Source organism: Meleagris gallopavo, chromosome 12 (assembly GCF_905368555.1).
Source record: "Meleagris gallopavo chromosome 12, MGAL_WU_HG_1.1, whole genome shotgun sequence".
In the NCBI taxonomy this organism is placed as follows: domain Eukaryota; kingdom Metazoa; phylum Chordata; class Aves; order Galliformes; family Phasianidae; genus Meleagris; species Meleagris gallopavo.
The window spans coordinates 9,573,832-9,848,413 of NC_139415.1; the positions used below are offsets into that span (position 1 = coordinate 9,573,832).

Sequence of the window (274,582 nt, forward strand, 5' to 3'; positions counted from 1 at the left end):
CTTTTAAGCATGGAGTTGGAGGTACAGAGAGGACATTCAATCACCTCAAATCCAGTCTCAGGTTCATAATCTCCAGACCTAAAATAGCCATCCGTAAAACATTTAACTGAACATATTATCACTTTGGTGGTCCCTCACTGTAGAGAAAAGTTCTTAGTGGATAAGAAGTTCTGTTCATTCTCATTTTTTACCTCAGTGTAATATTGCTGTTATATTTTATTCTCCAGAAAGCACCAGGGACTGTGGCATCACAGCTTTTTCTTTCCACTAAGTGCCTCATGTAAGTGACACACCCTAGCAGTGTTGGGCCTTAGCTTGGGAACCTCAGCTTGTTCCAAAAACCAGAATTCCCGCATAACTATATAATTTGCTGCTATCGAGTTACTGACTGCCCGCAAATTGACTAATGCAATACTCACTGAGGATCAGGAGATTGTAGCATGAGTCTTTAATTTCCAGGAGAGGGTGATTTATCCTCTAATATCTTAAACGTTTTAATTATCATACACAAATTAATACTAAATCTCTATCTAGCAACCAGACACAATACAAAACAAAAACCCATTAATGCGGATTCACCTTTATCTTGCTGTGATGTACCTAGACATTAGGGTCTCTAAAGTCTGCCAGCAAAATTTGCACCACTGGTGCAGCTCTGGTTGTGGGGTACAGGCCAAGGAGAGGAGAGCAGCTGAGATTCAGTACTGCTTACCTTACTACAATCAAGGAAGACCATTCTCAGGTTGGATATCCCTCCCTCTCACTTCATTTTTTCAGCCCACAAACTAGACAGCAGCAGCTACAAAGAACCATTTTTCATCCCCCATGTGCCTCACCAAAAGAGAAAAGCTTTTGTTAAGAAAGAATTTCAGTCTTCAGAAAATTCAGAAAAGTTTTTTCTAAACTAGAAAGGTATTTTGAAGTGCTGCTTAGACCTAGGCTTCACATCATTCATTGTGTGTTTCTCAAAGTCTCTTGGCAACTGAACTGGTTCACAACCTGCAAAGATAGATTTTGTTCCAGCTATAACAACAACTTAGATTCGGAAAAACAGACCTTACTTCCATCTCCAACAGCTCAAAATCCTGAACACATTGATACTACTTTCTTCATCAGATCAGTTCAGCAATCCTACCAGTCCAGAAAGTAGGTGTAGGAGAACAGGGTGTAATTATTAGCTGCAGCTGTTCACACCAGCCAGTCTCCTGCTAGCTACCTTGAATTGCCAGCATTCTCCAGCACAGGAGAGCTACATAAACATTTGCAGCTGTTAACAGACATTTCTTGCTTATGCAACTTCCAAAGGTTATATAAAGATTTTTTTTTATACTAGGAAGGAAAGATTCACACTATAACATTTTAAAAAACCCACAGCCCTTAGCACACTGAAGAGATGAGGCAAACTGCTGCAGTAAAGGATTCTCTGAACTCATCGATTGAGAACTTGCAGGGAAGGTTTGGTACAGGTGTACTTACTTCTGTTGGAGCTAACAATCTTTGTAACAACTATTTGAAACTGTAAAATCTGAGCTGGGAAGCCATTTTAGAGCAGATCATCCTCTGGATGAGAAGGAACACTAGCAAGTCTTTCTTAGCATTTCACTTACATATTAATCAGTGGAGGATTTAACCCTAACACTCTCTTATCTTCTGTTAGCTATTACTGTATTATTTTTATTCATCTGAAAAGGATTATTATGCTTCCTTCTAGACTGTATTTGCTCTCCAACTCACTGTAGTGTCACTAATAAGGAAATGAATTATCTCTGGAAAAGCCTTTTTTTTTTTTTTTTTTAAATAGCACTGGACTGTCACTCCATGGTACAAGGGGAATTCCGTTGCTTACTGCGACAAACACATTCAGTTTCCTAGATCAGGTATAGATGACCAGGTCACAGGGTCTTTGTGTACTTTCTATGGCCTACATAGAATGTCTCCTTCTGTTAAACCCCTCACAGCCTCCTACCTTACAATTAATTACCTCTAGACTTGAAAGTGATCAGCCTGAGCTATTTTATACAGCTGTTTAAAATACACTGTTTAGTTATTTGAACTCCTTAAACCCCAAGTGCAGAGAGAGCAGCTCAGTTATCCACCCACATGTGTGACATCCAAAGGTGTTGACTGTTTTCTATCTTAATAACCCAAAGATCAGGTGGAACAAATAAGTCAAATTAGGTCCCAGAGCAAGCTGCATACACAGGTCTTTTCCTGACTGCTTTGCAAAGGAAGCAGGTGCCTCTTCTTTGGTGCAGTACAACCATGTTGTACTGAGAGCTGTCAAAGAAATCTATTTGTATTTCTGTTTCTGTTTTTCCTAAAAAGAAATTTGGCTTTATGCCACCTGCTTCTTCTGATCTTAAGGAACCAAACAACCATAGATTCCATTGAAAAAGCTGAAGGAGTTCTTGTCTTAGACTGGTTGCTCTTTTGGACACCGTTCCTTTCCCTGGGCAATGATTCTGAAGCCATGAAACACTGGGAAATGATCTTTGAAGTGACCACAACAAGCAGAAAGGAACTGTGCATCCCAAGGAGTGAAAGGAAAATAAAAATAATGCAAGGATTTTCAGAATCCAACCTGATATGGCTGCAAGTAAAAACCTATGTGCTATCTTAGCACAACGACTATTTCAAACCTACCTCCCCCAAAAACCAAAACAAAACAGAAGGCATTCACAAAACTTCAGATTCAAAGAAAAAAAAGAAAGAAACACTTTTGTAATTAGCCTCTATAGTGAGAGGGAGAGGAGTGGAAAGAAATCTCTTCTATGATACTGACTGAAACTGTGGCAAATACTGCACATTTGAACTTCTTCATGGAGGTTATAAGCCATGAGCTAACTTTAGTTCTTGGTGTTGCTTTCTCTGTGTTAATGCCTAAGCACCTCCTTGTAAATTGCAAAGCTACTGGTCAACTTCAGCCAAGCGGAACCAAGTGGTAAATGTCAAACAGCTGCTCTGCTACACAGCCTTCTAGGAAAGCAGGCAGTGACAGGCGGGTTAGTTACCACCCCAGTGAGAGGATGGGGCATGAGATTTACCTTTATTTGCATGGACTGAACACAACTGAACTTTGGGTCTTAAAAAACATTACAAAAATCCACATACAACTTATGCCTTTTTGGTAGCGGGCTGCTTTTATCTCAGATTTGAACTCTTCACCCAATATTGGTGTTGAAAGAGCTCCATGTATCAGAAATCCCACAGCATAGTTTAGAAATGAGCTCACCTGTGATTGGTGGGAGGACAACTCTAAAGTGTCAAAGAAGAAAAGTTGCTTGAATTCAAAAGGGAGGAAATGTTATGGTCAGATTAGCAAACGAAGACGTATGGAAAAGTCAGCAAAACAAGCAGAATCCAGTGGCATAACTTACATAACAGCGCGTAACTTCCTTAGCTCCATTTTCTGGAATAAGGTGCTAACCTTGCTTGTTCATTTACTCAGGCAGGTGGGAAAATATTGTCACCAGGAGTTGTATGTGCTGGGTTGATGGGAAAGTATGAGCAGGAAGTAGTTCAGTGGCTGTAAAAAAGTTGGATGTGATATCTAGCTAACAGACCAGCCTGAGCCTGTAGGTGGATAAAGCACCTTCAGTTATGGGTCATTTGAGTACTCAAGTGATAGATCAGACCTGTGAAGTGGCAAGCATAGCATCATTACTGAAATAAGTGTTGGCAAGGGTTATGTGTCTGCCGTTATGTTTAATAATGTTTAATTTTATAAGCTGTTCTGGATGATAACAAGTAGCTGTTCAGTTGGTTAAATGCACGCAGTGCAGTCACTAGAGAGGCTGGGTTGTTGGCATTGAGTCGAGGGTGTGATATCTCTCTATGCATAGAAAATTTTATTTGTTTGTTACTTATGCTCTGGCCCTCTGAGAGCTCAGGGCAATACTCCAATAACCTACAAAATTCTGCTTCTTTGCCAAAGTATCTCTGTCAGCCACTTCAGATGCACACCGATCTCACAGCCAGGCCTGCCGGCATTGCTGAAGTGATATTCTCAGCACATCCGCTTGAGCAGGACCCAGGATCAGCTGAGGAAGCACCAGGACCCTTCTCTGCTTTGTTTCCTTTCTCCCACTGGAACTGTGGATGGCTGTGCTGAGCATAGGTGAGCTCCCACGGGTGATTTGAGGGTTGGGGTAAAACCTTACTCCGGTGAAATCAGTTTTGCTGTTGACTTTGGTGGGGCCTGACTTCATTCATAAAGCGTTGACTATTATAATAGATTTACCAGACCTGTAGGCAGCTCATGCAAGAAGAGTAATAGATTTAGCACTCTTGCTTCTAGAAATGAATCCCCTGGCTCAGGCAGAGGTGTGCAGAGAGCAGCTTCCCTGGGCAAAGCTCTTTATCTGGGAAGCCTACCACCCCGTACTCCACAGCAAGCCCGGAGCCGGCCGGAGCTGACTTGCACCTCCACCACAGGAGGACAGGCTTGTGCTGGCACACTGGCCAGCTCTGGGAAAAGCCAAAACCCCACGGAGGTGTGGCCCTGGTGGTTCTGCATTGCAGCAAGCCAGTCCCTCGAGGAACAGCAGCAAGGGCGGATTTCCCCGGTTTGCACCATAGCCAAGATGGCCTTCAGCAACCTCGGCTCAGAGAAGGCATGAGCCACTGTCTGAGCCAGCATCAGAGCAAGTAAAAGGATGGAGTCTGGCCTGTTACAGGGCAGGGAACTGCCGCAGCAGCCAACACTGACCCTGTGCTGCAGCTGCACAGAGGACTGTGGTCTGAATGCTGCCCGTCATGTGTACTGCTCTGGCAGGATTTTAAAAGAAGAAAGGAGAGAAAGGGATTCCTGCTCCATTGTCCTTCTGCAAGTGGAAAAGGGCTGAACTAATTCAAACCAAACTCAGAACAGAAACTCCTCCCAGGCGGAGACATTTTTCTGTCAAGTTTCAGCCCTGGGAGAATTTTTACAGCTGAGCAATAAACTCTTGAAACATAGGTTAAGGGCCTCACTAGCTCCAGGCTTCCAATACAAGGAGCAGCACAGAGCAATGCACATTCTTTAATCCATAGGAATGCGTCAGGCTGGCAAGAAGCTGAAGATGCCAGGGGATGGAAAGGGTTAATCACCACAGTTGCCCAACAAACATTTCCTAACATTGTCGCTTTTTGCCCACAAGTTACAATTTCTCTGTTACTATAGAGGCAAGATGTTGATACTGGATTCATTTTCTGGGTTTTATTCCTTTTTGTCATTTTTCCCATGAACTAATAAGCCACAGTGGATTTGAAAGTATGAGCAAATGTGAACATTATACAAAGCACTTTTATGTTCTATTGACATTTTCTTCCCACCCTAATAATTTAGAGCTGTTAACATAAAAAAAAAATTAAGATGATCATACTTCCCATCACTTTCATTTCCCAAGTCTATGAAGGAAGAATCATGAGTAATTTCCCATAGTTATTGTTTGCAGCGCAACACATGGTCTCAATTACCAGGATAAGAAACATGGAGAGGGTATTGGTGAGGATAAATGATTTATCTCTGCATTTCATTCAAAATTCATTTTCCATGCCATAGTTTATATTGTACTGATCAACCATCATCTTTCTTATTTCACTTTATAAACATAACCCAGCTATTCTGAACAGGGCACCGGGTCACAAGAGATCAGTTTGCTGATACATTTCTGGAGCAGTGAAGCACAGAGTAACTCTTGATCAAACTACCTGCCATTAAAGGAGTCTGCCCAAAAGAGCATCTCTGGACAGATCTGTACTAAGAGGGCACAAAATAACTCTGCCCATAGCTAATCTCAGCAGTGTGAGTTCCATCTGTGGAGCAGATGTATGTCAGCCTCATGGTTCAAGGATCCTGCACAGGTAGCAGGCAGCACATGCTGTAAACCAGTGGCTTTAGCACATACCAGAGCAGCTTGGATGTGGCAGAACTATCATTTCAGGGCTTTGATCTTGCAGTGAATTTGAACACTGTTGTGCTGCCTGATGTGAATTGATGGCACAGCTGAAATTCACAGCAAACAGAGAGAGTTCTGTTTCTTGCAGACTTTGCAGGGTTTGGGGTTTAGCCCTGCTGACTTTAAAACCAGCATTCCGTGCTCTTTCACCCCACCTTCCTGATGTTCAAAGTGCAATGAGCTGCTTCTCTCATAGGACTAAACTTAGATAGAGATGATGAGGAACACAAGGGAACTGCTTAGGGGACTGGTAAAGAGGTCCCACTTAGTAAAGCCTTTACCATTTCTCTAATTTTCAGATGGATCCCAGGCTGTTCTGTGGGGAACTCAGAATTGTGCTATTTGTTAGCTTGAATGAATGGAACACAATTGGCCTTTTCCGCCAGAGTGTTGTGCAACTCCTGCCAGACTTGGCCTTCAACCTGGGCCCAGCGGTTGTGTTGAGACCCACAATTTCCTTCCATGGTTTTATCTATGCTGTCATTATGGAGAAGAAAATGCTCTGGTTCCCAGCATATTCAGGGGTAGAGGAGTGTGTAATAGACTATTAGATTATGTACGGATGACAACATGAACTTTTGTAAATTCAGCCTCATAAGTGATGTAATCAAATTACAGGGGCAAGCAAACAGTGGACAAGTTCATACAGAGGTGGCTTAGTTGAAATACAGTTCTATTTCCTGATAAGAAGCATCTTGTCTGTGCTCTGAGAACATGCACATGGTGGTGCACGTGGTATTTTTCAGCCTTTTTTCTTTTTTCTTTTTTTTTTACTTCCCCATCATTTCTAGGTGCTGCTTTCAGCTTTAATCTGTGCAATATGGATATGATACGGTGATTAAAACTGAAGAACAGATCTGCTTAGGCGTCTTTTCTCGCACTCCCCTCCATCCCTCACCCAATCTGTGCTGTGCTTTCTTGGCTGGAGCAGGATTCCCCAGCTCCAGAATGATGTTTCACACCACAGCTGTATCCCAGGAGTAGAAATGGTCACTGGTCTAACACATGGCAGCATCTCATCTCCAGGGTGATTTGGTGTAAGAGCTTTATGGGAAGTCCTTCATTTCTGTTTCAACACGGGGAGTGGGTAATCTGTTCAACTTCTTCTTGTCTCATTACAATTTGAATTCAAAATGAGAATTGTCCTTAAGGACTTACTAATCTACACTCAGTACTTGCTAAGGTCACATAATGATCTGGTTCTGATGTGTTTTGGGGATTTTTCTGTTTGACTCATTTGGTAACTGCTTACCCACCCCACAAGTAGGCTGCACCCTCCAACGATGAGCCACAGTGAGCCATAGTCCCACGGCCCTTAAGCCACAACAAACAGATAAAACTTTTGTCCAAAAAAATGCATTTTTCCTGCTGAATATTCGCACAATTTCTTGATTTGAAAAATGAAAATACTTTCTAGAACATATTTTCCAGTTCTGCTTGCAGTATCACAAATGTAACTACCCTCAGAGGGACAAATTTTGCACTGGAAAGATGGGTACCAGGTTTTGCTCATCTTAAAAGACCTTGCTTTCCAGATCCATCCTGCAAACTAGCCATGCGTGGATCACATCTGTGAGCTTGGAGCAGCTGAAATAACTATACCTTTCCCAGCTGAGTAAGAGACTAGTGGAGATGGGAGCTGTTAAGCAAGCAGGAGAGCATTGGCCCATGCAATGACCTCTGCCTCTGGATTCAGATGAAATGGGTGAGCTTGAATCTTTGCTCATTCATGAAGGAATGAACACAGCAGGAAGGCAGCAAAGAGGGAGAAGTAATAGTTTGCTTGACTGCACACAGAAGGAAACCTGGACACATATAGCAAGTATGTGATAGTTATCCATCTACCAAAGCTTGAGATTCTGTGTTCCTCTGTTCTTTTTGTGATTTTAACCACCTTCTTACTATGCTTTTTGCCTAAGGAGTTCCTGTTGTCCTTTTAACAGTGGAGAACATAGGCCAGGGGCATCACTGCCAAGGCCCTAAAGCCTGCTGGTCCCAGAGCTTCGCACTGGACCCCAGTTCTAGTAACCCACTGAGCAGACACTCCTCTCCTCACTTGATCCATTTTAGTGCAGATGTGGTAAAAAAGCCCCATGTCCTTCATCAAGTGCTTGTTGGCTCAGGAGTGCCAGCTGAGGGAGAAGGCTTTGCACCAGAGCTTGTAGCCTGGTGGAGCTGGCTACCACAAGAGCAGATGGCTGTTGGTACATGTCAAAAAACTTCTGATCAGCCTTCCCGCAGCCGGCAGAGCCAGTGCTGCTGAGTTGCTATTCCCTTTCTCCTTTCTCCTCATTTCCTGTTGTTTCAGCTTTGCACTGATGTGAATATAGACTGACAGTGCGGTTCCTTGTCTGCTCCGCACTGGCACCTTCCTTCTGCCTTCCTGCCCATCCCTCCAGTCACGTGTTTCTCAAAGCAGCAGCAAATTGTGCTATCACCTTCTTCTCTGGATTCAGCACTTACATTCCCAATTCAGCTGTTCATATTTTGCCTGGTAGTTGGAGCCAGATCCCGCTCAAATATTTTCCATCTACAGTTTATGTTTGGCACAAAAAGAATCTCATGATCAAGGGGTTTAATGATGATACATACTTTTTTATTTAAAAGGACAAGTTTCTGTCTGGAGATCCCTTTAAAACTCCTGAAGGAATCTAAAGAAATCTGCATGAAAAAAGTCTTCTGATCTCTTTTCAGTCTTTTCAGTAGCCGTGCAGTGGCAGACCTGGCAGGACTGGCAAGATGACACCAATAGCCCCATTAGATGCCTCTGGGCTGGAGAACTGATGCTGCAGTGCTCTGAATTGCAGGAGTTCGTTGAAGCAACAGGTAGAAAGTCTGTTCTCCCACTATGAGCTTGAATGCGATCCATGTTTTAACACAATACAAAGATGAGGACCCTGGCCTTACTCCCCTGCATAGATTTCTTATCTGAATTTATCCTTCAAATGCAAACATGCAACATGGACTGGATTGTGCATAAGTCAAATCTTAAGTCAGTGTACTCCAGGCTTAGAAACTGCACATGCAACTTCATATTCAGAGTTTTGAGGAAGGCTCAGTTGTTTGGACGACTTACAGAAGCAGCAATGGTGGGACATGCGGTGTTACCTTCAGCATAGGAACACCTCTGCTGCTAGCAGAGCATCACAGATGTGTGCTCAGTGTGGTGCAGGGCCTTGGGCTTCCACCCAGTGAACCCATTTCTACACTGTTTATTCACGGGACTCACCTTTCTGTCCCAGCTGTTTTGGGTTTAGGGTCAAAACTCAAGATCAAAGTGAAACTTAGCCAAAATGCCAAGATTTCCTGGTTACAGAGTGAAACCAAGCTAAGACTTCAAAGTATGTATGGTTTCTACCTAAAATCATAAATCATCTCTTATTCACCTAAAATTTGTTCCAAATTTACTCAAAACTTGGACCAGATTAACCTGAAACTTTGCCCAGGACTGCTTGAAACTGAGCCCAGCTTTAGAGAGAGGTTCATGAACCTCATCAAACCTGGCCTGAGACTCCAGTATGTAATGAAACCTAAAACCAGGGGAGTTTCACCTGGTCTCTGTTCAGTTATACTGTTTCTCACGGCTCTAGCGCTTACTATGATTACAACAAAAAATGCATCTATACAGAGCTGTAAGCATACACGTAACATAATAAAGGAGAAGAGTCCAGGCAGCTTTCCTACCTGTCTGAGCTCACCTATACTGCAACACATCTACAGTCAAACTGAACCCCATGCACACTGCTTAAAAAAAATCTCATAAAATTCTTCTGGGTTGTCACAGAAAAAAAAATAAAAATCACCCTGAAGCACCTCTCATAGGAATGATAGGAATAAAAGATCAATCTCCAAAGAAAACTAAGCAGTAGCCCTGTTTTCCTGGCTGGTTCATCCTGCAGCCTTAGCGACGAGATGGGAAAGCTGGCAGAACCAGGCCCTGCTCACCAGCAGTGTCACTTTTGATTACCTCCACACAGTCTGCTGACCTGGATACTCACCCAAAACCTCTTATCCAGCAGAAAACCACCAAACCATCAGGCACTGCCACTCTGCATTTTTCTAAGTGCTGCTGTAGCACCCGCAGGGCAGCTTCCCGTGTGGATCCTTGCGGGGAAATGGCAACCCCAGGGGGGCTGGGGCTGGGACATGTTTTTTTTGCAAAAGGACTGTTTCCATGGCTTCATGTGTGCTGGGCCTGTCATAGCAGATGAGCCCATTTGGCTTCTTATCCTTTGCTGCAGAAACACTCCAGTATTTCAGAGCTGCTCCAGGCAGGATGGCCGCTGACTATAGGCTCTTCCAAACTGAAAGATCTGGTTCTTGATTTCTACCCTGTAAACAGAGGATGACAAACACATCCCAACCTCACAAGGGTGTAGTAAGGATCAAAACATGTGTCTGCGAGGCGCTTACATCCTAAAGTCCTGGGAGCCATAGAGAAGGTCATAAACAAACAAACCCACAGATGTGAATGCTGAGCCAAGGCCAGGGCTGGGCTCACAGTGCTGCCACACAGGAGGGAAGGGTCCTGCCCAAGAGACAGAATTTCCTGGGCACGTAGCAGTGGTTTAGCAACATAAGTTTGGCCTGAAAGCACTGACAAATAGTTATCCCTTTAGATTCCTTAGAAATAAAAAAATATATTTCCACATGTGCATGTGATTTAGGACTCAGCCATATACTAACACGCGGGAATAGCACACACTGGACCTACCAGAATGAAGTCTAGGCTTTCAGCCAGCTCTGCCAGCACAATCTTACTGCCCAAACAGCCCCAGCCTCCACCTCCCACCTCAGCAATGTCACTTACGAGCACATTAGAAATGGGAGAATCTGAAATAAAAAACCTCTCTTTGGTAACCTCTCTGGCCTCAACACTGCTGCACTGAACTCAAGGGGAAGCTCATAACCGAGGAGTTGGCTTGGGCACAGTATTCCTCAAAAGCATTTGTTACAAGGGTGTGATGTATTTGGCAAGTTCTAAGGACAACAGAAGTAGATGATTGGAATTTGTTAGAGCTGAAGTCATCAACATCTTCAAGGCTTTTCTGGAAAGGAGAGGGTCTCATCTTTTGGCAAACCAAAGGGCACAACCTCCTTGAGAGAGTCCAGGAGCTGCCCTCAGAGTCTCTGTGAGCACTGAGGGCCTTGGCAAAGCATGCAGCAAACACAACAGCAGCACTGCCCGGTCTTGCCACCGAATGCCTCCAAGGTACCAGGGACAGCACAGGACCTGTGTCTGTGGGTGAAACAACAGCCACATGCATTGGGGCATTTTGAACAACTGCTGCATTCTCCCCTCTCCTCTTTTTTTTCCTTCTTGTTACTATTGCAACCACGGCAATCATTTGCCATTTACTTTGGTGTAAGTGACGGCACACTCTCCCATAAAGCATAGCTGTATGCTCACCCTCTCCACAAGTTTTCCTCAAGTTCTCACAGCATCCAAAGCCAGTATGACCTCACAGTTTAATTCAATGCCTGGACCCACAGTGCTGATGTGTGGGCCTGCACGCAGAAGCCCTCCATACAAACATGGAACTGCAGGAGCTCACCCAGGAGCTGTGCTGGTTTCTGCAGGCATCCAGCATGCTCAGGCCACTGCCAACAATGAGAAGCCCTGGTTTTTTTTGAACCGTTTTAGCTAAGCATTACCTTGCCAACGCTGTGATAGGCTTATTCTGGGCGAATACCCTGGATTTACTGGATTAACCTGCTGTACATTGTATCTTGGCTACTCCTGCAAGCATGAAGCCAACTAAAACAGACAAACCTTAACGACTTGCTCCAGAGAGAGGGTGAAGTAGGTAAGATCCTGGGCTCAGATGACCCAGCTAAGGGAATTCCATGTGTCCCATTAGCTCCTGTGCTCCTAATCCTAAAAATTCTGTTGCAGCAAATAACAGTTTTTAAAGGTGGTGAGAAGACTCCTGCAGTGCCAGCACCTCCCAACCCCCACCAGTCTGGTGTAGTGCAGCTGCAGGCTGCTCTGCATAGCACTTACCTGCCACAGTGCAGCCAGAAGGGACCAGAGGTGCCCAAAACACGGATGGGGAAGCTGTAGGCAGCTGTTAGGCAATAGCTGTCATGTCTGTCTTGCTCTCCAAACAGCCCAGGCCTCTCTGTGCTCAGGAGTCTTGTCCAGATCAGCTCTTCCAAAGCACGAAGCTGAACTTGAATCACAGCGTAGAATATTTATTTTAGAGAAAACCTGAGTGTGACCCATTGAGAACCTGCTGTAAGAAAGTAAGGTGTAAGAAACACCTTGGGTCCTTTGAAAGTCTGTGTAAATGAGAGACTGTGGAAAACAGCCACGTTCTGCCAAAATACGTCAGCCATCAAGTTTACAAGATACTGTTACAATACACAGTGAGAATGATTTGACATGCACAGTCAGAACCCATCTTTGTTTAACAGTTAACCAAAAATTGTATTTATTATCCATGCATGCATCTATGCCCAGTCATATGCACAGCTGTGACAGACGGAAGCCATGGGGTTATTTCACATATTTCATCATTTCCTTGAATTTGAAAAATAGCCTTTAATTGCAAAAGCATACACACTGGAAAAAACCTCTAGTGTACCTAGTCTTAGAGTCTCTGGGATCCCACTGTCAAATCAAACACAGGAAAACATTGTATATCACACTTATAGGTTAAAACCACTTTTTAATTGCAGGTCTCATGCAGTGTTTTCATGCAACCTTTGTGCTTCTTTGAGAGTTCAAGAAAACTGCAGAAATTCAAGCAAATGTAAATAATTTTACATATACGGCAACTAAAACTGACAGGCAAGATTGGGCTTTGCATCTTTAAACCACTAAAAGAGATGCTTGTTTTAAATATTTGAAATTTATCTTTTAGTCCATGGAAGGATAGAACTACTTCAAATTGGTCTCCTCCCTGCAGGACAAAATAATAATACTCTCATTTGTCCTTATTTCTGCAGCGCAACAAAGATGACTTGCAGAACTGTGCAGACAAGGCAGAGGCTGCTGGAACACCATCAAAGAGGTTTTAGCATATTAAGGTGTTATTAGGCAGCTTAAATGTGAAACCAACACCACTTGACAGAGTCCTGATAGCTCTTTCTGAAACCATTCTTCTCAGTTCCTCTCAATAATTGAGGGCTGGAGAGAAAATACTTAAACCATACACTTTAACCAGAAACCATACAGTCCTACTAAAAAAAACCAATCCTAACCTGCTGAAGTTGAAGTGGCACATACAACTGTACAGCTTTGATTATATTTTGCCATAGTTACACAAGATATGGAAATAAAACACCGTTCAAGATTTTGGCACATCAGCATGTAAAATCCAGACAGTCTATTATAGATATCAAGGTAACCCCGTGCATATGCACCAGCTCCATTCTGAATAGTTGTATTTGTTAAGCAGAAAGAAATCCAAGAGCTGAAGTTGAATTACAGAAAACAATACAACTGGGGGTAAATTGTTACAGTGCATTTCCTTTTCAAAATGAGTATGGCTCAGTGTATGTTCCCTCTATCAATTACAATACAACCCAATCAGTATTTTCAGTGACACCATTTGCTGCATTTCTGCCCCAGCTTTTGAAGCATCACATCTCAGTAGAATGTTCTTCAGCTGCTAAAAGACGTACTGCAGCACTTGAGTACGAGAACACCGGCAGCATTGAATAACTCCTTCCACATTAAAATGCATCTACAACCGATGGCCGCTTTTGGTACTGGGTTATGCCTTTGTAATCAGTCTTAGATTATTTGAGAACAGCTGTTGAAGTAGGGGTAAAAGAATTGAATATTTAAAACAAGGCAGTTTTAGCAAAAGACTTTTCATATGATTAAATGTGGATTTTTTTTTTTTCCTGTACAGTGACTTAACATCCACTTCTGCATGCTGTCAAAGTTACTGACTGACTTGATTATTCAGGTAAAGTCATCAGAAATGTTCTAATGCACTTTCTGGAGCCACACAATTATTTTAGAGTTCCACTGCTGCTTAGATTTGCGAAGCTTTCTGTATTTCCTTTGTTCTTCCTTTGCACGAAGAGTGAACAAATAGTAGCAGCATGCCTTCAAGAAGAAATCACCTGTGCACACATACAGACAACAAACCCTAGCAAAAATGCCTGAAACGTAAGAATTCAGTTTATCACTTTCAGCAAGAACACAAAGCCACAGAATAAACTAAAAAAAAGAACTGTTTTATTGTGACATTTATGACATTGAACCCTTGCTGATATGAATGACTATGGGTACTCTTGACATGTTACATAATGTCATGGCGTAGGATGGCACTGATTGTCATCTGACTTTTGAGAATGTTTAATGGTCCCTACTGACCTCAGTGCATTTTGGCAAGTCACAGAAACTTTTTATCATCAGGTTTGTGTATACAGTTAACAAGTAGTTGGTCTTATAAGCACCATTACAAACCCTAACATTAAGGGTATTATTAATCTAGTTTACAAATGCTTCATTGATAAAAATAGCATGATTACAGTATACACACACTTAATTTACATGTAATGTATTATAGGCATAACTGAGATAAACTACTGAGCTAACTTTGGTTGATTGAAGTATTTAGACTGAATAATGGCAATTTTGGCTTCTAAGTTGTGTAAATATTACAGTGCATTTATAAATCTAGGTTGAAAATTTACTAGCACCAAATGGATATCATAAATGGCTGACCTAGTAAGTTGTAGTTGGAGAAGCGAAGTTTAAGAATTACAAAAATAGAGCTGTCCATCAGTTGAAAGCACATTCTTGTACCTCTGCTGAAATGATGACGTGTCTCAGCATCAGTGGCCAACTTCCAAAGGCAAAAGTCCCAGCTTTCAAGATTCAACATATCAAGGTAGCTCAGCTACAGTTAAAAGCCTGAGAAAGTGGTTGTTTTGAGCTAGGGTATTCATCCTGTACCTTGTTTATGTAATAATATAATAGTGCTCGTTCATACAAATGTACTCATGTAAGATTGTACCTATGATATGGAGAATCTGATTGGGAGGAATATTCAGTCCTACCTATCTATCTTTGGTTTAATTATTTGGTCTTTGGTTGATGAATTAATGAAGCAATATCTGAATTTTCATTTTCAGGTTATCTCCCAGCTCACCACTGAGGTAGTCTTTGTCATGTTTCTCTTCAAGCTGGTTAAGTTCCTTCTTTTTATAGAGTGGAATACTACTGATTTGTAATGAATAGTTTCCAGGCACTGGCTTCTTCTTTGTGAAATGAAGGTAACTTATTCCGTCCTTCTTATTGATTCTAAAGAAACCATCTTCATTTCCGGAGTCAATTAAATATCGGTTATGGTTTGTCAGTGTTGTGAGGGCAGGAAGCAGTTTCAGGATGCGATCTTTGTTACTGAGATCGGAGATGTTGATAGAAAAGACTGCTGCTTTCTCAATATCCCAGCTGGCAAGACTGACTGGAGGCTCCAGCTCTTGCTCATCCTGCACAAGAACAAATGATGTTAGCTGCCTTTGTCAGAGAATATTTCACAGGCATCTGTATGTGTATTTCTTATCCAGCTCATCCATTATTAATGAAATAGTTTTTAAAAGGAGATTCTATAAAGTCATCTGTCTAAACTATTCTTGGAGGCCTAGTGGTTGTCAGAATAAAGTAGAGTCTTTGACACCGCCCCTGCATGGTAATGGGAGGCACACAGTTTCTCCATCTGACATCTGACATCAGTGTCTGCGCCCAGTGTCCTGCACTCTGCAAAGGCCTGTTGTTCTGCCTCTGTCAGGGAAACCACAAGCAAACAGGAATGATGCACAGAAGCCAGCATGGTCTGTGGGAGAGGCATGTCGTTTAGGCAGGAGTTTTCTACTTTGTGATATTCGCTCTGTTTAGACATGGAACTGGGGAGAGGCTGCTGGAGAAGCAGCACTACTCCCCGCCTCCAAGTGCTATACTTCCCAAGTCTTGAATATGTGAGTCATGCTGCAGGAGCAGACTGAAAACACTTCATATAGAACATCAGCTAAACATTATAATTTTGAGAGGAAGATACACATCATCTCAGACAAATGCCCTTACCCAGCACCAAGCACAGAGAAATTTGAAACGTATTGAAGAAGCAATTTACACCACACTCTGCCCAAAATCAAGTGTCCACTCTTCTGGTCAAAAGCACTCTCCCACTTTCCCATGTTAGCAGAGCCATACACTGAGCACAGAATGGAAACAGCTAACTTGCCCTTGGATCTCCTGTATTCATGTACGGAAAAGCAAGCTCTATGCATATACATATGAGCAGAGAACACACATGGCAGCTCAGGATAGTGACAGTCTAACAGCACTTTTGTACAAGAGTGTTCAGTGTATCAAATTCTGAATGAAACACACACGTTTACATATGTGGACACATACTTTTAGCCGAATGGCGAATACTGCAGTTGACACCTGCCATGACCTACTGCTTCTCTGGCTATATCAGGTCAGATCCCTTCACCCGTAACATCACTGTCACCATAGAATGGATGAAGAAGTGAGAAGTTGAATGACTGTGGACTTGGCAACATTTCTCCTGCAAGCTGTTTACTGTTTTTAAGGTCTACATTTAATTGGTGGGAAAAAGATTTAAGTGTAGTGACTTGTGCGGGACATTAGACTGAATGACTCAACTGGGCATTCTGACCCTGTATTCCAAGGTAAAATAAGCCTCAGGTAGCGCAAGGGACTATTATAAGATTGCACTTCTACCACAACTTCTGCACTTATGCTGGGAGAGTGACTTTTGGACAATGTGTGACAAGCTCAGTAGAACAACAAACAATTACAACCACTTCAATTGCATTGTGTCCCAGTGTTGTGACCAATACAGAACAAACTCCAGCAGGTGGGGTTTAGTAAAGGATTTACTTTTCATTAATGCTACTTCTCAAAACATTTGCCAAGCACTAATGGAAAATATTTCCGTCGAGGATGAATGAAAAAGGATGCCTTCTTCTTCATAGAAAGATAAAACTTGTCACACAGCAGATAAGTTTTCATATAAATATGAGTTCAGAAACCTCTTGTTAATGTTTGGTTAATATAAAAGAAACCAATGACAACAGCTAGAATGAAGTGGAGTTGGGTGAGCACTGCAATAGGTTTTACACGTTCACTGGCACACAGTTATCCCACTGAGGCAAACAGAAATCTGTCTCTGTCCCTAGCAACTTCCAGGTGATGACAGATGAAGCTCAGCCTCCCTAATTCTGCCTGGACCAGCAGTGAGTACAATAAGTGACCTCACTGACAGCTTTGCCCCCAGGCTGGCAGCTTGAGTGACTGAGACTCAGTGTGTGGATGAGCCCCAGGAAGAGCTGCAGCACTGGGATGCTCTGGACTCCCTCGAAGTTCAGTGTTCACACCCAGAGCTCTTTGTTTGCTTTGGTGTGAGCTCTTGACCCAGACACAACATGATCCTGCTTGGAGAGGTCACCATCCACCCTGTCCACTGCATGCTGGCAACAAGGTCACACAAATGCTTTACATACCTGCCATCATATTACATCAAGAGCCCATTTTGCAGGTGAGAGCACTGCCCTCAGGAGAGCTGGGTGGGTGTTTATTTTAGTGTTGATGCAATGTAGGTAGTAGGAATCAAAGGGTTGCATGGGACAACCTTTGCCTGACAATGACAGACCAACTTGAGAAAGCCCTGTCCCAGGCACCTGGCGTCCAAAACCAGCCCCTTCATCTACTTTGGGACATAAATTTTTCCCGTGGGATTGCTTCTTGGCATTCATCAATCCAAGACTGGCTTTCGTAAGATAACACCAAACCCTTTCCCCCTGAGGATCAATTACCTCTGCTTCATTTGCTGTTTCATTAGTACTTCTGCGCTTCCTTCCTCTCTTGGGATAGCCATTGATTTTACATTCATAGCAAGCTTCTGGAGAGAGGGAGTTGTCATCCACTTCTCCGCTGAGTGAAAGCTCTTGTCCTTGACCTTTGCCTAGCCCAACTCCAGAAACACAGTGTCTAAGGAAGGAAGAAATCCAAAATTAATTCCAGTGAGAGAGATATCTTAACAAAAGCTAAATTTGGGGACTGTCAATACATATAATGAAGAAATTGCATCGCACTCATTTCCCAGGAAATTTTCTGTCCAATTTAACAGACAAAATTCTCATTGAATCACAAAGCAACTATCTCTTTGATTTCAAGAATCTGTTTCCATGGGGCTTTGTCTAAAAGAAGCCCACCAATATGTAACAGATTTAAAAACACCAGTTTAGGTTCTAAGAAGTTGTTAGTTATTTCTGTCATCCAACCTGAAACGCAATAAGAGTGACCAATTTTCAGGAGGTGCTGAAAAATCTGAGAATTGGGCTCTTTCATAATGTAATTCAAGTGAGCACCCCAAAGCTTTTGGTCACTTCTAAAATTTAAAGCACAATCTTTCTGCTTTCCAGTTTAGTGCTTGGTCCAACATGATGCACTGCCCTAACACTCCCACTGGAGCAAGTGAAAATTGGTTTCCTTGATAAAGCAGATATTCATTCAAGAAGTAATTCATTTGGAACAAATAAGAATATGAAACATACAAGAACATAAGAGCATATGAAATTGTAATTCCAATCACCACTTGTATAATATCTTTTGTCTTGGGAGCTGGCAAGGCTTGTTTTGCTTTGCTTTTAAAACAGACAAGTGGTACACCACAAATCAGAGTGAGAGGTGTCAGCTCCCAAGAGGTGACCTCAGATAGCCTGGCTGGCTGCTGGGATGTGCAAGAGAGAGGTGAAAGCAGTAACTTAAAAGGGATTATGGAATCTGGTTGTTGTGACCAGATTTCCTTTAACACTAAAACCATGTAGCTCCTCCCTCGTCTCCAAAAGAAGCAGGTGAATCCAACTCCTGAGCACCTCCACAATCCTGTCCATCTCTTTCATCGGTGATAACACCCTGGTTCTGCTGCTCCACACTACAGAGGAGGGAGCGAGTTATGTCGCCTTTATGTCTGTTAGTTTAAAATGAGAATCCCTTACCCTTGTCCTATTCTGAAGTAACCAGGTGGACATCCACAGACATAGCCACCTTCAGTATTTGAACAACCATAACTGCATGGGGCTTGTGCAGAACCGCATTCATTGATATCTTGGCAACCTCCACTAAACTGTTCATACTGAAATCCGGTAGGGCACATACATTTATAGCTTCCCAAAGTATTGTGGCAAGATGCTCCTCCACAAATGTGTGCACTTAGACATTCATTTTCATCTGGAAAGGAAGAAGAACACACCATGTTAATTTCCACTCTCAGGTCAGTCCAACTACCCCTCCAGAAAGATGTGCTGCTGTACCAGATGCACAGAAACAAAGAGCAGGGCTTGGCCTCAACCTTGGCTGCTAGGAGGTGACTACACCAGACAGTAGAGCAACACTTGGGCTAATCTACTGAAGATGTCTCATACCATGTCAGCTTGTGCTCTGAACAGCTGAGAAACAGAGGAGGGAACATTTCTTGTTCCAGAAAAAAAAAACTGATTATAAAACCTTATACAGTTGAGAATCTGGACTAGTAATCCCATCCTAGTAATCCCAAAATCAACTCAAGATCAAAGAAAAAATAGAGGGAATTAGGCTCTGACTCTTTTTCCAGGCACTGAAAATCCCCGCGTGGATAAACATACAAAGCCCAGCGCAACATCTCCAACCTGCACATCCAGGTTAGAGGAGAATAAGCGCTAATTCAGAGCATTATTGTCTTTTCCCAAACAATGTGACTGATTGTTTTTTGTTTAAAAGCAATGCTCTACTTTTTGCAGCCTGATTTTGCAGGATGCTCCACAGAATTGTCTGGGCAGGGGACATAGTCACACACAGCACAAGGCATGGGAGGAACCAAAGCATTCTTCAGTGATTATATAAATATGTGCTGTAGCAACATCAAAAGTGCCTGAACACTTCATCAAATAAGCTAAAAAAGGCACAAAGTGTTTGCAGATCTGGAATTGCCAAGTAATATGGAGGAATTGTTACAGAAATGCCTATTGCATGGATTCTTCCCCCATGTTATGCTCAGGAGATCTAGAAAGATATCATAAGTATATAATTACAGACAACAAAAGTGAATATGTGAGGACCCTGAAGAGTTAAACTTGGGTCTGAATTCTAACTAAGCCCATACGAGCTTTGCCATTAACTTAGATTGATGTTTCAATACTCAACATACCAAACACAGCTGTATTCATAGCAATTAGGTCAACTCCATAAATGAACGTTTGAACCACAGAAACTTGCTGCACCACAAGGATACATACTCTGCCTTGTTCAACAGCAGATAGAATGTGGACATCACCAAGGTTAGCTCCCATATTTTAGGTGATTGTTGGGGAAAAGGTACAGGAGCCTTGGCACGTATGCAAGCTGTGCCATCAGGCGTCAGTTTTGCACTCTGCTGTTCTGCACTCCAATACACACAGCTCTGCCATGCTCAGCCTCAGCAGGAATGAGAGGTGCCATGAGCAGGTGATGAAACCAGGTCTCATGCCCCACAGTTTTGGGTTTCTGCCTGGACTGCCCCATGCCCAAGAAGGTGAAAATATTAGCCAAGTTTTTCCCCAGTTGTGGCACTCAAGTCTCATTTTCCCTAGTGAAGTATCTGGTGGTAAGTATTTGTTGCTAAAATGTTCTTTCATTGGGGCCTGAGAATAGAAACTGATAGTCCTGCCTGAAACCTGAACAGTAGTCCATGGTCATAAAAGATAGAAGTGTTCACCTGGTTTGAAAACCAGGCTAGAAATGCACTGAGTTTAAAGGTGTCACGCAAGAAGACTCAGAAACAGCAAGGATATTGCAAAACTGCAGACGAGCTGCACTCTTTCACATTCCACAGTGTCCTCCAGCAGTCAGAACTGGTAGTTCTTACAGGCTTGTTTGATTTTTCTCTCATGCCAATTATTAGATTCTAATTTAACTCTATGCTCCGCTAGTTTAGTTAGCAGTCAAGGCCATCCTGAGTTTGAGTTTGCTCCTTGTTCTCTTGTATGCAATCAGCATTAAGCACTGGAGTACAAGCGAGCAAATTGCACAGCAAGGACTGCATAAAACGTCAGGAAATTTGGTAAGCACGATGAAAAACAGAGATCTCCCCAGAGCACCACAGTGCTAACAAGCTAAGGCATTTTTATGTTTCTGAAAGCAAAGAAAGCTAAACAAAGAGATACGAAGCTCTTTGTTCTCAAAGAAGCAATCAAACACATCTCCACTATCTACACAAGACTAACTCATGTGAAGCCCATTAGACATAACTGAATCTGCACAAAGCTGTCACTAGAGGAAAATTTATTGAAGTGCTTCTTCTGTTTGAACATGCTACATGCTATGGGGAGATACTGAGACATTTCTCATGACTCCTGCAGAGGACCCAGTTCTATCTGCTCAAGTCATACCCCACAGCAATGCAGCCTTTGCACATGCAGCCTCATCTAACAGGGCTCAGATAACCAAATTTTAGACAAGGAAGAAATATGTATTTTAATTTTCCAATCTGTTTACTTCTTAAAATAAATATAAAGCACTAGCTTTTGTTGCTTATAACCAAAGGTAAGCAGCGAGCACTTGTTACTAAAGTCTATCCCAAAGCTGCAAGGAATCATCTTTAGACAGATGGCAGCAGCTTTAGTCAGTTATGAGAAATGACTGATTCTGTAAAAGCTTACACACAGCAAGCTTACTGTAGGTGTTGTAACAAATGATAAAAGCACAGATTGAGTAGGATTTTAATAGAATTTAAAATGATTTACTCCAGAAGTTTAATTTTACAATGTAACAACCTGAATTTTTAGTTTTGAATCTGTCAGGTTTAACCAACGAAAAACTCAGATTGGAGACTGCTGCATGGCTGAGAAGACGTCCTTTGTTCACATCACAAGATACATGTGAGTAATGCACTTTTCCTCAAAATCAATACAACATCTTGCATCCTCAAAGCTCACCTTGTTTGTACTTACCTTATCGAGCCAGGATATGAGCTACTGGCTGTTTCAAACCAACTGCCTTTCACAGGACAACTCACTTGAAATGTAACTCCATTGAATGTAGTAAATTATAATCAGAAAAAAATATACGGCAAACTGAACCATTGCCCTTGACTTGTTGCTGCATGCATTTCCATACATAAACTATAAAAAATGACTTGCCAACACATTGGTTCCACTGGTAATGCTGAAGATATCCTTGTGGGCAGCTACACCTGTATCCTCCGATTATGTTTTGGCAGCCATGCTGACACCGATGGTTTCCATCACATTCATCAACATCTAAAAAGGTAAGATACACTCTGAATTCCGGGAGAGAGGCTCAAATTGTACTAATTTGAAAACTGTGTTACAAGTAATCATTCATACGTACAGGGATAAAGCAGGATATTCCAAAACCCTGACCAGCAGTGGGAGACCACTTCAGGCCTTTCGGGCTTGAAGTTGTGGTTCTACAGCAAGAACTTACAGCAGAAAACCACCAAAGGCTCAAATCCACCCACAGAATCCATAGCTACTGCATTCTGCTGTGGAGCAGAGAGCAGAAAGCCAAAAAAGGCTTTCCAAAGGATCCAATCTCCAAAGCAAAGAATTCCTTGCTTTTACCTAAGCATCAAACCCAGCAATCCCAAGATAACTAACAGCAGGATGAGAAAAGATGTAGCAAGATGAGATGAAATTAAATGCTCTGTGCTGCACCTACCTTCACAGCTAAGTCCAGTCTGGTCGAGTGAGAAGCCACGCTGACATTCACACACAAAACTTCCTGGAGTGTTCTGGCAAATACCTTTTGCCCCACATAAATTAATTTCAGTAGCACATTCATTATTATCTGAAGGAAACCAAAGTCTGAGTGTTACTTTTTATTCTTCATAGTAAAGATGATGATTTAGCAATGCTGACAATGAAAAATTTGTGACAAGCAGTAAAGAAACACTAGCAACATAGGTGTCTTACTGCCCACTCCATTTCTCACTTTTTACTACAGAAGAGCTGACAATTTTAATTTCAAAAAAATTAAGAACAGCTATGGGAAGGGAAATGCTTCCTTTTTTTTCACCAACAACGTGTAGTTTGATATTCCAGTCTTCAGACAACCACATCTTCACACCAATAATAGAGGATCATTAGCAGAAAGACCCAACATGCAGATCAGAAAGCGTGTTTTGCTGGAAGTAGTTTCATTTGACATTTCCACAGACCTAAGGTGCTTCTGTTTCCTTTGTGTTTCTCACATCACTTACCAATGCAGGCTGTATGGTGCTGAGTGAATCCAGGAGGACATTTACAAGTAAAACCCCCAATAGTGTTGACACAAAGGAACTGGCAGTTGTGCTGCTTTGTTGCACATTCATCAAGATCTGAAAAACAAGCAAACATTTTTCATTTGTTTCCTTGGGAGGATCTGACAGTTCAGCTGGACTTAGAAGTGACTGCAAATAAATAATGTATCAGATAAAGGTATTTGAATCTAAATCTCATTTCCCCACTGGCATCCATTTCCTTGAACATGGAGCCCCTCACATTACGAATGGGACTTCAGAGCTATAGTAGTGTCTGTGCTAATGCAGGATTACAGACACCACTCTCACCTGTCTGTAAGATGCTATTATACTATAATGCCTGCTCTAGCTGTAGTCAATCAATGTGAGAAGCAGTGGCAGATTGCAAAATGGTATTGTATTGAAGAATGCCAAATTTAGAATCACTGCTCAAGCTTCTGTAGTTTCAGTCAGAGCTCTGGTAACAAGATACAGAAACAAGTGAAAACATAATGAATGTTTCAAAGTCTCTCCTGCAGTGTTGTCCTTTATTCAGCATAATGCAGAGGAGGCAGGTTAAAACTCTGTTGATGCTGGACAATGCACTGAAAACAATGTTCATCTTTGAGCTGAAGACTATTAAAATTATTATAACTAGCATTTGTAAAGATTTACCTTATTTAAATGTTCCTGGATTAGTATTTGCCCATGAAACATTAACTTTCTGCAATTTATTGTTTGTTTGTTACCTTTGCAGCTTCTCCCATCTTCTTGAAGGATGTACCCTTTCGGACATGAACACTGGAAGCTCCCCTCTGTGTTTTTGCAGATGAAATTGCAAGGTTTGGGGGACTCATTGCATTCATTCAGATCTAAAATAAGAAAAATCAGATAACAATCAGGTAACAACCAGCATTTGTGATGTTTTTTAAAATGCTCAAAACCTCTTAATGAAGGACATTTTTTTCCTCATTTTTCAAAGTTTTTGTATTTCTTTCCACAAGCCATCTCTTAGTAAGAAGCTTTATGTACATGCAGCATAATAAACTTCATGTTCATAGAACATAATGAAAAACCTACCTATGCAAAGAGTGCCAGTTATATCTGTAGTATAGCCAAGGTTGCAGAGACAACGGTAAGATCCCCTTTCATTGATGCATTCCCCATTACGGCAGACATCATGGATAACCTTGCACTCATCAATATCTGCAGTTAAATGAAGGTTAGTTCACAAGAGAACATCATAAAGAGCTAATTTTATAAAGTTACAGAAGGTTCTTGTGATCTGACATTAAAAACCCTACTGAAATTAAAAAACTATATAACAAAACACTGAACAGATTAGGGAGAAATACTAAGTGGAAAAATACGAAATGGAGCATTAATCTAAATTTCAAATGCAATACATTGTATGTGTAAGCAAACAAGTGGAACTCATCATATATTAACCTCCATGAATCAAACATCACTTTGCTCTCATGTACACAAATAGCTCTTGATGTGTACCCACAAGTCAAATGCGAGAATGTGAATTCCCACCTGAGAGTGTGGGAATCAATCAGCCAGCATGCCAAATAAATATCTGCCAAGCAGGGATGGATGCCTTCTCATCAAAGGCCTTTGGCTTTTCCTCCTCCCAAGTGACTGTGTTCTTTCCACATGAAAACCTTAAGAGTTTGGACTGATATCCAAAAAATTTAAATTATCTAAGGTGGTGTTTTCTAGGTAAGTCAGTACCTGCTCCATTGGACATGTATCCCCGACCATGAGGACAAAGCTTCTTAAAGGCCACAGTGCCTGGGAAGGGGCAGACCTCGCAGTTTGGCCCCCAGCCTCGGCCACCATCACAGCAGCATTCAGACTTGGTGACAGAGTTCCTGTTGCTTGATCCAATCTGACACATACTTTGTAAGACTTCAGTGAAGCAGTAGCCTTCCCTGTTGTCTGGAAGACAAATTATGCATTACAGAGAATCCTAATGGCAATGACCTCCAGAAGGTCATGAGATATTAGGAATTTAGTCAGAAATATAAAAGAAAGGGCATACTTCACCCTGGGATTGTGCAACTGAGAGTGAAAGACTACCAGCAGAAAGAAAGAGAGCACAACGTCTAAGGGAAACAAAGAAGACAGGAAATTTAGTAAAGGTGGAACACAAGTTACATTATGCTTATAAAAAGACACATTTCCAGACAAGAAAGGTTGGCTGAAAACCAGACCCAGAGAAAAGGCAGAGCAATTCCAGGCTGGCTGATACCACCCCACTGTCAGCTTGCACAGCTAGCCAACCCAACGTGACTGATCAAAGCAGGCATACAGTTAGCACAGGAGGACTGAAATTGCAGGAGGACACCTACTTAAAAAGGCTCCTTCTTGCAGGAATGTAAATTCAAAACTATGTTTATTCACTATTACATTTCTAAGTTAAAGCTTGAGTACTTCTGCAGAATGAGACAACTCACTAAGTTGTAAAGCAGCCTAAAACAAGAGTCACATCTGACTGCCAAAACAACCCAGCTAGCGTGACTCGCAGAAAACAGAATTCCTGTTACCAAAGTGATTTCATTAGGGTGTTACTGTTGGACTTACCAAGGCATTCGTTCTGAGTGTCACTGACTGTGAATCCCTCATTGCATTCACATCTGTAACTTCCCACTGTGTTTACACACCGACCATTCTCACAGAGTCCAGGCTTGGTCTGACATTCATTCTCATCTGTTTTTTTTTTAAATGATATGGGAAAAATCAAGTCATTATTGTATTAAAGCAGACTAAAGAGGTTTTTATGAAGTTTTAAGGTGAACACTATCTTGTAAAACTAGCATATATACTATTTATTTTTGTTATAAAAATTCTATTCAATTTTCAGAGGAAAAATGGCAGTCCAGCTCACTTTATAGATGTTGTTTCTAAGTTATCTCTTCAACATATTCCTCAATGGTTTTCAAAATTGTTCATAGTTATAGCTGCACTTCTTAATGTCATCCAAAGTTTTACAACAATTCAGATCTACCCTCTTTTTAACAGAGATCAACAAGCTCACAACAGTGAGCCCGATTATCTGCTCACCATGAGCAATTCATCAACAGCAGTGCAAGCTAGTTGTACAGACAGCCACATCCAGATTTTCTACTTACTGCCCAGATGTGTGAACACCTGTACAGCAAAACGATGTATGAATAGCACTGATGATCCAGTATGCAGGTAGGCGCATAATTCTTCCCCTGAGTTCTTTAATGTTTTTCTAAATCCAAAACTTTCAGCTCTACTGAGAGACTGTGTGTTTCAAAAGCTTCAGTACTTCAGTGCCACTTACCTATACAACCTTCTCCATCTGGCCTGCGTTGGTAACCTGGTCCACAGATGCACATATAGGTGCCTATTAGGTTTTTGCACTCCATTTGTTTTGAGTCACAATCGTGACTGCCTTCTTCACACTCATTCTGATCTAAAACACAAGGTTTAAACTTCATTATATGGAGAGATGCTGTTGGAAATTCATAATAAGAAATTCTGACTTTGGAATTTTAATCCAATCAAATTTAGCACTTTCTACCAGATATACCAGTCTAGAGCAAATTCATTTCTCCCAAGTGCCCTGTTCATCAGAGCAAGAAACTCCATATCATCTGATACGACCTCACTTATGCAGATGTCTAGGTTTACAGGCAGGGCAGTAATACAATCATAATACATAATACAATCAACTGTGTCATGCAAACCATAGAATTTCGTCCCAAATTCTTTCCGACTCCATTACCTCCTGGGATTAAAACTCTGTCCCATTACTGCAGTGAGTCAGAGCCCTACCCCTGCAGGAACTTGAAATCATTAGCTCACAGCTGTGAGAGTCTGGTAGGAGTTTTACCTCTGCACATTCTCCGGTCCTCTCGCAGAACATACCCTGCAGGGCACTTGCACTCATAGGATCCGAAAGTGTTCACACAGCGGAAAGCGCAGAGCAGAGGGTTCTGAATGCACTCGTTGACATCTGGATTCAGAGTGCAAAACCATATGAAGTGAAACATGCTTTTGCAAAATGCAGCAGACTTGAACACGCAGGTTTTAGTTACAGCCAAAGATCCCAGTTTAACACGGGCTAAATTCTAAATGTTGAGGACTCACATTTCTACTTGTTATGGATTTCTGCATAGGAAAAGGCATCAGACATGCCAGCATGTTGGCACAGCTACCTGAAGTCTCAATATCTCCAAAGACAAACAGCCACGCAAATGATTTCCAGATCAATGTTGCCAAAATGCTGTAAGTTAAAACTGTATCTTTTTCTCTTCTAGGCTCAATTTTTATTATTTATTTATTTTTAAATTCTAGATTCACTAATTCAGCTTCTTCATACACTGAATTCCTTAAAACATTGCTCTTACTAGAAAGTGCATTTACATACACTCTGGGCTACTTGAATAATTACTGTCACATAATGATGTTTACACTCTACTAACTCCTCTGCAATTTGAGCTTTTGACCAAATTCCACAGGGAAGTAAACGAAGCTCTAACTGTATATAAAACTAATGTGAGTTGATGCAAAAATAGAACCATTCGTTTGTATGGCTTTGCAAACTAGACTGTGGCAGATAATTGAAGAACAGCTGTGTCAGGTCAGATAAGAGTGTCAGAATGTCCTAGGACATTCTCCTCTCTCTGGCTATAACTTAAGGGGAAAAGTATTTAAAAAAATGCACCATGTATGCAGAGATCTTTCCCCTGATACAGCCTCTCAGTTTAAGGACTCCCATAGCCAAAAGCCACATCCAAACTATCAAGCTTAATTTCCACTGATGGATTCCCACACAAATTTGTGCAAACTCCTTCTGGATCAATTTATATTTGTGGCCTCTCTAATGTTCTGCAGCAAAGAGTTTCACTACTTAAGTAAGCACTATACATATAAAAATGTTTGCTTTGGTTTGTCTAACATGTTCCCTCTAGTTCTGGTACCCTTACCACTTGTGGCTTTATAAATTTAAATCATATATCTCTTCAACCACATTTACCACACTGAAAGATTCTGATTAATTTTCTGTGTGCTCCTTCTACAACTCTGATCTTCCTTATTGCTCCCTTCTTTGTACGCTTTCACTTTCTAATTTCTGAAATAAGAGACCGAAGCATGAAAAATATTCAGCATAGGAGTACCACAGTAATTTTATAGTACTGAGCTAACGGTGTCTGTTTCTTCTGTTTCTTTCCTAACAAACTCAAGTAGTCCTAGTCAAGTAGTTTTCTACTTTCACCTTTGCTTAGCATTTCAGAAATCCTCCACAACTTTTTAAGCTGCTTTTCTCTCCTTGATTGTTTTCTGAAATGAGGAAGCTTTTTCAGCACACAACTGCAGTGGCTGTCCTTAACACATGGGAGTCTCACCTTCACAGGTCATCATTGGTCCAGGTTCAAACCCATCAACACAGGTACATTCAAAACCTCCCACCACATTCCTGCAAGTTCCATTTCCACATGGATTTCCAACAGCACATTCATCTGTATCTGCAAGCAAATAAATCAAGGCAAAACTACACAGTTATTCTCAACTAAAAGGTACAAAACTCTAGTAAGCAACAACAACAAAACACAAGAACTCATTTAAGCTACCGAATTATAGTCACTTGAGACCACTGGAGGTTTTCTTGGGCAAGTTCCCAGCCAAAAGAAGACTGACCTAGAACAGGTTGCTCAAGCTCTGACTAGTCAGGTTTGATCACTGTCATGGATGGAGACTCTATGTTAGAATAATGTATCTCCATAACGTCCTTAATGTCATACTTAGCAATTCAGGAGTTCTTTTAAAATGGAAGACAAAGCAGCTATACCTACCCACACATTGAGTTTCTTGTAGGATGTAACCATATGGACATTCACAGCGGAAAGATCCATCTGTGTTGATACACTGGCCAAATTTACAGTTATCTGGATCAAGGCACTCATCCACATCTGAACAAGAAATACAAACAATACATTAAGTGTAAATTATTTCATGTGGTTTTAGACTTCTCTCAAAGCACAAGTGTTGCCCTAGCAAGAAACATTCTTAATCACACAACAAAAATGCTATTATTTGAGTTTGATAGATTAGGTTGTGGGCACAAAATTTGGCTTACAGGCAAGCTTTCAGAACTCAAAAAAAGAAATTGAATTTAAATGTCATATAGAAATCTGTCTGAGTGATGCCACAAGGAGAGAGGCAAATAAGAAAAATAGCAGCCATTTAGTGCTTCTTGATTAAGCCAGTGAAGCTGAAATGATATCTGTCTTGGGTGAGAGCAGAATGTACTGAAGGGATTTGGCAAACTGTGGTTTGCACTTTTGGAGCTTGGAAACAGGTTACATAAATTTCACAAGGAAAACCGTGTACACTGTGATCCATGCTCTGGATCCTACACAAGTTTCCTAGCAAGTCTGAGAAGCTTAAATTAAAAATGCTAAATTAATTTCTGACATATGAGACATTGAAATTTATTTTTAAAATTGGTTTAAATAATTGAAAAAAAAAGAGGTTTCCAAAAGTTATGTCTTTTGAAAATACTGATTCTCAGTTGAAAGGCACAATGGTCTACAGATAAAAAAATGGTGCAACAACAGCATTGGCAATTGTGTAGTTCATGCACTTACCCAGTCTTGCATCACCAGGTCCAACAAGGATGCCAATTCCAAATGGACAAATTTGTCTGAATGCCTCTGTTTAAAAAAAAAAAAAAAAAAAAAAGTTCAAAGCATAAGTAAAATTCTGTTTGTTGTGGAGGTGAGCATTATCCATGAACTTTGCAATCAGATAGCAATTCATCCTCCACATGTTCAGATCCAGAAATATAGTACATAAAGTACAGAAATTTACTTTGGTCTTACAGACATGTAGTAACTGTACTTTTCAGCTGATATCCTCTGTGTGCAAATGTAAAACTCTGAACAATGAGCATTGTGTAACTTGCTTCAAGGATCAAACAAATATAAAATTTCCATCTTAAAAGTATCAGTACCAGTGACTGCATTCTTTTCTACTGTAAATTAAAGAGCTCTTAGATTTTCTGAAGAAAATACAATCTCATCTGTAGTCATTAGTTATTTGAAATAACTTCAATACAGGTAGGATGAGAGTATAATTTTGGGGTTCAGCTTAGATTGAAGTTGCCATTCTGTTTTTAAATCCACAAAATGCTGTGATATGTGTTACAGTTTTCCAGCTGATTGGTTCAAATGCTCCAAGCGCAACTGAATGACTCACACAGGCAATATGCCCAGAAGGAATATTGCAGCTGGCACATCTGATTTCTCTTTTCTCCCCTTGTTTTTGTGTGGATTGTCTGCAAAACATCTACATGACATATTAGTGAAATGAGCTGTATTAATGTATTGCTGAAACCAGTAATATTGTTAACCACATCTGTCAGTATGAATTAAAGTGTGTTCAGCAAATTGCACTACGATGGTACAAAGGCCTGTTGACTTGTTTGATGCTTAGTTGCAGTCTTACAGAGGATACTAACAAAGGAAAGTATTTCTTTAGTAACAGTCCATGGAGGCTTTCCCTCATAAAGGCCTCTGTTTTGTAATTCTCTGTTATTTCCTCAAGCCATTTGCATTGAAAAGACTGCAAGTCAGATTTTTTAAAAAAGTAATAAATCTTAGTCACAAAATGCAACAAAGTGATTAAGGTGTAGATCTAGTTCTATTGTTTGTAAAATAAAACACACACTTGGATTTTATTTTTATGGCATCTCTTCCTATACTTGGACTAACTCTACTTGAATCTTGCAGGTGTTTCCTCATAGAACCTATTACCTTCCTACTGCAGTATGTGACACTTCCACAGCGAAACATTCACCTCCTGATCATATTAATAAACCTGTAAGCAAACACTGAGTGCAGTTGAGAGATGCTTTATGAGACTACAAAACCATCTACCTTAAAGAGAGCAAAGACAATTGTTAGGGCTAAACAGCTATGAAAAACTATTGTTCCTAATTCTTTCTTATAAGAAGCCCAGTCTTTTTTCAGTTCTGAGAGATTATCACAACACTAAGGTTACCAAACCAACAACACACCGTCTGCTTCCTCTGGGCAGAGTTCACAGGGATCTCCCCATCCCTGTCCCTTTAGGGCACAACAACACTCTTGTTTGGAGTGGTTTCGGGACTTTGGCACAGAACATTTTCCATCTTCAAATTTGGTAAAGCAGTAACTCACTCTCAGATCTGCATAGAGAAAAAAGTTGTTGTTATGTGCAGTTAGAGTGACTTTGATGCAGTTTTCAATTAGAGGTGTAAATTGCAAATTACATGAAGCCCACCTTCCAGGCCCCAACAGAACACCCACCTTCCATCTGAGACAAACAAGGACAATTACTGCCTCTGACTGGAGAAGACTGGAAGAGGGAGAAGCACTCTAACCCAGTAAAGGAAAGCTGCAGGATAGAGTGTCCTATCTCAGTCAGGGAAAAGGAAAAGATTTTCTTTTTGTCCAGCAGAAATGTGAGGGCTGTACCCTTCTCCCACCTTCACTCCTCTTTGTGAAAACTGAATGCTGATTTATTTACATTTTGTTATTAGTAAGAATCACTTCAGTCAAGAGATTTGAGTAAACTTGCAATGATAATGCTGCTTACTGTTAAACTGAGGAGCAATTTTTAACAGCACTTTCCTTCTTCATTCTTTCCTGAGGCACACACAACAAAGAAAACTGGCCTTGCGGCACTCCCTCAAGCTGGGCAACCAGGATGCTGGAATAGAGCTGAGATCACAGACCACAAGCATCCAGCAGGCAGAGAGCTGGCAGCTCACTGGGCTGGCAGAGGAACAGCAATGGGCCAGTTGTGGAAGCAGCTGCTCATCCAGTTTTCTGGCCACTGCATCAGTGCTGGGCAATGTCCAGACTTTACAAAAGCAAAGTAACAGGAAGTTTTAAATAAAAGTTTGTTTGGCCCAAGATATTAGAACAAAACCCTCTTCTGGGGAGGATGGGAAGAAACATAGTTCTTGTTTACATACAAGCATGCATTTTCCTCTGATATTATATGTGAAACTGTGGTCTGTTTTTTACATAGAAGATTAACCTGCATTTTTTATTATTATTTTGTTTCTTGGTTGTTTGGGTTTTTTTTGTTTTCTCCTTACCTGGAGAGAACAACACCCTCAGGGTAAAGAAACCTCATACAAGCTACAGAAGCACAGCTAAAGCAGCTGTGCGACTTTCTCAAAGTTAAGGGAACGAGCTGCGCCAAACTCCTTGGTGGTTTGGAGGCTTGGATCAACGTTTACTGCAGGTTGGGTTCCTTTTTTTTTTTAAAAAAAAAAACACAAAACCACAGTTTCATTTAGCCCACTGTGAAGTGAAGAACTCACTACGGTGTCAACAAGTATCACCACACTGTGCCAAGCCTAACTACAGAGGTCCTTATAAAGGTCTTACTCATCAGTGGTTACCACTGTGCACACTGTGTATAGGACATTTAATGATGCGATATATCTATTTAATCATTTCCTAAGTCTTTAAAATAACTCATTCCCTAATTGGCTGTGCTTTTTCTTTATCCACACAATTAATCAACCTGTGGGTTTTCATTGCTAGATGTTCAGCTTTTAGCATTTAACCTCTGTTTTGGTGCTCATGTTTAGGCTCTGAACAGCGTACGTGGTAATCTTGAAGCCTTATATCTTGAAAAAGCTTCTGCTTTTATAAGCAGATGGGTGCTTATTGTCCACACTATTCTGTTTGCTAATGTTTTCCATCAATCTTTTTTCCACCCACACATTTGTGGAAAGCAACAGTTTAACAAGTATTATGTTGAATTTGGTAAGTGCTAAGAACTGGCTTATTCCTGGAAATGCTGCCTGTAGCACTGCACTGCAGTAGTCTCCGGTGCTCATGCTTCATCACCATGTCAAACGTGTCACAGTCTATACAGAATTTAGGTACTCTCAACATTTCTTCCAGGAGTGCAATAAAGGGCTGTGGAGCAACGTAATTTCCCCACTTAGTGCACTTAACATAATCTTCACCCCTTTTATTGCAATGTTCTCTTTAATGACAATCAGATGTTAGAGCAAGGCAAAACCTGGCCACAACTAAAGAATTATCATGTTTTTCTTGTGAAAAATACTGCTCAAGTCCAGAGCTTCTTTAGTATATTAGAAACAGGCAGCTAACAAGGCTTTTGTGAAACAGAAAACAAATTCTGAAATGCCAAAAAATAAGGATGAGATTACCTTGGCATCGCCTTCCTGTGGAAGACAACACAAAACCTTCTGGACACAGGCATTTGAAACTGCCTGGAGTGTTGCTGCATGTGCCCAGGGCACAAATTTCTGGCTGTTCCACGCACTCATCAATGTCTGTAAGAAAAGTAATTACAGAGATGAGAAATAAAAATATCTATGCTGACAGATGTTCTACATAAAATGTAACTTTACATCATCGCTGATATCTAACATCTGAAAATACAGATGTCAGCAAAAAGACAGACAGAAAGAGGGAACAGACAGAAATCCAGGTACAAAATCTAGGGTTAGTTTTTCAAAACCTAATGCTGTGGGTACACCTCCAGCCATGTACCAACATCTGGTACATGATCAGATTTTTCTCTTGGGATCTGATCAGGTAGTTGTGATTCAAAACAAAACTTGACCAGACCTCATCAGAAGCAAGTAACTTATCAGTGGCTACAGTTCAGAATTGCATATTGCCACACAAAAAATAAATATTATCCATGTTTATATGCAGAGGAAAGTGGTAACAACTGTGACTAGGTAAGGAAATGAACAGAAGGACTGATCTATACACACCTTCACATTTGTCATTTTGCAGGACATATCCAGGCGGACAAATGCATCTGAACGACCCATCCAAGTTCTGGCATGTACCTGGCGCGCATTTTCCAGGCTCCAGTGCACACTCATTGACATCTGAAAGAAAAGGAAAGCAACAGCAATTATCTCAAATAAGTTATCTCAATAAATTTGCCATTGAGGTTGCTACACTTTTGATTCCACCAAACTAACAGTGGAACCTTCCAGGAGCAAAGAGTCCTCATCCACCTCATCTAGGTACAATGAAAGCATTTTTGACAGTTCTCTGATCTCTTTCACTGTTTTACTGAACATTGTCTACTCAAGGTCTACTGCACCTTTTTCCTTCCCTAAAAGAAGGCACTCACCAACACAAGTCCTTCCATCCAGAGCCACCTCATAGCCGTCATTGCACAGACACTGGAAGGATCCAATAGTGTTCACACACTGACCATTCCTGCAGAGCATCCCATTTCCACTTGCACACTCGTCCACATCTAAAAAAAATAACATTGAAAAACACCTGCACCAAGAAAAATTGGATAGCTGAGATTTCTGTTTCCACTGTGTAAGCACAATAACTGATAATTCGTCAATAATCCCGTTTCAAAAGGAAGTGAAAGAAAAGTACTGCTACTGGTCTAATTTAAAAAGTTCTCAAAGCAAGAGTTAAAAAAGCAATGGGATATTTTACATGAAACATTTAACTGGTTGCTGAAAAGTGAGAAGTAAATAATCAGAGGTCTTCTCAAACTGAAGAAATAGCTCTTTTTCTTATTAACACAGACCATTCAAGTATGATCCTTTAATGCAGAGAAGATGGTACTAACGTCAATTTCATTAGAAGCAAAAAGTCTTAGAAACACTTAACTGGTCTCAGCACTACTTACCTATGCAGTCATTGTTGTGCGAGAGGATGAATCCCAAATTGCAGCGGCAGTTGAAAGAGCCAATGGTGTTTCTACAGGTTCCATTGCCACAGGCATCTCTCTCACATTCATTAATATCTACAAAGGAGAAAAAAAGAGCAGCAAGAATTGTCATCTCTGATGGGGCAAGGAAGACTTGCAGCTATCCCACAGGCAAGAGAAGTAACCTACAATCAACACAGACCAAATACAAGTGAAAAAGATTTTCCTGTCTTCCAAAAGGAAGATTTTACAAAGGTTTATATATTTGACAGTAACATTTATAAAAATAATCAAGCATTCAGTAATATCTTTCTGTAGCTCCTGTCTCAGCTTTCCCAAAAGATCTCTAAGCTATCTTTGGTCACAAACACTCTGAAATCTCCCTGTCTTACTCAGACAACAGACAACAGACACTAAACTAACAGCTTTGAATGGGTTAAGTACAGAGTTTCCTTCTTTATGAAGATGTCTCTGTTTCTGAAAACACCACTTTTTTGGCAGGAAATCTATTCCGCACTTCTCTGTTAACAAGTAGGCTATATACAATCGTTGCATTGCAAAATTCATCTATTAGATTTCTTGCCTAAAGGAATGAATGAGACAAGTTTCAGAAAACTCCGAAGAAAGAATTATTTTTCTGAAAAAAAAATGAAAGCATTAGCAGTTTATTAAACATGATATATATATTTAAACTGTCTACAGTACTGAGACATTCTTCCTTCATTATCAGCTTCCTATCATCTCCAGTTGTCAGCTATGGTGGTTTTGCATCTTTGCCTGGAGGTTGATGGTTCACAATCAGTTCTTGCAATGCCACTCCTTATGGCAGGGAAATTAGACTTCCTTTAAAATAGTTATTAAGTACAACTTAATTTGGTATACTTGCCTATACACATTGTTCTGTCATCGTTGGTCTTGAATCCATTGTGACAAATGCAGTAAAAACTTCCGACAGTGTCAATGCACTGCCCATGGCTGCAGATATTGGGAATTTCTTGACATTCATTCCGATCTGAAAACAAAGTGACACACAAAGTTAACACCTCTGAACTACAAGGCTGGAAAGATGTAGTAGCAACAACCATGAGAGTTAGAAATAAGTGCATGTCTGTAATATAAACGAGAATTTTCAATTTATTAACAACAAAAGCATTTTAAAGAAAATCTCTGCAAATGGGCTATTTGATTGTAAATTACATATTCCAACACTTGGGGAGCTGAAAAAAATTGAGTGTAAAAATAATACTGATGAAACAAATTTTTGCTTGAAAGAAGACGTCACTGTGGATTCAAAAAGTAGGACTAATGACACAAAATTGTGTCAGGAGATCTCTGAGTGCTTTACACTGACTTTGCAGCAAATAGAAAGCCTCACATATATCATGGTTTGTATCCTCACAAAAGCAGATACTTGCTTTTAGCCATATTAGATCATATGCTTGATTGACTTACTGAAATAATATAAAACCAAAACGCAGATGAATCCCCATCTTTTCTAAGTGAGCTTACAGAAAGTAAAGATGCACTAAAATATTAGCCAGTCTTTGCAAAGACAAAATGAGTACTTATACACATGTGTGTTGTAGCATGCAAAGTGATGATCCTGAAAGTCAGACAAATAGGGCACGATAAGTTCGAACAACAAGAACTATTGCTGTATGAAGCCAGAAAGTGTTTTGCCAACAGAAGCAAGCACTCATCTGTATAATTCTGCAGGGAAAGATGGGAAAATCTATCCTGCCAACACATTATATGCTGTCTTACAATAGCAGGGCATCTATTATACTGGTATAACAGCTGACTGCCTCCTGCTGCTCTTGTTATCACAGAATCACAGAATTTCAAGGGTTGCAAAGGACCTCAAGAGATCATGGAGTCCAACTCCCTGCTAAAACAGGTTCCCTAGAACAGGTCACACAGGTCGATGTCCAGACAGAGCTTGGCTATCTCCACAGAAGCAGACCTTACCACCTCTCTGGGCAGCCTGATCCAGTGCCCTGTCATCCATACTGTAAAGAAGTTCTGCGTGTTTTTATGGAACTTCCTGTTTTGAAGTTTTAGGCCATTATTCCTTCTCCTATTACTACACACAACCAAGAAGAGCCTGACCTCATCTTTTTGCCTCCCACCTCCCTTTAGATATTTATAAACATTAATCAGATCCCTCCCTTTGTCTTCTTTCCCCCATTTAGGAATGCTTTTAGGCAGAACCCAGGATTTTACCAACAGCAACTGAAACAAATTGTCAAAGAACAAAATGTTTGCTGTCCAGTACAACTTTTCCATAAAAAAATCAGAAACATAAATCAAACAAGGTCTATTTTTTGACCTTGTCAACAACAAAAGCTGGTTTGATTCAATATGCTCCTTGGCATTTTGCCTGCAACTCCGAAACACAATAACTGAGGTGCTCTCATAAGCTTATACCATAATCCATTTTGGTGTTCTGTAATTTTCCTTTACGTACAATTTAAGCGGAACAGATTCAAAGTCATAACAAACCAGCTCCAGTGCTTTGCAAAACAAAGACTGAAGTTGTTCATAATTGCAAGGAACTGCATGTACTAAATCTTGTTTTTCTTCCTCCACTGCCTGTTCTCCACACCGTACTAAATACATGGAGAATCCCAATAACCCCCATCCTTAGGATTACTGTATCTACTGGGGACATCAGTAGCTTTGAATGAGGGTTCACTGATGACTGAGCTCTCCCAGTGCTATTAATGATTCTGCTGATAAATAGAATCCAAAGAAGGCAGGAAGGAAACCAATGCTGGTTAACATTAAAACATCAGAAGTCCAAATTCTCTCATCTTAGAAGAGTGATGGAGAAAGAAAAACTTGGACTTTCTTCAGTGCTCTGAAAACACTGACTTAAAGCCCCAGGCAAAAATAACTTCTTTTAGGGTGAGGGGAGAAGGGTCCTTTAAAGGTCATCTAGTTCAACTGCCAGACTACTGCAGGGCAAACCAAAAGTTTAAGCATACTGATGAGGGCATTACCCAATTGCCTCTTGAACACCAGCAGGCATATGGCATCAAACACTGCCATCTCTGAGAAGCCTGTTCCATTGTTCGACCACCCTCATAGTAAAGAGACTGGGAGGCAGAATATAAGTGCTTCTATGAAAAATTATGTATTATATCACAATAGAACATCACCAGAAGAATGCTGAATACCTTTAGTAAGGTAAATGTAGTACTCATAGCCGTAGTGAACATGATAGACTGTAGTTTTGATTCAGCAAGATGCAAGCCGCTGGAGTGTAATTCTTTTTCATGCAGTAGCATGACCAATTCAATACTGCAACATGTTTAGCACCTTGCTCTCAGCAGAGCCATTAGGAGTTTCCTTTCTTTGCTGGATCAAGTACTTTATCAACCACTTTTATTTTTACGCTAATTGTTTATTTTCACTAAACATAAAATAAGAGCAAAATACAGGGAAGTATTACTATTTGTGCCAATTCACACTGGTTTATTGTAACCCATATCAGAACCTTTCCTGGCTCTTCCTGTACTACTGTAATGAATGCATAAAAACAATTACATTGAGAATATATTGAATATTTACATGTGCCACTGCATAGCTTTACAAAACAAAGTTTCAGTTCTCATGGTGGGGCTCTGGTTGCCCCTAAACCCTTTTCCCTCAAGAGTCTCATAAAACAATGAAAAACTACTCTGCAGGGAAAGTGTACTTCCTCAAACTCAAGTACTCAAGCAAAATCTCAAGGAAAACGTTATCAATTTCCTTTGTACTTATTATTTTGTTCAGAAATGTATATAGTATTTACAGCTGCTTGGCTCCCAGCACTCTTTAAAATCTCTGCAATTCTTCAAGAAACCAACACAAATGCCTCTCTGGATTGTGATTTTAAAGGAAAGAGCAAATAGATTAGAAAAGGGCAGTTCCACTCAGGGAGTATTTAAAAATAATGTTCTGGGGCCCGCTTAAACCCACAGAAAAGTTAGGAAGTTTAACAATAAACTTTTCAAGGTATCTATTGCATATGGCCTAGCAGATAGGTCCACCTTAACAGAAGAGACCCCAGTAAGCAGTGTTTTATTTGTGAAAATATAGTTGGCAAATAAAGTACTGAAAATTAAAATGAAAATCAAATAATTTATGCAGAGGAAGGGAAGAATACTGCATGTTCTCTGTCCAGACAGCAGCTGAATTTTTAGCATCAGAGAATAGCTAGTCAAGAAACAGTGAATAACTTGGACAACAGAAACATCTTTGCAGTCAGTGGGATAGAGTGGAAGGCAAATACTTACTCATATGAGTATCACTTATGCCTTTGTGGAATAGGCCCAATAGATTTCTGGTAATTAGCAGAACGTTTATGGGAATTCCTAAAGGGCTTTAAGAGGAGGATTCCTGGAGCCCAGATCATCTCCTAGTACAATAGAATACACATCTTCCTGAAGTGCAGACTTGCTGTTAATGCTCCTATTAAAAGCTACTACTTCCTGCAGACCTTCATCCAAAGAAGCCAGACGTACTCACCAGTGCAGCGGCCAGTTGATGTGAACCTATAGCCAGGTTTACAGTCACAACGGTAGCTTCCAGCTGTGTTGACACATTCTGCATTTTGCTGACACACTGGTCCATTTTGGCATTCATCAATATCTGTCAATACAAGAAGGAATTTGATTACTATGCTAGCCACGAGAATGACAACAAAACCATTTTGTTTTTAGTGCAAAGGAATACAGTCTTAGCAAGTACATGAATTTCTTTTAAACTGTGAAAACATCAATATATTGACAAAAGTAGATATTTGGTCAAATTCAGTTTTTTCCCCCGAAATCACCTCAAATCCACATTCTCCATTTGTAAAATTCAGTCCTGTTTAGAGGACTGATACGATGGTTTTCTGAAGGTGTTAGAATGCACAGGAAAGGCCTGTGGCAATAGTTCATTTGGATGGATTTCTGTCTTAGACTGCTATCAGAATACACCTGCATAGATCTCTAAGTAAATATCACAAGGATTTCCCTTGATTGTAACAAAGACTTGAGATCCAAGGTGGACTTTAGTAGCTCTCAATGTAAACATCAAATTTCAGGCAAAAGAAATTCAACCAGTTTTCCTTACTAAGGAAAATTTAAGATGAATATATGAGTTACACTTTTCCTTCTTTGATATTGGTCTGTGCTTACAATTTGGTAAGCTCAGCCCTGGTTTCTTTCCTGTGGATGGCTTCCTGCTGAAGGAAGCACACTCACTCAGGATAGCTGTACCACCACATGCTATTTCTGCTAGTAGTAGGATCTTAGAGACCAATACTTCAGGTACTGGTGACCCAGACAGACAAAGACTGTAAGAATCTGATGGAAAAAGTCATTTTCACAAAGTGTAAGATAAGGAATGAAAATGAATTATTAGAACTGGATTTGTTTATAAGTTCTGAAGATGGATTCACAAAAGTAGAGTTTCACTGTGGGTGGATTACTGCCAGCTCCATGGTTCCCAAAATATGGAAGGGAGATGAAGCATTTTATAGAGAAGATGCTATAGCCAAGAGGTAACTGTAAAAAAATCTTCTTAGAGAAATACACAGTGTTAGAGAGGTGAGTCACAATCATGTTCTAATAACAGAAATTGACTGCAATAAATCAACCTTATTCTGGAAAAAGAAAAAAGTGAGGGTGGAGCACCGTGCTTAAATGCAGTTTTATTCTTATTAAACAGTATGCACAGCATTGGGTGGCACAGCAGATTTCCCCTGAACTAATTCAACGCTGGGTCAAAGTCAGTACCCTCATTTTCACTTGGGTTTTCAAATTAAAAAGACAAATTTATTTCCCTAGAAATCTAAGTATGTTTCAGTTAGAAGGTATGTACAGAAGATGCTTGTATCTGAAGCTCCTCAATACCATGCTCTGCAGTACCCATTTTGTCAGCAGTCATAAACCACAGCAGGGAATGAAACAATTAATATCACTATCTTCAGTTTCTTCATGAAACTGACAAAGACAATGTTAGAAAGTGTTTAAATTGGCAAATAAGTTATCATGTGTTTTTACTATTTACAGAAATTTTTGCTCCATAAGAAAAAAATATCTTGGAGTAAAATAATTGTTCTCATGATCTGACTCAAGACAACTATTTTTTTTCTTGGCTTTACTGTCAAATGTGAAAAACAGTGTTTATTCTCATGACTGCTGATTCATGTTCCTTCAAGTCCTGAGATGTCTGATGAAAAATCTGGCTTCTTTATGCAAAAGAATTCAAAAAGTCTTAATTAACATAGACCTATTACACTGATACCAGTATTTCCCTTTGTTAAGACTGACTTGCAAACATATCGTATTTGCCACTGCCTGAATTGCCAGTTGGTGAAACAAAATGTCTCTGAATGAGATCAGCATTCTACCTTCACAGATCAGTAGCTTGTCATTGTAGAAGAAGCCCACCGGACACTCGCATCGGAAGCTGCCAACCATGTTTATACAGATTCCATTTTCACACACTCCAGGAATCTCTCTGCATTCATCAATATCTGCAAGAAGAATTTTTTAAAATACTTGTAAATGGCACTTCGTGAAATTCTCTGCTACATGATACATCTTACATTTATCCTTCCAAAAATTATCAAATGTATGTGATCATCAGAACATTCCCAACTGCAATAGACAGTGAGCATGGAAATGCAGAAATCTGCTGTTTCCTCAAGTACTCTTCACTGTAGATCAGCTCTATCCTGCTACATGAGTAGGCAGAAGATAGCATGCATCCTTCCTCATCTCTCCCACCCACAGCTCTGATGAACCTACTCATTCATTCTGAGCACTGAAATGGAGTTACTGGGAAGAGCTGAATTGAGAGAATGTAACTTCCTTTGTTTTAATATAGGAGAGCTGAATGCAAGCATTGATCAGAATTCATTTTGCACTGTTTTACCCTTGCTAATCTGGGTGATAACCATGCATTTCTTTAACAGTTTGGGAGTGCCAATGCCAGGTAACATCTGCAGTGATGCCAACATGCTATTAATTAGATTGATTAAGCCAGGCAGACAGGGTTTGCCAGTATTCTTCATAAACATGGATTAAGTAATTGATTTAGGCAGAAAAAAGCAGCTGTTATTTCAATTACATATGTCCTGTCTATTGGGTTCTTAAGTTAATTATGTTAATTATTTTAATATTCTGACAACAAGAAACAGACTCTCCCAAAACCTCTCCCGTTAGTAAAAATTGCTACATGCATTGTTGTATACGAGACAGAATTAGTAGGGAATGAGCAGGTAATGTGAGTTTTAACCAGCAAATGTCTTTTTTTTTTTAAATTCTTTTATTTTTTTACTACTAGATTTGAGTCCCCTGATTAAAAATAGAGATTAGTGAAACTATCATCCTTTCTGAACCAGCCACCTGGAGTAGATTATCACATAGAACTTCAATCCAAACAACAGATGAGTAACATATAAAGATTGTGACCAAATATTACAAGGTATACAGAGCACTGCCCCTGCAAATCATATGCTATCTTGTTCCCCTGTTCTGTGCCTAAAGATGTAAGGGATATCAGGAGATGCTCAGCAAAAGCAGCAGGATGAAAGCTGCAATCTAGTGACACCCACCCAGATGCCAGAGCAGCAAGGAGAGCCTATGGTTTGCATGGTGTAAAGCTGCATGTTCACCTCTCTCAGTGCTGCACTGAAATATGTTGGTGGCCTCTCTAGGATAGCCCTTTTGTTTCAGTTGACTCCTGCATGTGCACTGCTCTATAGTATGATGGGGTGGAGAGAGCTGACTGCAACGTATTGAGTTTATATGATTGAACATAAATTCCCATGATTCTGAAATGATGCTCAGGTCAAACCTTACTGCTTCTTGCCTTTTGTTGATGAATGGTCTAACTGATAAAATTTGGGTAATGCTAACAACGAGAAGTGGAAACTTTGCTCGTAAGAAACCAGCCTGATAAATCATAAATACTGTACATTTCAGTAACTTCTTTAAAAAAGACATTTTCTACTTTAACTAGAAATACTTTCACCTAACTAGCTGAACACTGCATCACAGCGACAGCTTAATTAGCACCTGATTGCTCTCTATATATTGCCTCAGTTTATTAAAGGTCACATTATCTGCTTCTTACTTGCATTCTTCTGTGAATAAAAGCAAAATGGAGTCCCAGTAGGGATTTACTCAGATCCTTGTCTTTGAATTTCTCATTCTCTCTCTCTTTTTGTTTTGCAATTTGTTACTCACCATTCAGAAGTTATACACAATAACACATGTGAGAAATATTCCAGTTAAACAGAAGAAAGGATTTTTGTGTCAAACCAATACACTTGGGGACTGGTATGAAATGTCAAATTAAGCCCATGCTTTAGTCTCAGGAAAGACTCCTCATTCTACCCGGACCAAATGCTGATTGGCCTTACTCCCAGTTCTTGTATGCTTGGTAATCTGTGCCCTGCTGTAGGCCTGATGACAATTTCTTTAGAGCTTTATTTTGCCTTAATAACAAGCAGCAATAATCATTGCTGCCAGCTAGGAGGAGCTATACAGAAAGCTTGCAGGTTCAGAGCTAGATGGAAGGTTCAACTCCATTACACTGTTTGAAATAAATAACTGGGAAAGGAAACTTCCTCTCTTCCTTGGACAGCGGTAGGATAGAATTCAATTCAGAACAGAAATCACAACTCACCAACTGGTAATCCTGTGTAAATGTCAATGAAGAAGCCAGGCCTTTGACTTCCACAGAGTGTGGAGAATTCATCTGCAACAGGAAAATAAAACAGTGGGAAAATAAAGCATATTTTGAGTTAATTAACAGCCAAAAATTCACTATATCCTTAACCTACAGTCCAAAATTCACTACATCTACTGTCTTAGAATTTTCTTATTCTGCTTTTAAGCACCTGCAGGGCGCACAGAACTTCCAGGGCTCACCCTGTGATGTGCCTGGTACACATGCAGGTTCTCATTGAAAGGCCCCTGAGAATAGCATATACAAAGATGCAGAAGACTTGGGCTCACATCCTGGTTTTCCTGTGCATATGCTTATCTTTGCATTACATTTTCTGTGTACAAGCCCAATCTGACTTTAAAAAATCTGAACCATAAGTTGGAAGTGATCCAATTAATTGTCTAGGAAGTTTGTTCTTGAAGCAAACCAACTCAAAACAGAATGGGAAGTCCTAGGTTCAACTATTCTGCCTAAACCATTGTGGAGGATTCCTGTATCCCATAGAATTCGTCCAGAAACTGCTACATGTTATACGTAGCTGTTTGACATGGATCATTCTCAGAAGAAACTGAGGTACTCCTGTAATGGTGAACAGAAAGGCCCCCTGTGGCAATCAGCAGTCAGGGCACAGCGTGGCACACGCAGTATTTGTTGGAGCAGTGCCAGTCTTGTCGCTGCCTCAGTATGCCTTGAGTAATAGGCATTTGCAAAGAAGCAAGTAAGTCTCTCATACAGAGAAACTTCACAGAGGAGGCATGCATGGCCCAGCAGTCTGCACACACACCACTCCAAAAGGATTTAAATATACACCTTGATTGTGACTAGGGCTGATTCCACATAGACCAAAAGTAATCGCTTCATTTCAGACACCTAAGACAAAAGTAATCCGTCTCCTTCTCTAACAATATTACACCTGCTAGTAGTAAACATATTACTAAAGCTTTCACATTGCTTTGCAATGAGGAAAAAGAAGTACCAGTGCTAGGGATAGGACACTGTTCACAAGGCTTATTCCATGCACGTCCAATGTTGTACGAACAGCAGCACATTTTCTTGGTCATATTAAAGAGTAGTTCGCCATCACAGGTTTGATTGTCAGCATAATAATTTCTGTAGCATAGACTTCTTCTCATATCTGTAAAAATGAAAAAAACAAAACAAAACAAAAGGACAGTGCATTAGCAGCTCTTATGGATGATGATGATCTGAAAGGTTTAGGAGCTACCTCCTTCATATATGCATTTTTTAGATGCCTGTCAAGTAGACGGTGTGACACTGTAAAATACTACATTAAAATTTGTTCCTACAATATTTCTAGTTTTAGTAATCACCTGCAGAAGCTTTTAACTGAAAAGCAGAGGTGAAAATTGGAAGGAATGAACACAGAAAATATCAAATCAAAGGAGTAATTCTGATGAGATACTTAAAAAAACTAATAAAATTGATCAACTATGATTCATGCAACAAAATTAATGAAAGAAGCTTGATCTTTTGTTCAGTTAACTCTCATATAACTACATTTGAGGAATAATTCTGATTTGTGCCAGTTACAGCCCTGGCCCAAAGCATGAAGATAAAGCTTAAAAAAACCCTACATACCCATACAGTTGTTCCCTCCATTGACTTGCATGTAATCAGGAGGACAGATGCAGGTGTAGTTCCCAACAGTATTGTAACATGTGCCAGGTCCACAAATGCCAGGTGTATCACACTCATTCACATCTAGAAGAGAACAAAAAGGCAGTGAGTGTCTACAACAATTTTCTCATTATGCTTCCAAGAATAAAAATGTCTCAGCAATACCTAAGGTTCATTTTCAAGGAGAGATCAATTCTGCTACATGTTGATTTTTCACCATTTTATACAAATAAAAGCAGAAGAATAGTTAAGTGAATGCTACGTACCATCACACACTCGAGTCTCCTCATTCAAATAGTAACCTGATGGACATTGACACTGGAAGCTACCAAATGTATTAATACATTTTCCTCCTTGGCAGAGCCCAGGCAGTTCTTGACATTCATCAATATCTGTTCAAACAAATTCAGAGACATTATCTCATTCATGCTTTTCCATGAAAAACAACACTCACTGAGGAGTTTCATAGTTTTAGATGTATAAAAATAGGAAAATGTAAACATTACCCTCTAATATAACTGTAATAGGGTTTGGTCGGAATCCTTCTCCTCCAGGGCAAAGAACCTTATACTCGGCTGAAAACAAAATAGAATCATGAATCTGCCATAGTAGAAACATTTCCAGCATAATTACCTTTGAAAATTAGTCAAATTATTTCAGGAAAATTTAAATGTAAAGATATCAACATTAGGTTTTACAGCTATTATTCCATTTTGTAATGCCAAGTGTTTTATGTAATAGAATACATACACAAAAGTGATCATAATATTCTAAATAGATAATCTTTTTGAAAGGTGTGTAAAAGTTTTAATTAACAGTTGCTGAGGTTCTTCAGGAACCTCTTCCCTGCATGTATTCAACAAATAATCACACCAGGACTTGAGTTACCTGGCTAAATTAGAAAAACAAGACAAAACAAAACAAAAAGATGTATTGTTAACTCTAACCAGGGAAAGCTGACTTACTTGTGTTCACAGATGGGCACTGTTCACAGGGAACTCCCCAAGCTCTGCCCAGGGAGCAGCAACAGGAAGCCTTAGAAACACCCACTCCAATCTCATTGCTGCAGAAGGTGCCACCATTATCTCCACGAGTTTTAATGTCCAGGTAACAGTTGCCAGATCGTGTATCTATTTGGAATGCACATAATAACAAACATTACCAGAGAAGAAAGCAAATAACAAAAATACCTCATGATAATCATACCCTTAGAAAGCCCTCCTTTTTTTGTAGGACATTCATGGAAAGTAACCTGTGTTGTCCATGAGGACCCAGCCTTCCTCTCTTAGATAGGACAGTGCTGCCCCATCTCTTTGCTTTGTTGGACTTTTCACAAACTAGGGAATTTATTCAATATGACCAGGAGAAGTTCAGCCAGGCCTTTTCTCACTATTATTTACATTGTCACCCACATTTGTACATCCTTTCCAGAATGAAAACATCTACACATTAGGAATTTTAAATATATTTGAACTTTTTTAGCATCTCTATGCTCACTTAAAACAAAAGCCAAAAAATATCAGAGGAGTACCAAGCAGTTAGAGTCTAATACAAGAGCTCTTCCATTGGTCATGAAAGCTGCATCTACCCAAGATGCATTCAATACTAGAAGAGCATGTCTGGCTTTGTGCCACAGCTTCATCTGCCTGCCATCTTGGGTCCAGCTGGATGTTGGTTTAAGGTTGCTGAATTTTAAAACTGTCTCATGCCTTCTTTAAGTTGTGGACACCTACAATAAGCCCCAAGGTGTCGGCCCTAGCAGCAAGGCACTGCTGGCACGCTACATCACTCTGGACATATTTCTACTGCACTATTAGAACTCCTAAAGCCAAGGGCAGTGGGGTGAGAGTTTGTTCTAGCCTTCCTCTTCCATGGCCTAGAACTTTATCCCTAAACAGTTAGCCTTAGAGCCTCTCTGTGCAACTTCACTTATTAATGAATGCAATGAGTAGTTCCTTACCAACACAGCCAACGCGGGTAGGATTCAGCTCAAAATCTGGAGGGCATTCACAGGTGTAACTACCAGCAGTATTGACACATGTGCCACTAATGCAGGTTGTGGGATCTGCACATTCATTAACATCTGCAAGAAAAAAAACAGAAGGAGGTAAGCAAATACACATGGACACTACCAATATATCAAATACACTGACTACCATAAATCCATTAGCTCTGAAGTACTGATCTCCAAGAAGCTTTAAATGTACACGCACACCCTAGAAGTATAACACAAGCCTAAAATCAATTCATCATTGCACTGTGAAAAAAAGTGGAAACACAATCGATGAATTCACATACAGTATTCAGAATTACTTAGAGGAAATCTACATAACAAGCTCATTGCTTAGAATACAGTACTGTGAATGGAAACTACAGGGCACAACAAATCTCTGCCTGGAAGATGTGAACAGGCAGAACTGTTATCTTTGTTGTATTTCTTTCCTTCTTTACTTAAGGCAGTGTGATATCAGAGGCTGACAAAGAATGGGAAAGAACAGCATAGAGAAGGCCACTAATATCCATTCGAGTACAGTCCCCACTGCCTTTTCTTTCTGCGCTATACAATAGGGAAGGGTTATTTTCCTTATATCCAAACTGATCTGTACAGATTTTTAATAGAACTTTCTATGGAGTTGATAATAGCACTAACAGAAAATTAAAAAGCATGCTGTTCAGAATCATCTTTACCTGTGCAATTACCACCACTTCGGTCCAACTCATAGCCCACTTCACACTCACATCGGAAAAGTCCAGGAAGGTTATGACAAGTTCCATAGACACAGATGTTAGGCAGTGAGCATTCATCAATATCTAACAGGGAAATAGGAGGGGAAAAATATGAATTTTCTTTAGCTTTTTAATATAGGCACAGGAAACTAAAAAAAGGTTCAGAAAACATGAATCTTGAAGCCAATTGCTCCTGCGCATTGTGTAAGACCAGAAAAAATAACATGCAAGATTAATATTTGAGGCCTAAGTAACCTAATCCATAGCCTTTGTTTTGGGCAAAAGGCTCTTTCCAGTGTCACTAGAAGCCAGGCCAGGAACAATCTGAGCTTGTCAGTGGCTAGCCTGACAACTAGCAAAATTAAACATGGCAGGAGATAAGCTTTAAACATGAAGTTTCTCCTAAATCAGCACCCATCTCCAGAAAGCAGGACTTCAGTGAAACAAAATAAAAAATAAATACATTAAAAAACAAAAAAACAACAAATTGGGCACAAAAGTGAATACTAATATTCAGGTTCCTGCATTTGATAGATTTTGAGTTCGGCACCTGGAGCTCACTTTTGTGTGCTTTGTCCAAATCATCATATCCAATTCAGCATTTAAGGAATGCTGCACTGCACAAAGAACAGCTAATCTGATATGATAAAAAGAAGAGTGTTTACAAAGAACCTTAAAATCTCGCATTTAGTCTGCACATCTGAGACATCCAGGATAGACTGTTTTAGCAACAGGAATTAGACTCTTTATAAGCTATTTAAAGTTAGCTAAAAGCTTTCTAAGTAAATTGTTGCATGAAACAGTATGAAACCTAATATTGTTTTAGTTTACAGAAAAATTCAAGCTCATAAATTTCTCTTGGTAGATTACTTAAAATAATGCACAGAACACTTCTGAGGGGAAAAATCCTATTTATAGTGGTGCACTTATGAACTCCATCAAGTATCAGTTCTTATTAGCATGTCAGATGATATGGCTGCTGCTTCTTAACTGACTTTACTGATAAGTGCCACGAAAACTGCAGATTTCAAATGTTACTGTTGAATACATGGCCTTAATTAAACAGCTAAGTGACAGATTACTTTCAAAACAGTACAAAAACTTCCTGCAAGGCTTCAAATTCTGATTCTGCACATGGCAGAAGCCCTCAAAGCAGGTTCACTGTGTTAGCTACAAAACCAGTGTTTTTCAGCTTCACATACACAAAGCCAAAATAAAACTTTTTCTGCTTAATTTTAATGAATAAAATTAAGAACTGTTTGCAGACTAATCAAGATGAAATGGCTGCTGACCAAGTCATTTGGATCACCAATCACACCACAAATAATATGTGGTAAGACAGTCTCCAAAAACATTTTCTCTCTATACAACAGGTCAATGAAGATACAAGGGCTCATAATAAATATTAGCAACCTTTTCTGTTTATGTGACTATAAATGAAAAAAAAAAACCAAAAAACTATTGACAATTTTCAGGCAGTTCTCAATGCAACCATACCTGCAACCAATTGCAAGATTTTTCTGGCATAAAATGTAATTAAGGCAGAGTTTGCTGAATGTTGTTCAAAGCTTATGGAGAATTACCTTCACATGCTTTCCCATCCAGACTTGGCAAAAATCCCATATCACATTCACAGCGATATCCTCCTGGGGCATTGAGGCACTGCCCATTTTCACAGAGATTCAAGTTTTCTGAGCATTCATCTAGGTCTGTAAAAGGAAGAGAAATTGCAAGTTTACAGTAAAGACAGTGTTCTCAACAACACTTGTTTCAGCTACAATATGCAGCATTGAAGGATTTTAACAATTCTGCACTTGCAGAAGAAACTATAGTCTACTTAAGCTTAGAAGCTATTACATGCAACAGCTTGATATATTTTCTACATCAGGAAAATGCAGCTTCTAACAAAAAACAAACTGAGCTAGAGGGACAGACTGCTAACATATCTGCAGTTAACAGAAACTGGAGGCAGTACACATGGTCAAATTTAGGTTCAGAACAAGCATGTCTGTTTTATTATTGTTATGATTTCTATTACAGAAAAGCCTAGTGGGCAGCAACAGAGATAAGAGATTTGCTGTGAAATAAACAGATCCTGTAATAGGTGATCTCTATGCCAAAGATAAAACACTAGCAAAGTGGCACTGAGGTGAAAATATCATCAAAATCAAATTGCAATTAAACAGTTGAGAAAAGCAGTCTTGGTAGTACTGGGTTACATGACCCTTCAGATAGATTGTGGCCATTATTTTCTAGCTGACATTTTATGCATCACAACCCACGTGTTCCAGCTGGCAGTGTGCAGGTTATGGAGGCCACTGAGGAGATGAATCAGATTCAAGACTAAATTATAGAGACTGAATTAATAATTCAAATTTGGCCTTAAACCTGTGGAGCCATTTTCTCAGATGTCATGAAAACTACTATCATTCATAAAGTGCTGCTGATTTGCACTAGCTGAAAATCTGGCCCACCGAATGCCTTATCACATGGCTTTATACTGAACAGGATCCCTCTCCATATAGCATTACCAACAACACTGAATTTGTTAGTGTTAGCTGGGTTCCTGATGACCAAGTCTACATGAGCTGTACTGTTCCTCAAAGCAGAAGACATAAGTGAGGATGGGAAACGTAGCTCTCTAGCAGTGTTTTACAATAACATTTACAGTTCATAAAATGAGGTTTCAGCATGTCAGCACTGTGTCTTGACACCAACTTTCAGGGTGATGCAGTAAAGAGGTCAGACAATAGAAACTTGCTTATGGAAAAATATGTTTAGGCAGTTTATACAATTATTTTAATATACGTGCCCCACTACTTAAATATCAATATTGGCAGCTAATGAACTGGTCTACAAATTGGATAAATTATATGACCAAGCATTGTTTTAATGTCTGCAATCTACTAGCAAGAAAAGGTCAATGAAAACTTTCATTTTATGAAGAGAAAAAAGTGACTGCTTTAGGCTTGGTATAATATGCAGTATCTTTTTCTTTGGCAACTTACATGAATTAGAAGACAGTGAAGGATGACATTCAACAATAATTTCAAATCTTTAAAAGGTGGCTGTTTTTTTTTAATCTGACACTGAATCATAGACTAACTTAGGTTGTAAAGGACCACTGGAGGTCACCTGGTCCAGCCTCTGCCATAGAGAAGATTAATTTTAAAATTAGATCAGATTGCTCACAGCTTTGCCCAGCTGAGTTCCTAGTAATTCCAAAGATGGAAATCTTACGATCTCTTTGGGCACTTGCTGCAGCTTAAATGCTATTTTCTGAAATAGCAACTGAATACTGGGAGCATCAGACTTAATAAAACACAATCCTTGAACTGACTCGCATTTTATATTCCAGTTGAATGGAAATTATGAGTACAAAATCACAGAGTTTACACTGTGAATATTAATACACTGATATTTGTGTTTAAATTTTAATACCAATAAAAGTAAGTGCCAGGTGAATATTCAAGCATGGTAGTTCTCTTCTTCCTAAGAAAGCTCACCTGTACAAGTGAAGCCATCCCCAGTATAACCTTCTTTACACAGGCAGCGGTAAGAGCCCATTGTATTCTTGCAGTCAGCATGTGGGCTACACATGTGGGTTCCATTGGAGCACTCATCCAGATCTTTAAAATAGTAATAATTTTTTAAAAAGCAACATTAGTCAACAAAACAAAACCGACTCAGCACAAATACACACTTTAAATAGCATATGGCAGACAGAACCTCTACTTAAAATAATCATGTCTATAGTAAAACCTACACATATGTGGAAGCATCTGATTGGAAAAGCAGGCAGAACTTATTCGCAGGCCAGCAAAGCAGTCTGGCAAGGTAAGTGTGAATGAGGAAGCCACATGGCACCCTCAGGCTAAGAACTTCTGGGTTATATCTTGTTTTCACAGGGAGTACTGAGAGACCTCTCACTGTCTCCCAAGAGCCACAAGCTGCTCCTAAGGACACACTGTCTCCCCCCATGATCCAGTCCACTTCCACTGTTTCATAAGCCAAACATGAGATAATGTTGATTTCAGTTACCATGGCAGAGAATTTGCCCTTCAACAGATCATGTCAAATTGATCTAACAAAGCAGAATAACCATTTCTCTTCTCAATTTGTAGGTGTGGTACTGTTTTTTCCTGAGTTGCTGATCAGACCTTACAAATAAATAGAAATACATACAACTCTCACCTGTGCATTTGATACCATTTCCAATCCAGCCAGAGCTGCAGCTACATTTGAAACTTCCTGGTATGTTTGTACAAACGGCATGTCTATCACAGTTATGGGCTCCAATTTCACACTCATTGATATCTGTAAACAGAGAGATGTTTGAAGAGCTCATGGATCAAACTTTCTCGTAGACAGACTACTGCTACAGTCATTTCTCAGGAAAGAGAACATGAACATAAGTCACCACTTCTTTACAACATAACATTTAAAAGTGATGCAGAGGAGAAGTAAAATTACAAAGAAGAGCAAAGAAGCATGCAGTGCATTTCACATGTGCTGGCTTACCACCTATTTTTCTGATAGGTATTTAAAGTAGTGTTTCTGCATTCCACTTCAGTACTTTTTACAACTAGGGAGGAAGCAAGTAACATAGTTTTCTTCTTTTTCTACCCAGTGCATTCACGTAGAAGATGTGGACACAGTCCTTGGAAAGAAGAGGACTAACAACTATAAAGATTACCACTGCAGATGTTTGGCATCCAGGGATGCATGTCTGTCAAGCAGTTTTCCCCACATTATGGGTCAAACCTGGTGACTAAGAGCTGATGACATGAGGACCTGTGCTGCCTTGACAACTCAGAGACACCACTACAATTTACTGGCACATCGTGAGCGCAGAGCTGTGTGTGTGTGTGTGTGTGTGTGTGTAAGACAACAGCATTCCCATCTGCCTATCCTGGGGTCCACAGAGAAGGACTCAGGTGGCTCTGCAGTGTATAGTTTACCAAATGGTCTCAGAGGAGACTACTGCACAGTGACTCTTGAAACACAGCACACCCATGTTCCCCATAGGTATCTTCAAGGATGCTGATAACACCAGCTGGGTACCATCTGCAGACTCCTAGGATTATCCCCAGACAGTTAATGAAGCCAGGTTCTGCTCTGCCAGATACTGTGTGGAAGGTGGAGGATGGGCTCTATCACTGTATTTGATGTGATAGCTGATGGAGGCAAAGATTACTAGGCATGCAGTTTATTAACATAGTGAAAAAAAGGTTAACATCCTCATCTTAGAGATACCAGGCAGCAAGCAATCCAAGCTTTAATATAACACATTCATGCCAGCACATTCTACTTGAATATTTGCTTTTTTCACATTATTTTGATTCTCAGGCATTCTCTGGCAATGTCAAAATTTATAGACAGAAAAAAAACCCAAACTGAACTCCACTCTTCCTTGTCATAAAACAATATTAATGTTCCATGTAAGTACTTGGAGAACGTATAAACTCAAAGGCAAAGTTTTCAGAAATTACTACTGGTAACTAAAACAAATCCATCAGAAATTTTCTTACACATCTGAGCTATGGATTTTACAGTGCTTTCTATAACCAAGATCTAACTGTGCTTTACAAATATACAGGATGTAAATCATCTAGAATTCACATCAAACCACTTAATATTTTTATCAATTTTTTAGCACTCCCAGATGCCTTTGCTAAAGGCATTGCATAAACATTGCAGTAAGCTAAAGCACGACATTTTGTACAAAGCTGATGGAAAGGGAAAATAATCACATGAACTATGCACTATTCCATACATAAAAATCCAGCTCAGGTCCGTTTTGGGAAGATAATTAAGAAAGGGTATGAACCATCAACCAGTTAACAGTCACTGGGGGCCCCAAAACCTTAAACCTCACCTATCGTAGTACCTAAAAGCAATTAGCTCCTTAAGGAAGGCAAAAGAGTGGAGCTACTGGGGAGACTGTCCAGATAAGATCTTAGCCATTTCCGTTATAGCCCTTCGCTTTTCTGCCCACCTTTAGATGTAAGGCTTGATGTCCTTTTTTAATGCCCTACACATATATTCTGTCTTTTCACAAAAGCTACATGTTGCTCTGAGACGCAGATAACACATCTTTCATCCTTCTATTAAATTCTCAGGTCCAGAAATTACCCAAACACACTGATTGCTTCAGTCTACGTAGGGAAACTGCATCTAATCTTATTCCTCTGAGTTTTTTTCTAAACAAGACACTGAATCAAAACTCCAGACATGAGTATTCCCATAATCCGAATACTGAAGTCCAGACGCAGATCTAAGTCTGGCAGCTGGAATCTACTACTAATGAATGCTGACTGCACCAGCAAGCTTTAAAACATACAAATGAACACTTACTTTCAAAAACATTAAAAAAAAAAAGAAGTGGCAGGAGCAGATAAACTCAGAGCATATTTGCCTTCATCATGTGCAGAAACTCATGTGCCGATAACATCACCCTAACAGGAAACTAGCGTCTGTTAAAAATCTTCAGGGTGGTCAAAAAAAAAAAAAAACCACTCTCATTTTGGCTTGGACTGAAGGGAAAGACTAGAAGGAATTTCTAGGGGTCAGTTATGGTATAACATTGATATAAAAAAGCTGAGACAAACATTCTATATTTTAACCTTTACGTGATTTTTAAAACCAAACCAGCTAACATTATGATTGCTCTGCATTTGATTATTTGATACTTTGAAGCAATCACATGCTTCCTTGTACCCTTTGAAGCACAACAAAACAACAAAAATCATCATCAGTCGAGATATTTCTGCCAAGAATTCTTCTAAACCGCCAGCAAACACAAACAGAAACTTGCATGCAACAGCTACGCCACAATGAAGTCATGTTCAGGCTCAATTTTAAGGCAATCTAAAAACAACTTGCAATTCTACATGAAGCGTCTCCATCCCATTTTGCACTGGCTCACTAACAGCTTGCACCCAAGAGTCTCCATTAATATCTCCCAGTGGAAGAGAAAGAAATTGCTGCACTTTCTCACAGTTTATGGGCTGACCACCTTCCCCACCACCCTTCTTGTTCACTTTGTGTCAGCTATCTGACACGAAGGCTAAAAGGCTTGGAATCTTCCGCAGGATGAAAGTTGTCAGTACAAATGAGTATCCAAATAGAGGTGTTTATAACGGGATCACCTTTCTCAGATATCACCCACTGAAATGCCATTCCACTTGCTTTGAACAAAATCCTGAGATCCTTTTTAGCTTTTATCCATGAAAGAAAGAAAGGAAGGAAGGAGGGAAGGAAAAGGAAAAGGAAAAGGAAAAGGAAAAGGAAAAGGAAAAGGAAAAGGAAAGGGAAGGGAAGGAAGGGAAGGGAAGGGAAGGGAAGGGAAGGGAAGGGAAGGGAAGGGAAGGGAAGGGAAGGGAAGGGAAGGGAAGGGAAGGGAAGGGAAGGGAAGGGAAGGGAAGGGAAGAAGGGAAGGGAAGGGAAGGGAAGGGAAGGGAAGGGAAGGGAAGAGGAAGAGAAGAGAAGAGAAGAGAAGAGAAGAGAAGAGAAGAGAAGAGAAGAGAAGAGAAGAGAAGAGAAGAGAAGAGAAGAGAAGAGAAGAGAAGAGAAGAGAAGAGAAGAGAAGAGAAGAGAAGAAGAGAAGAGAAGAGAAGAGAAGAGAAGAGAAGAGAAGAGAAGAGAAGAGAAGAGAAGAGAAGAAGGATTATTTCAATGCTTTTTGCCTGGGTAAAGATCAAATGGGGAACACCAAATATATTTTCTAATATCATCTACCTTTAGAAGTACGTTGTAGAGATTATATCATCGATGCATGAAAAAGCTTTCATATACTTAGACGAAAGCTGATTGAGATATGTAACATACCACCACTAGCTTTGTCCCAGATTTTACTTATTTTCAAATCTATCTGTATTTAACTCACTCATTACTTTACTGTAATCCCTATTCTCTCCTTTCATTGCACAGCTGAGGTATAAGCCTAAATTTATTGCATTGCAATTATTTCCAAGGCAGAAGAGATCTCAGACCAAACATGGTCCTGTGTAAATGGGGCAGTGAAATCAATGGAATTTATGCCTGCTTATACTGGAGCTTAATATGGATTTATGTTGCCATAAGTATTGAATTATGACTTCACAGAACGAAAGAAAAAGGAGAAGTTGAGCTCTGCAGGGGAAAAATTAATACAACATAAATATCTTTAATAAGAGCAAGAGTCCAGATTGTGCTGTCTGCATGGCAGTACAAACAGTACTACTCTTCAAATAGCTCCAACTCCTTTCACGCAATTGTTTGAAGAGTAAGGCATTACTCAGTATGAGTAAAGGTATCAAGACCCAAAGAGCACACCAGAGGATGCTACTCAGTGTTTAACACAAGGATGGCCTATATCGATTTCAGGGGGATTTTCATTAAAGAGTAAAAGAATGAAGCACTGAATTATATCAACCTTCTACATCTGCCTCCAGTATGTGGCTGTGACAAGCCAAAGAAAATAAAGACATTCCAATCCAAGACTGGAACTTCATCTAAAGCCAGTCCCACTGTGACCCAGTCCTGCTGCACACATGTTTTCAACTTTGTAATTGCACAACTCCCATTAATACTAAGGGAGTTGTCTGCCTAAAACAGATGAGAATACGCATGATAAATAATATCCAGATCTGACATCATAACAATCCCAAGCACTGTGGGGACAAAAAAATTGTCAGTCACCCTATTTTGTTGGCTTCTTTAATTCTCTTCTCTGGACAAATATTTTTTTCTCTCAAGCCTTTGGCAATTAATAAAGCATGTATTCCATTAAATAAAGAAGCACAAGTTTTTAGGGCTATACATATGCAGCAGAAATACACATTAAACATATACCTGTTGTGTAGGCAGTATGCTTGCAAATATGGCAACTGAATGCAAGAGACAGACAGAATCTGCATGGAGAATCTCCATACAGTCTGCAAGTGGATCATTAAAAATTGGTCAGGGAGCAGTGCAGAGATAAATCACTTTATTCTCACTTGTACTCTGGAAACATCCAAAATCAGAGGAAATTCTATATTTGAACAGAGTGTGAGTAAACACTGACCCATGCCATGACAATTCACATCTCTGTCATAGCAAACGAAGGCATCAAGGTACTTGGTGCACATTTTCTGTTCAGTTTCTCTGTGGATTCAATAGCCTATAAGGTTTCTCAGCAAAGTGTGAATTTAGTGTCCACCTATAAATTAGTGCTGCTTGTCAAGAATTATGCAAATCCCTTAAGCATTTTCTGGCTTTTTAATTTTTTTTGGCACTCTTCACAGATCTGTGCATTCTATTCCACTGACGTTCCACTGGTATTCCAGGCCTGGGCCCAATTCCCACCAGGCTGGTTGTCTGATGGAAGTCACGAGGCATTTCCTCCTTCTGGGATGCTGCCCATGTAATCAGGTGAGTAAAGGGAGCCATGAAAGAGGGAATACTTTTCAGAAAGGAGAAGACCATGAATTTCAGCTTAGTGCTCACTGTAACATAATGAGTAGAAACGTATATGGAAAATTTCTCTAGTCTAGCTCAATGCCTGTAAAATTGTTTTATTCTTTGGGAATCACTCTTAGATTTTATTTAGCATACTGCACCATGATTCCTCTTGGAATTTCACAAGGGGAAGATCAGTTCTTGCCTTACATCACATCACCATCTTGGGGAGCAGTATGTTGTTGCTGGACAAATGCCTACTCACAATACTCTCCTTCTGTAATACCCCCATTTGGCAGGCAACATCTTAACATTATCATTTTTTGGTATTTGGCCTGATACACCCTGCTCCCAAATTCATAACGAGAAATGTATGTGTTTCACTGGTACCAGAATTCTCTTGTGCCATCAGTCTGAAGCACAATGTACTATGAAGGGCAAGAAGCCAAAGGCAGGGGAGAGTGGCAAGCACACTATAGAAGTGTCATGGACCTACTTCTGAGGGCACATGCCAGGGCTTACTTCTTCTTTTCACCTTATCAGGTATCTTTATCTTTTAGCAATTTTGAGTCATGTAAGTATTGAATAGTGTGCACTCACTCTATGATTATCGAGTGACAGCAAGTAGCTTTAAAGACCAAAGTGCCACCTCACCAAGGCCAGTCATACACCTGCTTCCAGCCTTTCCTGACACAGTACCACCACAGTCCTCATGAAGTCATCAGGGCAGCAACCAGCCCCAGCTCTCCAAAGGCACACCATAGAGAAGGCCAACTGACTATCTGATCATCTCTGGTTTTGATCTGATGATTTTCTCAGGCAACTTCGGTCCCCAAGTTCCACTCACTCAGCTTGACTTTGTGAAGAGCACCCCAACCTTAAGTGTGTTCAAGCAGAGCTACGCTGGGAGCACACAACTCTAACTGGCAAAGATGGGTGGGGGCGAGTCAGAGAAAAATATTTTCCTCTGTGAAAGTATCAGAGCAAAGAAAGTTAAGACTCTGCATCAACAGTGAAATATTGCAAATTTATAGGCAATGCTCCAGAGTGGCGATGAATCACAAAATGCAAATGCAAGTGCCAATACAGAATTTAGTCTCTGCACAAACACATGAATACTTTATTAACAGAAAAAGCAAAGAAATTTGTCATGAAACTCAGCAGTCTGGAACTGGGATAGGGGAAAGCTTGCAATCTTTTCTCTAGTGGCTACGTACCACTGCCTGCCTAGAAAAATCTAACATCAACTGCTCTGTGTCAGTCTTGTCACAGTTTGCTTTGTAAATGGAAATTAAGCCATCTGTAGCACTTTACCTTAGAAACCTGCATTTACAGTGTATAGTTGTGCATAAAATATTTTTAATTTTATATTTGTTACTAAGCTCAGTTCGCATTCTTAGTGAGAACCCGAGAGGAGGGGGGAATAACATCTGTGTGGGATGGGAATGTAAGTCAGTGGGCGGATTCTGAATCCTGTTAAATGATTGGGAAAAAAAACATGTTTATTTGTTAAAATGGAAACAATCACTAATGACAAGGGAGATGAAATATTTAGACAAAACTGTAATGCAACCCAGAGGATGTTATTTAGTTGTTCTCACGAAACAGAGAACCTCCCATTGAACACATTTTTGTAATTTTTTTTCACGAGAGTTCCTAAAAACGGTGAATGCTTTTGATCTCTCAAGAATCAAGCCCTGGGGAGTAAGGTGCTGTTGGTAGGGTCACTCCAAAAGATGTCTTGAAAGATGTTTTCATGGGCTCCTTTACCTGAGTATAGGAAATTCAGCTCTGATAACTAAGGCCATGCAAATATGATGTGTGGAATTTTCACAGGAGGTTTTCACCAGTAAATCAGGCCTTTTAAAAGTCAGAATACAAGAACCTGCACACTGCAGATCCTGCAGTAGTACTTATAACCTATGCTTCGGTCCCTACACAGTCTCTTCAGCATGAAACTCTGCTCTGCTTCCTCCCTTCTCTGAAGAGTTAAATCCAAAAGATTTTGGTGATATGAGTATGGTCCCATCTCAACTTCATCAGTGCAACTAATACGTCACCTTTTTTCCTTAAGCCTCTTTTGAATTACTGAAGGTCTCAACAGCATCTGCCATAATAAAGGTACCATAATGAAAAGTATCATCCTCCCTGGGACACTGACATTTACCCAAGATAAGCAAAGGATGGGCTGCAGAAAAGGCAAATACATGGGAGGCAGTGGGAAAGACCCACATGGCAGATAGAATCCACGCAGAAGGCAGGGCTTGGCTGGGACCAGGAGGGAGGGATTTCCCTGCCTCTCTGTTAGCAAAAAATGTGTTTATTGGGACATTTGCTACTACCCAGAGCCACATGCTGCCAAAATTGTGGTTATTTCCAGGCACTTCCTCAGAAGCCATACCTCAAATTCCTCTCTTGCCTCCAGGACCTTTCTGTGCCTTTTGTCTTCTACTAGTTGCTTCAGCTTCCCTGTCTGCTCCTAACCATCACTTATTATACTGGGAATGATAGTTGCACCATGTGTAACTGATCAGCATGAGGGTTTTCAGGTCTAAAGAACTGAAGAGCTCCACATAATTTAGGGTAGAAACAAAGAACAATGACATATTGGTCTACAGGGTACAATTAGGTTTTCTTGGATTTAGATCAGTTCATATGTAAGTCAAAGGCAGCTGTTACTAATGCATAACTATCCATCCACAATCCAATATGCAATGTACAACTTCAGCTCTCAGACTGTTCTATGAGAGCTGTTAAAAACCAGCTTCTATACTTGGGGCACTTACAGAAGTATATTATTAACTCTGTACAACAAGAGCAGACCGAGAATAAAAGTTTGTCTCAAAAACATTGCCAGAAATGTGTTTACTCCAAGTCTACATTGAAAATTATATTAAACATATGTTTGCATTCATATTTTGGGCAAAGCTTAAGACTCTCAACACCTTGGCTTGAGACACAAGCACTAGGATTATTTATATCATGCCCTCTAAATTTGTGTATTTGAAGCTCATTTATGCTAGTTGGTAATATATTAACTAATCAAAATTCTGATTTTGCTCATATAATGCAGTTGGGTAGCTGTATTGTCGCCACTTTGCAAAAACTGAAAATATATTTTAGCACATATTTCAAATGACTTTTGTTTGCCAAAACAACACTTGGAACAGATACCTGCTATTTGCACCCATAGTATACAATTAATTAATTTAAAACCACTGTGGTCCTCAGTAGTCTTCGGTTACAGCCAGCAGCATTTTCTGTTCTATTAAACCAACAACAATGTGGTGAGCTCCTAGCAGCCGCTTTATCGTTCATTTCAGCAGAAGGTGCATTGGGCAGAACGCTGTGCCACCCAAGTTCAGAAGAGAAGTTCAGCACATTTGGATAAAGATTACAGTATTTAAAGCAAATAAGTAAAAGAATCTCAGAAAGAGAAGAAAAAAAGGGCTTGCAGAATCAGAACTGTAACTGAAGATTAACTATTAACTTTAAAACATACCTGTGCAACCAGTCGTGCCTTTCTTGCCTGAATATCCCATATCACAATGGCAGATAAATGAGCCTTTTGTGTTCTCACAGGTTCCACTCAGACAAATGTTTGGATGCAGATCACATTCATTAACATCTAAAAAAAACCATAATTTAATATTTATTAAATAAAATTCTTAGAAAGTAACTAGAAAAATCTCTGAGATACGATTCATTGGAAAATACTCAGTATCATCACTACTGTCCAAAGAATGACTATCACTGTTAATTGATGTTTTCTTTGTATATGCACATTTGTGTGAACACAGTTACAGATATCTTTATGCGCACACACATTATTCTGTTTTGCACAAAACCTTTCCAAAAAATATCCTCCAGATTTTTTATTTAAATATGGAAATATTTATACACGATATAAAAAAAAAATATATATATATATATATGTATTATTTAAATATGGAAAATTTGGTTTGGATTCACTGTTTCTCTACTTTACCAAAGCACAGTACTTGAATACAGTTTGATTCGGTGACTAGTTTAAATCAGAACTGACAACTTAACTTGCTAGAAAATTTCCTGTGTCACTCATCTGCAGTTCCTCTCTACAAACCCTCTTTGATTTTAGCTGCATAAAATCTTATTGGAAGAGCACCCAGAGATACGCTATTATAGATCACAATGTCTGCTTTTCAACTTGGTCTGGGAGTTTACAGGAACATACAGACATTACACCTGCATGTGATAAACATAGCTTGTACACTGGAGCTCTTCCTATTTTCAGGTGGCCAAAATTAGAGCATAAGAGCAATACTCTGTAAGTATCATTGTATGTCTACTTGGAAACAGTGCCTTAATAAATATTTTTTCCTTAGTTAAGGCGGATTGTAAAAGAGGTATTTTCACTTACCTACACAAGTCTTCATGTCTTCAGATGCCATGAATCCATCATAGCAAAGACATCTGTATTCTCCTGGGATGTTTGTGCATTGGCCTCCATCACAGATATTAGGATTATCTTCACATTCATCAATATCTGCAGGGAAAATTCAGATTAAAATATGTCTTAGACAGGTTACCTTTATGCAGTGCAACCAGTCATAATCATGGCAAGCAAACATTTAATGCTCTGGTAATCACAATTAAGCTTGAATCCCTGTAAATAACTAAGTGGTATATTGCAAAATCCTCATGATGAGTAATCTATCCTTCCTGGTAAAGTCAGTGTTAAACATTCCCCTCTGAATCCAAGAGGAGTGGGAACCAGATTTGTCAGTAGAAAAGTCATTAAGAGAAACAAAATAAAAAAAAAAAAAAAAAAAAAAACAGAAACAGAACCTTTGTCACACAACATGGCTACATGTAATTGGAGATTCCGAGATACAATCCACCACTGTTGAAGTCAATGGAAGCTCTGAAGTCAAATTCAGATTTCACAGAACTTAAAAATGTTGTCTTATATGCATGTCTTGAGAGTGGTAACAAACTAGAAAACTGGACGAATGGAGTCAAGCCCATGATGGGAGTAAGTACAGCACATATATTTAGTTCACTAAGAGATTTTATGTTTGTTTGTTTGGGGTTTTGGGGGGAGGTGGTAGGGAATGGGTATTTTAATGCGTATATATATAATTATTTCATCTATTTACTTATTAGCATTTCAGTTGACTGGCCAGCCCAGACACATATTTACATCTGCTAGCATATAAGATGCTTTTTCAGTTCCTGAAAGTAGCCATCAGTGATGGAGGCCAACTGCAGAAGCAGACACTTCATTATATTAATGCAGCAATGCTAGCGTCTGGAGTCTTTCAAAGTCTCTGGGATTATGTTAGTGTTTCTTTTAAAAATTTCTAGAATCTCCCTGCGTCAGCACCAACACAGACCAGCAAGAACAAAAATCAGAAACTGTGTAGTGATTCCATGGGAAAAAAATCAGCACAAAAAGCACAAAATTCGGGAACCCCCTCTGAGAGAAAGGGTGTAACTCATTATCAGTCTAGTCTATTGTGGATTGCAGTAATTATGCAGCTGCAGAAAATGAACTCACTTTAACTTAAAATATTATGTTCATTATGCTTCCATATTTCTAGCAGCTAGTGTTTTTGTGAATACACAGCTTCTGCAAGGAAGAAGGCTGACCCATCCCTGTTCATCTTTAAGAGCAAATAATGTTGGCATGGACACTAGCCTGGAAATTTAATTTGGAATGGAATTTGAATTAACATGCAAAATTAAGCTCTAGAAATGAGGATAATAATGACAGAAATAAAGAACTTTATTTACTAACCTGTCACTGTATTGATTTCACAGTTGGGGGAAAATCATCTGACAAAGAACCTGTTGTTTCTCCTAATTGAGCAGATTATTTATGCATAACCTCACCAATTCAAACCTGACCTACTACTGAACTGAACAGCATTCTTACCAGCTCAATTATCAAGAAATGTATTCTGTAATGGCTTCTAGCTTTGTATGATGTTAAAAATAAAAGACATGTTCACACAGAGTGCAAGCAGAAAATGTAAAAAAGTTATTTCACATACTCTGGTCACAGTGCTCCTAAATCATGTACCTCGTACAAACATACAACATACAAAAATCAGACATTCCCTGCAAAGTAGAAAATGCTGCAAAAAATATTTTTTCTTATCTTTCACTAACCTTGGGTGGAGATCAAAATTTCAACATGCAGACTGAATATTCACAATATATTTATATATGCAAACAATTTCTCTTCATGAGAAGAAGGCAGCATTTTTAGATAATAAAAGAGTGGTGAAGATGGCCCCTCACAGCTCTGGATATTTTCTTGAGTAGAGTTTGACTTGACATCCAAAAGTGTCTGGCATTTCTGCCATCAGTATATGACATACATCAAGAGATAGCTGATATCTGGCTACACAAATGGTAGGAAAAAAACTTCTGACCAAAATATAACTGTTATTTGTGCCCATCATTAATTGTATCTACAGTCATTTCTGGATATGCTCAGAAAGATATGTAGTAATACCGAAAATCTGGCATTTCATCCTTCAAATCCCAACTATTGGCAGCATTTCTTATTAAAATGTTTTCATTGTCACTATTTACATATTTTTAAAAAAAACTAAGCCAAATATAGTACACAGGAAATATCACTGTTTCTCTGTAAATACAGGATTATAACACTATGAATTGGCTTTAGAAATGAGGTTAAAAAATAACAGATTTGGTATAGCATCCTGCTCTACCGTAGTAACCTGTTCTAGCACGACATCAGTAGCTCCCCACTGCAATCAGTTGTTGGGAGTGTTAGGCATCTACTTATTATGATACTTTCTGTTAAACACATAAACAGGTCTCCAGAAATCAGCAGAATTACGTAAACTTCCTTACACACTAGCAATTGCATTCAAGCCTTTCTTAGAGGATAAAATCAAAATGAATAGTTAATAGCTTTTAATGGCTAGACTATAAGTGGAATTTGATTTTTCAGGGTGCATGTAAGATATAAATATGCAAAAATTAACACCATCAGATGCTTCAACGTTCCCCTACCAGGTAAGACCTAACTATAGACCTCTAGGGATTTATTTAACATCAAGTTAATGTGTGACAAAAACTCTGAGAACCTATGTTCTCCACTCAGCAAAGACAATTTCTCCCTCCCTCTTTAACTGTGAAAAGGAAAAGATTATAATTTCCTATTCTAAACGCTGTAGCTTAATTGGGAGGAGAATGCTCTGATCTACTCTCTTCTTGGGTTTAGAGATTTGTCTGGGTGACAAGGGGCAAGTAGGGGAAAAGAGAGGAGAACTGTTTGTAGCCTGCAGACTGGAAATCCCTAAGACTTCCCAAACACACACTTTTGTTATTCATTTCCTAGTTAAGTCAAGAAGAAGAAAACAGAAAAGTGGATCACAGATCCCTTCTCCCCGTCTTCCCTTCCCTCTCATGTACACACAATCTAGTCCTATCAAGTTTAGATTTTGGTTGAGGGACAATTTTGATCAAATGGTTTTATTTTTTGCATTGAAAAGGTGCCCAAAACACCACTGATGTTTTTTGCATGGAATTGCCTTTACTAGAAAATTGACCTATCCCTGGTCGCTAAATTAAACTGTCTCTAATTTAAGTATTTATGTTTTTAAATACTTAATTTGCTAGAATTTTCACATTGAACAAGGGTCAGATGCTTGCTGAAGATTGGCTACTTCACAGAATTGTGACAGTGTAATCTTTCAATGGGGGGGAAATCGAATTTAACTATAATTCAAAGGCTCTTTTATCCTTTGTAATGGTAGCAAGCGGCCTCAGGGTAAATTAGACTCTGGTCAGAGGCTTATAAATATTTACAAATTCTGAATGTGAGCTCTCTCTATTAATTCTATATAGAAAACTCATTTGTTCAACTTGAAAGGCAATTCTATTCCAAAGGATTAAACCTGTTATATTTCTCATGCTCTTCAAGGAACTGGCAAACAGCTGGCAGTAAGAAGTAAGAAAAGAGCAGACAAGAAATATTCCATTAACCTATGTGATAACTTTCCTGTAACCAGGCAGAATTCACTTACTGGGATTATGAATCCCAAAGGAGAACACCAAGTTGATACAGAGCTCTAACAATTTTCTCATCAATTCTGCTTAGTGTGCAGGAGAGCTGTTTCCTACGAAAGTTTAGGACTATTCAAACTTTAGTTTGTCTGAAAGGTCATTCAGTTTTGAAGTATTGCAGCATATTTGCACTCAACTAAATAAAGATTAAAAATAGGACTTATTTTTGCTTGCTTAAGAGCAGATAACATACAGGATAAAATAGCCAATTTTATAGCATTTCTGCCAATTAGCCCTCCGGTATAATTATGCAGTATACAAAGATGGCATTTTGATTTATGTTCACAATGATGTTTTCCATTTTAGATTTTGATCTGTTATAACAGTGTAAGGGAAAAAAATTTATCTAGTACCAAAAAAATCACAGCCTTTTGTTACCAAACTCACAATCCACTCATACACTCACTGAAATTATGAACGTCCAATTTCCTTCAAAGCAATTTAGCCTACAGTAGTCAAATTTTGACACTTTGGAGATCTTTTCTTTAGAAAAAGACCTTCACCTTCCATGCATTAATTACATTATTTTGACAGCATATTTTTAATAAAAGCCTTAATTAAAAAAAATTAAAAGGTCAATTTAAAAAATTCTGAAATGATATATTACAGAAGAAAAGCTCAAAAATCTCCTTACCTGTGCACGTCCTGTGGTCTGGCATGAGTGCAAATCCTTGTTTACAGCTACATTCATAGCTGCCCTCTGAGTTTGTACAGAAGTTCTCACAGCCACCATTCATTATGTTGCATTCATCAATATCTAAAATGGAGAAAATTACAATTAAAACCCACAATATTATTTACTTTAAAGCACATTTCATGGGCATACTTGCGCTAGCTTTCCAGAACAGCAGCAATCCAGCTTCTACACTTGAGATTTGCAGGCTCCTTGAACATTCAAGTGCTTACGAATAGAGGCTGAATGTCAGACAAACCACAGTGGAAAAAATACAAGATTATCTGACTGCATAAACAAACACCTCTGAACTTCTCTTTATGTATAAAAACATCACTGTTGGGTTACCACTGTGTCATGAAGGTAACAGAATTTTTGTAAGGATTATCTATTAGGCAGAATTAAAGCCTGCAGATTTTTACATGCATTTCCATTGCATATTAAAATGTAAGCAAATACAGGAGTGTGTAACAGATTATTTAAGCTAAATGTTATTTACAAAATGTGGCTTTTGGGAAGCAGTTACAGGAAAAGCTTCATATTTGAGATGACTGCAGATCAAAGAAGGAAAAATTCCATTGAGCCACATGATTCTACTTCATGGTGTCTCAAGAATACAGATTTTTAATAAAATATAGAACTCAGGAGTTAACAAAGAATTCTTGCTTCATGATCAAAGCCTGAAGTGTCAGGCCATTTAAAACTGTATTCAAATTTATGCACTGTGATTGATTCACTAGAAAAAATAAGATATAGACAGTTAACTACAGCAGTGTCGTAATTTTACTCCTCTCAGGAAATGGTTAGATCTTTGAATCACAAATAAAAATGTCTTAACTACTAGAAACAATTATTTTTGTTTTATCTTCCCCATTCGTAGACTTTATGGGAAGGTTTTGTCCTTACCAACACAGTATAACTTGTCAGGTGTGGACTGATAGCCAGGGTTGCAAGCACATTGATACTTTCCAATCAGGTTGACGCAATGTCCGTTTCGACACAAATTGGTGCTTAGGTCACATTCATTAATGTCTGTTGCAAAAGAAAAGGACAAACACATTTTTATGTCTGCAGGGAAAGTATACTCAAGCAAGAAAATAAATGCCAGCGCAGCACAATATCAGTATAAAGAGTTGTGCACAATACTGATTTTGTCTCCATGTCTCACCTATACATGCAGAGATATTTGGTGATATGTGATGGCCTGGAGGACAATCACACCGAAAACTTCCCTCTGTGTTGATGCAGGTGCCACCTCGGCAGAGAAGGGGATTGCGCTGACACTCATCGATGTCTGTGAGGAGAAAGGAAGGCAAATCACAGCAGGATCCAGCACTGCCACCACAGCAGCCCAGATAATGCTTCAGCATTGCACTTCTTGTGAGCATACCTCTTTACCCAATCCCTTCCCAAGTACCGACCCTGCTGCCCTCCTAGGTATCCAGTCCACATGCTAACACAAGGCACAGGACTGCTCCATGCACCATATTCACACAACCCCTGCATGCCACTGCCTTGCACTACCATACGCGCTGGGGCAGGTGATTTCTACAGGCGAAGAAACACTCTCCCATCCTGAATGAATCCATCTCTCCCCATAGTCTGCTGCCTCTCACAGCTCCGTCAGCCCAGATTGACTCTGGAACCTTCACTACAGCTAGCTATCTCTTAAATTACAGTGCAGTATAAACAAACAAATAAACAAAATAATTAGATTTTCATCTGCTTTAACCTGACAGGTTGATGTCCCACCCACTGCACTGGGGACTCCTGAGATAATTTTAACCTCCTAAAATCCTGACCCTTGCTCATTTATGCTCTGGCATCCTACAGAGCTAAGGAATTCATGTTTAGAGAAGAAATCAAGTCAAAGTTCAAGTGAGCTTTAATAAGATTCAAAAATAAGAGGGATCTAAATTGAAGCACAATCAGGATTTTAAAATAATCCAAGTGCTTCACAGAAATAAACCTTCCATAGGATACTACTGCACACCTGTGCCTATAAAAAAACATACCCATGCAGTTTTTCATCATCATAAATCCACTTTCATAGCCTTCAAAACATTCACATTCAAAGTCCCCAGGAGTATTGACACAGATGCCTTGGCCACAAAGATCAGGAGAGATGCGGCATTCATCAATATCTGCAACACAAAATAACATCCACAGTATTTTCAAAGTAATCCAATTTTTCCTTTTCCAAATCAAAGCTACAAGTGAGAGATCCATGTAGCTTACCTGTACAGTTCCTCTCTTCAGAATCAAGGGCAAATCCACTGTCACATCTGCATTTAAAACTGCCAATGGTGTTTCTGCATTTTCCATGAGTACAAAGACTGGGGACCATTTTACACTCATTGATATCTGTAAATGAAATGGATTGATATTAGGCATTTCACTGTATAGTGAGCTAGCAAAACGTCCAAAATTTTCCAAGGAGGACAGGTTAGTAAAAATGTGAATTCTGCAGTAAGGAGCCAATCACAATTTACACATGCAGTTTACACCTCCCACAACATAGCAACAATCATTCATATGCAACTATATCATCATCCTCTTTAACAATGGATTTTGGAAGAGCTTTCCAGGAAGGTAAGTATTCTTCGTCTCACAGCATCTGTAAAGTAACAAAGGTGCTAAAGAAGATCTCTGTTCAGTGCAATGCTATTCTGGCACTGCACAGATTTCCTGCTTCTTCTTTAAGCCTTGAAACCTCAGAAAGGGAATGTCTGAGAAAGAGGAGACACAGACTATGCAAGAGCTTGACAACATATTCTCTTTAAAAAGCCACATTTTTACAGTCCTTTTAGCTCCCTGTCTGCACCTTTAATGATAAGGATATGATATTATCACTTATTGTGAAACCAGCACACAAAAGAACAATGTTGACCTCAGAGGTCATTCATTCTTATGATAGTGGTCCCCCCTTTTGGGAAACTTGTAGGACGCACTACATAAATTGATGCTGCTTTCTGTACAGACATTCTGCAATGCAACTGCCAGAGTCACTTTCTGTTATTAAACACTATTTACTCTTCCTTTGCTCTGCAGAACCTAATTGTAGCTCACTGAAGTCAACAATAAGATTTCAGCAGATGGAAGATCAAACCTACAAAGGGAACTTCCAGAAGAACTACTCTATCTGCTGGTTTCTGAGAAAAAATGTGACTATGATGAGTCACAGAAAATATGAGTGTAATTAATAGCACATGTCATATTTCTTCATGTAAAATTAATAACTTAGCAACTATTTATAAAACTAAGACTGAAACTACCAACAGCAATTGTCATTCACATATATTTTCTCATCCTTTAAAATTTCAAAATGTTTAAGTTTTGGTAACTGGCTTTCTTTAAGTATTCACATCCATTTGTGCTTCGTCCAGCTTAATCTCACTGGAAACCCTGGAAAGATGGCTTTCAAAACATGACATCAGGGTGTCACTGTGTGATTCGCACTAATGCTGGAATTTTACCAAGAGCAATCATAACAAACGTAGTCTGTAGTAAATTCAATTCTGCTGATTTGAGCTATCATGCTGGAAACATTTTTCTTTACTACTCATAGTAGCTCCACTAGAAATTATCAAAATTATTCAACCTCCCTTGCTTGCTCCACAGTAGAATTGAAAATACTGCATGTAAGAAAGACTGCTCTTTCCATGTGTCCAAAGCAAACTGTGCAGTTTGTTCCACTTCTTGTAGTATGAGGTGCCAGGTTTTCAAAGCTATTTCGTCAGCCAGAGATGTCTTTAGATGCATCACAGGAGGCAAAGTCATGCATAATTTAACTTTGCTAGCAGACAGAGATTTAGTACTTTGAGGCTGCAATGCCATACGGTTTTTAATGATCTGACACAGACTAAACAATCTCATGTTTTATTCTAGCCCTATTTTTCATGAAACCTAATGGGATTTTAAAGTGTACCTCGGGATAAATGAATTGCCTAGTTATCAACTCCCAAGAATTTACCAAGAGAAGATCAAAAGGAAAAACCAGCAGGATTTAGTAGCAAAGAAGCACAAACACATCACATACCTTTAGAGAAAGGTTTCCCAGTTATCTCTATCTTTGTAGAGAACCCAGACCCTCGGGGACAAAGAGCTTCAAATTCAGGTGATCCCTTCAGAGGGCATTCCTCACATTCAAAGCCCCACGCTGCCCCCACTGAACAGCAGCAAGCGTCCATTCGGTGCCGGCCTGGTATTTGTGCAGTGCATTGCTCATCTTCATGTTGCAGGTAGCAGCTCTCCAAGCGAATGTCTGTTGGGCAATTGAACAATATGTTGAGAGAGAAAGAGAAAATTTAGTTCACTGCTGAGGAATTCCTCTTCCAGAATCCCTTCACTAGACAATTTGCTCCATGTTTTTGAGGATTTAAGCACTGAGTACTGAGACTGCATAGCTCCTAACAGCAAAATATTAACAGTAAACTTGAAAACCAACAACTGAAATAAGTTTAAAGTTTCGTGTAAAATAGTGCTCAATACTAGGAGCATATTTTGGATCAAAAAAATTGTTTTTAAGCATTCCAACTTACTGTAACTATATAAAGCCCTTGAATTGATACAAGCTATACCTCATTCTAAGACAAACATTAGGCATTTACTATTATTAAGGGACAAAAGTGCTTTGGATGGACAGCATACAAAACTCAGATATTCTGTTGCACACCCCATTAAGATACACAAGGTGGCTGGCTCCCCACAAGCCATGGTGCTGGTCTACAGTGGTCCCACCACCGTCGTTCCGACCTTGCCAACTTTGGTGGGGATCATGATGAAGAGCAAAGATCAGCTGTACAGATCTGTCAGATGAATAATTTTGAACCAAATCTATGCCATTAAAATAGTCAGCAGATGGTGATGGACTTTTACTGCTGCAATCTGTTCATATTCCAGTTGAACAGAGTTCATGTTCCCGATCAATTCTACTTGAAAATGACTAGTATCAACAAAAGTAATGTTCCTTATTTGTAAGAAAACAAGCAGCAAAAATCTATTTGCTCACCATATGGATTTGCTTTTCCCTATTAGATCTGTAAACAGAATAAATACCTACCAAGACACGTCCGTCCAGAAGCATCTAAAGTCATTCCACTTGGGCACTGGCAAACAAACGATCCCAGAGTATTGACACACTGCCCATTGGTACAGACTCCAGGAAACACCTCACATTCATTTACATCTATTTCCAATCAAAATGTGATAAAAGTAATCAGTAGCATACTAAACATCCTCAAATCAGAAAAAGAAATGAACGTTCTAATGCTTAAGATAAAATACAAAGCCAGAGAAGTTTATATGACCTAAAAAAACTGCAAATATTTATGATTTCCTATGCAAGTTAGCCAGAATCAACTAATTACAGAAAACAGCTGATGATCATGAATATTACATGTTATTATTTGCTATTCCTACATATATTGAAGTCAAATTCAAAAAAAATTAAAACAGTACCAATTTTTATTTTCACTGGGGTCCATATGTTTAACTCATTTCAGCAAAGAAAGAAAAAGGCAAGTGCATAATGAGAACATGCGTTATTCTGACAAGATTTAGCTATGCTGCATTTTGTAATATTTTTGATATTTTTGCACTCTTACTGTTTCTGCCTCTTCAGGCACACCTCTGAATGTCTGGAAACTACGACACTGTTTGAAATCAAATCCTATGACCACCTACGACTGGTGGGTACTCCCACTAGTGTCCTTTGTGAAAAGCATATGCTTCACAACTGCCTCTATAAAAAAGCCTCCAGGCTTAAATATGACCCAAGATGAAGCATAACAATTTTGAAGACAGACAATAAGAACAAGCAATCAGAAAGAAATGATCGGCCTACAGCTGAACACTCACGTATAGAGAGTAATCAAGAAGTGGGTAGGCTGGATTCACTGATCTTCCAAACGAAACTCCTAGAGTGAACTGTCATTGCAACACTCGAACTGCACGGAACAGTGTGGAAGATACATGTCCAAGTGGACATCGATGGCCTCTGCCCTTTACTAGATATTATAAATAAAAGGCTCATCTTGACTGGAAGGGAGGAAGTGAAGCCAAGGGTCTATTTGAAACCACTGAAACACGGTTCACAGCTTGTGAACAATATTCCAGCTGACAATTCCAGGGCTCACCCATAAACTAGAGGAAGACTGCCAATTTAGTTTGCTTATTTCCTTGCACAAGTTCCATTACTAATTTTACAGGGGCTATGTATGGGAGAACTGAGTATCACCTTTTGGGAACTAAATTTATTCCCTTGTCCTGTATCTCACTTGCCAGTAAATTTCCTAGAGCTCTTCCCTTGTCTTGAAAAATGCTTACATTGGTTGAAGCCCAAATACCACTTCAATATGTTAAAACCAGGGGAAAGTACTCTGAAATATCTGGGGCTATCCAGGTCCCATTGAAATCAGAAAGATGAAAGCATATAATAGATGTAATCCAAAGTGCTAGTAAAGGAAATGCTGAAAACAGTTATGTCTACATCTTGGAAGGATAAATTTTCCATCCCAGCAGTGTTGAAAATGTTCTAAGACTTTCCCTGTGAATAGAGAAAGGTGGGGCCACTTTTTTTTTTTTTTTTTTTTTTTTTTTTTTTTTTTTTTTTCCCTTTTTCTTTCACTTACTCCAAAAAGTGTTGCTGAGGTCAAATAAGTTATGTACAATGGGTCTGCAGCATGGATGTGCCAAGGTATTCAGTCATCATTTGGAAAGCAAAGAACATGTGTGAGGGTGTTCCTCTTTCTTTCTTTCGTTGTTATTGTTTGTTTTATTTTATTTTTCTGTTACAGAGAAGAACAATGTTTCTTTATGGAAGCTACATATGGGAGTAATTTTTTAAAAATATTTTAACTGCAGTGTCATGTCAGATGTTGTCAGTCAGGATGACCCATAGCAGTACAAGACACTCTGAGCTTCTGCATATTATGGAAATATGCAGTCCTTTGTCAGGGATTCAAATCAATTGAGATGAAGATAAAAAATAGGGTGGGACCTTCAATTCTCACAGAATACTATAGAGTCATCAAGCAAAAAGCTACACATTTGAAAAAATGTTCAATCTTTTCTTTAACCAAAGTTTAACTGTGTGCTGATGCCCATTTTTTGTAGGACAATAACTATGCTTTGGAACATGTCTTGTTTAATATAATGTTACATGGAAAAAAAGCTAAGTTTAAGAAAAAAAGCTTTCATTTGAAATGTATTCTTTAAACATGCCTTTTCTATAGCATAGTCATGGTTTTGCATACTGTAACAATAATGCCAAGTTTTAATGCATATATAAAATGCATTATTTGCTTGCATAGGTTACACATTAAATACTATTTGAAGGGAGAGCCATCTCCTTATGCTGGTAGATACTGCATTTTCAAGTGTGTGCTTTGAGATAAGCCGTATGTAAGAATGTTAAACAAACTGAAAACAAATTCATCCCTAACATAACTTTAAGGAAATCAATAGAATCATACGAGGTAAGAATTTGGCTTAGTGTTCCTCGAGGCTAAATTAACCACTTAACTCAAAACACTGGCATTTTTTTCATTCGAGCTCTGATTTATGTCAAGGCAACAATAAATACCTTCACATACTGTTCCTCTTACTCTTGAAAATCCCTTTTGGCATATTCGGTCTGTAAAACAAACAAAATGACCTTTTAGAATTGCATAGTCCAAAACTCACCATTAGCTTCTTGTGCAAGAATGATCATGTGAAAAATTATCTACAGTTTATTGTTGTGAGTGGTCTGAATGCTTAGACAATATCTCAGTATTTTCTGAAATAATAAAGAGGTAAGATGGGTCATACATAAACTATGCATACTGTCAGCCATTATCCTGTTTTGCCTCCAGTGCATCTTAGCTAGCTTACCCCAATATGGTTATATTATTCCTGCTTTGTTCAAATCATTCATTTAATCTGGTCTCAGCACATTACAGACATATTTACCAACGATAGATGAGGATGGATTCTGCTGAGATATCAAAGATGAACTGAAGACTTGAACAAACTAGCAGCTTTCAGCATGTATAAATAATATCTCATGCACATTTCTGCATTCACCTGCTTACCCCTGGGTGCCCAGCTCAACCCACAGTACAGTCTAATTATCAAGTGCATATGCAGATAACACAACTCTGATCAACCATATGATTCTCCAGATCATCAGTATCATCACAGAGTATAATAATAAGGGCTACTCTCTCTTCTCCCTCCATTACCACACCAAAGATCCATTTGTTGCAAACATTTTCTTGAAAGCTCTGGGGAACACACATCAATTGCTACATCATTAACTACTCTAGATCACTGACTATAATAAACAATGCTAAAGTTATGCAGCAAATTACAAGCTGTAGACGTGGTCCTCTCCTTTCAGAATTTAACTTGTAAACTGTTTACTATAAAATCTAGTGTTAGAGCTATTTGCCACCTCTCAATATTTTGACACCTCTTTTATTTATTTTTTTCCCCAGACTGAAAAAGGAATTAGTGCTGCATAATAGAAAAAGTAAAGTTTCTAGTCTGGCATGTGACCAAACTTCTATGACAATACGTGGACCAGCCTCAGAAGAGGAAAAATCCTAGGTTCCTGAGAATATATGTTATATCTTATATAATGACACTTTCATCACAATAAAGCAAACCTAAAGAAGACATAGAACAGCTCCTCAGTCTTCTACAATTTCATGGATTAATTGAGAATAAAAGCTGGGTTTTTTTGTTTGTTTGTTTTATTTTTTTAATGTGGGTATCTGACAGGGATTTGATAGCTAGATGCTTTTAAACAGCTAATCTTCTTAAGCTTATTCCCCTGTGTGGAGTGTTAATTATTCATGCATTCAAGTAAGATGGACAGGCTGTTGTAATGTCACAGTTGTGAGGTACAAGAGCTGCAAATGGAAATTTTAAGAGAACAAATGGAGAGTGTTACCTCGTTCACACTGCGTACATGGGCTACCCCAAGCAGCACCCAGTGTTGAACAGCACTCAGACTTCAGAGTTGCTCCATTGATATTTATCTCACATCTTCCATCTACCATGTTCTGCCAACAGGTACCCTTAACAGTTTCTGTCAGGAAAAAAGAAAAGGTACTGTCAGACAGATAGTTAGAATTATACATGAAAATATTTGAAAATACATCTGAATTTAACCATAAAAAGAATCATTCTTTCATCCTAACTTACCGTATTAGATCTGAATTTATTTTAAAACCTCTTAATTTATCCTTCCCTATGACAGACTACAGCCTATAGTCACCTCAGCAAAGAGCTCTTGTAACTCTTAGTTTATGTTTATTAATCCCAACAGGGAATATCTCAACACCATTCAAGACTTCAGTCATGGTAATTCTCTTATTACTCACATTTAAGGTACACACAGAAGAACAGGGTAGCTATGAATCCCTCCTAGATCTTTCACTTTTTTACCAGGTCCCCCAGTCTGGATCTTCTCATCAAGGAGGGGCAGGAGACAGCAGAGGACCTCCCTGAACTACAGTTCGATAATTTTTTTCTAATTAGGCAATATCTATAAATTATCGTCACTCCAGAAGAGCTGAAGGAAGAACTGAGGAGTCCACCTTGTAATGAGCAAATCACAGCTTTATCCATGGCTCTCTAGAGCTGGTCTTAGCCAAACACAACTTACTTATGCCTCATCTCAAAATAAAACCTGGCCTTTCCAGAGATCAGATCTTAAGGAGAATGTCTACCCCTCTTGCAGGAGGACTTAAATGGGTGAGTATAGTCCTGAAGAAATGCTCTGATCATTCTTACCTATGAGTTACAAAACTTTTTATCTCTTTCAAATCTGACATGAAATCACTCCCATGTGCTAGTCACACTTTGTTTTCATCATTACTACGAGTACATAAACACTTAAACATTGTTTCTGGAACATTTTCCACTAAACGTAACTACAGAAGTTATTCCAAAGTATTTTCTAAACTGAACGTCACCGGACATTTTCAACCAGAAAACAATATTTTTAGAAGAATAAATACCTATGCAGATAGTTCTTGTTGTATCCAGAGTACTTTCAGGAGAACATTCACAAGCAAAAGAGCCTGGTGTGTTTTTGCATACCCCATTAACGCAGGGATTAGACTCGCACTCATCAATATCTGTAAGAGAAGCACACTGCTGTTAGTGCCAGGAAACACTAACAAAAATACACATGGCCTTTATCAGCTGAGGTTGAACTGGTAGAAGCTCTTCTAATAGTAGGGTTCCTCATATTCTGGTTCAGTCATGAAGCTCTTCACAGGAAGCTAATGATGCATATGCCCTAAAGACACTCTAACACATTAGGATATTAAACATCTGAACTCAGCAGCAGCATCTCACTTTTCTGTGATATCCACCTGTTGCCCTGCTTTTGTGGTGATACTATATTGCTTAAGTGATTTGACACACATCCTGTCTATGGATCAAAAAGGATTCAGACAAGGACCTATCTGGCTCTGTCTTATCCACAAAAAGAGAAAAGATTTGTAAAGTCTGGTGACTGCCATATTTCTCTCACTCTTGGCACAATGCAGGCCAATTGATGGTCATCAGTAAGGAGTGCTAGTACAGACCCGACACGGGCTATTCCACAAGTTTACCTAATCTAAAACTTTCACGTTTGAGTATGGTATCTCCTCTTTCCCCTACTTCCCCACATCATTTTCCTTTTTTTTTTTTTTTCCTTCTTTTTTATTTTATGTTCTATATGCAATAATCTCAGAATTCAAAGTATATCTGACACAACACAAGAACAATCCCAATGAATCAAATTAGAATGAAATGAAGTGCTATCCATTACCTTCACATGTTTTTAGGTCAGGAGTGTATACAAATCCTTTGGGACAAGTGCAAGTGAAACTTCCAGGGGTATTTCTGCATTGCCCATTGTCACAAAGCAGCATGTTCAGTGCACATTCATCGATATCTATAATGAAAATTAAGAACTATTAAGATAGAGAACATTCCTAGACTAGAAACTAAAATAAAATTTCCATATTTGTAGCCACATTTCATTAGGTTTTGTGTGTGTGGAGAGAAGAAGGAGACAAAGAGATGAGAGAGAAAGAATATTCATACACGTCTTGCACTGTTTATCACAGACATTAAATAGATTTCAAGATTTTTGAGCAGATAACAGGTTTGGAATTATTTCAAATGGAAATGACTACTCCAAGTCAACTAAAACTATACTGAAGATCCCACTTACTTCACCCTCCTTCTTCATGAAAACTCATTAAAATAACAAAAGCAGTAAGTTATATGAATTCAAACTACACAAATATTACTTACAAAAAACTATCATTTTCTTTTTGCTTTTAAATATGGAATAATGCAATTTTTTTCTCTGTATATTTTTGTAGTGCTTTTTCTCCTGTGCTTTATTATTTAGAAGGCTATTTTGCTTTTACAAGAGTATACCTGATTTCTACATGAATTCATAGTATATGACAGCAATAACACTGTTTAAAATAAAGCTGAGAATCACACTTTCATCTTGCATTCATTATGGAATAGGTCTATGCAGTCTCTAATTCCCTGAGCAATAGCCACCACACTCATGAAAGCAAAGAGGAGATGATTGCTTTGGAAAGATTTGCTTGTCATTCTGGTCTTTATATCACCATTTTTTGCCAAGTCTGCTCTGAATTGTCTTAGATGTTGTGGTTAATAAGGCCAATGTGAATCTACACTTGTTTCAGAGTTGAAAAATTTAAACAGAAATGCCAGTGCTAAATTTCAAGAGCCCTTAGGAAATCTTTGGAAGAGCTGTGATCATCAGAGAGAAGTTCCAAGAAGGTGGCAATGGGCCATGAACGGCAGGTGAAGATCAGGAGAGACCCCAACAGCAGACAGGAACAATTGGCTAAGTCAGGGAGGCCTCAGAAAGTGTTGAGAGAAGTTGGAAAGACTCAGAGGGTCAGCTCAGCAGCTGGGAACAGCAGAAGTACTAGGAAAGGCAGGGAGATTTGCAGAATAAAGCAGACCGTGTGGGAAGCTTCACAGGAGTTCAGAAAAATTGAGAGAGGGCCAGGTAGAACATTATGGAGGAATGGGAAACAGCTGTGATGGAGCATGGATGTGGGCTGCAACAGGGCGGGCTGGGGAGCAGCTGGAAAAGTTACAGATGGAAGGGGAGAAGAGAAGGGATGCCATAAGCTACAGACAGACACTGAAATGGGACATGGATAATCAAAGCCAAAGAAGAAATGGGAAAATGGGATAAATTACATCATGACTTTTATCAAAGATGGATCAATTCAGATTTTTTTAAAATAAGATAGTGGATAGTTCAGACTGGAATAACAAAGGTGACTTAAGCTATTTAGGTTTAAATAGAGAATACAGAACCTAAATAAAATTATCATGAAAGCTGGCGAAAACGGGAAGGAATTTAAGAACTTTAAGGTGGATCCAGATCTGGCTGAAGGAGATATTACAGTAGGGTACATTAAAAAGGAGAGTCATCATAATGGAGAGATGATATTAGGAATGCTTTTCAAGGATCAGTCTTGGGAAAGGTCCTATAAAAATTTTTTTGAATGTAGAAATGAAAAATGAATGGGACCAAAAACAACAACCAACAATAAACTGGAAATTATTGCCAACACAGAGAATCACACAATTCTTTAATCATATAATTCAATTAAGCTTGACAACATGAATGAGAAATAAAAAGCAATCGCCAAAGTCTGAAAGCTTAGTTAGAAGACAACATTAACATGCTATAAACCAGGACTCATCCGTTGAAGGCAACTGAGAATAGAGTGTTCTGAGTGTAACTCCTAGTTAGAAGTTGACTTTGATTCCTGAGTACAACACATGTTTGAGAAAAGACTCATTCACTCATAGAATCAGTCCAGATAGGATTTTCCTGGGATCAACAGAATACACTGCTTGGATGTCATCAGAAGACTATTAATGGTTGGGATAGTTCTGTGCCAGAGAAGGCTGTGTCCTTTGCTTTTATGACAAGACTGAAAGCATGGATTTGGACAGTTTAGGCAACAGAGTTGAGAAAGGTTATGATGATTCTTTATAAACACTTCAGGGATAAGTGCTGATGGTGCTAAGTCAAAGGATAATATTAGTTCAACATCAAGTGGTCATAAAACAGTTGCAAATTTTAAAAGTAAGCTAGAAGAAACTTCTTATCAGTTGTACAAAGAAAATTTGGAACAATGCAGTAATGCAGGAGTGGAAGAAAGGAATCTAGAGGGCTTAAAGTAAAGTGCTTTTGATGGTAATGTGAAGTGGAACAAGAGAACTGCTGCTCCTGGAAGGACCTACCATGCTGGTGATCTTAGATTTTTCTAATAGTACACTGTAATTGCAAGATCTTTTCATGGAGCATCTGTGAACTGATCTAAACTGTCAGTGATTTGAACTATCAGTAGTGATGGTCACTTGTATCCTTACATTGAAGGACTTCACAAGCACTGCAAAGCACCAAAATTAAACAACAACAACAAAAAAATAGCAAAATCATCCAGAAGAGCAGCTATTGGATCTGATGAAATACTGAAGGAAAAGGAGAAGGAGGATAAACACACATATCAAACTTCACAACACAAAAGTGGGACGTTTCATACCAATGCAATTTTTCCCAGTTGAATCCACTTCATACCCAGGGTTACAAATACATTTGTACGTTCCATGCAGATTCTCACACCTTCCATTGGGACAGAGATCAGGATCCAGTAAGCACTCATTAATGTCTACATAAATGTTAAAAAATAAAAATAAATAAGGAAAACAACAACAACAAAAAATCCCACTGTCAATTGTTCAGAACTGTGCAGACTCTCCCTTCTAATTCTCCAGACTAGAATAAGATACATTTTTAATATCACTTGTCTGTTACAAATTTTTTAATCATGTATTTCTGATTAGCAAATTCATGCCTAAATATACACACTCAAGCCAAAAAAAAAAAAAAAAAAAAAAAGGATCCCCTTCACTCTGATTTAAGACCGTCTCTAGCCCAAAAACATTTAAAAGAACATGCATCATAGATATGAACCAGGATAACAAACATCCCTCCTTTCTCAATGTTTTTCCTTCTCTACTGGCAGTAAATCTACTAGTGAGCATTGACTAACTTAAGGTTTGCGATTTTTATGGTGCAACCACAAAGCTTTTGCAGTAATCACTTGCTCCTGCTTTGTAATAATTAACCAAGCACTGCGGCCTGGCCTCTGTGACTAAGATGAAAATAAGTAAGGAAGCTCAGTGTTCAGCATGATTTTATTCTTCAGGATCATTTCAGTTGAAAAATGCAAATATGACTTATGTGATTTCTAAGTCATATAGGTAATAAAACTGCCCAAAGATTTGACACTATTTTATAACAGCTATCATATACATTCAATGGCATAAAATAGGCCACACTGATGAAATGGCATGTTCCACTTATTTCATTCTAAATTCATCTATTCTACTTTGTTACAAACATTCACCTAGATAAGCTTTCCTACCTCTCTTTCCAGCCATCATCTCCTCCAGCATATTTAACAAATGAAGAATATCCAGGTTCATACTTTCAGTTAGAACGGGAATAGTTTGAATTACATAAGATGATCTTACCATTTCCTCCTGCATTCATACCGGATCCACTACTGCATAGAGCCTGATATTCAGCTGGAAAAAAACAAAAACAAAACCAAAAAACTTACTAGAATACTTTTCCTAACTCACTGCTTTCACTTTCATCATCTACAACACACCAATTAATTATTCCAATATTAATATTTAATGCCGTTCGGTAATTCTAAAAAAAAAATAATAAATGTTCTCACAATATTCTGAACCTGTGAAACATTTTAGCAGACTCAGGATCTGCACCTCCTGATGAGGATGGATAAGTAAATGGAATAATTCTTCTGTCAAACAAAATCAAGTGATGCAAAGATGTTTTGTGTTGTACAGCTTAGAACAGGACTTTGTAAGAGAAAGGACCTAACGCTGGGCAAACCTCCTATGACAAGATTGAGCTCAAAGGAATTCATCATCCATATAAATGCATACCGCTTCCCTCCTACCCCCCTTCTGCTTGAATCCCTGTCACTGAATGTGAAAGCACACCTACTCTGGACATCCATTAACAAGATGATTAGTTTAGAATGGAACAAATTTTTGCAGAGTTTCTGAGGAGCAGAGGGACAATGCCTTCCTTTGAGGGATTCTTTTCAATCCCTCTGATGTAATGTTTCTTTGCAAGAAAGTTTCTCCTTTACTCCTCCACTCAAAGCCCAAAGAAAGGTTACACTTTTAGAGAGGTGTTTTTTTGTTATTGTTTTAAATCAAAAACACAATTGAGAGGGCGGACAAAAAATGAAAAATAGCTTCCACTTGTGTAAGTGTTCTGCTAAAGTAATTCAGATATAAAAGAGAAGTCAGTGATACAGAGTCCAACATTTACAAAAGATTTCAACTCTACTGCATAGTATGAAGGGCCCACCAACAGTAGCAGAGGCTGCTGGAAAGGCTCCTTGCTGTGGTAAAATTCCCATGTTGTTACGCTATTCTAAATAACGTGGAGCATTACAACATGGTGGCCAATAAACTCTTGCTGAAGAGTTCACATAAGCTCAACAGCCTGATCTATTCCAGTTGCCCTTCTCTCTCTAATGCTTTACACAAAGCCACCAATTAAAACTGAGATTCAAAAAATGAACATGAAATATTTTTGTCTACAAAGCAGATACCAAGTCAGCGTGAGATGTTTTTGAGCTACATATTGAATGGCATATTTTGTTGTAACAACAAATTTGCTGAGTGAAAAGAACAACCTGACAAAGTTGTGCTTCAAATTAGCTCCCTTGCAGTCACCTCCACAAAACCAGGGTCTCTTTATTTACTGGCTTTAGGACAAGGATTGTGTCAGTATAGTCTTCTTGGAAGGCATGCTTTCCTAAAAGCAGATTCTACCCATGAGAATGATTAGGATTCCTCTCTTGCCAAAAATGCAGTTATGTTGCAGACAACATCGCTTGGTGGGGATTTTGGTGAGAGACTCAAATATTCTCAACTGTCTTAACCAGGCTTTTATTTTTGCACTGACTATCCAAAGTATATATATACAATTTAGAACACTTGGATGATGTATAACTCAGATAGCAAATATCTGACTTGCATGTGTACAAAAGTATTTGAATATATGAATTGCTCAAGACATTGACATGAATAATTTGAGATTGAAATTACACTTTCAGTAATTTATATCTATCATACTAGAGGTTGTTCTGTAGCAATCTATTTTCATGCATGTAATGACTCTGGAACAGATACGGGCATTTACTGTTGCCCCCCAAAAATCTCTTATACTATTCCAACATGCAAAATAGCAGATTGCTCAAAATGTATAATGTGTTGTATGACAACTTAATCCTCCAGATTTAAGATTCAACGTTAATACATAGCTGTATTTTAACTTCCTAAAAATAGCTTAGCAACATCTTCAATTAGAACATGTACCAGTAGTTATGCTGTACCTGAATTTTGTGCTGGACAGGGCTGACAAGGCTCCCCAAAGGCATAGTCAGTGCTGGCACAGCAGCACTCTGATTTTGTAACTGCACCAGTTAATGGTCTCACACATTGTCCTCTCTTGTAGCCACCATAGCACGTGCTTCGCATATGAGTATCTGAAAAACGAAATCCCTCTTAATCCTATTATAACCAACTATAATGCCATAAATCACAAGTTTTAAATCTAGCTCTGGTGTCATAAACACTGTGAAACAGCTGTCAAAACAAATCATTTTTTGCCATTTCTCTATGCTTTTCACCCACCTATACATTTGCTATACTTGGGACAGGAAATTCTTCTTCCTCAAGCTTCACTGAGTTCAGTCAGACAAACTAGTTACTACATTTAAGGACTTAATCTGCATTAGTGAACTACAGAAACTGTCACTGTGGGCTTTAATATGCAGCAAATCTCTTATGTGTAATGAATTAACATTCATTATTATTAACTCTTTTATTGACCCTATAATACACTTTAAATTCATTTTTCCTTTGCATTTAAAATAAAAATTGCTCTTCTGCCCATAGCAACTCTGTCAACTGAGATAAATTAACTACATATCTAAGCAAAAATTAGTGAAAAATCCCTATTTTCAAGGCTTCTGAATGTTAACTGAAATTTCCTTAATGACAGCAATTGTGGTACACTACATAGGCATGTTAGAATTTTAAAATCAAAAACCTCAAACCTCCTTTATTTATAGAGAAAAAGAGGGAAGTGAAAAATATGATATGGCCCACTTTAAAGAGTTGAAAGACTAATTAAATCTTTAGTGAAAAAAAAAAGAATTTTAGGTTGACAGAAATGGGGCAGTTTCTCACCTGCTCACTCACTCTCAACAGCACTATGCTATATAGTCTACATGATTTCGTAATTTGGCCCACACATTTTTTCCCTTTAAACACAAATGGAAAGAAAAAATAGCAAAATAGGTCACCAAAGTAAATATCCCAGAGCTATTAATATCTACTAATGTAGTAATTCACTACCCTAACAGGCATCAATCCATTAAAAAAAACAAAAAAGGTGAATTCTACATTCAAACTCTAATTTGTCCATCAGTTTAGCATTAATACCTCAGCACTGTTAGTGACTTGCTCACATTGAGTTTATCTTACCAACACACACACGTCCATCGAGGCCTACTGCAAGGCCAGGGAAGCATTCACATCTGAAAGAGCCATCAGTGTTCACACAGCGTCCGTTCATGCATATTCCAGCTGTCTCACACTCATCGATGTCTGTTGGAGAACAGAATGAGCGTTATTAAATTAAATTACATAGTGTTCAATGCCTGGCTGAAACTTGCGTTTGTGCAACTTATTTTCAGCTGAAACTTGCATTCACCGCTTACTTTCAGTGCATTCTATAGAAAAATATCACATGAAAATGGAAACTAGTTCTGATAAAGATTGTATCAAGAATGATTAAACAATTCTGTGAAAAGGAAGAGAAAAATGCAAAATTCAGGAAAAATATGAAAAAAAAAACCCCACACAAATAAAGCAGCCAACAAGTTGACTCTCCTAGCATTTTCCTGCAGCTCAAATGTCTACATTTTCCCTAAATGTTCTCAGGAGGTACATATTCCAAAATAAGGGTCATTCAGGCAAAAACAGTATAGGAGGAACGAGGAAACCATGACTGCTAAGACAAAGGACTTCTGTATTGTGTAACAGGGTATTCCCTGTCTATGTTCACAGTTCTTTTGCATTGTTAAAAATCAGTCTAGATTGCAAACTGAATATTTCACCCTCTCGTCCTGTTCTGCTCCATGGGGTGCCTTCACAGGGACACCAAAGAATTTCCATTCCTATTGCCTCAGATTCAGTTTTTGGAAGAATATCTGATTGTTCATAGTTGGATTGTACACAGTATCTTGCTGGATATCTGCATGATAATTGTTTTTTTCCTATCAGATGTTCATTACAGGCCATATTATAAGCTTTTAACAGACAAGCTACACTCCAGTCTTGAAAGGAATTTCTTAATGATTTGCACACTGAGACATTGCTGAGCACAAGCTACCATCTTAGTACATTAAACAATAAGATTCTTAGCAATGAAATACAAGAATAAAGCCTCATAATATCATCAGACTTTCACAAAGAGATGTCAAATTAGTAAAAAGAGATAAAATTATAGGATGCCTATCCTGTTAATAGCAAGATTCCCTAGTCACAGATTATGCCATTATTTTATAAGTGATTAAGAAGTGTTTAAAATACTGTTTGGAAGTAGGTATAACCTTTATAAAATAATCACTTCATAACAACTCTCCTTAATATATACAAAAGACAGCATGTGTGTGACAATTTCCTTTTTTCTGACCTTAAAAGGGCAAATTGAGAGTGAAACACCTCTATGTTTTACTTAGTTTGTGTTGTTTGGCATAAAACATGGTTTGTATGATCCAAGATTCCTTTTTCAAACTGCATTTTAAAATAGAATTATATTTAAGTACATGGACTCAATTAATTTCAACTTCACCCTGAAGTGTTTTGTCCTGCTTCAGACAAATCTTAAATGTTTTTTCCCCTCTTTAAATTTAGTTCTTACTCAATGTAAGTAAAAACTGAGTCAGGACATCAAAATGTGTCCACGTTATTTAAAGTTATTGACAGTTTTTGCTTAAAAACAATGAATTCCTTGGACAGATACATACACTCAAAAAAAAAAAAAAAAAAAAAAAAAAAACCAACCAAACGCTTTCCTTTTTGAAGGTTACTTACAGAAACAGAAAGGCAAAGTTAACAGTTTTTTGCTTTTTTCTCTATTGAATTTAAGAAAAAAGATTTTGTAAGCTAATGAGGGATGAAATGTGCAATCCATTTTGCTGTGCAGTGATTTACAGATGTGCTGAAAATACTGTCATGAGTGTTTTAAGGAAGGTACACTTGGTCATTCGGTATTGCAGAGGTAGCTGAAATCCTGACTCTAGTGAAAAAGAGCAAAATCCCTTTGCTTTTACCAGGCTGGGATTCCACCCAGTAAATCAACTGCACATGCAGGCATAAAGTCTAAATGCCTAACCCTGACATGGCTTAGTGGTAGAAGTTGCCATTCTGAAAACTTCAGGAACACTTTTCTGAATTTTGTCAGAATATCTCAACCTGGCTCTGGAAAACCACCTATTAGATTCATTCTCCATGTCCAACTAGTTTCAGCCTTTTCTGCTTAGCTTGCTCAGCAGTGCCAGCTGGGTACTTTAAGTCCTCTAATTTTAACCCGGAAAAATTTACTCAGACTACTAAACTGCCACTTCCAGTTGCCTTGCAAGAGCTTTTATAATGCTTTAAAACTCTGCCTGTTTGATGTAAGTACTTCTAAAAAATTGTCCGCAAATCATCAGTGAAAAAGTTTAATATGTCTTGTATTACAAGGAATACACAAGACTATGGTGTAACATTATTTTTTGGCATGTTACTTCATAAAGTCTGAACGGAATTTTTACCAGACAGCCAAGTATATGCCCTGTACTTACAATAAAATTCCAATTTTATGGAACTAAGTGTCAATTACAGTATTCCTAACTTTGGGTTAGAAATTCTTCTTAAGATTTCAAAATTCAGCTTACAGTGCATCAAATGAGATGTTTGTAGGAATGATATGTTTCATGCTGCAATTCTCATACTCTTTTGTTAATCCTCTAAAGAGCTCAGCAAAAACAGTGCTCAATTCCATATTGAAATTGCTCAGGCAGGTAGCCAATTTGCTGCAGAAATGTCTGTTTGTACATACACACATCCCCAACTTGTATGAGCATCAACTGCACATTAAAGGTTGTGTAAGATCTTAATGCATTTAGTGCACAAATAATTCAGGATATACAGGAGGAAAGATGAGCCTTTCAGGGGCTAAATGTTCTATAGGACAGAAGTTATTTACTCTGCACATGCTATATACAAAGAGGACTCAATAACAAACACTAAAACGTACAGAAGAAGTCACTGAAAATCGATTTTAAACTTTCATTCAGGTGACGAGAGACATTTACCAGAAAGTTGTGTACACTCTAGCCACTAAATTCCTGGGAATTATTTCATGATCCATTGGGTAAGTGGAAGAAAGGACACATGCGAAGTTGAGAATAAAATTACTTTGGGTGTCAAAGTCCCAAAATCTGGTTTGATTTTGACCCAATAGTAATTTCACACATAATGAATGCTTGCATGCTTGTTCATAGAGAGCAAGGCTTACTGTAAGTGTTGAAAAGCAGTGGGAGAAATCCTTCACTTTACTATAAGATGCGTTCCAATTTTCAGTAGGAATCAGTTGAGTTGCCTGCAATTTTGGATAATTTTCAAATATGTTCCCTTTGATGCACAGAAGAAACATTTCTCTAGGGCCAGAAACCCCATTTTGGCTGTATCCATACTCTCGTTTAGCCAGGAGGTACGTAAGAAATGCTGTGAAGACCAGTATCTCAAGTTTGATTTTGAAAGAGTTTGAAGCAATTTATGTTTTCTTGGATATCATTTCAGTGAACAGTGTGATAGAAAAAAAAAAAAAACAACGAAATTTAATAACAACAAAAAATATACAGAAAGGTGCTCAGGAGAAAAAACAAGACAAGCTTTTGGGCTGAGCTTGCATGAGGAAGTCACATCCCTGATAATGACACAATGGTCTTTGAGAACACAACTGGCTGGTTAACCAAAGCCTGTTGGGCACTGAGGTTTTCCCTGACAAGTTTGAGAACAAGTCTCACTATCTTGCCACGCACAGACTAGCTGGAAAACAATCCTTGACAAAGCACAGACATACATCTACTGCTTGGAAAACATGTAAGAATGTAATTAAAACTGATACTGTAAGTGTATTAAAGCTGCAACCAACACAGACAGTAGCTTATAAGGTAATAGTACGCTTGTACAGATCCATGCATTTGTCATTTGAGAAATTAAAGGACAGTTTATTTTCCCAATTGAAACAACCTTATTATGAAGCATGAATGAGGTCTTCTTTCACTAAGAATAAATGAATCCCCTGCCTGAAATCTGGGCAGCACCAGGTTGCACAGTTGGTGCAAAAGGTACCCAAATGCAAGAGAAGTTCCAGACGTATTACCAATAAATCATAGTTCTAATTTGGACCTAAGCCTAGACACTATGCAAGCTCAGATCTAGGATCCATACAGTGCTCAAAAAGTAAAAAGATCCAAATTAACCTGCCTTTAATGTCAGTAACTCTCAAAATCCAATTATTAATTCAAACATTAAGTGTTACTAGTTCACAGGATGCTGCTGTGTAACCCAGTGTGACTTACAAAAAAAAAAAAAAAAAGCTTGCTTGTAAGCAAGCAAGCACTTTTGTTGCCTTGATTCCAAGTGCTGAAAAAAGCTCTTTTTCTTTTTTTCAAAAAAGAAAAATCATAGTTAATTTGGCTCTGTACTTGTTTTCTTTTTCTTTTGATTTCTGATTTGCGCTTGTACAACGTGCTGAAACATGAAGATTTATAGACAGAAAGTTTGCAGTTCCTGATGGGACAGAACAGGAACTCTGATGACATAACTAGCAACAAGGCGTATTGCTGAACTAGTGCAGGAAATGAGAAATACAATTTTGCTGTGGTACTCATGTCTTCATCTTGGACACATGGGCTACTGTGCCCTTCTCAAAGATACTGTATTGAGTAGGAACACCCAGGCAGAAATGAGAATCAAACCCCAGAAAAGCAATGAGACAGAATGTTTGTTTGTCAAAGACAGAAAACTTCAAATGACAAATAAAAAAAGTGAGGTATACTGAAATCAAACTGCAGAAGACCTCATAGGCAAAAAAAAAAAAGAAAAAAGAAAAAGGAAAAAAAAAAAAGAGCTTAACTAGATTGGATATAACAGCCCTTGATCAAAGAATATTTCCCACTGATCAGTTAAGGCTATTGCTTAACACTGTGGAGAAGCCTGAGTTCTGTTCTGTGCAATAACAAATCATTCTAGCCAACTGAAAAATCTGATGAGAACTCTGCACAGTACTTCTTGTCCCCAAGGATCACTATAACAAAATTAGGCAACTCTTGAAGCTACTACAGAATTCAGCTCTCATGAATCCATTACTTATTGTGCTCACCTCTGCAATAGCGTCCATCAGATGCCAGCTGGAACCCCGGTTTACAAATACATTTAAAACTGCCATCTTCATTGATGCACATCCCATTCAGGCACATATTCCTTATGTTGCATTCGTCCATATCTGAAAGTGCATATAATAAGGATAATCTTAATACTGTTTACATACAAGAACTTCTACTACTTATATCCAAAAGATAATTTCCTATGTGGTTGGTCAAAACCTTAAAAGGGTGAAAAGGTACATGATTGAAGAGGTCAATCTGAACGTAAACAGAAGCCAGGTTGGAAGCAGAGTGCATTTGGAATGGCAATGAACACTTGCGTTAGGACTAAAAACTTCTGTAACTTCTGTTTGATGAGCATAAGACTTAGGATGTGGGAGACTCCCAACACAGTACTCAAGCATGCAGAAGCACTCTGCATTCTGCTGCATTTTCATCATTGCTTTCATTTAAAATAAAACATATTTCTCCCTGGACTCAGCATAATAGGTCACATAGGAAGGTACTTAGTAATTATTGCTTCACACTGGCATTATTCACTCTCTGACCTAATGGCACAGGATGAAGAATTCAAATAGGAAAAGGTGGAGGTCTCAGACAGTGCTACTCTGAATTCTGCACAGCCAGTTAGTCATACACACACAAGAATTCTGTGCTTGATTTAAGTAAGCTATTACATCCTCTTTACTCTTTTACTCTTGATCCTGGCACAAATCAAATCCATTTTGGACATTACCTACAAGGAAACCAGGACTATTTACTAGTGTCATGTAAAGAATTATACACAGTTACATTAAGGGACGGCACAGACCCGTGGTCTTTACTGATTACTGTGTGCAGATGTGTTCCTAAGAACAAAACTCAATGCATTACAATGCCAGAGATGAAACTGTTTCATAAGTGGATGCAACAGACATTCTGGCAACATATGCAATGGAATTAAAAATGTTTTACCAGACTGCTGATGTCCTGGTTCTTATTACTATTAGCACATGGTATTTGGTGGGAAAGGAAGAAATCAGAATCAAGGGTTTTTTTCCAAATTATATTCATTTTCAAATGTATTTAGGCAATACAGTTCTGTAATTAGATATTTAAAAACTAACTTAAAGTGCTAAACTATATCTAAAAAAGAGTCAGGGAAAACAGTTTTAAAATGTCTGTCTCTACTAAGGATTAACAGAATCACTACTAGCACATAAAATCATTGGATCATAATGACATTACAATGTATTCAGAATCATGCTATTTTCCTTAATACTGCAGCTGTCTTGGACAGAAATTACGCTTCTAGACATAGTGTGTTTTCTTTTTACTTACGGGCTGTCAGACAAAAATAATTTATGATTAAAAAAAAAATTGTGTATCTATCCCAACCAGGAATTTTGGCATTAAATCTTTGAGCTGAATCACTGAGATAATATTCTGCCAAAAATGTTTCTAAGAACAGTGCTTGAAATTCCTTTAATGTATGAATAGATCATTGGGAACCCTCCCAAGGACCTTGGGAAGCATGATAAAGAACATTCTTCTTTTTTCCCCCTCTTTGCTAAAGGTCTGGGAGGTAGGAACACATCAATTATGTTTACAAATTTTTCCTAAAATGGTTTTTATAGGTCAGACCAGATTGCATCTGCATAAAACACATTTCTAGTCACCCAGTGAGATCCCGTAAAGCATATTGTTAAACACACAGTAAAATCAGGCAGCATGTGACTTGTGCTCCGTTTTAAAATGTGCTCCATTTTAAAATGTACCACTCCCATCAAAGAAACTGCATTTTGCGATAGTGGTATGTGCTATTTCTCCTGCTGGACAGACATCCTGTTGAGGTTTGCCAAGCCAAGGCTCCAGAACTGGCTGCAAAAGACAGTTTACTTGCCCTCCCAGATACAGCAAAAGGGACTTAGAAATTCAATTCCTTGCTCCTTCCCTTTCCCCCCACCAAAGGTCCTTTTCTTTTTTATTGACATGAACAATCTCTTGCAACTGTAATTACTGATACGGAGTCACTTCAGAGAAGTCCTACCTTCACAGTTTTTCCCATCAGCTGCCACTTGAAAGCCAGCGTTGCACACACAGTGAAAACTGCCATCTGTATTTATGCATCGTCCATTATTACAGATACGGCCATTCTGTAAACATTCATCAATGTCTGAAAGCCAAACAGAAAGAAAAATAATGTTTGGATTTTTTTCTTTTTTATACTCAGGAGGAATTTTTCCCATTTCCCCATTCCCATGGTTTTTAACCCTACATGGAAACTATATTCACCTGAGAAAGAAATTATTTTCATTTCCATAACCAAATGCTAAAGGTGTGGAAAATGTTCATCAGCTTGAAATTTCAAGTTGCTGTGAAAGAATTTCAGTGAACATTATCCTGCAGCTTGCTCAAACATGAATCAGACCTTTTTAACTGTTTTTTTTTTTTTCCATTTTCATTCATCATGAAAATGTTTTTACTGAAATGTAACTTAACAATAGCTAACTACTGAAGAAAAGACAGGGGAAGCTTGTTTTTGTAAGGTAGGAAGAAAGATTGAGATTTTCCCACCTCAGAAGATATTTCTCCTGCTTATTTTATATTTGAAACATCAGCTCCTCATTTCCCCCTCTCTGCAGGAGGTGCTTGGCAAGTGCTTTGGAGGACCTGAATAGTGATATCACACAAGGCTGGCAGCTCTCCCTCGCCTCCAAACGAGGGGAGAGGAGATGCTGAGACAGACTGTCTAGACATTTTTCAGATTGCTCAGTGTTCTCCATCAAGGCCTGGACCATCTCCCAGAGATTCCTGCACACAAGGGACTCCGTTCACAGAGATCTCAACCAGCCTATGCAAATGCATCTAATGTGTAATCACATCATCTTCACAAATATTTGGGGGGTGCCCTTCTCCAAGCCCTCTTGATATCAGGACACTGCTGTGCTTGAGGAAGGAATAATGGACGAGGTGTCCTCCAGCATGGTGCTTCTGATCTCTAGACAATTATTTGAGGGACAACTGATGTCGCTCAAAATTCTGAACTTCAATTTGCAGCATTGTAGTTCTGGGAAGCTGCTAAGAAATCCATTAAAATAAGTGTTTTGCCAGCAAGGAAGCAGGCCAGGCAAGAGCTGCTCAAGTGGCAGTGGCCACTTACATCTCTTGGCATCCAGCAAAAGTATACAGGCTTGATAAACATTTTCTCAACTGATAAAGAAGCATAACTGATCAGTAACACAGTAACACAGAAAGTGAGGCTTTTTCGGTGCTCTGTGCCTTTTCCTTACTTCCATGGTACTCAGTTGTCCCCGAGCTTGGCTTTAGTTACTCTGCCAGCTTTCTTCCTTAGGGTAGGCAGAAATGCTAAATCATCTCAACATTTTCCTGGCCTTTTAGTTTTTTAGGGTTCATTAGGATCTTTGCCTTCCTGCATGGATAAAGATTTTACTCTAAAAGAGGGCAGATTTAAGTCAGACTTGAGGAAGAAATTCTTCACTGTGAGGGTGGGGAGGTACTGGCATGGGCTGCCCAGAACAAGGAGTAGATAAATATCTGGTCATCAAGAAGACTTCGTTTTTCAGAAGGGGATGTAAGAATACATTTGCAAAAGTGTATCAGCAAAGACAACATTTGTGTATGCAAAAAAATAAAATAATATACAAAATAGTAATGTAAAATAATTTTACAGCAAATGTTGACTTTGGGAGGCTCCAATGCTATACGCATATTTTGCCAAATACATCCCACTAGCCTTTTTCTTTTCCCTAAACTAGTCCTAAAAATACCTTCAGAAAACAAAGATTCTGCACATCTTAGCACTTCCTGAACTGCCTGTCAAGCTAGCACAGTTCTCATAGATTGCAAAGGAACTGCTAGCTTTAATGCCATTAAGCTACTGGGCTTCTGACAAGCATGTGTTTGTGTAATGAATCAGTCAAATTAAAAGCGTGTGACAAAAATGACTCATAAGTAAATTCATCACCACTGAGACTCCACTTCAGCACTCCTTCACCACTAGTAAGTTGAGTTATGAAGATGCTTCTACAACTTGGCTGTTTGGCAGCAATTAGCAATACTCCCAGCAACACACAGCAGCGGTGCTGGCTCTGCATGTCACACTGGATTGGAGTAAGCTTCTGTACCACAAATACCTTCTGGATTCACAAAGGAAAAAACACACTAATGTAGCTAACTTTCTTCTGGCTCTTTAGAAACTGCTTCAGAAAGCAAAAACAAGCTAGGATTTCAAGCATTCAAATTTATCCTACTTCATTTAGATGCCACATTTTTTATGGAATATCAAAGTAGTCATTAATTCTCCTGCATGTTGTCTCTTATTATGGCTTAGTGATATAATGTTGCATTCATCTTTGCTGTTCAATTAGTATCCCAGGACAGTTTTGGAGTCTCAGAACCCTTATCACTGAGGAGTGATGCCACTCCTGCAGGAAGGCAGGATGAAGACCATCAGCACTGTTACTGAGACTGTTCTTCAAAAATACCAAAAATGGGGAGTCTACAGCTTCCCTGTCTAGCCTTTTCCCATGCTCTGCTACTTTCTCATACCTTATCTAAGCTGTCATTGTTGTACTGTTCTTTGATTTCTTCCTCTTACAGTGGAGAGGAAGAACACATGGACACTGTGCTCTTCATCCACTGGAAAATTTTTTTTTCCTTCCACCTCTGTTAGTCTTTCAATGATCTCTTAACAGTCTTTTCTCCAGCTCCAACTGGATTCTCAATTGTCCTTAGGGTCCTCATGTATCAAAAGTAAAAATGATTAAACAGTTAAAAATAGTAATGTCTTTCAGTTCAAAGCCACAAATGATGCCAAGATACTTCCAGCACAGGACAAAATGTCTTTCTTCATAATCCTGCTCATAGAAGCCCAGCTCTGGCAGATTAACCATTTCAAAACAGTACTTTTACTGCCTTATTTGATCATTTAAAAAATAAAATAAAATCATACATAACAAATATTAAATGCTGCTTAAAAATGATTCTTCCCTTCTAGCATGAATACAGTAAAACAGATTTGGCTATGAAACAGTGATTTACCTCGGCACTCTGTTCTAGTTGGTGTGCTCTGATACCCTACTCGACACTGGCACATGTAGGATCCCTGGGTATTCACACAGTCTCCACTGATACATGGATTCTTCTCACATTCATCAACATCTGCAAAAACCAGTATATTTTTACTAAGACATTGGCTGAAAGGCAGTCAGGTCTGCAGAGTTATTTTATTGTTTCATAGTTGTGAAATAGTGTGCTGCAATCTAAAAGGAAAGGGGACACCACTGAATTGCCAGTAACAGGACATCACATTCTAAGCTAAATAAGAACTGGGAAACTCAGCAAGAAACTGAGAGTACTCAACAAGACAAGATACTGCAGTAAAGGCCTCAATCCCATACTTAGGCATTTCCGGCCCCAGAAGTTACAAAATTTTTGACAGAAGCAAAATCTTCCATGTATGAGACAGCTAATCCTTGTTGTTATTATCAGGCTCTATCTGAGTTCCAAAATCAAAGGTCTCCAGAGTCCAACGGGATACTCCAGATCAGATGAAAGAGGATTTGTTCATTTTACTAAGTGTGAGTTCATGACTGCTTTTTAATTTTTTTTTACAATAGTTCATTTGCATACTCAAAGAGCTGGTAGCTTTCTGAATCGGTTATCTTGAATCACTAAGGAACACATAGTCACAGGTTAATTAGGAATTCTTATTTTTGTATAATTCTGTGACAAGTTACCAGATTTGTTAAATGCTGTCCTAAAGGCAAAGCTACTCTAGAAGTAACTTTACAGTTGAAAATGGTTTTTGCCACCATTTTAAATATGAAGTCTATTTACTGTTGCTTGGGGTTTTCTTTCTGAGGATATTTATTTCATATAAGAACTCAGAAATCATGTAGAAAATAAAAAGTTGGTTTAGAAATTTCCCCCATTATTAAAGATAGAAAATCTCATACCAATACATTCCCCTCTAACGTCCAGTTGGAATCCCTTGTTGCACTTGCAGCGGTAGCTCCCAGGAGTAGGAATGCAATGCCCATTAAGGCAGAGATGCCGGAACAGCTGGCAATAGTCAGTGAAGTTCACCGGCAAGATCACTGAAACAACAGAGTTAGAAAAATATTTTAATAGCTCAGCATAATCATTTTTGGTAATCTGCAACTTGGACAGCATTTTCCATAAAAAGTCAACATTTACCTTCCCTCACAATGTGAATTACATACTACAATCAGCACTGAAAGAGAGAAAGTAGCACTACGTCTCTAAGAGATCTGTCTGAAAACAGCTAGCAACTACTGCCTTTTTCATTGTGGCAAATCTGATACGTTTTTTCCTTTCATCCTGAAAAAGAGAAAAAGGAAGAGGAATCTACTCACACCTAGGGGAAAAGTGAGTGAGTGGCACCCCAGATCAGCAGAGTTGGAATAATGGTTCAGTTATCTCTATTTCCACAGACAGCCAGTGAAAGAGGGCAGGAATAACGCTGGAAGGTATGTCTATACGGTCTTTGGCAGGCAGATGTGAGCTGGCTCTATTCGTGCTCCCAGCTGACTAGAAGCTGTGCAGCTATGTCAGTGTAGTGTCAGGCCTGAGTTAGCATACTTTGCCTCTTAGGATTATTAGCTCAGCTTGGTGCTGACCCAAGACTAAATAGCTTCAGCTGGTGTCAGTGCAAATGGAGTCTGCCTGCATCTGTACAGAGCATGGGTGAAACAAACTTGTGCTTATTTGCAAAAGACTATGTGGTTACACCAAATGTTTTCAGGTGGTACATGCCTACAGTAGACTGTATGTTCACTTAGTAAATTCCCCAAGAAAGGGACAGAACAAAGAATGCATCACTATGCTGCTCTGGCTTCCTCCTTGCTCTAGGGAAATCTTACCCAACCCAATGTATCACCAGAACAGTTCCTTCTTCAAACTGGATTTGCTTCAGTGCACACCAGACTAATATTTTTATCTGTACATCTCCTACTTGGCCAAGTAAGAGCGAAGAAAACAACTTGAAAGAAGCAGCTTTCTCATAGCCAAGCCCTTTAAAGTAAGTAACAGTCATAACTTAAGAGCACGTTCCACAATGTTGACATGCAGCAAAGCTCACAATAGCCTTAAACAAACATAACTATTATAATATATACATCTCAGTACAGATAGTGAGGATGTAATGCTGGAATCCTATTTTAAGGAGAAAAACACTACCTATGAGGTATACTTGCCATAAAATATATGGTAACCAGGCTATGATTAGAAGGATATCCAGTTAAGTGCCAGATAAAGTAAACAAGAGATATCATGAGCTGAAGGGAATATACTGCACCTGAGAAATGTATTTTTAAACAGAAGCTAAATGCAAATGGCATAGCAAAAAGTAAATATTTCCTTCTTACCATGAGGTGGTGGAGCCCGAGACGGATAGACAATTTCTGGCTGCGGAGGGACTAGGGGAGGGTAAGGACCAGGAAGAAGGGGTGGAGGAATGCCTTCAGGACGGCCTGGAGGAAGGTCAGGTCTTGCTGGCAGCAGAGCAGCTACTGTGCACAATTTGCGATATTCATCTGAAATGTGAAAACATGGATGCTGTGTTAGACTGCTGCAGCATATCCCATTTTATCCAACTCTCCGCCTTTTCACAGCATTTCAGATAAGCAATAACAAATTTTAAACAATCTGGAAACCCCGAGCCTATATCAGTTTTCTTCATAGCAATGAGCTTTGTTCTGTGAATCAAATCATTAATCCAAAGCAGGATATTAACACTGCTTGTCAGAAGAGTGTTAGAAAAAAGATAACAAAACTGACATTCTGGATATGGAATTTAACAGTGAGGCTGCGATCTGGTCTTAATCTAATTTTAATCTGATTTTAATCATCAGATCTTTGATGAACTCAGTGAAAAGTTTACCTAAAGAAGGACTTTTGGACATGATCCCAAGTTAATTTAATACGAAGCTTGCCATAAAGTTAGAAAAATACTGAGCAGGGAAAAAAGCCCAGTTTCAACTGGATTTCTCAAAAGTTAGTCTCCTAAAACAAAGAAATATAAATATTAGCCAAGAGGCAAAACCAATTAGAGAATGAATACACTAACACTATTTCACCGTCCAAAGGAAGTTTGCCAGTAAAAGCAGAAACCAAACAAGGTGCATTCTAAGGAGCATAGAGAAACGGAGTCCGATCCACAGTAAATTCCTCCCTTCCCTAATGAGAAAATGATCTGTTTTGCTGTAAACAAAGTCTATACTGAGTGTCATACATTCTTTTATTATCTCTATTAATGGCATCTGTCCTACTAACCCACTTTCCCTCCTGCCCCCAACTCTTTTGTCCTCGGGAAGTGTGGTTTTGGAAAATTTGATCCAAAGAATGCACATAGAGTATCACAATTAAAGATCACATTTCCAGCTGACCTGATTCATGTCCGCAATTTGTGTGTACACAAATTACTATTTGTGCAGACAGTATCTTGGAACTTTTAAATTTTAAAGTTTATGGCATAACAGGGGAAGGAAATTATGAAAACAAAAAGCTAAAGAGATGTATGAATTGCTGAAGCAATGTAAAATGAGAACTGAAAAACAAGTTCAGTGTTGGGAGAACAAGGCTGAATATTTCAGCCTTCAACACTTTTATCACACCTTTTTTTCCACCTGTAAAACATATTAGAAATTCATCTGGAATCACACAGGCTTTTTAAATAAACATGGTAGTCCAAAATTCTGCCCTCTCTAATTATTATCATGTTTATTTTAATGCTCTTAGGTAATCAGTTTGTTTTATTTGTCTATTCATTTCCTTCTAGTGCTCCTTAGGGTGATTTTAATCTTTAAATCATTTCAAAGAAGTATTTATTGAATTTTATTTGTTTTGTTCTAGCATTCTATTTTGCTTATTCATAACTAAGAATCTGTTCTCTGTCAGTGGTCTATCTGTGATAAAATAGACACAGAGAGATTCAGAAGAAACAGCATCTGCATAACTGCATACACAAACTCCACTATGCAAATGTTTGCTAATGATGGTTTTAAGAGTTGATTCTCTAATCATCCATTCTCTACAACCCACTGATCAGTCTCTGTGAAAGAAACAATACTGTATTTCTTTTCTACTCTGGACTGTAATGCCCAATTATCCAAAGGCAATTCACCAAGATCAGAGGCCTTCCACACAAAAAGAAGTCATGGCCTTGGGGCTGCCCATTTATTGAATGGAATTAGCACACATGAAGGAACTGTTTAGGTGAGAATTGAAGAGATGCATTAGTGGATGCCTGAGACACCACTTTTAAAGTATTTTACAGCATCAGTGGTGAACACTGTCATTCCACATAAACAATTATTGCCATGTTATGCAAAGAAATACAGTGCAAGCCCTTTTTATTGCAACTTTAATCTCCATGTATAATTTCCAGCTATAAACAACCTATTTTATAGTACCATCTGGTCTGCTGCTCACATTGAAAATGCAACCACTTGGTTATGTTATGCAGCTAGTGCTCCACTTCATATTGCTATGTATTCCCATTTCAGAACTAGAGAGACTTTGGGACACTGACACACTTCACAGGCAGCTCTAAATTCCTCATCTCGCTTTCTCAGGATATACTGAGGAATAAATGAACACAATTAAATAATGACAGCAATCACTTGCACATGTTTAAGGCATTTCAAATAATTTCGAAATATATTTGAAACAAGCAAGTTTGGTCTCAATCTATATCACAATCCAAGTCAGGATAAAAATAGGGAATATAACCATAGGGACACCCCATATGGATTTTTGCATCAAAAGTCCTGGATTCTAACTCTTCCTCATTCATCTCTCAGTCAGCACCATGAGCTGAATTACTTCACTTTTCCACCCAGCTTATTCAGCAGTCAGATATCAATAATTAGAAAGTATGTAAAGAAAACAGGGATTACCTCAATCTGTTAAGATTGAGGAGATGCCTCCTTCCCGTTTCAGATGAGTATCAGTAGATTACACTATTTTCTTAGCATTATTTGTCAACATTGGACATTTGTCATATTTAAAAACTATTAGTAAAATAGTGTCAGAACCAGGAAAAGACCTTCCAGAGTTCTGATCTTGGATCCCTTCTCAGTATTACGTTTCCACTCAAAGAATGAAAACCAAGAAATACAAACACTCCTGTATGTGACCTCTGAGAACTCAGAGCAATACTGCAGTACTGTTATGACCTCAGTTCCTCCCTAAACCTTGCACCTCTCATGAGCTTTGCCCTAGCAATCCTTAAGCTTCTTGTACTCTTTCTTTCCAAGGCAGTCCTAAACAAATTCAAAGACATATTTCCTTCACTCCCTCACACTTAGTTTTACAATATTCTCTAAATTCTAATCTCATATTATCTGGGGATCCTGATACACAGCAAGGCAATAAAGTACAGCACTTTTTGATAGCAGACTGAAATTATGTTCTTTGTCAAATTCTGGTACAGCAGCTCAGAAAGCTAGGTATAAGGGAAAGGAAACAAAATTACAGAGGGATCTATTAGAATGCTCTGGAGGAAATAATTTGAGCCTGAAGAGGATGTTGAAAACAAAGATCAAATCAGGCTACAAATCATCAGTAAGCAACAGATCAAGTCCTTTGACTGTGTTTGCTTGCTGTAGCCCGTTGAGGGGTCCTGAGCAACCTGCCATAAGAGACTCTTCTTCAAGCAGTGGGATTAGACTAAATGATTTCCCGAGGTGCCTTCCAGCCTCAATTATTCTGTACAGTGCTGTAATGAAAACATTACTGATAAAAGAAAATGACTGCCTAATTCAGTGCCATAAAAATACAGGTGGATTCATACCAGTGGATCTGATTGGGCACATTTCAGGGGCGCTGGCTGCAGTAGAAGACCAGCATCGGCCGCTGTCACAGCAACACTGCATTTTGGACAAAGGCTGTGGGAGCTGATTGCCACAGCGCCCATTGGTCAGAGTAGAGAAGCAGTATCCAGGACGCACATCTACCAAAAGAGAGAGAAATGGATATGTAATCATGAATCCAAAGAGGAATATGACTTTAACAGAAAGGAAAAGCCCTGCTTTACTTGGTTTATTACACAATCTATCACTTGCAACATCACAAAAAAACAGAAAGCAAAAGGCACAAAACCAGAAAAACATTGATAAAATTTTGGCTACTTGGAGTTCAGTGCAGGTGAAATACTTTCTGTGTGAACGCCGAAGTGAAACATGCGATGTCAATGAATCAGAGAAGGAAAAAAGAATGGATATGCCTCAGTGCCTCCAGAGAAAAATTCCAGTGTAATCCCTATTAAAGATAGTAAGAGATCACCGCTGTTTATGCTTTGATTTGAAAGACACAGATATACAGCAGTAAACTCAGTGTTGCATCTCTCAAAGCAGTAATTCACTTTTCAGTAGTCATGGCTTTCCCAGCTGAAGTATGTCATGATTTGACAAGATAGGCTTGCAGGCAAGAAAGAGCAGCACAGCTTTAACTAGTGCCATCACATTGTTTATGGAGATGTGCTGGCTTCCTGTCTGAAAAGAGCGAGCACGTGCTGTACAAAGAACATCTCGTACCCAGATTTCATACAGTTAGTTCTAACAACATTGTACAGAAGATCCCCTACCTTAGAGAAGGGAGAGAAAATGTGGATGGAAGCAAAAAATAAAAATAAAATAACCTTGTGATAAATATACAGCTCTGAGCAATTGTTTAACAGTAGGTCACATCATGTCAAATTCAATAAAAGCTGAAGTGTGACTTGATGCTGCATGATAAACCAGATCAAGTTTGTTTCTAAAATACATGAGCATTTGCTATCAAAGTGTACTGGAAAAAGTTGCAGGTATCACCTTACAATGGCAGACACCATTTACTAACGAAACAGCATCTCAGTTATACAGGGCATGGTATATTTATCTGCCCTTCTCTCTGCTTTTCAGAGTTTCCTAGATCATCTAGTGGATATATATGCATAAAAGAGAGAAGTTTCTTACTATTCTGAGGAAAGTGATATATAGTGATACGATGGGAGAGTCTGTGATGGTTCTGCATTAGTGGAGCCCTGAACACAGATATTATTGACTGTACAGCTAAAAAAAGTCAGTTGGCCTTTGTTTCTAAATTTTATTTAGTTCAACCTTATTATCATATACTGGAAATCTGAAATAGAAAAAAAAAATTTCAGTTCTGTAACTGGCCTTCTGGTACCCAACTAAACACATACCCTCTTTAATCTACCATTTTAAAACCAAAGAAAGTGCTGATGCAAACTGTTTCTCACTGCAGCTGCTGTAATTTTCCTCTTCATACAGAGTAGAGCTGTATTCAAATGGTTGGTGTGATGTTGGGGTGCACTGTAAGGAATGGAGTATTCTAAACAACACTATCATCATCTCCTGCAATCTGTCCTTCTCAGTTTTGGCCAGTATGAACTTTTGAAACATCTGAAAGCAGTAATGGGCAGAAGAAAAGGATCAGATGGGTTCTTTGCAAGCACAAAATGTGTCATAAAAAAAAATAAACAAAGAACAAATATCTTTTTCTACCTACAGGTGTAAAAGCTTATCCCAAAACCAAATCATTTTCAGAAAAATATGGTAAGCTTGAGAGGAAAAATGATAAATCTTTTCATATTCCTAATTACTGATTTTCTTATTTAGTTTTTTTTTTTTCCTTTTTTTTTCTTTTTTCATTTTCAGTTGCAAAAGGGAAAAGACACAAAAAAAGGTCAAGAACAGCTGGAAACTACTTTTCTTGCATTTCAGAAACATAAAATCATTTTCAGCTTTTAAAACTTCAATATTTTTCAGTTAAAAAAAAAAAAGACAATAAAAAAGCCCCATGGATATAAGCTTTCAAGAAAAATAAGCTTGCTTTTTTTCTCTCTTTAAATACATCCATCTAAAAGTAAGATTGAGATCTTTAAGATTTCTTCATCACATTCTCCATGTATTTGGTCAAGATGTCCTACTTTTGTTCCTACTCTCCAGCTCTAGGAGATACCATCTTTCGTTTGCTTACTCTAATCTCTAAGGTTCATAATAATGGAACTCCAGTTCCCCCTTTGGATATTTGTCTCCATTTGAGTCTCATAAGGGAAATATTTCTCAGAAGCACTTCCTTCTCTGTAACAGAATAGACACACTCAGCTCCTGCTTTTCACTTAAGATAGACATGTAATTGAATCAAGAGTACACGTTTTGCCCAGCTCTAATAGATTCAAGTTCTATCCCTGTTAATATCGCAAGTATGTGATATGCCTTTTAGACTTTACTCCAAAATATCTGTAGATAATTAATAGTGCTTTCCATTTAGCACGTTTTGCCTGGGACACTAAGCCAAAATTTTAATGATGGCATATTACTTAACAAAGCCTGTAATCACTTAAATCCCCAATTCTTTAGTTAAACTACTTCAGATTGCAAATGCAGTGGGTAAAAAATACTGGAAAAGTGCAGGAATGTAATGCAGGGGTGAATACTGGGCAATCCTGACTGAGATATAAGTATAAAAAGTAAAAAGAAAATAGCAATTGAGCTTCTCCATAGAATTTCTTTACTTCAAAAAGCTGCATAAACATCCTTTGTAAATATTAACTACAAGCAGAAATCAGTGATCCACAGTCATTTGAGAGCTGTTCATCTGGGGCTATATAAGCAATGCTCCATCAGCATTTTAAGTGAGCAGTACATATCTAATCTACCAAAATGCTATTCTTGATAATGGAAGAAATACAGTTCATTTCTCTCACCCTGCAGAAACAGCATGGCAGTAGAATATATTTGAATTGAATGTTTCAAAATTAATCATCATCTAAATTATTTCCAGAACTCTGAAGAGAATTATTATCACTTGGTACTTTTCTCCATGAAGTCATTTCTGTTCAACTCTTTTCCAAACGATTTTCTACCAAAGGTTCTAAATACAGCAAGCTCTCTTGAACTCTGGTGCTCTTGAACACTGTGCATGAGCCTTTAAAGTTTACAAGCTAAAACCAAGGAAATAAGTCTTTCATTTGATTCCTAAATAATGACAATGATTGGTCAGAATTCAGCACTGGCTGTCAAAAAAAGTAATTACTGCATTAAATTGAGAGAAAGGAAAAAAATAAAAGTAATAAGATATGCGACCTGCTGCAGAGCATGCTATATGATTCCCAGAAGCAACGTGTAAGTGCACTAACACCGCTCTTTCATGGCTTTGGCACTGCAGTGGCAATCATTTAATTCACACAGTCCTTTGATAACTAGTGTAATGTTTGAAACACTGCTTCTGCTGTACCACAGTGAAAGCCAGAAAGAACAGCACTCATCACCATTATGAAAACAGATCCAAGTGCCCCACACCCAGTTTATCATGCTGTTTCTTTTAGTGACAAATATCTGCACTTTAGAATGAGAAGAAAAAAAAAAAAGGCTGTTTGGAATGAACTATCTTCTTTCTGAAGTGTATTTGCTTTTCTAAATGGCTACTGAATATAACATAGACTAAACTAAAGACAAACACTAGAGCATGAATATCAAGTAGATCTGTAATTAAGTTCTGCCTACTTTAACACAATAAACATGGCATGACAGAAAAATTCTAAAATGAATTATCAAAAGAAGGTTACAACAAAGAGTGAAAGAGGATACATTTTGCAAATGGAAAAATTATTTCAGAATGCAGATATAGACACATGATGGACTTCTATATAAAAAGATTTAAAGATGACAGGTTGAAATATGTTTCTTATACACCATTACCCATTTCTGATATTAATGAATGCTTATGACAGCTTCTGACTTACCATTTACAGTATACTACTCACCTATGCATTTTAAGCCATCAGGAGCTGTATAAAACCCTGGAGGACACTTGCAGAAGTAACTACTGACTGTGTTTGAGCACTCTCCTCCATCACAGATTCCAGGAATGGTGCTGCATTCATCAATATCTTCAAGAAAAAAAAAATGAGAAGCAGGGTCATATTATTTATATTGGGCAGACAGGTGTTTTATAATTATTATTAATGACCCAATTTTCTGGTGTGAGATCCTTACTAATTCACATACTAAGAATGTGGTCATCAGTTCTGAACCAGGATCAGAATCTTTCATTACATATCTTAAACACAAGCAAAATAAAATCTAAAAAAATATCTGTAAATTGCGAAAAGAAAGAACATTTGCTCTCCTGCTTGATAATGATGGATGAAAATCTATAACTGTAGAAAGTAAAAGCAAGTAAGCCATTACCTTTTCAAACCGAATTCTGCACATTAAGAAAAATTACACAGAGCCTGTAACGACCATAGTGATCCGGAGCATAAGTGTTATATCTTATGGTATCTTCAGCAGTACTGCATCTCCTGGCACCAGATAGCCAATGGTTCAGTGCTGACTCAAATGGAAGCACAGCACCTTCTGAACTGTCTATCCATCTTACTGTACTTGGCTTTTTTTCTTGGAAATCCTCAATAAAGCACTGATCAGCTATGCAATTTAACAGGATTATAGCTCAAAGTAGGATGACTGCAAGCAACAAAAATAATCTTTTCTGTTTTTTTATTTGTTTCTTCGGCAACAAAAAGGCTCTCCACTAGATGAATGCTCCGAAGTTCCAACAAATTTTTAGACAGAAACTGAAATATCCACCATAGAATGCACGGCAGAATTCAAATCCAGAATTCTACCCAGATTTTGTTAAAAAATTTAAAATAAAAGTCCATACCATGACCATGTCCATCACTAACAGATTCTGACCCATATATTAAACATCTGATCATAGCTGCATACATGAACGGAAGGAAAGTAAAGGTCTTTTTCCACAGTTAGCAGTTTGAGTTGCATAAAGTCCTGCAAGAAACAACCTATGCTAGCCCTAATTGCTCCTTTATTACCAGCAGTAGCCTGCCTGTGATGTGTACTTTCCCCCTGGTTTCCAGTGACTGTCTTAACAATACAGCTGTATCTACTTAGCAGTGCTCTCATCTTCTAGGAAGCTGGAGTCCAGCTGAGCTTAAAATCAGCTCACTTTTTTCCATAGTAGAAAGGTAGGTTATTTCTAGAGTGATCAATGACAACTACCTGTCACAGCCATCTATGATCAGTGAGTATCTCTACTGACAGGGAGAGACAAGCCAGAAATAATGGCTTCACAGGATTCTATCCAACCTCATCTCCAGAGATCTACAAACAGATAGACACATGGCTATAATAATGATTTCACCAACCACAAAAATTTTTGAGATGAAATGGTGCAACACCACCCAGTGCACCAAGGCAAGGAATGAATAATACTGTAATCATTAAAAACGATTGTAGGAATTTAAATGTAACGCCTAAACTGGAATTTGGCCCCAGCAGATGGGGGAACACCCGAAGTCCCACAGGCCCATTAATGAGCTTTTAAGCAAGTACAGAGGATGTCTGTTCTACTTCTCCTGTGAGGACTGTAATGTAAAAGTTACCTATTCTTCTTTCCCTAGGTGAAGAATTGGAAGCTCTACTACCTCTGTGGCCCCTCACCTTTGCAGAAAAGTAGAGGGACTGAAGTGGCAGACAGACAGCCAAGCTTCACAGTCCCATCCTAAGCTGTGCAGGGCTCTGGGCCCCCTGAGCACACATTCCTCCCCAACATCTTGCTAGCTGTCGTGATGTGGGTCACATTCCTCACTTGGGTGTGCAAGAGGGGTGTGACTTTTTGTTCAGTGCTACTTTAAGGGTGTTGCCAGAGCCCTGAGTCTGAGTGCCGTGGGAGCACTGCTAAGAGACTTCTGGCTTCTGCCCCAGGAATATACTCCGCAGGAGTCCTGCAAGTCTCAGTGACAAAAAATGTGGAAATTGAATTTTGGTCTGAATAGAGCCCTTAATTAACAGAGAAAAATGCAGTTGTAAATGGATCATATTCAAGCATCTTCTGACTCAAATTCACCAATGTTTATCTTAAACTCAGTTTTGCCACTGTTTATATAGTCTGACCTTTTTAAAAGCAAAATCACCACTCTTTATTTTAGGGTTGAGCCTAACCCAAACAGTATTTCACTGTTTATATTAGTATTGACATTCATGTAAGCAATATTGTCATTATTAAGCGTGCAAGTTTTATAAAGGTAGGTATACTCAATGTACTCACAAATATGAATGTCATTCTAAGAAAAATTCTCCCACTAATCACCACAAAAAAAAAAAAATATTTACCTCAGCTTTAATGTAACTGGAAGAGGAATGCTGATATAAAGCAGTGAAATAATGCAACACCTAAAATCTAATTTTCCACTAGCTGTGCTAATAAAGAGAACTTCTTCCACACATCTCCTTTTCTCATCTTCTTCTATTGTCTCTCTGTATCTCATGATTTTTATCATGATCTTACTTGAATTGGGACACAAAATAAAATGGTACTGCTAGTTCAGCAGATAGCTCGTAGTTCTAGTTCTTGGTCTCAGCCAACTATTACTTAACTGTTACCAACTGCAGGCTCTGAAGGTACTCTTCTACATGATTTAGCAATCAAAACTATTGTAGCCATGTTTATACAATGCAGTATATGCAAGCCTACAGTTCCCAGTTTTCCAAGTATTAACACTTAACAAGACACGTGTTTAGTTTTTTTTGTTCACCATGTTCTTGGTACTTCATCTGCAGAAGGAAACATTCGCAATGTTGTTCTACCCTGGAGTTGGCCTACTTTCTGCCAAAACCACTGGCAGACAGTAAGAAAGCCATGCTACGAACAAACTCTTCTGAAACTGCTTTCCCTAATCTGTAATTAAACTATAATGTTTCCTTGAAATAAGGTATTTTTCTTTTGAAAGACTGTCATAATTCCTCTGAACTGACTAAAATTTTTTTTAGTACTTCCTTAAAAACACCTTATGCAAGAAAAGGTGGTGGATGGACACCTCACTTTCATGATCACCTTAAACTCCTGGTGTTGGTGGTTCATCATTTCTGCTCTCTGAAGAGTTTAATCTGCAAGGTGCTAAATGCTTGTCAAGCAATGGAAAATTCTCTGGGGAGAGTCAACCAACTAGTGATTACTCAGATTTTACCCTTCAAGTTTAAGATTGCAGTAACTATGCCTGATTATTATATTATAGGGAAGAAAATGTCATAACAAATCACACTTAAAAATTTGCAAGAGTCTATAATCATGAAGCCAAAATTTTTACAATAATATGTAGTACACACTTCTCTTCCAAATGATGACTAGCAATAAGGAAAGATAACATGTTTGTCCTTCTTAAACATCTGCAACTGTAAGGATAAGTTTAGAGCTTAGTCCTGCAGTCAACACTCAGCAGTATCCAGCTCTCATTAATATCAAATGCAATTTAACTGAGTATGTGGGGATGCGTTGAATCTTCTCGTCACATACACTTCTTGGTTAAAAGATACACACACAAGTGCCTCAAATGTTTCTTAAGAAACATATCAGTTAAAAACATTTTTTAGTTTTAATGTTTGTTTCAGATGTTGCAGACCTTTAAGTCTGCAAAACGTTACATGAATAAAAGGTTGGGAAAAGTTGCAGGGCTAATATTTAAGAATCTCTGGTTTAGAAGGAGAAAGGACAATTATCCACGTTTGTTGTGAAGAATGCATTTGCATATTCAAGGAAAAATAGTCTGGAAAGTTTGTTACAAACTTGTAAACAAAGTTGGCCCCAAAAAGACGACTTCCCTCCTCTTCTTGCAGAAGAAAGTTCTGAAAGTTCTTACCATCGCATTTTTGTGTCACTTCATTAAACTTGTGTCCAGCTGGGCATTTGCACTCAAAAGATCCAACAGTATTAATGCAATTTCCCCCTTGACAGATCCCAGGGATAGCTTGGCATTCATCCACATCTATCATATAAAAAAAAAGAAAAAAAACCACCCACTTTTAATTCATTTCTCAAGAACAGTCATAATAATTTGTCTACATATAAATTAAAGTAAATATGCCTAAATCCATTATTCACCCATCATAATATTATGATACTTGCTTGTGAAGACAGACACTAATTTTGTAATTACTCTGTGCAAAGTATGATTAAGTACAGTACTCTAAATATTTTCTGCAAGAAATCACATGGTTATTATTGTTACAGACATTAAACATCTAACTGTTATTGCTTTGTTTTTGCAAAACATCTGGGGAATGGTGATGCAGAGAAAACAGCCTCCTAAGCCCAGGTTCCTTTAAAGAATCTGAAGCTTGCCACTTCAGAAAGTGGCAAGAACCACTTGCCACTTTGAAAATCTTGACAACTCCATACAGCATGTAGCCAAGTGCTGAGATTCAGGAGCCCCACATGAATGAAGGAACAGTGTGTAACGTGCATGAAGAGTGCCTCATACAGGGAACTTCACAGTTGTTATTGATGGAAATGATTAACTCTTCACTCTAGTAAGATCAGCATTGTGACTTTAAGCTGTGGTTAGGATTTGACTCAAGGAGTTTCACAGCCATAATTAATATATCAAGAGGCATTATTAATGATTTATTTAGACATTCGTAACTGGCTTTTTTTTCTTTCTAACTTTTCCCTTTATTTCTCTCTCTTTGTTTTTAATTTTCACTTAAGATAATGAAATGACAAAGATGATATCATATGGTAGGTAGGAAGCACAAAAAAAACATTTTCAAGTTTCTGGCCTGACAGCTATTTTAGCACAACAATATATGTGTCATCACTAAGCTGCAAAAGTGTTGCTATGGCTTAGTAATAGCCACAGAAAAAAAGACTAAAGGAGGAGGAGTGACACGGCAGTAGGAGACAGCAGAGGTCTGGCTCACACTCCCCTGAGGGCAGCCTTGTGCCTGCTGCTCCCTAATCCTTTGGGAGCACTCACCACTCTCCAACACAAATGGCTGTGCTTTCCATATCTCCCTAGGGGTTACTAGCCACTGCTGGCAAAATCCAATTTATTGAGTTCTTGGGCTTCATGCTAGGGTCAGTTTCTACACAGGAGAGAAGCTGAAGGAGGTGATGCCTTTAAATCTCCCTGTATAATTCGCAGAGAGACAGCTGTAATGCGTCTTCCAGCCTGAAAAGCAAAGTATTATGTCTGTACAAAAGGCCAAGAAGCAATTTCCCTGGGAGCCACAAGTAGGAAGTTTCAGAAACGCCAAGGGGCATATCTGTACCACATTGCAGAGCATTATGTAAAGATCCCTGGGCTGTCTGAACCAGGTCGTGAAGCACAGCAGAATCAGAGCACTGCCATGCCTGCATTACCCACTGTGCTGGGAAGCACAGACAATCAGCACAGCTTTAGCACCCACAGACAGAAACACTGCTGAAGGGACGCAAGCTAAAGCAGTATGGTGCTCTTTAATAATAGCAGTCAGGCCAGACTTCATGGCACTGTATTGAATTTAAATGAAAAAAGTAGAACTCATGCTCCTGAGTCATGCTGTCTGTTTCAAAATCCCACCTTTTGGCTTTCGTTTTTGTAGTTTGTATCTTTAAGAAATCTCAGCTGTAATATTAATTTAACTTTCAGCCAGCCAGACAAAGTCAAACTTTGGGCAGTGATGCTCTATTTACTTTTTATAACAAACTTGTCTTCCCCTCCATTTCATTTCTTCTGATTTCTCCACACAATAATAATGGTTTCTTTTCTACTCAGAGATTTTATTTAATCTGCTTTTCTTCGGTCAGATTGAATATGGATGTGAAAGTCTGAAATGTCTTCAGTCTGAATGGATGTTATCTGATTTCAAAAGGACTGGATTTAGTACAATTGCATGAAAAATAAAGCTAATATGTGGTTCTATAGCAGATCTGTTGAAATTATGAACACATTACAAGAGAAGAGAAAAGTGGAAAGTACAGGTCAAACATACGGGGCCAAAACTGTGTTGGCACTGCAAATGAATTAGCATAAATGTATCTGAATGCAAAGAAATGTGTAGCAAGCAGAGGTAGCCTTATTCTGAACTGCACAGAACCAGAGGAGAGGTCACTGCAACTTTTCCATGACACAAATAAGAGGGATATAATTAGGTGTGTAATGAGGTCAGGGGTGTGGCCACCTATTTATGCACACAAGATCTCAAAACATCAATTTACAGATTTCTACACAATTTATTCCTGAGCTTTAGTGAGAGACGGAACAGAATGGCCGAGGTTAAAATATGTGCAAGTTACGTGGCATACGCAAGCGTGCCCATCTTGAAGTTCATCATGTCTATCTGCAGGCACCAACCAGGACGTGGCCTCTGACAGTTATCTACATTTTTTAATACAATGGAATGCCTTGAAGTCCTTTCACAGGAATTTCATGATTAAATCAAATTACTAGTAGATTTGTAATCTTTATCTCCTCTGTTTTAAAAAATACTGCAACTTATTAGAAAATGTTATACAGATCGAAATAAACTAGTCCCAAAGATACGGTCCTGGGAATTTATAATCCACATCAGTTTAATACATAGCTGCCCCTGTTAACTTTCTCCTGTTTCCTGCCAGACATCCAGACAATAAAAGAATTTATACAGCTGGAAGTATTAGAATAAAAGCCAAAAGCAGTGTAAGGACTTTCTGTGGTAAGGCATGCTCAGAAAGAAGTAAGCAACATCTGGGTGGATTTTACGATTTGAAACAAATGCAAATACGTTTCCAAAATTGTATAAAATATATAGTAAGTAAAGTAAGGCATTTTAAATGGCACAGCACACACTTTTCTTCATGCTGAAACAGTGTAGCTTGAGAGGCAAGATACCCAAGACAAATCCAAAACCAACAAATTTTAGCTAAAAAACAACAACAAAAAAATCCCACACCAGATAAATAGAACAGTATTGCCATGGATTGATGCATGTTTTGAGTGATTTCTGAAACAGAATACATTCCTCCATGGAATGGCTGATTGGTAAACTCTGAAAAACACCATTAGAGAACCAAGGGAAAAGGCTGCTGGCAGTGAGAAATTCATTAAGATGCTGGCTGCTCTCACATGACCTAAGTTACTAATGTACTCACTTGAACATCAGGCACTCACTGAATCATGAAGTAATGCATTTGACAATGTTTTTCCATACTTCACACATATAGCCAAGAATGGCTTAGGACAGGTTATTCACAGCAGTGTAACTCAATTAAGATTAATCCAGTAACAATTTCAGCAGCTTTTGGGGAAGCTTTGCTGTTAACTTACCTTGACAGGCCCCAGTTCGAATGTTTGGAATGAAGCCTCGTCGACAGGGATGCGGCTGTGCAGGACACATTTCACAGGGGTGGCCCCATGCTCTCCCAACAGTTGCACAGCAAAGGGTTTTTGTGCATACTATTCCACTGAGCTGTCCCTGGCACATCTGGTTCGTTACCAAAGTGAAGCAAGGGCCGGTCCTGTAATCTGTTTCAAAGATAGGAAACATAATGAGCACCACAATAAAAATTTGTAATAAAGCAGAGCAACAAGATTCAAGCAAGTCTTTTGCACATAAATTTCTAACTACCCCAGCATTTTTACTCAGCCATGATCTGCTAAGGGTTTTTCTCAGATTTACTTCTCATTCAAATCCATGGAAAATAAGCAGCTCTATCAATACAGTGTGACTATTTTACCAACTATATATTTAAGATTCTCCACAACTTCTTTGCAGCTTGGTTTAATACCTAGTAACACTATCTGGGCAGTCTTTATGCTAGTTCATTTTAAACATTCAGCACATTAATTAAAATAATACAGATAAAAAAGGTTAGGATGAGTTTATTTCCACAAGTTATTCTCAAATGAGTCTCAAGGGATACGAATACAGACTGCAGAAAGTTTTTTGAGGACAGTTTTCACTGTTACTCAGGCATATGCTGTACCAGATATGTGGGTAAGCTTTGCCTACAGCTGAAAGGAGGGCATGTGGAACACATCTGCTTTGATTTGTTTATGGTAGGACAGGCCACTTATCCAACAGAAAGAATTAAATTAAGATGTTAATAAAATACTAGATGACTTTATTTTGTTCCATTCTCCAAGGGCAACAACCAAATAGTGGTACTGCCAACTCCTGCTGTCTCCTGCACATCCGGGGTGCACACTGCAGCTAATTCTTCATGAGTGATCCTAAAATGTTTTTCTGTTACACAGCACCCAGACAGATTCCAGCGTCTTGTAAGTACAGCCAGCAAATTATAAACCTGATGTTCATCTGTACTGAAATAGTTACCAGATGCCTAAGCCAAAGTCACTAAGCAATTCACACTGCCTTGTAGTGACGACATCATGAATTCCTTCAATTTTGATGCCACTTCCAAACTTTGTTAGCTGTAACATGTTTCCATTAAACCATTGGTATTGTGTTAAAGACTGAGCATTTTTCTCTTCTGCCCACAGGTCTCTAGTTAGACAAGAACTCCAGGACTGCTTCTCAACCAGGGGCATCTTGAAATCAATTATTTAACTAATCTTTATTCCATTCCAAGGACACCGCGTGGATATACAATAATTCTGTTGACAGATCAAGCCACTCTTCGATATAATAAGTAAAATGGCTTACAGTAGTCCCGAATGCCACCAACAGTCATCTCTGATATTGTGGATCAACATAACACTTTTGGAGTGTCCATCATTAAATATATAATATAGTTAATGTGTATAAAGTAACAGCTTAGTTTAATTATTAATGTTTTGTATTAAAATACATAAATAAGAGAGCAACAGAAAATAAAAAAGGGTATTTGATCTTGTTTTTGTGAAACTAATGCATTAGTCTGGTTTGATGGCAGCGGCTGCAATTCTCAGTGAATTCTCAAGGTGTTTGTCAGCAATTTTTGATGAAATTTTGTTCTTCCTGTACTTCATCCTTCCAAGTAGTTGTTCACAGATGTACATAGTGCCAAAAAGCAGTTGTTCACAGATGTACATAGTGCCAAAAAGCAATGACACAAATAAGGCATGATTGTGAAGTGAGGGGTATTTCTCTCTGCTAAGAGAGCTCTCACAGAAGTCTGGTAAAGAGGCTGACCTAACCTACCCCAATCTCTCTACAGAGCCTTCCTACCCTCAAATAGATCAACAGTCTCATCTAACTTTGAGCAAAACAAGGTCTAAGAGAGATATCTCTTCACTGTACGCAAAAATTCTAACATTAAAACTTCTAATATTAAAACAATAGATGATAATTCTTTAGAAACACCACAGTTTGGTGTTGTCAACGTGAAAATTCCAGTGTACCTCCTAAGAATGAAATCCTTCATTGTAGATTGTCCCCATACAGTTTAAATATAGATGGTTAAAAAAGGAGGCATTTTGTTCTCTGTGGCGGCGGGAAGCACACATCAGACAGTAATGAATACCCCATCTTGTATTTTATGTTGGAATATGAATGGATCAGCATTTACCATTGTTTGCTTTCAAACTATAAATGACCTAGCAGTGGCTAATATGATTTTGAAATACAGTGAACCCAATTTTATATATATATATATATATATATATTTTTTTTTTTTTTTTTAAATCGCAAATCTTTCCTCAAGGTTTCAGCGACAAGAGGTAGGCTATTCCAGCTTCTAATTGTTATTATTTAAGTTCACAACATTTCAGTATGGAGAATTATAAAATCTCTTTTCACCTAATCCTTTCCCTTGATAAATTTTATTCTTAATACTCAGTTTTCTGTTGAGTACAGCTTTCCTTCTATTTTCTCAAATACAATCTTCCACAATCTTAAGAAGTAGGATTTTCTTTTGGGTTCTGAATGGGAAATTCTAAAGGCCAAAAAAAGGGCAAGAAGATCATTTGTATGTACATACTGACCTATAGCCACAGGGAAATCCACATTCACTTGAAGTCCAATGTTTTTATAGAGAGGTTTAATCAAAAGAGCTCTAAAATTAAAGCATTCTTAATATCGAGTTTAAGATTTTTTTACATGTTACAAGCATAAGCCATACAAAAAGGAAATAATATTCCATTAAAACAGTGAGAGAATGAGAAGGTAATAGTATAACAAGTAAAGAAGTTTCCTTGAGTTACATCATCTCCCTTTAAATTTTTTTAAAATTTCAGAAGATGCTGTAAAACCTACATAGCCAGTGCTACAAAGCACTGACATGGGATATGAACTTAAAATCCTAATCTTTACTTTGTCACAGTGAAATTCCCTTATGTATTTATGACATTTGCAATTACTCAAACTACCTTGTGAGTAAAGCTCAAATACAAGGTTCCAAGTTATCAATAAGGAGTTGAAAAGAGGAGGGGAAGGGAGGGGAATACTTCACTTTTTTTTTTTCCCCAAGAGAAAATAAGATTTTAACTGAAAAATATTGAGACTTGACAATATTTTAGTAAACTTATGTGTTAAAGATGTACAACTGATTATTCCAATGTTTGACAATACTTCTAATGCAAACTTCAGCATGTGCAAGTAACATTCAGTAAGGCATCAGTCATGGTTGTCTAACAATTTTAATCTGCCTCTTCACATATTTTTTAGCTATTCCTATAAGGAAACCTCAGACAACTGAGAAGACAGCTGAAACTCTAAAAGCACTTTAAGTTCACCTGTGTCAGAAAGAGCAAGAGGGCAATGGAACGAGGGTAGTGTACATCATGTGAGAATCCAGTTTGTTAAGTCTAAGAGAAAGAATCAAGCTGCATTTTGATCTACTTTGTTCCTGTTTTAGCCATAATCAGCAGACAATTTTTGTTATCCTCACAGAAGATCTTTTATGTTCGTAAAGCCATCAGAGAGGTTGCTGAAATACGTAACTCTGTCAGACTTTGATCAAAACTAAGCAGAGCAATAAATACCAATCACTGTTCCAGTTAAAGCTGGACAGCACCAATGAGACTGAAACACCAGGATAGTGCAAGACTTTCAGTATTAGATACACTTCTTAAGTTCTCAACTCAGAAGGCTCTCAAGCCCTCATTTCATGTTAACTGCAGTTTGTTTTCAAGAACAATATCCTATTTCATGTAAAAATAATGTTTAAATATGATTTTGAGCAAGCAGAACCCATATTAAACAATTATGCCAGTGCAAGGATGCTGGATGAAACTCTGGTCAGTCTCCTCCAATATTCACCCCATATAAACCTTCTATACAGAATACTTGATGGTTCAAATTTACAGCCTTATTTTACAAACTTATAATCACCTGTTGGTGAGGTTGACAGACTCCTCCAGCCCTGTTAAAATAAACTGGAACTGGATAAGTGCAAAGATCACAGGATGAGATGCTAGCAAGCCAGCAATCATCATACCATAATCAGGATTATATTATTCAAAACAGGAAAACACCACTTCTTGCCATCATAAAGACATGGATAATGACAAAATGATGCTGCTTTGCTGGTTCTCAGCACACAACACACACAGCTCATGCAGTCCCACGTGCTACAGCACTGTCTGAGCAACAAACCCAGAAGGTTGCTTGGAGGAAGGAAGCGTTCCTGTTAGCTGCTACCACTTCATATGGGTAAACTCTGCATGAACCCCAAAATCCAGCGGAGACTACTGTGTAACTGAAACCATTCTCAGCAATGCAAATGGACAATTTTCCCTTTATTCAGTACACAGAAAAAAAAAGGAATAAAGATAGTATTCCATTACCATGCAAAGAATAAGAAAAGGTAAGAAGGGGTTCTAAGTCCAAGTGCTTTAGAGCTCATCTTTATTAGAACTTACTTTCTCACTTAGTAGTGTTTTTATTTCTGGTATTTTGTGAGGAGATGATTGGAAGTGAGACGGAATTACAGTGCAGGAACACATGACTCTGCACAGCCTGCTCAGAACTGCCTACTGGTCACAACGCAACCCAAGTGAAATCCACTTGTCAGTCCATGCCTCTGCTTAGTCTGAGGTCGGAAAAGAGAACTGAAGTAATTGTACCTGAAAATGCTCATTAGGAACTTGATCTCAGTCAAAGAACAATGTCCACAAAGTTGCCAGTCTAAGTTTCAAGAAACAGTGTCCTTTTAACACAGTACACAACTTAGTAGGTAAGTATGGTTTCAGGTGTCTACAGAGTCAGGGATCCCACTGCACAAATTTGTGCTTCTATGCTCAAGTATAATATTTGGGAAATTATCCTCATATTTTAATAGCAAACGAAACTAAATTGTTCAGTCTAACGAAATGGATAGACTATAAGTAAGGTTTTGCTACGATCTATTGAGAAACAAGACAGAGAGAGGCTATTGTTTATAATATAACCTGCACAGTGCTGTATTGCACAAAAGAAAAAAGAGAAAATGAAGCAGAAGTGAAACTTCTGAAGTAAGGCTGTCAAAAGCAACTGCCCACCAAACTTTTCCAAAGGAAAAGCAAATCTAAATAAGAATTTGTCTAACAGTGTTTTTTGTAACCCAGGCTGTGAGCAATTTCTACCAATTCAGTAAGCAAGATAACAAACGTATAGACTCATGTACAATGATGCCACTAAAAGCCCTCCGTGAAATAAAGCAGACTGAACACACAGAAGAAGGCGAAAGGAAAAACAACTGGAGGGAAAGTCTTCAGCTATTTAAGAGGGAAATTTCTACTTTATTTTTTTCTTAACCATAAGAAATGTGTATTTCTAATGAAAAAAAAAGTAGTATTTTAAAGTGATTCTGTTTTCCAATGGCATTCTTAAAGTACAAGAGAGAAGCACAAATTTAAGATTAGAAAAATTAGATTAGGAATAGAAAAGCAGATGACAAGATTTCCAAAGGACTTTCCATAAGTGTCCAATGGCTGGTCATTCAAATTAGAGCAAAAATTCATGGAGGAGAAGAGAAGCTTGCATATAACATCATACTTACCTGCTTCAGAGATTCTAAATTGACCTGGCTATGCCAGGTCATTTTTCCCAAGCTTAAAAGCTTGGAATGAAATAAATGTAGATCAAGTAATCTGATATAACATCTGAAACAAATAGCAGCATAGATATAATGAGAAGCTTAAATCTTAGTTCTTTGAGAAAGCCATGTTTCTTACCTGGATTGGAAACCATACAACTCTTCCCCTTGTTATACAAACAACCACCCAAATAATAGAAAAATACAGCTTCCACTATACTTCAGTCATCTTACTCTCTTCAGAAAAGGAGCAATGCATTTAAAGATGATGGAAATAAACACCACACCACATATCAGGAAGCTGTGCTCGAAATGAGATTTTTTTTCAGTAAAATTCCAAGAATTACAGGAAGACTCAGAACTGACACAGTAAGACAACATGACCAAGCTGCAGAAGTAAGCAGCACCATAGCACATTGAGTTTTAAAGGCTGAGAATTTCAGGTTAAATTTCCAGATGTCTGTCAAAATGATTTTATGTACCTTCAGTCAGGAAAACATCTCCTGATAAGGACAAAGGGAACAGACAATGTTTTACAGATGTACATTTCCCAAGAAGCTAATGCAAACTAGCATGACACCTTGCCAGAGGAATGGGAAAGGCTGATGCACTTGTGCTCCATTTTCACTTATAAAGTGCTCCCTTTCAGTTGTTCCTAGGTCATCAGGAAATCACCTTTTACATTTACACAGGACTTCATGGCTTTTAAGCACTGGGCAGAAAAATAAATGATCGTGGTCAGGAATCCATGGGATAACAACTATTTAATTCCACCTCTCTTGGTAAGGGAGGATCACACATCTCACCTCACAGACTGAATCAAGAGAGACCCACAACACAACTGCCCCATGTCTGCTCAATGCACCGACTTCCAACCATTTAAAAATTCAGACGCAGTAATTCTCCACTTGCAGGTGATACTGAAATGCCAGTTGATAAATGTATCCAATCCCAACACTTATTTCTACATGGGCCATTTCCTCAAATAATTACTGTTAAACTCTCCCCTGTCCCCTCCTCCCCTGAGCCAGACACCATTACTCATCCTAGTCAGATCTCAATGTGTCATCGCTGGAAAGTACATGGCAAAAATATTAGAGAGTGTTCAGATGGAAAGAAAACAAAGCTTTGTAAACGTTTTAAACCTTATGTCCTACAATGCCCAAACTTCTTATCAGTGAGGCTTGGTGGATTTAGTCGTGGTATGTGAAGAAATTATTACCATGTCACTTCTGTCTGCTGCTTTCCAGTGCCAGAGGAGGCTTCACATATTAACAAGGCCACCTATCAGTTGCATCAGTGCACAATTCAGCACAGAGCTCAAATTGTTAAGATTTAACACTGTTTACTGCTAGGATATCACTGGAACTGGGGAACCAGTGCACCTGGTCAGTGCTGTAAGGCAGAGGTATGAATCTGGCAGTAGAAATGGCTCAATATACCACAGCTGTGCTGTGGACAGATCACTGCTCCAAGTTGCTTCTCGTTAATTTAACAAGAGAAAAAACACCCGTGGAGGCATATCCAACACTTGCAATAAATAACTTCCACTGGTACCATAATTTTTTGTTCTGTATTAGTTAACCACAAAATTAGTTCCTGCTTTATGTATCCCAGACTTAGGAATATTATCCTCTAATTCATGAATCTGATGACCCCATTTCTGCACGTCTTCCTCACCTTTGCTTGTCGCAAATTGTTCTCATATATTGACTTGCTGGCACACTTCAGCCTAGATTTATTTTCCATTCTGTAAGCTTCTTCACAAATCCCTTTTTGCACAGACGATCCGTTTAACATTTCTATCTAGCAAATATTATCTAGTCTTTCTAGGATACTGGTTTTTTAAATAACTGCTTACTAACCACTAAATAAGACTAACATTATCAGCTGCACTGGGTGTACAGAACAATTCAGGCTAGCCATTTAAAAAAGTATTTTGGCAATCCATTTTCAAGAACAAATATACAAGTACTTTCATGCCAATTTTATTCTTGACCCAGTTCTTGAAGTCTGTAACTGAAAAGTAATAACATTACCATAACAAAATAAAAAAAATAATGTTCAAAAAATTATTACAGAATTGGAGTGATTTGTTGCACATTTTAATCCAACACGCAGACTAAGCATTTCACCAAAATCAAGGCTGTAGCTCTGTTGTTCCCAATTATGTACGGCTGCAGTCCAAATACAGAAAATTGTTACCACATTTTATCCTTTTCCATGATGAAGAAAACAGTAAGCAATGCAGCTAAATGCAGAACAACTTCTCATTTCTGAATAAACAGTTACCTGACAAACTCTAACCCACTCTACTTTGCTATGTGAGACACAAAAGAACACTTCTTTACAGATTTTGATTTTTCCAGTTTCTTTCACAGGCTAAAAAGAAACATCTCTCTTTTTGCTGAAAAAGTAACTAACATTGGTGACATATTTATTGTGAAGACCGGGTGATTGTTCAGGAGAATAGATTCAATTGAAGAACTCTGGAAGTTTCACTTAAAAAGACTAAGTTGGCTGAAGTTTATTACTACTTTTTAAAAAGTAGAGTTCTTAAGAAGTGCCACGTTATAGAAACAGTCTTAACATACCACAAAGTATTAACTCTTAAATAGCAAGGTAAGGACAAAGCTAGTAGACAAGCTCTGAATTTTTTCTTTGGCTCCAGAAGACACTGACTATAAAATAGCTGAAACTATCCAAAAGTAGTGCAAACTGTGTAAGAAAAATAGACCCTAATGAGTTACAGTATATTAAATAGACTGACATCCAAAGGAAGGGAAAATGCTTTCAGACAATGCAACACTCAGGATTTAAAGACATACTGCTCACATTTTAGAAGGAGAAGTGATACAAATGCATTAGAAAGAACTGTGGGGGAGAGGAAGGGAGGAATAGTATATAAATGTTTCTCTGCAGTGTCATGAAACAAAATACAATTGCAGATCATTGGAATCAAACTCAGCCCAGGACTGAAAATGGGTTATAAATAAAAAAGGGAGGTGAGAGAATGGAGGAGAGCCAATTTCACCATTCAAGCTAAGTGAAATACGAAGAGTAAACATACAGCAGGAACGGCAAAAAGTCGATTCTCTTTCAGTGTGGATAACTTAAAGGGAAGGCAGTAAATGTAATTATGGTGTTTGGGGTGTTGGTAAGTATATATTATCATAGTGACACACGGACAAATGTTTGTGGTCCTAACAGAATGCAAAACTTCTAAGGTCTTGGCAGCTCCTTAACAAGGTAATTAGAGCAATCAACAGTTTCTTCTTACTCCTTCCCAACAGCTGCCAGGAATTGTCTGGCTTGCCCTAAGAAAGCTCCCTCTTTTCCAGAACTAAAAAGGACCAGCAGTCCTGAGGAATTATGGAAGTGGAAAAGCAAGGAGCATGTAGATCATATTCCTGTGAAGACACTCTTCTTCAAATGGCAGTCAGCTCCCTGACCAAATCTCTTCAAACAGGCACTTGTCTAGGTTAGTGCATTCTCTGTACTTCTCATATACATATTTTTTAGTGATGACTTTAGCGATGACAGATTTGACATGATGTCAATACTCATTTATTTTCCTTTTAATAACTAATACTGCTCTTTTTTGGGTAAGTTTTGAACAGTTTTACCTTGTAAATAGCCAGCTAAATGCATTAAAAATACATCAGAAAAACAATGATAATATGCAGTGCATTATATACATTTGCACATAAATATTTTAGCAGTGATGGCACTACGCTCTCCTCAAATCTCATAAAGTGTTACAAATCTAAATTGATAATGTACAAAAAATTACTTCAGGCAGTAATGTCTCATCTCTAACTCTACAGTGAAGTGCATCAACTTGAAATACCATGCCACTCTTGTTTTGGAAGATCCTTCCTCAGTGAAACTGTGGCATCACTCTGTGTTTACATCAATGCAATCATGATCAGCACCTGGTTCATTTTGCATAATCATGTATAGGAGATCTGCACTAATATCGTGATCCGAAAATGGATCAACACAACAATGGCATGCACTAGTTAACTCTGTGTAAGTTTGATGGTATCTCTGTTGAATTGTTATAGAACATATACCATAACTCTGCAATTATTTCATGCAATTAATAGCCATTGCCAAAAGTAGGAAACATCTCTCTTCAAGAAGGGAAATGATCTGATCTTGACTGACAAATACTTTCAAGCATTTCAAGCTAGCCCATACCAGCTCAGCTGACAAATACTTTCAATGCTGATTTCATACAAGAATAGGATCTCCTAATTGAATGAAAATAATGGATACCCATGGCATTCCCTCCTCACATACTTACACTTACATGAGATACTAATACTCATGTATTTATTCACTGGGATTTTTTTTACTTGCCTGTTTTGTTTTGTATGATCCAGTAGATATTGCTACAGACTACTTCTCAGTTAGCATTCCTCTGGTCTTCTTTGGATTTTACATGTTTTCAGCGAGCCTAGGGCTCTCTCTTCATAATTACTTTCTTTTTAATATGTACTAAAGCATTAAGCTGTTCATCATGAACAAGCTGCAGAAAATCTAAGTTATTCAGAGAGCTTTTAGACTTCTATATTTATTGGAGAGCGCCAACGAACATCAGCTACATTATCATTTAATGAAAGCAAGTAAAGACATATTATTTCTTCAAGATGTTTTGTCACTCCTGTCTTCACTGACAGCTTAGTTGAACATGTGTTCTTGCATAGCACTAAGAAATGGATATCTCCCCAGAATCAAAGAATGAATGGCTTCAAATGTCTGAGGATTTTCTGCATACATCACATTTTTAATCCAAGGATTAGAGAAACCATTCCTGACAATTCTCAATTAAACAGCCTGTCAAAACTAAATCAAAACTGTTTCCCAGGAAGTAATTATAGCAATATACATTCTTGGGAATACATTCCTAATAGGAATATACTCAAAAAAGTCGCCTAGACATAGTCCTGGCAACCTGCTGGAATTGTCCCTGCTTGAGCAAGGGACTGAGCCCGATGACCACCACTGGACCCTTCCAACCTCAACCATGAGCTTTGGTGAAGCTCATTTCTTGTGACTGTGCATGTACAAACTGCCACACAAAAAACCAGCCACTAAGGGGATAAAGATAAGGGAGAGACCCATTCTGCATCAGAGGCCTCTTTCCAAAAGCTAGCCCATACCAGCTCATCTGAAAGTGACACACACCAATTGTACTTAATTCATTATACTCTCATGGGGAATAGCATCAGACTCCTGAAAACGCGTGTACTTCAACAAAGTAATGCTGATTTCATACAAGAACAGTATTTCCTAGTTGAATGAAAATGATGGATACCCATGGTGTTCCCTCCTCACATAATTACACTTTCATTTAAAACACAGAATATTGCAGCGCAAATTTTCTAACACTGGATATACAGAGAAGACAAGAAAGTACTCAATAGAATAGGAATCTCTCAGACATAAGTCAGCAAACCATCACTAGCTCCCCACATGAATACTTAACCTTCAGATAACACGGGTGAATTAGCCTGTTATGCTGTCCAAGCCTCCTTTTTTCAGTATATGTTGTGTACTACATCGGATAAACAAATAGGAGCACAACCTAAAACACATGAAAATGAAGAGTGCTGCAGAATGCAGAGGTCCTTTAAATACTTTTTCCATACATTTTCCATTCTTAAAAATAATCAAAATGCTTTGTAATTAAGTTTGCTACCTACAGCTTTAACTACGAAGTTTATAGATAAAATAATAATTTATATGAAATGTACAAAGCACTAACAGGCTTTGCTGCTGTTTACAGATAAAAGGATCTGCAGAAACTGCTGTTGATCCAGATGCCTGTCTAATACATAATACTTCACAGCCTTACAAAATGCTGCGTAGAAGAGGATGGAAACTACTTTTTGGCCTACTTTCTACACTGACATACTGAAGAGGAGGGATAGTCTTGTGGTTGAGACACTTGGCTGGGACTGAGATGACCTGGGTTCAGTTTCAGACTCCACTACAGACTCCCTGTATACCCTTACACAAGTGACTTAATCTCTCTGTATGTAACGTAGGGCTGCCAATACTTCTGGACGCTGTAAGGTTTTTTCCTCTTCAGACTACACAGCCTTCGGGACACAGATTTGTGCGTTCTGTGAATGATAAAGGAAGCTTTGAGCTGAATTCAGTCCTCTTTCATTATTGCAATGAAAGGAGAAAAGATTTTTTGCATAATGTTTTTTGTGTTTTGAATCTTCAAGTCCTTTTTAAATTCAATTAATTGTCTGTTTGTAATAAATGACCAAAAGAATTAGCTCTTGAGATTTTCTGTGCTGGGCAAGTGCAACACAGCAGCAGAACACATTCCACAGAAGAACTCATGCACAATCAATTAGGTCGTCTAATTAATTTTCCAACTCAATAGATGCTATGAACTATTTTTTATACAGAAATATATCTATACTGGACACATGTGTAAAAGCAATCCAAAAACTTTAAAAATCATAGAGGAGAAGGACAGATGATATTCACTTGAAGGGAATGGGCTGCTACATGGGAACAATGCCTTCTCACGTGGGATTCATATTTCTGATGTGAGAGGAAAAAACACACGGGGGGGAGGGGGAAGAGTATTGTCCAATGGACAAGGCTGTGTATTTACCACTAGAGACTGACTTGTTAATCAGTATTTAGAGTGATTTATGACATTTATCCTATAATCAGGGAGAAAGAAAACTGGCATACACAAAAAAAGCAAAAGTACTTAAAAATAGACTTGAGTAAAACAGGGACAAAACAGATGGATACTTTATGTGGTTCTTGAGCAGAGATGACATGAGGCTATAGAATCTAACAACAGAGATGTACTTGTCTAGTCCTAACTCAGACAAAACTTCAAGTAACATTAGCATGAACTGTTACTTGAACAGACTGCAGAACAAAGTTTGAAACAAGCTGAAGAAGGGCCACAGAATTTATGTTTTCTCTCACAGCATCCTCTGCACTAGATTTTTATCTGCAATGAATTCTGCCTGCACTGCCTTTCCCATTGCTGTGATCACCTGAAAACGATTCTTGCACATGAACAAAGAGAAGCATTTGTGAGACTACAGTTATAATTGCGATGTCTGAATTAGAATAGTGAACTGAGACATTTCTAAGTCCTAAGGGAAATGGCAGGGAATTTTAGACACGCACCTTATAATTCACAATTATGGGAAAGATGTCACAGAAGCACAAGACACTTCAGTTAGGGCTTTACCATAGGCATTTCTATGTGAGCACAGACTGGTTCATAAGTGAACTTAAAAATCCTATAGTAAATAAGAAGTGATAAACAACCATCACTCCAACCTACAGCATTTCTTCAGTTTTCTGTTAGTAACCATACAATGTCCTCTGCTGCAAATACAGTGAGTAGCTCCTAGACCAGACAAGAGTAAGAGACAGCAATGTCAGGAAGTGATGTACGCTGCCTGAAGGAAGGGGAAAGCCAGTGCATAAAGCCTTTAGGGAACAAGTGTGAAGAAAACAAGGATCCAACGAGCCAAGACAGCAAAAAGAAGAGGAAAGAAAAACACAAAGGCAGCAAAGACAGGTTGGATGAAAGCAAATCCAACACAAGTGGGAGCACAAAAACATGGAGAGATAAATACCGGGAACCAGCAGGCATCGTGTGAGAAGGGTTGAGAAAGAAGGGTAGGAAAAGGACAGCCTGAGAGTTTCACCAGCCAGTAAGGAGAGGGAGTATTGCCAGGACAGGCTGGCCTACTAACTAGTGAAAAGGGAGGCCTGGAGAGCCAACTAATGAGGAGCAGCCAGCCAGGAGAAAACATCCAGGAGAGCAATCTGCACATCAAGCAGAACAGGAGCAGCCAACAGTGCTCACCTTCACATGCTGAGAAGCACAAAGATGCCTGACAACTTCACAGCTATGCAATGAGTTTACCACTGATGTAACAGACCTCAGTATTCCATCTGAATATGCACTCTGAAATATTATATACTAGTAAGCACTCAGGTGACCACAAGAATAAGCAATGATTGCAGAAATCACAGATATTAACCTTGTATTTTCCATGAGGGCTTTCCCCTCCTCCCCTACCCTCCCCATCTGCGCAGTTGACTTCCATATTTTTTCTGTTTCAATATTTTCAAGCTGATAAGGTACGAAGTATGCATCCAAATATTATTTGTATAGCTCAAATACCAGTGATAAATTACATTAGACAAAAAAAAAAAAAAAAAGACTCAGAAATGAAGGATGGCCTAATTCAACTGCACTGACAACATACTGCTTATCTGTCAAATTGGGCAATTCCTATCTATCCGTCTCAAAAAAGTAAAACTGAGACAAAACCAAGAACTATACTAATGAATTGCCAGTACTTCTGATGTCTTTTGAAATATTTTTTATACTGAAAGAATAACAATTGAATAAATGAATTGGAGCTGAGTAAACCACATCAAGGCCTAGTTTTGTCCCCATCTTAAGGCATCTTTCAAAACCAGAATAAAATTAATGAGCAATAAAAGATGTAGTTTAAAACTGTTTGCTAGAAAAGCATGTTCCATTTGCAGTTTCCAGATTGTTAAGCACATCCCATTCATTTTTCTCTCTCCCACGTATCTTCCTGTCGTAACTCAGCAGTGTGTGAAGCATGTACTGATGTGAAGATGCTTCCATCAATAAGTCAGGATTCACAGAAGGAAAAGAAGTGAGGGAATCCATACCTAGGAAAGCTTCACTTACCCTTCTGGATATAGAATCTCAGATACACTACTGAAATCCTTGAATATCTTTTCCCTTTTGATTTCAATGGGCTTTAACTTCAGTATTAAACTGCTAGGAACCCAGTGATTCCCTGAGCTCCCAGGCCAAAAGCAGATTCACACCCGAGACAAAGAGTATGTTAAATGTTAGGAAGTCAAATTCTTGTTGGAATTGAGCATAAGAGCATGGCACACAATGGACAGCAGCCCAGGGCTTCCTGCAACTGGTAAGAGGGAATGGAGGTGGTAAGCAGGATGCAGCTCCTATCTACTGCTGGGAGTTAAGATGGGTAAGTGTACAGAAAACAGTATAAAGCAGTTCAAAGTTCCTCAGTGGGAGCTCTGGCACCTATCTAAACTGCAAGGTTTAGCAATTACAGTGCCAATTTAAACTTGTACTTAAAAATATAGGAAATATCTTCTTTTCTTTTTAATAGATGGGTACCTTTAAGAATTGAGGTGGTCACTGATACACACATGCATCACTCTAAGCAATGCTAATGGAACAACAGACAGTGTCTGTTTTTAGTGGTGTCTAAAGTTTCAGCTGGTTGTAAACCAGCACTGTGGGAAAACTTTTAGGTGGCTTTAAAAAATTCCCATAAAACAGTAGAAAGCTCATAATTTAAGATACTTCCTCCTGATCATCAGAGGTATTGAGCACTATATTCAAAAGGTAATAAGATCGTTCCCAGAAATAACATATTTTATCTACACCATTCCTGTAAGGAAATATCTATTTCAGTAATTAAGCTTCAGGCTTCAACTATGCTTGTGATAAATAAAATTCAAATTAGAAAAATGTTTTTAAATCATCGAATAGTGTAGTCTTATAAAATAAAATACACTTGCAGTGGTTAAACTGCCCTTACACACCAGCATTTTATTAGTATGTGAATATACTATAAGCCTAAATTAGAAAGATAATGTAATTTAGCCCGCATGTTTGAAATGAGATAACCACTGGATGGAACTCCTGCCTGGCAGCATTCTGATCTCCTTCCTTCCCTCATTTAATTAGGAATTGGAAATGGGATCAGCATATTTTAAATAGCTGATTAAAAGCCCTGCTCATAAAAGTGATCTTATTTATTTTTCACGTGAGCATCAGGCTGCCCCCTGCTTTGAATGAGGTGCAGAAAGTCACTGACATGCTAAGCACTCCATCTGCACAGGACATCATCTCATGGGAAAAGGATGGCCCAGAACTCCAACCCATGTGCTCAAATTTGGGTAAAACATGAATCCAATTGAAGTGCACAATAAGGCCCTTTGGATTTCAAAAAAGCTATTGGAGGACACATACACACATTCTTTTCTATGCATTAACCGACGTATATTAGCATATCTGTATTCAAGAAACATTTTAGAAATGAGAATATCAAAGACAGATTGTGTATGCAGCACATAAGCCCAAAAAAAAAGGAACACTATACCATAAAAGAGAAAGATATTAAGTGTTTTGCTTGTTGTTAACTCTGTTAGAATATCTCTTATTCATCATCTTGAAACCCCAAATTGCTGTTAAATGAATACCATTACAAGTAACAGTATTTCTGTACCTTAGAGACAGAGATAGAGTTAGAGCTTGTTTGTATTTCTGGCTTATGTCTGTGTGCACTTCTAACTTTTATCCAAAATTACTAGCTGACATTAATGTGTGGTACTACAGCACAGAGCTTTCTCATTAATCTCATGTACCTTCTTAAAATCTGGCAGAAAATAGTCTGTCTGCATCAGCTCTGAGGTCTGATTCAAAGCCCACCCAAGTCCCTGGGCATCCCTTTCTCTGATTTCACTAGGGTTTCAATCACCTCCATACTTATCAAGAAGTTTCATCCAGGCTTTCCCTGAACAATATAGGACTTCTACCATCTGAGTTCAAACTGTCGGTATTGGTATGTACAATTGGTATTGGAGATGGTACTGGTATGTACAATCAATATGCTTTTCTTGTAGCTGTTGTTGTGCACGAAATATATGCATAATCCACCCTCTGGTCATAGCCAAGCAAAGAGCTGTGGAACAAACATAAGCCACTGCCTGCAGGGTTTTGGCAATAGCTTACAATAAGTGGCAAATAATTACTGGTTTTGATGCTCACTGTAACATTAACCATCTTGAACTTTTCTGGTATTTCTTTGGATACAGTGAGCAGTTGCCTAGAAATTTCACTTGTACCCTTTAGTGAGGAGTCATTATGTAATGTTTTATAAGATTACCCAAGTATTATGAACAAAGAACGAAAGTGAATGTGTATGTGGATATGCAGAACATATTTATCCAATTTGTTTGAATGATCTCAGACTCTGAAAAACACACCTCTCATATCAAGAATTCCTTCAGCAAACATACACTAAGAACAACAGCAGTCTTTAAACAGTGGCAGATGTCAGTAAGGGTTGTGCAGTCACACTCCAGGCAACTAACATTAACAATTCAAAACTAACTTCAGTCTCTTAGTCTGTCCTCTATTATACTGAACTCAAAGGAGACATTTCTACTGATTTCAACAAGGGCAGGATACCAATTCTGGTATGTTTTGGGGACAGCTGAATCCTTGGAACCGCAGCAAGACTTTGCATCACAGTAACAGAAAGAAATTCCTCCCTGCTTGAGACTGAAGCAGACATCAACGATATAGGCTGAAGGAAGTTGTTACTTCTATTCAAAATTCTAAACAGCTGTTTTCAAGACAGATTAAAAGATTTTTCAATGTTTGGATTCAACTCAAGAGCTTTATCTAATGCATACTTCGTATTTGAGTATTTGTTGAATTAGAAATTTAATAGAGCAGCTGAGTATTTTAAAATCTTTTGGAAGATGTGAAAAAGGGATGTGAACTCTAGCACACCCTGTAAAACATAAATTTCTTACCAAAAGAATATGTTATTCATGTGCTCTGTACATTAGGTCAATTATTACTCACTTTCTTTGGAGAACAACCAAGTGCCTCCACCCTTTATAACAGAGAACTGTAATCAACCGTAGTAAGAATAGCAGAGCTATTCTAATACATGTTGGTGGCTCAGGCCCTAGCTCAGGAAAGTTTGAAGAGTAAGAAACTGAGAGCGATTTGCCATCACCTCTACTTATTTTTATTTTTCAAGTGAGGAAAAAAAATTGATGTTTCCTTTTATGCCTCAGTAAATAATTTCAATTTAACAAAAAAGGGAAAAAAAACCCTTTAAAAAAAAAAAAAAGAATGCTTTAAATTGGCCCTCCAATTTAAACACTTCTGTTATTTAATGACAAATTCCATAAACATTCTGAAACTAATATTTCTTCCACTGCACGCCTTTCATTTCCGCTAACCCAATTTAACCTCTCATCTTCCTTGTAGTCAGCAGCTGTACAAAGCATTTTTTTAATACTGACATCAGCAAGTGATTGAAGTGCTAGTGCTAGATTCAAAATGCCTTCTAAAAACATGCATTTTTGTATTGAATTTGGAACTGAGCTTGATACAACTTGTACTGTTAGTTTAATATAGTATCACCTTTCATGAAGCCATATCTTGTTGGGTTCCTGCTGGGACCTTAGAGCTGAAATAGCACAAGGTTTAATGCATGGCACTTCATTTTGCCCAGAACTGCCTCAGGCCAAGAGAAGCATTTCAAATTATTTAGATAACCACACAGATTAAATACCCAGCAAGGTAGCTTGCTAAGTCATTCATCATTTGCCATTCCTGGACTGTTCTCGCGTCTAGCCATGTTTTTACTAGAAGAGCCATTCAGATGGATGGAATGCACATCCCGGCCTAAGAAGCAGTCTAAACTTCTCAACCTGCTTTCAATGCTCTCTTCCTGTGAGATGCATGGAAGTATTAGGCTTGATGCCCTCTGCCATCTTTCTATCATCTCACCTGCTTCTTTTGTTTTTCCTTTGTAACTTACTGTGTAACATAACACATCTTTCCTTATTTTAACCCCTCAAGAAGCTTGCACCAACAAACTGTCCTCTTATTTCTCAAGAATCAAGTACCTGGGATAAGTAACACAGTGTCACAAAATTCTATTCTACACATAGTATCTGCATCAATAAACTGTACCTTAAAGGAGTCACTGATCTAACACTGACTCTCCTTTCACAGTACGTAACACTTCTCCCTTTTTTAACTGACCATTTCAATGGCAGATCCTTTCGCCTTTCAAGCCTGCAGTCTGGAAGTCATTTTTGACCCTGTGGTTTCTTTTGAAGCTTGTATTAATCCAACTGTAAAGCTGTCATACTACCATTTTGCGGATCTCTCCAAGTTACCACCCATACTGTCCCACCGGGACATGGAGATTCTCATAAAGGCTTTCATCATATCTCAGCAGGACAATTATAATTCATTGCTTGCTGGTTTTACTATTACCTCTTATAAACATTTCAGGCTTAAGTAGTATTCTGTAACTTATACTGCTCAGCTGAGCTGAAATGTCTGGACATACTATTCCAGCACAGAGACACGTCCAATGGCTCTCAAGGAAGCATTTCAAAGTGTCTCACTGTAAGATTCATCCTAATTGCACTTTAAAGGAATTATACAGCATGCTTTTCACAGCAAATGTTTCTTGCTTTCTTTCTTGTCCTAGTTCTCAGAAACTTAAGCAGACATAGGAGTTTTTTGAGCTTAAAATCCCACTTGACTTAGAGACCTGGCTTCCTTCTAACTCAGATGAAACAAACAGTCAAGACAGGGGAAAAGATCTCAAAGCATGTTTTGTGTATTCCTCAGCTGTACCAATTACAATATATAGTATTTTCAAATTAAAATCTCATAGTGAAAAACAAACGGAACCACAGAAATGCAGCACTAAGAACAGTGTGATACTATGACATATGAGCATAGTAGGCATAATGTGATGAGCATGAATAAGTACTACAGCCCAGTAAATTACCTCTGTAGATTTGAAGTGTGAAGATTGTTCACATTCACTGGAAGAACATGTCCATAATTTTGCCAAATACCCTGAATTCTAGTACAGATTTGCCCTCCTTTCTCCCCTCACAGTCAAGCTTCTCAATACCCAGTCACAGACAAACAGTGTGCACCAGCAACCCCAATATGTAGCCTTACATAGGTTTCATTATAGATGGGACTCTGTAGCAAAATGGTGTCCTCATATTTTTATTCTAAGTAACAGAAGTACAGCCACTGTCAAGTAGCTGCAAGCAGAAAAAATCACCTGCTAGTTTGTCTGCAGTGCAGTACTAATGTTATTAGGAGTTAAAACCATTCCTTATCTCACATCCCAGAAGCTGTGTAAGTTCGTCAGTTCATTTCATATTTTTAAACAAACTGCTCAATTTTTAGAATTTTATTAGGCAATAATACATGCTTTCATTTCACAGCCTTCAATGAATCATTGTCAAATACACTTCAGACAATATAAAGCACACCAATAAAACCAAATAAATAACACCTCCCCTCATCCCCCAAACACACACACACACACAAACCCACTACTACCAACAACACAAAACATCCAGGATTATGAATGCCTTGACAGAGTTAGCTCTGAATCTTCCTTCAATGGCTAACAGGCTTGAATTGGATGTGCTACAACAAATCACAGACTAAAAACTCCTGGAGATCACCAGGTAAACTTTGCAACTCTAAGTGATGAGGACAGAGCCATTGTAACACAACCCCGGCATCATCCAGTAAGCCAGTGTTAGTCAAGTTAAAAGTCACATGCTACACTAAACAGTCATGAAAAAAACAGTGCAGAGGCCACCCCTTCCAAATGAGGCCTGGAACCTGAACTGTACCACTGGAAAAGAAAATTAAGACTATGGCTTAGCAGCCTGAAGCTGAGGCTGCAGTTATGTTAGCCTACCTGTGTTAGCACAGCATGGGCAATACCAGCAGCAGACATGTGGTAAATGTGTAAGCTCACAATTCAGAACCAGGTGCTTACAAGTTTCTTATTTCTGTTTTAAAACATATAAATATGTGCTTGTGTACATGTGTATATACCCACACACTTCACTAACTTTCAAGATTTTTATTTTTTTTTAAATTGCTTATCTCTAGCTTTACATGTCTTTTTTACAAAGAAAAGAAATGACTCTCGGTTTCTTTACATAAGGAAATTCCCTCTTTTTCCAAAAGAGATTCTTTTTTTTCTTTCTGGATAAGGAGTGCAAAGTCAGACTGTTTTACAGCATAGCAGAGTTTGAAAAGTGATCTTTCTCTTAAGGCTTCTTTCACTTTAGACCTTATTTAGGCCTCTTTTCCTACAGCATTTCTCCAGAGTGCCAAACCGTACAAGCTGTCACTGAAAAAAATTATAAAAACCACTCAGTCATTATTCCTGAACTTCTCGAGGCCAGTTGGAAACGCAAAAGTGACTGTCTCCTTACAACCACTCTTAGGCAGTTATTTCCTACAACGTTTTGCCACTTGTACGCTGAGGTAGGATATGAGCTATTTTTCTAAATGTAACAAATTTCATCAACTCTGTTACAAATACGCTGCAAGACAACTTACATATGACATAACAGTAATACTGACCATTTTGAGCACCTCTGCTTAAGATGTATTTTCATTAGCATTTCGTAGCTGACCTACATAAAAGAATTGTTTTTCTTGGAAATGCCCTTGTGAGTTTATCCTTGCATTAGGTAAGACCTATGAGGTTTTAAAAGAATTCTCTTTTCTTTGTTAGAAAATACCATCATGAAGTCTTAAAAACACCCAAACCCTTAATCACTTCAAAACAAACTACCAACAAGACGTGTGACACAAATCTGAAGAGGAATCATATGTACTGATATTTTCATTTTTTCTGTTGCAACTGGAGCAATAATTTTCAGCTTACCAGCTCAACAAGAAAAAAGGTGGGAAAGGAAAAATACTTATTTACATTTTCAAGGTGATTCTGAAAGAAAATATTAGTTTTCACTGCACAATATCGAAGTATTTTAGGTAGCTATGCTTTCTTATATCAAGACTTACTGTGGCCCAGATAAGGAGTAACATCTTTCTCCATAACAGCCAAGTCAGCATCACTAGGCAAGATTCCATCTTCATTTACTCATTCCCTGTATCATGATCAGTTGCAGGGATCACAATCAAGAAAGCACCTTCTCTATGGAAAGCTCCACAACAAATTATTTGTGCTCAGCTACTTCACATTCTTAAGGATCATAGGGACCTACAAATGGGGAGACAGCTGACATTTGAAAAAGGAGAATATTGTGATGGTACTAAGAGGGCAAGAATGGTTTGAAGACATTCAATCTGAAGGCCTCGAATGCAATGCTGTGCTGCAACGACAACTAAAATCAACAAGAGCTGACTCAGCCTCTCAGCACACACAAAAATTCTGACTTTTGTGATACAACATCAGACAAATTCTTCCCAGTTCTCCTTGGAGCTCTGCAGAGCACAAATCCAGCAGCATAGGCCACTCAGGGAAGTTTTTTACCACCTCTGCTGTGTACAGAAAAGTCATATCTATGTTAATGTAACATCCTATAACCAAACAAACATGGACATCTCTTTGTGTATGTAACTTCAACAAACCCTTCTGATGAAAGCACAGGGCTCCACTCTTTTTTTCCTAAGGCATCACCAAGCAGACCACCTGAGGAAAGCCAACACAAGGTTCAGCCCCTGACTGCAGAAAGCAGGAATGAATTTCTTGCAGAGCAAAGACGTGCCCAAAGGCTGCCAGCACACCTGGAGGTAGGCGTTGGGTGCAGCAACACAGCTGTCTGCAGTACAGACAGGGAGGAAGAATGATTGCAGTGATCCTCCTGTGAGATCCTCCATACAAGAATCAAATCACACCAATTAGAACAACACAACAGTTTCATTCAAATGTTTGTACTGTAATTAAATGTTTGTATTAACACTTGCCATTACCACTTTAAAAGTGTTTCTACCTTGACCAAAGCACGGGCTCCTCATTTTGTATGCAACTCCACTGTCACAACTAAAACCAAGTCAAAGCAAAATACAAAGGCAGGCCAAGCAATACCTTGCTGCACATCTAAAGGTCAGTGCCCTTAGCAGCCAATCAGGAAGGCATGGAAATACAGAGAGGGCTGCCAAATAGCTGAATGAAAACTCTGGATTTGTTTGACTGAAACCAAAACTCAATTTGGAACAAAATGTAAATGTTCAGCTTCATGTACAAAAGTTGGAGTCCTTACATCTCACAAGAGACCTAAGCCCATATGTAGTGAATCATTTATGGATCTTGATTAAGCTTTAAGCATATATTTTAAAGAACATTTTAAAACACGTTATGTGGTATTTTCAGATGCTTTATGTATAGAGCAAGCAACATACAATAGCTGGATGGTGTATTCACAAGAAGCAGAACAATAGATAAAAGCTTTCACATACAAAAGACCCTAAAAATGCTTTTTGGCATTCAAAAACAAACTGAGCTTAGCACCAGTTCTGGTCCAAAGATCTATTGATTATATTGCTAAGCATTCTAAATGGTCTTAAATCACACATACTAATTCTGTATAGACTTACTTCCTCAGCGTTAAGCTGTGGCTTTGGTTTAAAAAAATTTAAGAACTCCTCATCCATTCAACTCAACTTCTTTCACAGAAAAGATATTCTTAGCTGCTGATAATGAATTCCTGTTTTAAAACTGAAAGATACTAAGGATGGCAACATGAATTAAAATTCTGTTAAAGAAAATAAAACACCAGTCTATGACTAAACATATTTAGTGTCAGCCTGAAGCAATTTTTCATAATGTATAGATTCAGGGGGAAAATGGTGCATTAAAATAATTACTCCAGGACTTCAAGCTTAGCCATCCTTTAGTTTGCTGCTATAATACTGTACACACTGTATTCATGTTGCAGGGCTGAAGAAACTACACGTCTATGTCAACAGATGTGTTTCTTGGAAGACGGCTACAAAAATCAAGTTTATTCAAATGTTTGCCAGCTACCATATGCTGCAATACTACTTTAAATGCAACATAAGGCTTTGGGAACATACTTTTACTGCTATCTACACTTTGTTATTTACTTTCCGTTTAGACTAAATACCAGAGACGGGGCACACGAAGGGGTGCAGTGTCCTCTTTGTGAAAACATTCTGCTCGTTGTAATATTTAGAAAGCAAAAAATACACACAGCACTACACTACTCTCGACCACTTTCAGCGGCTGCAGTTTCATAGAGAGGCTCTGGGAAAGATATTTTTACATATGGCATTAATTCTGGGAACTTTTAATAATGGCCAAATATAATTAAAAATTAGGCAAAAATTCCTGCCATGGAGCGAGCAGTACAGAAACAACTCTGTCTGAAGAAAAAGCAATCATTTGCTCATATTCTGAGTCCAGAAAAACACAAAACACACGTGGTACATTTTTAATATTTGAACTACATTAGGCCCTACTCAGCTCCTATGTGAAGCGAGTGGCAAAACTCCAAGATGCAGCAGGATTGAGCCCCTGATGTTGTCATAAGCATTCAAATAAACAAACAGGGCTGTAACACATTCTAAGCTTCCACTGTGTTCCTCTAACTGGATCCAGGCAGAAAAAGAAAAGGACATTTCATTGCATTTTTTCCAATAGCAGAATAACAACAATATATGATTTGATATTCTATGGAAGTGACTCTAACAATCCAAACATCCAAAGGAAAATAGAGTCAAAGAGGTTGAGATAGTTTTATGCACTAATTTGGAGGACATCGTTCTATCAAATCTGATTGTAGTGTCTGATCTCTCTGAGTCTGTAACATCTCTTTTGGACATCACTCTGGACTTTCATCAAATGCTTGATAGAGGGATGTTTTCAAACAATCCCAAAGTGGCATCTAACACAGCTAGCTCAATTCCCCAGGCTCTATTTACAGACAAAAAAAAGGACTGTCAATGTTCTGAATCATCCTCAGGGAAAACTAAGCTAAATCTCTGACTCAGTCTCTTCAGTGACTCTCAAAGGAACTGCAAAATCTGTAACTCATTCATTATTGAAAGTTAAATGGTGTAAAGATGGCATCCATTTCTTAACCAGCAGAAGAAATTTAGGTCTGCTTTCACCTTGACTTTTCTATAGCCTGTGATTTATTTTTGTCAGCAATACGACTAAATGATATGCTTCAAGCTGAGTACACATCTCAGGCACACCTCTCAGAACTCAGTACTGACTCTGAAAGCTTTGGCCAAAATCCAGCAAGACCCTCAAGCATTTGAATAACATTATGCATATTGACATCTCAAGTTTGCATTTAAATGCACATCAAAGCCCATCACAGGATCACAGCCAGGGAACTCAGCACCTTCCAGAACTAATGGTTAAAGTTCAAATTTTAACTGAGTCAATATGCATGAAATATTTTCCTTTCTGACTATGTATATTAAAGGTATCTTAAATTGCTGTAGGAAGCATTTCCCAACTCCGCTAGTTTTTTACTGTTCAGCTTATGTCAAGTTCACCTTTTTGATGCACATTATCTCAAAGGAAAAGCAGCTCCACTGTATTTATGATACACCTGCATACACTTGTCAGTATGCTCAGGAGGCTCCCCTGCTCTGGAAGGATGCCAAGCACCACAGGCACAGCTTAGGAGCTAATGATACATGTGATAGACTCGGCCACATCACAGTTATCAGTCCAGTCCTCACAACACATTTCTCACTGGTGACACGATATGCATTCTCCCAGAACATGAAGAGGAACTCCACTGATAACAGTGATTGTAAAAACTCCTTTTGATCATATTTTGTGGAGCTTTATACCAACATTAACACTTCTAAGCCACACAAAAAGTAATTTGTGGGCTGAAACACTTCAGTGCTTCTCCCTGAAAAAATAAATATATAAAACTGTTCATGCCACAGATGTGATGGAATTTGCTGCACTGTGAAACAGTAGGTCTTTTACCAGATAAGTTCTTTCATTATGCATGTATTTGAAACTATTGACAAAGAAGTCTGTAAATATTCATTAACAATCATAAGGTCAGCATTTTCTGAGGTAATACCAACCAAGCTAATTAGTCTTACAAATATGGGCCAAATGTATGGAAAATTAAAACACCAGACATAAAACAATGCAACTTCAGAAACTGGCTCAAACACCTGGAACATTTTCATTGTTTTCCATATCTGGTTATTAGAACAACCTCCCTAGATCTGGTTGCCTCAACACTGTTTTATTCAAGCCAATCCTAAGCTACAACACTCACAGCAATGGCTGGAATACACCTGGGTCTGTGACATACATGCCACAAACACTCTGCGACTCTTAATGTTAGCCAGTGCTTGCAGAGAAAAGCACTGTGTGATACGCAGTAGTAAATTACTTACATCACTGTTAGCCTGTGGCATGGCATACCCTAGAAGTCAAACCACAGCCAAACACATGGAAAATATGCGTGTCACAAAACCGTATCACTTCACATTACATTTATATTGAGAAATGGTATTTTCACAACAATATGCCTCTCCGACTTCTCCCAGAAATGGGATAGTTTCAGAGACTATTTCTCTTGAGTAATCTCCCATTTTTTCCCCCTCCAAGCTTTGGTTATTTAAAAAAAAAAAAAAAAAAATCATGCCTCTTTGCAGGGCATGAAACTTGTCAATCTATTTACTGGAAAATGGCCATCCACATATACACATCAGAAGCCCATTAGGGAACATCACAAATCCACACAACATTCCAGAGCAAGATCCAAAATATGGATCTCTTTCTTAGTTGACAGATGTGTAAAATCATATGCAGCCAGACAAGTCCCTAATGACCACACAGGTGCACGTGCTGAACAATGCAAGTCTACTAAGATCTGTATTAGCTTATACTTGAAAAGTTATCTTCAGAAAACATTTTTCAGATGGGATAATGTGATTCTGGGACCAAAAAAACACCACACCCTTTTTTAGAGGAGGGGAACATATTAGCTCAGCTAGGTAGAGAGGCTGGAGAGAATCCCTGTGAAAGAAGCCAACTGTGAGAGGTTTTCTGGGAAGATATGACTATCATTTGGCCTCAGTACTGCAGTGATCTTTCACTAGAAATACTGCACCTTATTAATGTGTATGTTCTCTTTTACTGATAACTACAGAATCAAGCACATGTTCTAAGTAAAAACTGCTTATGGATGACACATACAGATTACAGCTTTCCAATTCAATTGTGCTCAAAGACATGTATGGGATTCCATGACAGTATGATTTGGCTCAAATGGCTTTGTGTCACCAGTTTCACACTCCACCCGACACTCGGAAGGAGCCCTGAGGGACGTGACTGAAGCTGTTAGCAGGCTTCAGCCCAATCAGGTGGAGTCAAACTGGCCGCCACAGATTAGGCAACATAAGAGCAGCATTGAATAATCTTTCAGAACTTGTACACTGCGGCTCCTCACCAGATTGAAGGCTCAAACCTTCACCCATGGAGAACAAACAAACAGTGACTGCTTGAAATTCAACAAATTTGTAGAAATACTCAGAACAACTGTAACCTAATGTCATGGTTTTATTTTTTCCAAACTTCAAGCTTTTAACCAAAGACAATTAACATTTTCCATTCCTCTTGCTGAAGAACGAGATTTCCAATGAAATACATCAACTGCTAACTCTATCAAATGAAAATGTATTATTTTTAAGATTATAAAATTTAACAGAAGGCTTATGCCTAAGTATTCCTTGCTGTATCTCTCTCAAATGAACAACTAAATTGGTTGAATATCATGAAACAAAAAACATATACCAGATGAGGCAACTGGCAGTTTGATAACAATACAGCTGTACAAGGTGGGAAGCAGAACTGAATAATCTCTGCCATAACATAACACACGAAACACAGAGGCAAGGTGCTACTTATCACTGGTAAGCAGACATATCAGAGAGATGCAAACAGCTCTTCTGATGACTTATTAAATTAAATCAAAGATTGGGTAAAAGCAATCATCAATATTTTTCATTTGTCAGCTTTTCCACATACCTCTTTCACACTGAGGTCCAGTAAATCCATATGTGCATGCACATCGGTTTGGAGCAACACATCTTCCTCCATTTAGACATCCATTTTCACAGACAGCTGTATCAAAAGGAAGGTAAAAGTAGTCTTTATTATATTATTCCCAGAAAAATAGGAAACTACATGCTTAACCAGCTCAGGTAAACTAGTAAAAAATGTAAACATAACAGGTCAGGACATGTTTTTTCTAGAATCCTTTGCTATTTCCTGGCCTCATTAGTATAATGAATTCATCTTTTCAAGGAGGTATAATGTAAACATGCTAATAACCACAGTTCCTCTGACCTCTCAGAGCCTCTTTGATGACCTGACAATTCCACAACTTTGAAATAACATCTCTTTCAAACTCTCAACAAAGAAGCACAGAAAAAGTAGAGATTGCTCATAAAAGGTGCAGGTGAAAAATGCACCTTTAAATTCTCAGAGGTGTTCCCGATATTCAAGCATATTTAACCATGCATTCGCTACTCTGCCATAATTTAAAAAAATAAAAATAAAAATTCAGTGTTAAAAGGCTTGTTACTGGTGTTTAATAATCCACAGTACCAAACAGGAGAGCAATATGCAATCAGTGTCTATTCTGATTTAGTTAATGCAAGATTCCCTGCACTACACAGTCACTAGAGCCCAGTTTTCCTCATAATAAACTCCAAAAGCAATTTCCTTCAAAAATAATCAGAAAATGTAACATTCACATGAAAAAAGGCTTTTTAAGTACAATTTGATGCTCATTGAGTAATGTTATTCTTTGTTCTGTTCACGTTCACTTCAGTAGAAAGAACATTTCCATTTATCCTCTTTTATCCACTTGATATTTCACAGAGAAGGCAGAAATACAATTCTTAATCCTTTCACCATGTGATCCTCTTCCAGATTATTAGAGTAAATTCCTGGTCTCACTGAAGTTCATGTTAAGTGTGCCATTGACTTTGACAGAGCACAAAAGGTTTTCATTAAATAAGCTAAACACATTTTCTCTGTCAGACCAATAGTTCACTAGATAGCAACACGACAGCCTTGGTTAAAAACAGCATGTACATCCGTATTTGAGTTTCTTCACAGCATTCTAGCCAAGAGCAGCAAGAGACCACCATAATCAGTTTGGGAGAGGCTTCAAGCAGCAAATCCAGGAATGTTGTTGGCTCAGGATTGATTGAGGAAATAAAAACTATGTCGATCGACAGTATCGAGACAATATCAAAATAAGTAAAACTTCTAGAGTGTAAGAAGAGACAAATCCCTAAAATAAAAAAGAGGCTTTGTATTAAAAAGCTCAATTTTATCTAAGATGAAAATTGAATCCCATGTAAATTCTGTATTTATGGCCTCTTGCTCTAGTGAGTGTAAAGCCCTGGAGGTCAACAGGAATTATGGCAGTGTGAGAACTGCAGGATCAAGTTATATCCAATTATTATGAATTCACATGATGTTTATTTTAATAGCACTGATCAGAAAGAATTCACTCGGCACTCATTACAAAGTCATGTGTTTTCCTGTAAAATTCCACTGTACCTGATCAAAAACAAGCTCAATACCAGCTGAAATTTACTGTTAAAGGCATCCAGTTCACGTATCTCAGAATTGTTTGATTGTACACAGTATCTCTACTAATAAAATGTACTTACGCTGTCCACAATGCGTTCCTGTATATCCCTTCTGACAGAGGCAGTGGTCATCACTACAGCTACCTCCATTCATGCACCGGATGTTACAGTGTTGTACTTGAAAGGAAAAAAGATTTTCCTGAGTTAAACCAAGCCAAGAAGAAACATACAACTATCTGCTAAGGAGGTTTCTTCAGGAACTGATTATATGAACTAGAAAGCAGCACTAGAAACAGAAGATGCGTATTTTAAGATGTATTTAAAATAGCATACAGAAAACAACACTGATCTACAGTTCCTAAGAACTACAGGCTGCAGTGCAAGAATTTGACACTACCTTCACTCACTGAAGTCAGCAGCACTTCCTACGGAGCATGAATCTGCAGAATTCATCTCCTAGCTCACAGTGGTGCGAAGAGATCATCAGTTAGGGGAAAGTACTGAACTTCTGGGAGATATCACCAAGGAGTAACAGTCTTATACAGGCAATGGGAAAAGGAAGCATTAAAAGGAAAGAAATAAGAAAGCTCCTGAGGACAGCCTGGCTCTTCCAAAACACACAGTACCAGAAGCTGATCTGCTCAGGTAGGACTTCCTGCACTAAAAGGTAAAGTAACAGGGTAATTCCTTTTTGCACGCCTTCTATGGGCTCACCCCACCGCCACATAAAGCTGCTGCTAGCTCCTGTGCCTGCAGAGCTCACAGACAGCACTTCCCCAGAGCCAAAGACCTTCCCTGCCAGGAGCAGAGGCCGAGGAGTAGCACAGCCCGCTCTCCTCAGCAGCAGCCCCACCATTTGTAACGATTAGCAAGCGGGCCAAGTCCGACGCCAGTAAAGCATAAAAGCATGTGCTGCGTTTTTCTAATAATAAGGACAAATATGCTTTTTAACTAGAGGTCAGGAACAACTTAAAGCTTTTCATCAGGCACAGAGCAGCCGGCAGGCCTCTCGGCAAAGTCCTTCTCACAGCTCCCACTGCCTAACACAGCTGCTAACAGGGGCAGCACACAAGTACGCAGCCGGGAAATGCTTTCCCTCTTAACAGGAACCACATGAAAGGCTCCTCCCCAGATAGGATTACGGGAGATCAGCATTTTAGTAGGTTGTGATGGAGCACTGGATACCTACCCCATGCTGTCTGAAATGCTCAGGTCAGAAAAATACAAATTGCACGTCCTGCCAAAGCCTGCTGCTAACAGGTGCCATGCCAACCACTAAATTTTTCCTGTTGCACAAAGCCCTTAAGCATTGTTTGGCTTTTTACAGTTTGAAAGTATGTGAGTGGAATCTTTTTTTTTTTTTTTAAAGCAGAATTAATAATTTTAACTGTATTACCATCTACAGAGATATGAGTCCACAGAATACAAGTTAAACATGCAAATGAAGAAAGGATTTTAAATAATCTAGCATTTGAAACACTGGTACACTTAATTCTTCAGTTATAAAGGTAAGCACTCTACCTCACATTTCTTTTGTGTCTAATATTTACGATACATCTTTGGATGTACTTCAGGCAACAAAAATGTGCTAACATTTCTCAACAAAAAGAGAAATTGTCTGCAAATACAGAGTATCTGGTGAAGATTTTTGGACAATGTCCTAAGTAGGTCAGAAAAAGGTGTATAGTTTCTTTAAAATGTGTAGTTCAACTTAGCTTTATACAATCTTAGAAAAACAGAGGGGATTACAAAAAGAATAGGAAATGATATCATCTGTCAAGCAGGGAAGGAACTTAAAAACCACAAACTGATTTCAATTAGAGCAAGCTATGCCAAGAGCTAATTTCCATTCCCACATGAAGACCAAAGCCATTTAAATAGTTTGAACTACATTTGAGATAAAAAGGTTAACAGTAGCTTATATGATGATTTTCGTATTATTTGTTCAAGTAACAGTAAAGTATATTTCCCCATTTTGGGATAAGGAGTGGTTTTACACATAACGCACACACACACACACAAAAGTTTCCATAATTTGTCTTACTGCTTCTCAAAGGAACTTTTCCAAGGTAAAATATTCCTTCCTCCTTTTTAAACTAAAATCATTACAGGAGAGACTGCTGGGACAACCCATTGTAATTACCAAAATGAGCTATTCTAATCAGTGATCTTTCTGCCTTATTACTATGCAATAAAACCAGTGACATCAAGTCAGTAAACTAATAATTTTCTGTTGTCTTTTACAGGAATGTTGAAAACAGTATTTCCAAAATAATACTGACTATTCTGAAATATTACCCTTCCAAAAGTTTATAGAAAAACATGCAAAAGGCTGTCTGGAGCTTAGATGACGATTTTAAGGCTGCATTTTTGAAACTAGCATACTACTGCAGGTCCAGAGCCTCAGCTATATCAACAACTCCGTTTGTGTCAGTAGAGATATTCCACTAAATGAAATAACCTGTCCCAAGGTACTGCATTGACTGAGACTAGAGGAAAAAGCACAGGAATTGCTGTAAGGATGGTAAGTCTATTCTTACAGCTTTGCCTTTTCTTGTTAACATTAACAAGTTATTGCTCTTAATAAATTATCATTCTCTTTCAGGTCCATTTTGTAAACAGTCTGCAATGGAAATTTCTCAAATCAAAACAGAGGCAACTGCAGGAATGCAGCTTTATAAACCTGCAAAAGAGACAGCAAGATCAAGTACATCCATGCGCACTGTGTGTGGGCAACGTTTGTACTGATTATCAAAGAGAAATGACATGCTGCACATTTAAACATCACAGTTTCTGACTTAGTAAATTCCCAGCAAATCTGAGCAAAAACTTCATCCATACAGAGTACACCATCACATCACAGCTGCTCCCAAAACATTCAGGGGATCACTAAGCAGTCAAAAGGTAACACACCCACACCATCAGCTCAGCAGTATCAGCTAAAAAATATGGGGGTGAAAAACCTGAGGAGCAGAACCTGGCGCCTGGAGCCCGGGGCACTCCATGGGAGAAGCTGCCTCATCTCTCCATGCCACTGCTGAGGAAATGCTCCCAGCCTGGCTGTACATGACGCAGGGCTTTGCCTGCCAGGAGCTGTAAACAAGGAATGATGGCCTCACTGCATCCCAGATGCTCAGCGTGCTTTCTCTGTCGAGTGACTGAGTCAGGAGATGGCAGCCAGCACCAGGCTGGGATGCAGGGCTGCATCCACGCAAGGCAGCAGCTGCCTGAGAAAACCCACAGCGGCCTCAAAAACTTTGGAAACTTTCAAAAATCAAGGCTTTTCACCACCTCTGACAGCAGCAGAATAAATCAAGGGGCTGAGCTCTGGCTGAGCAGACATCTCCCACACCGCCTCAGGGAGCAGCCTCAGGGAGCAGCCTCCGCGGGTGCAGACCTGAGAGCCTCAAGGCTTCCCACCCAATCTCTGAGGAAACCTCAGAATGATGGCTCTGACAGCACGCACTGACTGACTGACCAGCTCTGTCCTCGGCTGAGCCAGCGGCAGGGGGAGTGGAGCAGGCCCCACATTGAGCTTGGGCAGTGCACCAGCCTGCTGGGAGGGGCAGGCGCCCAGCTCCCCTCAGCTGCTCCCTCAGTGCCCACCTGCAACCATGGATCTCCCTTCAGAAGCACTCCCATCAGCTAAAGCCTTTCTGCCTCAGCCAGCCCAAGAGGGCAGACTGCCTTCCCCATCCTGTGCACTGCAGCGTCAGACTCAAGCACAGCAGGTTGAGGGATGCCTCCGCATGTGGCAAAGCTATCTCCATGCCTACTGTAAACAAACCCCAAAAATTCAAGAATTACTGAGAAACAACCACTACTCAGCCAGCAAGTTCACTGATGTCATGAAAATCCCTGCTGAGAAAACCACCAGTTGATCTTTTCAACCACGAATCAGATTCCTAAAGCTGATTCGTAACCAGAAAAGTCCCAGCAAGTGACCTGCGTAAGAATCAAAGTCAGAGGCTATGTTTTGCTTTTCAGTCTGCACTATTTGAGTCCAGCAGACAAGTAGCCTGTCAAAGCTACTCTGAGTTTGGTTTCTGACTATGGTTGCACACAAATCAAAATCTGTAACCACTAGTGATTCCTTAAGTACTAAACACAGATATAGCTTAGAATATTCAAAAGAAGACAAACACATCTCACGTATCAGGGCCCATATTTTTAATTGTGTGAAGTCCCGATATTTTCACCTTCTATCCGTTACTTGTATTTTAAATATAACAAACTTGTTTAAACCTGAGATGTAAAGCAACGTCTGCATATACAGAAAAAGAGAACTGGCATTTATCTACCTGCCAGCATCCAGGGCAAGTCATCTAACTTAGCACTCTTGCAATACTCTGACTTTTGGCATTAACTACACAATTTACACAGTATAAAATGAATTGACAGATCATTTGATATGACTCAATCAGCGTGGTAATTACACCAGCATATTGATTGGACATCATCCACTTCTGATTTTCTTGCATTACTTCAGTAGAATTTTTTCTCATTTGTTAAAGTGTAATTAATAGATTGGTTTATGGATGCATATACAGACAAAACATTAATTGTAGCCAATGTGAGTTGACAGTAACCCTTTGATGTCAAATGGTATTTTTTACGTTTATGTTTCCTTTGTTTCCTAATAGCAGATCTAAGCCATTGTGGTCTATTGTGTAAATATGTATTCATGGGCTTTGTCTGCAGTGCCAACAGAGCAAATGACTTTCAGAAATTGTATGTTCTGTAAGTCCTAATGAGGTGCTGGGTCATAAAAGTTATTACACAAGAGTGCACAGAAGCAGTAATTTCTCTCTACAACAACTCAAGACACTTTTCCACTTAGGATTGATTTGCTTTACTAAGTAGAGGTGATGTGAAAACACACACATAAAAAAGTATCTGAAACTATTGCACTAATTAAAGAAGATATAAACAATATGTTTATATATTTTTACTCCACTGCTAAATGTTTTGGTACAGTTTACAGAAAAGCAATTTTAATGTGAGCCTTATAGACATATACAGCAGTATAAAGAAGAGAATGTCAGCACTGATTAAAGCTTAAAATTGGTAGAACATACATACTTAGAGAAAGTAACCAAAATAGCTAACTAGTATAGGCATTAAAAGCTTCTTGAATAACAACTGCAGTAAAGTGCTCTGTGGACCATTTATCTGTGCATGCAACTCCAATGAAGGCTAAAACTATGGAGACAAATGGAAGAATTTGTAAGAAAAAGAACCACAGGAACAACTGTAACTTTACTCAAACTCTATTTTGCTTTTAAGTCTTGACTCATAAAATACTTCAGTGTGGCCTAAGAAAAAATGAGGTAATACTAAAGCCCACTCATTCCCGTCTTTTACAAATGCCAAAACATGTAACAGATGTAGGGATCTACCTCTCCTTCTGTACTCTGGAGGGGACTTGGAAGAAGGTCATGCTTTGCTTTACTAGCTTACAGGATCAAGGCGGATGCACCTGGTAAAACAGTAGCTGCAAACCCAGGCAGGGATGAACACAGACACTTGTGCAAATTTTGCACTCTTTCTCCTCCCAGTACTCTCTGGGAGCTCCACAGCTCCAAACTCTCCTCACTCCAGTCTCTCCTAACAGACATTGCAGGAGCACGAGAGAGGGGTTGAACTATGAAGAACAATATTTACCATTTTAGTACATGCCATTCCATTACATTCCACAGTTGTTATTGTTTTTCCACTGCTACTGCATGAAAAGGATGCTAAAGCCACAAACTGAAGTGGTCGGTTATGTGGGAAAACTCTTTTCAGCTAGGAAAGCAGGAAAACAGCAAGGTAGAATATAGGGGCCAAGCAGACCACACATTAAGACTAGTGAGATATTCAAAATGAAAAGAATGATAGTTTTGCTCAACGTTACAGACTTCCCCACTGACTTCAGTGAATACGTTGTTCAGATAGTTACAGGCATTCGCGTGGAAAAATTTCCCCCAACTTTCTTCCTCAAAACTTCCTTTTTCATACAAATATCAGGCTCTTCTATATTCAAAGAGACAAACACCATATTCAAATGAGAGTACAGTGGAGATTAAAGCTGGCATCTCAGATATGAATGGAGAGACTATCCCAAGCATGATCCTACTTCATAATCAGATATTCAAGATTAACCACTGAGCTGTTTTGCTCGCTATATGAATTCCACGTTACTCATTTTATTCTGGGTCTGGGAAACACTCCTTGAATAACTGAAATCCAAACATTTCTAGAAAAAGTCATCTCTGAAAATTTTTGTTTCCAAAGCATCTGAATTTTTCAGATGAAAAGCTGTTTCATTTAAAAACTTTGACCTCTTCTGTACCTCCAGCATCTACAGAAGTGTCACTCTAATGAGGTCAGCAGCATTAGTTTCAGTAGATATGTACCGAGTCTGACAAGGAAGTCCTATAGCACTTGACTAACTTACTGCAAATCAGTAGGCCTATATGTGTAAGCAATAGAATAGTGTCTGGCTACAGTGACAGTAGAATTATAAAGCAAGATAAATTCAGCCAATTGCCAGCAGAGATCTCTCTCTCATTACAACGGCATATCTGTACATGTCTAATGTTGAATAGAGATATGACATTTTCCAGAAAGCAAACAAAGACTGGAATTAGTATTACAAACTGACAAATAAACATAACTTATAATAAAACTAACTTAGCCAACAAAAAGCATCTTCAATAGCTAGCTTCTGAGTCATTCCTCAGTTTCATCACAGAAGGCTACACTCACTGTCTTTCCTGTGTTGATGTATGCCTGGTGACTCAGATGCTATTTGTCTTAAATACTGAGCACTGAAGTATCTTATGCACCTTATCAGCTTGACAGGCTCAAAAGAGCAATATAAAAGACAAAGAAGAAATACTTACTTGATTTTGAACCACAGGAGGGGGCTATCTGACCATTTGGGCATGTGCACATGTTTGGTCTAGAGCAAAATCCATCCCCACAGGAATGTCTGCAAATTGCTACAAATAAAACAAATACCTTTAAAACTTGCTTTAAAACCCCCAAAACACATTAAAAAAACCCAACCACCTGATAGAAAATATGTATTCAGCACCAACCACCAGAACACATATAAACTCATTAAATTGCATACAACAGATTCCAAGAGTGTTCCTTCCATTCATCTTTGTCTCTATAACAGAGAGCTAACACCTGGAATTCTAGTCTCTTATGATAGGAACATATCATAGACTGCATTAAATACATAGGCAGATTTCCTTAGAAAAGGGAAACTGTGGTTGGTGTGGCATTTTCCCAAAGCCCTCCCTTTGGAGGAAGGATGGCTTAGATGCAGCATTACAATGCTCCCTTTATTTCTGCACCACAGATACAGCAGTGCAACAATTCCCATGAGAGCAAACTGCATCAGTATCTCTGAAAAGGGTCTTATCAGCCTTTGGGAGCTGCTTACGGTACAACATACCATTACGTGTGAATACATATACAGCAACATGATGAACATATGTATACTCTGATGTCCCTACGTATACATTTCAGGGATATGGTCCAAACAAGCAGAGTAAATGTACTTGCTGGCCCTGCCTCCTTCCATTTACTTAAATAGATTAACATATTCCACAGCTACTCGCTCCTGAGAGTCCACACACTCCTTGGATCGCTTTACCACAGACTTAAAAAGAACATGTGGATGAGATTAATCCTTTGTTAAATACTGGTATCACATCGCTATATCGTAGCTCACAAAACTTTGTATATTAGCTTAATATATTTAAAACAGTAAAGAAATGATGTGTAGCTGCTATTGAAACCATACAGAAACACATTTCAGCTCTGGTATACAATTAAAAATACCCTGACATACAGGGACAAAGATAAACCTCAGTCATAACATACAACTAGATTAACTTACGGACTATGCATTGGTTTCCACCAGGTAAAGTTTTCCATCCAGGGCAACAGTAAGCATTGTAACGTGATCCACACACATTTGGTCTGGAAAAAAAAAGAAAAAAAAAAAAAAAAGACGATTTCTTATTTTTGCTCAGAAATGTGTTTTAAAAGTAGAGTCATAAAGATGGAAAAAGTAGATCACTGCAAAATACATTTCAATAATTAAATCTAAAAGCGTGGTATGTTTTTAGCAGAACTGTATGCCTGTGATCATTAGGTTTTTTAGGTGACACATACTTTTATAAATTAAAGATGACATAAAATAAAAAATCAAATCAGTAACATGTGAACAACAGGAAAAGAATGGACAAAATTATCTCCTACCAAGCCATATCCAAAAAAAATACCTCACAGGGTTTTGTAGCAAAACACCCCTTTAAATACAAAATCTATTGGTGAACACGGAGGAAACTCGGGGCATTCTGAATCATAACTTCTAAGCTTCTTATTGTTTTCACTTCTTCACTTTGTAGCATTACTACTGTTCCCTCTTTTGTTTCTGAGCAACACTTTGCATGCATGTATGAGTAAAATCACACCAATCATGACATAAGCCAAATAAATGAGCCCAATTGTGCATAACAAAAATGACTTGCTATAAAAAAATCAAGGATGTGCATGTAGACAGACAGGGTTCATGTGAAATGCAGGTGAAGGGCCTACTGCAATGAGAACTTCTCAAATGATAGATCCATAGGATTTTTTTCCATCCCATCCCCCTCATCAATATTTGCTCTTTCAAATAAGGATCTCAGAAGAGTCTCTAACAAAAGCTGAAGGGACGTGACACCAGCCCTCCCATGATTTCATTGGTAAAAACAGAAAAATGGAAACTGTTCTATGCCACACAGTAATAACTTCTCTAAAATCTAAGTCGCATTTATTTAATGCAACTCTCCATATATATAAAGCCAGTACAGCACACCTTTGAAAAAGAAAAAATTGTCTCCTTTTTCTCTGTGTTTCATAATCTTAAGGAAAATTTTACAACCTGTATTACTATTCTGAGGAATTACTCAATAGATTAACGGAACTAAAGCTAGCTATAAACTAGTACTTCCCAGAAACTGCTATTTTAAAATATTATATACAGAATAGAGACAGATTTAAAGTGCTTATTGTTTCAGGAAGGGTTTCTTTATTATTATTTTGCCCTTTCTCTTTCAGAAAATTCTTCATCTCTGGTATTGCAAAGTCTAAGTAAACAACAGTTACCTCATATGGTGAGGCAACTTAAGAAAAACAATCTTAATATATACAAACATTCAATTATGCACATTTTCTAAATAACAAGATTTTTTACTGTATTTATTTAGGGATTTGCAATGTTAATACAATTTCAAGTACCCTGATTACCCCAACTTTGGTAACACCTAGTATTTTCATTAAGTGCTTGGTCAGAAATACTTAAGTCAATGCAAACATTATCATTATCTTCCACTGATTTTCTGTAATTACAAAGTGGTAACTGAGACTGTGAGCAACACAACTGGGCATGTTGCAGGGCCCTTTTCCCTTCCTGCAGTCTTCTTATTCATATAATTCCGATGTATTCAGTTTTAGTAATGTCAGCTACTTCCCTGCAGGGCTATAACCATGTAACTTTCCTAGAGTTCCCTGTTCATCAATGCCAAATGTTGCTCCATGATCATCTGCCAAGTAAGACTGGCAAGCAGACAAGTGAGATTGCTTTTCACCTTCTCCGGTCAGAAGAAATAATGGAACTTACTAAGACAGACAGAATGGATTTGTTGCTACCTGCTACAACTGCAGGCATAAACCACCCATTTCTGATCCAGGTTGTTAATAATCTGTAACCAGCTGATCATAAAGTGATATGCAGATGCTCTGTTAAATTTCAGTCTCAGCAAGTACTTGGTTTTGGGGACCATCTGGTCCAAGTTAAGAGCCAGGAGCAGACTTTTGAGTCACAGGGAAACCCAATTTTTAAAATCCGCTTCCAAAATGGGGCTCTGGAAAACCTAGATGTGCCAGCAATCATGAAGTCAGAGACCCTGAGAGCCTTGAGGCTGTCCACATGGTAGACTACGCCATACACCCAAAAGCTCCAACTCTGAGGCAGCTTGCTTAACTTTCAGAAGAGAAAAAAGAAGAAGAAAAAAAGTCATCAAACTGTACTTGCATGGAACAGTCTGAGTCTGACAAGTGTATTTTCCAGTGGAACACTTTTTCGTCAGAAAGCTGCTGTCTAGCTTATAAAAGAAACCTGTATTACATTCTGAGCTCTACTGTAGGCTTCTTTCAGAGGGAAGAGGTGTTTTCTCCTTGTGCCTATTTGTAAAATCTTTAAAAGGAGTTAAGTTTGAAAGTTACTTTCATTGATATTTATGAGGTGATCAGACACTAGGCCAGTAAGTGCCTGTAAATAAATAAAGCATTTAAGGGGATAACAATTTACCTCATGCTAAATCACGGACACCATCTATCAAATTTCAAAGGCTCTATCGTGGTATTTAATTTAAGCAGTTAAGCACCACTGTGTTTAATAGAACGTATCTTCCCGCTGATATTATAGGCTATGAACACTAAAGAAGCATTTTATATTCTTATAAAACTGTTCTCACGAACAGCACTACCGAGTTTGGTAATAAAACCTGATTTTGAATGGTAAAGCAGGAAAAAATGCACCTACACAGCCCCCTTGAAGCACAACCTTGCCCCTCTCTCTAAGTGGGAACCTATTTCCTATAACTCAGCACACTCTGGCCATGAAGCCCAGCATGGAGACAAAGATGGCAGGGGCAGACAATTCCACATCTCCAGAGCAAGCCACGCTTTTGAAAGCTCTTGTGATCTCAGCCAGTGTAGTAGTGTCAGGAGCCAAGGACACAACTCACTGAAAAACAGAGGTTTAACAGCTCCTAGCATTGTAAAGAGCGAACTATGTCTGAAATGGTCAAAAAAAAATGACCCGACTGATCTTTCCAGCTCCTCCTTGTTTTGGATTACAAACTGGATAAAATAATGACCTCCTTTCCCAGATCAGTAATTTATGCTCTTAATTTCATGGAAGGTTTTGGGGGGGACTTTTTGGGGGTTTTTCTTGCAGGAGGAAGGGGAAGATTCAGAGGAAAGGCTTTCACTTTATTTTAGTCACTTCTAAACTTGTAAGTCATTAAGGATTTATGTAATGGTGCAGTGCTGAGAGACACTGACTGATATCCAGAGTTTCATCGAAGACATCCAAAATAAACAAGAAATTATGTCTTTGATGATATGTAAGTACAAATTCAGTAGCAAAGTGAGTTGAATAATTATCAAAAGACATTAGTCATCCACTAAAAAACAGCAGCGAAAAAAACACGCATCTGGAAATTCCAATAATTAATGTTTGAAAACGACAAGCTTGGCTGACAAGATCTGCATGCACCAAACCAGCAGATTTCTTAAGAAATAACCGCAGGGAAGCTCCATTCCTGCTGAGAAGGGACCACCCAGCACAGGAGGAGGTACCTGGAGCATTGCTGCATCCTCCCCGGGCCCTGCAGCCCATCCAGGGGCGTCCTGTTGCTGCGTGTCCCCGTTCGCCCTACCCAGGACCCCTCTCCTGAAGACAGCATCGCCCATCAGCCGCTCCCAAGGCAGGAAGAGCTTCTGGCAGTGCTGCGTGTGAGGCTTCGGGCAGACAGCCGGACAGCAGCACTGCCATGCGCCAGCCAACGCTGGTGTAACCCAGGTTGAATCAAGCCCAAAGCGTGGGTCTGGGGTAAATGAGACGGAGAGACCAGACAGAGTGGGCAGGGGACGGCTGAACTCCAGATAGAGCAGAGCCAGGGCGCTGGGGAAGCTTTCTCTTCACTCCCACGTCCCACTTCACTCCCTGTGCACACACACGGGGATTCCTCATGGCCTAATGAACAATTTCTATTAACTCCTTGGCTACAGCAGCTGGCCTATGTTTAACATAATGTAGAGACACAGCTTTCTGGCAGAAGAGAGGCAATTTAAAGCAGTACTGTCAGCCAACTGTTATTTTTAGAGGAGCAGTTAGTTGCCTAGTTTTCTTCTTATGTGCATAGGACCGGTACTTGCTAAAACTGACACCAAAATTATTTGCTGATCCCTTCCAGCTAGAATTAGAGCGGGGCTTCCTTGCTTGCACAGGGAGTTAAAAAGAATGACAAACTGCATTGAAAAAAAAAAGGTATTCTGGACTTAAAAATGTGGCTCTCTAAGTCAGACTCTAACCAACATATTAAGAAATAGTAGCTCTGGAATGTGAAAAGGAGTAACTTTTACTCTTCTTTTTTTCCAGAGACACATAATCGTATCTCTACCTTTTGCTGTAAAGCAGCCTTTTTTTTTTTTTTTTTGCATACCTTCTCAAACTCTTCAGCACCTCAGAGCAAATGCTAAAAGTACAAATTGGCCCCGACCTGTTGACTGTGCTGCAGCTTTATTCAACTTTCCCACAGATTCAAGAACTTCCATCCTTAGAGATGCTCAGAGCCTGACTGGGCAGAGCTGGAAGCAACCCAACTAAGTTCACCTGCCCTTAGCAGGGGCTGAGCCAAATTTCAATCACATAAAAGGAAAATCTCAGAAACGATGCTAGACTCCAAGAATAAACAAAAGAAACTGAGTTCCTGTTATCCCACAAAGTACACATTTTTAAGCAAAATATGTATTTTACACACAAGGGATTGCTTTTGATATACTTATTTTTGCCAAGCAATAAGTGAGCCTGGATGTTTGTGCCATGCAGAGAGCCTAATACGATAACTATTTCTCACCCTGACAGTAAGGATACCGCTGTCCCAGAATCCTGGCTCAGTTCAACTAGAAAAATAACACGCTGAGCAGCTCTACGGGTGTCTTTGGCTCCGGCCTATGTACAAGTCAAGAGTTCAGAATGACACGCAAGTTTCCTGCAGCAAGACTGAACACTTTTCTAACCCTAACTTCCATCACACTGTGACAGCTAAATACAGCAATCCCACAGCAATATTTGACATTAAGTGAATTCTTCCGCGCTTGCTCTGAAAATCTGCCTGTGTCTTTTCCATGGACAGACTCATCTAACCTGACAGCCAGGCTTTGTTCCCATTCACAGCCAGGGACAGACGCGTTTTTGGCACGTATTCCCTCATTGTTCCACATGAGAATGTCAGTGGGTCCAGAGTGACTCCCAGTTTACATGGCTGTACAGGGCATGTAAATAAAAAAAGTATGCCGCCACAAAAACTGCCTGCTGGACAAGACAAGCATAGCTGGGATCCAGCAGGTATTCCCTTAAATTACATTAAAAATAGAAGAATAATAACTATAATGATAATAAAAGATTTAATAATTAGAACAAAATATTATTATTACAAAGTGCATTCAGAGCAAAAGAAATTGGAGCCTTTCTACCCTGGTGTCCCTCCATAGCACCCCATAGGAAAAAGCAGTAGCTGTGGCTCTAGGGCAGTGCTCAGCCCTCCAGACATCACTTCCATTGGTGGTGCAGGAAGACATGAGGTTGCAGCTCCCACACCACTTCCAGCACTCGCTTTGCAACTGCTGATATCAATGCAGGTGGACCTCTAACAATCTTCCAGGGTACCAGCCAGCACAGGATTTGCCAGCCCGCGCCATGCACTGATGGGGCAGCAGCACAGGAACCGTGTGTGGCATGTGGGAGGTTGGGATGGGCTGGTGTTATGCCATCCCTCCTCGGAGGGCATCCAAGAGCTCACAGAGAGAGTCTCATAAACCTGACAGCTGTATCAATGCTTGTCAGCAAATGCCCTTGGGTGTTAAACAACTCCTCTAACTCGTATTTTAAAATGCTCTCTGGTAGGCTACTGGAAGATTTACTTTTGCTAAGACAGAAGCGTTCCTCCTCCTCCCTCCACCGCACTCTGTCTCCTACCCTCTGACTCTCTCCAAGCTGGGATAGCAATGCTGTGGTTTTGAAAGGTCAGTTAACTGTATATCTGCTATCGTGCAATGAGAACACCCTGCTGATGTTGATTCCAAGTTCCAATTCACCTTGTCCCCAGCAGTCACTTGTAGTTTACTTTGTATACAGAGAGAAGAGGAAAAAAATGGAATATCAGAGGGAAAAACAAAGAAAGAGAAAAGAGGCAGAAAAATAGCGTTCCTGAAAGGAAACAAATTCTATTTTGAAACCTCAGCTGAACACCACTGGATATTCTGATGTCCTCCAGCAAAACATGAGAAAGAGGGAAGCTTGAAGAAGAGGATGAAAATGATTAAGCCTGTAGACAAAAGAACTGCGGCTTTCTTTCGGTATTTTTGAGGCTTTAATGGTCATGAATCATTTCATAAAATGAAAAGTAAAAAGGAAAACAAAAGATTCTCCAGCAAGTCAACATTCAAAATATTCTTCTAGATAAAAGCTGGAACTCCTTCATACTTCAGTGAATATGTACATGCAAAAGCAGAAAGCACAGGTTTTAATTTAATAGCTCCATTTTGCCTTCCAGGGTACCTTCCAGAGAAAAGCCCAAGCTTTAAAGAGCTGCCATAAGAAAAAGAAATAGAGACACAGGAAGAATCAATCTACACATCAACCTTAGCATAAATGAGGCTGGTTCTGTAGGTCTGAAATCCTAAATAAATAAATAAATAAATAAATAAATAAAATTAAACTGAAGTGGGAAAGTCAGATTTGAGGAGAAAACAATCAAAAGAGACATCCACAATACAAGACTGAAGAGCTAGAATATATTTTCCAGTGGAGTGCAATGGATAATCAGAAACACTCCAGGCCACAATTGTTCCATTTTACAAAAATATTTACTGAGTCTGGGGAGTAAGACCAAAGTGACATAGATGCATCTATGTCTCCTTTGTCTTTAGGATTCAGGATGGAAATGAAGAGTTACAAGATGGAAGGTGATCCTACTGCGAGAGAAAAAGCTCATGATTAATCTCTGACTACTTCCATATGTATACATTCAAATATCCCTACCTCCTATAGTCTTGTTTAAGGAGAGATGGCTTCTGACTAGCCAACGTTCACTACACTTACATCAAGAGGAAGTTCTGGTGATCCCTGCAGCTAAATAGTTTGTATACTACTATTCTAATAACCAGGCTGCTAAATCCATGTATGTGTTTAAAGCGGCCCTTGTCAAAACTTGCACTGAAGTTTATACAGAAAGCATTCACATTTGCAGGATGGAAGATGAATGATGACAAACAAGACCGTTTGAAGTGAACAGCACAGCTGAATGACACATTGCAGGAAAGGAAAATAGGCATTAGGAAAACAGAAGCTGCAATTTCATTCAATAAGAGCCACTATAAATGAATTAGACAGCCAGCCCATTCCTGCCAAACATTGGCCCAGTGATTCTCCTATTGCTCCCAAAGAATTGAGGGCAGCCCCATGCTTCAAAGTCCGTAGCCTCAAGCCCACTACAGTCCCAAATGCTGTCACTTCAGTTCTTCACTGCAGTGAAGCTACACGTAGAGCAGCTCAGCCAGGTAATATAGCAAGCATATCTAGATCAGACTGGACTACCACTGAATACAAAATGAAGTTTGTATTGGCTGTCAACAAGGAAGAAGCTTATTTTTGCAAATCTCAAACTAGCCCTTTATTGAGGAACATATTTTCAGAACCGTGATTTGGCTTCTTCAGTCTCCTCTAAACAATTCTCCCAGAGCTAACACCATCTGCCGTTCAACAAAAGTTCAACAAAAGGGTCTGGGCAGACAACCCTGCTCAAGACCAGACAGACCCATCATGTATCGAAGGAAGAAAATGATTACCTGGAACACGTGGACAGAAACAGTGTAATCCACAACATCTCTTATTTTTGGAGCAAGAACTGTAGCGTAATTCTCATTCTAATTAGCCATCCAGCTACTCATAGCCACAGCCAGCTTTCAAAGGACACAAGGACACATCCTGGATGGAGAACAATAATGTTTCTTCCAACAATGGACACAAAGTGGCAAACCCAAAATGAAATTCTACACCTGGAGACTAAGTACAAAGCGATGGCAGGCCAGCTGAGATCCATTTAGCAGCACCTGGGTGAGGGCAGCAGACCAACCTGATACAAGTAAGAGCAACGTGGGGCAAAGTAACTAAATAAATACATAAATTAAATAAGTGAAAGAAGGGAAGAAAGGAAAGGAACTACATCCAACTCCTGATCATCAACATGTTGTCTTTGCTAAGTGGGGCTTGGTGACAGGAAACTTTCCTCATCCAAGTCCCCTGAGCCAATACTACAATATTTCCAACACAACCACGTTTCACAGAGTATGTCAAGAAGATTGCTGCACTGCTTATCATAGCCCTTTTCTTCTGTTTGCTCTTTTTGTGACTTATTATCATCAATGGAAAATAAACACCAAATAATTCAGAAGTATTTTTCTGATGTACTTCGGAGGGAGGAGATCTGATTCAGATTTCAAATAACAGACACAGAAAAGATCAAAACTATTTCAGTCCAGCTGCAGTATGATATGAGAAAAGCTCACAGGGGAAGACAGGCTGAGAGGCTGGTAATAGATGCATGTGTGTCACTTGTGAAAGGCAACCTGGGACAGTACTCACCAAAAGTTTACACCATAGGATGGCTTTTCATGGGCATGCCCAAAATGCATTGAGTCCTAATTCTGAGCTACAATCCATGCAGGCCTGGGAGTCCAACCCCATAAACCATAAATTACAGACTGGATTAAGGCCATTTAAAAGAGACAGTGTCCAAATGACAGGATTTGGAAATCTCAGTGGAGAGCACCAGGATTACATAGGCTTGGAGACTTATTTACTTTTTAATGTCTGCCTTCAGGCTTAAGAAGAACGTGGAACTACAAGAAAACCATCACGGGAGCTCCTGCACTGCTCCTGGCTCTGGATAAAGAAACACAGGGCATGCTACTGTCAGACAGCTTTCATTAAATGCATTTAAAAGTTACATACAGTGCTTAACTAGTATATTCAAAAACATAACTAAACTACATTGTGGCAGTGAGGAGGACATCTTTTAATCTACGTGACTAAAATGGAAAATAATATGTTACCACTCTCAGCATGAGCCCTTCAGCAAGCACTGATAACAACCAGTGCCCTGCATCCTGCTCCCCAGAGAAAGTCACGCCGACACCAAACCGCATCCTGGAGCGAGCAACCAGGCAGACGGGACATGATGCCAACACCTACGAACTCATCTCATTCCTTAGTTAGATTTCCATTTATGTACTGAATAATACTATAAGAATAATAGTAAAAGTAGGATCCCGGCCTCCCTCCTGCTCACAGAGGGACGCGGGCAAAGCGCGGCACCAGCAGCCAGAGGTGCGCAGGCCAAAAGTGGTACGAAAAATGTTTGAGGTTTTTCAGTATAAACCAATATTTACCGGTATGGAAAGTCTGCCTTTCTTCAACAAGCTTTTAGTGGTAAATATTGGTTTAAAAGGAAAACCAGAAGCCTTAATTATATACTTGAATACTGGAATTATGTTATAGGTTTATAAGATCTGTTTTATTTCTGAGTGGTGATGCACAAAAAGGGTCAAATCCAACTGAAAACCTGTGAATTTCATTGTTTGAGTACAACGAATAGAAATTGGTCCAAGAAGACCAACTGCCTGTTGAATAGCTTTAATCTGTAAGTTTATGAATTGCAGTGGAGCTAACTGTTACGCTCTGCAATATTCACTATCATTTCCACTTAGTAACAACCATGAAATTAAACTACTCCCGCACAAACGTATTTAAGGAGCATCTGAACTGCAAGCATGCCACAATTCAGGTATCTTGAAGAAGTTTTAGTTCTTTCAAAATTTCTGCTGAGTTACTTGTTAGGCAAATAATTGCTTTCTTTGTCCATTATACTGATTAGAGGCTGAAAAACATTATTTAAAAACTTCTAAGAACTGATTGATCCTCACTGAATTTGAGGTCTTTGTCTGGCATCATCAGAAAATGGGAAATCTTAATTAATCCTCGGATCTTGAAGCACAATACTTCCTCTATTCTGCAAAGTACCCATCAAATTGCCTGTAATTTATTTTTGACTTTCTATTCCAATGATTGAAACATATGTTTTTTTTCAAGTTCACACTGTTTAGGAAAATCTCCCCATTCATGGCCCAGTTTTGTAGTTTTTATTCCTTCAAAAATCAGTGCTATACATTTCGGTGCTTAAGGAGTAGAAGGATAAAGGCTCGATGCCTTGTAATTCAGCACACTAATGTTTGTGCTAAAGCCTTAGGGATCTGAAGATAAAAGTGTCTTGATAAGATGTTTATTATTTTAACTTGCTGAACCACAACAGATTCCAGCTTCGTTTCTGTGAAGGGGGAATATGAAGATGATGAATTTTGTCATGTGCTGAGATAATTACTGCCTTCATTCTAATTGCTTTGCAATCACTTAGAGGCAACAGGCACCATGTGCAAACACATGGCATTACAAAGACTTCCTTGCTGATGTCTTCATAGCCAGATCAATTCTATCTACATGAGCAGCAAGCTCTAAGTCAGCAAGCTTTCCCACTGCATTTATAATTATTAAAGCTAAAACACACTTATAGAACCACATTATGTGATTGGAGAACGCACTGGCATCGACCATAAGACAAAGGCCACAGGAAAGACAGCAAACATCTGCAATCAACAGCCTGCAGTAAAAGATGATAAGATGATAAATTCCTAGAAACAAACCAGCAGACCTCAGGCTTCTTCGCTGTTGCAAAAAAGATCCAATATTCACAGAGACTTCCCCACTTGTTTTTTTTTAATGCTAAGACACTTCCAGTAGTCATTGTAAGCAAACACCTATGATGTCTAAACTTCAAGCATTTATCTAAGAATATGTCCTCGTGCTCTTAGCATGAGAACAAGAGTTCACTTCAAGAAAAAAGAAAAAAAAAAAAAAAACAAGAAAAGAAAGTCTTAGTTATCTACAATAACATCAAATACAGTTTCCCAGCAGCTGTTATGACTTGTACTACAACTCTCAGATTCCCAAATGTATTTGTGCTGATGAACACGTTAAAAAGCCTCCTTGTAAAATTGTGTTTTTAGTGTTTTAGACCATTCAATAATGAATTCTCCCTGTCTAATGTATATGCAATTCCTGTCCATTCAAAATATGTTTTCCATCTGGATTTCCAAAGAATTAGTTCCAACTTTGTCTGTTAAAATGACAATTCTCTTTATTCATTCTGTACAGCACATCACCACACCTAAGGAAACACTCGCCGTTTCCAAATGGGCCATGTCATTGGGATTCTCCCCACAAAGATAGAGAACTGTGTGTTAACAAAAGGATTTCCACTTTCTCCAAGCAGCCTGGGCACTCTCAGCCTCAAATGAGATTTACAAAAAAAGGCCTATCAACCAAACTAACAGCTTGCTTTGTCATTCCTGTATCTCAAATCTCGAAATTACGCTACATAAGAATCTGCCTTCCCAAGGGCACTCATTCAGAATCGTATTATTCCAAGATGCAGAATACCTGAATTTGATACACCGTTATCCCCAGCGTTGTGGATTACCAAACAGATGTGTAACTCACATTAAAATGAAGAACTGTTGCAAAGTACACAGTAAGTGGGAGGCTTTAGCAAACATAGGAACCATAAGACTGAATACTCACCCTAACCCATTTTAGCTTCCAAAAATAAATAACAGTGAAATACCATCTGTTTTATTATATATCTTTATCACTGTCTGCACAGCATGGTTGCATTCAACAAAGAAATGTATCCTCTGCTATGTGCCTCTATCTCCCACTAAGGCCATCAGGGCAGTGCCCATGTGTTGCGTGGCGTACTGTGTCCCAAAGGTCAGAAAATGGTGTCCGTCAGTCTGATATTTACTCAGAGTTCTAAAATGAGGAAGTTTATTAAAACACCTCAAAGGAAAAAGGCTCTTTCTGGTAAATATATTTCCTTATAAATTGTTATTACTTGCAATTAGCCTGATAAACTTTGCTATCATAGCCCTTAACTTCAAGAACATCCTTTGTCAAAGAGAAGATCTGCTTTGTCCAGGTGCTCCTCTGGTGACAAGGTATGAGGAAATGAAAAGATCCTGACTCTACCACAGCAGATCCCTGAAAAGCAATGCCAACAGCTTGTTGTTGTGGAAGAAACACTGAAAGATCACCCTTCCCAGTAGGAAAAAAAAGCCAAGATTTCAAATCTGCATATAAATAAAATTACAACACAAGGATCAGGAAATTAGCAAGAAATTAAGGCATTCTCATCAAGGCGTCTAAAAAAATAAAGTTGTAACAGCTCCTTTTGGGGAAACCAAGAAAACTGAGAAAATTCCTTGCATCCTTACCATGGCACAGCTACCTCTGTACCCTTTGTGTCACATCTGCCCTCTGCCTGACCAGGAACCATCCGGCTGCGGGCTGAGGAGCTCCGTCGGAGCACTCGAGGAACCAAACCTCTCTTTTATTTTCCCTTCCACTGCTGCGAGGCTTTCAACCTCACAGCAAACTCAGTTATCAGCTGCACGCACATGCAATACCTTTCAGCTGACTGAACGATTATTTTCGCATCAGAAAGGTGCTCCGTTAGGAATCAGAAAGCATTCTGCCTGACGCAGCTTTGCTCTTCCTAAGAGCGCCGTGCGAGGCGCGCACCACAGAGCCTCGCGGTGCTCTCAGGCTCTAACGAACGCAGGCTCCCTCGGACCAGGCACCAGACAGCTCCGCCACGAGCGGTCCCCGCTCCGCCTCTCCTCGAGTCACGAATAGCGGCAGATAAGCGGAGCCCGCCGAGCAACGGGGCGACGCGCAGGCAGAAGCCTGAAGGCGGCGGTGGGGGCCGACAGCTGAGGGGACGAGCACGCGGGCCTCCGCGCGGCTCCGCTTCTTCGCAAAGCGGGACGGGGGACGCGGGACGCGGGAGGAATGCGCGAGCCCGCAGCGTGCCGCCCGCGCCCCTCCCGGCAGCCGCCTCAGCGGCCCCGCTCCGCGGCGTCTCTCCGGCCCGGGACGCCGCGCAGCCGGCAGGGCGGAGGGGCTCCGCTCCCCGGGGATGCCGCGGGCGGCGCCCGACGCCCCCCGCCCGAGCCGGCCCTACAGCCTGGGGGCCCCCGGCAGTCCCATCCCCGCACGGGGACACTCCGCACCTACCCTTTGAGCGCGTCGTGCCCGCCGCCGCCCTGCCCTCTCCTTTTGGCCCGGCTGGCCCGCAGCTCCTTGGCGCTCGCCCCCTCGGAGTGCCCGGCGGCGGCGGCGGCGCCCGCCTGGGACGCCCACAGCACGGCAACTCCTAGGGCGATCCCCAGCAGCCGCCCCCGCCACATCGCGTCCCCCGAGCCCCCGGGCTCCGAGCGGCCGCCGCCTCCTCCTCCTCTCCGCCGCAGAAGTCCGCCGGTCCCCGCCGCGCCGCCTCCGCCGAGCTCCCCCGAAGTGAGCTGCGTGGAGAAAAGGGACGAAGGGACCTCAGGGGGGGAAGCGGGCACGGCCGCCCCGAGCCCCCCGCCCCCGCCGGCCCCCGGCCAGCCCGGCGCTGCCCGCCCGCGGGAGGCGGCGGACGCGGGGGATGGCGAGGGGCCGCTCGCGGCCGCGCTCCCTCCGCCCTCCCTCGACGGACGGCGGTCTCGGGGCTCCCGCACTCGCCGCGGACCGCCCGCGGCCGCCGCCGTCGCTCTCGAAGCCGCTCCGGGGTGGAAGCGCCTGCCGGGCACCGCGGCGAGCCGGGAGCGCGGTGCCCGGCAGGGACAGGGAGCCCCGCGGTCACGGAGCCCCGCGCCCAGCCCGCCCGCCCCGGGAGAGCCCGCTGCGAGGGGCGCGCACCCGCTCGAGCCGCCGCCGCCGGCTGCCGTTCCCGCTGCTGTTCCAGCTGCGGCCGCTGCACCCACCGCTACTCCAGCTGCGGCTCCAGCTGCCCCCTCCCTCCCTCCCTCCTCCTCTTTTTTCCCCTCCTCTCTCCCCCCCCCTCCTCTTCAAGTATCGCCCGCGCACCGCTTTCTCGCGAGAGAGAGGTGAATAAAAATGTCCCCCCACCCCCGAACCGCCACCCCGGGGGCTCCGGGGCTGGGAGGCGGCCGTGCCGGGTGCTGGCGGCAGGAGGGCTCCGGGCGGGAGGGCACCTGCGCCCCGACGGACCCCAGCCCGCAGGCGGTGCTGCCCGGGCCGGGGCTCGGCCGCTGCGCGCTGCGGTCACCATCCCACGGGTCCCGAGAGGGGGAGGCAGCAGCGGGAGCTCGGTCACAGGTTAATCTGCCTACAGAGATGGGGGGGACTGCTGCAACTCTGTCTAAAACATAGATAAGTCCTAAAGGTACAGCATTATGCATCCAGTTAGCAGCGTTTAAAAAGTAAAACATAGCATTTCTACTTCCCTTATAAGGAAAAACAGCAGCGAGGGGAGCTTTCACCTTCGAGGACCCTGCAAGCCGACAATGCACTGTCTTTAACTTAGCATGGCAGAGGTAGGGATCCATTGCTTTGAAAGCCCTGGGGCAAAAGCTGGAAAGAGCAAGAGTCCAAGTTTGGCGCACGTGAGTCAGTACACTAACAGAGTGGCCTTATTTAAATGAGAGAAACCAAGAACTAACTGGAAAATCTTAATTCTATAGATCCAGTATTGCTTTATTCCACTGATAGAAGCAGTGACTTTGATAGATTTTATTAGCATTATCATCTATGCCCAGGAGCAGTAGGGCAATTCTGACCCTGCTTTACAGGAAAGCTGAGTTAAGGGCAAGAGAAGCACAGTGAATACCTTTGTGAATCATTGTGCATCTTACAACACTGCATTTCTTGACTCTTGGTCTTCAGCAGCTGTTCTTCAGCAAAATGAAAGATGAACTCCTCAAAGTGGAAGTTGCACACTCCACCCCTGGCAGTGGCAATTCGCATACAAGGATGACATGGATCAACTTGCAATGGTGGAAAACAAACACATTCAATGTGGCCCATGCTAGAATCAACACAACCCATACAATCCAAACTGTTAGCACAGAGCCAGGGGAATGACGAGTCTGCACCAAGGGGTGCCCATTGGAAATAAAACACAAGCAGGATGGTAGGGGTAAGAAGAAAGCTCCATAAATTAACTTCCAGAATTCCACAAGAGCTTGAAAGCTTTTCAGCTTTCAAAATTGCACTCAGCTCCTAATGCTAATGTGGTGTTGCTAACCATGCTGTGGCCCTGACTTTACTGATGTCAGTGTAAAGCTCTTCTCCAACTCATGGAACCGTGAATTGGAAGGGACCTTTAAAGGCCCTCCAGCCCAACTCCCCTGTGCTGAACAGGGACAGCCACAGCTCGATCAGCAGACTTCAGCTCAGTACTTACAAGACCAAAAAAACTCAAGCCATAACCCAGCCCTAATAACTAACAGATTTGTAGCTTTCTCAGGGCGAAAGAGCACATCGTACATGCTCCTAATTCTGTACAGACAGCTCCGGAACGACTGCATGCCTCATCCTTATCAAGGAAAGAAAACACACCCTGCAGTTTGTGCTTCTGGGGATCTGTTTGTTTTGTTGCTGGCATGCTCTGCTAAGGCTGACTTAGAAATCTCAACAAACCCACCGCCACCATGGAATGTAGGAAACTGCAATTCTGAATGAAACGTCTGGGGGGTGTTGGTTAATAGTCAGAACTCAGTCCCAGGTTAGATTCTCCAGACAAGTAGGTACATATTAGAACTAACCTCTTCCAGCATATAGAGAAAAGACAAAACCAGCAAAAACAACCATCATGGACTGAGAATAACCGATATCTATGCATTCATCTGCTCTTCACTTATTAGTATTTTGGCAGATAAAGCTGAGCAACAGCATACCTGCCAAGCCACTGCCAAAGGTAATGCTGAGTGTGCTGCTGGTGCAGTGTCTTAGGGAAAAAAGGCCCATGTCAGCCTCACTGGTACGAGACTGTTTGCAGCTTAAGTATAACGAGAAAATAAAATGATAGATGCTATTTTAAATAAGATGTTTAAAACTCCTTTTATAGTATTATTTGTTTTATATATATATATAGCACACGTGCAATACCCTTCTAAACATTCACAGAAGCATATAAGCTACTACAGGAAGTGCTGTAGCTGCACATGCTTGGCACTGTAACAACATTCAAAGCATTTTGGCTGATTTTTATCATACAGGAAATTGGCAGTCATTTGATTTTGGCCATTCTGGTGTCACTGATTAACGTGGTAACAGGAAAACACAGGTACAATATAGACATGCAGTGACATAATAGGAGGTACTGACAAAAGAAAGTCAGAGCATAGCTGTTCAGTGTGTCTGAACAGGCCCGAGAGAGTAACAACCCAAAAGCCTGTACCACTGTTCTGCAGCTTGTACAGAATATTATTGATTTGTAGTCTGCATCACAGAAATGTGAGGGACTTCAATAAATCTCAAACGTTCATTTTCCTGCTACAATCAATATGGATAAATAGGAATTTGATCTTTCATGCTTTTTTTCATGTCAGCCTACCACAAAAGGATTTCATAGAGTGGATATTTTCAAGCCAACCTTATTAAAGTGACAATATAACACTGTGCAAAGGATTTTGCATTTCCTTAGCAGTGGCAAAGTAAAATTCATTTAAAATAGCAGAGACCAGGTGTTAGTAACTCTTCTTGCAGTTCAGAAATCTCAAAGGTGCAGAATATTGACATGCGGTTTTCTTCCTTCACCTACCTGCATGTACAATGAAATCTGACCATCTACTTCATGAAGATAGGTGGTCAATATCTTCAAACCACACCATTGCAAAAAATAAAATGCTGTTAGATATTTACCAGTTATGTTTATAGAACGTACCTGTAAGCAAGTGTAAGTTATAACAGGAATTTTGGTTTACTATCTATTCTAATGTTCTTTTGTTTGCAGCATGCTCAGTAGTAACAATGTTAGTTTTCTAGATGAAGAAAGAAAAAACGTCCACCCTATATACCAGGCTAAGGGGATGATTTTCCAGTATCTTCGAGGACATTTAATGATGTATTATTTGGTATCTTGCATGGCTGCAGAAATATGGATTACACTATATGAAGTAATGTTACATGATATGTGGGCTGTCCGTTAATTAATCTAGTGAAATATGCATCACATCATCAACTTGTGATGTGTCATTTTAAATAATATTTTTACATACTAGAAGTATTTAAATTATTCACAGCTTTAAAATAGTGCCAACCTGGGTTCTTCAACCACTAGAAAAATACACTGTCACAGGCAAAAGATTTACAGCTGCTAAGCAGAATAAGGGTTATCCACACTTTCCTACAAGCACTTGAGTATTTTCAAACATTTTGGACTTTGAAGAACATCTACACGAATGGATTTCTATTCAGCCTCCGAAATACTTGTACACTCACAAGTTTCATTCAAGAAAACAAAGCAGTAATTCAGATGATCCAGTTGATCACTGGCCCTAATGGCAAAAAGCTGAACTCTTAGATTAACTGGGATCGAATCCAGAACTGAGAGATGCTGAGAACAAAGCATATAGCATTACGGTTATGTGCCTAGAGGGATTTGACATCACACATAATCAACTGCTTATTCGAAACGTTGATTCTTCCAGCTGATTGTCAGTGACAGTCCCAGAAGATCTGATAGCATTTCTTGGAGATTGAGGGTGGTATGGATTATGACCAGAGCCCAAAAGCAGGGGAGAATAATCATAGTTAAATGAATTATATCAGGGAGTGAAAACAGACCATCTTTGTATCCAAGCTGATACCCAACTGCAGTGATCCAAAATATTTACATAGCAACTGCCCCCACTCCCCTAAACACAAACACCCTTTAAAACAAATCAGGTGCATTCCTCTAATAAAAGATACACAGCAAACCATGCCACAGTGCACTGCCTCATGCTTATCAGCATCACAGATAGAAATACTTCATTCTATACTGTGACTGCATTATTTACAGACATACCTGTTCATCCTGCTATTCTATCTTCATAAAACCAGAGAACTGAAGTTTTTGGTGCCAATGTTCTGTGTCCAGCAGCAGTGCTGCGAAGCACCATTCTTCCCCTTTCCTGCCCTTCAGTGAGCTGGTCCTTTTCATGTCAGGCAAACATTCCTCCCTCTCCTTCGATAGGATGCTTATGAGAATTTGCATATTCATTAGACACTTATATTAGTTTGAACGTTTGCAAAATATATGTATACATATAGGTATATATCTTACTGCATGGAAGTACTATGGTAGAGTTGGGAGTTTATTTCAATTCTAAGAATTCTCACAGTATTTTTTAGATCTGTAAACTTACCCACATGAGGAAAAATAAGTAATGTCCATTGTACATATTTCTTAATAAAGAAAGCCTTGATTAAGCCAATACAAACAAATACTGTGGGAAAATTGTGGTGTGTATATTTTTTTTTAGGTACATTATAAGCACAATGAGTGATTACATCCAGACAAAAGTTGAGACCAATTAACTGGTTTAAATCTAAATTATAAAAAAAAAAAAGTAACAAAAGAAAACAAACTATCAGCCATTTTTCTTAATGCTTCTTGGTCCGATAAGCTGTGCTAATTAGCTGTAAAATCCATTAATAATAGCTCTGGGAGGGGGGGACAAATTTCACTCAAGACTTCTATTTTTACAAAATAAATAAGTCAGAGGTTTACTCTGTCAACCTAGTTTATAATGGAGGAGGAGTAAATCCAATCCCACATAAGAATGTAAATTCATAATTTGATAGACTGTGTGAGGTGCTGGGATGATATCTCAGTAGTACTATAAGAACTGAAAGAAGGGCACTTTTAGTGCAGACAGTGGGGGTCTATGTACCACTGGAAAAATTCTGGCTTTTTACCTCAGCTGTATCTTAGGTGACCGTAGAGCTACTAATTCATACAGGTTTGGTACATCTCTCTCCTATTTATGTGTGTAGAACAGTTCTAGTACAGAAATCATCATCTTAAAGAAAACAATTCATCTGATTTACGAGAGCAAGGCATATTTTCATATAACCCTACCAAAATTTGGAGAATTCAAAGAATGAGTGGATTTGCCCCCACAAAGATCTGAAGGAAATGGATGACCTTACTCTGCTAAAACACCAGGATTTTTAAGTATCAGTGACAAAGAAATCACAAGGAGACCAGAAATGCCCTAATTCAGACACACTTTTTTCTCAGTACTGCTTTAAGGAATTTTAGGTACACATTCATAGAAATTTTCTTTCTAAAAGCGCATTTTAAATCAGCCTTCACCTAGTAAGAGCAACCCTGTTATACTACAAGTTCTTATACTGAAGACATACGAGATCACAGTAACAGCTATTCATGTGCCATGAAGAAAAGCTAAGTGAACTTAGGAAGAAAACCTACAATTCCTATTCTGTCTTCCAGGAAGGGGAAGCACAATCTGGTTTTGTAAGACTAGTGCTGAATAGAAATACAACTGAAATACAGAGGGAAAAAAAATAATTTTAAAAAAATCTCAGCTCAATACAGCATACATTGACATACATTCAATTCTACATGTAGAAATTTTAAATAGCAATTGTTTCTTTGATTTAAATATGTAACAGCCTTAGTGCAAGCAGAGGAAATATACATTCTTGTTCTGTCAGCTATAACTCTGTCAAGTTTAATGGGAATTTTGCCAGAGTAACAGTTGCAAGACTACTTCCCTCAATCTTACATTTGTCCCAGGTGACCTTTTAAATCCCACCTGTAAGCACAGAAGTAAGGTGAAAGAAATTTCATGGCTTAGCATGAAATGTCAACTGCTGGGTGATTTTCCAGGCTAAGGCACTGAGCAAAACGGATGCAACTTTTTATGAGAATTAGTTCATTCCAAGTGGGTGGAAATCAGTAACTAGCCTCTTCTTGTAGATCTCATTTATTTAGAACTCCCTACTGACTCAAACAAAGACAGCTGAATCAGGCCCTACATTCCTTCAGACATTGTGTCAGCAAGGGATTGGGTGTCTCTGCCTCTGTTTTCCATCCCAGTGTTCCTCTAGCTATGAGATGTCTCAGTTGATAGGGAGTTTCCCCCTGATGCAGTTGAAATAATAAAATAGGTAATAGGAGACCAGGGATTAGAGTCCGAACCCACCACGTGTCATATTTGAGAAATAATACTATGATAGCATTGCGTATGGACTTTGTGCAGAATCAAACACAAATTTATGTCGTGGAGCTCATCTGGTACCAATGTATGAGCGGGGTGTTCAGGCCTAGCCCAGCAGATTCCTCAGCCTCTCTGGAACAACGTATTGCAGTGTTTGAGGACTCTCGTTGTTGTGAATTTTTCCCAATGCTCAATAGGAGTTTCTATTGTTAAAACTTCTGCCTGTTGTTTCTTATCTTCTCACTGCTCACCACTCAGAAGGGTCAAGCTCTTTCTCCTCTGAAAACTGCACTGACGTTCTCCTTAACCTGCCCTCAGAGGTCACTTCTTTAGCTCCTAACCATCCGTCTCCCAAATGCCAAGAGGGGAAAAAAATCACTTCTCTCCACTGCCTGGTTCCTGCTAACACTCCTGTCTGCAGTTGGTCTTCACTGCGAGGGCACACTGCTGACTCACGTATGATAGTGATTAGCCTCCAGCCAGTGAAAAGTTCAGTACAGCTCTGCTCTGCTCTTTCCTTTGTTCAGTAACTTTCCAAAGGCTGACTTCATTTCCTCAGCTTTTCTAGATACCAGTCAACTCAGTGAGACAACCTCATCTGGGGTCTGGGACTTCTTACTGGACATAAAATTATTCTGGGACATTTTTTCCTCCATCCTGTCTGTCTACAGTGCTAAAACTTACTTACCGAGACTCAGCGCGGGGGCTGTTTTACCAGGCTCATAAAGCATCAGCAGGCGGCCCTCATTGTCTCAAAATGCCTGCCAGCTGCAAGGTTCTTTATACACCACACTGGATAGAACATAATCCAATTATTAGCACATACTTCCTGAATATACTGCGTATCAAGCTGTAGTTCTGTTATGTGGCTATATTCATCCCACAGAAGTCAATATGAAATTTCCTATTACCTTTAAAACTATTTCATTTTGCTATTAGCCCATTCCCATTTAGGTACTGGGTCAGCTTGCAACAAGCTGATTGTGTTCTAAAACAAGTAGCTACAAAGCGTATAAAGCAAATAAATCAGGTTGCATTTCATTTTAAGGAAACATAGGAAATAGTCATTGCAGTTAAGTCAAAACCGTGTGATTTTTACAATGAACCAAATGAAGTTAAGGAAACCATTTGAGTAGATAGTTGCAATAGATTCCAAATACTGCAGCCCTAATTGGGAACAAGATGGGATGCAGGAGGAAACCTCTGCATGCTTTTGAAATCCCTTTTAGGGTTTCAAAAACCCTTAGGATTAAAATATATGGATAATTTAAAATTCATTTTTTAGAACTCCTGAATTGTGAATAAATTGTACCTGTGTTTCTAGTATAAATTACTCAGACATAAGTAGAAGAAGAGTTTCTAACAACAAATACATTTAAACCTTATTTTGTTTGTCCTCTGAAAATCAGTATTATTGTGGAGGACAGAGAGGAGTTCAGAAGAGACTGCACTGCTGCATGTATATATATATATATATATATTTTTTTTTTTAAGGGACAGGTTTCTGACATTGTAAGTTTTAAATAAAAACATTGAACATCATTTCTAGCGATGTGAAATCCTTCCCACACCAACAAAAACACCACATAACTTCAGAAAAACAAGAACAGAAGTCATACAGGCACACGGTCAAGTAGAGGAAATGTCATCTGACACCCATAAGGGGAGCCAAGGAAAAGTACTTATGGGTGGGAGATGCTTGGGAAAATGGGGACCTATATCTATCCATCTATAGATACATGGATATATGGTAAGGCTGACTTTTCCCACTCCAGTTTGTCACTAAAAGGAAGGAAGTCTAATTTTATGGATAAAACGGTGGGTGGTGTAAATAAGGAGATTCAAGCTGCCTTTTCAAGATAAGTTAATCTTCCAGAGACTCCAGTCTGGACGCATTTTATGATAAACTATTGGGAAAACAGAGTTTCTCTGCACTGCAGTGAACTGGAGAAGCTTCGTTTGGCAGTACAAGCTTAGTCCAAAGCCTGAGATCATTTTTTTCCCCTTCATTTATTTCAGTGGACTTCAGAACATGCCCTTACTGCAGTGTCATGAGTACTATTCCATCAGTTAGACTTAGATAAAACAATGGAGTTCCTGACAACAGCATTACATGGATTCTGATGCATTACGGAGAACTGGAAACAATTCCTTTCGTACAGTTGGCTACAATGCCTTTCCTCGTTTTCAGAGCACGCAGTCATCACCATTATTTGGCTTGTAGATGAGGCTTTTTACTTATGTGGCTGAGTTTTTGTCACTAATAGTGAAAGAGCAACAAGTTCTTGCAGTTTTGCTGGCTAAATATTCAGATAATGCGTGATGAAAATAAATCTTTGCAACATTGTGTGAAACAATAAATCAACACTTTTTGAATTTACTCCAACTCATAAAAACCAAGTCTTCAGAATTGACATACATATCATGCTCTAATACACACGTTCAACAGTAACAAATTCAGAGCTTTGTGTGTTATAAAAACAACTGCGCTATTATATCAGTTCAATGGAACCCTGACATGCATATGTGCTGATGAAGATCATTCTCCATGGGAGGCTGGAAAAACTTGTTTTTCCAAGGGAATCTCAGCATCTGAAATATTTTCAAGAAAGGACTACAATTGATGACTGAAACCCATAGCATGAAAAAGATTAGCTCTATCCTTAACCAAGTAACATTCTGCAGAAGAAAGCTCTCCTGGCATATCTGGGCCTATTTCTGTGTTCTCTTAACTCTAACAGAAGGACTAGAGTAGAAAGAAAACCTAAGTAACATCTTCCATTTGTTGAATGCAGGTGGGATTGAGCCCAGGCAGATGCTAGGAACTACAATAATGCATTAATCCAGGAGTAAAAAGCACGCTGATCTAAAAGGCATAATCTATAGGAAGAAGGCATAAACTGTTGGGGGTTGGATGCTTTGTAGAGGTCCCTTCCAAACTTAAACGTTCTGTGAATCTGGTAGGAACTCATTACTAAATCTAAGTCTGCCCAAACTAAATAGGAACCCACCTTACCTCACCATCTACCTTATACGTGGATTCTTAGCCAAGATGAGACCTTCTTTAACTACTAAATAGATTCTGGGAAGGTGACTGAGCACTAGAACAGGTTACATGAGTAGGCTGTGGAGTCTCCTCCCTTGGAGATATTCAAAACCCTGTAAAACTGACTCTGGCTGGTCCTGCTTGAGCAGAGGTTGGACCAGATGACCTCCAGATCTCCCACACAAACTCAATCATTCTGTGATCTGACAAGTAGGGTTATAGACATGATGAACTTTGTACTGGGATACATCCAACCATTTCTTCTTTGATATTTCTACTATGGCACAGTAGATTTTCTCTCCATTGGAGACCTGGAGTCTTTAGGTCTGAATCCACACTGACCAAGATACCACTTCCCCCTAAGCACAGAGACACAAAGTTCTACTTAGACTCACATGCTAGGTTGCAGAGCTCTTAAATGACCATGTTTGCTTTTTGCAGGAGGGTAACTGGAGCATACACATTCCTGAAGTTGAAAGCTTATGGAACTCCTGCATGGATTTGATGCAGAGAGCTGCAGAGAAGAGTAACGTCAACCCCACCAAAAGAAGCAGAGATAGTTCTTTGAACTACCAAGCCCAAGTGCCCACATTGCAATGTTGGAGTGACACAGCTGGGACATGCCCCTCAACCCCCACAGGATCGGCAAGTATCAGACAAGACACCCAAAGTGGCAGTGGATCCTTCTCTATGCAGGCCATGAACATCCCCAGGCAGAGCCTGCTAGCTCATCTGAGTAAAAAAAAAACCTTCTCCATCAGCTGCCTGGTGTGTGGTTTCTACAGCTAAAGAGATGACTTTATGTCACAATACATATCTTACCTGCTTCCTACATGGGTACATGTGATTTGATTTTGATCTTGACTATTGACTCTGCTGTTCAAGAGGAGAGTTGAGAACAAGTTAAACTCTTTGGCTGAGGAATTGATCAAAGGGATTGCTCAGACGTACAAAATGATAAGGAGAGTCAAAGCCTCTACTGGCTCAGTTCTTGTTTATTAGAACTATCTGTTAATGACCTAAAAGGGAACAACATTGAGAAATATAGGAAATAGCTTTCCCAGCCATTGGTTGTTATAACATGCATCACTGACAGGCAAAGCATCTCTTGCAAGCACGGAGCAGGAAGACAAAAATTAATTTTTATGATGGATTTTACTTTTCAGATTTGGTTTCCTTCCAGCTTGGAAGAAAACTGAGATATTTAAGTTTTCCACAAAAGAAAAATACTGGAGGAAAATTTTAAAAAGAAAGCCACGTTTGTATCTCCTGTACTGTTTCATTTTGATTTTGTCTTTTTTGAAGTTGTAAATTTTACAAACTAGAACTGATTTTAAAACAAAATGTTTCACTCACATAGTAGTAAAATGTGTTCGTGCTTGGAATGCTTCTGTTTTTTTTTTCCATAGCTAAATACGAAGACAAATACAGATTTGTGATGTATTTTAAGATAACTTTATTTTCTAATTGTAAATACTCAATCCTTTCTTTATTGACTCTATGCCCTTCCTCTTTCCCTCTTTTTTCTTCCAAATCACACTCCAAGAAAAAAAAAAAAAAAAAAGAGTTCCAAACAGATTGTTTGAAAAGAGCAGCTAGCTTCTGAAAAGCAAATTCTCTATGTACATTTTTCTTAATAAATTTCTGAGCAGAAAAAGGAGAAAGGAGTCAAGCATCTTATGTTCTCCAAGCAACTCATTTCCAAGCCTTTAAAACACAGACCCTAGAACACAAAGACAAATTTGGCAAAAAATGTAACTGCCGCTTAACGAAGCCCGTGCTGCATACCTTTGTACTACTGATTACAAAATCAGTAATATGAGCAAAGAGCCAGGGGGATTATTGAAAAGTAGCAGTTTCCATTCTGATCCTGCATGTTCTCATCTGTTTCCCAGCTAGTAGAAGCTGCATCCTATACAAAGTGGCCAATTGGCAAGCTTAAAAGGCAGATCCCAGTCATTCAACAGCCTCTGTATGTCCCACAGCTTGCAGAGGCTCAAATGACATTAGGTGCACAATAAAACTGACATATCTCACTGAACAAAAATAGAGCTCTACAGATGTGATTAGTTTCTGCTGATGTTTCTACATCCTTGGTTGCAGTTTGAGTCACTAACATTGAAACTAAAGTCCCTTTGAAACAGGTTTGAAGGCATATGGAAAAAAATGGTTTAGTACACAGCTTTAAGATTTTTTTAATGCATGTTAATTTTAAAGCTGTGGGTGCAGACTGGGTTTTAATAGAGTCAACATAAAAAGAACAGTTTAGATTAGGGAGTTACATTGGCAAGTGCTTGGTTTCACTGCAGAAAGAGATAACGAGCAGAGTAATGAGTAGTTAACAGTAGACTTTTTTTTTTTTTAATAGATTATTAACATCACCCTTAAATCTATTGTGGTGTTATATAAAAGTATATATGGCATAAGACCACTAGAGGGGAGTAAAGTAACTTAAAAGTGATTATTTCCACTATTCAGTTTTGCTGTATAAATTGCATTTGCACATGCTAATTAACAGCTATAGTAAAACTAGAGTATTAAAGAATTGCATTTGCTTAACATTCTAAAGCAAAGATGATTAGATAATTACAGTACTTCTGTACCATTGTCCTCTCTCACTAGGCTGCAGGCTTGACAGGGAACATTCATCATCTGGATGAAGCCAGAACACCAGGGATGGCACCTAGCCAGAACATTTGGCAAGAGACATGAATTTCTTTACTTGTATTCAGATTTACAAAAACGTATCATTACATGATGGAAACAGACTTATTTTATCAAGTGCTAAAAAGCTTGCTTGGTAGGTAAGCATATACAAGAGGCAGGAAAACAAGATTCTTTGTTCTCACATAGATCACTGCTCCAGCTCTACACAACACTGAAATATTTGCTCAAGCAATGAGAACAGAGAGAAAACCATGATTAATTTGGAAGTGTGAAGTAGTCTGCAACAGAATGCTGGGTGAAATCTCACTGCAGCTGCAAGTAATGTGCTCCTGTATCACTGCCAGGTTACCATCATCTCCATTGTAACCCATCTACACTGTGGGAGACAAGACTGTGCAGTGAATCTGCACAAAAGAACAAACATTTAAAATAAATTTCAATGGGAAATCTTAGCAACTCCCACAGAACAAAAGGAAACATGAGAACAGAGTTCCAAGAGTAGAAGAATGGCTTTGACAGCATATTTTAAGGATGAATGACTGAAACATATATATGTGTCTGTGTATCTGAATACTTCTGGGAAGTATACCCAGCTTGAGATTTTATGGGAAAAGAGGCACTATATGGTAGTAAGTACAGTGGGAAGTACCAGCTTACCAACTGAAAAATAAAAAAAGAGACGAGGGCTGTAATGAGATATAAAATTCCAAAGGTGCTAAGGAGAGCCTGGAAACACAAGTTTTCCTTTGTGGCATATCCACAGATTACACTTATTGAACATTGATTTAATCACAGCAATCTTAAAATACATCCATAATCACAGATGGGGTGTTCTACAAGTGTAGTAACTCTGCAGAGGAACTGACCAAGAGCTGAGCCAGTCTAAAAACTGTCAAGCATGGTTGGGCCAACACTGCTGAGTCCAACATTTTTCCCCCATTTACTATTTGTGGTCCTTCAGTCTCCTCCGACATTAACATGCAATAACAGACCTATATATCCTAAAAGACATCTTATACAAGAAAGATTAATAGAAGCAGTGTTAGTTAAATGAAAGAAAATTGAGGAGACTGATAACAGATAAAAGAAATCCCAATTCCACATCTATGGTACATTGCAGAAGTAGTAATGGGCTTAAAGTAAAGAGAAAGAGCTCAGGTAGGACAAAAAATGGAGTAGAGAATTAGACTTCAAGCATTAAGAATAATGAGATACTGAAAAGGATTTGTCTGGGCAGTTGTACAGTCTCCATCACTGGAGCTCTTGCACAACATAATGGACAAACAACCATTAGGACTGACAAGCATAGCTGACTGCACTGTAGCAGGAAAAAGAACGGCATGTCTTCTTTAGAAAGCTAAAGGTAGAGAAGATAGTAATTTATGAATATCACATATGAATCAGATAAGAAAAATTTATCTGTCACTCTGGTGAAGAAGTTTATGACAAATAAATATTCCCTCAGTGGTGGAACAACAGGACAGAGGGGGAAAACATTCTTAAAAACAAGGTGATCTTCAAGAAGAAAAAAAGAGTCCATGCAGAGCCAAAGGGAAACAGAAGCTAAGATTAAAATTGATGAAGAAAAAAAAAAAAAAAAAAGAGTGCAAAGGCAAATAAAACAGGCCAGTGTTTTATTGACAGATTTTTTAATTTATTTATTTATTTTAAGAAAGGACAAGAACAGACTAGAACAGATCACAAATGAAAGAAGTATAAAAGCATAGTAAAGTCATCAAGTATTTAAAAGAAAAGTAACTTAGAGTTAAAGCTCAATCCTACAATTTAAGAGACCTGTTTTTACATTTCAGGCTTCTGAGTTTACTTAAAAAGCTACCTCACCTCTCGCAGCCTCAGTTCCAACTCATAACCACTCTTCTGCACAGGAACTAGCTGTGGTAGGAGACAAGGTTTCAAATGTGCACATACGACCACAAAAAACAAAGAATGTGGGAATTCAAGTTTTGTTATTGCTAAACCTATTCTAAAGCATTTTCGTTAATAGCTACAGATGTTGCTCAAAGATACCACTGTAGAGATGAGATAAAACACTGAATGTATCCTCAAAATATGCATGAGTTACAGACAAATGCATATCCAGCATCCCTGTTATAAATATCACATCAATACATTTTTCATGTATTTGATTTGGGAGCTGAGGTCCCATGGTGATGAGAACAGTTCTTCTGCATAACTGACAGCTCTAGAGATAGGCAATGGTGAAGCAGGTTCCAGCCACCAGGAGGAAAGCAGGGGGTGGTTATTTCAGGAAGCACATTTAACCATTCAAAAGATGAGCAAGATCTATATAAAAGATGGATTCTAATTAGCATCTAAATAGAGTATGAAAAAAAGCATCTTGGAAATAGCTATTCTGTTGGTATTTTAGTATGAAATTGAGTGACACATGTTTACAAACAGCTTATTTTAAGAAAGAATGTACAAACATACTATAACTGCAAGATAAATCACCTCAAGAAAATGCACAGAACACAAACACAGCAGCAGGAGCAGAAGTACCACTGCACTATACCACTTTGGAGATGAAAGTATTAAACAGGGCTTGAGGAAAATAGAGCTGAATTGCAACATCACTGGAACAAAACCACAACTCTGGCTACCATACAATACATGCAGTATTAAGACAAGGAGCCATCTGAATGAAAAAGACATAACAGTACATGAAGAATTCTTGAACAAAACAGATAAGTCATTTCAGAGTATAACTCACTTTGTGAAAACATATGGCCAATTTATTTTAAGATATTTTTGTGGCTATGCATAGTTGAACCAAAAGTAACAAGTGCTACCACATACATTACACAATGGTACATCACCAACCCTAAAGCTGTCAGCTGTTCAAATTCAGAAGTTGCCACATCCTATGCTAACTTGTCATTGCTTCTTTTTTCCTATGGATGTTAGGAGGAGGATCCAGCAATGCTGATTGTTAGGCTAAGTATCTCCTTGTTCCTGCAACATTACTCACCAGGGAATGATTGGGGTATGGACTTCACTTCAGGCCTCTGGAGTTGATTTTCCTTGTGGAAAAATTAAAATTCCATCAGCAGCCTCAGAATTCTCTGGAGACACACAGCAAATACAAAGTGAGCAAGGTTTTAACTGACTGTTGTAATCTACATCTGTATTCTCACACATCCATTGATCTTTAGGCCATTCATGTGGCATGGAGCTAGGATGTGGATAAAAATAAAACAGCAACCATCTAGACTTAAACATTATCCCTCTCAGTAGCAGTGATTAGAACAATTTTTCTTTCCCCTCCTTCCTCTTTCATCTGCTTAACATCTTCTATCTGGTCCCACAAGACAGAATGAACATGTGCAGGAGAACCTTTCCTTACAACACATTAAGGAGCATCCTGAAGAAACCACCACCTGCTTTTCTCCCGGTGGCTGGGACCTGCTGCACCTTCACCTTTCTCCAGAGCAGTCAGTAACACAGAAGATCTGTTCTCATCACTGTGGGACCTCAGCTCCCAAGGGAAACACATACAAAATATTAACTGCTCAAACCTTTAGTGAGTGTGGAGTCATCAAGCATTTCATCCAGCTCCAAAATCACAGAACATATTTACTTCAGCAGATGCACACTTTCTTCATCCAGGAAAGGTTTCTGGACTAGTCCAAGGAATAGGTTACTATGATAAATTAACTTAAACACCTGTTCAAGTACCACTTAAACAGGAATAAACATACTTCTTTTTTTTGCCTTGTGCTTGTGTGGGAGAAATGTTTAAGCAAACCAAAAAAGCCACTCAGTATTGAAAAAAGAACCTCCCCATAGGTTTAAAGGACAACCAGAAAAAACTTTTACCCTGCACGCAAGGCCACAGTTATTTCCTCAGCTGAGAGATGGGAATTTGGACCTCAAACAACCACAGCTCATGTTTGTGTAGGCACAAGCCATCTCTCATGGCCTCATTTCGCTCACACTGACGATGACAAACTCTTCCTTCACCAAAGGGGAAGTGGGGCTGCATTTATGGGCAACGTTAAAGGTCACCAAGAAATTTAGAGCTCTCATTCGACCACCTGACCAAGCCTCCAGTCACAAAACAGTCTTGCTGACCAAGAACCATAATGTATTCTGCCATTTCAGGCCAGCTGGCCTGAAATACAAACAAGCAGCACATTTTTGTAAAGGAAGCTAAACGCATTTTTCTCCCTAAGAGTCCTCCTGGATCTTACACTCTTTTCCTCTTAAAGGAAAAAGTAAACAGAAATCTATCAGTTGAGCACACATGAGTCATGCAGCAGTGTCTAACTGAGTGACATTGGTCGTGCAATGGACTCAATAAAACGGTTTTTCTCCATTTCTTTTAGTTTTAGTATTTTACTCCTTTCAAACCAGGAACTGCTGATGAACTATGCTCTTGGTTTGTTAGTAGCTGTAGCTCTTTTTGTATTGAAGATATTTCCATTGCCTTTCATAAATTATCTCCAAGGAATAATAATGTTTTCTGCAGTAAAAAAGGATTCTACTGTAGTGATGCATACTACGCAGAGCATCCTTACAAAATCACCTGAATTTTAATTCCTAATATGAATATTTGAAGTTTCTGTTTCAGTCTGCATTGTATCAAATTATTGTTTCAAGTCACCTTTATCATTAGCTTTTTCAGTAATATCACAAGATTTGCTTTCCATATGGTTTGGCCTAGTTTGAGACAGACAATCATTTCTTCAGTACTCTACTTTAAGTAGGCAGGTCAGAATTTAATAGCAGAGCTAGAACAGGAGGGAAGGAAACAGATGAAATGAAGGAAATGTTAACAATAGAAGAAAAAAAAAAATTAAAGGGGCTATAGGTTGAGCTTTTTTAAATACACCTGCATTTTCATCATAGAATCACTTGAGTTGAAAGAACTTTTAAAGGCCAACTAGTCCAACTCCCCCACAATGAAAAGGTTCACCCACAGCTAGATCAGGTGCTCAGAGTCCAGTCCAGTCTAACCCTGAGTGTCTCCAAGCATGGGGGACCCACCACCACTCAGGACAACCTGTTTCAGTGCTTCACTACCCTTACTGTAAAATAACTTATTCCTTATACACAGTCTAAATCAGGCTTCAATTTGAAGCCGTTTCTCCTTGTCCTACCAGAACAGACCCAGCTAAAGAGCCTGTCCCTTTCTTTCCTATGTCCTCCCCTGTTGATACTAAAAGGCTGCTATCAGGTCCACCCAGAACTGTCTTTTCTCCAGGCTGAACAGCCTCAGCTCTCTCAGCCTGTCCTCACACAGGAGGTGTTCCATCTCTAGGATCATTTCTGTGGCCCTTCTCCAGAGGCCCTCTAACAGGCCCACATTTCTCCTGTACTGAGGACTCCACATTTAGATGCAGTACTCCAGATATGGTCTCACCAGTGCAAAGTAGAGGGGCAGAATCACCACCCTTGACCTGCTGGGCACACTTCTTTTGATGCAGTCCAGGATATGGTTAGTTTTCTGGGCTGTGAGGTCATGTTGCTGGCTCATATCTAGCTTACCATCCACCAGTACCTGTAAGTCCTTTTCCATAGGGCTGTCTCAATCTTTTCAGCCCTTGTATTGATAGAGGGAGTTGCTGCAACCATGTTTGCACTTTGATTTGTTGAACATCATGACATTCACCTTGGGCCCATTGCTCAAGACTATCTAGGTCACTCTGGATGGCATCCCATTCCTCAGGCACGTTGGCTGCACCACGCAGCACGATGTCATCCAAAAACTAGCTGAGGGAGCATTCAATTCTACTGTCAGCGTCAGTGATGAAAATATTAAAAAGCACTCGTCTCAGTACTGACCCCATGAAGGACTCGTCATTGATCTCTATCCAGATATTGAGCCATTAGTCATCACTCTCTGGGTGCAATTTTGCAACTAGTTTCATGTTCATTGAACAGTCCAGCCATCAAATCCATATCTTTCCAATTTGGAAAGGACATTGTGAGGGACAGTGTTCAAGGCCTTTGTGAAGGTAGATGGTATCAGTGACTTTTCCTTGTCCATTGATGCAGTTATGCCATCACAGAAGGCCACTAGCTTGACCAGACAGGACTTGTCATTGGTGAAGCCATGCTGGTTATCCCATATCACCACCATCTCTTTCACGTGCCTTAGCACAGCTTCCAGAAGGATGTGCTCTAAGATCCGTTCCAGCACAGAGGTGGAGCTGACAAGTCTTTAGTTCAATGAACCATTCTTGCCACCCTTCTTAAAAATGGGTATGACACTGTCTTTTTTTCTGTCCCCAGAGACTTCACCACGACTTTTCAAACATTGCTGAGAGTAGCCTGGGGACTACATCATCCAAATCCCATAGGAATCTGGGATGTAACTAATCAGGACACAAAGACTTACATATGTTGAGGTTTCTCAGGTAGTTGCAAACCTGATCTTAAGTCTACAATGTGAGGAACATGGTTCCACCTACCCCCAACTTACAGTGTAATTACTGCATGCCTTTCATCAACACAGTAAAAAAGCAAACAGGTAAACAGCACCCAACATACCTGAGCAGGTAGTTTTGCACTGCAATGTGTTTCAAAGAGGTGTTTCAAGTCACTGTAACAAGCCATTGTGACAAGCTTGCTGGCAGCATTCATTATTTTCTTTTCAGCTCTACCGATAACCAGAGAACATGAAAAAAATTAAAGATCTCCAGACTCTATTTTACGTAAAAGTAATGACAGCAAAAGTCAAAGAATGCTGAGAAGACAAAGTGTATTCTCTGGCAATTCCCTGCCAGCAAGATCAGCAGCCAAACTCCTGCACAAATCCACAAGCTGCTGAAAGACTCAGAGCCAGCCCCTACAAAGCATCGGACACGACAACCTAATTGGCTCACCCTGCACCTCCATCACCATTTAGCTCATGGAAAACACAAGGTTTGGGATGAATGCTGGTTGGTACATCCAAGGCTTGTACCATCTGAGAAACAGAAATTAGTGCAACAAAGCAGGGACTGCATAACAAGGCTTCATATCTCACAGTGAAGCTTGTCCAAGACTATGGCAACATTCCCCCCACTAAGAAATCAACTGGACGTTCTTAGGTGACCTGGCAGTTAGACTCCCAGGCCAAGTTAATTGAAGGAGGAAGTACTACCAAGTAAATGACTTTGCTCTCCTAACCTTTTAACTGAACCTCCCGTACTTATTCTTTGTCTTGTTCACAGATTTAATGCACTGAGTACACACTTCTTCCAGAGTTGCTGCTTTCACAGAGCCATAGGATGAACATGCTTTTGAGACACTTCCCTTGGATAATGACCTGAAAAGCATACATGTCACACAGTGAAAGAGCAGCCTAGACTGTACAAGTCCTGGCACACAGTCTCTTTCTTTTCCAGCTCCTGGCTGCAGTGTTCACAGCACAAAACTTCCTGAGACCAAAGGTTCTTTCTTGCTCCTTGCTGATCTGAAACAACAAATACTAGAAGTCACCCATCACTCAAGGGTCCCAAACGAATCATATGCAACCTTGCTATTTTCACTCTACGCTAAGGAAGCATACCGTGTATGAGTCCAATTTAAGTAATCACAACAGCCTGGTACAGAACCTGCAGCAGCTCCAATCAAGTCACACAGCCTTCCCAGCCTCAGCACGCTCCCGTCAACAATCAGATGCAGAGGTCTCAAAACAGGCAGCAATACGACACTGCGAGGCTGAACTGCCACTTATCTCTCCCCTTATTTATTTATTTTTAAAGCCAACAGCCAAACAGGGCCTGCTGGAGTCAGCTGAAGGAAACTCGCCCAGCTGGGAAGGCTCACACGCGGCTGCGTTGAGTTAAGCTAAGAAATTTACAAAGACTGGGCTACTTCCAGGGGAGCAATGGCTGCTTTCTACAGCCAGCACAGGGAGCTTGAGAGGCAGAAGGGCTGTGTTGCCTGCATTGTTTTGCATTTAATAGATGGTTTGTTATTTTGGTGCTGAAGGAATTCAAGCCGCGTTACAGGCACAAAGCCAAAGACTCTCTTGGGCTTTCTCCCTTTATGTTGTTCGGTTGCACAACAACTCAAATAAACTGAAAGCCCCAGAGACATTGCTGTGCCTCCCATGAAGTTCTTCCCCAGCTACGCAGCCTCCGGTCCTGCCATAGTGCATGGGACAGCTTTGGGAAAAGCTACAGCGCTCAACCCCTCAGCACATTTCAAGGGCTGGGAGGGAGGTGGGAGCGGGGAGGAGGAGGAGAGAAGCATCACCTAGGGGATTATTTGTTACCTGGCTGACAAGACGTCTACAGTATTTGCTTCCCTGCTCTATTTCAAGCTCTTTTAAGACCTCTTCACTTTCCACTTTTTCTTTCAGAATATTCTGGATCTGCAGCTTCTGACACTCAATAACATCCTTGCTAACTCTTCAGTTGAAATATCACTCATGCATGTTACTCTGTTCGTATAACCACTGCAGTCCTTATGTTCTACCACAGTTTGTTCTTTTTTTTTTTTTTTTTTCTTCATTTCTTGAAGCCTACTTTGTAATTCTCTTTCTATCTTTGCAGTGACTTGTTCTTTCTACCAAGGAAAAGAAAAAATGATTTAGGACAATCTCCCCACTGTCTGAATAAAAATAGCATTTCACTGGCATTTAATAACAGTAACAAAAACCAGCTTAGACCAATAATCTTGCCTGACAGCTGAACACCAAAACCACACCCTGTGAGCAAAGAGTTTCTTCCTTGCAAGACAAGGCACTACACTGCTGAAGAACACCACAACCTAAACCCCTCGAGGCACATCTTAGCATCCCTGACACTCCTTCACTCCCCTGCACCCTCCAAATTACACCTCCCACTGTGTGTTTGTTAAAGGAGTTTATTTTTCTTCCTCCTTCTGGCTTGCCTCCATTGGGAAGCATACAGAACAGACTTTCATGAGATGACTGAACCAAATAATATAGAAAGCAGAGTCATTCACCCTCAGATTGAGGTAGATAATATTTTTTTGAAAAAGGTTAATTATAATGAATGTTTGTGTAAGTTTATCATACATTTAAGTCCTCCTTCTGAAAATAAATTCATCAAATTAAATCAACAGAAAACTTGGAATTCCCTGTGACAAGCTGACAACTCTTCTTCCTTCTCCCAGTGGACTTTGGGTAATGAAACATCCTTTTCAGCCTGCTCTTTGTTTTCTTTCTGCAATTGCCTCTTTATTTTGGTAATAGAATTGCTTCATTTCTCTTTAGGCTCACTCCTCAGAATGTTAAGATAATCTTCCTTTTCTTTTAGAAGCTCATCACTTTGGCAGGCAAAAATGAATAATAATAATAAGGGTTTTTTGTTTGTTTTAAGAAAAAGCTAATAATTTTAAGTGTATATATGCATAAACCTACCATACATGCATACATACAAATCCTCCTCCTGAAAATAAATAAATTAATCAAATTAAGTCAATAAAAAGCTTGAAATTATGTGGCACAAACTCCACATACTAACAATCATCTATTTAAGTAAAGAAGAAAGCAAACCAGTCTACAGTTATAGCATTCTTCCAGGCATAACAAATTGCTCCAGTGCAAAGCAGTGAGAGCTCATAAGATACAGGGTACGCTCCTTTGAGTTTGTCCACCGATTTTGGCAACAATACTTTGACTGAAGATTTAGAATGCATGAAAAGGGTGACTTTAAGGCTCAGCACTAGAAGTTATTAATAACCGTTACTCTATTAGTCTTTAATAATTGCAAAGTGTTGTTTTTTGTTTTTTTTCAAAAATTGGAAAAAAAGAATAAAGAAGAAATACACTGCAGTGGAAATATACAAACAGTATCACTTGGAGTCCCCTTTCAAAACCGAGATTTTTTTTTTTTTAACCATAATTTTTTTCTTTCTGGGGTTTTACAGTTTTACATCATCAAGGTGGAAGTACTGCAGATGAATAGCAGAGCACATTGCCTACATTAAAACTACTTCTTTAGTGAATTTCAAGAATATTTAGTGTGTTGTCATCCATGAACAGTTCTTACTCATACATAATTGCTTACACAAACTTACATTTTGACTATCAGTTATCATAAGATGATCATTCCACTTTCCATCTGGCTTCCAAAGCCGATGTGATCTAGAGAGAAACAAGAAGTTTAGTTATGGTACTTAAGATCTCAGGTAAAAAACAAAACAAAACAAAACCCTACTGAAGCCCACTTCATTAAACTAAGTGGTATCTATTTTGTCTCTCAAGGAGCCCCAACCACACTGCCAGTGGCAGTACAGCACGCCTTTTACTTAGATTGCTCTCATACACCCAACCAGCTGAGATTTGGTTCCGTTCTCAAAAGCACAACTTAAGCACTAACAGAGCAAAAAGCCTTACTGCTCTTCAGTCTCATGAACACTAGTCTGAATGCTGGGAGAGCTGGTCTTCATTGTCCTCCAAAAGCTGCTGCAACTGAAATAGAACAAACAAGGTGTTAACTGCTTTTCAAATGAATGCATACAACTTCCTTCAAAGATAGATGAAACAGACTGCCTGCACAAAAATCATGTTTTTATTTCTGCACTGAAAAGACATCATCTGTTTACAACACTGGAATTCACTGAAGAGATTTACACCACATAATGCTTATAAGACTACAGTTTCTAACCTAAACATATTTTCCTGGTAGCCTCTTTTTAAGAAATGAACAGCACCAAAAAGAGGTAAGGGAAAATTTACCAGATAGATGTGTCATAGGGTGGACAGCTTTGCAAGAATAATCTGCAAACTTACTATGCTGAGATTCCTCCCTGAATAGCATGCAAGAAAGGTACTGAACATTCAAAACCTGCTCTCAAGAATCTGCATTAAAATCCAGATGAGAACACACAACTCTGTTTTACTACACAGAAGTCATCACTTAAATGATTCATTGTCTATGAGTTCAGAAAAGTCATCGAGCAACTGGACTCAGAGAATAATGCTACCACTTCCAGTTCATCAGCCCCAAAGCAAGATAACCACATTCAAGATTATTGTACATACAAGGATAGAGTGAAGTTAATATGGCAAGCGAAAAATATACACTCTAAGAATTGTAGTTACAAAGGGGATATTCTGCATCAGTACCCCCATCTCACTTGTTCTTACAGATGGCAGGAGTGAAGCACATTAAGTAGATCTCTCAAGGGAGATGACTTAGAAAGAAAGAAAGAACACTTAATATACTGCTTTTGGCAACACCAATCTCTTTCAGGTCAAATACACCATTCCACAGAAAGAAAGCAGCTAAGCATGAAATATGTGTTAGGTGCACCTGAGCAGAAAATCTGTCCAGTGTTCACTGGTGTGTAAGAAACAAGCAGGTCATGTTATATAACAACTCCTTGGCTTGGAACTATGTTTTGAACTTTGCTGAGGGCAAAAACAACTGTCTCAGACTACTTGATTGCACTTACTAGTTCATATGGACTTGATAGGAAATATGTACAGTGGCAAATTAATAACCTTCAATTTAATAAATTAACAACATAAACCAAGATTAAGGAATTTAATTTTCTTATGAAAACATATAGCAGTCTGTTGTGATTTAACCCAGCAGGTGGCTAAAGACCACAGTCCTCCGCTCACTCCCCTGCCTTCCCAGTGGGAACCCAAAGAACATTTAACTGCTAAGAACTCACAGCTTTTGTGCTTTATAGAGATTTTCAAGGCTGATAGAAACTTATACAGTGCTTTCAAACTGCCAGGAGCACATCTGAGTCACTGCACCAAAATAAGACGACTTCATTTGTTTTAAAATAGTTGCCATCTTTGAGAAAACGGGAGCACTTTGGAGGCATCATTTATTCAGGATCAAGAAGCAAAGCTATAAAAGGAAGAAAAAAACATCTTCAGTTTGCTGACATACACTGTGTTCCAGAGCAGTTTAACCTGCCTTTCAAAAAGTTAGTCAGTTCTCTTTGTCTACAGAAGTTATTTGAAGAAACAAAGAGAACAACAATAATTGAAATAAATAAATAAATAAAGACAACTTATCAGCTGACTTGTATCAATTCCCATACAGAATGCAGCTCTTCACTCAAATTTTCAGGGAGGCCACATACATATGTGGCCACATACACAGCTTCTTGTACATCCCAGTAGTCCTTTCTGGCTCAAGAACTACACAATGTATTCAGTTATTACTTGCAGTATTGGTACCCCAGTCCCATTTTTCTCTATCCTGCCAAAGCACGTGTTCATTGGAGCAAAAACATCAGCTGCCTCATGTTAAATACTTTTACAGTTTTTCAGTTGCAACGTCAAACACGTCATCATCTACAAAAAGCTTATCTTAAAGATATCACACATTCTCAAAAATTACCTTAAATATTCTTTAAGATGCAACTCAAAAGGTGAAAGCACTCCCCTAATACACAAACCTCTTTAATTTTCAAGAAAAAAAAGTTTTGCTGCGACTAAAAAATTACTGCAAAAATTCTTGGAATGAGTATTGACTGGGGGGGACACAGCAGAGCCTCCATTCAGTGAACTCACTAAAAGTCACATCCCACTAAAACTATCCCCATTTCTACTATTACTTACTCATGAAGATGCACAAAACACTTTACTGATTATGATTGCAGAACACCTGAACATTTTTCAGTAGACAATGGCAATAAAATTCTACAAATGTACTTCAACTATTACACATCCGCTTTCATTTGGGCATGCAGTCCCATCCAAATCACTCAACTCCCCATTCCATCAACCAACCAACCTAGAGAAGCACATTTTCTAGTTAACTCCAACCATACACAATTAAGACACAAAAGGCCCCTCTGGTGCGAGCAGAGGATCATCTCCTGCCAACCCCAGCACTCCCACACCTCCTCCAGCAGTCACCAAGGGTTTCAGTTCCACAATATGGAACATTTTGGTTTACATACACCCACTGCCTCTTGTCACACCTTGGGCCTAAGAGGAGCCTGGCTCAGTCTTCTTTCTATCCTCCCTTTACATACACTGATGAAATGATCCTTGAGCCTCCTTCCCTCCAGGTTAAGTGGCCCACCTCCCAGACTTCCATCACAAAAGAGGTGCACTTCTCAGCTCCCTACATTTATAACCCTACTTCCATACACATGTGGGCATGATCTCTCTGCACAATAATTATTTCACTACAATTATTTCACTGCTTGTTCTCCATTGTGAATAAAAGCACAAAGTTTTCATCAGAGAAGAAACTTTTGGAACTGATACTAGACCCCCCACCACATTTGCAATAGCTTATTTACAAGTTGACAGTTATTGATCTACCATGCATTTCTGTAAATATTTGTCTTTACATTAATCTCTAGAAAGTGATTCCTTAACCACCTTAATCAATTCCTTAGAGCTCGGGGAGGTTACCTACTTTGAATATCAACCCATAAGAAACAACTCTGCACACTGACATTAAACACACTTCTGCAAATTCCCTATAAGAAACAGAAATAGAAGGAATTTCTTAAAAAACCACACTCTATTCTTGTAGATATTAAACATATGTAATTTATAATCTGAACTCAAGAAGGGTGCCTCATTCTTTTATAAATTAACTAGATTTTCAAATGAAAGACAGTTGTTGCTTTGATATTGATAATTCTTAAAAAAAAAAAAAAAAAAAAAGTGGAAAAACATCTCAGCAGATTCAGAGCTCTCTGAAGCTGCCAGTGCAACAAAGGATACAATAAACATTAGGTTAGCAAGGAGCATGTTTTTTGTTTTTTGTTTTGTTTTTTTTTTTTTGCAGATGCATACTTTCTTCATCCAGGAAAGGTTTCTGGACTAGCCCAAGGAATGGCTTAATCTGATAAAGTGGTTTAAACACCTGTTCAAGCACCACTTAAGCAGAGTTTAAGCATTTTGTTTTTTTTAAGGAGTTTCTTTGTTGTTAATAAATCTTGTGCTATTTGGGGGAAATGTTTAAGCAAACCAAAAAAGCCACTCAGTATTGAAAAAAGAACCTCCCCATAGGTTTAAAGGACAACCAGAAAAAACTTTTACCCTGCACGCAAGGCCACAGTTATTTCCTCAGCTGAGAGATGGGAATTTGGACCTCAAACAACCACAGCTCATGTTTGTGTAGGCACAAGCCATCTCTCATGGCCTCATTTCGCTCACACTGACGATGACAAACTCTTCCTTCACCAAAGGGGAAGTGGGGCTGCATTTATGGGCAACGTTAAAGGTCACCAAGAAATTTAGAGCTCTCATTCGACCACCTGACCAAGCCTCCAGTCACAAAACAGTCTTGCTGACCAAGAACCATAACGTATTCTGCCATTTCAGGCCAGCTGGCCTGAAATACAAACAAGCAGCACATTTTTGTAAAGGAAGCTAAACGCATTTTTCTCCCTAAGAGTCCTCCTAGATCTTGCACTCTTAAACACTGAGAAGATTCTGAGATTAGACAGTGCTCTTTGACTGTGAAAGATCAAATAAGAGCATTCTTATAATAGCTAAACATTGTTACACGTGAAATGTATATGAAGAAAATATTCAGCCCTCTTTTACTGCTGCTGATACCACAGAATAATGACAGGCCAAGTAGACTGTCTTGTTTTGTTTTGTTTTTTTTTTTTACTGTGTTCCGTATTACCGTTGATGTGAATTGCTGACCAAAAACCAGGCAATTAATTGCAACAAGCATTAACCACACTAGGCAAGCAACACAAATGAAGCCAATAAAGCAAGCAATATAACGCTTGTTTTTCATTACAGTATCCCTAGAAATTAAAATCGTACCCTAAGAAAAACAGTGCATTTCATGGTGCTCTCAAATTCAAACAGGCTCCTAAAGGCAAGCATTTAAATCATCAGGAAAAAAATTACTACACTTCCATATTAAATTTGTAGCTATTTAAGGAACATCTGGAATATGTGGTTACCTTCATCTGTATCTTCCTCTGCCCAGTACAATCTGTTTTTTGCTGCACTCAAAAGAAAATACTTGAAATTTCATTTGATAATACAAGTATTTATACTTATTATGAAGACATACACAGGTCTAGAGGGTGTCCTTCAAAATAGGGTAGTCAAGTGAAAAACTCATTTCAAACAACACCTCTCATTGAGTTCTGAAGGAATATTCATAACTACTTCAAAAGATTACCACAAGCGACAGTAGGTTTGTTTTATATAAACACAGCACACTTAATTTAATATAAAAATATATTATTTTTAATAAAAGTACATAATACACTATAAACAGCTATGAAAGCACTGTTACAGAGGTAAACAAAAGTCTACGTTAATATTTCAAGTGATAGTTGCATAGAATTTCTTCATGCAACAGTCTAAACTGTAACATTGGTCATGAAATGGACCCAGTAAAATTGAGTCATTTCCTTTCTTCACACTCACATTTATACTCACTTGAAAGGGAAAATAATGTGTTATCACTGATATTGGTTCAAGTTGTTTTTTTATTTTATTTTTTATTTTAAGTGGGCTATCAGAATCAGCGCCTTGCTGAAGAGACTGGGAATCCCATGCCACTCTTTTCAAAGTATTGTTGCAGCATTTTTCTGTATTTCAGATTAGCAGCGTATTAGTTTGTGTGTTAGCAGAATTTGATTTGTCAGACCCACGAGATGAAATATGATCTGAGTTTGACCTCAGTTGGTCTCTACTGTAAACTATAGTGCTGTTTTTTTACATTGAGATTCTGCCATTGCCATTAGTGGGTTCTCTCCAAGTACCACCAAAATTTTCATGTCCTTCACAGTACACACTCTGCCTCTGTTCATTAGTAGTGGGCTTTTCTTCAGGATACACTGCAGACTTATCAGAACCATCCAGATGCAAACTTCCACTCGCAGAACTCCATTCACTGCAGCTTCCTTCATCCCTCTCAGGAGTTCTGGGAAAATCAAAGTCCTGAATTCTTTCATATGTAGTTTGCCAGGTCCCACGTGAGAGGATACATTTATCATCTTTCAAGGCTGTTCTTTCATTTTTACTCTTAAGCATGTGATGAGCTGATCCTGAGATGGCAGGGCCATTTTTAAGTCTAGCAGCATCTACATTTTCTAACTGTCCTTGACAAGCAAGCGAAGGGACACTTGGATTTGCAAAATTACTAGCTGCACACAAGAGTTCTTTGTCTGCATTTACGACGTGGCTGTATTTTTCTTCTCTTCCATCTACATTTGGAAGAAACTTTGACAGTCCATCTCTTCCAGCATTAACAAGATGTTTATAGATATTCCTATTCTGAATATGTGAAGTATCTGTTTCATGAAGCATATGTTGTGCCTCAGTCTGTCTTGCATCAAATTGTTGTCTCAAGTCACGTGGTATGTATTTCTGAACAACTTTATCATTAGCTTCTTCAGGTGTATTTTTGCCACAAGATTTGCCTTCTATATGGTTTGGCCTAGTTTGAGATAGGCAATCTCTTTTTGAGTATTCTACTCCCCTTGGCAGGTCAGAATTTAAGAGCAGAGCTAGAACAGTAGAGAAGGAAATGGATCAAATAAAAGAAAAATTAACAATGAAAGATTAAAAAAAATTATTAATGAGGGAGGGGGTGTTGGCCTTTTTAAAATATAGGTCAAACAGATTCTCAAAATAAGCAGCCTATGTTTACACATCCATTCAGAAGCTCGTAAATACTTAGTACCTCCCTAAACATCTGATTTTGGTTACTATGTGCATTAAACCTACACAGTGAAGAAGAAAATAAATAAATAATCCAACATACCTGAGCAGGTAGTTTTGCACTGCAATGTGTGTCGAAGAGGTGTCTCAAGTCCTTTAGCCATTGTAACAAGCTTGCTAGCAGCATTCATTATTTTCTTTTCAGCTCTACCGATAACCAGAGAACATGAAAAAAATTAAAGATCTCCAGACTCTGCATTTTACATAAAGGTAACAACAGCAAAAGTTGAAGAATAATGAGAAGACAAGGTGTCAGACAGCTCAGCAATTCTCTGCCAGCAAGCTCAGCAGTGACTCCACACCCGTCTCATCAGATCAGGCCAGACTAACACCTGCGCCAACATAGGATGAACAATGCTACTGGACAAACAATGCTATACTCAAGTTGACAGAATTCTTTCAAAACCAAAAGATATCCAGTCATGCAGGAGCTTACCCTTCCTGTTTCCCATTATCAGTAAGAAGCTGTTGAAGACATGTCAAGTAGTACTTCCGCATTTTCCGTGCCGTCTCCTGGCGCTCTCTGAGAACCTCCGACTTAATCATTGCAGCAGCTCTCTCCTTACTTTCACGGATGTAACACAGCATATCACCTACAGAAACATACTGCATTAGGGACAGCTCTGCCACAGTGGGGAGAGAAAGAAAACTACCATCAAAACGACTGCTGAGTAGACCTGCACGAGGGCCCACATTTACCAGCCAACCTCCTGCCCAAATCCACAAGCTGCTGTGCTCCACAGTCTCCACAGTGCTGAAAGACTCAGAGCCAGCCCCTACAAAGCATCGGACACGACAACCTAATTGGCTCATCCTGCATCTCCATCACCATTTAGCTCATGGAAAACACAAGGTTTGGGACAAATGATGGTTGGTACATCCAAGGCTTGTACCATCTGAGAAACAGAAATTAGTGCAACAAAGCAGGGACTGCATAACAAGGCTTCATATCTCACAGTGAAGCTTGTCCAAGGCAACATTCCCCCCACTAAGAAATCAATTGGATGTTCTTAGGTGACCTGGCAGTTAGACTCCCAGGCCAAGTTAATTGAAGGAGGAAAAAGTACCAAGTAAATGATTTTGGTCACACAACCTTTTAACTAAGCCTCTCGTACTTACTCTTTATCTTGCTCACAGATTTAATGTACTGAGCACGCATTTCTTCCAGCCCTTTCACAGAGCCACAGGATGAACAGGCTTTTGAGACACTTCTCTTGGACAGCAACCTGAAAATAATACAAGTCACACAGCCTAAGAGCAGCCTAGACCTTACAAATATTGCCTTGTTCACATTGCTTTTTGAAATACCTTGGTGATGCGCCCATGTCTTTCAGTTTAGCCTTCATCTCAGTGTTTTCTGCAATTAGAGATTCCACAAGCTTCTCGTTTTCTAGAAAAGCAGTAATGAACCATAAAACAATGTACTTCCCTTCATTCAAGCAGAGTTCAACATAAAACATCACAAACTTCTGCCTTAATGTAGAAGACCCTAATGTCAACAAGCATCACCAGTAAACGATCAGCTGAGCCAGATACAAGCATGCAGGAATCAAACACAGCACATTTTGCAGAAGTCTAAGTAAATGAACCCACTGGACTTAGCCTGAGCAAAACATCAATATGCAAGGCCCAAAGCAAAGACTCAGTTTACAGCCATGGGAGCAATGGTTTCCATTTCACTTTGTTAAAGCATGCGTGCACACACCATTACATCCACAGAAAACTGTATCGAGCAAGAAAGGATATAAATGCAGCCAGTCAGGCCAAGACAATTGCAGCTTTCCTTTCTGACTCACCATCCTTACCTTGGACCTGCTCTGACATTGCTCTCTGCTTCCTTACGGAGAGATGAAGACGCTTGTGAGCAGTCTCCAACTCTCTTTTCAAGTCTTGGCACACAGTCTCTTTCTTTTCCAGCTCCTGGCTGCAGTGTTCACAGCACAAAACTTCCTGAGACCAAAGGTTCTTTCTTGCTCCTTGCTGATCTGAAACAACAAATACTAGAAGTCACCCATCACTCAAGGGTCCCAAACGAATCATATGCAACCTTGCTATTTTCACTCTACGCTAAGGAAGCATACCGTGTATGAGTCCAATTTAAGTAATCACAACAGCCTGGTACAGAACCTGCAGCAGCTCCATTCAAGTCACACAGCCTTCCCAGCCTCAGCACGCTCCCGTCAACAATCAGATGCAGAGGTCTCAAAACAGGCAGCAATACGACACTGCGAGGCTGAACTGCCACTTATCTCTCCCCTTATTTATTTATTTTTAAAGCCAACAGCCAAACAGGGCCTGCTGGAGTCAGCTGAAGGAAACTCGCCCAGCTGGGAAGGCTCACACGCGGCTGCGTTGAGTTAAGCTAAGAAATTTACAAAGACTGGGCTACTTCCAGGGGAGCAATGGCTGCTTTCTACAGCCAGCACAGGGAGCTCGAGAGGCAGAAGGGCTGTGTTGCCTGCATTGTTTTGCATTTAATAGATGGTTTGTTATTTTGGTGCTGAAGGAATTCAAGCCGCGTTACAGGCACAAAGCCAAAGACTCTCTTGGGCTTTCTCCCTTTATGTTGTTCGGTTGCACAACAACTCAAATAAACTGAAAGCCCCAGAGACATTGCTGTGCCTCCCATGAAGCTCTTCCCCAGCTACGCAGCCTCCGGTCCTGCCATAGTGCATGGGACAGCTTTGGGAAAAGCTACAGCGCTCAACCCCTCAGCACGTTTCAAGGGCTGGGAGGGAGGTGGGAGCAGGGAGGAGGAGGAGAGAAGCATCACCTAGAGGATTCACATTTCCTCAGCAACTAAATTCTTCCTCAAAAGAACTGGAGAAACTACCTTGCCAGCTGAAGAATCATTCCTGACACAACAGTGCCCTTGATGCAAAGACACAATTCCTTGTATTGCCTTACAACTGTAGATTTTGGGCTTCAAAGCTCTGCTTTAATGCTTTGCTGCTCCAAGACACCATTTGGTCTGCACCCTGCTCACCAGGCTCAGCACTGGCTTGCATACAAACTTTTAAGCACCAAAGGTGAAATTGTTCCTCTATCTACAATCTTATTATCAGACAAATGCATCTCCCTCTACCATCCAAATGTTCACAAGTTCAAGCCTATCAAGCCTAATTGGATAACATACAGCTCTGTCAGAGTGAAAACAAATTCAATACCTCCATCTGTCCCACTTTTATGCCGTCTCTTCAGCCTTCTTTGTGTTTCTCCTTGCTGTCCAATGCTGTAAAAAGGGGATCTTGCCATATCCCCAGTTTCTCCATCACCTCCTTGCATGCAGGAGCATGCTTCTTTATTTGCATTATTCAGTAGTTTTTCATTTTTCTGCAATTGAAAGAACACTGTCTGAAAATCCAACAAAGAGTGAAACAATATGTTCCACAACATACTACTTATTAAAGCTAGGATGAAGATGAACAAGCAATCCAAAGGACTGTATTAGCTCTGATTCTTGCAATCCAGCTGTATTAGTCTTGAACTAGAACTGAAGAGAGCAGCTTGAATAGCGATGGAAACAGGTACTGTTGCATAGAGAATGGTTACTAAGTGTAATTCCCTGTAATAGCACTACCTCATAACACCCAGAGTTTGACTTTGGAACAGCAGTTGAGCCGGAACAGAATATTAAAGACTCTACAGAAGGCATAGCAGTGGACATCTTTTCAGGAAGCTAAAAAAATACAGACAGAGCTCTGAATATTCTGTATCAGATGAGATGTACACTTTTAAATTTGGTTTATTTTTATATCAGCTTGACTTTCCCTGAAGGCAGTTAAAAAGATTAGCCAAAAGTATGCCACTGCATCCCTGAAGATGATTTAATGAGTAGAAATGCAATATCCAATCACTACTGTACAGTTCTGGGTTTCACTGAACTGTAGAGGAATGCCTCCATTTATTTGCTTGTTCGCTCTGACATACAGAAAGAAATTCCTGAATCACAGTACTATAAAACTAAGAAGTCACTGTGAGTTTTTAAGATGCTCCTAACTTAAGACTGTGGATGCATGTCCTCTCCTAATCTGGTTGTCTTCTACTACAAACATTGAGAGTCTCACAATCAAACCTTACCATATCCTTTAAGTTGCTGGACATGGATTTAGCCCTCTCTCAGAGTTCTAAAGGACTTGTTACAAATGACTGCAAACGATGGATTTCCCAATTCTCTGGATCAGGTGGATTTTACACAGTGAGGGAAAACAGGTATGAATCACTCACCTGTTTTCTCACACATCTCTTCTCTAGCTATTATTTATAATTCCCTGAAATATTACCTCTTTCCACTCTTGCTCATGCTTTTCCAGAATTTTGTAAATTGTCCTTCTGTAGGCCTTTTGTAAGCATGCCTTCAGTTTGTCCTTGCAATGATGATTTAATTCAACAGGAGCATCAGAAATTCTCTCCTCCCAAGAGTGCTGACTATAGGCACTTTTAACTAGCTCTTCATGGACTTCTCTCAACAAACACTCAAGCTCAACCAGAGTCTTCTCCTCGTATCGATTAATTTCATCCTGAAGTCTTTTTGTTTCCTGAGCCTCCCAATCTCGCTGCTTTTGGTCTAGTAACATCTTCATTTCTGCCTCCTTCTGAGCAGAGAGATCATTCACCTGCTTTGCAAAATCCTCCTTTGTTGTTGCAAGAACCTCTTTAATCTTGTTTCTGTGGTCATCTAAGAATGATCGGTAGTCTCTCTCATTTTGCTCTTGTATTTGTGTAATTTCTTCTTGCTTTTCTTTGTTCCACTGAGCACGGGCTTTCGCTACTGCTGCTTTGATAGTCACAGGGATTTCTTCTTCCTTTAGCTCTAATTCTTTCTTGAGAGAAACTACCTTATCCTCAAGTTCTCTAATTATCAATCCAGACTTCTCTGTATTCTCACGCTCATTCTTCCATTTTTCTTCATCAGGAGAGAAAGCCAAAGCCAACTGGTTAACAAGTAAAATAGAATCATTATAAATATATGTATATGGCATATACATATTATATAGCTATATATACACACACATACATATAAAATATACAGAATATATACAGTTCACTGAAAAGTTCATACAGCCTTTAATAAAAACATCATTATTAATGCAAAAATAGAAAAGAATATCAATGTAATACTACACTGGAAACATCATTCCTTAGTGATTCCCTACATACATGCATTCACCCATTCTATACAAGATTTAGAAATTCTGTTCAGAACTACACTTATTTTATGCTACCAGCTTTGCTGCAGTTTCTGTCTGTTCCCTTTTTTGCTTTTCTTGTTCTGTCTCCAGATTTACCTTGTACTCTTTTAGGTCTGTTAATTCCTGCAGCGATCTGGCATGTGCTTGGGTTAAAGCTGCCTCAACCTATAAAAAGATTAAAAACAAGAGTTCAGTTGGGACTTATTATTGCTTATGTTTAAAGAAAGTAATACAATCAGACTAGCTGCATCTAGTGGATTTCCAGATGCAAAAGAAGATACCAAAATGATGAGGATTAAACTATCTTCTTTCCATTAAAATGGTGTAAACAAAATTTAGCTTTCCTCAGTTCAAAATTCCTGCAAAGCTCAACCAGCTGTGGTCAAGTGATAAGTAAAAAATTAGAGCTAGAGAAAAAGTTATATGATTCTAATTATTATTTCTAATATAATAAATATCAACTACTGAGCTTGAAGAAAATTAGAGGAAAAGCATATTTTCTTAAAAAATAAAAAAAATTAAAAAAAAATTAAGGTGACCCAGTGGCACGTCTAACTAGACCCAGTCAGCATATTGGCACATGAGAGTTACAGAGACTCCAGGCAAACAGGACAGTCATTTGTTACCTGGCTAGCAAGACGTTTACGGTATTTACTTTCGAGTTTTATTTCAAGTTCTTTTAAGGCCTCTTCAGAGGCCTTTTTTTCTTTCAGAGCCTTCTGGATCTGCAGCTTCTGATCCTCAACAATCCTTGCTAACTCATCAGTTGAAGCATCATTCACACACGTTACTCTATCTGTTTGACTGCTGCAGTCCTTACATTCAAACACAGTTTTTTTAACTTCTTCCAGCCTACTTTGCCATTCTCTTTCTATTTTCGCAATGACATCTTCTTTCTTCTAAGGAAAAAAAAAAAATAGATAGATAGATAGATAGATAGATATAGATTTAAGACATTCTTCCCCAGCATTCTAATATAAATAGAATTTCAATAGTATTTAACAAACAAAGCATTGCTGAAGAGCATCAAAACTTAAACCCTTGGAGGGGCACCTTAGCTGGACCCCTCATCCCCCCCCTTTCCCCTGCACCCTCCAAATTACACCCCCGCTACGCATTTGGTACAGAAGGGGTTCTTTATTTTTCTTCCTTCTTCTATCTAGCTTCCACGGAGAAAGATGTATAACGAACTTGCATAGGAGGACTGAGCCCAACAGAACAGAAAGCTGAACTTTTGACCCTCAGATTAGGGCAGAAAACTGCTGTATGTTACAGCTGTGATTACATGCTGCAGCGCTACTTTATAAAGCCTAATTTTCCAAAGATCACAATCAGCTGTAAAACCTACTGACTTCAGAGGCTTCTGAAACAACAGCTCCTCATCGACCACTTCAAATGCCAGAAGAGCAATACATAAGACTACCACATGTACATATCATCCTTCTCCAAAAAATAAATAAATTCATCCAGTTAAATTAACAAAAAAATTAAAATCCCCAGTACAAGCTTCACACCTCTTTTTCTTCCTTTTCCCAGTGCACTTTGGCAAACGCAACCTCCTTCTCAATCTGCACTTCTTTTTCTTTCTGCCACTGCCTCTTTGCTTCAGCAATAGAATTATTGTATCTCTCCTCAAGCTCACTTCTCAGAATTTTAAGTGATTCTTCTTTTTCTTCTAAAAGCTGTTTCTTGAGCTAGGACAAAAACCACCAGTAATTAATAACAATAATAATAAAATAAAACAATTAAAGCAAGCTTTCACCAGTGAATGATCTGTCTTTAGGAGCCAATATTTTAGGGAAGGATAACTACATGAGAAGGAGTAGCTGCAGGAAGAGTTACCAGTACTGTATTTTAAACCAAGTCTCTGCCCTGAACCATTATAAAGTTGGAATACACAAGAGTGGATTCATCTTAAAAATACTTCAATATGATATGATGCAACAATACCTTATCTTCTCTCATCTGCTGCTCATGTGCAAACATCTGTCTTAAAGTAGTTTCCAAGGTGTCCTTCTCACCACAGACTGCTATGTAACATTCCTTCACTGTGGTCATCTCTCTGTTCAGCTCCTCTATGGTAGCCCTTCACAGTACAAATCACACATTAGCATTCCATTTTTAAACTCACAGGATACTAACTGCTTTGAAAGAGCATTTTAAAAAGCACTAAGGGCCAGACATGAAGCACAGATGTTTCACAGCACTGAAAAAACTGAAAATGCTTACTTCAGCTGCGAGACTGTCTCTTCATAACTTTGAATAAGCTGCTGTTTTTCTGCAGCATACCTCTGCATCATGTCTTTCTCAAACTGGGCTTTTGTATCCTCATGGTGTTGCTGATATGTTCTTTCACACCTACGATTTCAAGAAAGGAAAACACTGCCTACGTGAAGAATCCTCTTCAAAATAGGGTTCAGCTTTTGTTTCAGAAAGAAGCTACATTTCCAAAGCAGACTCTCCTCATGAACACATGCAGGATCAAAGTTCACAAAAGAAACTAAACAGTGTTAACGGACTTAACCTGTCAATGGCTTCTTGTTTATCCTCATCAAATTCTTGAACCATCTTTCTCATCTGACAGCAGAGATCCTGGTTTGAGCTTCTCAGTTTTTCCTCATTTTCTTTCAGTTCTTCAATAGTCAAAGCATGGTTCTGCACAAAAAGGAGTCAAGGAGCAGGTGAGCTTTAAGGCATCTTCTATAAATGCAGATTTGGGGTTTGATTTGTTTTGTTTTTTGTTTGTTTTTTTAAATAGGAATGCAAAGCATTTTTGTCTCACCTGAACTTCTCTAAGCAAAGTTTCATTTGCCTTTCTGAGTCTCAAAACTTCTTCCTTAAGATTATCAGAATCTAACAGACTGGCCACCAAAGCATCGTTTTGATTTGTCACTGGCTAAAAAATAAAATTGAGATGATAACTTTCGAAAGGTACGTGCACTCTAGAAACAGATTCCTTAAAAAGAGTTACAACTGTATTTTACTTACAGAAAGCAAAACCAAGCAAGAAGGAAAGTACAGCAGTGCAATAACAGTATCACTGTTACTCTTGAAAAGTTTCATAATGCTATTCCTAAAAGTACATACTTGACATTGTGTTTGTTAGCTGACTGCTGTTATCCAGCTGAGATTAGACCCCTGAAACAAACTATATTTCTGTCCCACACCCAGGTCAGAACACACAGATTACAAAAGAGCTTATTACAACTCCAGTCACATCACAATTTGAAGTTGTGTGTCTCTTGACCACGTGATTAACATTAAAGAGATTCTGCATGTATCACAATTTGTCTGGGTCGAAAAGGACCTTTAAAGATCATCTAGTCCAATCCCTGCCATAGATAAGGATAGTTCCCACAAAACCATCCCTTCTAACCTGACCTTGAATACTTCCAGCAATGAGGCACCCCCAACTTTTGAGCAACTTGTTCCAGTGCCTTGCAACTATCATAAAGCAAAGAATTTTTTTCCTTGTATGTAACTTAAATCTATTATTTTCTCAACTCAAAGCATTATCCCTTATCCCATCACTACATGTCCTTGCAAAAATCTCTTCATCTTTCTTATATGCAAAACTTAAGTACTGAGAGGCTGCAACAAAGCGCCCTTGGAGCCTTCCTTTCTCCAGACTTAACCCCAGCTCTCTCAGCCTTTTTTTCAAAGAGAAGCTCCAGACACAGGTGCTCCGGCTCTGAACATTTCTGTGGCCCAGTCTAACAGGTCTATGCCTTTCTTGTGCTCCAAGTCCCAGAGCTGGATGCAACACTGAAGGTGGGGTCTTACAGTGGTAGAGTAGGTGGGGAACAATCACCTTTCCTTAGCCTGCTGGCCATGCCTCCTTTTATGCAGCCCATGAAAGGACTGATCAAATTAGAGAGCAAATGCCATGAGAAAGCAATGTGTTTTACATCACATCAATTACACCACCACTGGGATAAATAAAACCTACTGCCCACAGTGAAATTTAGCTTTTGTTAAAAAAGCACAGTGGCTTACTTGCCTGCACTATCAGGAAAGTAAGTTACTGTATCAGAACTCACTTAAAAAGACATATTCTGCCCAAATTATGCTATTCAGTTTCTTTCTTTCTCGCCACAGATACAAAACAAGGTATCACCAAAGCAACAATATTTCCCTTAAGATCAAAGACAAATGTACTTAATTGCTATGAATTACTACATAACTTTTTTTTTTTTGTCCCGTTTTCATAAGAAATTTTAATGTTGCTTTGGTTTATTAAACCACAGTATAAATTCCAAGGACTTGAAAAATATGTGAAAGAACAAACCTCCAACTCTTTTGATGCTTTTTCTGCTTTCAACAACTGCTTGAATTCCTCTAACTTCTTCTGGCAATCTTCAAGATCATTTTGTAATTGAGTAATTTGGTTTCTCTTCGTTTTATTACTGCTCAATAAGCGTTCCAGTTCAGCTTTTAATTCTACAATAATTTCATCTTTAGAGAGTTCTTTATCCATGTCTCTGTTCTGTATTATACTATTAGGGAAAACATAACCAGTTCAGTATTTAGAAAACAAAACACTTATCCAGAAGTCAGTCTTAGCAAGAAGAGCAAATGATACTACCACACAGAAGTTCAGCTCTAAGAAGTATGAGTAAAAAGAATGAGAGAACATGAAAACAAAAGCCTCATGCTTTTTCATTAAGCTGCAATTAACGTACAGAAAACACGTTCGTTCTGCTGTTTCTCCCAGAAGATCCATTCTCACATGACACAAAGTACTTCAAGATGACTTGCTATAGAGACAGCATGGGCATGAAGAAGTAACATGGAATCTTTGAGCAAAACCATGAACACAATCCATACAATTGGTAAAATAGTTATCCGTGAGCATAATCCATGCAAGCAGGAAAATAGAATTTTTCCACAGTTAAAGATATGTCTGCCTGTTGTCGAGAAATTCAGTGGCACTCCATATGCAGACCAATTACTCAAGTATATTGCTACATTCCCTATAACATATTTCAGATTTTACAAGAAGATTTAATGAAGCAGAGTTCAAGTCCCGAAGAACACAAGGCTAGTCTCCCATGCCATGCAACAGACTGCTTCTTAAGCATCACAAGTGAAAAAACTCCTTACTTTGTTGCACATCTTAAATGCTTTCTACTGAACTCTCATGGCAATTGATTAAAAAAAAAAAAAAAAAAAAAAAAAAAAATCACTCCAGAAACACCAAAAAGGAATCACACTCAAGGAACAGTAACACAGTTCTTGTGAAACCTGAGTATGCATTAAGCAGTGATGAGGCATTCAGTGTACACTTTGAATTCAAATTCCTATTTCTCCAATTACCTGGGGATACAAGCAGTATCCATTACAAAAAAAAAAAAAAAAAAAAAAAAAAAGGAAGTAAAAAACTGAATTTACACATTACTTGTGTAAGTTATGGAAGATTTTAGATTTTTTTTTTCCCCCATAAGAATTACTCAGTACCTGCAGAACCTTGAGTTATTCATGGTGGCTTTTTTAATCCCCAAATCTACACAGGAATCACTGAGGTTTGTATGCAGCTCTCCACCTGCATCATTCAAAAATACTCCAAGTTTGGCAGCAGATTCATACAAAGTTATTTCTTCCTTCAGTTCCATTAATTCATCCTTAAAAGAACAGACAAAAAATTACAGAGCTGAGAAACTCCAAGCAAATGTATCAAGAGAATGATTCTTACAAAGAAAACAAATACATGGAGTTATTCTTTCTATACACTAGTTGTATTTTCTTGAGTGTTCTATTTTTTTTTTTTCCTTTTTAACATCAATCATTTTGATAGCAAAGTGTAACATACAACAACTACAAATTAATCAGTTAATATTTTCTGTTGCTCAGTACATTCTATTGATCTTATGGTTCATAGATGAAATTAAATATTAGTACTTCTTTCCCTGTGATGCCCTGTTGTTCATTTTACCGTATAAAAAGCACACGCAGTTTATACTCCAATACCTATTAGGGTCCCTCGCTTTAAGATGATAGATCTAGAGAGATCACTTATTGAATTGGAAACACAGACATCCAGTAGTATTTAAGAGGACTCCTTAGTATTTCTTCTTGATGGCACATCAAAAAATTTCAGAAAATAAAACCCACAATCTTCCTTCTAGGCCAACTTATGACATTCCCAACACATTGAATTTATGTGCTTCCCTTTCCACAAGCAGGTCAGACGCACAATATCAGACTTGTACACATGTATATATACACACACAGACACACACACAAATATGTATATGAAACCACCAGCCTGTCAGCTATAATGCTCACCTCCCTAAAATCAAAACCTAATTAAATGTGAAATATTTAATAAAAGAAATTAACCTGCAAAGCCTTGTTCAGGTTATTGCTTATCATGTGCGCAGACTGAGCTTGTTGCAACTGAAACCGTAACTGATTTGCCTCCTGTATGGAGCCTATTGCAGGGAAGAAAAGAAATAAAAACAAAAAAACAGCAAAGCATAAATATTAAATATGCAAGAAAGACCAAGTGATCTAAAACAAAACAAAACAAAAACAAACAAAAAAGAAAAAAACAAAGAACAATGGCACCAAACAGATGAACTTGGGCTACTACTGTTCTCCAATTTAAGTGACAGTTTGAATTCAACTTTGGGAACTATGCTGACTTAATTGTTTCAGAATTTTTATTGTAGCTTTAAAACAAATACCATGAGAAGCAAGATGTGCCAAAGGTTTGCTTTCTGTGTAGCTCATTAGAATTTAGAAAAAAAAAAAAAAAAACAAAAAAAAAAGCCCACACCAAACTGTGCAAAGTTAGCAGGAACAGGACAGCCTTGGAAAACAGGACACTTCTGGCTCCTCCAGAGATAAGGAATTTTGTTCTAAGAGTTTGCCAATTTACTATTGGTGTAAGGCTTTTGATGAATAAGACATGGAGGAAAAGGTCATGATGATTTTCCAGCTGGCAGTTATACTCTTAAAAATCGTTTATATAGTTTCTACATTATACACAGCTAAAAGTTTGTCTCCTCCTCCATCCTCACCACCATGCTCTCTCTGGAGAGACTTTTCTTCCAGATTACCACAGTTCTCAAGCAGAACATACACTTAAATCCAGGATCTGGTAAGAAAGGCATTTCAGTAAGTTATGTTGTCCTTTCCTAAAAAGCAAACAACTATTAAAACACTTCCATATCTAATAGGAGGCACAATACATACATATAATGAGCAGAAAATTCTATACACTGTTCCTACTGATAGGAAATTGTCAAGAAGCAGTCTCCAGCTGCAAGAAAACTTCTTCAACATTTGCATTTAGAATAGCAATTCACACTGAGTTTTTTATTGTACAACAGTAAAGCTCTGCTTCACAAAGACCTAACTAGTGAAAACCACATCATGGTTGCTCATGTTGAAACTTCTCAAGGATTAAAAGCTTTAGTTCTGCAACTACTATATATATATATATTTTTTTTTTACACCAGCTTTTATTTATTTCAACTACAGAATTTGTGAGTAGACATCTATTCCAAATGAAACTTGAAAAGGCATGTAAGAAAAATGAATAAATAGATTTTAACAACACAAAATGACATCTACCCAAGCTTCCACTGATTTAATAGTGGATATGTTTTAAATGTGCTTGACAGTACAAGGTACTAAGCATGTAAAGGCTGAAATTGCCAGGTACATGCTGACAGATCAGCTGCTATTGACCAATTCACATCAGATAACACTAAAGTATTTCTTAAAATACTTTTAAGTGAAGAATACTTCCGTGGTAGCATAACATTTGTTTAGTGGTCCACTATACATATAGCTTGATGTTGAACACAGACTTGCAATGTCATGCTTTAGTTGTTTCTGTAGGGAAAGATATGGTGTGAGGAAAAGACTTGCCTGTTTGCAGTAAGTTTGCACACTGCTTTTGGCTTTCCTCAAGACTTCTTGTCAATCGATTTATTATTTCAGTTTTTTCACATTTGGTTTCTTCCAGCATTTTTTCAAGTTCCTTAACACGCTCTCCTAGATTTTGGCAAAGCTCTTTCTAGGAAGAAAAATTATTTTTATTCGAGCAACAAACACCCAACCATCCAAAATAGACAAGTGACCTCCCAGAGCAACTAAGTTTCCACAAAGAAACAGTAAGTATACACATATAAGAACAAACATGGATGCAAACTGTCCTGTGCTTCCTAGAGCAGTGTGTTCTTAGCACGTCAGATAGGCCCTGTAATTACTAGTCATTACTAGTGATGCACTAGTTACTAGTGATACAAGGTGTCACCACTACAAGCTAGACTCAAAACAGCAGTCCATGGATAGGGGAGATCTGAATTCCCCATCAAAGAAAAGGTCTGAGATGCAGCACTTAGCAGGTTAAGTAATACACACTCTCTTTTGGGATAGGAAAAGTGTAATCATTCTGGATTTCTCAGAATCTGGACAAAACACCAAACCAGATCTCTAAATCACAACACTCAATAAGCTGAAGCCTCCAAGCTCTAGCCACCCAGAGAAAAAAAAAAACAAAAAAACCTTTCCCTTGCAACATGATAACACCAGGCCCCATTCAAGTTTGAAGTTGGTTGAGCACATTGCCAATCTTGGCTACATTGTTCTACCACACTCACCACACAGTCTGGGCTTGGCACCTTCCAACTTCCATAAGGCCAGGCCAATAAAAAATGGCCTACATGGGTAACATTTTCCTAGCAATGATGCCATCATAGCATCTGTGAAACAGTGAGTCACTTCCATTGGAACATATTTTTACAAGCAAAACAAGTAGTTGCAGGCAGTTCATCACCTGCAAAAATGTGTAGCTAATGGTAGCAACTATGTTGAAAAACAGCATTTGGTAGCTGAGAATTTGCTTTATCAAAGTGGTGTTGTGCTCTTTGTATCTGCTGTAGTTTCTATGGAAATAAACAGGAGACATTACTTTCAGAGCAACCTGTGCATTTCATGGCATAACAGACTGTTACTGTGTATCAGATAACCACATGTCGCATGATTATAAAACCCAGTCTAAGTAGTACTTCTCTTTCCCAGATTCCCAGGTATTCAACTCAAGAAAAGACTGTGCATAGGAATAAGGTTCAGGAGGGACATTAAGACAATGAAGTCTTGCCTCCTCTGGTAAAGCAACCTTCTCTGCATCTGTTATATAGGCCGTTGTAACTTCTAACTGTTTAGTGATGTTTATAGACACATATCACACAGGCTTCATAACACTGAGACTTGCACAGTATTTTCTTCCTCTTCAACTAACACCTTCCATATGGAGCTCTTCAGATTATAAACCCAGAGCATTCAGAAGAGTACTCAGTACCCTGAAATAATTTCTCACCTGCTCCTGTAGTGCAGATTTTGTAGTATCAAGTTTCTGCTCTAATGATAATACTTGCTTCTCATGCTTCTGCTTGAGTGCTGTAACAACAGCATCATGCTGTTCTCTGGCTCGCTGAAGAGTGTCTGAACGCTGAAGTTCTAACAGCTGCTTCTGCATGCTTTCCATGGCTACTTCTGCCACTCTGGATTGCTTCAATATCTGTAGGGATAGCATTAGAGTAGCTCACATTTTACCTTTGCTCCAATGTTCTGTGTGTCAACTCAGTTCTTTTGTGCAAGAGTTGCTAAAATTCTTGATGCTGTCTGGATTTTAATACAAACTATTTTTCCACCAATACACCCCACTGATTCATCTGGGATCATAACACGCTGCACGCCAGGAGACTGGCACTTACTTTTAATGTGACTGCACTACAAATATCCTGTAAAGATCTTTCACAATAAACAGTTTAATAATATGTACAGTACCTGCTCCTCATTGGTAGTAAGAGTCTGAATTTGAGTTTCAAGCGCCTTTATTTGGCCTTCAAGATACACTTCCCGTTCTTTTCCATTCTGATAGAGTTTTTGAGACTCATGAAGACTAACAGCCAAACCATCCTTTTCACCTTTAGAGAGAAGAACAATAATTCTGTGAGAAACACAGCTGAACACCCAACAACTTCCTGGAACATCACTGTTCAACATCCCTGCTCTACAGAACAATTGTCTGTGAGCCTTCCACCTCATACTGTAGGCAATAAGCAGAAGACAGAAAAGTTCAGTTGGGCTTTGTCCACTGATAGCTGGATGGATAGTGGTATTGTACACTCAGAACTCCCACAGAAACAAGTCCTGTTCTGTTAGCACGAGGAACTAGCATGATCCCTTAAAACTTGTGAAGGGAGAAACAATTCCTTTGAAGGAACAGCCAAGACATCAAAATGGTTGACAGCTGAAATTCTCCCTCCTTTGCTCCTTTCACATCCTGAAAATTACATTCTTAATTCCGCACGCTTATGATTCTTCTTTGTGTACTCCTAATGAAAACTGAGGCAAAAATAACCACCGACCTATAACATAGCTTTGATCGTTTTGGAAGTCCTTCTCTATAAGGATTGGAGCTTTTGGAGAGGGTCCAGAGGAGGGTCACAATGATGACTAGAGGACTGGAGTACCTGTCCTACAAAGATGGGATAAGGAAGTTGGACTTGTTCAGTCTGGATAAGAAAAGGCTTTGGGGAGGCCTCTTTACAGCCTTCCAGTATTTAAGGGAAGATTATAAACAGGATAGAAATCAACTTTTTACATGGGTAGATAGTGATAATATGAGGGCAAATGGTTTTAAACTAAGGGAGTGGAGATTGAGATCAGATGTCAAGGGAAAGTTTTTCCACAGGGAAGGTGGTGAAGTGCCGGCACAGGCTGCCCAGAGGGATCTTGGAGGTCTCTCCCAACCCAAGCCATTCTCTGACTATGAAATTGGTTGTTAAACTAGACATTAGCTCTCTTCCCACAACAGATGCACATTTATCCTACTTTTCAGTTGTTGTGCTTTTAGCACACTACTTAGGTAAACTTCTCATTTTTCTGCATATTTCTGATGCTAAACACATGGGAATTCTGCAATACAGTGGTGCTCCTGAGAATCAGTGCAGAAAAAGTTAGGACAAGTTAGGCAAATAGGCACCCATTAAAGGAATTTGCTTCAAAGGAATGATGGAGAAGAGAGGTAGGTCCACAAAATCCCAAATCAAGTTTACAAAGACATTCAGTTCTTGGAGAGATACTACCTAAGTCAAAGCATCAGAATAAACAAGTTGTTAGATACAGATAAAATCTAAAATCAGATATCAGTACAATATTTTACCTGTGATGATTGAAAGCTGATGGCTCAAATACCTAATCTGCTGTGCACTCTTTTCTAGCTTTTCATTAAGTTCTTCCACTCGTCTCTCTCTTGCTTTGCTTAGAGCTTTAAGTTGAAGAATCTGCATATTCTCTGAAGAATCTGCCAGAAGTTCAAATAGAGCATACCAACAAGTTAGTGCAGTCAATTAAACAAGTTGGGATCATAAGCATTTCTTGACACAATATAGCTTTTCCATAAAGAGCCAAATTCACTGTTAGTTCAGAGAAGTGCATTATTTTTTATCCATGTTTGATTCACATTACTCAAATAGCTCTGTTGGATTTGAACTCCATTGTTCTGAGCAAAATAAAACAACATATTTATGATCAACATCTGATATGTATAACCTGCTGTTGATTTCCAGTGGACTTTTAATACAAGTTTCAATTCTGTTTCAAGTCTATATAGAAACTGCTTACTTTCTTCATTGCCTGAGAATTCGTGTTGCAAATCTTCAAACACTTCATTTCTTCTCATTCCTTCTTGGGTTACTGGAATTTTTTTATGAACATCATTTTGGTAAGGTTTATACATCACTTTGTAAGATTCTGCTGATTGGCCACTAACAACTTCAGATGTAGCAAACGGCTGCTGTGACAATATATAAGAATAAAGAAATGAGAGCTACAACTGTAGAATTCCTCAATTAAAATATTTTTCCTTTTTGTTTTACTGGTTAATATCAAGAAGAGCTTTAGTAGCTCCTCTTCTCATTTACAGGATCCTATACAGGATATTATTCAACTGTGATAAAAACCGTAACAAAGGCTTCTGCTTTAGCCTTCAATTTCAACTGAGTAAACACATGCTTCAGTTCACCACATTCATTCCTCCTCATGGACTTCTGGCTAGCCAACACGAAGAAAAAAAATTGTAACGTGGACATATAAAAAACTCAGATGTTTAACACTTTCCTGTTTTAATATGCAAAATTGATTACAGAAGCCTTATATCATTGTTTCAACTAATAATAACAGATTAAAGGCATCTGGAAATATTACTATCAGCAGCTAAAGCCTATGAAAATTTTCACCAAGTCAGAAAAATACATCAGCTTCTAAAATACCTTAAGATGTTCCTTTGGAGCATCGGGAAAGTTTATTATTTGATTCTGTTGACTGTTAAATTCTGGATTATGGCCATTAGTGTACGGTCTGAAGTTCTCAGGAAGATGATATAAATTGCTCTGTTGGTAGCAACCTGGAGCATTAAATCCATCTCTATCAAGATAGACATCATCTGGATCTTCTTGACTGTTCTGGCCAGAGTAATCTTCTTTCACATCATATAAATGTTTCATCTGTTCACTGTTATGTAGGCCATTCCAATTCTTGGCATGTTTTTCAACATGGTCATTTTGCTGGTCACACAAGAATTGGTCAGGGTACAGATTTTGTCCTTGTTCATAACCCTATAAATGAATAAGAGAATTAACATTTGCTCTCTGAAAACTCAAAATTTTTCTTACCAACTGTCAAAGTAGAACTATTTCAGATGAATAGCAGAGCATGCTGCCTATGGTAAAATTACTTCTCTAGTGTATTTAAAGAATATCTAGTATGTAATCATCCACAAGTAGTCACTATTCATTATATCACAGTTTACACAAACTTACATTTTGAGCATCAGTTATCAATAGATGATCATTCCACCTTCCACCAGGCTTTCGAGCTTCCTGTGATCTAGAAAAAGACAAAAAGCTTAGTTACAGTACTCAAAAAAAAAAAAAAAAAAAAAAACACCAACACAACAAATACAAAAGCCCACTTCATTAAATTAAGAGGTGCCCCAACCATACTACAGTACAGCAGGCCTTTTACTTAAATTGCTTTCCATACACCTCTTCTAGTAGGGTGTATGGCGATAGAGCAAGTGGAAATAGCTTCAAGCTCAAAGAGGGTTTATTATGGTTGGATATAAGGAAAAAGTCTTTTAGAGTGAGAGTGGAGAGGCACTGGAAAAGGTTGCCTACAGATGTGGTGGATGTCCCATTCCTGGCGGCTTTCGAGGCTGGATCAAGCCCTGACCAACCTGATCTACCTGTGCATGCCATCATTCATTGTAGGGGAGTTGCACTAGATGATCTTTAAAGGCCCTTTCCATCTCTAAGGATTCTACGGTCAGCTGAGATTTGGTTCTATTCTCAAAAGCATGACTTACTTAAGAAATAATTTAAAAAATATAGTACAAGCCTTACTGCTCCTCAGTCTCATGAACGCTAGAGTCCGAATAGCTGGAGAGCTGGTCTCCACTGTCCTCCAGCATATCATGGGGAAGGTCTGTCAACAGCTGTTGCAACTGAAACAGAACAAACAACATGCATTCAACTAAAGTCTGGCAGACATATATTAAATAAGCTGCTAGCACAAAATCCTGGTTTTCTTCCTTCATAGAAAAGAAGTCACTCGTTCACAGACTTATATCCCACAAGGCTTCACAGAGTATTTATTAACCTAGTGATTTTTCTAGTAGATCTTTTCCTAACAAGAGACAAGCTAAAGGCCACCACGTAGATGTGGTGAATAGGGAATGAGGAAGTGATTCTTCATTTTTCTTAGATTGTCAGATTACAGCTATTGCCAAGTAATTACAATACGTGAAAAAGCTATGAACAATGCAAAAAGTAGGTGACAGCAGCTTTTAGCATTCTATCTACTGCCTGGGCAAGAGATGATCAAGGCCTTCCAGCCTCTACACGTAACATTACAGGGCTCCAAAACACAGCCCACACTGTTTTACGTTCTCTTTATAAGAGTAAAATGTAAATTAAAAAATAAAAAGGACAATAAATGGTGGGATACTAGTTACACAAGCCTTCAGATTAACTTTTTTTTTTAACCTCTTGCTCTCTCGCATAGTCCTCTTGGTCATAGTCTTCATCTTCGTGCTGAGTCTGTAGAGCTCCACTATCAAAGTCGAGGGACATTGTGCTCTAACAGTATTTTCCAGTACCCAGGAAAACCTATTACGAGACACGAAAATATCACACATGAGGAAAAAGAAAGAAATATATTCCAAAAAGCTCCTAAACTAAGGAGCCAAACAGAAAAATGCCATTTTGAAAGTAACGTTGCACGTGAGATGTATCATTGACTTGAATTTGTTTTCCGGTATGAGCGATACTTCTAAGAATTCGCTATTTAAAGCCAATTACCCGAACGCTTTCATCACGAAGCTACTATAACTCACTTAAGGTACTCTTGCTTCATTTATTCTTAGGCACGGATCGCGCTCCGCTCTAAGCAGAAGCAGACTACAGCTCGGCGAAGGGCTGTGCCGGCTCCAGGTGAAAGCGCTTTGCGGCGAGACCAGCAGCCTCAGCATCACTCCGCAGCCGGCTGGGCCCCGAGACGCGGTTCCGCCCCGCAGGCCGGCCGCATCCGGAGGCCCGGCTCTCCCTCAGCGCGGCGCCGGCGCTCCGCAGCCACGCGCAGCGGGAAGAGCCTCCCAGCCGGCCTCCGGGAGAAACGAAAGGAGCCGAACAGCGGGCCCGACCACCGCCGCCACTCACCTGAGGCGCGGGGAGAGACGACCGCCCGCTTCCCCTCCAACACAACGACGGCGACCCCGCCGCTTTTCCGCATGACAACCGAACGTGCGCCCGCCGCTCTGACAGACAGCCGCGTGCACCAACCAGCAGCCGGAGCGGCGCCGGATCGCGGAGCAGGAAGAGGCGAGAGGCCTCTGCGCAGCGCCCCGCCCCGCCCCAGCCGCGCTCGGCTGCGCTGCAGACCCGCCGATCTGATTGTTTGAAAGCAGGCGCGCGTGGCCGCGGGAACGGGTCTAGCGCGCTGATTGGCTAAGCGACCGACCAATGGCTCCAGCCTGTTTGCGGAGAGGCGGGCTTTTTTTTTTTTTTTTTTTTTTTTTTTTGCGGAGGACTGCGCGCGCACGGCGGGCGGGCAGCGGCGCCATCTCGCAGCGGGACGTGGCGGTTGCCCGGCAACAGCGCGGTGGCGTCATCAGAGCGGTGCCCTCCTGACGTCACAGCCCGACGGGGCGACGTTCCGTGATCGTGACCGCGTCATGATGCGAGCTGGCAGCAGAGCATATGCATTTCACACCGTAGAGTGTATTTTGAGGGGCTGCTGTCACCCCACTCGTCACACAGCTGCCACGAGCTGACCCCTTGTCCCCTCGCCGCGCTGTGCTGGCAGGGTGGCAATGGCACAAGATATCCGCATTGCCAGGCATTCTCACCTGAAGCCCTGGAAGGGCACAGCCGAAAAATGGCTGCGCTCAGGGGGCTGTGTGGAAGGAGCCGCATGGCTTCCAGGCCTGGCCACAATCTATTTAAAAAAAAAAAAAAAAAAAAAAGTTTCTGTGAGCTCACAAACTCCTTATGCAGAATAGCCTGCAGCAAACATCCAAAATAAATTAAAAAAAAAAAAATCACTTTTTTTTGAACAATGAATGCTTTGTTCAGCGATGAGGAAAATATGTAACAGCTCCATCTGGTGACACTTAGCCTCAGCTGTAAGAAGTATCCTGCCCAACAGCTGAAAATGGAAGCTGGGGTTGGGGAGAGGCGGCTCAGTCATTTCTTGTAGTATTTTTATTGATGGAAGCAAGCGGATACGCCTGTTAATGTGTTTCAGTGAAATTTATAGGCACTTTGAAATGGAATTAACATGCTAAGCCTTGTAAATGGGGCTTTATAGGGAATATTAGCTGTTTTTCCCAGGGGTGCTAGTAACCATTACAACAGAGATTAACCAATGCTTGCAATTTCCTCGGCATTTCCACTAGTAGTTTTAAATGAAGTCTAAATGAAGTTATTTTAAAAAGAAGTCTGTGTGTGCCAAAAGTTCAGAGTAACCTCCTCAAGATGGGTATTTTGGAAAAGTTTCCACAAAAAAAGATTATTTTTAATTTGCATAAGTTTTTAATTTTTAATTTGGCATAAGTGCATGGGAGATGGCATAATTTACAGGAGGTGATCCACAGAGGAGATAAGCAACTTTAATAAGCAAGTAGAGGCACATTGGTTTTCAGTTTCTAACACCTAATTCCTGGTTCCACTCCAGAAAAAACGGATGCAACCCACGGAGGAACCCACAGTGCAGCAGTGGATGTGGCCTGAAGGAGGCTGCAGCCCATCGAGAGCCCATGTGAGATTAGTTCAGGAAGGATTGCATCCCACAGGAGAGACCTCATGCTACAGCAGGGGCAAGAGTGGGGAAGAACGAGTAGCAAAGACAAAGTGTTACGGGCTTATCACCGCCCCTGTTCCTCTGTGCCATTCAGGAAGAAGGAGGTTAGAAGGGGTGGACGGTGTTTTTGCCTTGATTCTAGTTCTCGCTTCTATAGTCTGCTATTAATAGACAACAGATCGCATCAATCTCCCTTACGCTGAGTCTGTTTTGCCTATTATAGTAATAGGTGAGTGATCTCCCTGTCCTTATCTCAACCCACAAACCCTTTTTCTGTCATATATTTCACTCTACCATTCTGTTACAGAGGAGTACTTAGCTGTGATCAGTGTCAAATCAATCACTACACTGTTGCACCCGTACCCAGTTAATTCACTCTTCTTCCCCTTTTCCTTCTCAGTTTTGCTTCACATACAAAAGATTCAGGAGCAACAGAATAAAGATTCTGGTCTTAGTTTTGTTTCAGTTTGTGGCATTTATAGAGTGAGACTTTGTTATACAGTGTTCTAAATGTCACATTCTCTGGATGTTTTTGCACTGGTGAAGTGAAAATTGGTGGAGTGAAAAAGTCCTTAAGTCAGTATTTTGACTGCCAAATTAATACAACTTTGAACTCAAGCTATCTCAACTCGAAACAGTATTATTCTAGTCACCAGTAGCTGTGATTTGTGTTATAAAATAGAGTTCTGCACATTTGCTTTCTATGACCTGTCATAAAATTCACCTTTGATGAAAACATCAAAGCCACCTTATGCAGGTCTTCCTGTCCCCTTGGCATACCACAGAAGTAGCTATTTTTGCTTCAGTTTGCTCAGTGAACTCACGTCAAGCATTTTACACTATAGGAAGTTAGGTAAGACCTAAGAATAGAAACTATGCAGGCATTTTCTATCCCAAACTTAGAGTTTCTATCCATCTGACCTTGCACTGGTATAAAACCGTAGCAAGAACTTCTGTTAGGGACCTTTTTTTTTTTTTTTTTTTTTTTTAATCATGTTGTTCTCAAGGAATGAAGTATATTTTGTGCCTATTAGCTGAGGAAAAGAGTAAAGCTGATTATGGACTGCTCTAAATGTGGCTCTTCACATCGTATTCTCTAAGAAAGCTTATGTCCTCAATTTTTTTTTTTTTTAGTCCAGATGACTCCTTTTGTTTTCCAGAGGACAGAGCTCTTACTCTACTGTCCCATTTAACATGAAGATAACTTTTTCTTAATAGTCAAATATTTTCTTCCACTAATTGGTAAAAAATTGTCTACCTGATGGAACTATATTGGTAGGCTAGAAGACAGAGAATATCTCCTGGCACTGGCAGGGACATTACTTATCTTAAATGTACAACTTTCTCTGGCTATTACCTGGACTTTCAGTCTAATTTCCCAGATCCTTCCCTTTTCTTCAGTTACTTACTAAATCAGTTTCTTCAACAGGAAGTCCAAGAAACTTCTGTGAACTCGGAATATACGAGTATTTGTATTTAGATTATTTATTGTGATCAAACAATAGATACGTTTCCTTTAAAAGACTTTAGGAACAATTGGACTCTACACGAATAAAGGGAAAATCATATATTGTTTTGGAAAGAATACTGAATAAGGGCACATGCAAAGTTCAAACAGTCTTCTAAATAGTTTTCTCTCAAAATGTATCATTAGTTTTGTTCAGCTTTTCTAGTTTGTAAACAACTAATTAATCAATGAAAATATATTTAGCCTACCTTTAAAAAGAGATGACTCCGGTATTAATTGGTAATAATAGTAAAATTTTATGCAAGACAAAAATATTAGGATCTAGCATGCTTGCCCCTTAGTAAGTTCTATTCCAAAATTATATTACACATATCAATATCAACTTTGTAAATATTGCATAATCTCAGTCTTTGAGTTGTCAAACAGTGATAAAAAATAATCAAGAAACCATACAATCTTTTTGTATTGTGAACTCCATTCATTTCAAACATTACTTGCTAGTAAAGTGCTGTTACAAGCAAAATGAGATTGTTAGTGTCTATCGAAAGCAGATGATATTTTAGTAATATTCAAATTGCATTTGTTTTGGCAAATAGTGAAAAGGTTAGACATGTTTGTTTAACCATCCAAAACTAATTCAGTATAAATAATATTGGTTTCCAATAACTCTATCCTAAAAGGCACGTACTAATGTTCCAGTAGTTCATTCAAGTGAGCTTTTACGTGTAGAGGTTTGATTGTGCTTTTAAATAGTTACTGATTCGGTATGACCTTGAAAGTGACATTTGTGCATGTCTAAAATATCCTCTCCCAAATGAATCTCACACTCTGAAGGTGTAATTTTGTTAAGATTATATATATCTATATAACTATGCTTATTGATCTCTATAGATCTACATAGATATACACATATACATATATTCATATATACACACACACAAAGGATATCTTCTGGAACAGCAGTAGAAAGTGCAGTCTATTCTTTTTGAATTGTCTTCGTAATATGAAGTTTTATAATAGTCAGTGAAGTTTCCAGATACAAATTGTCTTGGGGTTTGTGAGATCCAACAGATTATTTGTGATAATGCAAGTGTCCCATATTACTCTCTTTCCTTACAGGCTGCTTCAAGCTCACTTCACTTCCAGAAGAGATGATTGGCAAATTATTTTCCATGTGATATTGAATAAGATGACCCACACTATCAAATATATGGTCTTTGGTTCTCACCTGATGAAAGAAGCAAAAGATTGTATTTAAGTTTATACTGTGCTTATAAGTGGTTGGATGCGAGCCTATTCCATTAAAGTCAAAATGCATTTAAGCCACTGAAGTCAATGGAGCAGCATCATTAGGCTGTAGACAGCAATTCAGGCCTATCCTTTGACTTATCAAGAGACTGAATGTATAGATCTAGGCTGATTCTGCTAAAGGGAACAAAATAAACCTTTTTTTTTTTCCTCCACAGGAAAGAGACATGTTTCCCTAACTCCTACTAAGAATTTATTTTTTGATTTATGTCTCATTTGAGGATTTTCACTTAACAGTGCTCTTTTAGCTCCAAGCAGAAACAAGTAGAATTCAGCTGACATCAAGCCAGCTCTACATTTTCTGTACCTAGAAGTACATTACTAACCAACTTCATTATTTAATGTTAGGGTTATTTTTCCAGCAATATACTGACGACTCAAAGAATACATTAAGTGCGCACACTAATTATCAGCACCTGGACTACAACAATATTTAAGTACCTCACTTCTATTTCCATGGTGCTTCAGTGCTTATAAGTTCTTGAACTTTAAAAGCTACTGAAGTCACCCACTGGCTCAATTTAAATTAACTTGAAGGGAATCAGTTCAATTCCATGTCTAAGAAAGCATTTTGCAGTGAAATAGCTGAGCAGCTCTCAGGTTTTCATACATGAAATGTTCATACCTTGCCCTCGGGATCCACCAAGAGAAGATGCTTTGCTTGCCCTCCCTGAAGTCCACTGAGGACATACTGACCAGGTGATGTTGTGCTCTCTCGCACCAAAAAATCCCCATCGTTGACTAAGAGGCTTTCTGCTGCTTTCCTGTTTAATTTGCCATGGTAACAATCTTCATTCCTTAGCTGTTGTTTTATTTGTGGCAGAACACAGAGACCAGCTGTGTTGCTCGTGGCACTCTGCTGCACAGTTTCTGGTAACTCTGAAATGAAATGAAAGGGAACATACTGAACACTTCTCCTAGAACTTTATCCTAAAAGGAAGAGAGAGACTATTTCTATAGCTTTTAAAAAATTCTAATGATTCAGTCCTGAAGCTGTGATCAGACCAACCTTGCAGACTGCAACAGTATTCAAACATGAATGCTCACAATCCTCAAGCACATTCAGTAAAATTACCATATGATCTCCTCCCATATCTTAGATGGATAAACATTGGGTTGCTAGGCAACATGGTTTGGAAAACATGCATTTTTCTGATGCTCTACTGTTTTGGTTTTGTATTTCTTTGGTTAAAGAAGTCAAATCTTCCCTGTTAAAAAAAAAAAATAAAAAAATCAATCTGTTCTTTTTAGCCTTTAAGATCTAGTCTTTCCTTCTTTCTTAACAAGCTCTGAAGAGGTTGTTACGGCTCATTGGGAGAATCATGTTGAGTGGCTCCAGCTATGCGCAGGAATGTAAGACAACATAGCCAATGTAGCCAGAAGGATTACAGCATGATGCATCTGCTGTGAAAAAAACGAACAATTACTGAATGTACTAACAAAACTGGGTGGTTTGGGATATAGCCAATCAGACTGCAAATGATTCACAAGCAACATTTTTCTAAGGAAAATAAAAAGGATACCACTTCTTCAATGAAATTGTGCAACTCCAGGGTCCTCAGGATACAGTCAGTTCCTTTTAGAGTATAATACATGCCTGAGTTAGAAATGTCTCAATGGTTACAAATTTCCTTTACAGTGGATATGATCCAACCCTCAGCCCCCTCGCTTGTCCGTGGAGCCAACACTGACAGAGAAAACACTCAGTAGGAAACTATAAGATGTGATTAAATAAAGTATTTCCAATAATGAGGATAATCAGCAGCAACTACATAGCCACCTAATGGATATCCACCTCTTGCAGTCTTTAAATCAAGACTTAATTGGTCATGCATTTAATAGATAGTACTGATCAAACAATCTGCTTTAGATGCTATTGGATGAGATTCAGCGGTCAGATCACTTGTGCAAGAACTGAGAAAAGGCAGTCCTTGTGTTCCTGCTTTGACCTTCCATGCTTATTGCCTGTGAAGCAAAAGCATTTGAGGTCATTTCCAGCTTAGAGTGGGTGAGATATGAGTGTACATGAGAGCCCTCTTTCTTGAGCACAGTACAGTCCCAAGGTTTCATAGCATCTTAGAAACTTGTTCATTACCAGCTGAGGAAAATGTGATACTATTCATTGTCACCAATCAACTACAGCAGATGGAAGATTATTCCATATACTCATTGTCTGTACTTTTCACCTTTAACCCCCTTTCTCTTGAATTTAAGAAACAAACAAACAACAACAACAAAAAAAAACAACAAACAAAACTCACTAGGAAGGACTGCACCCCCACTTTCTATATTTCTTATGAGGAAACCAAACTCTTTCTCCTTGCACATGGCTGCCAAGTTCCCTCTTTTCAAAGCTTAGGAAGACGCAGTATCACAAGAACCTACTTGTGTGACTCAGTGGGCTCCCAGGGATCTGCGTTGCTGCTGTACCCCGGGCTGTACAGACTGCAGATTGCAGGGCCTGCGTGTTGATGTAACATGGATCATCAAAAAGATCTGTTCTGTAGGCAGACTTCAGTAATGTCGCATCTTTCTTTGTCTTCTGTGATCTTTCACCACAAGAACCTGCAATTAGTGTATAGTCTGCACAGATGCCTTTTTTTATTTCTAAACTCAAGTTAAAATAATTGCAAAAAAATGAAATATGAATGTTGCTGTTCTTGTATATCCCATGAAAGTCATTTGGAAGGAAAACAAAAATTGGCAGATGAATTGTTTTTTCCTATGGCACAAGGTACGCTATTCAGAGTTAGAATGAAATTTTCAAAGATGTTCCACACTGGTTCAGTTCTGCTTCTGCTAATGTCATCTCTAAATCCCCTGCTGATTGAAAAGAAATTAATACATACGACTCTACAGAGACACAAGCTGTATGCATTGTTTGTTGCAAAGCCCCTTCCTTTCCCTCTGTACCACAGGCTTTGTGGGAAACTGAACTATTCTCTCTTGCTATTCTTGTGGAGCAGAGAGAATGGGGAAGTCAGTGCTTTTGTGGCACTGCATGGAGGGCCAAAGCCACATCTGTCAGGTTAGAATCCCAGCCTAGAAACAAGTTAACAGAATATTCCCTGCAGGGTATGAAAATAATGCCACTTCAGCTAGCCAAATAGCACACATATTTTTGCTCTTTAGCAAACACTTTAGTTAGACATCTATTCATTTATTCTTTTATTTGTTCACCCTCTCGTTGCAAGGATCATTTGGTTCTCCTTTCCTTAAATCAGAATTAACACAAGGAATTGAACCATCCTCCTTCAGCAGTGTAACTTGTCTCTTTATAGCAGTGCAGGTGGGTATTCAAGAAGGATGTCACCAAGCAGTGGAAGAGATGAGCTGGGGAAACACACTCAGGGCATCAGCTGTGGCAAGTAAAGGCCAGAAGCAGTTGGAGGGTGGTGATCTCCTGGGGCACCAGAGAGCAGGTTTCTCTAAAGTGGAACTGATATATACGGGCCACAAAACTCCCCAAGGAGAGGGACGGGCACAGTTAAACAGACAAGCCAGACTGGAATCAAGGCCACAGACTCCACTGGAACAGAAATTCAGTATTTGTAGGAGGAAGGGACATTTTCAGAGACTGTTAAAGCAAAGAAATATCCTCCTTCTTCAAGGCATATGAAAGAGAATTAAACAACAGAGAGCTACTGTACAGTATCATGGCAAGTAAAATGAGTAATTCTGCCAGCAGACACGACAATGGATTAGTGCCCTTTTGAAAATCTGTAAGGCTTTCTTGTCTGCCCTTCGTCTAGGAAACCAGAAGTGACCTCCTCAGTGACTGCTTTTCAACACTGTATTGAAAGCAAAGGGGCATCCCTTACAGCCAGCCTGCTTTGATTACTTCATACATATGCATGTGAAGGAAAACAGAGCACATACCCATGGTTTTGTTTTCTTCCGGGCAATTTTCATATATGTTGATGAATGTCGGGCTGCCTGTCTGCAAAGAAATTGTAAAAATGGTCACATACAATAGTTTCTTAGAAACCTCACAATGTTATAACATCTGTGCACCAGTTAATTGGGATCCAGGTAACTTAACTCTTCGTAAAAAGACCAAAAAACTTTCCCATCTCCTAAGATAATATTTCACCCCATGGAAAGAAGGCATGTGCAATTACACGTTGCGGGATAATTCCTTGTGACTCTGGAGAGCTGTAGAAACAAACTCAGGATTGTGGAGACTACCAGGCCTACAGCAGGGATTTAAGATAACACTGGATGGAGCACAGGACAGAGCCTGGGAATAGCTGCCGCCAGAGATAAACCACACCTGGGAACAGCAGCCTCCTGAGCAACACCAACCAGCTGCCAGGAGGCATGTTTGAACGTGCACCTTGTAAGCAAAGATGGTGCCTGCTTCACTAACGGGGAAATGCTGGTGTTTCCAGGAACAAACAGAGAGGACTTTGAAGTCTGTACAGCAAGTCTGAACTCTGCTGTTTTTACTCCCTAATGGTTTTCTATTCCATAGAAAGTACCTCAAGCAAAAGCCTTTTTTTTTTTTCCTACCATTTTTTGTAGCTACTGCAGATCAATGAAGTCTCATCAAAAATTCCAGACAGAACTAGTGCTGCATATACACTGCAATCAGCTAATATCATATGTATAGTTGCAGAGCATAATGGACAGGAGGAAATATTTATTGGATCACAGAACTGAGAGTCAGGAAGTCCCAGATTTTGTAAATGTTCTCTTAGACAAGCCATTCAGGTCTGTATCTATTTCCTTCTCACAGCTAACAAGTTAACAAGGGGATATTACTCCATCTCCTAAAAGCACTCTAAGGACAAACCAGTTAATCTTCTGAAAGTGCTTTGGGACTCAATTATGTACTAAGCATGATTAAATCTCATCTAAAAAAAACCTTTCCCAGCATAGTCAAAACCTGGTTCTGATGTTAACACCAGTGCTTTACACCACAGTAACACTTTATTATTCATTCCCATAACAGGCAGTGAATAGTTCTATCAGAAGATATACTTACCAAGCAGTGCTGCTTTTTGCACTGTATAGAACAGCCAGACCTTTGGTCTGTTGGCACTTTCATTCGCATGTCTAATACTCCACCAGTGGGAGGCTCTTTCCCTGGAATTTCATTGTAATATTCATGATCCTCCCTCTCCTGTAAACTCCCAGATGATCCATCAGCACTCACTGCCTCACTGAAACAAATGTGGAAATAAAAGCAACTGATGTTATCGACTGCTTTCTAGTGTAGGCAAACATCCCAAGCGTTCATGCATCACACAGTGCACAGATCAGCCATACAAAGGTCGTAACGGAGTTTGGGCCTCAACTGTCAGAGTTGTTCACTTTAATTCTCTCCAAATTAAAAATGAAATCACCATGGTTCAGGCTTCAGGGAGATTGTCTTGGCACTAGACAGCCCAGATCCCTGGGATGCCAATGTGCTGTTCACAAAGGTATCCAAAATGTCGACCATAAGAATGATTCTTCTGGCTTCTTTTCTCAACCATATAAATCTAGGGATGGGGGCAGGAGTGGGGGGTGACACGACTTACAAAAGAAAATTAAAACCTCATGTGGCATTTAGGAAGACAAGCCTGCAACTGTTTCAGAAAAACAAACATTGCTACAAAAAAAATGTAGTCATCCTAAATGGAATGCACTCTGATTTTAATAATCAGAAACAATACGACTATTCAGTTTCAGCTTGAAGAATACAGAATGACACGAAGGATGGTACCCAACGTTTTTCTTGAGCTAAAACAGAATGATGATAGCTTGATGTACAGCTGATACACTGCAAAATAACTAGGTGCTTCCTGTACTGTCTCCGGTCCCGAAATAAAAAGCTCATCTCAAATCTTACTTCTCTGTTTAACAAGAATATAATTGGATAAAAGACCTCGAGCAGGAAAGAGATAAAGTTCAAGTAGTTGATTATGTGATATGCAGTGCAAGTATTTGATTATGTGATTCATAGTAGTTGGAGGTGGGTGACTCATTCACACAGCAATATCCGAGTTCTGTCTGAGGACCATTCTCCAAGACTGGCTGCGGTTTCAGCTCAAGGAGGGAATTTAATTAGCATCTTCCATTTCTCCTTTCTGTGATTTACTCCTGGCATAACTTTGCAGAGTTTCATAGCAAAGACTCTTCCTGCGGCTATTGTCTCCAGGGTAAAACTGAGTATTAGCAGTGAATGCCAAAAAACACTATATGACAAAATAAATATAACCTGGAGGTGGTACTGCTGCCAAGGAGTAAAACCAATTTTACTGCATTGTTTCAGGCACTGTACCAGTGACAGTGCCTGCACACTGATTCTGGTTTTCAGGAAGCAGCTAGGTGGTTTTTCAGCTTTACCTGTTTCTGAGAGGTAGCAAGGAATCAAATTCTGCATCACTAAAAGAAAAATATGGCTCCTTAGAGAGAGCCATATGTCAGACCAAGAACTGTGCGTCCAATGCACTGGAAATGGGGAACTGTAGTCTGAAAATTAACCTAAGTCCCACAGTTTGAGCAATGGGCTGAAGACAAGACTTCATACTTTAAAATGCTGGTGGCGGCTGGGTTGATTTCAGTATACGAGGCTGACTCAACTCACAGCAGGTGGAACTGCAGGTCCCTGCCAGGTCACGAGCAGAACAGCAGAGAGGTGAATTACAACTGCTTGCATCCCCAGCACAGACTTTCCACAGCTGCAGTGAGCTTAAACTTGGCACAGCTCAGGACTGAGCTCAGTGTGCACCATATTTATAGAGCAAAACTTCTCCACTTCATTTACCCTGCCCAAGTAAGGACAGGATAATTTGAACATTTGTTCCATTTCCTTGCATCACTTGAAATACAGCAGTTTTATCTAAGCACCTGTACAAATGTCAGTGGAAACAGTGCCATTCACTGGAATAAGCTAATGTTACTCTACTACTCTATGTACACAGAGCATGTATTACAATTAGCATACATCCAGAATGCATCACCTAAACATCTTATTTATGGATCATTCTTTGGAGTACAATTGTTCTCTGAGAAGTACTGAAGAGAAGAAAACTGTCAGTGAAGTCAGTGACTGAGAATATGCTGACCTTTCATTAGAAGTCACCAGGCTGGATGGGTTCTTCAGGTACTGTTTGAACCGGAGCTCAAAAGCCTGCCCTATGGTGTTTATCACCTCCTGTGCCATCCCATTGGGACACTCCAGTATGTGGCATGCTGCAAAGAGACACCTTGCTTTAATTAGGTAAATGTCCTTTATTAAAAAAAAAAAAAAAAAAGAGTCAATCTCTATTCTATACAGCAGAAGAGTTGAGCATGAGACGATCTAGGCAACCTTAGGGCATTAGTTAGGACTGAGATTTTTTGACGTGCAAAGGATGTTGCTCTGAATACACTTAAGGCATAATATCAACTCAATGAAAGAAACTCCATTTATGGTTCCTGCACAGAACACCCCTGTATCTCCTCCTCAGGCAAGATAGAACCCCCTTTTGTCTGTGCTGGGAAAGATCCTATCCCAGTGCAGAGCCAGCAGCTGGCACAAGTTTAGTCTGACATACAGATCCCCATTTAATGGCACAAAGAACTTAGAGCCACAGCCTGCATGCAAACTCTCACCCCTATCCATCCAGCAAAGTTAGAAATTGTATAGAATCTTGAGCTGCTCAGTAACTGTCATCACAAAACTCAAGCAAGTCCTTGGTACAGATAAAGCAATTGTAAAGACATACATAATGATTTGAAAATTGCTTCCATACCTCTCTGATTAACAGGATCTTTTGCTACATATGCAACATAGTCTGTTGTATCCTTCAGGAAAGAAGATAACAAATGTTTTTAAAATTATCATTACGAACGACCTTATCACAAAGCAACTTAGTACACAGAAAGATATTCTTAGCTTTAAAAATAGGTTTCAGAAAATGTGGAGATGCTGCACAAGGGGGTAAGGGAAAGATCAGTGATGCAGTGGTGGATACTGACACAGTAATTGTGCAGTAATGCTTGTTCTTGTGATAGATGCAGGAGACCATTTCATGTTCTTTGGGTTTCCAGTAAACTGTGTTTTCATACTCTGCAAGAGAGAAGAAACTCAGCTGGTGCCTCATCAGCAGAGAGTGCCGAATACATCAGGGCAACGTGACTTCCAGCCACATCTTTTAGCTGGAACATCCCTCACTGATGTCCATGGAACACTTAAAAAGTGTGAAAAGGCTGCAGAGACCAAGTAAGAATTTTCACCATTTGTGGCATTGAGATTGACTTCCAAAGGCATCTTAGAGAAAAGATGATATTTAAAATATCACAGAAGGCAAGAGGGATTCCATTGCAACCACTGCTGCATATGTCAGTGTGGTTAACATCAGGTTAAATTACTCCGGATCTGAAGGCCACTGCTGAGATCAGACAACCTCAGTATAATCAGTTGTCTGTTACAGATTCTCTTCACAGCTAGTGCCGAAATAATAATCACTTTTTCTTGTGACACTGAAATGGGATCTGAAATAGACAGATTAACATTTCTAGTCATATTGCAAAAGCAAAGAGTCGCTTGATAATTCAACATTATAGTAACAACGGTGAGGTAATGAATAACATTCTTTTAATTATTAAAGATGTATTTTGTTATTTTGGATCTTTATGGGGATGGGGAAAACACAATTGGCAGCTTAAAGGCACAGCTCTCTCGGGGAAAGATGCAGTCAGCTGGCAGGAAACAGAGGCCCCATTTGCAATATGCACAAGAACAACCATTTAATAATTCACAATGAATGACACAGGAGGCACGTCTTAGGGTCAGCAGATCTTGTCCTAGATCATTCAAAAAAAAAAAAAAACTCCCAAGGTAATATCATTAAAGCAAAGAAAGCTAAATATTTCTCATGCACTTAGAACAATTTCCTTTCTTTTTCTCCCAGGTTTTTCTTTAGGTTTATAAATATTTTATGATATTTTACTTTTAAAATAAATTAGGTCTTGACTGTAACTGGAAAACTGAAGCAACTGGAGCAGTACCTGCTATTTTTATACCTTTACAACACTTAAGTGTCTGTGTGGATGACTTTGCTTTAAAATAAAGCCCCCTCCAGAACAGAATCCTGCCATTCCTTAACAGTGCAGAGCAACACAGAACTGTGCTCAGACCTTGAAAGTAGGGACAGTTGGAGAGACACGTCCTATGGAAAATAAAGCTGGAAATGTATCCCTGCCTGAATTATGCTGAGATGTTATATAAAGACAGACTTAAGACAGCCAGCATATTTGTACCAAGGCATGGTACATACTTCAGAGACAGGACGGTTCAAGGATATATATATATATATATATATATAAAAATTAACTATTAAGAAAACTGGAATTCAAAATGAAGCTTTGTGATGCTCAGCACGACAGAGCAGCAGCACTTGGAGCTATCAGGAAGGGTCTGCAAAGCCGAAGGACTGTATTACACAGTGCAGTGTGTTAGGATAGCATGAGCACCTCATGGTGAAAGTCAGACTTCTCAAAATGCCTTGGTTGTTAACGGGATCCTTAAGGATCTGATTCTTTGGCACCAGCTCCACGCGATGCCTCCCTGCTGGGCGCAGGACTGGCAGCACAGAGCCTGCACACATGTTCCATCCCTGCATCCCTCCCCAGCTCCAGGAAGCTTCTGCTCTCAGCAGCTTGGGCAAAACCTCCCCAAGCAGCTGGGCTCCTTACATCAACCCATGGCTCTCCACCCATCACACAGGGCTGATTCTCAGCTATTTTCCCTTGCCTGGTCCTAAATCCAAAGAGGCAGATCTGTCATTTTCCAGTCAAAGCTAGATCTGGCTTCCACTCCTTTGTTTCGTAACACAAGAACAAGGAGACATTTATCAAAACTGAAAGGCAGAAAATTCCAAACTGATTAAAAAAATACAGTTTTCATAACACACAGAGTGTGAAATTCAGAACGCTGGGAACTTGCTGACACTGGAGAAGGGAATAGGACATGTTTATGAATGACAAATTCCTCACAATAATTTCAATGAAAGATTTGGAAGAGGAAAGAAAACTTCTTGCATGATAACATCAGTGAGTTCATAACTATTACAGTGGGAGAAAACCCCACATCTGCAAGAAAAATAATGTCATGTCCATCTTATAGGAGCTTTGTTTATCTTGAAATTCATCTAAAATTTAGAGAGGCTGATGCTGATCTCTTCTGTAACATGGCATTGGATTACAGGGACCTCAGAACTGATGCAATTCCCATATATTCTTATTTTCAGGTCCCCAAGTCTGTGGTCTTGTGAGTGACCTAGTCTCACTGATGGGCAGTGGGAACAATAACTCTACCTAGCTATCAAATCCCCACTGAACCTCTATTCAAAGACTCCTCTCCCAGACCCCCTATCTATTTTAGACTCCTGGTCATGATGCAGAAGCATGGCATACTCTGTTAGTGCTTGCAGATAAGAAGAAATGAAGTAAAGTATTTGCAGGTATTTCTATTCTCATAATAATTTCATTATACCTGCAGAAGTCTTACAAACCAATACTTACTGGGTCACCTCCAGAAGCAAATGAGATGGACTGCATGTGATGGTTGGCAATAATCTGAAAAGCATGACAAATTAGTTAAACATGCTCACGTGCATTTAGAAAACAGCAGAGCAAGCAATTCAGTTCATGACAACCCCATCTATTAATAAACACATGGGTATATCATTTGTGAAGGAAGAAGCTAAAAATAGGAATATTTTTGGAGACTATCCGTTCATGTTTGATAATATCTAGATCCTGAAAAGGTTTTCAGAATGAGTTCAGACAGCATTTCTAACCTAGTGAGTACAAAGCTGCCTACATGAGAGGTTCATAGGAGAATAATGGAAGATACTAAATGCACTTATAAATTCTTGAGAAATTAATTCAGTTCAAAATGACCAGTAGTCTTATTTAAATGCACGGTGTATATAACAGTGGCATTTTTACAAACAAACAGTGCCCACTGATGCTCAGACCATCTTCTCTCCCAGCACTAGCACCGCACTGTTACGTGGTAGGAATTTTGCTAGCCAGATCAAGCACAAACTTTGTTTAAAACACTCCCTCATCTCTGGAGACAGGCTGTTTTTTATTATAAAATCAAGTGCAAAAGATTATGCAAGTGGGAATACAATGAAACATGGTGGCAGTGCAGGAATGGAACAAACAGGACTTTCAGCTTGAAAGGCCTAGTAATGAAAGACCTAGGAAGAATTTCAAGACAGTCCTCTGAACACCTGCGTGCATGCTAACAGGACACGTCAGTGCACTTAGAAAGAGACCTGTCTGTCCAGATTTTAGTCCTGTATCTGAAAAGGAAGAGCTGAGAGGGCCAGACTTCAGCTGCCAGCTCCCAAAGCTTCCTCCAATATAGGGAGCTGCTTGCTGTAGCTGAAAGGAAGGGAGATCTCAAGCCATAGGCCCTCCCAGCCCAGGAAAGCCACAGGAGCTTCCCAGCGCTCAGGACAGCATCAAGTCAGTGCAACAGGTCCTCAGAGCCAGTGAGCTGGAACTACCTCCCTGCTGCTCCCCTGCTGCAGCTTGTAAGGAAACCCACTGCTGGCCTGGCAGACTATGCTGGAGCTGAAGGAGGAATTTGGTGGGAGCACAAAGCTCCCAAACTCATCTGCCAAAGGAACGCATTCCAGTTTCAGAGCAGACTCCCAGGACTGTGCCCTAACAGAGTCCAGGGAATCTGCACAGTATAACTGGTGATGCACATATATTACCCAGCTGTAATGTAGCTTTGAACAACAGCAAAGCTAAGCTCTAACTCATTATTTATAAATATATATTTTTATTATTATTATTATTATTTTACTCTAGGACTGTCAGAAACCCTAGTCAAGATTAGCACCTTGTTTATTAGGCACTGTACAGAGAGTGACAAAGAGAGAAACACTTTGCCAAGTGCTTAGAGATCCCTGGATACAAAAGACACCACCAAGAACAAAAAGGGCATGTGTCACATCGTGAATTATATCAAAAGGCTCTCGTTTTAAAAGTCGGCTTTAACGGGTGTGCATGGGAAGACACTGGGTGCTGCTTTCTGCTCAAGCACCCTGCATATCTTTCAGATGTCGGAAAAAGAGGAGAATATGGTAGCAAGGATAGAAAGACCCTGGTTTACATGTAGCCTACCTGCTGCGTGTCAGTGTTAATCAGTGTGAGGCTGTTTGTTGAAATGGTCAGCTTTATGTTCACGCCAGAAAACTGAAGGTTACTTTTGCCAAGTACGGAAGACAGAAACTTAACTGGAGGCTTTAAACACAGAAACAAAAGAAAGACATTGTCAGCTGGCTTGGCTAGCAGCAGAAGTATATCAGAGTCAAGTAGAATTTTACAGCACCTTATTGAGAATGTAATGGGAACAAGGATAACGGCTTGATTATGACAAATAGACCTTCTGACAAACATCAGCTTTGAATCACACTTGTATAAATGCCTTTTACATCAATAATGGGGAAAACAAGTGTTAAAGAAACAAAATCTCGGAAAGTTACGTGTTATAGCTAGCTAAGGAGTTCAGAACAACTAATTTTCCCAGTGAATGCTGCTTCATTTCCTGAGGTTGAAGTGTTTCTCAGTAAATCAGGAAATTTTTTCATGTATTCATTCTTCAGGAGTGTGTTTGCTCACTCTGAGCTCCACACTTACTGAAGGAAACCAATATCTTCCCCTCAACGCTGCCCCACAGCAGCCACTTCCACTGCCCCTCTCTGCATGCCAGCCGTTAAACAAATGACAGGCCCATTCAACACTGCCTTTCTCCTTATTTGCAATACAAATAACCATCAGGTAGCCTTCTGATGAATGAGCTCCCTTTCATTATCCAAAAGGCCTCCTACACTTTACCTTAAAACTTAGAAACCGCTGAGCACTGTAGAGGTTGATAGGAGCAGAGCTTTAACCCTGGGGAGAGGAAGGTCTTGCACAGCCCTGCCCCCAGAACACAGCAGGCTAAGCTCTGCAGACGCTCAGGTGAATTAATGCTCACTAACTCCAGCACGGACTGAACCTGGTTGGGGAATCATGTATCCAGCTTATCAGAAGCAGATACAGAAGAGCAATTGTTCAGCTGAAGCACTACTTACCTTCCGCTTTTTTATCGCTCCATTTGTACCTGATACGGCTTCACACAGTCGGCTTATTGCTTCCCTACAAACAGAAAAACACAGCATGAGCTGTTGGATCATTTAACATGCATCAGCTGTAAGGGGGCCAGCAACTTCATGATTTATTGCTGTAATTCCACTTAGAAACACTTAAATCTTCTGGAAAGTCTTTCATAGTTGTTTTTCCTTCTTTCTCCCTCCCAGCGTTAAAAAGAAAAAACCTATTTAATGAAACACAATAATTCACCAGTCTGCTTTGGATTCATTCCTTTTCTTCATAAAATATACGAGTGTCACCTAATGACAATTCTTTGTTCCTAAATAAATAAATAAAACCAGCTAACCACAATGAAACTCAAAGGACCTCGTGCCTTCGAGTCCTTTCTCTCAGGAAGGCTGGCAGGCAGCATTTCTACCTGCCTTAATCCATCTTCGTTAGAGCAGCAGGGGTGTGCTGAGTGTACCCAGCTGGGTGCCCTTACGGGCTTTCTGGTGTTCGGGGGGGGGGGGGGGGGGGGAGGAGGGGGGTTGTCTTTAAAAAAAAAAAAAAAAAGAAGAAAAGAAAGAAATCACAGAAGCGATGTTTCTCCTGCAGTTCAGCCAATTTCCCACACTTTTATATCACAAAAACATTCTTGCTGCCCAGCCTACACTGTTTGGTAGTTATGATTTAACATTTCCCAGCACTGCCCTTGCTAGGCGTGACAGTTCTTCCACCATTTGATACCTGGGCTGTGCAGAGCGTGTCTCTTTGCCAAGCTGTGACATTCTTGGCCAAACCATGGGTTAGATAGCTACGCACACAGCAAAGAAAATGCTTTGAGTGTCACTGCCAGCAGTTCTGTATCCCTCTGGGCAGGAGGTTTTTCTCTGGGAATGCTGCACAGACCTCCTCCCCCTTTTCAAGGTGCACGGTTTGCTCAGCCGAAGCTGGATTGCAAAGCTGCTTCTCTTAGGCAAGGGGTTCTGTTTGTAGTGCTTTGTAATGCCACAGCTCAGAGGGGAGGTTAGGAGGTTCAGCTTCTCGACATTTTTGCAAATCAGAGGTCCTAGCTCACCTCTAGCAGGTATTTCCCAAATCAGGTGTCGTATCCCAGCCACTCAGTAACCTCTATAGGAGTTTCTCACCTCGGAAAGCAGAAATGTAAGGTAGAATGCATTGATAGGCTGTATCAAAGATAGCTATATTTCTCACTGAATCTAACTGTTACAAGATGCATCTCTTTTCCAGGCTTCAACAAAGCAAGTTCTGATGTATGTCAGCCAGGTGATGCTTCCCACAAACAGAGCAGTGTCCTGAGGGCAGTTAGCACAGCAGCCGGGAAAAAATCTATTGGCAGCCATTGACTTTTCCCTAACTTACAGTCATTGTTTTGAAGCCAGTGGAAAAATGGTGGCTGGGGTGTGCTCAGCATTTCCTTAACATTCCTGGACATCCTGGAGATGAGGGAAGGTCAGCTCTGCTGCAGCATGCCACGGATTCCAGGATCTGACCTGACAGTCTTATCTCAATAACCCAGCAATCACAGGTGTTGCTGGGGCAAGTTTTCCATGTGCTATCCCTGCAGGATGTCCTGGAGACACTGAGCCAGGCTGGCAGGCAGTGGGCCAGATAGGCCCCATGCTGCAGGATGGCTGGAGCAGGTGGGCTGCCAGCACCTGTACCTAAAGCACTGGACAGCACTGATGTTAAAAAGAGGCTTCCTGCCAGAGAAGGTCCTGAGAAATGAAACCTGGAGCCTGCCAAGTGTCAACAACAGCAATCTGAGTTAAAACCAGCCGGGAAGAAGAGCAGCATCATAGTGGACTGCATGAGATAGATCAGATTCAGTTTACAAATGCAACCTTTTCAGCACAGCCTCCTTTTTTATTTTTTTAAGACAAAGCACTTTCCACTACACAACTGAAAATATGAAGTGAAATCCTGACATCTCTCTTGTTTAGCTTGGTGATATTATTTTGATGGTAGAAAGGGCAAAACTAACTGAAACAGGAATGGCATCCTGCAGGATGATCTTGCAGATTCCAGTGATCTATTTGGAAAATGAAAGCCCATCTCCTCATTCAATATTAAAGGAAATTAAAATCAGAGACAAGACATTAAGGCTACCTGGAGCCTTCAAGTCTAGCGCTACCTAGAAAGAAAACCAGAAACTGAACAAACTAGAAAAACAGGGAAGTGTTCTATTGTGGTGACAAAAGAGTTCCCAAACACTTCAAGCATCCTATATGGAATACTCAGTTGCAGACAAAGCTGTCAGCAGCAGATCCCATTCTGGTACAAGCACATCTTGTGACTGCCCAGTTCACCCCACTGCTATGCAATTGTTCAACAAACAGGAACAAAAAATAGGCAAATCATTTCTAATTAACTTTCTATTTCCTCTCTTTCCTAAGGGAAATCATCTTCTCACAGCTGTTCCTTGCTTCATATCATCAGACGGTTTTCCAGATGACTTAACAGACCTTCTCATATATTATTTTAAAGGCGTGAAAAGCAGGCATTTGATAACACCTTGCTGATAGAATGAACATCTCTAATTTTCAGTCACTTCCATGGGACAGGTGGACCAGGTCTGGAACCTGCACTATATACTAGGAAGAAAAGAAACTCTGGAAATATCCATGATAAACTGAAATTGGATTTACTGTATCCATGCCTTCTTCCTGGAAACACGCTCTTAATTCATTCTTACAGCCATTCACTGTCAATCACTTGCTTGGGCAAGTCTTCTAGATCTACCAGACAGCAAATACCTTTGTAGGTCTCACAGTTAACCTATGGATGAACGTGCAGCTCTGTGGCTTCTGGGATTTGCTTCTCCATTTTCCATTTGCCAATCAGAGGCAGCAGCAGCAGATGCGGCCTTGTTATTCCAATCATGTTGCTGTTATTCCTTTCTCTCCTTGTCACACATCCCAAGGCAAAGCACTTTGGTTTGTTTTCCTTTAAATCACACTGACTGAGATAACTCCACTGGCGAACTTTGCGGCAGCTCCTCTCACCTCTGGGAGCCCCAGAACTAAGTGAGGAAAGCCATGAGAATTTAAATCGGTTTAGTTTAAGGCAAAGAAAATCTTGCCCCTCAACACTCTCAACTTCTGCCATTTGAAGTGAGGTCCCTGCCTGCCAGTCCTGCAGTGTCCATGCAATTACACACACTGACCACTGGCAGCCGACACAATTTTTGTTTCCATAGTGAATGGGAGAGATTTGGGTCAGCTCCTGTGCTGGTGAGCTGCACACCTGTGGGGCTGAGCTGTGGAGCCCCGTGCAGCCAGCCAGTGCTGCAGGGAGGGCAGAAGGAAATTGTGGTGGCTCAGCAGCCAGCAGCAAGGTGGGCAATGAGAGGTGACAAAGACAGCCCCCTTTTGGCACCTGTGAGCATTTAGATCATCTCAGCAGTACACTCAGACCCAGATTTTGTCCTCTAGGGCTGCACCTCTGCAGTAAGTCCTGCCACGGAGGAGGCACTGGTGCTGACAGAGAGACACTTTGTTGATTGTTTCCCCAAATGAGAGCAAAAGAAGAGCAAGGGGCTGATGTAAGCGAGCAAGCATGCTGCTGGAAATCTGCTTTTAAGCATCGAGGGCTCTGCCTACACCATCGAACAGAAAGGGATTGTGTGTCTCAACAAAGTTGAAATTAATCTTCCAAACAAAGTCAGCTTTCTTCAAGCAGCCACCCCACCAGCCCTTTGCAATGCCCCTCGCCCCAGCCATGCTGCCTGGCCATTCCCAAGTTGGAGAGCTATTGCCCGGACCTGGGACACAGAATCCCTTTTCCCATACATGCATTGAGCTTGATTTAACATAAGTGGGAGGTGGGAAAGAGAAAAAGAGCTGAAGGGACCTGGCAAGGGGAGGGCATGCTGGGTTCTGGGCAGACATGGGATGGAGGACATCTCCACAGCACAGGGGCTCCAGTCCCACTCCTTCATCAGAATGCAAATGATCCATGGTGTACTGCAACTGGTGCAGAAGGGAGAAGGGACTTTCTTAAACTGACCTTCCTTCCACATCACTTCCAAACAGAGCATGACTCTTTGTTTAGTGAAATGTCATCAGAGTAAAAATATGTTTTTATCCCCCATAAAAATAACACAGATTATTAAAATGGAATCATTTCAAATAACTCCTTGACTGTTGTGTTGTGGAGGGCATCCATAAAGTGACGCCTGGGAGAACAATGGGAGAATAATCAGAGTTATTGTTATCCAGTCAGGATGTAATCGACCGAACTTTAAAGTTAGCATGCACACAGCCCTTCAACAGGCAGTCTGCAAGCAGCTTAAGTTTTGAATTTCTCATACACAAAAGAGTCTCCCAAGGTCAGCAGTGCCATGGGGTTTTTTTTTGGTGGTGGAACTATTTCCATTGTTAAGTTCTCACATAGCTCTGGTTAACAAAACCTGACCATTTGGGCCAAATTTAAGTTGGCAAATTCTCTTTAGATAATAATTCATATTCAGTATTTTCCAGATAGTCTGACCAAAGCTCTGTTTGTCAGTGTAGCAACGTGCACAGACCCAGCCTTGCAAATGGGAGGTAACCTCACTTCTTGGCTGGTGCTGTTGAAGAACACAATACATGTGTCTGAATCTACCAAACTGATTTCTCTGAGCAAAGTCTACTGTGTTTCTCCTTTGCGTTGGTAAACAATTAGGCAGGGGAGTGGAACTATATTTGTATCTCAGGCACTTCATATACACATGCAGGAACTGTGCTTGTGCTGACTAAATGTAAACAACTGCTGACTTTGAATCTAAAACAAATCTGACTGCTTTAGAGTGCAGTATATAAGCATTTAAGGAGTCAAGTTGTGCAGATTCTTCCTGTTAGCTGATAAGTCTGGGAGACAACAGGTAGATGTTTAACACTTATCTCATCATACACCTTTCCTGCCTCCTGACTCTTTGATATGAGCACTTGAAGAAGCAAAAGAGCATCTGTAAATCATCTGCCAGCAGGAAGAAGAGCCGGGCAGCCACAGGAACCCTAAACCACACTTCTGGCATCCTCAGCATGAGCCAAGCCAGAGAAAAAAGGCTGAGGAGGAGGGAACATGGACACAGCTGGGCAAAAATTCTCTGCAAAGAGCACTTGGGGCCGAGGAGCAGGGAGCTCTGCTGCAGGACCACGGGTGCATTCCAGCAGCCCATTTGGAAAAGCACTCGTGCTTCCTCATAGACACAGGGACTCTGCATACAGGCCAAGACTAAAGGTAAAAATGAAGCGGGGTTGTTCTCTTCTGGACATGCCAACAATCAATTGTGAGACGACCTCACTAGATGGAGAGACTCACGGCACCTTGCATCAGGTGTGAAGCAGGGAGAAGGCAGCAGAAGAGATGCCTGGAGCGCCCAGGCTGTGCCTTGGCCAGAGCAGCAGCAGCACGGCTGTGGCACAGCCTGCATGTTCACCTCGTGCCCCAGGTGAGCCCAGGCTCCTGGCCCAGCTGCCAGTACCAAGCACCAGGTGTGCCTGTACCATGCTGTGACTGCAGGGGGATTCTCTCTGCATCCAAAACAAGGGCTGGGCAATACATTTGGTCTGTGGCTGAAACAATCAGTTTCACAATGGAAACAGCCTATTGTAATGACCACATAATTCAAGTCATCGCTTGGGAAAAAGCAAAGCAAACCATGCAAACTTCTATTCAAAAGAGTCTGAGGGTTTGGCATGCAGCAGTGGCTTTATACAGAAATCAGAGCTCAGGCTTTTCTTTCTTGTGCTGAATTCCCATTCAGCAGTGCCTACCTGGTGACTTGTGTTCGTGTGCCAAAGTCCAGGGACCTCATTGACTGCAGCACTTCAATACAGCCCATGTACTGTGGAGAACAAAGAGAGACAAAGGATGGCTACGTTAATACCTGCAGAACAGCTGAGAGGAGGTCAGAAAGGAAAGCAAGTGTGGTTTCAGTCCACTGAACTTATGCAGAACTACAATGTATGTGGCAAATCAAATCAGCCGTTCTAAAGCAGCTTCCTAAATAGATCAAGGTTTACTGAAAAGTGTACAGAACAGCAAGGAAGATACCAGCAACTTCAACAACACTGCACAAAAAAGAGATGAAGCCCTCTGGGGACACAAAATCCAACCCTTCCTCTTTCCTAATTCTGCTCATTGTCACTGATTAACTTGTGCCACTGAGCCGGGAGGAACGCATCGATGCCGCAGAGAAATTCCCCCATGTGCAGAGGACATCTGCAGGACCGCTGCACTCAGGGCCCTTTGGAGCAGTGGGAGGCATTATCAGGCATGAGGAAAACCACCGGCCCCCTGCTGCTGCAGGTCTGATGACAAATAACCAACCTCTGCAGAAGATGGAGGAGGCAGAGTTGCAATTCAAGCTCTTAGCAACAGCTCTTTAAGAGCTGCACCACAAAGCGACTGCTTTAAATTAGAGGCTGAGTCCCACCTTTCTGTTGCATGGGGCACAGCTGAGGACTTTTTCTATACTTATTTGGGATTTGGGTAGGACAAATTTTCAGAAACATCACGACTTGGATGATCTGTGACCACAAAGAACCCTCTGACATTTTGCACAAACCTATGGAACATTTTCATCTCGATGAAGTGCACCAGGCTAACTCTAGCCACTTGCTTCTCTCCAAAACATTTTACTCAGTCCTTTATCATTTCTGCTGATAGCCATCCCTCCACTATTCAAATGCAGGTCTGTGCTTCCCAGCTGGCATCCCCTGTTTGACACTGCAACAGTCACCTGGGAACGGAGCATCCTGCAACAGCCCGGCCCCACTGAGCCCTCCTGCATGGAGTCACAGCCTCTGGGATCCATCACAGAGAGCCCTAGGCAGGGGCTGCATGCCCTGTCCTCTTGTTTTTCACAGACAGAAGCAGCACTGTGTGCAGAGAAAGGCACCGGCCTGTCTGTGTATGGATTCTCCTGCAGTGCTCAGAGGTAAGTGAAGGTGTCTGTTCCAGCTTTAGAGACCTCCAGAAATGACTGTGTTAAAAAGAGAACGTGTGCACGCAGTCAAGCAGGGATTCCACAACAATGGTATTATATCCCTGTTTTGGTTTCTTTCCAAATAGCAATGCAACCCTTGGGAGAACTCCAGAATTAGGTCAGAGCCCTGGAAGGACATCAATAAGAATCTGAAGGGTTTGCAGAACTGCTTCTCTAATGAACATTTAATGACTTTGTAAAGGACTCTGAGAGCTATCTTACTTGTTAAAGATATTCCTGCTTAACGGGAACAAAGCAAACGTGGAAGATATGCCTCAAGTCTCAGTTCACAGCACGGCAGAGACCTCTGGTCCTGCAGGATAAGGTCAAGCATCCTGTGAGCTGGCGGGATGCCCCTCGATCCTTGAGAACAGCAAGATTTAGAGGAGGAGGTGAGTCATGCGCTGATAAGCGAGTCCCTGCTGCATCCTGAGCAGATGCGTGGGAAGCTGCTCTAAGCAAAGATGAAAAATCAATATTAGGTTTTTGCATAAGTGACCCTGAGTGAAGCTGAACTTATCAATGATTCACAAAAGGCCTTTTTTTTTTTTTTCCTTCTTCCTTTCTTTAAAAGCCTTAGTAAGGAAGTGCATTAACACGGCACCTCACAGCATCCCTCATTTATTTTATCTGAATGAGCACAGTCAGTAAGGCTGAACCCTCACATCCCTGGGCAGGGGGAAGCAGTGGGGTTGGGGAGGAGGACATCGAGGTCACAGAGCTGGGAAGAAGCCCAGGGACAACTGCCCACTCAGAAGGGACAATGGGATGCTGGAAGCCTGGTAGAGAAAACAAAAGATATCTCCAAGGAAGAAAAAAATAAGTGAAAATTACACCAGGATGATTAACCCCTCCATTCAAGAAAACGCCAGCGCAGAACAGAGCCAGCTGCTAAGGACCTGACCTCACTGATGAGGGTGGATGCTGAACCCACAGATGTCTTGCCCAGTTCCTGTAGCACTGACCCATGCCAAACCGTGCCCCCATCTCCCTGCAGCAGGATGGGGAGCGGCTGTCCTGTGGGAGCTCCATCCCACAGCATCCAAAGGGGAGGGAGAGCTGGGTATGGATTCTGCTCCCCCATGCTGCCGGGGCTGGGAGAGAAGGCTGCTTACTGAAGATGCACATCTTTTCACATCTCTCTGCAAGAGATGATGGAGAGTGACTGCAGACAGGATGAGGGGCTGCGTGGGAGGAGATGTGAATGCACCCAGCAGGGCTCGCGTGAATAAGCTTTTGAGGCACCCTCTAACACAGCCCCACATCTCATTGCATTCCTTCCCACAACACAGTGAGTTGCTCCAGCTTCAATGACAGCCAGTGATTCACCAGCAGCAGCGATACAGCTCGTGGAGCTCCTAATTAAACAATACAGCTGCAGCCTCACGATCTGACTTATTAGTTAACAGGCATTAATTCATGCATAAGCCAAGGGCAGCTCCTACAGACCCCATAGCCATCGAACAAAGGATGCAGGATTTCCTAGTAGAAGCAATGCTGCTGCTACACAGCCTCTAACCAAAGGCACATTAGATGCTGCTCAGATTCCCTAAAAACATTACAGCTACCTGGGAAAATAAATAAATAAGTAAATAAAATTTAAAAAATTTAAAAAATCATGAGCAGCAGTATTATGTGCAAATGACGGTGGCAGGAATCCTTCTCTCATCCAAGCACTTAATTTTCCCAGCACTTGCTTTAATAAGGCACTTTTGAAGTAAGGGAAAAAGATTTCTGAGCCTCCCACCCCTCTTTCCTCCGGGGCTGCCAGGTGGGAAGCGGGGAGCTCTGCTTTGATTGCTGTGAATAACACCTCGATGGATGGGGCCGGGAGGGGAAAGCAGCGCACACATGCAGCAGCCATGAGCACGTGGCACCCACACACCACGGCAGGGCATGAGAGCTACAGGCAGAACAGCCTGGAAAGCAGTCTGGCTTTTGCTAAATAGAAAATTTCCAGGGAGTGTTTGACCCTTTCATTTGTGAGTTTTCAATTTTTAATGCCCCATCCCTGAAGGCATTCAAGGCCAGGCTGGATGTGGCTCTGGGCAGCCTGGTCTGATGGTTGGCGGCCCTGTGCATAGCACAGGGGTTGAAACTAGATGGTCATCATGGTCCTTTTCAACCCAGGCTATTCTATGATTAAACAAGTGTTGAGAAAAAAAACAAACAGGGAAAAGCTCCTAATTTTATGTATGTATGTATATATATACAGACATATGCACACAAACACATTTTCAATGAGTGTATACACACAAACATATACACATCCACACTTTCCCTTTCTTTTCAGTTTTGATCTGAGAAGCCCATCCCACACCACTGCACAAGGACAAGGGCTGTGGCAGATTTGGTTCAAAGAGAACCCAATGCAGCACCTGCAGCTGTAGCACACGTGAGTAGCCCACAGAGAACCACTGCCCTAAAGCAGAGGCGGTGACAGCTGTGGGATGAGCCCTGCTCACCCTCACAGCTGTGGCTCTGCAGCCATGAACCACCAGAGCTGATCTCCTTCCTGCCAGAGAAGTGCAAGAACAGCCGGGCCCTCATTCTGCTCTTAAAGATAGTGGTACAGGGATAAGCTCTGTTCAGGCTCCTGCTTCAGTATTGCTATTTGGGCTCTTTGGTATTCACACAGGCAAGCTGGAGGAGCAGGCAGGTAGGGGGCACAGCATCTTGCGCAGTCCAGGTGATGTGAGACACATCTGGCACCTCCAGCTGCTATGCACAGCTGCAGTCACACCACAGGGCACACAGGGAATCCCACTGCTGGCACCTCTTGAAGCAACATCTGACAGACAATTTCTGCCTCCTTCCAATTTACGGGTGACCACTTTTGATGTAAAGCTTCTTATCACTCCAGCAATTACTGTCTTTCTGAAATACTTGGTCAAAAAGCCATCGGGTTTGGACACAGCACATCAGGATGTGTCTCAGCGGTGCTCCTGCAGCCCTAAGGCTCCTACAGCAACAAAGCTGCAGAAGGACATCTCCCTGTTGTGCTGGGAGGCCCCTAACACTCAGCCCTTCAAAGATGTTTCCCTGTGAAACAGCCTGACCTCCATAGCAGGAAAACATCCTGGAACAGCAACCTGGGGAGCAGCAGAAGGGGACAGCCCCTTCACCACTTCTCTGGACCTTCCTGTCACGCTGGGCCTTGGTTTTGCTTCTCCTTTTCCTTTCTGGTCTGCGTGGCTCCTAGCAGGTAACACATCACTGCCTCTGCCCACGAGCCCATACAGGACCTGGGAAATCCCCCTATCAAGGGGCATTCGCAGCCCTGCAGAGACCTCAGAGCCTTGGCTGTGACTGACACCATACAACAGGCAGGAGCCACAGGCCATGCACCGTGACATCACAACACCAGCACACTACCCACCAGCACTGGGAGCCCCAGCAGGCAGTGTGGTGTCATGCTGTGTACCACCTGTGTGCCCATTAACCCAGTGAGCCACCACTGGTGCTGAAGTACCAAATGCCCACATCAGCACTGGGCCTTACAGGAAGCCAAGCACAAGAGGACAAGCACAAGGGTAGCTCAGAGAACCCCACCCAGTACTAGCTCCCTCCTACTGCTGCCTTTAACAAGACAAATGAAGATGACTGCACTCTGATTTCCATTTCCACAGCTGATGACCTGACTGATGCCCACCCCACAGCTCCCACAGCCAAGACTTCACCCACAGTAGCTGGCCTGCTTGGGAAGGGTGAGCACAGCCACAGCCCCATTTTGTTCTTCTCCTCTCTGATGTGCAATGCCAGAGGTTCAGAGTATGGAGAAGGAAGCAATGGCCATTGGCTTTCCAACTGGCAAAGTCTGGGCACAGAAGTAAAACATCCAGAGAGGAAAAATGGAAAACAAGAAAGCTCCGGAGTGTGACATGGGTGGAAGAAGCAAAGCCCTGAACCCGGGGACTCACCCAGCAGCACGGTCCTCTCATCCAGCAACTGCTGACAGCAGCCAGCACCAACAGTGACAGCACAGTGTGAGAAACACCTGGAGCAGCTGTGGTGGGGTGTCCTCTGGAGAAACAGGCAGCGCTCTCTGTGCCCAGAGCAGTGAGTGCAGCCCAGCAGCACAAGTGGAGGGCAGCCTCGGCACCCTGCACCATGCAGAAGTGGTTGCAGGGCCAATACTGGGCCCAGCACTGACAGATGTCACAGTGTGAGCCAGCACCTGCCTGGCACCAGAGCCGCTGGGAGGGACGGGACCTTGCCACAGTCCTTCCCCTCCAAGACACATTTCAGAGTGACCTCATTTGCAGCGCAGCTCAGCTCAGCTCAGCTGTGCTCCTCCAAGAGCCTAAGGACAGACTCTATGGCAATTGATGTTGTCTATCTCTGGGGATAGCTGTGCTCCTTTTAACTCCCTCGGGCTCTCAGCACAGCCCTACATCCATCATTAAACAGCAGATACACAGGGTATATCTGTGACCAGAGGCTGCAGAGGTGGCAGTACAGCCTGCAGCCCCCTCTGCCAGCACCCGGTCCCCGCGCTCGGTACTCACCCTCACACCGTAGCTTGTGCCCGGCTCCTCCGCACTCTCCCCGCTGGGCACGAGGCTCCCTCCCAGCCTGCCCACCGCCTCTGCCGCTCCCCGCCCGGCGCAGCCGCCCGCGGGCCTCGGGGTCAGGTGTGGCCCCTCCGTGCCGGGCTGAGGGTACGAGGCCGAGAGGCAGCCGAGCTCAGGCGAGGAGGGGCCGCCAGGGACGGTGACGCACTCAGTCAGTTTGGTCCTCGGCACCTCCTTGCTCCCCAGGCAGAAGCTCTTCAGGCTGGGCAGAGCGGAGGGGTTGGCGAGTTTAATGTTGGCCATGCGCGGGATCAGCGCGCACAGCGTGGTGCAGGTGTCCTGCGGACCCAGCGGGACGTCCTCTGCTAGCAGGCTGGGTGCTGAAGGGTGGGAGGAGGAGGAGGAACCTTTGATGTTTTGCGGCCCTTCGTCCAGAGACGTTACGGAGTCGTTCCTGAAGCGGCTGTACTTGGCCCTGTGCAGCATCCCCGGGTGTCGGAGCAGCCCCACGTACAGGACGTGTGCACTGAGGCTCTGCGGGCCGCGCTCTCTCATAGCCCTGGCAGTTCGGTAACCGGAGCCTTGGGCACAAATCGCCTTTGTGGATAAATCAGACGGAAAGCAGGCAAGTCAAACAACGTTAAAAACGGAAACCTGACAGAGATTTCTGCCGATTCCCTCCCAAGCAGCGTATTTTCCTCGATGCGGGAGGCTTCCAGCCGCACGGCCGGCCGGCATTCTCCGTGCAGTCCCACGGGCAGCGGCAGCCCACGCCCAGTAGTGCCACCCGAGCCCCTGTCCCCCCTGGGGCTGCGCACCGGGCGCTCACGGCCGGGATGTCACCGCCAGGTCCCGGCCGCAGCGACAGCCCGAGCGCGATCCGGGCAGAGCAGAGCAGAGCAGAGCGCAGCAGGCGAGCCCCGCGCTCAGCCGCACCTCCAGAGCATCCCGAGCTCCGCCAGGTGCGCGGCTCTCGGTGCCGTCATCCTCAGCTGCCCCCGCGGGGAAGCAGCAGCCCCGCGCCGCACCGCTCCTGCCCTCACACGCGTAAAGCAGAACCCTCCCTGCCCGCAGCAGCTCTCAGCCTCGGGCTCGCCAATTCTTGCTCCAAAATCCTTCAGCGCCGGACCGCCGCGGGCTCGGTGCAGCCCCGCGCACGCCGTACCCTCGGCACGCAGCAGCGCCCGAGCCGCTCCCGCCACGCCGAGCCCCGGGCGCCGCCGCCTTTTATGAATGAAGTTTTTTTTTTTTTGTGAATGAGCATCGGCGCGTGCAGGCGGGCAGCGCCGTGAATGGCGCTCGGCGGGCGGCCGCGGCCCGGCGGCCCCCGGGGTGCTCCCGGCAGCCAATCGCCGCCCGCCGCCGGCTCACGCGCCCTCAGCGCGCGAGTGCGGGGGGGCGCGGGGCGAGAGCGCGGTGGGGCCGCGACGGGACTCCGCATCTCCTGCGGCGCGCGGAACGCTGCCGTTGCTCCCGTTGCTTCCGTTGCTCCGCTCCGTGCGCGGGGCTCGGGGCGGTGAGGCCTTTGGGAGCAGCGCTGCACCTGCAGCCCTCACTTGAGGGCTGAGGGCCTCCGGACGGTGCTGCCCTGAGGCCGACGAGAAGGGCGAAAGAACCCCCCTTCAGGGGTAGGGCGGGAGGGGACGTTTGGAAGGAAAAGAATAACACGGCGACCCGTCCATCACCAATAGCCCCAGAGCTGTAGCCCAGGCGCGGCACGGCCGCAGCACCAGCAGCCCCGCACAGCTCTCGGGGCCCCAGCTGCAGGCAGCGGCGTGGCACGGGAAGGAGCTTTTTTGCTTATGGCAGTAGGATGCACATACAAGCATGAGAACAGAACCAGCAAAGAGCGGCATTGTCTGAGAAACATTAGCCAGGGAGGGGGTGGAGGGCAAAAGAAAAATGCCTTTGTCGATTAAAAAGCTAATTTTCTCAGGGTTACAGACAAGATTTCTGCTGAAGATGCTGGGAATCCAAGCTCCAACCGCCCCAAGAACAAAGCGCCTTTAAGCACCGGCACAAGTGAGCCTCCAGAAACCAGGCCTCTGCCTTGTGTGAGGCCCACAAGAAGCCCGTGGGCGCTGCTCATGCTTGGTCTGGCTGCCTTTATTGCTCAGGACCTCCAGGTGCCTGCAGCCTTCTGACCCCCTCCAACAGTGCTGCCCCGCACCCACTCTCACAGGGCTTGGAGGCAGCAGCTCGGTGCTGTTTCTGAACCGGGCCTGCACAGCAGAGCTCTGCGCCTCCCTCAGAACATATGGAGCAAATGGAGGATTCCCCCCACCCCATATAAATAGCAGCAGCAGCGTTAATTCATGCAGACGTGCACCGAGCTCACACTGCACACATCCCCCTTGACACGCATGGCTGCAGGCAGAAAAGAGCCCAGCACTGCTTCCAGCCAAGTGTGAGAAGCTGCAGGCAGCCCTGCAGTGTGCTTCTGTGTGCCCCATGGTGCCCTGCAGCCAGCAGCCACGGCTTGGCTCCAGCCCTGCAGCAGAAGGGAAGCAAAGGCAAAGCTCAGCTGAGCCCAAAAAAGCCTCAAGCTCAATCCCTGCAGAATTCCCCTCCCTACGAACAGGTTTCAGCAGCACAGAACTACAGCCAGCTTGAAAGGAAGTTGGAAATGATCACGCTCTTATAGCATCAGGGGGCTCAGTAGCTGCGCGCCAGTATGCAGGGAACATCAGTTCCTTCTTGTAGCTTAGAAGTGTTTTTCCAGAGGGCAATGCACTGGCACACATTTGGAAGGAACAAACACAGCCGCACAACTGAGCCACCCTGCACTGCCTCTCTCAGAACCCCCAGGCTGGGCACCGCACTGCCATAGTGAATCCAAAGGGAAGCTGTGGCACAGGAACAGTTTTATTGCCTTTTCCTGTGAATGTGCTCCATCCCTCCACCATCAGCAGCACTCCTCCATGGGCTCAGCTTCTTGTTACCCACAGCTTCACCTCACCACCTCTACGTGCCCTCATGGTGAAGGGGCAGTGACCCCTCAGCTTCAGCTGAAAGAACCACGCTGGAGCTGACATTGCAAACCATGGGCAGTGCAGCTCCCTCCATGCCCCGATCCATTCCCACAACATGAAGGGCAATGATGGCTGCATGCAGTGTGGTTTGGGTCAGGTCATCACTGATGAAGACCCATCAGCACGGACCCGCCATGCTGCAAGCACATTTGCACCTAAGGCCTTCAGTGCATCACTGACAGACAATTATTTTTTGCAGTGGTTGTTCTGCTCTATGCACAGCAGTGCAAAGTGTAATCCCCACTGTGGTGTCATTAAAAATAACCATCAGTAGAAGCTGCTGAACATTTCTTAAATGGGGACAGAGATGGAAACATCTGTAAGGCTTTATGGTGATTAACCTTGTTATTTCCACAGTACAAATTACACAGGTTTCCAAAATCTGTCTCAGGTTGAGAAATGCAGGCAGAACTCAGGTTTGAGGAGCGCTTCTGAGAGCTTGCTGTCTAAGGTTTGTCACAGCAGCACTTTCAAGAGAGGACAACTGCAGAAGCAGAACTGAAAGAGGAGGCGAAGGCACAGAAATAGAAAACTCAAAATTACAGGATGAAGCTGTGTCCTTTCTGAATTGCTACAAATATTCTCACCCGTAGGAGTTGCAAAACCAGCTAATGACACCGTTAGTAGCGGAAGCATGAGCAGTGCCAGTGAGTCACTGCAGAACAGGGGCAAGGTGCTCCAACGCCCTGCTGCTTCCCAAGGTAATGGAGCACATGGAGAGCAAAGGGAAGGTGACTCCAGTTCTCAGAATGCAAGAAATCCTAATTTGCGGGAAGTGATAGAGGGGGTTGTATGTGACTGCGGTTAATTCCTCTTAAGTAGAATGTTACTTTCACCACAATATCCTGGACCTATGTCAGCCTGATGATCTCTGCAGGACGGCAGCTTCTTCTGTATTACATTTCTCTGGTTATTGCACAGGATGCTGTGTGACAGAACGGAACTGAGCACTGTGCTGTGGGAAATCCCCCGCTCACAGACCACACAGAGCTGGGTGCCACTGCTCCTGCTCACCACCCCAACCTGACCTCAGGAGAACCCAGTTGCAAAAAGACACACTGCCCAAAGCCATCAATTTCTACAATCATTTTTATTAGTTATGGAAGAATCCCCACTAGTATTTACATAGTGCAAAAAAGCTGTTATTACTCCAAAAAGTACGGTAGACAGAACAATTATCCTTCATACAGCAAAAAAAGAAATGGAACAAACCCCTTCATATTGTATTTCATAATTTTTCTACTGCTTTAACCTAAGTATTACCATAAATCTTTTAAGACATTAAAGATTAAACAGCTTTCCTAATTAGACTATTTAAAAGTAAAATATATGAACTATTGAACATTGAGAAGGTGGGCTGTGCCAACTGGGTTTCTATTTTCACTGTTACCATTCATTGGAGTGGAAGCTTGAGGTTGAACATTCTTACATTTCCTTACGTAGGCAGGGTGGGGCAGAGCCCTCTGTTACATATTTTTATGGCTTGCATCTGCTGGTTTTTGTTTCATCAACTTATCGCCACGTCTCATCTTGACATGGCTAACACTGAAACCAATTCAGTGGTTCCATTAGTTGGCACAACTTCACAGAAAATACTTAGTGACAGTTTCAGCAAACAGCAGCTTCTCAAACAATAATACTTTTTACAAATGTGTTTAAGGTAATGTCATTAAATGTAAGTTAAAGAACCAGACAGAACCACACTGTGTAAGCTCCCTCTCACCCAAATGAGCATAAGGACACCTCTTACTTTTACCATAAGAATACCAACAAGTGCATCTTTGAACATTTTCTATAATTTTTAACACACAGGTCAATACCCTCAGTCACTGCTCAGCTCCAATTGTACAAATATCCACGCGCAGCCTGAGCAGAAATGTCAGACTTCAGCCAGTGGCAGCAGTGCTCTTCAGTGCGTGCTGACAGGATCAGGTCCTGAACCTCTGTTGTTTTTACTTGGCCCAACTAAGGACAAAAGCTCTTCAGTATTTTTCCCTTTCGCATATTTGCAACCCACATTTCATGTCAAGAGATACTTGAAGTATTTATATAAATAGGTTGCATACATAGCCATCTCTATCATCCTTAAAGATCCCTACCCCTACCACAGATACATTACTTTTGATTTTACCAGATAAATTAAGTGGTGAAGTCATCTCTATAAAGAACGTCTTAAAAAAAGTAGATTCATTTTCTGGATAATCATTTTCACAACAAAAATATCTATATACCTATAACTACAGAAACACCTTCTCTTGGGAACCATAACAGCCTGTATAATAAACTGTGTACTTGTATACCAAATAGAAATTCAGCTACTTAAAAAAAAAAAGCCATGGTACTGTAAAACATTTTTATGCTTTTTTTCCCATTCTGGTGGTAATAAAAATCAAAGTTACCACAGTGAGATACTCTCCTCAAGTGCTTCAAGTGGTAAGGAACTTCCCTAAACTTAGATGCAAATGGATCACTCCCAAAGGAACTGCAGTTTCATTCCCCATTATTGCTCATTCCCAGCTTATCAAAAAGGAAGCACCAGGGCCAGTTTCCTTTGCACCTTCCGTTCGCTCCTCCAAGGGTGATCTGCCACACTGAAAGAGACTAGTTCCTTATTTGCTGGCAAGTTAAGAGATATTAGAAGTGCTATGTCACCTTCAAGAACTATTAAATCTGTAGCAAAATTGCAGTTAAGTAGTGGGCTGAATATTACAAGGTTTTTTTTTAATATATATATAAATGTCAAAAAATCTTAAAATGACAGTCCAAGTTCAAAAAGACATACAAAAAGATGCATTTGATGCTAATACTTCAAGATCAAAAGTCATTTGAATCACTGGCACTGAAAAAACAAATGGAAAAGTTACAAACATCTTTTTTTTCTCTTCTGATGTTCTGTTTTGCCCTCAGTGAATACACCAATCCCAGCTGATGCTGAGACGTGCTTACACATCCAAGGGCAAGTTTTGCTTGTCAGCAGTTCAAACACCTATCATTTCCTAAAGCAAGAACTCTTTGCAAACATACAGACAGAAGTCTGCCATACAGAGAGTGAGAAATTTAACATTCAGGAGGCGTCAATCCTCAGTCTTTGTTTTCCTACAAAATGCCTGTTCTAGTATCTAGGAAGATTACATTAAGGAACTAAGAACACGACAGAACAGCCAGTTGTCCAAGCAGCTCTCTACACTGCTTATGTACATAGCATTTGCTATGCCAGTATCTATCAAAGCTTTATTTACATAACACACAGATTCCATTATTCTCATTAGCATTCAAAAACCCAGGGGCAGACCATTTCTAAACCCAGAGTCTTTTTTTTCCAGTGCAACTCAAGATGCCAGCACTACTACTACTACTACAAGCGCTGGTCCCACGTTAATGAGTGTAGAACACCCAACTAAGCCAACTATTGTGTTTTTCTTTCAGCTAATCCAGAGGGTTTTTTTTTAAATGCATTTTGATACAAGTGATAAAGAAAAATGAAGTGGAATTAAAGTGTATACACGTGAGTTACTCTTTGGCTACTCTTGTGGTGAAGCTCCTGCTGCCGGCAGTTTCGGTACATCTCTTGCCAATTTAAGACAAAGATGAAAAACTCTGCTTGCATGCAAGGTTTGAACATACTCCAATCTGAAATAGAGCCATCATCAGTTAACAAATTTCACAGAAAATCTCTACAAATGTGTGGTTCAAGGTGGGAGGTGCTTCCTTCTTGTACCTCAGAGCCACTGAAACACCTCCCCAGACTGCAGAGCACTTTCCCCTTTCCAGGGATAGCGACTTTCTTTTCTACTCTAGAGGTCAACTCCCAGGGCTACCACAAATGAGAACAGGCAGTAAGAGGTCACATTTGGAGTACAAACTGTGAAGATCCATCCCAAATTCAGCAAGAAGGTGGCCAGGATCAAAGCATGCAGATGAACTTATCAGTAAATTGAGCCACTGCATCATTTGCACTCACTGTTAAATAATTATTCTTCCTTTTTGTAATGTTACATAGACTACAATATGCAAAATCAGCTTTCCTGAGGTAAGTCAGAGGAGAAAAAGGAAATCATCAGTTTACTGAAAGCCCTGGATAGGGATCCACTCTATGGTTTGTCAGACAGCAACTGCAGAGAGCATGGGTAATTTTCCTTTCTTGTTCTTATGCAATATTGCCAATTTGTAAATAAAATAATAATAAATACAGTAGTTACATCCCTCTAGCTCAAAGTTTTTCTGAAATCCAAAGTTGGCATAGCTTATCATAATCATTTCATCTAATCAGCAGCTTGTTAACGATGCTTTCACCAAAGCCAACAAAGAACTCGCATTTATGTCAGCGTAAGAACCACGTATACATTTTCTCTATTTTTCATAAAGATTACAAATGGGTTTTTTCCAGCTTTTTTTTTTTTTTCTCCTGGAAAACAAACACCTAAATCCTGCTTCTATTTCTAGACGGAACTAGAAAAAAGAAAAAAAAATCACAGCCAAATACACTGACACGTCTGGCATAACACCAGTGAGAAGCACTGGTAAATTGTCAGTCTTAAAATGCATGTTATCTCTTTGAGAATGAGCTAAATGGTCACATAAAAGAACTCTGCTTAAAATTGGTCAGTTGTAAGAAGTTTCCTTTTACAAGACGTCAAGTGATTACTTACCAAAAGATTTTCCACACAGTTTCTATTCTTGGAAATAGATAGTGATTAAAACCTAAGCTCATTTTTATATCAAACAGGTAACAGACAGCTACAAAAATATTGTGAATTAAATAAGCATTAAATGTTTAACAGTGCAAAATGTTGAGATGAAGCATATGGAATAATGGCTGCAACTTTTACAACAGTTAGTTTTAATATAATTTCTAAAAAGTTCCTGAGTTCCTGCTGATTTTTACGGCATGTAGATGGAATCTGTATGTTCCTTATTCAAAGAACCGCAGATGGTGGGCTTATGCTGAATGTTACTTGCATGCTTATCATTTGTCCATTCCTCACTATCAACAGCTGGATCGACCTGCTCAGAAGTCTCTATTTCTTCCTCCTCGCTTTGTTCTGCATTGTCTTCTTCAGCACCACTAAGGGTCTTCCCAAGCTGGAGAGTCTCCATAGTTCTCTGGGTCTCCGAAACCCAAGATTCAATTCTGCTATTAAGCTGAACCTCTACAGAAATTGGTTCATGGGCATAATCCTCATCATCTTCTTCATCTTCCTCATCCTCCTCTTCCAGCATTCCTGGTACAAGAGTACTGGTGGTACTGATCATGGAGGAATTCAGAATATCTCTGCAGCTGCCATCCAGTGATCCTGTCTCCGTACTCTGCTGTGAGGCCCATTCCAGATTGTCATCTGGTTTCACCTCTTCTTTCTCACCTGGTGTGGCTTTTCCATGATTTGTTGCTGAGGTAGTGCTGGTTGTAGCCAGGAGTGGCTGTTTATTAAGGGTAGATTTTGCAATTTGACCATTGCCAGCTTTTTCTGGTACTGCAGTCTTGGATGAGGATTCTCTCTCGTTTTCAGAGGTTTCTAACCCATCTGATGTCTCTACCATATTTCTCCAGTTAGTTTCTACAAGTTTCAAAAGAAATTTGTGTAGGGAACAGATTAATATATATTTTTAAATAGAATTATTTCTTCCAAACATTCTGGAATTATTTAAATAGCAATTGGGAGCAATCAATTTGAATATTAGTCTACATTTTCTATAAAATTTTTAACCAGAAAATCAGTTGTGTTTGCTACAGTCTTACTACTAAGCTTTTCTATGCAAGTTCAGTAATACTTGAAAAATCTACCTCCACCAATACAAGTTAGTTAATTGTAACACTTAGGAAGAGTGGAACTTAGTTATTATTTCCTGTATTGCTCAGGAGAAGTGACTTACAAAATGAATCAATTTTAGTATTATCCCTGACAGCTATAGACTACTGATGAAGAAACGCTGTATTTTTAGCTGCATTTTCCTTTAAGTAGCATTTGGAAATCTCCAGCTTCTGGTTACAGAAGTATTTTTTTTTCCCCCCCAACACTTACCATATTCTTTTTCGTTCACTTCAGATATGGGTTCAGAAATAACACTACAGAATGAGATAGCACTTGCTGCAGAGGGATTACGAGAATGACCCATGTGATGGGGTGCCTTCTTGACATTCTTCAGGGCTTCTTCTGCCTGTTCCTGTTCCATTGCAGCAACCATATCTCTGTATGCTTTCCTGGCCTCTTCAGTCAGTGATACCAGCTTATTAAATAAATCCTGAGTATGAAGACAAGGTGGTTTTTTTTGTTTACTTTTTTCCCCTTTTTCAAATAAATCAATTTTCTGCTTTTAATCAATAATATACCACATAATGAAGCTTAAGCCTACTAACACCAAACACCTTTACTTCAACCAAGAAGTAGCTCTGCATTAAATATAAACACCGTTGCCCATTTATAAGGCTTTAAGATGTCCTTACTTGAAAATTCTTTACAACCTTAAGCCTTCCAGAGAATTTCATGTGGTCTTCTAAGTCTACAGGAAAGTTACAGAGGTGTCATGGACAAGCATTTCAATACACTGGCCTTTCAGATACAAGAAAAAAAAGAGCTAAATTTCAAAAGAACAGAACTTAAGAGATCAGGCCAAGGCCGTTATCAAACGTGTTAGATGTGCTGCCCTTTGTGCTAAAATAATTCTCAACTATACGGAACGTAACTGTTCACTCCAGCCATATACTAAGTGAATTACTCACCTCAGCACCTGAGTAGTTGAAGATACCCACTACACTAACAGGAACCAGCTTGTTCACACAACGACCAAGAGCTTTACGTCCAAGAGCAAAGACAAATGGAATTTCTTGTTCCCGTGCCATGGCTATTACATTATAGAGAGCTTCATCCAATCCACCTTGAAGAAAAAAATTTAACAAGATCTAGTCAAAAGTCACAGCATGGTGACACGTTCTGTAATCCAACTTTAACTGAAATTAGCCAGTAAAACTTCGAGAAACACTATCATAAACTGTGTACAACAGGATAACAAGCTGTAATCTGAGGGCAGCCAGTGAGCACACATCGGGGTGCTTCTGTTGTCACAGCTCTCTTACTGAACAGAGCTTTGCTCTTCTGGTACCTCAGAAAGCTTCTATTTGTATTTCTGGTAGGGGCAAAAGTATCTTGATGGCCAAAATATTTCCTTTAGAGCAGTACACATTCCTCTTAAGTAATCCTCCTTAAGAGGACCCAGAGCTCAAAATTTCAAGTATATAACAGACACACTGGAATCAAGTTGAAGTCTACTGCACACATTATCCACTCATCTTCAGCTATTTTACTCCCTATGGAGAAGTTTATTTCCAGAACAGAAGATTAAGAGAATGAAATAAATATAGACTGGCAATTACACAGATTCTAAAGTGTTACATCACAGCACAGCAACTGAAAAGCAGTACTAACCTTGCTAATCAGTGCTACACAGTGACACAAGAAAACAGTAAGCAAAATGAATTAGAGGCACCACTTGTTTCTATAATTTATACCTTTTGACTGGATTTTTTCACAGTTGGGAGATATAATTACACACTTGATCTTGTTCAGCTTCATATGCTTAGTAACCTCACGCAATCCCATCACAAGCCTTCTCCTTGCTTTAGCTCTCATGGGATCTTTTTGATAAATTCGTTCCTGGAAGCTGACAAGCTCTTGCAATAACAGAGTCACACATTCATCAATTTCTTTACTCAGAACTTGGTTACAGTATCTGTCAATTCAGAAGACATCAAATATTAGCACAGCACATACTCAGTTTCCACTGAGTCTTTTTTACTAAAGAACTGTATCACTTCAAGATATTTGAAGACAAAAATAAAAGAAGCTATTTGAAGTTGTTAAAAGGGACTGGAAAAAAAAAAAAAAAAAAGACTGCATATGCAAAGTTTAAGAAATACCTTGAAAAATAGTTATTTTCTCTAGTAAATCAGCAAGAGGATTATTTAAAAGTGCATAGAAAAGCTCCAGGAGGTGCCACAAACAATTACTCTCTTCCTTAATTTAATGATCTTAAAAATAAATACGAAATTAGTAAATAACATAGGAAGAACAAATATTACAGTATTTTCAACATTCGTAAATATTGCTCCTCTTTTCTATCCATAAAGCATACCCAGCCCTCCTTTAAAAAAATTTTAAGATTACTTTCATCTAGTTTTTGTTCCAAAGAAAATCCATGTATGTGTATACATACACAGTACACATCCACACGAGCATGTATACATTTACATACACCAAAATACATATGTAGGTATCCATCTACAGGAAAACAAAGTAGCAAGAAAATACTTGCACAGGCTTGTACTGATTAAAGACTAGTTTATGTTCATTCACTAAATCTATCCACATTTAAAAATGAAGGGGACCTAAAGTGCAAAACTTGAATTCAATAATGCAGAGCTCTTACTCTCTGAATCTCTTGCTATGAATTTTGGTTATTGCAGAAGATGCCATTGGACTACCTATCCCAGAACTAGCAGGTGAGCCTTGGGACACCGGGGTCATGCAGTATGGAGAATTCTGACTTGCTGGTGAGAGTGAAGTATCACTGGGCATACTTAGCCCCGTTTCTGAAAGACAGATTTGAAATACAAAGACATTTTCATGTAAAAGAAACAGCATTACAATTTGTATGTGCCTCTCTCACACTCTCCAAATTATACTCTGAAAACAGTAAACAATATTTTTCCCGGAAGAGCAATTGAAATGAGGCAGTGTGACATAAGCACACTCAGCACCAATTCTGAAGCAGTACACTGGAGTCTTGGTAGACACCCTCCCATCACCAAAAATCTCCTCACATCAAGAACATAGAAAATCTTCAGAGCATTTCAGCTGCTTACAACTATTGCTGCAAACTGACAGTCCAGATACTGCAGTTTATTGACAAATGTTTTCTGTACATTATAAAACTATATATAAAAAAATATATATATATATATATTTTTTTTTTTTAACTTCCACACCTGGCTTACTTCTAGTTTGCAAATAAAACCTAGAACAATGTAATAAACATACATCCATTTATTAACAATGCTAATTAATCCCACAGGTTTCAAATATCCACTCTAGCTAAATGAGTGAGGATTGCATGGAGGCCTAGAACACACACCGCACTGAGTTTTCCACAACTGAGGAAGAGATAAGACATCTCAGGAAAAAAAGAGATCTAGCTTCTAGTATTTCATAATGCTAGAAAACAATTACAAGAGATCACCAATAGACTGCATTGCATAAAAAGAGAACATGCAGTAGGTTAGTCATGGTGCAGGGAGGGAAAGCAGGAGCGGAAGGAAGAGAGACTGACCTTCTTGAGAGGCCAGCTCCTGAGACTGATCAGTAGGCAGGCTTATATGAACTTCTTTCTGCTCATCAGATCCCAAAATGCTATGATCTACTGATAATCGGCCTTTCTTCTCTTCTCTCTCTTTCAAAATGATCTAGGAACAAAACCAACAACATCTAGAAGTGATGACCTTTAAAGAAAAACAGCCATTTGACTGACCAGAGCACAAAATAATCAATGTGTTTCAACTTTCCTATTCATACCAGGATAAATAAACATGAAATCATTTAAGTCCTCTCATGGATCACAAACAGTATTTTATTCTAGCATTTTACAGACTGTATACTCCATACTCTCATACTTCACATAAGCAGTGCGTTCAACAATTTTTATTGTTAAATACTTGTACAGCTTCTTTCTGGGTATGTGATACTAAGAACTCCTAATCCCATTTTTCATAGAGACATCTTATGCAAGAGTAAGAAATGTCTTTAAGAAGCACCACTATAACAGACAGAATCCTCTCTTTTAAATAAAGAAGTGCAAAGATAATAATGGCAGTATATCTGTGGTGCTTACGACAAATAAGACAAAGGCCTTAATAACAGATGCTTAAGAACATTTCTGGACAGGTGTCTGTTATTTACTTGAGTTTGAAGTTCACAGCTAAGTCAGGAGAGAAGAGGAAGAAAAAGATCAGAGAAGAAAAGAAACAGAAACCCAACTCAGCCACAGCCAACCTTTGTACAACACAGCTTTATCAGATTCTAACTACTCATGTTATACGGTGGTCTTGAAAAAGTTGCTTGCTCTGCTACAGGTCTTTATCATTTCCTATTCTTTATTTTTTTTTTTCCTTATTTTTTATTTCAGGGCTAGTTTTTGTATTTTATCTTTTAATTTCAGCATATACTTCATTCTCCCTGCATGCACACGTACATAAAAAAGCAATTAGTTCCACATTCACTCAAAAAAACATGTTTTGCTTCAAGTTAGATACCCACTGTTAAAAAAAATAACAGTAACAGGGTAGGGAAATTTAGCTCTGCATAGTACACTACAATGTAGGATTCTGCAACACAGAAAGTATGCAAGTGTTTCCATATGTTATAATGCTTATAGTTAAAAAAAATCCTTGAAATCCCTATTGAGATAAGTTTGCATACCTCAACTAGCTCCAGAGCTAGAAAAGTTATGTACTAATGTATTACATGCCTAAGACAAGGTATCAGTGTTACTAGAAACAGAGAGAAAAGGTCATGATTCCTTACCCTACTGTTACGATCACTAGTTCTTGGGTAAGAAAATAACAGTTCTTACTTTGAGTGCAGATGTGAATCAGAACACACTATGGTTGATCATTTACCTTTTTAAGTGCTGTAGGGCGTTTCAATTTCGAAATCTCTCTCTCTTTTCCTCTTTTCACTTTTGGAGCAGTTGAATCCAAAGGATTAAGGCAACCCATAGATGGCTGCCCCTTTGTTAAAGACTTTCTGTTGGCAGACTCTTTGGTATGAAAGGGAGCAGCACTGCCAACTAAAAATGAGAAAGATGTTAGTTTCTCTAGAAGACATGTCAGCTTTTGTTCAACATTGCTTTCAGAGTTTCCACCGATGAATTCTTAAAAGTACATTTTCCTTCCTTGGAAAAAAGCAGTTCATAATGACAGGAAAATTACATCATTTGATATTGTCACTTCCAGATGGTTTTAAGCTTTCTTTAGTTCAGCCTCATGCTTTCGGAAGTTACGGATTCCAGGAAAATAACTACTTGATAACACTGATAATGGATCTCTCAAATGACTACATGTAACATCACAATAGTAAGATAAATTGCAACTATTTATCCTTCTGCTGTCAGAGACTTAGCTGAAGGATAAAACAGATGAGAGTGCAGTATGAAATTAAGTATCTTCTGTTTCTCACAGAATACAATAAATATAGTCTCAAATGAAAACGTCAACCATCCTTTGTTGAGCTGTTCGATATAACTTCACCAACTTTAATTAATGTTTGAACGCAGATGAAACTCAAAGCAGGTAAATGAAGCAACACACATGGTAACTGTGCACAACAGAGGACTCTAGAATATCTACTATTGCTCAGGAATGAGATTCAGGGGTTATAATAGATGACTGAAAAATGTCAGTTCTGTGCTCAGCAGCAAGCTGAGAAAAAGCTATTTTTGTGTTAAGTATTGACAGGAAAAGCATACTTAAGAGAACAATCACATTTTTAACTTATAAAATGCATTTAGTGATAGAAATACCTGTGTATGAAAGAGGTCTGGTGTTGGTGATCTGACGAGCTTTCATTGCTTGCTGCTGCTTTTCAAGAGCTGCTAACATGTCCCCTAGATCTAACTGAACAGGAGTCTTGCTCTTCTTTCCAGCAGCTTTTGATAAAGCCTCCTGTAGGATGAACATCACATGCTGAAATAAACAGCACCTGCAAAACTGTCTTTGAAAAGAGATTCTTGCTTTTACAGAAGGAGGCAGGTGCTAAAAGATACTCCTATCAACTGCATGCAGGGGAGAAGGGCAGAAAACTACATACCTGGAGTTTTTTCTGTTCCATGCTTATCTCCGAATACTCCTGAGCTGTTGCGAGTGCTGCTGCCAAGGCCTTCTTCTTCTGACTTTTTGCACGCTTTGGTACAGAAGTTGTAATGGGAATTGGAGTCTGGACTATATTGATTGGAGAATTCTCTGGTAAGTCATCTAACTGGAACATTAAAACAGTGCATACAACACAATTAAAGACCTTTCTCTTAAATGCCACAGAAAGCATTAACACGCTAGAAGCCAAATGAGTAATTATTTTAATCATAAGTAAGACCCAATAATTAAGTACATCTAGATCACCCAAGTAAGGTAAGAAAACTAATAAATCTTAAGTACTTTTGATAGGAAAAATACTATATTTTTTCCAATTATCTTCAGGGTACTTTGCAGACTGACTGCTAAGTGAAGGTGATTTTTTTCCCCCCACTCAAAACATTTCATGCAGGACTTGCTTTTCATGGACAGCAGCCAAATAGGTTAAGTAGTTTACACAGTTGTGAAACAAAACATTTAAATAGATCACATAAAAAGCACATCCGCAACACTTATTTCTACAGTCTCAATGCAGATGTTTAGCTTATTTTCCTTTCAGAAGAACCTAATCAAACTGATTACTTCAGGAAACTGAAACCACAATGTATTTGTGGATTTAACAATTCCACATCAAAGCATCAGTCCCATCACCATTCCACATCAATGCAAGTCCCTCCAGTCAAAGAATAGCTAGGATGTAATCTAAGTATTAATACAAATAAACCCAGATAACCCTCAAAAATCAATCTCAGGAATCCTTTTGCACATACTACTCACTCAAGATTTAGCATACAATTTCAGAAAAGCAAAGAAATTCATGAGAAACAATCAATGAAATGGTGAAGTGTTCAAACATATTGTACAGTCTCTCTCATTAACAATCTCATTAACAGACAAGAAGCCAGCAGTCTTTTTAAGATGGGTTCTACGTTCCATTTAATTTACATATTTTACACATCTAAAGCCAGCAATGCAAATATCCTAAGGAGATCACAATTTCGACATTACATAAGTTTGTATCTTTTTAAAATGGATCTGTATTATTATTACAGTATTTGGTTTCACAACAACTTCTGCTAATTTAAAAATGATTTGCTTTTGTTTTAAAAGAATTACTTACTACTTTGGGTGAAATCTTCTGCTGGATGTTACTACTTTTGCTGTTGCCACTGTCACTATTTAGTTCTGGAAACTCATCTTCATCCTAAATAGTAAAAAACAATAATAAGAGCACAGAACAAGAAGTCACATTAAAGTACCAACTGAAATAGCTGAAACGACAACAGCAAGTTTAATGCTGAAGATCCATGTAAACTAGATGTGCTTGAGACTGACGCAGAAAGTGACAGACAAAGTTAAAATAGTTCTGTATCCGTAAAAGCATTTTTTTTTTTTAATTATTTATTACCTCTTGAAATAAGTTCTGCTATATTTAGAAAGGAAAAGTGTCTCAGAATAGTAGTTTTTATTTGCAGGCCAAAAAAAGTTTCGCAGCTTCTCTCTTTTGATAACATCACATGTTCTACATTTATCTCACTAATGCATTAACAGTTTTCACACAACACTACCTCAAAATAGAGAGGCTCAGGACTCTGCTCTGCTCTACTTGATTGACTCGTAGTTAGAGGCTTTTCATGTCGTTTCTGCAAATTCTGTCTCCTTTCTGAAGAAGTGCTGTGGCCTCTGCATCTGAAACCAGACTACAAAATAATAAATGGGGTTGGTATTATGCAATTTCAGCTTTTCAAGATGTGTGTATGCATGTAGGACATTCATATTTGTTAACTGGCAATGAAGAAGGCATAGTCTACAAGGAATTATACTTAGCAAGCTGACTATTTTAAACATTAAAAAAAGCATTCTACAGATAGCATCAAATCTATTCTAAAATTCCTTGTTTTCATATTACAAGAAAGAGAATACTTAAATTTAGAACCACTAACAACATACCTGTGAACTATTTCTTTGCTCAGCTTGTCTTCCACCTCTAATAAATGTCTGAGTTTTTTCAATCCAAGGCTTTTTTTGAATTGCCTGGGAATTTACGTTAGTCCAACTTACACCAGCTGAAAGGAAAGCGCCAGCTATAAAAAAATGAATTGATATGACAGAGTACATCATAGTGACATGCATGGAACCAGAGCCAGGAACTCCAATTTGATACAATGCAGTTCTTCGTGTAGTTCTAAACTCCTTACAACATTTATTTCTGTAGCTATTTACAGAAGTTACCTGAATCACTTTTATGGAAGAGTCACATGACAGATATTCAAACTGTCATTATCAGCAAGCAGTCAGATAAAGGAAATACTGAGTGCACATGCACAGCAATTTCAGTGCAGCCATAAACAACAGCCATTGGCATTATCCACTACTACTGAACTAATCACATCTGTTCATGTCCTTAAAGTATGAGTTCTTCTCAAAAAGAGTTCTTTATTCTCAATGAAGAGCAATGCAATTACCATCTATATACAAACTGAAGTCCAAAAGAGTAAGGAAGTATGAAAATGAAGTACGATAGAAGCACAGCCTTGTGTGAATGCTTCCATTGCAAGCCCTGGATTTTTTTCCTCCTTTGAAGAGAGGGGTTTTGATAAATTATTAGTAATAGCTACTTATACACTTCCATTCAACAAATCAACAAGGGAATATTGATGAGAATGATGGATATCACAGTAAAGACAAGTCTTCAAAAGTGTCTGATGAGTTACAGCAGAGTCCTGGAAGCAGACCATTCCCAACAAGACAAAGCAAAAATAAAACGTACACAGCTCACTACAAAAATGCTTACTTGTATTTATTGATGGCTCTACAACCTGAAAAGGAAAAAAAATAAATCGTTTTAGTAGTCTTCTTTTTTGGTCTGCAGGATACAAATTTAGTTAGTTAAATTACTCAGTTATGTTTACATACATTCATTGCACAAGAATCCGCATTTCTTGAAGTCACAGCTGCAGCCTGGTTATTGCCATGCTTAGGACTACAATAGCCACTATCACTGTCAATGTCTGCTTCACTTGCACCCTGCTCACTAGAGGACTCCGCAGCAGGGTGAGAAGCTCTTCTGCGTCTGCCTTTTGACTTCCAAAGCATCGTAGAGGCACTCTCAGAAAGTGACTTGTTTGCTATATCTGAAGGAAAGTCTGCGACACAGAGATTTAACAAAGTAATTAGTTAATAAGACACAAAAAGCCCACATGATAAGAACAAAAGGAAAAAACAGTCCTTGCACATGACAAAAAATTCCCTTTAATATTAATGACACCAGCTTTTTTTCAAAAAAAAAAAAAGATATCTAGATCCAACTGTCTTGACAAGATAAAGGTGTTGCTGGCAATAGCAACATCTCTGCAGGAATACTACATCATTGCAACACTGTACTCTGACAGATTGAAAAGGTTTCCGCAAATACCAGCGGCCTTTCTTCATTATCTTCTTGATCTGCAGAGGTCTCTCTCAGAAACTACCTCTTAAAAGAAGATGGACCTGTTTCAGAAAGATCGTAGCCAAAATGTAGTTCTAGTTATTTTGTACTCCCTTCCCCCCGAAAACAAACAAGAAATTACCTGTTTGCTGTGATGCATCAACCAACAAAACAATCTTTGATCTGTTCTCAGGACCTGATGAACTTGTCTCCTTCTGAGTGGCTACATTTTTCACTGGAGGACGTTTATTTTTTATGTGCATCTGTAACTGCTGCTGCTGTTTTAAAAGATTAGCCAAGCACACATATAAGCCATATACTAATTGACTTCATAGTTGTAATCAAGTTAAACAAAGTTCCAATGCTCCCCTACATATTTAAAGACCTGGGTTAAAGGAAATATTCATAAAGTATTTGTATACATTGGATTTATTAACCTTTTCAAAACATTTTCTGCATGAACTTTTTTTTTTTGCTACTTCCACACCTTAACAAAAGGTAAAAGTATGAATATATTCTGTTTTGTCAGGACATAATTCAACCTAGACCAAACTAGCAGAGACAGTGGGACTCTGCCCCATACTACACTTACAGATTTTAAGCTCACCACGTATTTTAGCCCCAAAGTATCTCTGCATACTGTTACACAACACTCCAGTTAACATCTTTTCTGCCCACCTTCTCTTCCATTGATATACTTCCATACTTGCTCTTGCTCAAATGAGAAGCATGTTTCTGTGCAGGTACTTTTTTTTTTATGGCTAAAGTAAACTATAAATAAAACAGACTGTGCCATGCTTACTTTTGGTATGATTGGTCCCCTGTTACTGCTTCTGCTTCGCTGGGTGGATATTGGAAAGACCTGGCCTGACGGGTTGGGACGCTCGGTGCATTCTGTAGTAACTGTACTCACAGCATTTGCTGTTTGAAAGGGTGCTGAATAGGGAGGAGGAAAAGGATGATAGAAACCCATGACCTGAGCACAGGGTGCTGGCATCAGCTGATAGTACGTGTATTCTGTAGAAACAGGTGGCTGAGCAGATATTATAGGATAAGCAAGGTACGGTCCTGCAGGATTTGGGTTGGGTTGCTGCCATCTGATGTCATTGTTATATAATGGAAACTGTCTGTAAAAATTCAGAAGGAAAGAAAAAAGATTGCTCAGTAAGTTTATCCCTGTCAAGAAAATTCTGCACATCAGAAAACCACCACTCTTAGGGGAAAAAAAAAAAAACAAAAACAAAACCATTTCAGAGACCATTAGTTTTTAGTAACTGAACTTAAATCTTAAAGATTCCAATTAAATGATGTTCAAATCTCCAATTACATTAAAGAGTAAAAATATAGAAATAGTTTTGTTTATCTTGTCATGTGCAAACTTATTTCTAATGTTAAATTTAGAAATTAGAGGTGGGCATTTCTCTTGAGAAATTCTTGGAACCAACTACAAATTAAATTTTTTCAGCATCTCAGAGAATAAGCAACTTCAGAGGCAAACTTCCACAGGTAAGCTAGCAGAAAGATGACAGTGACATGCCTGTTAGCTTAAAATACCTGAATATTTGGCCCTGAATAAGAGGAAGAAGTCAATTAATTCTTGCTCAAAATGCCTATGAAAATGCAGGCCTTAAGAAACACCTGTAAAAGCCAGCCTCTATTTGAGAAGTTTACTAGTGAAATGAAGTGCCGGTATTTCTTCCAGTGTTTATTTGAGATACAGCATACCACAGGACCACTCCCAGGGAAGCTATAAGCCCAATTACCGTCTCCCTCTTCACACCTCAAGAAACCAGGAGACCATCTACATAGATGCCCTACAATGCCCAAATACTACAGAAAGCAAATGACACGTGAAGAGCCAGGGTAGTTTTACAGATTTGCTGTGGGCAGTTGCTAAAGGATTCTTTTTGTTTTTACTTACGCAAATGCAGCAGTACTATAGAGTGCTATCCTAAGCAAACATTAAGTAAATTTATCAACATCAATAAATACATGTGTATTTGCATAATGAGCACAAAATAAAGAACACTACAGTTGTGTATTTAATGAAAAACCTTTGGGCTAGAGTGATGAGATCCTAAACTCAATGTATTATAACCACTTATTCAGGAAACTGGATACAGCTACACTGAGTGCAACAGTGTCAGGTGTTCCCTCATAGCAGGATACTCGTTGCACACCTGGAGCCTTGCTTCAGAAGCAGAAGATTCAAACACAAGTCTCCTGACTGCCTTGGAAGCAGCAGACAAAAGATTTGTATCAAAACCATGCAGCAAGTAAAAGGAAAAGAGCTGAGGAAAGCAAAAGGAAGCAAACAAGTGAAAAACATTCCATCCTCACTAATGAACAAAGGGGAGATTAAATGCAGCTAACAAGGAGTATACAAGCAGTTGTCACTGACTTAAAATTTCAAACTCATTCACAGAGTTTTTCTTCCATTAAAACCACAACCACATGTATTACCTATTGGATTGATTTTCCTGTACAAATGGATAGCAAGTGATCAGGTAGCTGGGGATAGGAGTTGCTTCCACACTATTAATTCCTCCGCTGTCATTAGGAAGCGCCATTGGGATCATTAGTGTTTCTGGACCCTTCTTTTGAGGAATAAATGGTTCTACTTCAGCTGACAGCTTGACATTCTGAGGAAAGAGAAAGTACTGCAATTAAATACAGAATTAAATCATTTAGGAAAACTTAAAAGATTCATAAAGTTGTGTGGCAATCATCACAAACAGCAGGCAAAAGGGCGACAAGGCTACAAGCCTTCTGCAGTCAACTGAAAGAGGTGGAGAACAGTTGGTAAGTGGTTGTTAGATCCTTCCAGTCAACAAAGGCTGTAACAAATCAACATCTAGCATTTATATTAACCTTTACAAAGTGCTGTACAAACACCAATTAATTTAAAAGGAACTGAAGTTCTGATCTTGCAGAGGAAATGCTAGTCTGAACACAGAAAGAAAGAGACTTGCACTGTAGGCGGAGCACAGTTGTGTAGGCTTGCATAATTGAATTCAACATATGGAAGATGTAGTAATGCCTGGTGTGCACTACCAAACTGACCATGTTCCCAGGCAATTATAGAACAGATTTTTTAGCCACCATAGGTTTACTGCTAAAATAGATGGAATGTGTGTGGGGTTTTCTTCTGTGATACACCATCTGCACAATTTTAACATATTTTCAAGTGTTAGAAATATGATTACATTTTGTCATGATAAGAGAATTAAAGACTGCTTAGAAATAAGTTTTAAACTGTGCTCTCAAAGGAAAAAGACCACCCCCAGCCCCAAAGGCATCCTAACAGCTTGTATAGCTTTTTTACCCACGGCTTTGGTCTGGTAATAGATGAGCTGGATCCTATGTTTCAACAATGACAAATGCTCCATTCAGTCAGTTAAAGAAGCCCTACTCTGAGATGCAGATCCACTATAACCTGGAATTCCATATTCTAACAGAAGTCACATTTAGCCAGAAGTGATCTAATTTTCCAAAGTTTTCAGCTTCAATTCCCTTGTCTCACACTAGTTACCAAGTCATTTCTTTCTAAAGCAGGCAAAGACTCCACAGCTTTTTCTTTCCTTTGTCCAGGAAACTATTCCAAAAGCCGCACACAATCTGTAGGAGGACACGCTCTTGTTTTAAAAGAGGTGGACCCTGAAGGTTCGATGTGCAGTGGACAATCTTACATCCTTGTCACTATTTGTTCAACACCCTCAAAATCAGGCAAAGAGCATTTCTGAAAACACCACGACAAATAGGTACAACCACCTTGCGATTTTCAGTTCATATCTTTGCTTTGTCAATCCCACAATCCATCTAAAGACATTTCTGTTACTGCTCAGGATCTCAACATAATAACTTGTTTTAAAATTTACTTTTGAAATGAAACACACGTGCAAATCACGTGCTTCCTTTATCAGCATGGGGTGAGGAAGTAGGGAGAAGCTGGAAGGGGAAAGTCCAACAGCATTTTGAAACCGCAGCTGTCCGACGTCAGTAAGGAAGCTATTTTTCTTGATGAACAGGCAGTTTTAACACGTCAGACTGAACAGGAAAGACTCCCAGCTTAAACATTTGTTTGAGCAACGAAGTCAAGACACTTAAATAGAAGAAAGTTTAATCAATCAGTAAAAGGTAGAAAATCATAACTAACAAAATGACTAAGATCCTGTGTTGCACTGTAATTTACCAAACAAATGAGGTGAAACCCAGCAGTTACTTAACTACTTGGTTGTCACAAAGAGAAGTGGAAAGAAGTTTGGACAGTAAATGCTCCAGGGCTTCACTTAAGTATTAAACTTACTCTTAAGTCATCATAACTACCAGCACTTGGTGCACCATTTTTATTATATTGAAATATTTTCCATACATGTACATGTAAAACTTAATTGCAACATGTGATGTCTGAATTCCCTGCTAATTTCAGAAGAATTCTGCTCACTGAATTCTGTTAAACTCCATTTGACACCCAATGCTACGTAACCACAAAGACAGTCTGTAAGAGCCACTGTAATGACTTGCTTTTTAATATGCATTTAATACCTGTTGAAAAAGTTTGGTTCCATTCCTGCATCTGCCTGTTTATTTTATCCTTTCATAGTCAAATTGCTCATTTATAGTTCTTCCATGAGATTTTATGTAGTTTTAGTTCAAATTTCACCATTAGCTAATTCCTGTATATACCAATTCACTTATATGCACAGCCAGGAGGCAACTCCCAGGTGCAGAAGTGCCCTGCTCTACCCAGGGTTCCCTCTCAGGCCTTGGGCTTATCATTGAGCTCACAGTGACTCACATGCCCAGCTGTGAAATCCCAAGTCACCTGCTTCAACGTAGCGTCACAGGACTATTTTTTTTTTAAATATATATATACACATAGAAAAACTGCTTTCAAACAGTGATCATGTTGTAAGTGACTGAAACACTCTGATCAACACTCTGAAAATGAAGAGATTTTTTCCATGACATGTAAAGATTGCCCTGCAGAACTGTTCGCAATAGAATTCAGTTGTGGGCTGGCCTACAAAACCAGGCTGCATAAGTGTAAAAGCAACACACTAAGGCTGTCTCATCCACAGAAGATTCAAGAGCATAAGCAGGATGAGCTCTGCAGAAATACGGAAGCACAGAAAGCTCTCAGACAGCTACACCTAACCTGCTGGTCAGTGCTTTCCAGCTACACGCTGACTGAACTTTGGCCAGAACACCAACTACAAACCACTTGAGAACCGACTAGGAGAACAGTCAAAACATCTGATATTTGTGATGCAGGTGGTACAAGATTATTTTAAGGAGCTTCCCAGTCTGCTCTTTCCTTACATTGTTTTGGCAGACTGATGTGGAAATACGAGGAAAATGACTAGTATTTAATAACCATTCACTTGTAGAGCTCTCTTAGTGAAGAGAGATCTTTGTGATAACAAATCGTATCATCGTTATTATTCTCACAAGGGAGAAGTCTTTCACATTTCACTTTTAACAATACTTGATAAGTGATCAGCACAGGAGCTGAATGACTCCATCAGCAACGCTGCCACAGCAAAGGCATTGCTTGCCAATTGGCAAAGATCAACCCTATCTGTTAAGGTACTGATAGTTTTGATCAGAGGCTTTAAATTATGCTGAGATTGCAGAATTCTTGATTATTCTAGCTGTAATATTTTCAAGATAATACATTATCCAAACTGCTTCTGCAAAATTAAAAAAGTTACCTTAGTTTTCCATCCAAATACTTCTGATAAAGTGTACTTGATTTCTTTATATCTTTCCAGTAAATATAGAATTCTCTGTTTTCAAATTTCTTCAAGGGTGGCAGGTGGGGAAGATTTGGGTATTTCATAAGTGAACAAATCTAGCAAAACAAAGTTATTTTGCTCCTTCCATAAAACACTGAGATACATGCATTAGAAGGATAACTTCAATGTTTCCTTCCCTGTTGCCCTCTCTCTCATACAGGTAATGATTAACTATTGCTATGATAGACAATTGGTTACTATATTTTCTGTACAGCTTATATTGATCTTATTTATAGTACTAAGATAAAGAATATCCTGTAGCCACAAACAGGTAAGGGTGCATTTGAAAGTTAATACCCTTTTTTGTCTACAGAACTTCTACAGTGTGTTAAAGTAATCCAAACAGTCCAGAAGACTCTTACATGCATTACACTATTAGCCCTTTTCTTGCACAATCTGTGCGTGTAGACTTGTCAATTACATCAATATTTTTAAGATGTTTCCTTCATCTTGCTGAAGCAACTATTTTTTAACTTTGCATTTATTCTGCAGACTACGTATACATATATTAGCAAAATGGCAATGTCAGCCTTAATAAGGTGTTACAAAAATCCTGCAAGCACTGAATAAAAGACAAGACCCCTTTTTGAAGTGGCATGTTGTTTCAAATCCTAAGCAGACAAGCCAAAGAGCACGGAGATGTGTAGTGCAGCAATTCCTCAAAGATGGCAGTCACACTGCACAGAGCAACAAGTGCAGATGAACAGAACCCTGCAGGACTGATCACAGAGCTGACCTGCAGCCAAGAGCAACAAAAGGTACCGACAAGAAAGACGCCAAACGCTAACAAGCTTTTGGTAATCCTTACAACAGAACACTTGTGATACTATTTAATGCTATGATTGCTTCCTGACCATTTACCCTGCAGCCAATAGAAACCAGCACTTTGCAACTGACATCAAACACGGAGCTGGGCCCTACATAGTTAATATTAAAAAAAAAGTATGTTTTGATCAGGCAATCCAAAAGCAAACATCACAAGACCTAATTTTACTCTGGCATGAAATTTGCTCATGTTTATTCAACCTTCTACATCATGAAATTGAACAAAGCTTTATCGAAACTGACCTTTGATAACTAAACTTGTTTCAGCATGACTTAAATTCATATTTAGAATCCTCAGATTTTCAGCCACTTGCCTATCAACAGAAACACATTCCTTCAAATGAAACCAGGACTCACACAGAAGTCTCTTTTGTAGATACCCCTAGCTTTAATTTGCAAAATGCTTTGCACTGTCTCATTACATATTTTGGTCCAACAATTACAACTCTTTCAAGACAGCATATATATTGAAGAGATCCTTTGTTTCCTATATAAAAGCTACTGTAGTCATCAACAGCTGCAAAGACAGAGGATGACACAAGCAGGAACAGACTGGTAAACTTTGTTCTATAGTTATAGCACTGTATGTTTAATCTTAGAAAACTTTTTGTTCATTGTATTTAATGCCATTCAGCACTCCGCATTAAATGGGAGCACTGTCAGCTTGCTCTCTTACTGCAGAACACTTGGTATCTATCTTACCATTTACAGGGTGAGAAAATAGATACAGATGCTGCATTTCAGTGGGCTAGAACAAAATCAGCTGTTTTACTGCCACAAAGTCTGGAAACTAGAAGTCTCATCACAAACATAAGATAAAAAGCATAGCTCAAATAACTGCTTTTAAAAACCCTGTTTCTTAATTTTAGATCTCAAAATCCAGTAGTACTACAGCAGGTGACATTTCGTCTATTTTAGATAAACTTTACCAATATGGAAGTCATTGTTTCTATAATTAGCTGCTTCTAAGTGGCAGATGCTTCAGGAATGGTAAATATGCAGTCTGACTGGAAACACCAGCAGCGCCGTTTAACAGCACGCACCATTCCATCCAGCCTTATTTAAACACAGTAATTTTGATCCAACACTTTAAGCAAATACACTACTGAATTGGTCTTTCCCTTTTCCCTTAGCTCCCATACACAATTCTCTTTCCTTTCACAAAAGAAAATACCCTATATTCAGAAACAACAAATTATTAACTAATATTCTAATGGCAGAACAGAACAAGTTGCTTTTGTACCATTCAATAACAGAATATTCTAAGAAAAAAAGTGGGAAAAACTCAAATGCAGTATTTGTAGTCACAAAGCTTGTCCAAAAGATAAAAAGCTATAAATAGGATCCTCTTCACTTATCGTACTTACAGCACTTGACAGTGCACATCAGCTCCTGAATTCACACTATCAACATGAAGTGGGAGTATGAGTGCCGTGCAGTCTGCACACTGAAGGTGTCAGAGCAAACCACTCACCTGCCTGCTTCCTCACCACCACAAAACAGTCAACGAGAAACATTTGTGATCAGAATGCTCAGAAGACCTCCATGTATCATAGCATTAATACTTTAAATGTATTCAAAAACACATTCTGTAATAAACAAATGCCCTAATGAAATCCAAATTCTTCTGTACTTTCAAGGTTCAAGAGAAAGCAATGTGCAAAACCTAGAACCTGGGACAACAGATCTTTTTCAGTCTGCTGACACTTAAAGAGTCTGCCATGAAAAAGAAACAGAAGGAAATAAAATAGGATAAAGAACACATAGATCTAGATCAACTACCACAGCAAGCTCTTTATCAGGCCAACTGTTGAATGGTCGAGAAAAGCAGAGGCAAGCACACTGGGCAGTATTTAAGCAACAGCAATACAAAACACAGGTACTTGATTTTGCAACTTCACCTAATTTCTCAACCGCATTAAAGAACCAAACGCTTAATCACAGGGCTAGACAAGTGCCTAGGACTTAGAAACAAGGCACAGCAGTACCCTGCAGAGGAGAAGTGGATTCTCTGCCATGACCAGCTCAATAGAAAGACTGCTGAAGGTCACATACTGCATTTTCTTTCACACAGAGGAAGCCTACACTTAACCACTTCTCATCCATTCATCCACTTCTAAACGGAACAGGCTTCAGATCGCAATAAATACTACTATAAAATATTTTGAAGTGTTTTTTTTAATGTTTTCTTCTCCATTAGCTGCCAAAAGATCACTGGGCACATCACAACAAGCAAAGCCACACCAGAGTGAAGGTCCAAATGTCAAGAGCAGTGCACAGTGATGCTATTTACTTGTACAGGTGCCCACATAGCTTTGGTGCGTGATGTCTCATCTGGATTTACTCATCCAGCACCCAAAACTGTTCAAATACTTTCCCCACCAAAGGCGCCTGCAATCCTCCCTTACTCTTGAAATACTAATTTCTACCATAGCACGGTACTCCTACCGACCCATGTTCTAATTCCACAGTAATTATTCCTATCATCAGGAACAGTTACTTTACTGTGGTTGGGTGAGTAATCTGGGGGGAAAGGGAAGAAGAGAATTAGAAAAACTGTTATCATGCTTTGATATTCATTTATCAGATGTCACACAATACAGGTGCTGAAAGTAGACCAAATGGGAGAAATCATAGAACAGCTCCCAAAACTGATGCAACCTTACCCTGCAGTTACACTGATTATGGAGATTACAATATATCTCACTGCACTAAAGGTAAAAACTCAAAGCATTTAGGAATCTCTTAACTTGTTACTGCATAATTAGGAGAAGAAAGCAACAAGGCAGTTGAGCCATTTTAGAAACTTAACAGCTATTAATTTGCCTGTCTAGAAGCCTTACTAGTGGACAAGGAACTAACAGAGATAGATACGCTGCAAGCAGAATGAACAAGATGATGGTTCCTGCTTCAGAGAGCTCAAGTTAAGGTATTGCAGTAAAGATAACTACACCATGAGATCCAACACTTCCACCGTAATAGCTCATGAAAACTGAGAATCACTATTTCCAACAAATAAAAAGAACAATTTGATTGTGATATGAGTATAAACCTTATAGTAACGGGGCAAGAAAGAGTTCGAGCAACAGGGAACAAACATTTCACAACTCTACCACAATCCTAGTTATGGTGGAGCCAGAAAGGAAAAAAGTACAACAGATGAATTAAGTAAAGTATTGTTTTCTACATTTTAGATCATTAAGACAACACACTGAGAGCCATAACATACTTCTTTAGAAGCAAGAACAAAATGGAAAGTATTGTATCTGTAGAGCGCTCTATTCTAAGCTCATGTTATTTACTTGACTCACACTACTACCAGAAATCCCTGGATATAACAAGGCACAAAGTAACAAAAAAGGAACATCTGAATTCAACATCAGAATTTCCAAAACATTCTGGTGAACTTGGAGCTTAGAATTACAACGAGGCCACAATGGAGGGCAGCACTCACTTCAGATGGATCATTCAGATCTGCCTCCTGACCATGGAAGCTCTCATTGCATGCATGTAAACAATCACACTGACACTTGTGTTCCAGCACAGCCTTTTTTATAGTTAAGAGTAACACAGAACTAATTACTTGGAGAAAAGCAAGTTCACTATTACAGGGAAGAGAAAAAGGTGATTTCCAGAATTAGCGCCCTATATGCCCAAATCTCTCCCTGTCAGCAACACCCCTGCACTAAAAACTTCAGCCAAAGCCCTGCACATTTTTCCATCACTCCAACAAGTGCCAGGTCGCACACATCGCAAAGTTCTGCAAGTCCCTTCTGGTGAGCACACCGCCTCGAACGACCCCTCACAACCGCAATTATTCCACAACCTTGAAACTGAGTCTATCTATAGGAACCTGAGGGAGAGGCCGAAATAGAGGGCACGGCCCTCACGAACACCAAAGGGTGAGTCCCACAGCGCTCGAGTTAACGCGGGCAGACCCAGCCCGGGCTCCAGAGGCTGAGGAGGGCACAGCCCTACGTCTCCCGCAGGCCGGCACCCAGCCCCGGGCCGGCAGGGCAAAGGGCCGCGCCACAGCCGCTCCCAGCCCCGGGCCGGCCGGAGGGCTCCGCCAGAGGGGACCGCCATCCCCTCTCGACCCGCACCCCCTCAGCCGCCGGCGGTCTCCGCAGGCCGCGGGCCGCGCCCCGTCCCCGCGCACGGCAGCCCGGGACGGCACCGGCCGGGCCTGACGGCGGGCAGCCGCCGCTCCCTCCCCCCCGCCGCTGCCCCCCTCAGCGCGGCGCCGGGGCGTAGCCGCTACCTCCTCCCACCGCGGTTGTTTACAGCTCCCCAGCGCCGAGTCCGCCCCCCGCACCTTGTCGGCTTTGTCCATGGCTCCAGCTGGGCTGGGCGGCGGCTCTAATAAGGGCGGCGGAGGCTCCCAGTTGCCTCCTCCATGGCGCTCGCTCCCCGCACCGGGATCGCCGCGCTCCCGCACACGCCCAGGGCGGCGCTGGCACCGCGCGCAGCTATCACGGAAACCGAGCCCGGCTACGCCACGGCCAGGGGCGGGGAGGGGGGACGGCGGCGGGGCGAGGGCGGCGGGGAGGGATCATCTGGGACGGAAGCCGGGCGGGTCCAAGCCTCGCCGAACGCCTGCTCAGCAGAGCTGTCCTTGAAATTATCTGGAGCGAAGGAAAAAAAAAAAAAAAAAATACAAAACCCTACCATCTATTTAGAGGGAAAAAAAGCTAAAAGTGTGGTACGGGGACGAGCTGTGAAACAGTCACACCGGGGTTGGGCTCACCTCAGCCTGGCCTGACATCAGCCGACCCGGGGCTCCCAGATGTAGGCAGGGCTCCTGGTCGGAACCAGGGGCTCCAGGTGAGAACGGCACCCTGTCCCGGCCTGGCCCGGCACAGGCAGCTGTGTGGCTGTGCAGCTGCCACATCGCTACCTTTGCACAGGGAAATTTGAGGGCGCCCATCTTTGGGCTTGTGTGACATTTATTTTGCTGCCTCGATTTCTACCTGAGTAGTCCGTGGGACTGCGTTCACCTGCCTAGTGACCCACAGAGGATGGGAAGCAAGTTCAGCCTCACAGAGCACCTGAGGGATTGCACGGTGCAGTCACACTCATGGGCTCGGCCTCGCTACTGTGCCTGCTGCCTGGGGTTTAGTGAAAGCCAAGCACTGTTTGTTCCTTTACTGCTTTGCTTCTGGTGTTTTTATTGAATCCAGAAGGGAATTGAGTAATAGTGCCTATGTAAAAGAGAAAACACAAAGGGTAGTCTGAGTGCTTCCAGTTGAAATACATTTACAAAGTGTACTGATGCAAGAAGCAGGCTTCTGACTGAGCTGGGTTCTGGTGAGAAAAAAACAGTATAGCCAAGGGGATAAGCAAGCAAGCCTGTGTCTTAATTGGACAGAATTAAAACTGAAACCACCATCTCTACAGAGCGATCTTGGTAGAGCTTCTTCAGCCTTTCCAGATTTATGTTCAGTATGCAGTGTAACAATCTGTTAAGACTTCATAGAAGTTTATTTGTTGGATTAGTCCGTGTAATTTCTTTGTATACAGTGGTGTTCCATTAGAACTTTCTGACATGGAATTTTGAAGATGGCTATTACATTGCAAGGTAACATCTCCTCTTGCAAACTGATTATGTGAACATAGAACTTGCGCAGGGACTGGCAACCTTATGTATAGTACCTTATGTGCTATTTCACAACAGCAGGATTGCTGTGTGTTACTTTCGCTTGGATGCCTGTAACATTACTTAGGTTCTGTGAATTAAGTCTTCATGAGGTTGCAGCCAACAAAATAATAATTCCTGTGGATCATTTGGGAAATGCAAAATTGTAGTCCCAATGAAATGTAACCATAGAATTTCTGTCCACTTTAGTGAGCCCAGTGTTTTACCACAGATGAAGAGAACAAGATGGCTGCTCCTGACCTAAAACTGCTATAGAAGCTGCAGCACTCGTACACTGGGTTTGCAATTCTGTATCTCAGCACTTTCCTTGATGAGATTAATAGAAGTCTTCATCAACAGGCACCAGCTGTACACAGCTGACCAACAGGAACTGGTAGCATGTAATGGGCTTCAGCAGAATGAACACTTGTTCCTAACCTTAGGAAGCCATTTGAAAGTAGCAGTATTGATTGAGGTCATGATGTTATGCTCCCAGGGGGTTTTACACAATGATATCTGTTATTTCAACACAAGAGGTCGGGAAAGTAAAACTAGGGATTAAGCTGGTTATATCAAGAACTTTCAGCTGATGCAATTGAACATCATTTCATCAGTCACTCATGAACTTACATATGAGATGTAAATCTACAGGATAAATAAATAATTATGAAACATTAAATAAGCCACCTAATCCTTCATCTCCATAAATCGAGCAATGACTGAAGTGTATTTTATTCCCAATAAAAGAATGTGTTTTGCTTATTTTTGCAAAATTATATTGACTTACTTAAAACCTAGTCACTTTTCATCTCCTGAGTAATGTGGGAGAACTGTGAGCCAGTCTGGAAAGAAAACAGTGAAAAAATCCCACTGGAACTAGTATAACAATTGTCTTCTTGTATTGGTACACCAGCATTTTGGCGTGGAATGCAGCTTAATTTGTCCAAACTGGTGCTGACCATGGAATATATATTCTGACATTTGTTTAAGATACTTGCTGTATTTTTTAAAAATAATGACTCTTTATGGCAAGGCTGTTCTTTATAAAATCCTTCTTTTGTTCCCAAGATACATACCAACAGAAAGGTCACACTTGAAAAGGCTGTTATGCATACTTGAACAACAGTAACAAGAAGTTCTAAGATCTAAATTGGGCAGTGATTAAATAGACATCAAATCTACAAAATCTATACAACATACATAGAACAGAAGGTTATGCTGGCTGACCTAAGCGGCCACTTGAACTCAACTCTCCCATAAAAATCAACTCTGTATTATCACCCAAAAGAAAAACATGTGAAAGCGCTTAGAACCAGTTATGTTTAATCCTCTGTCCACAGCTATTACAACTACACCAGGCTGCTATCTGGTTACACCATCATCATCTTGATCAAGTGTTGTGTAAGTGTACTCAACAGTGTTACAGTCTGTAAAGAAGCAAAAAACAAACAAACAAAAAAAAAACAAAAAAAAAAAAAACAAAAAACACCAACAAAAACAACAAAAAAAAACCCTCAACCAACCAAGTAGCCAAATAAAATAACTGCTTGACACACCAGTAACTGCAGTAGCTCTTTGAATATTCAGTTCTATGAGTCTAGTTCTCAAATGTGTCAATTTCTAAGCAATTATTGCTATTTTTATTGCAACATGGAAGAAATAGTTGGGAAACAAAAATGCTTTAATCTAGTGGGTGCTCACTGCAGTTTGGTAATAAATTATTGGATTTATTGCTACATCTGCAGGATGAAGTTATCCTTCCTGAATATGGTGGAGGACACCAACCAAAATGAAGACAATCTCAGTAGACAGAAAAATAATTCAACAAGGAAGTCTAAACCAGAATACCTTAGCAGTATGGCAAGGCACATGATAATGACTGTGTCTGAATCGAGATCACAGAACTGTAAGCAAGTCTAACAGCATGCATGTGGTCACTCATGCTCCCTACTTACATAGGTTTATTTACATCCAGTGGATAGAAAGTCCTACAGAATGTTTAAGGATGCAATTAAGCAAATCTCAGTGAAATCAAGGCAACTTCTTATATTGAAAGCTGAATCTATGTGCAAACTTAATTGCATGGTAAAGTATGAAATAAAGGTTGCTCAATAACACCCTTCCACCTCAGCAGGTCTCAGCAGGCTCAGCCTGAGCTCGGCAGCAGCATGACCTCAACACCAAGTGCAACCAACACTGGGTTTGGAGGCTGCCACTGGAAGAAGGGGAGAGGCAGCAGAAATGAAGCTGACTCCAAAATGATATAGCTCTACTGGACTGGAACTTCAGAAAAATTACTAAAAAAGACTAACATAAAAAAACAAACAAACAAACAAACAAACAAAACCAACAAAGTATAACTTGGCAAACAAAACATTTGCACAGGCAGCCAAAGGCAAACACAGCAGGGAATGCTTCGAAACCAAAGTGGGAAGGTGAGCTTTGAGCTCGTCTGCAGTCTGAGAATGACAACTCTGATAGCAGCATGTATTGCTTCCTGGCAGCAGTCAGAGTGAGCACAGCACTCCCACCAAGCTGCAAGTTGGCATCAGAGCCAACCAGGATAGATCCTGCCTTGCAATTCTTTGTAGCACGGCCAGGAAGGGAATTAGCCTTCACTCTTGCCGTAAGGCTTATAGTTATTACATCTAAAATTTAGTGCTAAATATGCAAATATTATACTATAGTTGTAGTTTGCAATCTACCTTTGCACTGATTTAGAAGTATTTAAGGAGGCAATAATCCTTTTTGTAAAGATCTTTATTAACACAGCTATTTAGCCGTAATGTAGTATTTTTTAAAATCTAGTTCTCTAATTTAGGTACATTCTGGCTCTGAAATGGTATGTTTAGCAACTTGAAAATGGAGTAACAGCTGAACTTTTGTAAGTCAGTATTGACACATATATACGGAAATTTAGCTCAAGTAATTGCTCTGTGTCTACAAAAGCCTGTCCAGAATGGTATCATTTTACTGTTACTCCATGCAAACACCATTCCTGCTCAAACAAATTAGTTCAGCTTCTCCTCCCAGCCAAAAAAAAAAAAAAAGTGAAAATACAATTTTCAAACAAAATTTACAGCTGACCATTTCTGAGTAATTACAAGAATGACAGTATTAACAGACTTCAAATATCTCTGTTATATTATTCTGCCAGGTGAATTTCAGCTGCCTTGTCTTTTTTTTTCCTTTTTTTTTTTTTTTTTGTTGTTGTTGTTGTTCAATAAGCTTCTAAGCCTACTCAATGTGAAAAGAAATTAAAATCCTCACCACATCACGGCTTCAGAACCAACTCAGAAGAGAACCTTAAGATAAGAATTGAATGAATTCCTCCAAAGTATGTTTGCTAAATATTAATAAAAATAATCTAACATGCATGCAGATATAGCACCCAGATCCTCTAGGATTTCATTTGCATGACGCTCAGTTTTAATGCATAAGTTGCCAGCAACTCAAATGAGGGGTTTATATGCACAGCTTAAGCACTATTGTAATCTTTTATAAAAGAACATTAGCATTTTCTTTTGCAAATAGATAGTTATTGGCACTCGCTAAGGCACTGGTTTATCTTGTACCAACAGCAAAATTTATATAAAACCACCCAAAATTGTGACAATTAATGATATTTGCAGTTGTTCACCTTCTTCCTTTCAATTGTTTGTTCAGTTTTCCCAAGGAGGTGGAAATTACATCAGAGATAGATCTACCACATGGGCTATGGCAACTACTAGCACTTACTGTTGTAGCTTCATGACAAGACAACCCCTCCCCCCATATTCCCAAAGATAAATTTCATCTGTGAGGTTAACAATGACGTGAACACAAAAAGATACGGATTATGTAAGCCTTCATTGTGTGTCTGGAGTACATATGCAAAGTAAGAGCTAAAATATGAGCGCCTATAACAATTTATTAGAGGTAGACTGATATTCTCTTACTTTAAAAACACAGTTAGCTCTCACTGTTCAAGCTAGTAGTCCTTCACTAGATAGCCTAGTCCTACTATAATTAGTATTTCATAAGCAAAACCTTACAAAAGGCAACTAACTGCCTCCGCAATACATACCTGGGATGATAAAAGTTACATCACTTAAAACAGACAAAGGTGGGAATACTTGCTTATAACTAAGTTAACTAATAACTGAGTTAAGCACAGTTCTTTTTTTCTTCTCTCCTTTAGAGGAGAGTGGTTGTTTCCTACCCACAGTAAGGGTGGCAGGAAATGGCAGAGAAAGGAGACATGCTGAAATAGCTGTTGAGGTTCCCTGTCCCAATGGGAAGGAGAAACTTCCAAGCTGCCTATCCATATGAAAGCCTCTGGATCTGTAGACTAGGGCCCAGGTCTTTCAGAGGATGATGCTGACCACCTGTATCACTTACTACGAAGCATTATATACCAATTTGATTTTGCAAAGCTCAATTTGATACTGCCAGACCTTAGTGGAATTTTCAAAGAAAAAATTGTTATACATCACAGCACTGTAAGGAAGCACAGTACAAACAACATCCTTCAGTAAATGTTATCTATGGATTTTATGAAGGATTTTATGAAGGTAAAAATCTTTGCTTCTGTTTAAAAACCTAAACTCAATTTACATTCATGTTTTGAGTGGGTAAATTAGAAACATGGATTTGTAAGAAAATGCATCAGTGAAGGAGAAATCCAAGATCTAGCACCATGCTGTTCATGCAACACGTTAAGTTTTAATGTGTAAACACAAGAAAAAAAAGAAACCACTCACTTTGACAACTACAAAGCAAAATAATTTTCTAAGGGAAGTAACTATCCTTGAAATGAAAGTTACTTTTATCCCATTTAATTGTATGCTGTTACCATTTAAGTCCTGCTCTAGAACATTTAGTTTAATCATGCTGTCTTGCACATACGTGACGGACATGTCATTATAGGAGCTTTTTTTTTTTGGTGCTAATTGCTTTATTTACATAATTTCCTTCCACTGTATTAATGACTATGT

General features: G+C 39.8%; 4 protein-coding genes and 1 long non-coding RNA gene across 8 annotated transcripts; 1 reads left to right on the forward strand and 4 right to left on the reverse strand.

Annotated features, from left to right (window-relative positions):
- Positions 1-14,111: 14,111 nt before the first annotated feature.
- On the reverse strand, positions 14,112-161,589 carry FBN1 (fibrillin 1). Its single transcript, XM_085233531.1, has 66 exons — positions 161,470-161,589; positions 160,804-161,087; positions 147,676-147,758; positions 146,666-146,764; positions 139,860-139,955; positions 138,199-138,294; positions 110,886-111,083; positions 107,460-107,585; positions 103,566-103,691; positions 99,588-99,746; positions 96,160-96,327; positions 94,729-94,869; positions 93,812-93,931; positions 90,798-90,923; positions 88,765-88,887; positions 83,811-83,933; positions 82,655-82,807; positions 80,748-80,801; positions 79,754-79,879; positions 76,963-77,088; positions 76,160-76,279; positions 75,088-75,225; positions 73,735-73,785; positions 71,212-71,337; positions 70,189-70,413; positions 68,388-68,513; positions 68,165-68,293; positions 67,318-67,443; positions 67,056-67,181; positions 66,111-66,233; positions 61,791-61,916; positions 60,894-61,019; positions 52,163-52,285; positions 51,475-51,597; positions 49,552-49,677; positions 47,930-48,052; positions 47,202-47,324; positions 46,207-46,371; positions 45,748-45,816; positions 45,508-45,633; positions 45,203-45,325; positions 44,580-44,738; positions 43,562-43,633; positions 41,277-41,402; positions 39,404-39,526; positions 35,778-35,903; positions 34,871-34,987; positions 34,349-34,477; positions 33,978-34,097; positions 33,402-33,527; positions 31,242-31,391; positions 29,812-29,877; positions 29,017-29,133; positions 28,570-28,689; positions 27,054-27,176; positions 26,502-26,633; positions 25,775-25,900; positions 24,923-25,129; positions 24,266-24,391; positions 23,935-24,057; positions 23,168-23,284; positions 22,627-22,755; positions 22,086-22,205; positions 18,930-19,161; positions 17,745-17,919; positions 14,112-15,392 (listed from the first exon to the last, which is right to left on the reverse strand). The coding sequence occupies exons 2-66, from the start codon at positions 160,974-160,976 to the stop codon at positions 15,003-15,005; spliced, it is 8,610 nt and encodes a 2,869-aa protein (XP_085089657.1). The 5' UTR covers positions 160,977-161,087; positions 161,470-161,589; the 3' UTR covers positions 14,112-15,002.
- Positions 23,949-31,808, forward strand: LOC109369618 (uncharacterized). Its single transcript, XR_002118906.3, has 3 exons — positions 23,949-24,087; positions 26,213-26,389; positions 27,340-31,808. It is a non-coding gene; the product is annotated as an uncharacterized LOC109369618 (long non-coding RNA).
- Positions 161,590-188,561: 26,972 nt separating the features above from the next.
- On the reverse strand, positions 188,562-210,219 carry CEP152 (centrosomal protein 152). The gene is made up of 28 exons (XM_085233709.1): positions 209,994-210,219; positions 209,322-209,444; positions 208,680-208,780; positions 208,098-208,164; positions 207,549-207,893; positions 206,902-207,073; positions 206,441-206,581; positions 205,060-205,199; positions 204,590-204,790; positions 203,137-203,284; positions 201,598-201,689; positions 200,716-200,879; positions 199,547-199,754; positions 198,041-198,154; positions 197,783-197,913; positions 197,488-197,616; positions 197,209-197,344; positions 196,773-196,952; positions 195,885-196,157; positions 195,355-195,423; positions 194,350-195,000; positions 193,234-193,399; positions 191,863-192,051; positions 191,375-191,456; positions 191,186-191,292; positions 190,503-190,659; positions 190,110-190,213; positions 188,562-189,852 (listed from the first exon to the last, which is right to left on the reverse strand). Exons 2-28 carry the CDS (start codon positions 209,406-209,408, stop codon positions 189,059-189,061), a joined length of 5,148 nt encoding a protein of 1,715 aa, XP_085089835.1. The 5' UTR covers positions 209,409-209,444; positions 209,994-210,219; the 3' UTR covers positions 188,562-189,058.
- Positions 210,220-213,104: 2,885 nt separating this feature from the next.
- Positions 213,105-240,344, reverse strand: SHC4 (SHC adaptor protein 4). 3 transcript variants are annotated; one of them, XM_085233710.1, is made up of 13 exons: positions 240,159-240,343; positions 238,988-239,590; positions 233,266-233,336; positions 227,485-227,548; positions 226,532-226,651; positions 224,909-224,962; positions 222,136-222,187; positions 221,467-221,593; positions 219,399-219,576; positions 218,291-218,351; positions 216,797-216,976; positions 215,037-215,290; positions 213,105-214,331 (listed from the first exon to the last, which is right to left on the reverse strand). In XM_085233710.1, the coding sequence occupies exons 1-13, from the start codon at positions 240,255-240,257 to the stop codon at positions 214,176-214,178; spliced, it is 2,019 nt and encodes a 672-aa protein (XP_085089836.1). In that variant the 5' UTR covers positions 240,258-240,343; the 3' UTR covers positions 213,105-214,175. The 3 variants fall into 3 exon arrangements, with proteins under 3 accessions (XP_085089836.1, XP_085089838.1, XP_085089837.1); XM_085233712.1 differs by having other exon boundaries at positions 239,930-240,294; XM_085233711.1 differs by lacking the exon at positions 224,909-224,962 and having other exon boundaries at positions 240,159-240,344.
- Positions 240,345-243,096: 2,752 nt separating this feature from the next.
- On the reverse strand, positions 243,097-268,507 carry SECISBP2L (SECIS binding protein 2 like). Of its 2 annotated transcripts, none has more exons than XM_085234003.1 (18): positions 268,287-268,507; positions 259,812-259,990; positions 258,151-258,475; positions 257,491-257,626; positions 256,838-257,067; positions 256,716-256,740; positions 255,872-255,987; positions 255,490-255,621; positions 255,042-255,125; positions 253,881-254,048; positions 253,594-253,735; positions 252,692-252,861; positions 251,347-251,479; positions 250,447-250,609; positions 249,530-249,750; positions 248,744-248,898; positions 248,046-248,265; positions 243,097-247,580 (listed from the first exon to the last, which is right to left on the reverse strand). In XM_085234003.1, exons 1-18 carry the CDS (start codon positions 268,302-268,304, stop codon positions 246,907-246,909), a joined length of 3,291 nt encoding a protein of 1,096 aa, XP_085090129.1. In that variant the 5' UTR covers positions 268,305-268,507; the 3' UTR covers positions 243,097-246,906. The 2 variants fall into 2 exon arrangements, with proteins under 2 accessions (XP_085090129.1, XP_085090128.1); XM_085234002.1 differs by having other exon boundaries at positions 255,872-256,005.
- Positions 268,508-274,582: the final 6,075 nt, after the last annotated feature.

Coding starts and splice junctions, on each gene's coding strand:
- FBN1 (XM_085233531.1), bottom strand. CDS start 160,976: ATGTGGCGGGGGCGGCTGCTGGGGATCGCCCTAGGAGTTGCCGTGCTG. Junction 138,295..139,859: donor AGGAACGCATTGTGGACAGC/GTAAGTACATTT, acceptor CTTTTGATACAG/CTGTCTGTGAAAATGGATGT. Junction 27,177..28,569: donor ACCAATGATGACCTGTGAAG/GTGAGACTCCCA, acceptor CTCTGAATCCAG/ATGTCAACGAGTGCATTCAG.
- CEP152 (XM_085233709.1), bottom strand. CDS start 209,408: ATGTCCCTCGACTTTGATAGTGGAGCTCTACAGACTCAGCACGAAGAT. Junction 205,200..206,440: donor TCAGCTTTCAATCATCACAG/GTAAAATATTGT, acceptor TTCTCTCTAAAG/GTGAAAAGGATGGTTTGGCT. Junction 190,214..190,502: donor GATAATGGGAAACAGGAAGG/GTAAGCTCCTGC, acceptor GGTTATCGGTAG/AGCTGAAAAGAAAATAATGA.
- SHC4 (XM_085233710.1), bottom strand. CDS start 240,257: ATGCTCATTCACAAAAAAAAAAAAACTTCATTCATAAAAGGCGGCGGC. Junction 227,549..233,265: donor ACACGAACACAAGTCACCAG/GTAGGCACTGCT, acceptor TTCTGTTTGTAG/GGAAGCAATAAGCCGACTGT. Junction 222,188..224,908: donor TTGCTTCTGGAGGTGACCCA/GTAAGTATTGGT, acceptor TCTTTCCTGAAG/GATACAACAGACTATGTTGC.
- SECISBP2L (XM_085234002.1), bottom strand. Junction 257,068..257,490: donor TGATGCATCACAGCAAACAG/GTAATTTCTTGT, acceptor TCTGTGTCGCAG/ACTTTCCTTCAGATATAGCA. Junction 248,899..249,529: donor TGAAAAAATCCAGTCAAAAG/GTATAAATTATA, acceptor TTTTTCTTCAAG/GTGGATTGGATGAAGCTCTC.